The sequence below is a fragment of the Buteo buteo genome, chromosome 19 (genome assembly GCF_964188355.1).
Source record: "Buteo buteo chromosome 19, bButBut1.hap1.1, whole genome shotgun sequence".
In the NCBI taxonomy this organism is placed as follows: domain Eukaryota; kingdom Metazoa; phylum Chordata; class Aves; order Accipitriformes; family Accipitridae; genus Buteo; species Buteo buteo.
In genome coordinates this window covers 8,634,535-8,842,534 of record NC_134189.1, presented here as the reverse complement: position 1 = coordinate 8,842,534, position 208,000 = coordinate 8,634,535, and the positions used below count along the sequence as shown (strand labels likewise).

At 42.9% G+C, this 208,000-nt stretch overlaps 7 protein-coding genes and 1 long non-coding RNA gene across 15 annotated transcripts; 5 read left to right on the top strand and 3 right to left on the bottom strand.

Annotated features, from left to right (window-relative positions):
* The first annotated feature begins 10,616 nt into the window (after positions 1 to 10,616).
* Positions 10,617 to 15,581, top strand: MRPS33 (mitochondrial ribosomal protein S33). The gene is made up of 3 exons (XM_075050990.1): positions 10,617 to 10,700; positions 13,244 to 13,499; positions 15,212 to 15,581. Exons 2-3 carry the CDS (start codon positions 13,285 to 13,287, stop codon positions 15,315 to 15,317), a joined length of 321 nt encoding a protein of 106 aa, XP_074907091.1. The 5' UTR covers positions 10,617 to 10,700; positions 13,244 to 13,284; the 3' UTR covers positions 15,318 to 15,581.
* An 8,565-nt stretch (positions 15,582 to 24,146) lies between these two features.
* LOC142041971 (uncharacterized) lies at positions 24,147 to 28,482 on the bottom strand. The gene is made up of 3 exons (XR_012653592.1): positions 28,252 to 28,482; positions 27,828 to 27,958; positions 24,147 to 24,372 (listed from the first exon to the last, which is right to left on the bottom strand). It is a non-coding gene; the product is annotated as an uncharacterized LOC142041971 (long non-coding RNA).
* A 219-nt stretch (positions 28,483 to 28,701) lies between these two features.
* Positions 28,702 to 116,308, top strand: BRAF (B-Raf proto-oncogene, serine/threonine kinase). Of its 2 annotated transcripts, XM_075052011.1 has the most exons (20): positions 28,702 to 28,993; positions 45,890 to 45,991; positions 56,948 to 57,211; positions 72,071 to 72,174; positions 72,912 to 73,014; positions 74,311 to 74,459; positions 75,599 to 75,718; positions 84,231 to 84,390; positions 85,982 to 86,018; positions 87,428 to 87,547; positions 90,254 to 90,390; positions 91,098 to 91,215; positions 92,381 to 92,465; positions 94,793 to 94,969; positions 96,465 to 96,511; positions 97,072 to 97,190; positions 97,979 to 98,110; positions 100,763 to 100,897; positions 101,763 to 101,916; positions 108,358 to 116,308. In XM_075052011.1, exons 1-20 carry the CDS (start codon positions 28,847 to 28,849, stop codon positions 108,378 to 108,380), a joined length of 2,433 nt encoding a protein of 810 aa, XP_074908112.1. In that variant the 5' UTR covers positions 28,702 to 28,846; the 3' UTR covers positions 108,381 to 116,308. The 2 variants fall into 2 exon arrangements, with proteins under 2 accessions (XP_074908112.1, XP_074908111.1); XM_075052010.1 differs by lacking the exon at positions 87,428 to 87,547 and having other exon boundaries at positions 28,703 to 28,993.
* A 684-nt stretch (positions 116,309 to 116,992) lies between these two features.
* NDUFB2 (NADH:ubiquinone oxidoreductase subunit B2) lies at positions 116,993 to 118,349 on the bottom strand. The gene is made up of 4 exons (XM_075050823.1): positions 118,234 to 118,349; positions 118,001 to 118,145; positions 117,826 to 117,923; positions 116,993 to 117,078 (listed from the first exon to the last, which is right to left on the bottom strand). The coding sequence occupies exons 1-3, from the start codon at positions 118,302 to 118,304 to the stop codon at positions 117,849 to 117,851; spliced, it is 291 nt and encodes a 96-aa protein (XP_074906924.1). The 5' UTR covers positions 118,305 to 118,349; the 3' UTR covers positions 116,993 to 117,078; positions 117,826 to 117,848.
* A 519-nt stretch (positions 118,350 to 118,868) lies between these two features.
* LOC142041749 (von Willebrand factor A domain-containing protein 3B-like) lies at positions 118,869 to 121,176 on the top strand. Its single transcript, XM_075050837.1, has 3 exons — positions 118,869 to 119,065; positions 119,270 to 119,629; positions 120,649 to 121,176. The coding sequence occupies exons 1-3, from the start codon at positions 118,898 to 118,900 to the stop codon at positions 120,676 to 120,678; spliced, it is 558 nt and encodes a 185-aa protein (XP_074906938.1). The 5' UTR covers positions 118,869 to 118,897; the 3' UTR covers positions 120,679 to 121,176.
* A 92-nt stretch (positions 121,177 to 121,268) lies between these two features.
* On the top strand, positions 121,269 to 131,038 carry LOC142041747 (uncharacterized). The gene is made up of 8 exons (XM_075050836.1): positions 121,269 to 121,306; positions 122,452 to 122,680; positions 123,265 to 123,833; positions 124,751 to 124,892; positions 126,115 to 126,359; positions 127,961 to 128,124; positions 128,841 to 129,087; positions 129,413 to 131,038. Exons 2-8 carry the CDS (start codon positions 122,521 to 122,523, stop codon positions 129,635 to 129,637), a joined length of 1,752 nt encoding a protein of 583 aa, XP_074906937.1. The 5' UTR covers positions 121,269 to 121,306; positions 122,452 to 122,520; the 3' UTR covers positions 129,638 to 131,038.
* ADCK2 (aarF domain containing kinase 2) lies at positions 129,818 to 143,532 on the bottom strand. Of its 4 annotated transcripts, XR_012653538.1 has the most exons (10): positions 142,593 to 143,532; positions 141,734 to 141,880; positions 140,076 to 140,204; positions 139,337 to 139,432; positions 137,073 to 137,324; positions 135,515 to 135,643; positions 134,846 to 134,899; positions 133,685 to 133,904; positions 130,963 to 131,031; positions 129,881 to 129,922 (listed from the first exon to the last, which is right to left on the bottom strand). XR_012653538.1 is itself a non-coding variant. In XM_075050834.1 (8 exons), exons 1-8 carry the CDS (start codon positions 143,508 to 143,510, stop codon positions 133,761 to 133,763), a joined length of 1,869 nt encoding a protein of 622 aa, XP_074906935.1. In that variant the 5' UTR covers positions 143,511 to 143,532; the 3' UTR covers positions 133,236 to 133,760. The 4 variants fall into 4 exon arrangements, 1 of the variants encoding a protein (XP_074906935.1); XR_012653540.1 differs by lacking the exon at positions 130,963 to 131,031 and having other exon boundaries at positions 129,818 to 129,922; XR_012653539.1 differs by lacking the exons at positions 129,881 to 129,922; positions 130,963 to 131,031 and adding an exon at positions 131,112 to 131,225.
* Positions 143,533 to 145,350: 1,818 nt separating this feature from the next.
* On the top strand, positions 145,351 to 206,968 carry DENND2A (DENN domain containing 2A). Of its 4 annotated transcripts, none has more exons than XM_075052005.1 (20): positions 145,368 to 145,507; positions 170,416 to 170,514; positions 172,253 to 173,464; positions 174,516 to 174,643; positions 178,008 to 178,129; positions 180,572 to 180,769; positions 182,861 to 182,954; positions 184,246 to 184,296; positions 187,300 to 187,487; positions 188,226 to 188,335; positions 188,547 to 188,616; positions 189,248 to 189,325; positions 189,825 to 189,965; positions 192,133 to 192,281; positions 200,292 to 200,469; positions 201,264 to 201,305; positions 203,151 to 203,268; positions 203,914 to 204,153; positions 205,240 to 205,326; positions 206,252 to 206,968. In XM_075052005.1, exons 2-20 carry the CDS (start codon positions 170,444 to 170,446, stop codon positions 206,281 to 206,283), a joined length of 3,309 nt encoding a protein of 1,102 aa, XP_074908106.1. In that variant the 5' UTR covers positions 145,368 to 145,507; positions 170,416 to 170,443; the 3' UTR covers positions 206,284 to 206,968. The 4 variants fall into 4 exon arrangements, with proteins under 4 accessions (XP_074908104.1, XP_074908103.1, XP_074908106.1 ...); XM_075052004.1 differs by having other exon boundaries at positions 174,516 to 174,670; XM_075052003.1 differs by lacking the exon at positions 170,416 to 170,514 and having other exon boundaries at positions 145,351 to 145,507.
* The last annotated feature ends 1,032 nt before the right edge of the window (positions 206,969 to 208,000 follow it).

Here is a 208,000-nt window from a genome sequence, read left to right as displayed (position 1 = left end):
GCGTATGGGTGACTGAACCTGGATACACAGAAAATGGGGACCACATGGACAGTAGTTGGGAAGAATGTCATTTATCTGAGTCACCAAGCTTCATAACAGCAACTTTCACAAAGGGTGAAATAAAATCCAATTTTCAATTTCAATTCAATTGCCTGAACCATGTGTCCATGATTTTTCCTACCTGAATTCATCTGCTAGGCTCACTACACAGCCTCCAAACTCTTCACCAAACAGCTGCCATCTCAGGACTGCAGAGTCCTTGTTCATCCATCATCTACCATGAATGGAAACAGAATTTGTGTAGAAAGTAGGACCTGATCGTGTATCTTACTTCATGAACACAAGACACAAGTGAATGGCAATTCATGGGCAATTTTTATTGTGGTGTTTTCTTAGTCTTGATTTAGTGACCTGAACTTGTGACAAACAGGAGAAGCATGCATGAGCTGACACAAAATTAATCAGGGGGTCAGCGGCTGAATGGAGTGTAGCATCTAAAGAACAGATTTGTTTGGAGAGGAAGCAAAATGAATTGCTGGGCAGAAAGTGGGAAGACATGTAGGTGAGCAGTCCTATGTCATCTTTTTCAATAAAACTGAGGGAATGGCCAACCCTAAATGGCCTCACACAAAGACAGGTAAAAGACAGTACCCAACTAAAAAGAACCACAGTATGATGCTGTTTTTCCAAAGACAAAACAAAACAAAACAAATGACTGGGAGCTTTCCACTAAAATTGCTTCCTCCTGTGAAAACTTACTCTTTATTATTTAGCTGTCAACTGTCAAAACCACATCACTGTTAACAACCTAAGGCTACACTGTGGACACTGCTTCTCATCAGAACATCTCCAGGAATATTTTTAAGCTCAGGCAAAACAAGGATGAACTTTTTTAAAGCAAATTATAATTAAACTTTCCCCCAAACTGCCCAACGTGAACATCATGCTTGCAAAATGTCAGCCCAAGCAGTTAAAATTTAGCAAAGCTATAAGCTACTGAAAATAAGGCCTGGTAGGCAAACTTAGTCAACTGAAGACATTATCCCTGCACCACCGCCATGCTGAGTGTTCATGCACACTGTGGTAAACTGCAGAATAAGTTGGAACCTATCACTCCACCTTTAAAGGTGTTGCCACGAGTTTTATCTTTTTCAAGGAGGTGTTAGGATCCAAATGTGTACCACACTCACAGGTGAGCACTAAAGAGACTCAGGAAAGCCAGCCTTGTGCCTGTCTCTGTTGAGTCCTGAGTAAACACTCAAGCTCTTGCAATGTCAGAGGAGAACCAAGAAAATATTTAAGAAAAATAAAACACCTAAGTTGCACATGTGTAAGTCACTGTTGATAGAGGGACTTCTTCCAGGCTAGGAGATAACTCGGTCAAAGCATAGAGGCAATCTTTAGCCCTCAGGGCTATTTCAAATTCACTCCCTACAACAGAAAACACATCTCAGACCTTGCTTTCACAAACAGAGATTCAGCTTCACTCTGGTGCACTCTGTGATCCCAGCAGCCACTCTGTTATGCCTCCTGCTTATTGTCTTGCCAACTTGGTAGTCAACATCTTCATATTCTACAGCTTCTTCTCTGAGTTGGACTAGGTTTCACAAGACCTCTCTCCTGCAGACGTGTTTCCCCAAATGCCTTGCTAAGAGGACTACTGTTTCATACAAGCCCCACTGTGCTTCCCCCAGTTTACCTTACGGATACATCAAGCCCAGCCTCCTACCCAAAATCCTGCTGCAGGAAAAAAACATTGTCTGCTGCAGTGATGAAGGTGACATTGCTGTGAATGCAGGAGTTAGTTATATAGCAAGGTTACTTGCTGCCTAAAGCCAGCTACAAAAGGAAGATGGCTCTCCGACATCACCATCATTGGGCTTAGCTGAAAACAGGAGATATTGCTTCTCATTAAAATTCATAGATCTTGCGACTTTTATAGAAATAGCAAGAAGAATCCAGGGTGGCAATGATGAGATATTAGGGCCAAAGAGTACTGACTCAGAGCAAAAACTCAGACTTCTGGCTGCCAATAATAAGCATATTTTGTAAGAAGTTACTTTTATTCTTAAAGCTACTTCTAACACATTGATCTTCAATACACTAAAGCCTGAATAATTCTGATTTTGCTGTAGTGCATCAATATTTAGTTCATATAGGCAGTCTTATATGAAGGTGTATCTGTAGTACTGTTAGTTTTCTTGACGTGGCAAGTCACACTACACAACCTTCCCTAAGCTTCTGACAGATTTCAGAACCCATTGTTCATTCCCAGAGAGATTTCTGGACATGGGTTCTATCAATGAGCAGTGTTTTGTGAACTAATCCACTGAAAGACAGAGCCACAGTCTTTGTAGACCACTAACACCATCTTTGGTAATGAATGTATCACTTCTGTGATTGGCTCCCAGCTGCCAATTCAATTTGTTGCTTCTTTTAGTCACAATAGAAGAACACGGATTAGTTAAAAATCAGAATTCATAGATCACAAGAAATCATCACAGAAGGGACTGGGAAGAAAACCAGTAAGCAAAACCAAAAATAGCACCTGCTTAGAAAAACTATGTTCTCTAAAAACACTCAATTTTGGAACATGACTCAGAAGTAAGACCTCCATCTTCATGTATTTCATTTGGCTGTGAAGTCCTAGCAGAGTAGATTCATTTAAAAATCAAAAAAGAAAAGAATATATATACATATACATTGTGTGTCTCTCTGAAAGCAGCTGACATCTAGGGTGATAAACTCTCTATTTAGACATAAGTATGCTGCTATCTTCAACAGTTTTGCATTTACCTCTCCTCATTTATTATCACCAACGATATTTGCATGAAAATAAAGTATCTGGTTCTTCAGAGTTCATTCATTCATTTCCCCACACAAAACTTTAGCACTGTGATATCGCAATTGGTTGTTGAGGAATTGATTAGATCACAAAGAAAGGATTAGAGCTCCAGGTGGGAAACATGCAGCAGGAAGAGATGAATGCCTAAGCAAAAAGACCTAGTTTCTATGCAATTGCCATTGGTTTGTTAGTTTTAACAAAGAATAAAGGAAAGAGGAGGAAAGAAAATCTATACATTTCAGCAGAATTGCTACCAGTGCTCATTTTCTAAGAGATGGCAGCAGCTCCTTAAGGACTATTCTTCTTCTGTCAACACCGAGTTGAAATCACAACAGTTAGTTTCACATGCCATTGTTATTTTTCATTGGAAATTGCAATCCAATAAACCACTAAAAATACTACTAAATCTGATACACCAAATGAGGTATTTACAGAAACGTACAGCTTGATGTCTCTCTTCTAGAGCACCTTTCAGAAGCTGGGCATCTCAAAGTGCTTTACAGCAACAACGTAGATGATTACAGTGCAGTGAATGGATGCAAACTTGGTAGGTACAACGTGTTTGAGGGAAGCGCCTGTTTGGAGCGTCCTGCCAGGAGAGTGAGTCGCTTTCCTTCCCACATATCTGACTTAGGGCCAGAGTGATCCCTGCAGTCAAGAGGATTTATGGTTGGAGACCCCACGCAGCAGCTGACCATTTGCCTGTGACTTGCATGCTGGCAGCAGCAGCTGCAATTGTGAAGACCTCAAAGCTCAGTTCTGCAGGCACAGCCCCGTGCTGCCATTTTCGGAAATCCTGTTCAGAGCAGAATGGACCTGTTACTAGGGCAGACTGGGGCCACTGCAGCCAGGCTGGACACAGTTGGATTTCGAAGCTCAGTAGCAGTTAGCTGCTTGTCTGCTTAACTGATGGAAGAAGAGCACTCCAAGGCATCTCCAGCACTTCCAGTAAGCTCAGTGTAACAACGGCTTAGCAGGAGGACATCTCTAAGACGACGGCAACAAACTTGGCCCTTCTTTGAATACTGGGTTAGCACTAAGTCAACAGGGCCATTCACAGAGCAGGATTGAGCCTGAATGACTCAGGGCAAGCAACTTCCGACAAAAGGTCTTAACACCTCCAGAGAGTAGTTTGTGCAGACTACCCACCACGGCAGAGCAAATGAGGAGTTTGATATGCTTTTGACAATTATTTGAGGTATTCAGTCATCTGCAACATAGTCATTATGGCTCATATTCTGAATTTGCTCCAGTGAGAACTGCTGTGCCGCGGAAGACATGCATTTATTCACCTTTGCTGTAAAGGCCTCAAGTAAGTACCCACAAAACAAGAAACAATGGAGAGTCCTAAGCCTTAATGACCGCATGCTGATTGCCCAACAGGTATGTTAAAGAGACTGGCCTGCAAGAAGCTAATTCTCTTGATTGTTTCCAGAGAAATGGACTACAGAACAAAATTTCCCACGGACAAAAATGGAAAAAAGGAAATTTGGGACTCATAAGCATAAAATCTGAAGAAGGAATTTTTCACAGGACAAAGGGAACAGATGCCCAGAGAGCACATGTAGGAGGTAGGAGCAGGGGTGATTCAGCCTGGCAAGGTCAGAGAGAATGAGATGAATCAAAAAAACCTTTGCAGCTAAAAAGTCAAGCATAAGCTGCAAGAAGAAAGATCCTGAATACTCCCCAAAACCTGCCCGCCAGACAGAAGAATGCTCCCACAGGCTGAAGAAACTGGGGCTGGGAAGTGCATGCAAGATTGATTATGTTTCTCTAGACAGGCAAATTCTGAGGCAAAGAGCAATGCCAGTTACCAGTGCTGTGCAAGGTCGCTGCATGTATCCTGGGGCTACCCTGACATAGTAAATGGCAGCTTCATGTCACCCACCAGAACTGAAGGAAAGAACTCCAAACTAAAACCAAAAAATTACCTGTTTCCATGGCTCTGCCTCCAAAAGACTACAGAAGGGATAAAGGCTAATCAATGATGTTTAGGTCTACCAAGAGTGCTATTGAGATGACTGGGTGTCCAGCCAGATCTTGGAAAACCTGCTGACTTGCAAATAGAGGCAGTCAGAGAGTGGATGGGTATCTAGAGTGCTCCCAAAGACCTAATGATGTATCCTGTGGTCAGCATTGGTTGAGATACCCTAAGACAAGAAGGGACCTAAACCAGGAAAACATGGAGAGAAATCTCCATTGGATTGCACCATGGAGGTCAACAGGTATATACAATATCAAAGTCTGCCGAAACTCAGGGGACCCAACAGCTCACAAACCCAAGAGGTCTAGATCCAAGACAGCATCTTGACAAGAGTTCAGCATGCAGAAACAGAAACATGAACTCAAAGAGACCCTACCAATCTCCTTGGGTTTTCTGTTTAAGAGATTGGTGTCTTCCTGAAAATTTTATTGCTGGAACATTTTTATTCGCTCTTTGTTTTTACACTTGGTCAAACAGAGTTAGAGATGGACAGCTGTTTTGACCCCATTTGAAAACCTTGATGGATGTCCTTTCAGATGAGTTCTGCAAGGAATAATGGAAGAGAAACTGCAAGAGCTTTTATCAGCAGTGAGTCAGATGTCTCCATTATTTCTTCTCTTTTCAACTGATTCCATCATTTTAATATTTTTCCTTTTTTCCTCCCCCCTGCAATACTTTATTCCAGCCAAGAAAGATGCATCTTTGTTACTATTACCTTTTAAAGTATTATGCTCATGTTGTTGGTAAAGTAAAAATAATACTTTACTTCTGTAGTATGTTTTTCACTAGGGGAAGCTGAAGCATTTTCTAAGAAACAATTATTCTTCACAACCCATTTCTGAAGCAGACATTATTATCCCCAGTTTACAGAGGGATGAAATGGCAGATAGGTTAATTAACTTGCTTAAGGTCATCCAGTGAGTTAGTAATGAAGCTACGAAAAAACAAGATTCAACAATTCTCATTCCCAGTCCCTTGATCTAACCACTAAGAAATATTCCTTCTCTTCAGTCTTAAGTACTTCATTTAAATCACTGATCATTTATTCTGACATACTGTTGAACTACAAATTAGCCAGTCTAAATGACAAGTATGTAGATGTGTGGAGATCTACAGCATCCTCCCCTCGCTTGCCTGTTCAGCTTCATGCACCCCCTGCTATGCTGAACAGCTCGCCTGCCATTAAAAATGGATGTGCTACAGTTCTTCTGGAGAGCTGTCAATACCATTTCAGGCATGAGTCCGAGGGCATCGCAAGAGAGAGGAAGAGCACTTGCTCTCTTTCCCCAGGAGGTAAGAAGGCTTCCTCAACAGCCCAGCTGTCCGGGAAAACAATAAGCTCAAGATGCCAACTGGCTTTGAAAAATAATTTCTATTTTTCTCTTATGCTGCATCTCACTCCCAAGTGTTTCCAGTGTTAGATAGCCGGAGTGGCAGTATTTAATAGCTGCATCTTTGTAGATTTCACTCTGTGGCATTAGTTGGGTGAGTTATTTTAAAGTCAATATATCCTTCAAATGCCCAGCCAAAGTCTGTCAGTCTCTTAATACAACACCTTATCTCCAGAGGGATTTGTACTGCTAGATGTCTCCATGGCTCAGCGTGAATTGCTGCGCAACAAAATACAGTTGAAGTTCACCAATTAATCATGATCACATAAAAAATGAGTAACAAATCTATTCTAAACACATATGTAGCCAATGCAGTTTTACCAAATGCTCAGAGGCTCCTTCTATTTGACTCAGATTAAGATAATTTTGTTCCCTCATGTCAATATAATAAGAAAATGTTAAGAGATCATCTTACAGCATGAGATGATAGTTCTAAGCATAAGACTTAGGAGTGAAGTTGATTACTGTGTCATACAGCAACTACTCAGATACCTCATTTCCAAGATCAAATGAAACAAGTTCAGACTCTTCTTTCCTCTAAGTGTCAATAAAGAAGCACCAATGAGCGAACTAGCACCCTGATCTTTTTTTCTTTCTGGGTATACCTTTGCCTTCTCAGGACAAACTCACAGTGGCTCAAGTGCTGCATTTTGCCAAAAACCTACCTGAAGGCTATTCAACATTCAGTTGTAACTAAAATATATACACAAGAGGAATTAACCAGATAGGGAATTCCAAATCACTATTGACCAAATGAAATAATTCCAGACCCAGTTACTGCCAACTATTTGTAAAAACGTCTTCCTCGTACTTTATCATGAGGTCTCTTCCTCTTTTTTGGCTGCTCTGCACATGCTCTGTGCATGATTCTTCACTCCCTTGATTTCTTTCCTTCACAACAGTCCCCATGCAGAGAATGCCTATGTTGTCTCCCAGTCCCAAGTCAACTCATTCTCCTTTAACTCTTTTCTAAGGTTTCACTTTTTTCACTCACCTGTCTGCCACTGATTTTCTTCTAAATAATTGCTGACAAGTCAAAACACTTTCCTCTATTTACAACAAAAAGCTCAGGAGGATCTAACAACATGTCCATAGAATTCATCTCCTTGCAAGCCCACTCCTGTTGTCAGCCTCCACTGCTTCCTTCCATTCCCTGTTACTACTATCCCTTAGTGCATCAAGTCTAATTTGGACTGTGAAAACCTCAGAGTGGGAACATTCACTTTATGTGTCCAAAAGACTCCACACACACTTACAGTGCTACTTAAAGAGCATTACATTGGTCTAATTAGACAGGTGGATCTGCATAGCAGTGTAGATACCACCAGCTTCAGGAACTGGAGGTCTAGCTCTTGTGCACCCCATCTCCGTAACTACCCCATCTCCGTAACTACCCCATCATGCCGCACTAGGGTGAAGGTGGATGAGCTTCACAAAGATGGAGTGGAACATAAATGTCTTCCACTCCTGTCACCTTCCCATGGTGATAACTAAAATAATCAGCAAAGGAATACCTTCTGTGACTAGAGGCACAATAATAAAGAGCTTGGACAGCAGTCCAGCCATCATCCTGAACATTAAGCGCTAGCAACTAAAACAGGAGTGCAGCCACCAGTATACCGCTGATGGTAATTATTCGCAGGGATACAGGTTACAGCACTGCTAGGCAGCCAAACTGGCCTGTCTAACCTGTTCTCACAACAGGCATCATGTCAGGGAGAGTGATTTGGACAGTGTCCTCCACAGTGAAACACATCACCCAGTGAGCTAAACCCCCCAGGAGAATCTAGGGAGACACAGTCCCTCAGATGAGGTGTGCAAGATGATTTACGGCTACATGGACTGCAAAGCAGACCATGCTCCGCTTCTGCAAATTTGCAGATGTGTTGAGTTGTCACTTTGTTGACTGTTGTGACCTTGATATTCTTTCCTGAGTGTCTGTACGCTGCCTTACTGGCTAATATGCTAGCTAATGGCTGGGTGCTTTGCAAGCAATTCTCCTCATAACCACAGTAATAACAGTGATATAATAATGAAAATATGCTCTTGTGAGTGCACGTTTACTTTATTGCTGACCTCAGATTTAGTAATATTTGCATGCTATTGCACGGCTGATAGGAGAAACAACTGATTTTAGAGGAAAAAAGGCAGAAGAAATTAACTATATGCAGACCTGTTCATATATGTGTGCTTCCATCACACCAAAAAAAGCCATGCTGGAGCCTGCAAAGTGTAGGCAACAACACTGGGTCTCTGAAGAGAAAATCTTTGTATCGTGACTACTTCCTAGTGATCCAGACCTGTGATGTGTAACTACGAATGACAAAGTCAGTTTGCCTACTGCCCTGATAAGGAACAGCCATAATTCTCACATCAGCCTAATCCACGAAATGTCTCTGGCCTGAAACTCAGCAGAGTAACTTTAGACTATCAGACCCCAGGGCAATAATGTTGCAGAAATCCAGAAATGGAACCAGAGCCATGCTATTGGGTCCACTTTTAGGTAAATCAATACTTTGAGGGAAAGAGGAAGATGTGTTTCCATGGTCTATATGCCAAATTTCTGAGTGTGGGTAAAATGCAAGAAGAATTGGATATTTTCATTGATGAGGAGAAATGAGATCAAACTGACATAATTACTAAAGCAGGCAGCATGATTTACCAAACTGGAATATTAAAATATTTTGCCACAACCCTTTTAAACAAATAAAGAAATTTGAAGATGTGAGAAGGTGAAAGTACATATTAAACCACCACCACTATTATTTTAGAGGTGCAGAGACAGTAACTTGTCCCAATTAACCCTACTAAGGAGGGGTGGAATGGAGTGGAGATGGCTACTGAAAATTAGACTGCTTATTCCTCAAAAAAATTCTAGAAAAAATGTGCTCGATTTGGAGCTGTATGAGAAAAAAAAACCAAATAGCCAGCAGCCATGTCTCATTAGATTTTCCAGAACTTATTTTCTATGACAGAAGTTATTCCAGTCTATCTGGAATAAGTATTTTGGAACTCATAATGTTTAAACAATTTAATCATGGGACAAAAAAAAGCGGTGGTTGCTTAGGAGCCAGCAATCACAATTTGATTATAACAAATGAAAAAGGACAGTCCCAGCCAAGGAAATACTCTCCTACACACACAGAGATACTTCAGAAAGACTATCTCCATCAAGATGAGAGAAATGATGACAAAAATATGGTTCAAAAATAGAGGTAGAAATGTAAATGAGAATTCTTATGCTCTTACTCCATAGTCTAAGTCATGATTGCATAATTAACAAAATGGCCAATTTTGGCTGAAGGACAATTTTGGCTCAGCAGGAGGGTGAAGGAATGAAACACTCAGAAGTTAAAAGCATAGTATTGCACAATGTGGAAAGGCAAAAATATAGGAAAAAATGTTCTGGAGTATAAAAAAAATGAAGACTACAGAAAATGCAAGAGTAATGTGACCACAGACAGTAAAATGGGGAGTGTAACAACGCCAAGGTATACGACTAGGTAGAGATGGCAAAATATCACAGAAGTGGCAGAAATGGTAAAAACTTCTATTCCCTCCTCAGAAAGATTAAGAGGCCCTTTATTATCTAGTTAAAAAAAAAAAAGCACTTTTCAGTCCATCAGAGAGTAATGAAGATGGTAAACAACATCTACTGGAACAAACATTTTAAAATCAGGATGTTTAGAGAACTTTCGTATAACAATTTATGAAGAACCGGCTAAAGAAATCCCAGGAATGTTAGTTTTTAATAAATCTTGGAATATGAAAAAAATTATGGAAGATCACGCCAACGTTCAGAAAGGGCAAGAGAGGTGGCCTGGGTGCCTAGGCCGCGGGGCTGATCCGCCCAGGACAAGCATGGAAAAGGTGACAGAAAATTAATCAAGGAAGGACAATGGAATAACAACGTATTTAATGCCCGTCAGTGTATGCTCTTCCAGACAACAGATCCAGCCAGACAAACCTGCTTTCATTCTCTGATGGCGTTACTCATTTGGCTTATAAATGTAATCACATAATTGCCATTTACTCAGATGTTTGCAGGGAGTCTGATTTAGCACCTCCTGGCACTGATTAAAAATTAGCATAAATCGAGCACCGGGAAGGCTCCTGTGAAGTGAGCTTGTGGGGGGCCGAGGGTCTGCCACCAGCGGCGGTGAGGGGGGGCCCGGTGCCCGGTTTCCCGCCGCTCCCCTGGGCCCTCACTCCAAGGCGAGTGGCCACGTAGGCGCGGGCAGGGGACCCGCATCGCCTCCGAGCACCCCGGCAAAAGGCCGTACGGTGCGAGGAAAGAAGAGACGGGTCAGCTCGGCCAGGCGGGAGCGGGCGGCGGGGACCCCCCTCACCGCCCCTCACGGCCCTGCCCCGCCCCGCGCCTCACAGAGCCCGACGTCACCCGCCGCGACGCCTCGGCGGGGAAGCCATTGCGCATGCGCCGCCGCGGACGCCCCGCCGAGCCGCGCCGCTCTGCCCGCGGGTCAGCTCGGGGCGCTGCCGGGGGCCGTGAAGCAGAAAGGGGGGGAAATGGGCTCCGGGCGCTCGTCCCGGGGCGGGTCGGCCGAGCCTGCGCCGCTTCCCGGGCCCTGGGGCGGGATCCCGGGCCCCGCTGGGGCTGCCGGGCGGGTAGCGCGGGCCTCTGGCACCGGGGAGGCGGCTGGGGCCACCCCGAGGTGCGGTCGGAGCCCGCGGGTGGGTTTCCCGGGTCGCCCTGCTGGAGGGGAGCGAGGCCGCCGCGGAGCCGGGGGCGGCAGGGCTTGCTGGAGGGCGGCAATGGGCCGTGGCCGGCTCGGGTGCCCCTCTGGCCGGGCGGCGGCCCGGGGCGGCCTGCTCTCCCCCGTGTGGGCACGGAACAGCCAGCAGGAGTTCTGGGAGCAGAAGGTTCTCCTGGCATGTGCGAAGTGAGACGAGCGAGCGGATCGGGAGGAAAAATCCCAGCCTAGGACGGGAAAGCAGGGCTTTGGGGAGCAGTAAGAAGTGGGGAGCAGGTGAAGGAGCAGCACTGCGTGGTGGTTTTGGTTTAGGGGTGTTAATTACCAGTAGGTGATCCTGAAAGTAGCATTGCTGTGAGTGACAAGAACAAAACTGTTCTTCTGGTAGCATCCACAGAATTGGAGGTCACCCTAAAACAGGCTTTGGATAGCTCCGGCACTGGGGAGTTTGAAGCCTTCACCTTTCTTATGTCTCAAACGTTCTTAGGCTGGCAAGGATTAATGGAGGTCTCCAGCCTTGGCTCAGGCTATTTGGATTCCTTTAGCAATTCTGAAGTGAAAAGCAGGTCCCTCAGACCACTAGTTTGCATTGTTTAGGAGCCAAAGGTATTTTCATTTTAAGGCTGCAGTTGGAAGAGGTTAAGCAAGCTTTGCGTCCGAGTTGAGTCTGGTGATGTTTTCAGAGTGATGATGTGATGAAGAGTTTTGGGGACAATTTGTTGCTTTATCTCTGAATGTAGGAGTTAGGACTGGCTGTTCTGAAATGGATGATTTAGCAAGACTTGGTGATCATTCCCCAGTGTAATAGATGTTCACATTGAAGTGCTGCACTGCAATCACTTAAGAGCTTCTGTCTTCTCACACTAGGCCTGCTGCCTTAACTGGAGGTCTCTGACACTTTGCCTTCCCTTAATTACTTTTTCCATTATTCTCTTTGACTCAGATTACTCATATTATTTTCATGCTTGATTTTTTTTTTCCCCTGCTTCCTTTCTAGTGCTTTGCTAACAGGAGCAAATCAAAGTAGACAGTTGTACATCAGGTCCTCCAGTGGGCAGACATAGTGAGGTTATGAATACTTCAGATTTGTGTTATTAAACAACAGGCTCCCTGTTGTTATACTAAAATGGACTTAGCCCTGTCCTGCTGATTACTCTTGTCCCTGCTCCATGCTCTTTAATTTTTTATGCTCATCTTCTGGAATCAGCTGTGCAATACTTCTTAAAACAAGAATTTTAAACTTTAACATAAGTGTAGTGCACTTGAATGAACCCCACTTAATTTCTCTGGAGACTTATGTCATCACTTATTCAAAAAGGCACAGTACAGGCAACGTACAGCTTCAAATACAGGATTATGGGAATCTTATTCTTGTCTATTACATCCTATTCTGCAAAGAAAGAATACAGTAAAGATTAAAAGAAAAGCAAAAATGGGGAGGGCTAGGAAACCTGAGAGAAAACCCTTCATGATCCTTTAAGAGAGTGTGGATGTTGTCTCTGGTGACCTAGTAACAATGGTTTTGTTCTCGGAGCATTTTTGTTGCGGAGGTGTCTTTAGGTAGGAAGTGGCTGAAAGAGAATGGGAAGCTGCTGATGTGGGATTTTATTGGAAAAAAGAATCTAGCACAGGGAAATGATTTCTTTCTTCTCTTAAAAAGAATCAATATCAGGAGAGACTGAAAAGAGAATGGAGAAAAAGCTGATGGAAATGATCAAGGGAAGGGAGTTGAGATGGGAAGGATCTATATGATTCATATAGAGAAATGATTGGTTTTATTTATTTTTACAGTTAATAGGCCATTTTTGCTAGGTGGACTGTAACAATGTTCATACAGTATTTTAAACAGGGTGAGATATTTTCATGAGGAAAACCTTCCAGGTTGCTTCCTCAATATGTTTAAATGGTGTCTTACCTTGTGCTTGTGTAGAAGTCAGAGGCATTGCAGTTGGCACTGTTTTTGACAGAGTTCACACCATAATTGTTCCTGTGACTGGAGTTTAAAGGTAGCCTTAAGCAAGCTGAGTGGGATCTGCTAATAAACTATGGTAAATTGTCTTTCAGTGGAGGTACTTTTATAGTCCGTATTGCTGTCTGTAGTTTCCTAGTTAGGCTGGTAACTGTACCTTAGTGTAGACATTCTTTATATGCAGGATTATATACTAAGAATTAGACTGATTTCATGCAAGTTGTGTGTGACTTCAAACACGTGATCAGTGTACAATGAGTTGTTTTGTTTGCCTTAATTCTGGGATACCTGGCAATATTCAATGATCTTAGAGTTGTGGTTCTCTTGTGTTTCCTTTTGCAGTAAGATCCATCTGTCTATGTGTGCCTGCTCTTCCTTGGGAGATGTCTAATGTTTCCAGTTATGCCCTTCGAATGGCCCGGCTGAGTGCTCAGATATTTGGAGAAGTTGTCAGGCCAACTGACTCGAAATCAATGAAAGTAGTGAAGTTATTCAGTGAGCAGCCTTTGGCCAAGCAGAAGGAGGTCTACAGCTGGTATCCACCTCACAACACCTACTATGCCCTCATGAAGAAACTCCGTTATTTTGGTCTCTACAGGTAATATCTGTGCTTGTAGGGTGGGAGCAGGACTGAAGGTGGGAAAGGGGTGGGTGTGAGTTCTGTTACAGTTTTTTTTCCTTAAAGGAAAGGGGAACATAGAAAAGAGTTTAGTTAGAATATGGTGCATATGGAAAGATGTACTTGATTGTTGCACTGAAGACAAGGAGAGGAAAACAATTAGAACCTTTTGTGGGAAAGACTTTAGATGTAGTTATGGGCAACCAGTTATATCAGAAATAGTTCTTGTTTTGGCTTTGTGGGGAAGGGTAAGAGAGCTTTCTTGTAGACAAGAGATGGGTCTGTAGTTCTGAATATGGCAAATGAACGTGCTACAAAAAGGTGATGCTACCTTAACTCAAAAAATTGCATGAAGACAGTCTTACCATATATTCTTCAATCACTTAACAGCTAATATCTAAAATTTAGAAGACAAGGAAAGTCTGTGTTAGGCTGGAGGAGCTTTTTATCCTTTAAAATAAATTAAATTAAATTCAAATGTGGTTTAAATAGCCTTGTTAATTCCAGCTTCATCCAAACCAGTTGTCTTAATTTCTAAATTAATTTCCACAGTCTTGAGTAGGAAAAACTGCACTGCTAAAGGAACATCAGCAGAAGTCAAATGCAGTTCGTTGACTTCAGTCAGGTAGCACTAAAGAAAACCCTTAAAAGTGAGGCTGCTGACCCTGTAAAGTCAAACCAGATTAATTTCTATTGCTCTATCACAATGTTGACCATCAAGGATTGCATCCAGCATGCTCTTGGTTTAGGTGAGCATGCAGATATTTTCTAGAATAGCTGTTTGTTGATACAGAAAGCCTCAATGACATGATAATGTTCTTTACTCTACTTCCCCTCCTAATCTCAAGTTCCTTCTCTAGCTGCTTTGTATACAAAGAGCTTGTAGAGGATCAGGTTTGCTGGTCAAATGTATAATGAAGAGTCATAGACTAATAGGGGCTGGTAATAATGCACAAGCTTTTTGTTTCTTTTTTAGTGAAGTTGCATTTAAAAATAGCAATGCAGCATCTTAGGCTACTTAGGATGCAGGTGTGATCTTTGAAAAACACCTTTGCCCTAAAAAATACAGGGACAGAGATTAAATAGAATTTATTAGAACATCATTGAGGATTCATTATCTCTGCCAGTCCCTCTATCCTCCTTCCTGTTTTATTCTTCTGTTAAGATTCTACCAGTAGCTGATGCCTTCTTCATAACTCATTCTTGAAGTCACCTGAGAGCAGTGTCATGTACATGTAATTACTGCTCAGTGTGCCCCTGTTTTAGAAGCTAATGACCTGAACTTAGTATCTAGCACAGAAACACAATGTGCTATTGCTAGACTGCTGAGCTAGATGAGGAGGGGGAAATTCTCATTCTTGTCTTTTTGTGATTTTTCTATTTTACTGCTCATTCACACACAGTGGATCGATAAGTGCAATGGAAATAATATATATATGCACACACCATTTGTTGCTGAAAAGGGCAACCTTGTTAGTTCTGAAAGTACTGGGGGAAATCTTTCATGTTATTCAGTCCAGAATTACTGCTAGCAGTAACATTGAATACATTGCAGTGAGTTTCAATATGGACTTCACTGTTAGAAAAAGTTTTGAGGGTTTTTTCATTACTATCATACAGTTCAAAGAACCTTTCACATCTAGGTATTCCAAGAAATAGAGTAAACTTTTTTTCTTTCCTCCCTCACCTAGGGATGAGCATCAGGACTTTAAGGAGGAGATGAGGCGATTGAAAAAGCTCCGTGGGAAGGAAAAACCAAAGAAGGGGGAAGGAAAGAGAGCTCTCAAGAAGAAATAGTACCACTTGGGCAATATAATGAACTACTCTGGAAATGCTGGAGAACAGCTGTAACCCAGGCTTTCTGTTCCCAGCTGGAGAGGGCTTGGCATGTGAGCTGTGTGTGGGGCACAAGAAACTGAAATAGTGGAATCCATCTTGGGAGTGCACTTGGGTCTTTGTGGTTTTATTCGTTTTGAATTTCTGTAACTTAAATATACTGTATATTGTAGCATATAAGAGCCCTCTCTTACCCAAGTAGTAAAAACAATAGTAAAAAAATAAGTGCTCAGTGTTTTTCTTGCAAACACCTGTAGCTGTTTCAGTCTTCTGGATCTGTTAGATTGTTTGATTTTTCATTGTCTGTTTTACTTTCTTGGATTAATATCAACACTGTTTTGCATGTGGCCACAAAAAATTAAGGTTTCCTGCTTCTACTGCTGCTTGTCATCTTGCCTATTACAATGAGTTTCACTTCAGGTAGCTTTAGTGGTTTTTTTTTGTTTGGGTTTTCTTTTTTTTTTTTTTGAAGTTGCTGTTAGAATCTATTGTTCTGCGTTCTACACTGGACAATATTTCATGATCCATTGCCTGCCCACACACTTTCATTGTACCTTGAATATTTAGATGCTGCAACAGAAGAGGATGAAATATGAAGGCTCAAACTGTTTTCCAGTTTGAGACCCCCACTAATTAAAATACAGTATTGTAAGTTTACTGTAATAAAAGGATTTTGAATTTATTTTGATTGCCTGGAGGACATGTATGAAATACTTCATAAGGTGATGAACAGTTTTACTGGTATTCAGTATATGTTTTTATCACTAGGCTCCTTTGGTGTTGCTAATATTAATGATTGTGTACATCTACCATTCTTGCTGTCAGGGAATAGGAAGTACAGAATGCAGCTGTGCTGCTCTGCCTGGCCAAGTGTGCATCTTGCCTGTGTATGCCCTGAAACAGCATCTTATAATTTCCAGACCATGTAAGCTTAGAGGAACATCCTTGAGGTAGTAAAGGAGAGCTATTAAAAATGTAGAGTGACTAGAGCAAAAAGTATTGCACAGCTATCTTGCGGTATGCTTGATTTTTGTGTACAGAGGCATTCTGAAGTAGGGAGGAGTACTAACCTACTGACACTTCTAAATCAAGCTTGTTCAGATGTAAGTGTATTTGAAGGGATCTGTGATCATTGAAATGAGTGGATCTACATAAATTTGTAACAGCTCAACAGCTGTACTTCACCAAGGTTATTAATTGAAGAGGTGCTGATTGTATTAAAGGTGTTTCTGGTGAGCTGTGTAGTTCTTCATGTTCCTTAGTGAGTGTCACCTGGTTTTCTAAGCTTTAAGGTGATTTTAGGTGATCTGGGGTGTTGTGAGAGAAGCACCTGAGTTCTTACCACTACAGTACAGAGCAGAGATATATATATTTTCCTAACTTCCATAGCATTTTGTTGACTGTGGTAAGATTCTCATTCTAATTTAAAATCTTTTTAGTAACTTAAAACTTTGCTCAACTCTAATGTGCCTATGGCATTTTAGTGTTCCATGTGTTGTCTATGCATTGTGACCTGACTGGTACTGAAGTACACAGAGCCTGTGATGAGCCCTCTGAGAAGTACTTGGTTCTTAGGCTGTGTGCACGCAGCCCAGGGGAAGCAGTCTGGTTCCCTTGAATTCCTCTTGAGGAAGAAGAGCGGCATGGAGCCACACACTAGGCAGGAGAGGGAATTGCCCATAGTAGGAAGGTTGCTGCTGCCTGACACTGTGTTTCTGGCTATGGCTGCGACGGGTGAAGTTGCTCAGTTGCTTGCTTTGGTGGAGAGAAAGACCGGTTCTGAACCTCTTTAGCAGAATTAACTGTGGCAGCTTTGGACAGCTGGTGATTGTACTTAAAACAGCTTTGTAGGCAAGAACTTGATGTCTTCTAAAATTAAACCAAAGATCAATAAAAATGTTTTCCCTGTAATTTAAGATGAAAAATCAACAGCATCTTTTTTTTGTTCCTCTGAAACACTTAAAGCTTTGACAGCATGAACATGCAGGAGAGAGAAAGTGTGCATGCATCAAAAAGTGGATTATGGTCCTGCTCCAGTAAAGTAGGTATGCATGGCCTTAAACTGTGTGTGTGTGGAGACCTGGTTATAAGTATACATGTAATGATATATTAAAGTACAGCGTGACTGGCCATGCTTACGCTTCTGAATCCACATTTAGCCTACTTAAGGACTGAGGATCTACGGAGCCTACTGAGGGCAGTGAATGCTACAGGTATTCTGCATCTTAGTGTGCCACCTTGCTAGACATAGATATGGGCTCAGCAGTGTAATATTAGATAATTAGGCTTGGGGATCGGATCTGTTTTTCCTTGTCTACACCAAGCCACCTAGCTATTTATGGATTTTCAAGAAGTTCCTGTCGTGAACAGGAAAGCGAAAGGCTTGTTTGTCTACTCATCTATAATGATCCCCTTTGCAACCTGCCAGAGCAAACCTGCTCTAGAATCAAAGCATCACCCTGGGGACATACTTTGGGAAGATAAGTTACAGGAGCATACCCAAAAAGGGAGAGAAACTGATGGAAGTGGCTGTGAAGTAAGCAGATGTGAAACAAGTGGACTGAATTGTTGATTTTCATCTCTTCTTCACAGCGTTTGCAAAAGCAAAGTGGATGGAGTAGAAAAATGTTAACTTTTAAAAAGAGCAGTCTAAGTACAAGAAAGGTTCCCCTGCCTCATTTTTCATGAACCTTCTTCTTTAGTACTCATTTGCTAGAACTAGGTCTTCTCAAAAATGGCTGTTTCCCCTCCCCTGAAACTTCATAAAATAACAATGATTCAGCCGTTATTCGAGTATATCCTAGTATTAGGATAAACCATTGCTTGCTTGGAGTGTTAGTGTAACTATTTTGTTCCAGAAAATACAGCCTTCTCCTCTCCATAGGTGGGACAGAAATAGGCACTTTCCTACCAATCTGTGCTCTGTCATTTAGGAATAGACACTGCCTGAAGAAGGCCATGTTTTGTGAATTGCAGGGTCTAGACAAATTGGAAGTCAATCCTGAAACATCATGCCAGGTATTAATGCAGTATGTGTATTCAGGAGGGGAAGGAGAGGTTCAGCCATTTTCTGAGGGGTAAGGATATGCTTTACACAGCCATTGGTATAGTGGCACGTCATTTTATGTACAAATTATCAAGCTCAATTAGATTTTTATTTTTGGCTTTCCCTTTACAATGATTCATTTCACCATTCAAACTCTGGTGTGTTTTGTTACAAAATTCACGCTTTTCCTGAGGGTGTAAGCTGACTGTCCTCAGCAGATGTTTAGTTTGATGTTTTAATTCTTGATCAGAATAAACCTGGTTAGCTGATCTCCAAGGGACTGAGAGTCAAAACCCTAACCTCTTCCCAATCCTGAACAGCTTTATTAAGTGCCACTGCTTCCTTATTTTATATGGCTTTATGTCTGTCTTTAATTATAGTCTGGTATAATATCGTCATAGCTGCTGAGTACTGCCTTGATAATCACAAGTTATTTTGTAAACAGGCTGACCCAAGTGCTGTATATATCCTATAGAGAGCACAGCTATTGCTAGAACCTCTTACTATTGAAAATCCTGCAGACAGGCCAAAGTTCACTTGCATATGACCACACTTTGTAGTGGTGGAAGGAAAAAAAACCACAACGCAGTCTTGCTTTCTGGCAAAGGTACCAGTGTGTTAAAATACATGTGCTCTGCTCAGGAAAGTATTAACTTGAAAAAAAGTTTCTCCTCATGTCGAGAGAGTTTATTCTACTTATTAAAGCAATGCACTCAGTTTATACAGGTCAGCAAAATGCACCTGAGTTACTCTATGGTTTTAGATAAATAGTTTGTCTTACTTGCCTACGTTTCCTCAGGAGTAAAATTAGAATAATGATTACTTAGTGAATAGTGTCATGAGGGTAAGCTGCTTCTAGGATGGGAATTCACCCCAGAAGAACCTTGTATAAAGAGCAGCTTAGTCTTGCTATGGTAGGACTTCTACCTCTGTGTATTTCAGAGCTTTATTTCAGAGAGATGATTGTATGCAACAGTTGATGACATTTTTAACACATAAAATAAGCTGTGGTACGTTACTGCGTTCACTGTTCTGCTTCAGATGTTAAGAGACTTCAAATGCTGAAAAAATCTTGATTTGGTCAGAAAGTAAAAATTTAAAAGAAAAAAATCACAGATATTTCTTAAACTGTAAAAGTTTTTTAAATTTTAAAGTATCTGTGTGCATATTCCTCTACCACTTTGAGTTTGAAGGCCGTTTTAGGATCATTTTAAAAAACAACAATCAACAAAGCCTATATGTTTTGGAAAAGCTTTAGGAATCCAAAAGGCTGCTTTGATGAGGGAATAACAGTGTTTTGTATGTTTTTTCTTTCTTTTAAAGCACAAATGATAATATGCAAAGAAAACAAGTGCTATGGGGATCTCAGATCGATTCCTTTAAACACAGTTCTCCTCTGTAACTGTTTGATTGTGACACTGCTTGTACAATCCCTTGGGAGTAGATTCCGGAAACAAAATCCTTCAAGAGGACTCTCTCTCTTCATCATCTTGAACAATACCCTTATCATAAATCCTGGTAAGAATGAAATGATGTGTGTGGGCCAGGTATTTAGATGGATCTTCCTATGCCTGCACAGCTGGGGTAGCATGAAGAAAGGCATTTTAGTGTCTGCACTTCTTTCTCCTCTTCACTTTTCCTTGTCCTTTTCCTCAAGTGTAATAATGATGTCTTGAGTACAGAGAGGAAGGAACAGACATGAAAACATCTGAAAGAATTTGCTTGTGAAGGCTGAGTCACTGCAGAGCACAGCTATAATGTGTCCAAATGGTGAGAAGCATGACTGTAGACAGGTGTTAGAGGTATATCACCACCACGCTGGCTGAGAAATTACTTAGGGTTGTCTAAAGGGATAAATAGCAAATCAACAGGATAACAAGCATGATATTGAACTATCTTTATACATACTGCATTGAATTGTTCTGGGTGGAATACTGGGGAAAATTCCACAAAGTGAAATATTTAGAAAAATTGAGAAGATTCCCAAGAAGTGGGTTTGGCTTCTGTTGTCTGAGTCAGGCAGAGCTAGGCTGAGCCAAGTGTTATAAAACATAGCACTGGGACCACTTCTCTCCTGGAAGAGGAGGAGGCAGACCGGATGGCCTCATACATTTTCTCATATCATAGCTAGGTCTGTGAAAACAAATTTCACCAGGAGCTAGAAAAGGATTTTTATACCCATTAGGTTTTCTGTCTATGCTTGAAAGTACTTTACTTCATCCCAGGGCTCCTAAAGCTGTTTGTAAATATTTCATGGAGTTCAGAGGGTCTCTCCCACTTCAGTTGTTGCTTCTGCAGATCTGATGTTTGCCTTATGGGCTGTTTCAGTAAATAGGCTTTTAATGGTATTAGGAGCAAAAACCACCTGAGGTCCAGAAAGTCTAAAAACCATTCTAGTGCAACACGCAATGGTGTGTCACTGCAAAGATGTAATTGCAAATGCATCGCATTCCTCAGTTCCCACTACAGTCTTGCCTGGATAAAAATGAATGGGGTCACTTGCCCCCAGACTTTCAAAATGGATGTCCAAAATGTGATTCCAGATTCAAGCAGCTACAGAAGTGGTCTAATTTTAGAAGCTGTGTGAATATTTACTATCTCCAGCTGGTATCAATGGGACTTACCTTTGAATAATAACTAGGTAAATCCTATGCCAGCATACAGGGTTGTAGTCCCCTTTAGCCTTTGGCTGATAGTGGTCTCTTCAGGACAGGACTGATGAAACATCATTTCTCTAGAGACTCTGTTATGCCTATGCATGCGATAGCTTCTTCCCCAGTGATATTCAGTGTTGATCATAATAATATTAGGCTGTCTGGGTACCATGCATTGATTTCTGCAGAGAAGAGAGCTGCAGGTGGCTTAAGAAAAGCCTCATCCCCGAGAGAGTGGAGTAGTACAGCTGAAGTGTGCCATGCTGACATCTGGGTGATGCTGTCTTATTTACAAGCAACAGTCATTATGGACAAGGTGCAACATTTCTGATTTCTATACTTGCATGCAAAGGAGCATGTGTGTGACAGGCAGCATCAAGCTGCTGTTCAGAATATTTCTGGGCAGGCAATGATAGAGATAATCCAGGAGGTGTGAGGATATTGCATTCAGTATTGAGCTGGCTAGTTTACAGAGATGTTTATTATATATTTGGGGGGAGGGGGGGTAATTATTTCTGAGATGTCAGAGTTTATGCTGGCTTTTTATTTAAGTAGAAGAGATATGACTGATATTTCAGCTGATGTTACTGAGTATTATGTTTAGTTTGCAGGCACAGGACCATTTACATGAAGGCCCCAACCTAAAGCGGTATTCAGCTGGCTTGTTCAAACTGGCACATTTGTATCAGAGAGGAATCCGTGAATGAGGCTGTGCAGATGCCACCTAGACAGACGACATTTCTTGCGTGAGTGGATGGGAGGTGACTGATACACAGGCTGCATGTGAGGCAGCATGTGTTATTTCTTGGCTGTCTGTCCTGGGTCTGTTTGGTGCAACTAATGTGCAGATGAGCATTGTTCGCAAGCTCTAAACTTCACAAATGCTTTTTGAATGAACACCATAACCCAGAAAGTATTAATTAGGCTAGGGAATATTAGAATCGTTACTGATAACTATAAAGTAACACTGCAGCCTCTTTATTTTTCTGCTTTTGCACTTAGTCATTCTGCTTATATGCTGTGACGTTTGCCAAAATACTGCTCCATTGCCTGACACCAATACAGCTAACAGTGTGATGTGTCTCTGTATGTTCAAATTCAAGTTGTTTGATAGCATCATCAAGTTTATTAATAAATATTAATGCCCTCTGAGGACAGATAGTAGGGTATTGACTAGGCATGCAAACCACTTAAAAACAAGATAAAACAAAGATCTAAGCTGGAGCCTTGCAGAATTCCTCCAGAGTGTGGGTAACAGAAATTGTGTTCATTTACCAAAACAAATGTGTCTTCTGGAGAAAGAAATTGTATCATACTAAAAAGGAATAATGATGTCCGAGGGCCTTTAGCATAACCACAAGCTTCAAGCAATCCACAGCATCAAAAACGTTGAGGCCATTGACCATTGCACCAGAAATTTTGCCTTTGGCCAAGTGCATACTCGCAGGAACGATGAGAATATAGGAATGTGGTTCAGAGACTGTCCAAATTCCCACATGCTTGGCAGGCAGCTTGCCTTTATAGGAGAGACTAAATGTCTGTGAGGCTTGTGTTGTCTTGGTGGTAGTGAGGATTAAAAGACAAGGATGGATGATGAACTGTGATACTGACTCTGTCAGCAAAAGACACTTATGTTTAAATACGTAAGATGTGTATATGTATATTACAATATAAGCATTCATTTTAAAAGGTTATCCATCCTATTTGACCTATCACTGAAGAACAATAACTCCTAAAACTCCAGCAATGTCGGATATTGCCCTGAAAAACCACAATCGGTCACCGTGTTCTCTCTGTCCCATGTCAAAGCTGCGGTTTCTGTATTTGATTCATATTATTGATTTAGCCTTTTTGGACTCTTAAAGTTTCCTTACTCCAGGCCAATACCAACCCTAATGGACTTTTTCTGCTCAGTGAAGAGGCTAGAAACCAAAAGGTGCAGTTACTATCTAAACTGTTATTAGATCAGAGATGTAGAGAGTTACCAACATGTCTGTAAAGTGCTGGAGAATAAAATTACAGCAGGTACTCAGGCCAGGGGAAGCTCAGCTAGCCTGAATATTATGAAGGAAAATCCTAAGACTGGAACATAATTGAACAGTCATTTTCTGAACAGCAAAATAACTTGTTTGAGGTGGTATCCTTTCCTGCCCTTTCTTGGAAGTCACTCAATTGCGTTAGCAGGTTTTTGTGCCTAAACAGGATGGTTTTGAGTTATGAATTTGATTGTTCTCATTGGAATAATAATGTGAGGAATCTAAAACTATTTAGTCCTTAAAGCTGATCAGCTTATCACTGTCCAACACAAAGGACTCAGAAATCAGATATCTGAACACGCTGAATGCGTTAAAGGAATGATGAGGAACGCTAAGGTAACAGGAGGGTCTTGACTAATCTTCTCAAATGTGCAATTTGGTCCTGGTTTCAGTAAAGTATGTCAGGCAGGAAAATCAGTGCTCCTTACTCCTTTGTTTTCCTATTTTCATCTGCTTCTCATTTCCCAGGAGAGCCACATCTCCTCCTCCAGTGTCTACTTCTACTACGTCCTCTCTCCATCTAGTCTTTTGCCCCATCCCTTCCCCTCCTTTTCCACTGGCTGATACATTTGTTCTCTTAATAGTGGTTTCAGGGCTCACACTCTCTCTTCATGGTCCCATATATGCCACATCTGTCAGTATTTACACTACTGTTCAATAAAACATGTAGTTTTCTCAGCTTCCCATGCTAGTAAGCGAGTGAAGACAGGAAGCCAGCAGAGAGGCAGAGCACTGCGGTACAGCACATACATTGCTGGACCCTGAAGTCGCTACTCAGATGAGGAAGGAAACAGGTTAGCATTTTGTTCTTGCGATGCTGAACAATGTGCAGGGTACAGAAGGGACCTATATGCGAAGTCACTCCCATGTCCCAGTCCCATCACCTTTCCTGCTCCCTGCCTCCTACACATTGCCTCCAAAGGAAAATGATTTGCTTTTTACCTTCTGAAGGTTTGGGCTGTGGTTTAGGGAGAGAAGAGAAACAGCTTTATAAGTAATGACTCTAAAATAAATTACGCTTGAATCAAATAAAAACTATGTAAATATTTCCAGTATCATTACAAGAAAATCCAGAATACATTATTATTTATATATATAAAAAAAAGCTTGTTAGATCAACATTTCTTTTAATGGTAGAATGAAAACTGAATTAAGAACCTGGTGGATTCCCATTTTCTTCTTTTCTTCCTACCGCCTTTTTTCTCCTAGTCTCCACCCATCCTCATCACTTCTGCTCATGTATTTAATTCAAAGCCAAAGAACTATGAAGTCTCCATCAACTGAAAAAAAATATGGATGAGATTGTTCACCTGCCAAGTTCAAATCACTACCTGAGTATTACCTGATTTCTCACTGAAGGTATGAATGTTTCAGGTTCAGCAGTGTCACAGAATGGTAAATCTCCTGAACTAGAAGTTCTCAAGAAGGTACCAAAGGCAAAAATATGTATGATCTGTACAGGAATAGTTTAAAGGAAAAAGAGAAAAAAAAAGCAGCCTTGCTTTCTCTATTGCCTCACATTGAAGCCATCAGACAGTGATCACTAGAAGTATGAGAAGTATGAAAAGATGTATAGTATATCATCAAGTGAGTGGGATAATAAGCCAAAAGGTGCTAAGAGAAGTGAAAAGAAAAATCTGGGTTCTCTCCTCAAAAAATATCTTCAACATTCTTTTCCTGGAGAGCAAAGTAATTTTCTTAAGTATGTATTATTCTGACTAGTAATCAGAAAATGACTGAACTCTGGACAACAGCCTAATTTTTGTTCTGCTTCACATTTTCTGGCCAAGATAACCGGGAACATGACTGTTGTCACTAGTATCTGTGTTCCATCAACATCTGTATTTCCGCTGTTAAGATTGAGGATTAATCTGATATACAGACAGTACCATTGCCTTAGATAGATGAAGTTGTGCACTTTCACTTCATACTACAGCATTTAAAAGTGACATGTGTATTTTAACGTACTTCAGAAGATCTGTAATTATTTTCTCCTGGTGCTGAATTTAATCCAGCATTTTCAAATGTATATGGTCCAAGTGCAAATGCTACAATGCATGGGACAAATACTGTCTGTCCAGTGTGTGAAAAGGCTAAGCAGTTTTTGGAAATTTGGACAAATTTTAAGGGCACTTTAGACATCCAGAGTTTAAGATGTGTTGAATTTTCACACCACTTTAAAAAAATCAGTTTCTATTATCATACCAATATGCAAATTATGTATTTTTTTGATTAAGAAACTGGAAGGCTGGGGGTTTTTTTGAGATAGTCTTCTGTTGAAAGAATATCATAAATGAGACCAATATTAGGTTTCATCTAATATCTCTTTTGGACATTCTCATTTTGGAGCATCTCATTAAAATTAATTCTTTTTGGGGGGGAAAGGATAAAGACGTGTTCAAATGCTCACGAGACAGTTTCTGTCAGGCAGCCATATTATTTTTTCTACTGACTAATTAAAACAGTTCTCTGAAAATTCAGGTGTTGATTAGGTCAGACAAATGTTCTGGTGGTGGGCAATCTAGCTGAAAAGTCTTTGTCTTTTAACAGCTGGACTTGTTTTCTGATCTGAATTAAAATAAAAAAATTCTGAGGAGGATCAAACCCCAGTGCATAACTAAGAGTTTGATGGGAGGTGGCAGGTTTTGTATTTACAGGTATGCATTACCTGCTGCAATACCAGATAAACTGGCTGCGCTGCATTGTAAGAATCAACCAGCCAGTGCCCCAGGTGGCCTCTGGATTTGATAACAGAAACCAGCCTGTCACATCTAGGTTATAAGTTTGATTTTGACCTATATTGATAATGAAAGCTAGTCTCTGTAAAAGATGATGATGATATCTATTATCAGTAGATGGGATTTCATATCACCAAGAAATAGTTACAGCTATTAATGACTTATCTTCCATCATGATGGATTAAGCAGAGAGACCAAAGATGCCACCATGTGAAGGAGTAGGAAATTCCATTTATCACCAGGTGTGGATTCCACCAAGCAAAAGGAAAGTATAGCATAAATAGTAGATTTCTGTCTCCTTCCTACACAACTATCTTTTAAAATAGTATTATGTTCTTTATTTTAGGTGGAACACTGGTTTTTATCTCATGTATTTCAGGTGGTAACTCTGCTGTGTTCCCAGTTTTGGTCATCAGTTGTCAATATTAGAGTTTAGAATTGCAACTCTTCAGGTGGTATATCAAATGTAATAAGGAAGTCTAGCAAATATATTTTATGTGAATGCAAATCTTCTGAGAAAATCAGAAGCTCAGGAATAAAGGCATGCAATATTACTAAAAGCATTGGGAAAGGTATTACAAGTTACAGATTGATAGCAGTCAACTAAATCCACTGCTAGAATTATGCCCCAGACATAAATTGCTTAGGGAATAAAACAAGGGCTATGACTACATTCTGTACATTGAGACTAAATTATCCCTTGGTATAAATCTCATTGAAAAGAATGGACTTACTCTATTAGTTAACCCATATTACTCTGTTGGCTTTTCCACAACAGGCTGTGTGCTGGGAGAGCCATCTCATATTACCTCTGCCGCCTCTTCCTTCAAAGATAAGAGAAATTTGTCCCAGCGTTTAGCCCTCAGCATGTGTGTTATTTTCCAGAGGCTGTGTGCATTTTTCACTGCCATTACACATTCCCATCGCATAGCAGGAATCGCTGATAATTATCCTCTTCATTAATGTGGCTATTAGAGAGACATTTCTAAACTTGGCGAGCTGCTTAGTCTGTTCATTTGATTCTCATATATTTGTGCAGCCCTTTTGTTGACTGCACTGCAGGCCACCAGTCGTAGGAAAACCTAGGCTCCTATCTCAGGAAGGCATAGCCTGTCAGATAATCAATTAAAATCCATTTAAACATTAACTAGATTATTTTGCTTATTTCTGTGTTCAGGAGGTGTTTAATACTGCATAGCTCTCTACAGGGAAGACCCTCAGCTAAATTCATGCCCGAGGTTCCTTCCCTCCGTACCACAGTGTCTGGTATTCCTGACTCTATCGTGTTTTTGCTGTGTCTGTACAGTAAATTGATGTTGCATTTATTTGCCAGTTACTCTGCCAGTATCAAACTGAATTTGAAATGCTTTTACACACCAATGGCCCCAGCATGAAAGGTGAAATATAAACCTCAAATCTATCATCAGGATTATTACATTAAGAGTTGTATGGTTACATATTCACAACTGAAGTGAAACAAAGATAAGGATGTTTGCATTTGCATGGTTCAACTTAGTATTTCAACTGACTACCATAAAATATATCAGGTTGACATAGAACAGCCTTCACCTTCTGTGAAATCTTGCTGCTGTTCTGGCAAGTTAGCTTTTCTTTGCGATGCATTCAGATACTGTTACCAATTTCGCATTTATCATAAGGACCTTTTCAGCAAGGAAGCAACTTAAAACGCCTGATTTACTGAATGCTTTGTGTGTGTGAGTGGCATTTCGATGTTTGTGGCACACAGGGATATGACACAGGTCAATTTTTTACTTTAAACGGGGGCACTCTGCCACTTTTGGGGAAGATGGCCGTGGGCACTGGGGACACAGCAGGAGCAGGCTTTGGGGGGCAGCTGTGGCTGCAGGCTCCAGCTCCCCCTCACTTCCGAGCTGGAGGGAGCGGCATTTCCCAATGCACCCTACCGACCCCCTTGGTTCTTCCGTCATTGACGCCAGAGGACCGAAGCCCACGGCAGTCCCCCTGCATGAGCCCACCTTTTTCTCCCCGGTAAGCCAGGCTGTCGGGGAAGGCGGTGCACGTCCCGTCACGCAGAGAAGGTGCAGACAGGACGGATGCTCGTGTTCAGAAACCAGGATCCGCTCCCAGGCCTCCAGACAGGACAAGGCTGAAGAGAGGGTAAGGGAGAGGTGTTACCGGGGAGAAGGAAGAGGTCCCGGTTCCTGCGGAGCTCCCCGCCAGAACCTTCCCTCGCCTGAAGCGCCCCGCGAAAACGACGCAGGAGCCTGCGGCAGCCCAAGGCCTAACTGCCGTCCATGGAAAAAACCAGGGAGGTTTCGTCAATCCCAGCGATCGATTATCTTAGTTGTTACTAGAGCAGGCGCAACGTTTTCAGAGGAAAATGTGACTTTTGAAAGCATGGCTGCCACTGTCGCACGGCAGGTGTTTGTAAAGATTTACCTCAAAATGGCAACGTTCGTCAAAGGACGCCAGACCGGCCGAGGGTCTGGCGGTCCCTCTCCCCGCCCGGCTCTTCGCCGCGCTCCCGCTCCGGCCCGCCCCGCACGTCAGACCCCGCTCGCTTCTCAATTCACCCCCGCCGGCCCCCGGGCCCGCCCGCTTCGCCCGCTCCCACCGCGCCGGGCCCGGCCGGGGCGGGCGGGGGGGGGGGGCGGTTGCAGCGCGCTGAGGCGCCGCCTTTGCTTCCGCGCCGCCAGGGGGCGCTGCGGCGACGGCGGAGGGGGCGGGGCAGCGGCGAGGGGGCGGGGCCCGAGCCCACGTTCGAGTTCCCAGGGCGACGGGTGGTCGCGCCGTGACGTCAGGGTGTTTCCCGGTGACGTCAGGCGGCCCATGCGCAGTGGCCGCGGCGGCGATTCTGGGTGACGTCACGGCCCGGGCGTGACGTGCCGGTGGCGCGGGCCGCTGGGAGCTGGCCGGGATCCGCGCTCGCCCCCCTTCCCCCCCCCCTCCCACTACGGGTCGCGGCTGGGGGCGTCCCGGCGGCGGGGACGCGGCTCCCCCCTCCCCCTCCCTCGCCCCAGCGCTTCGATCCAAGATGGCGGCGCTGAGCAGCGGCAGCAGCGCGGAGGGGGCCTCGCTCTTCAACGGGGACATGGAGCCCGAGCCGCCGCCGCCGCCCGCGCTCGGCGCCTGCTACGCGGGGGGCAGCGGCGGCAGCGGCGACCCGGCCATCCCGGAGGAGGTGAGGCCACACGGCGGCTGCGGCGGACACCCGCCCCCCCGCCGCCGATCGCGCCCCCGCCCCCTCCGGCCGGCCCGCACCCGGGGGCCGACGCCGGGCCCGGCCCGGCCGGGGCGGTGGCGGCAGCGCGGGGCTCGCCGAGGCGCGGGGCCGGCGGCAGCGGGGATCCCCGGTCCGGGGAGGCCCCGGCCTCCTCCTCCTCCTTCTCCCCCCCCCCCCCCCCGCCATCCGGCGGCGGGAACGCCGCTCGCTCCAGCCGCCGCCGGTGATGCGGTGTCGGGGCGGGGAGGCTCCGCGCCTCGCCGCGGCCTCGCTGCCGCCGCGCATCGCCGCCCCCGCCGGCGCCCGCAGGCAGCGCCCGGGGCCCGGGCCCGCGCTGTCCCGGGGGCGGCCCGTGCCGTGCCGTGAGGAGGCGGCGCACCCGGACCCGCGGGGTTTTTTGGGGGGACGACCTGGGGGCCGGGGCTTGCCCCGTCCCGCCGCGCTCCGGCCGGGGAGGGGTGGCGGCGGCGGTCACGGTCTGGTTTCACTCGAGCCCACCTGCGCGGCCCTGCTGCCAGGCTGGCTGTTACCTGGCGGCTGTGGCCGGCAAGGCTTTGGGGGGGGACGGGGGGGGTTGTAGTCGGTGTCCCCCGACGGCCTTGAAACACTCGGAACAGATTTTAAAACCGGGGTCGGGCACGGTTGGTTGCTTTTGTGGGTGCTGGCTTGGCTCACCGATTCTGCACGAGGAAACGTTAACGGACGGGGCACTCTGCAGGCACTGAGGGTGTCAGGCCTCTGGTGTGTGTGTGCCTCTCTTACATACTTCCTGTGTTTTGGGGCATATTACTTAACTTCCCAATCCCACGGAGAGCGGGCAGTACTACCTGTTTTGCTAGGGTTAAAGTGTAAGTTGCTAATGCTTCTGAACCCTTTTCGGAAGGTGGAATAAAACGTGCCTTAACAGTGCAAGGTATTTTGCAGATTCGAGAACTGTAGGCATAGAAGTCGGAACGAATTGCCAAATGCCATGCATCAAGTCTGTTCTGGAGGTAAATACAGATGCTAGAAGCTCTGCCTTCTTGTTCCGAGCGTTAGCTGCCGAAGATTATTTCGGCTTGGCTTTCCCGAGCGTGCCTGTGTAATCGGTACAGGACCTCTCATCTGTGAGCAGAGTCTCATGGCCCTGTGAGGTGCTGAGCCCGCCAGGTAACGGCTCCTTGCTGCTCTGGGGGGAGAGCCTCCAGCAGGGAGAATGAGCTGGATTCGGTCATCAGCTCACAGAGGGGACCAGTTTGTCTCCCAGCTCACTAGAAAAAGACTTATCTTTTTATCCATTTTGTTTATAATAGCATAGTGGATTATAGTGGAATTAATGAATTGAGGAATTTGACAAGTACTAGATCTCATGCTGGGTAGACGGCCAGAAAGGAGAAATAGGGAAGGAGTCTGCCCCTATCGATGCTAGTGAGAGGTGAGATTGATTCCCGCATCTTAAGGAGCTACTGGCTTACTTGCTGAAGGCAGGCCAAACTCAGCAGTATATATGTATTTTACACATAACCAGCAGGGTGATTAAATGCTTTGAGTAATGCAAGTCCAGTCTTAAATTTCCTGAGTAAGGAAAAACTCTCAACTGGTTGAGAAACCTGAATACCTCAAGAGTGGGGTTTAGCAAATGCTTTCTTTTAGCAGCAAGATGAGGTTAAAAAGCTTCTTGCTGACTTTTATCACCCAGATTGTGCTGCTGCAGCTGTGCATGGAACTGAATTTCTGTTATTTCTGCCATAAAAACCCAAATCTCTGTGGAATTGTTTCAATAACTGGTTTATATTGTGGCCCTAGAAACAGTAATATCAATACAGCTGAGCTGGGTAAATAAACTGCAGTGCAGGAGAGAGGAGGGGGGAAAGCAGTGGCAGGAGGCAAGAATTTTTTCAAAAGACCAATTTTCATACCAAGGGGAATGTTTGTGAAACTGCAATAAGTCACTTGAACTTTAGAAATATTTTAGCCTGCGTCAGTTATTAGATTTGACTCCAAATGCTAAATTCTTCTCCCCATGCCCTGAATATCTTGCATCCCTACATGAGAGATGGAGAGAGAGAGGCAGTCTGGTATCTGGAACACCTGCCAACCAGAGAGGTTGGTATGTTGCAAGTATGGGTTAGGAAGTGTATAGGGGTATTCTTGTATTATTTAACAGCAAACTTCTTATACATTGGAAGTACTGAAACACACAGGTCTAAGGCAGAGCTGGTGCTAGAATTTTTATGTTCTGATGTGGTTTAGTTCTTTAGTTAGCTAGTTCTTTCTCAAGTCATACGTAATTAAATGTTGTTTACTGTGTAAGTATACTCATTACTTCATCTAAACCTGTACCTTTAATAAAGTTCAAGACCAAAAAATTGCTGATACAGTTAAAATGGAAACTATCCTTAATACTGAAACAAGCCAACCTAAAGTGTAATGCAAATGCAAAGTGACATAAGTCAGAAAAATACTGAAGTGCTTCTGACTGACTCATGGCTCTAATGAAAGTACATGTTCTAGTGTTTTGTTTCATTCCTTCAAGACAAGGTAAATCTAAGCTTTAAAAGGAACCTGGCTGTGGAAGCCTGTCAAGGAGCATAACCTCACTTATTTTGAGGGGGTACCTGGAAAGATTTCGTTCCCTATAGTCTTTCGGGAACTGCCATCCCGATATCCAGAAGGAAAACCTTCAGTTCTATACTCAGTGTCTAGTCTTAAAAGAAAGGCGAACAACAAGAATCTCTGACAGACCTTGAAGTAGTCTTACACAAACTTGTAAGTGGGAGGCCTTTGGTAAAGGAGGTATTCTATGTCAAGATTGTAATCGAAAGCTTCTGTGTTGGTTAAAACAACCTCAACATTGCTTATGCATTCAAGGGTTGAAGTTTTTAAAAACAAGTTTAAGCCATATCATTCAACTCATGGCCTGTTTTTAATCAAATAATGGATTTAGTTCTTCAGAAGTTGCCTCAGTACCCTAACTGCTGATGTTAAAAATCTTCTTCCCGTAACGAAGTCATTGCATAAGAGCATAATAATTGCTAAAGCTTTTTTTTCTGTATTACAATTCAAGATTAGTAAGAGTAACTGCACATGAACTCGTATAGTACATTTAGGAAATAGATACTTCTTGGAGGCATAAGGATTTGAAAAGGGTAGGGGCAAGTGACTTTAGCAGAAATTTTCCTCCTCTGCTCGCTGTTCAGTTGCTGGTGTTGGGAAGCCTAGGATGAGTGCTGGCGTCCAGAGGCACGTAGGTTGGCTTCTTCCCCAGGATGAATTCTCAGGACAAGAGATTGTTTGGATGGAGGGCTTTCAGAGTGTTACAGGGTTGTTGATATAGTAAGGAGTTGTGTGACAGCTGGGAGGAAAGGCTCTGTTCTTTTTGCTAGAGATTATTTACACCAATATTAAATAATTCAAATGGGATTTTCTGTACTCGGACCTTTGTGACCTGAACTGCTCTTTGGAAGACAAAAATTACTTTGGAGGCTGTGAAGTGAGTGCCTGAGCTGTTGGACAGTCGATACTTTTCTAGATGGCAACGCTGGAATTTGTCCTGCATGAATATTAGTTGTATATTTAGAAACCTTAATCTTATAAAACAGGTTTAAGAAGAAGAATAAAATGCATAGAATGAAAAGGTGCCTCTAACTTTATAATATGAAGTAAGTGGTGGGTTCTCATAAAGCAACATAGGTACACCGAGGAAAAACTGGCGTAGTTTTTGTTGCAGTAACATTTAGGGAACCTGTCATGCTAGGAATTAGAATAACTTTCCTTTTAAGTTTCTATTTCTCTGAAGATTTTACAATTAAACGTGCTACTTACTTGGAAAGTTGAAACAATATAAGCTTTTTTTTTACTTCATTGCTTTTGTAGTTTTGGGAATACATTTTATGTTGAATCTCAATTATGTTTCATTGCATTTGTGTTCAGTGATTGAGCTAACTTTATAGTCTGTGAATGACATCCTATTTAATTGTGAGGACAAGTTAAACTTTAGCTACAAGATGCTTCATAACCAGCTAATATTCTGCGGGAGTATATCTCAAAAGATAAGTGAAATAATTCTTTTGTTTTGCACAGCAGAGGAAAGGCCTCAGCTGAATACTATGTCTGACTTCGGGTCACAGGTTCTGGAAATATATGGTCTAGTAGGGGAGAGCCTACAGAAGAAAAATAGGGGTGATCTGGAGTCTAGAATATCAGAGCTTTGAGGAAAGACTGAAAAAAATGTGGTTATTTAAAAAAGAAATGGAAGTTGTCAAATCTGATGCAAAGAAGAATTCAAATTACTTGTTCTTGAGGCTTGTGGCAATTACTATCAGAAGTACCGCGTTTAAATGGTAGCAGAGGAGATGGTTGCACATTACTATTAGACCTTTTTCTTCATAGTGAAGCGTGAAAATAGACTCTCTTAACTCATTTATAAAATGTCCGTTAATAGATTCCATCACCTCCACAGGTAAACATATGTCAGGAGTGATGGGGGAAAGTTGATCCAAGTGTAGAAAAGATGATGGCTTTGATAACCTCTTGGGTTTTTTTCCTTAGGCTTTTTATGATTTATTTGTGGCAAGGTAGATCGAATGTTAGAACACAACCTTGAAATACTTGAGTTTAGCAGGGATATTAAAGAGATTTCTGCTTATGATGTTTTTCCCAAAAGGCAGTAGGATTAACAGCTCTGTCCTGTGGTAGCTTCTTTGATTACACAAAACTTGCTTAATGGAGTAGTGGCTCCTTCTGAAAAGTTTTGATGTCTTGGGAGGCTTGTTTCTTGTCTCTGTGGATATCTGCAAACTGCTTGGATACAAAGTGTTTGGTACTGAGTTTCTTGTTCATTTATGTTGTTACTTAAGCCAGTAATGCTATTCCCATTTTTATTTTGTTGTAGTTGTGAAACTCAGAGACCTCTTATTTTTAAAGTGGTTCTAATAATAGCCTTCTTGACACTTGTTTAGCCAGGAAAGGCAATTCTTTTGTTGCATGCAGTTAAAAATACTGTAGACCAAATAAGATTTGGTTTTTTTATGGAGATATCTTTTGATGGTAGCTGTTTATAAAAACAAACTGAAAAAAGCCCAAATTTCCTTAAAGCTCCAATATTCCACTATGTTTTGTTAGTTTGTAACAGATCTATACTTCAGTTTTATTTTTCTATCTATGGAAAACTTGACTGCATTAAATATTTTGGAGGGAATTTCAATTAGAAGGAAATATAATTTTATTTGTACTTCCAAGAGAAACAAAAGAAGGTTTCAAGTGATCATGAAATTGCTAATTTTTTTCCAATCCAGCCTTACACAGAAGCTGGTTCGGCTTTAAGAGGTTTTTTTGGAGATACTTTTTGGCCAAGTGTAAGTTTTATGTCAGTTTTATTTTCAGTTTGAACCACTCACTTTTGAAGGGTGGTGTAATGTACAATATAGTAGAAATGCTCTGTCATAACCGTAGTCGCTAACGGTTGCTGCTGCTCCCTATCCCTGCAGTTACACTGAAGTCAATCAAATGGTGCTCAGCCACCCAGAGCGGGAGGTTTTGCTGTTTCCTGTGCCTGCATCGGGCCGCTCAGCCAGATCTGCTCCCTTGTGCCAAATTAGTACCACGTAGGTCCTTTCCTACGCTGATTCAACTCACTAACGCTGAAGAAAATTGGCATCGCTTTTGCCAGGTTAGTTTTCCACAAGCTTAGCGAACTGAATCTCCTCAACATGGCACCCAATGAGCTCCAAAACTCTTCCGAGGTAGGAGACAAAAAGGAATGTGGTTAGGGGGAGTAGTGGTAGTATGGTGGGGGTTTTCCCCCCTCCTTTTTTTCTTTTTTTTTTTTATAAAGATCATATTTGTCCCATGAAACTGCACTGGCCTTCACTTCATTTTTTATATTTGAATGGGAAGTCTTGTTCAGCTGAGGCTTCCTTAGCTGGGCTTGCCGGGTTTAGATCCTGATGCATTAGATCTTTATGGTCTTGAGCTTCCCATACTAGGTTGTAACAATCTTACTTGGTCTCTCTGGATTGCTTCTGAGCATACCTTTCGCAGAAATGTGATTATATGCCATAGTTTTTCCAGTGTGCCAGGGATGTGGAGGTCCGCTATGAGGTTCTTGTACAGTAAGTATAGTTTTCCAACAGCTTTGACCACATGAGAGTTCTAGGTACAGTATTTAGTTTTTTGAAGTGTGAGATAGTTTTCGTAATTTTCAACTGTTCACACATTGGTGTGTGTGAACGCAGCTACTTTCTCGTAGCTAGCGCAGGACACAAGTCAGTATGCAGTATACGTGTTTCTTTGCTTCAGCTTTTTTATTCCAGTTGCTCTTGAGCTTTTTGGGCATACAATGGAATCCTCTTAGTCTTCCCTTCTGTGCACAGCTTCTTTCCAAAACGATAGGATACATATTTGTGCAACTGATTTCCTCTTCTGTGGCCAGTGCTAAAATTAAACAAGGCTGCCTGATGCAGAATTACATGCCTTTTCTTCTTTTTTTCCTGCTTGAACCCCTTGCTGCAAGTTTTTGGCTTGTTGCGCCACCTTTTTAGCATTTGTGCGTTCTGAAGGAGGGGCAACAGTGCCTTTCTTTATTCTGTTTCTGATGTCATTTTATGAATGTGGACCCTAGCAAAAAAAGGTGAAACAGGCAAAGGTCTAATTTTTAACCATCCAGGCAGGAGTTTTCAGGGAACAGTGCTGCCAGCTGTCATCACACCATGATACTCCCCAACCAACGTGAACATTAAAGGTCAGAAAACAGAACCTGTGCTCTTTTCAAAATGGAGCTGCTTGTGCAGTGTGGGTATAGTGCTTGGTTTCAAATGGATTCTCCACACTATTGATATTGAATTCAGGAGATCATAGGAATATGTTTGGGCACTGAAGGAAGCTTTTCATTTCCTAAGGTTCTGATCAAGTGAAATATTTTTGTGGGTTCTCCCAGTATACCTGCAAAAAATTTGGTATGAAGAGGCAGTTCAATTTCTACATGAAGGGTACCACTTTCTTTAAAATCTTTCTTCTAGGAGGCAAGGAAGTAAGGTTGTTAATGAACAAAATGTACTTACCGTTTGAAAATGTGTTGCGTAACTGAATGGCTAGGAATTTTTTTACTGCAAAAAGGGGGATACCAGCTCTAATATCTTCATCTGTTACTTAGTGAGGCTCCTTGAACAGTATAGTCATTAGTAAAGCTGTTAAATACACTGATAAGTAGTAAATACTTTTCAAATGCAGTTACACTGTGTTCAAGTCAACATTTTCTGACATTTGGAACACAGGCTTGGTAACTTTTTTTTTTTACTTTATTTCAGATAAAGGGATCGTTTTGAGGGTAGGCATTTCTGAAGTCTGAGTAGTGTGTCTAGTTTTTTTAATCTCTGTAGTACTAGTTATTCACTAAAGGTGTTTGAAAAGCACTATAAGATCAACATGAAATAAATAATGAAATAAAATACATCATTATGACTTCAAGAAGTTGGTAGTATCTAGGTGTTTGAAACTGGATGGTTGTATATTGGTGCCTCAATCTTTGAACTGGTTTTGTGAAATTATGCATTAAATCTTAATAGGTCAAACATTCTCTCTAATTAGTTGTAAGTAATGTAGATTTAAATGTGAGTCTTTAGCATCATCTGAGGTAGCTTTCAGAAAGGATTTCTTTAAGGATTCTCGTAATTTTGCTAGAATACAATTTGAAAGTGCTAATAAAGTCTCTTATGACATTTTTAAGCTTATGTATATCGTTGAAAATTGATGTAACTTTTTCCAGTCTCTTGATTTGGTAGTTATAGGTTATAAGTCTTGCAGCAGGTTTTATGTACTAAACAGTTCTCCAATTTGATCAGCTGAAGTTTGACTGAGTCAAATGAAAATAGCTTTTTCAGCGGGATTTGGATTTTTTTCAGTTTTCTAAACTAGAATGTTTTCAACATCCTTCCATGGTAGCTGTTGTATCTTGGTTTGGATTTTTTTTTCTTTAAACTCTCGAACCCTACAATGAGTGGAAGGGAGCCAATTCTACCTTTTAAATGATTTCATTTTTCATGTTGGTACTAGGGTTACTAAGGCAGCATGGTCTGCTGAGTAGAACATGGAATGCCATTTAGGAGAATGTGGTTTCTGTGGCAGTTTCTATTTGTGACTGTTTTCTGTGACTGGGAGCAAATTACTTGTGTTTTACAAATAAAAAAAAAAGTACGTTTGCTGTATTTCAGGTTTTGAGGCCTGTTTGTGATAAAAATGGGATACCTCAGTTACTTTATTGGATCACAGATATTTCTGAACAAACTGAATATATTTATACTTGACTAACAATTCCAGCTGTCTCTTGCATTTTCTAACCGGTTGGTGGAAAACACATGCACAGTGTAGTAATAGTTTAGTGGTGGAATATTGCAAAGTGTATAACAAATTATTTTATGGATTGATAACATGAACTTTTAAATAGGTGCTGATTATCTTTTCTGGATAGTCTAATTAATTGTGTGCTCTGGCAAGGAGAGAGCAGAATAAGTTCTGTAGTTCAGCCGAGACTGAGTTTATTTGTTTTGTCATTTTAATTAACGTGACCCAAGCTGTGTAAGAGCTCTGCTCAACTAGCGTTTGCTTCTTATAGGCAATTATTTTAATTAGCTGGTTGGCTGCTTGCTTTCCATCACAAATATGACTTGTCTTCAGCTTAAGGTGTGTGGAGAAATAGTCTGGTGTGTATGCACGATAGTCTTTTTTCAAATTTCACTGCTATATGGATTAAACACATCAAGAGTCTGTGGTGGTTACCTCTCTAAAGCAAAAGTGCATTCTTAAATAAGTTAGGAAATCTGGATAGGGGTGTTTTTCCCTTTTTTTTAAATTTTTTTTTTTAAAACCTGAGACTGTCTAGGAAGAAGTTGTTAAATTCATAAATATAAATACAGTGAATTGTACAAGAACTTGATCTGTGCATGATCCTCATGACTACTGAATTAGTACCAAAGTGAATAAAAGAGACTAGTAGTAATGCAGCACAAAAGCCTTGAGGAATGTGGAATTAAAGATTTAGTTAGATCAAAGAAAGCTGTGCAACTGGTGGTTAACAATTTAAATGAAGGATACAGACACCTTTTATTTTTCACACTCTGCTGTTCTACTGTGGTAGAAAACATTTGTTAACTTTCCTTTTTATAGTGCTTGGAGACAAATTCTACTTAGCAGCAAGCAGCAAAGATGGCAGGTGATGGAAAAAGTCAGGGAATGAAAGAGAATTGAAACTTAAACTGGAAGGCTGCTGCTTCTTCATGGTAGCCTGAATTCATCTAACTGTGGGCTGTAGAGAAGAAAGGTGACTTTTTGCACCAGCTCAGGTGGTCGCTGGCTCCTTTGCCAAGCTGTTTCAGCACATTGGACTGGCAGAAAACTAACCTTGACAAAGAGAACAATTTTCTGCTTGTTTAGTGTACTGAAATATTTCAGCTGAAGGTTTAAGTTCTGGAGAAAGAGTAAGGAAGGGAACAGGGGTAAACAGCCAAGGACAATATGATAATTGTACCCACCTTCTAGGTTGATGTCAGCTGCAAAGCAACCACTGCCTAAGACTCTTGGTGACTTTGTTCTTATAGAGAAACTGCTTGGTTATGTTACAAGGGTAGACTTTATTAAGCTTTATCCTTTACAGATTATCATTGTATTTAAAAAAATATTTTTAAACACTTGTAAGAAGTAAGGAACATTTGAAGTCTGAACTCCTTTTGTTAAAGAGGAGGCAGCCTAAGAGGCAAAGGTCTGACAGACTGAAAGGGTATTTATTCTGCTTTAAGAGTGGAGCTGAATGATGAGTAATTCAATTTGCATTTAGAATTAAACAAAAGAAAATAAATAGATTACTCTCAGCTGCAGCTGATGGTTTGCAAATAAATGAAAGATGCAAGAATATTAAGTAAAAACTAAGTGTTAGTAATACAAGGATTTTGTGTGGTGGAAGTCCTCTCGTAAAGAAAGCAAGTCTTTATTGAATGTGTTTGTCTTAGAATCACAGACTTAGTCTTCCACTTATTTTTTCAGTAGAGTTTCTGCTGCTAACTCCTCAAAGATGATACTCTGATACTTGAGCCTTAACTTGGTCAGATGTTTCCTAGTTTTTTGGCATAGGGAGAGAGTTGCTGGATGTTTGGTTTTGGTGGGGTTTTTTTGCTTAATGGGAACAGTGTCACAACAGACAGTTGAAAACCTGCATTACTGGTTACAGGAGGTTAAGAATTGGCCTTTCCGTCCTAAAAAAAATATGTTACCTGTTAAATGGAAAATAGTTTTTATCTTAAAGCCTTTTTAATATTTTACTAGCTGCTGTGCTTACAGCAGATGCCTGCTGATCACATTACTGTATTAGCTGACCTAGTTATGATCCTAGTCATTAGACAGGATGGTACAAAAAATGTTGTATCTTTTCTTGAAGATTTTCTTTCTTGAACCTTCTATTATACATCTTCACCAAGGCCATTCTTCATCAGTCTGTAAAGAGATTTTTGTGGAAAAAGAGGTGCTGGCTCCTTTTTCTCTTGGCTACAGTAACTTCTGTAGATGATGTTGTCTGTAACTAATTTACTATTCTGTGATGGTAAATTCTACTGGACTCATTCTGAACTGTCTAGCTAGCCAACAAGGAAAATACACTGTCAAAATTTGTATCTCAGACATTGTAAAGGAGCTGCAATAAAAATGATTCACCAACTTTAATAAAAAGTTGGGAAGATAAACTAGGAAAGGCAGCCTCAGTGCTGACGGTCATGTCACTTGCGTAAACTCTGATGTGAAATCCATTGCAATCTGGTTTTCAATTCAGTAAAGTTTTACAGCTGTTAGTATTTTTCACACGTGTTTATTAAAAAGTTTAATTACACTGTTGAAAACGTGGTAAGCATGAAGAGCCAGCAGAGAGTAGGAAAAATGCAAAAATTAGCACAGTGGGTGTGCGAGTTGAGAGAAGCTTCCACTGAGAGACAGAGAAGAGCTAGAGCCTGAAGTATAGGAAGAAGGAAAGGACTATCCTTCCCACTGTATGTGCATGTTCCAATGGATGACTGCAGAAAATGAAAAGCAAGCTTTGTAAGAGGACTGGCACCATTCAAGGTTGATGGGAGGGGGGAGAGAATCTCAAGAAAAGATACCAAATATGAGGAAGAGGTAACAGTGATTTTCAGCAAAGAAAATGGAAGATGCAAACTCTACATCTTGACATGCGAATGCTGAGGTGGGGTGCTCATATGTCCTCTTGCCTCTCATTCACTCTAACACTTCACTTTCAAGTTAAGACATTAATCCGGCTAAGAACGATCTCATACATGACAGCTTTCTGAAGCGTTTTCTGACAAAGTGTATCCTAGCTCAGTGGACCAAACAACTGAAGTGGTTATGTACGAAAGAAGCCTGAAGGGACTGACTAGAATAGTATTGGATAGGTATTGATGATTTTGTCCCACTTATAAAACAGTTTCCAAGTCAAATGGTGAATTATATATTTATTTATTTTTTCAAATTACCTAGTTGGTTCTATCAAAGTATTCTCCATCATCACCAAGTGTGATAATCCAAATGCAGGAAATACTGTGCCTGGACAAATAATGGCTTTTTTTTCTTTACAGAATAGATTTGAATTCTTGGATGTCTTCTACCAAATGTAAATCATACAGCTTAGAGTTGGGATGAGCTGCAAGATTTAAGTACTGATGCCAGGTGCAAAAAGTATAAAAGATAGTTTGCTTTGTGCTGTCTCAGGCACTGTGTATTTTGACAAGCAGCAAAGGATGCGAAAATAACTTTGTGGCTTATAGCCTTGCATTTGTGGAGCCATCGTCTTCCCTGAATAGAATGGATTTAGGCTTCTACTGTATCTGACTTGCCTCTGGCTTGAAATAGGTCATCATCTTTATTACATTGCAAGGGAGTGCTTATTTGCAAAATTAATGCACGGTTATCCACAATAGGCAGATACAAGTTGATATATTCCAGTATATCTGGAATGTTTCCAGACTTCTGGCTGCCTGTGTCCATGTTAGCCTGCGTCAGCTTCCTTGTGTCAGCAGCACTAAAAGGAGAATCAAATCTAATCTCTTGTGAAGGAGAATAACCTTAACCTAATGCTACCAGATAGGACAGAAAAATTTATTTGAGGCTTTTTTTGGAAAAATGGTAAGGTTATCCAAGCTCTAAAGGATTCATTACTTTTTCATGGAACTACAATGAAACTGTGTGTCTCCGTCCTGGTTTTGCTGGGGTAGAGTTAATTTTCTTCACAGTAGCTGGTATGGGGCTACATTTTGGATTTGTGCTGAAAACAGTGTTGGTCATTCAGGGATGTGTTTGTTCCTGCTGAGCAGTGCTCACCCAGAGCCAAGGGCTGTTCTGCTCCTCACCCCACCCCACCAGCGAGGAGGCTGGGGGGGCACAAGGAGTTGGAGGGGACACAGCCGGGACAGCTGACCCTGACTGACCCGAGGGATATCCCAGACCATAGGACGTCATGCCCAGAAATAAAAGCTGAGGGAAGAAGGAGGAAGGGGGGGACATTCAGAGCGATGGCGTTTGTCTTCCCAAGTCACCGTTAGGTGTGCTGGAGCCCTGCTGTCCTGGAGATGGCTGAACACCTGCCTGCCCATGGGAAGTGGGGAATGGATTCCTTGGTTTGCTTCACTTGTGTGCATGGCTTTTGCTTTGCCTGTTAAACTGTCTTTATCTCAGCCCATGAGTTTTCTCACTTCTACCCTTTTGATTCTCTCCCCCATCCTACCAGAGGGGAGTGAGCGAGCGGCTGTGTGGGGCTTGGTTGCTAGCGGGGGTTAAACCAGGACAGTCTCAAATAGCCATGACCCTTCCTGTGGGAAGGGACTGGACTTGCCTGTGGACAGTACTAGGTGCATTGCAGATTTACTTCAGAATACACTAAGATTTCTAGCAACTGTCTCTTAGGCTGGCATTGATTTTTGTTTTTCTGCAAGATACTTGGCAGTTGTGGTTTTATGGTTTTCTACAGGTGTGGAGTTTCATAAGTGTAATGGAGTGCTCATAAGAGTAACAAAAAGTAGGTCTGTTCTTTCTTAATGACCAGCGGGTTTCCTTTTACTTCTAGAGGAAAGTGTGGATAAAGGGATTACTGTGAGATCTTGAGGAAGGAATGGTATTAATGTGTATGCATTTAACTTGAAAAACTTGGGTTTATTCTGTTGTCTAGGAACAAGCTCTTTGGTCCAGAACTGATTGCTAAAAGGATTCCATATTTCATGTTTTTGCCATCTCTGCTGTTAGGTTGTTCTTTGCTGCTGTCCTGGAATACATGTCCTTACGGGGATGAGACACTTACTAAAATCTTAGGCAATTTTTGTACACTTAGGTTTTATTTGGACAGTTGAAAGAAACCTATATGTCTGTGAGTGCTACTGAACTCAAGAGATTTAATTCTTAAGACCTAGTGTTTCAGGTTTTTTCCACAGAGATGATGGGGATATGTCTTGCTCAAAGCCTGTAAGGCTGGGCTGGTGCACATGATGCAAACTTAGCTGAGATGAGTTATCTGAACAAGCAAGTCTGCAAGGAGAAAAGACAGGCTGAAGTTGCTGGCTCTGCTGGCTTTGTAAATGCAGCAGGTATGGTGTATTTTTTGTGAGACGGAAGCTGTGGGCACTGGTGTGCAGAAGCAGACATTTTCAAGTCGCATGAGGTCACTTGCACAGAGCACCAGTTCCGAATTCCAGTTAGGAAAAGGCTTGAGTTCCTTCAATTGAATTGAAGTAGTCATAGATCCTGCATAGTAGGATGCAATATATTTGCACAGGGGTTGATTCTCAAGGAGCTAGCTAGTTAAGGGTTGCTCTGGACCACAAAAAACTGTATAAGTATATTCACTGATATGGGAAGCCAGAAGGTAAGTTTTCTATAAATTAAAATAAGTAGAAGTTGCCACGTAAAGGGAAACTGTGAAGCTTGGAAATTTGCCATGGCATCTGTGTTCTTGTGCGTACTTGATTAGGGATAGAATATGCTAGTCAATACTAGATTTGTGAAAGTTTTTTCAGCTTGTCAGAAGACTTTTGATGAATATGGCACACAAAATAGGTTTTCCATTTCTGTGAGCAACAAGTAATGATTTGGTGCGATGGTTGACTTTGATAAATTTCCTTCTGCCTTCAGCATACTTTTAACTGTGTGAATAGCCTTTCTAAGATGATAGAAATCCATATTAAGTTTGGCTGTAAGATTCACTTGTGGAAAGGCTCTTGGTGTAGTGCACAGATGTATAGTAGGTAATTCAGGGCACTGTTTTCAGCTCTTATAAGCAATGTTGTCTTCCATTAGACTTTAATTTCAGCTTCTTCAGGTGAAGACATTTTTTACCATAGCCTGGCAGCTGGCAGTAGGTTTGATTATTTTTTTTTAAATTATTTTTTAAATTTTCTTCATTTGTCACTCAGTTTTTGCTCTTGTCATGATATTAACTTAGGAGGAAGATTTCTGCCCTTGTTAGAGGCTGTTTGATTCTCTTGCCAACATCTCCTAAATAACATGCTTCCGTTGTGCATGTTGCTGTTGCTCAGTTATGTTCGTTATTCAGTGTCTTTACTGTAAGAGAAGAGAGAAGCAAGGTTGTGGTTACGGACACAAAATAGAAAATAATGTACGAGCAAGGAAGCTATTCATTACCAATCTTTAAAAAAGTATTGGGAAACTTATCTGACAGGTTCATTCTACTTGGCACTGGTGAGGCCACACCTGGAGTGCTGTGTCCAGTTCCAGGCTTCCCAGTACAAGAGGGACATGGCTGTACTGGAGAGTGAAGTCCAGTGAAGGGGCAGAAAGATCATTAAGGGTTGGTGAAAGGAAGACAGGTTGCTCAGGGAGGCTGTGGAGTCTCCATCCTTGGAGATACTCAAAAGCCATCTGGATGTGGTCCCTCCTGCTTGAGGAGGGGGTTGGACCAGATGACCTCCAGAGGTCCTTTCCAACCTCAACCCTTCTGTGATTCTGGGTTACTTTGTCAGTGAAGCATCTTCCCTCCCCACCTTCCCCATTGCCAGGCATTTAAGTATAGTAAATTGTTGATACTGGTTCTGTACAGTACATGTTGAGGAAAACTTTTGGTAGGTGAAATTACCAGAATGACCAAATAATAGAAGTTGTGTTAAGTACTAATGAAACCTGTTTCTGAAGGTAATCCTGAAATGATTTCTAAGTTTGCCAGAAGTTTTCTGTATACGCACCCGGGTTAACAGCAAGTTACCATTTACACAGTAACTAAACATCCTAAACTCTTATAGTGAACCGATTAATTCTAGTGTTGATTCAAGCTTGTTCTTTTCACCAAGCATACAACTAGTCCTTGCCGTCTTGGGAAAAACTAGCAAAATACAGAAATCCTTCTCTTTGCTGCTGGTTGGCAGTCCAAGCTTCAACATGATGAATTGATTGCAAGTTGAGAAGCAAGCTGACTTCCACATTTGCCTCAAGGGAATTTACATACAGAATATGCGAATAGCACTGTCTTTGTTCGGTGTGTCCCCCTGCTCCCCTCACTCAATTTGGGTCGCTCGTTCCTGAGCAAACTATTTTCATATTTGATGAAATCTTTGTTCTGGTATCTGTTTTAAAACTTGGGCTAGAAGTGAATCGATTATTAGTTTACTCTAGGAAATTGCTGGCAAATAACTGATGTCTAGAATTAGAAGGGCTAAATAAGGTGGTGTGCAAAATGCGAGTTCTGTGTTTTAGAGTTTGTTTCTTTGTGAACTTCTCAAGTTACATGGTAAAACTTGTTTTGATCCAACTTGGATTGGATCCTATTATTGGTGCCTACTTTAGAATATGAAGTTATTTGCATCTTCTTTTTAAAGAGGTAGCTTGTCACAATTTGTAAATGCAGACCTGGTCTTGAGGCTGTATATATTATAATCTGTGAAGTAGAAGAGAGTTAAAACTGGAAAAGGTAAAGGGTATCTTTAAAATACCTTTGTAAGAAGCACTCTTTATACTATCTTCATTTCTTTCATTGTGAGCCTAATAACTCTGACATAATAATTTTTTCTGAGAAATAGTCTGAATAACAATACCTATGAAGATGACAGTCTCCTCTCTTCCTCCCTCTTCCCCCACTATAAATTTCTGACTTTGATTGGACTGAAGTAGCTTCTTAAATCACTGTAGCATTATTGCTTTAAGTGTTTGGGCTTGTGCATCGCTGCCTTTTTAGGTATAAATTAGGGTTTATAATACTGTTCACCTACAATGGTCTTAAAGTACTAAAATTAACTCTTTCAAGATGTTGTGAAGAATGACGAACAACCCGAATTGTTTCATAGTACAGTGCCTAGTCTTCTCTGTGCACTGGAGGTAAATGTCTTTTTCAGGTTGCGTCCAAGGTGTGTAAGAAAACTTGTAGGGTAGACCAAGTATAGAAGTCAGGGTATAGAAGGTGCTCTTTAACATCAAGACATCCTATTCCCATGCAAATGAAACACTAGATCTAGGTTTTGTGAATGTTGTTTACACAGATTAAGGTTTGATAGAACTCCTTCACTAAACTTTGTAATGCTGTAGAAATTGGGCTGCGAAGTCTTGCAAGGAAAATACTTAATATTATTTTGATAAACATGAAAAATAAACCATTCTTAAAAGTTCATTCAATGGTTCCTGAATTTTAAAACTAGATTTAATTTTTCTCTGTTTATATCAGAAGTAAGCTGTGTATTACCGACAGTGGAGGAACAGGATGACTTTGTGCACTCTTTTACTGATAATTAAAATACTTTTATTACGGACTTCTGTTATTTAATACCAAGAAAATGGATTTTTTTTGTTGTTTAAGACAGATTCTCTAGGCTCCTTTTGATTATAAAAAATTGTAATTTTCTGTTTTAGGTGTGGAATATCAAACAAATGATTAAATTAACACAAGAACATATAGAGGCACTGCTAGACAAATTTGGAGGAGAGCATAACCCACCATCGATATATTTAGAGGTAAGTTTATATTGAAATCAATGTGGTTAGATTAATGCTGTGTTGTCTTAATCTTATATGAAGCATCTTACATTAAAACTGAGAATATCTGTAGTAGAAGAGAATATTCACTTTGTGTATTAGAAACTTAACTCTTCCCCTGGAGATAGAAGGGAACTGTGTGGGATTCCTGATACACATCTGTGGGGGAAGATCAGTGGCATGGTCTAATAGTTATGTTGGTGCAATTGAAATGTAAGGCATTCTTTTTAGGTGTGGAGGGGGGGGAAGAGTGTGTGTGTACAATAGAAAAAGGCACACTCTGTTCTTGAAAGCAAATATATACACATACACATGAAAGCATCTTCTAAGACTAACATTGCCTTTAAAGCAGTTGACTTCACTTTTTGTTCTTTGAAAAATAATCATGTAGAATCAAAAAAATTATATTAGTAGAAGGGAACTTCTTAAAGAAATACATAAAATTGTAGGGTGGAGTAAGCTGTGTTTAATTTGTAAACTAACTATAAATTAAATTTCTGTATTCTTTCATCATTCCAGATTCATAAAGTTGCATTGACGTAGGACCATTAAAAGCATAAAGGACTGCATGCATAAGTTACATCTGTTAGGAATTGAATGGCTATCACTTACTCCAAACCCTTGGTTCTCTCAAGTATTGAAATAACTGGAGGTCAACCATATTTCTTTTGTAGTCTTTTTAATTGTAATTGCTGTCTAAAGGCACTGGGTAATTAAAAATAAAGATCTCATTATTTGAGGTACTTCTAGCTTTTATCTTAATATGTCAGAACAGGGCAGTAGCGTGATTATACAAATGTTGACATAAGGTCCTTAACAGTTAAGGTCAAATGAGGCCCTCTATAGTTGCTTTACTTATTGCTAATGTGAAATGGGAGTATTGAATGAGTGCTAATCACTATTTTAACCACTCAATGGTATATAAACACATCTCTGTTTTCATGTGAACTGGTTCATTCATGTCTGGTTTTAATATTGCCACATGTATGTTGGTTTCATTAGATTATGTATCAAATTGCAATAATAATGAGCTTAATCTGTACTAAGTCTGGATTTGAGGTAGTGAAATTGTTAGTTCATTACAGTCATTTGTCACTTGCTCGTATCTAAAATAAACATGAGATCTCTACACTGGAAGCTTTTTGATTATTCTGTAGTTCATTGATAGGGAAGAGGGCATTTGCAGTTGTAAATGTGTACTAGGAAATGATTATGATAGTGTAAAGAGTATGGTAAGTCTGAAATAGTGACTATGAACTGTGAAGCTTGAAGTAGATTTGCAAGTTCAATGGTTCCATGTGCCGCTGAGAGGAAACTGCAACTCTGGCTTATCAACGTGGTAGGGAAGCCCTGCAAGATGGAGCAAGGTGTTACTCTGCTGCAGTGAGTTGTGCTGGATCATGTAGCAGTTCTTGTGACAAGTAGAGCTGCTTTTTCAGTTGAATTATCCCATGAAACAGAGAGTCCTGTGAAGAGAGTCCACTGTCATTGAAATGAAAAGCCTTGTTTTTCCCAGCTCTTTGCCATGTGGTTCCTCTGCTTCCTTTGTTCAGGTACTTGCAGTACTAGTAGTGACTAAGCCACTTCCAATCACTAACCTGGAAAGAAAATACTCTGATTTTGTTGGATGAGTTTGCCATCCTGTTAGTAGATTGAACTTGGTCATGATGAAGTCCAGTGAGCCCCAAAGCTGTGGTTAAAGGTTAGGGAAGGGGAAGAGCTTGCAGCTGTGAGCCAAGAACCTAGACAGTGGGCTGAGACAGGAGAGGAGAGGAACTTTTTATTTGGATGGTCAATGGCTTAGATTAGATCATCCTCGGACAGATTGATTGAAGTGAACAGGATTAAATGCTGCAAACCTGTCATTTGTTTAGAGCGTAGATTTCCTGTGGTAGAACTAAAGTGTGAAAAAGAAGAAATATATTACAGAGTACCTGGTACAGTCAGAAGCAAGATTACTGTCTACCCTTTACTGTTCATTTCAGTCCAGCAGCCGTTGTCTAGTGTGTCCTTTCTGTGCCTTTTCCCAAATTTTGTCTGCTTTTGGCTTGGTCAAGAACAGGGATTGCTTTCTAGAGTCAGAATTTACTTTGCAGCAATTTACCTGAGTCTGATCTGTCACTGCTAGAGCTAACATTTTGACTTTCTGAATTGCTTCACCTGTCAGAAAAAGGACGAGAACAACCCTGGTTGCAATATGGAAGGACAAAGCTATATGTAAAAAGCTCTGAATGTAGTGTGATAAAGTGGGGAAGAACACATTTGCTTCTAGGAAATGTAGAACTAAGAAAACGCAATGGTTTTGATATGAATAAAAAGAACAGGAGAGTATGTAGGATACATGTGGGTAGCTTAAGTGATTAAATAGATCAATTGTCTGTCTGACATCCATTAGAAATGGCAAACTCCATATGTACAGAGCTGCTGTGTGATACCGGGGCTGTTGTTCAAGTTCCATACCTGGGCATCATCACTGACTTATGTGCATGACCTCCTTTTCCCTGCAAGCTTTCACATCCAGGCTATGTCTAGGTCTTGATGCTATGGTCTGTGTACTATCTCCAAAGTGCTTGAACAGGAAGGTAATGTAACTTACAGTCTGTCCATCCTCTTCTGATTTTTACATTTTGGTGGTTTTGCTGAAGTCTCATTTCTGGCTGTAAAGTGCAATATTGCCCTGCTTTTACACAGAATCTGTATGGGTAATTTTGCTAGTCTGCTACTTGGACTGCATCACCCTTCCCTTTGTTTCCTCTCACTGCTCTGATCTCTTTGCATCTTCCATAAAAAGTGAGTGACTTTTAAGGGCTTCTGTAGATTGTGCCTGTTGATCATCCCTTGAGTGCTATCAGCAAGCTCTTGGCAAAAGTTGGAATTAGCCAAAGCTAATTGTTAGATAAGTACCTGCAAATAAACACTTTGCTTTCTCCCATACTGCCTTTCACTGTTGTAAACTTCTAGTTTGTTGTTGTAATGCTTTCTGCAAAACCATGGTTTTTTGTATACCTATGAAAAACTTGACAGCTATCCATCCATCTTCTGGTGTGTAGAGTTTCAGTACAATAAGGTTTGTTCGGTTCTTTTGTACTCCTCTCTGGCTTTATATCCTTCATTTCTTAAGCATCTAACTGCTCACGTTCACAGAACTTACAGCACCCTTTGCACTGGCTCCTGTTCTGTGCTGGAGCTGCCTCTGTAGACCTGTCAAGTAAAGTTGTGGTGGAATCTGGCAACAGAATTGCATTTCAATTAAAAGTGGAAAGGAAGGGGTTGGGGGAGCGGAAGCGCGCAAAGGAAAACTGAAGAACTGAACAAGAAAATTAATTCTGAAGATTGAGCATGCAAAGGATGTAGTAAAATTATTTGTGCATTGAATATAAAACATACACCTCTTTTAAAAATAAAAAGGAATTTATGCCTTAGTTACAGTTGCTCAAGAAAATAGAAGCTAACAAGCTTGCTTTTTTTTTTTCCCCCCTGTGCTCATATAAGAGTAAGAAGACAAAATGGGTTGTTTTTGTGGCAGACTTTTTTTTAATTCTGGGGGGGTTCAATGTGTTTTACATCAAAAGAACTTTAAAACTGACAGCTATTGTCGTAGCCATCATTTCAGGATTCATCAACTGACTGTGAAAGAGGAATGGATTTCTTGAAATATCAAAAGTGATTGACGTGTGCTGTGTTGAATTCAGCATATATTTAATTATTCCTGCAAGATGGGGTACTCGGATTCAGGGGTATCTCACTGCCTTGATCCATCACTCCTCATGGATGGTCTTAAGAGTGACTGTAGAGGAGGGGGAGTAGAGCCTGCGTGCCTGGGTGGGCTCCTTTTTTGCAGCTGCCTAGGGTAGAAAATGTAGCGTGAAGCTGGAGGGCAGCAGGTAGCTTGTCTCTCTCCTCTCAGGGCAGGAAAGTAGGGGCTGAGGAAAGAGACCAAAGCTGCAGAGAGACTTCTGGGTGTGTGTATAAGGGACAGGGGTAGGAAACAAAATGAACAGAAGAAAGAAAAGACCGTTTGTCATAAACCACACAATTTTCTTTTAATTATTATAAATAGTACTAGTTTCAGGAATCTTATCAAGGTTCTCTAATATGATTACAAGAAAAAGTTTTCTGTTTGTTCCATATGAAAGAAATAATACATGTAGCAAGCAACGGCTGTATTAAAATATAAAAAATGGCGTATAACTAACATTCTTTCTTAGGTAATCCTAGTTCTTAACTTTTTCTATCTCCTGTATGTAATCATGTATCTCAGATCTAACAGACTCCTGGAAATCTCTGTCAAATATTTAAAATAACTGCTTGACTCAGTAGATGTAGAAATATCACTAATAGCATTTTTCTTTTCTTCTGGAAAAGAGGCTGCAAGAGCTCCTTGGTAGGTTTTACCACACTTTTTGGAAGCACTCTGTATCACAGCAGCTGAAAACATCAATGATTTTTGTCTTCCCACATAATTTCTTAGTGTGTTATATCTGTCCTTGAAGTGCTGTTTCCCAAAATACACAGTTTGTGATTCACTGTGGAAAAACCCTTTTCTTAAGGTTTGTCTAAGCATTGTAAATATTGGAAATCTTTACTGTGAAGAAGTCTAATATTATGATACTGGGAAAAGCTGGGGTTCAGTTAGCAAAAATGGTTAAAATATGCAGTTGCATATTCTTCTATAATGGCCATCAAAATAATTTTTTTTTTAATTTTTTTTGTCTCTACCAATAAAGTACTGATGAAAAGGATAACCTAAGTTAGGGAAAAGAGAATAAAGATCTATGCATTTCAACTTAGTGTTGGCAACAAAAGGTGTTTACAAACTGAAATGTGTTGTACAGATCCAGACTGGTCAAAAGCAGTCAGCTCAAACTTAGGAGAGATTGTGCTTAAATGACTTAATCAGATTTGTTAGCCTTTGTAGACTCTTAATGACTGTTCAGGGAGGCCTTACCTATTTAAACTTCCAAAATGCATTTTGTGTCCTTGCCTCATAGTTATGTGTACAGAGAACACTTCATCTGCGGGAACTTCAATTGAACTTGAACGGTATTAGCCCATTCGCATGTAAATAGTTCCTCACTCGGTGAGAAGTTGTATCCTGGACCTGTAGGTTATGTCAGTTAACACTACAAGAGTAAGCTGCCTGCTTTTCTTTATTCAAACTCCACACAAAATAAAACAGTATACAAATGCATAGAATGATAGTGGTATCAAAATAAGTTTTAAAACTTAGTCAGCTTTCTAGTGTTGTCCTGAAGGAATCATCCTCCTTCCTGCTCCTACTGTTGGAAGCAATTTAAAATGAGAATCATGGGGGCAGAGGTATGTTTGTCCCCAACTACCGTGATTTTTATTTTTTCTCCCCTAGCTTTCCCTTTTCCTGGGCTATTAAACGTATTTTATTCGGCAGCCTTGCTGTTGCTATTTTTGAGAGTTTCACTGTTGAATTTCAGGAGAGTGTTTCATTCCTTATTCCTGTATATCTGAAGAATCAATGCAGGGGGTCAAATTAAAGAAGATTACCTCTTTGCTGATCTAAAGTATGCTTATTGCAGCAGCAGGCATATACAGTCTGAAATGCATCTCAGTGTCGAATCTCAGGTTGTTTCAGACTGCTTGTGGGATTCCAGGAAAATGCTAATCCTGAGTACAGGTGCTGGGAAACGGGGTGGTTCTCTGGGGAAATTCAGATTAATTTTTACCAGGCTCCTAACAGATGCTGATCAAATATGTTGGACCAAAACTGGAGTGTCTAAAGTTAGACTAAGTACAGATTTAGGAGTCTTACCAAATGAAGAAATCCTGACGTATGTTATGTCTATCTTCAGCTCCCATTTAACTTAGTTGGATTTGCATTTGATCAACAGCCTAAAAGGTCAGACATCTTTTAAATAGAAACACAATCTCAGTTTCAAAGACCAGGAAACTGTAGTTTAGGCTTTAAGAGTCTTGCAGTATGTGGATATTATCTAATATTGATTGAGGAAGGGAGACAGAACGGTAAAACCAGTTGGTCTGCTTGAGTTTAGTCTGGGTTTCTAACCAGATGTGGTAGGGGGCAGGGAGAAGGGGAAAGTGTATTTTGCTACTTGGTTTTGTCCCAGATTAATTTTTTTTAAAATATTTCACTTGTTGCTTTTTGTTTCCTTAGATGTTATTACTAGAATGTATAGCCTGGTTATGGCCCAAGAAAGCAAATTTCAAATATAATATAAATAATATGTAGTAGAGAAATACACATTTTTGAGAAAATCCCTTGTCATCATCTTGACAGCAGAACTCTGTTGGCACTTCTGTGTAACATCATGCAAATTCTGTTGACTTCTGAGGTCAGTGTTTATATTGTCAATGGGTTGCAACATTTAAGAAGTAACTAACTCTGATGCTCCTGAGTGAGCAGCAGTTGTATTATGGCATGTAGGTACATTGTGTATAAACATGCCAACTTCCTGTGCTTTAGATGGACTTGGCAGCTTACCAGCCCCTTATACATTTTACTTAGTTGAAGCCTCAGAGACTTTATTATGTTATGCATACATACTGATGTGCAATATAATTAAAATTAACTTTTTGTTCTATTTTAGATAGCCATAGAATTATGTGTAGATTGACAAGATGTGTCAATTTGAATCTAATAGCCAGCTTTTCAAATATATTTTTTCCTTTAACTTCGTGAAACACTGTAAATTCAAGCTAAATTGGGAGCCCTGTAGCGATACAACAAACAGATAAATTTGTTGAGGACAATATGTGTTATTAAAGACAGTCTGGTTTTCTGCAACTAATGAACAAGCTGGAGGAGTTGAAGAACAGAAGCCTCATGACAAGAAGCAGCACAACAACAAAGACGAATGTGGCACCTTGCACCTGCGACAAGGCGGCTGGTTTGGTGAGCAACGAGCTGAGCTGCGGGTAACCCATCCTCACGGTTCCTGCAGGCTGGGCTGCATTAGCAAGTGCCTAGCCAGCACGAAGAGGGACCCGTCTACTACTCACTACTTGTGTCACTGCGTTCGAGCCGTGTTTAGTGCGGAGAAGAGAAGGCTAAGGAGGAATCTGCAGGGTCTTGCAACCTAAAGAGAGGGCCAGGCTCTTTTCAGACAAGCACAGCAAAAGGGGAAGAGGCAATGTCACAGACAGCATCGAGTGAATTTCACAAGAGAAAATTCTTCATTGTGAGAGTGGTTTTAGAGCCCTGGAACTGGTTGCCCAGGGGCTGTGGAGTCTTCATCCTTCAAGGCTTTCAAAATATGCTTTGGCAAGACCCTGAGCAACCTGATTGAACTTAAAAATTATCTCTGTGCCAAACAAGTATTGGACTAGATGACTTCCAGGGTTATCTTCCAACCTTTTTTTGTTTTGTTTTTTCTCCTGTGATTCTCTATCAAGCTGAAAGTAAGATTTAAGTTTTCTTGTAGAACATTATGCACTTCTTCATGGGAATATGTAAACTGAATGGATTTCATTCTAGATTTCATAAACTTTTCCTTCTGAAATACCTTTAAAATCCTTAATTTAATGAATTGCTTGAATGTTCAGCTTAATCTTCTTCACGCTGTAGATGCTGTACAAACTTAATTTTGAACTTTTGTCTTTGTTTTTGAAAAACAATGTTAGAAATCAACCTTATAGTTGACCCAGAGGGCCTTGACTGATTTAAAGGTTTGAGTAGCTGTTGATGCCTGTCTGCTGATATGGCTCTGCTGCTGCAGGTCACTGTTGTAGACAGACGAACTCTACGGCATAATCTTTCTTTTAGCTAGAAATACTTGCCATACAACAGCTTTGCTGTTGTAATACCCTTTCAATTTAACTCCATGGTGTCCTGGTTTTGGCTGGAATAGAGTTAATTTTCTTCCTAGTAGCTGGTATAGTGTTGTGTTTGGGATTTAGTAAGCGAATAATGTTGCTAACACACTGATGTTGCTAACACACTGATGTTGCTAAGTAGCGTTTATACCAAATCAAGGACTTTTCAGCTTCTCTTACTGTCCAGCCAGCAAGAAGGCTGGAGGAGCACAAGAAATAGGGAGGGGACACAGCCACGAAAGCTGACCCAAACTGGCCAAAGAAATATTCCATACAATAGGACATCATGCCTGGTATATAAACTGGGGGGAAAGCTGGCCAGGGGCTGCTGCTTAGGAACTGACTGGGCACTGGCCAGCAAGTGGTGAGCAATTGCATTGTGTATCACTTGTTTTGTATATTCAAATTATTTTATTATTATTGTTGTTACTATTATTACCATTATTTTCTTCCTTTTCTGTCCTATTATACTGTCTTTATCTCAACCCACAAGTTCTACTGGTTTGTTTTTTTTCTGATTCTCTCCCCCATCCTGCTGGGGGGAGTGAGTGAGTAGCCACTTACTGTGGTACTTAGTAGCTGGCTGGGGTTAAACCACAACACATGGGATAATTCTGTGTTTTGACTTGGTGCTGTTGGCTGTGTAAGGACTATGTGTGCTAGTCATCAGCTGAAACCAATGTCTCACCGAAGTACTTAATCTTTGTGAAAATGAGATTTTTTTGGAGCTATTCTGTTTCTGCTGCATGTACTGTTGCTCCTTCTCTGTAAAAAGAATTTATTTTTTTAAAAGAGAAAAATGTATTTAAAGTCTGCTGATGCATTTCTAGTTCCATTATGTTTTATTATGGGATCTTCTACTATGACATTGAGTAACTGTATAACAGTATAATACTTGAGAGCTTTTGTCTCCATTAAAAATAGAGCTTTTCATGCAGAATTTAATGGTATAGAACCCAAAGCCAGCAGCAGCTCCCAGCTTTCCATGCTCATTGTTTATTCTCTTAAGATAAATCATTTGACTTTGAGTTTGCATTAGTGACAGATTAAGCTGCCAGTGTAAACATTGTAGGATTGAGTATTTTGAAGGATGTGTGTAATTTTGTGAAGGAACTAAGCCCACAAGTATCCGGAAGCAATGTAGTGTTGCATGTGTTCAAATAATATTTTGCAATGTTCATGAGAAAAGGAAGTAAGTATTTAGAAAAGTATTGGTGAAATGGCAACAGTTTATGATTCTTACTTTTTGTTTACTGAAAATAATTCTTGACACACAGGGCTTTTACTGGAATTTACATGAAACGTTGATCCTGGAAGTAGGAGATATACTTTTGTGTTACTGTACAGCCAAAAAATGCCATTATTTGTAATTGGGTAACCTTTCAATTTACTTTTGACAGTAGAATTGGACTAGAGTTGAAATGTTTTGGTTTTAAGTCTCCCAGTTTGGGGTCTATTTGTGAAATGCTAGACATCTTCAGTATTTAAAATAATAGTAAGAAGTAGTAGTTCTCAGTTTCCTGCAACTTATGTCCATTTATTAAAAATGGAACCCATAATATTTAAAATTTGAAATTGTGATGTTCACCACCATTCTTTAAAATGTTTGTTTTTCTTAGTCCTTTTTGTGTCAAATTATCATTCTCTTTGTTAACACTGTAGGGGTGATGACACAGATTTTTAACACGGGTCCATCCTGGAGGATGCTAAACCTTCATAAAAAGCAAGGGGCCAACCACTGTTTATTCACCTAACCCAGACTGGTTTTGTTGAACTTGCATGTACAACTCAGAGAAATAAATTCATAGTAAAATGTAGTATTTGTGGCAGCACTACTGAATGCTGGTTATTTTTTCTCTTAACTTTAATTTTTTTTTTCACATGTAGACCTTGCAGACTTTTTGCTCAGTTCAATTCTCCTATAACTTTAATTAGCAACACGTTATACACAGAAAATTTGAGGAAAGCAAATTAAAAAAAAGTAAAAAATCTTTCCCTAACATGAATATCTCTTGTGGCATTGAAAATGTATGCAGCTTGGCATAGATCTTGGTCTTGCTGGAGAGTGAAGTAGAAAATTCTGTTCCCTACTGCTTAGATGTTAGGTTTGTAAGATCTTTGTTTCTTCTTGTCTGTAACGGTCTAACATGTCCTTAGTTAACACTGACATGCTTATGTAGCATGAAACACACGTTCCTTAACTGATTCAGATTTTTGAAGATACTCTGTACTAATTTATGTGCTGAAGAAATAATTCTGATACTTGGATACAGATCAAAATTTTCTTGTTATAAAGACAAAGTTGATGGAAACAAACTTTAAACAAAAATATATACCGATTATGTATTTATATTATAGAGTTTGGCAATAATGTTTAACTTGGCTACATTTAATAAAAACTTAATGGGCAAATTTAATGTTACTGGATTTTTTTTGTTTAAGAAACTTGATCAGTGTGTAATCAGGTTTTACATAAACTTGGTAGAAAATAGAATTAATCTTATACAGACATTAAAAAATTCTTCCAAAGGGTCACTTTTACATGTTTATGGATGACTTTGTAACAGGGAAAACTTAGTTGTGTTCTAACTGAAATAAAGTTTTTTGTACTGTCTGGTATGAAAGGATAGTGCCAGAGGTGAAGGATGCTAAACAATGAGCTAGGTGAGTTGTCTGATACAGATGCTAAAAAGCAGATTTCAGCTTTCTCTTAATTATTACATTAGATGTATTTAGCTGTCATTCTAAAAGAATGATAAATTTAGCTGTGGCACAGTAATTTGGCAATGCAGCTGACAACATTTATTAAAGATTGCTGTCTTCTTTAAAGTAGCTCTGAATTAGACTGTTTAGTGCAGGTGCTTTGAAACTGTGACTTACCATTTCTTTTATGCACTTAACCATTTAATCTATTAAAAAATTAGTTGTCGGTTCAGAAGTTTTAACGTAATGAGTTGAAAGCCATTTCTTGTTTGTGTCCTACTGAAAAACTTCACCAGACCATTTTGTTCATATTACTGGGAAATTTGAATTAGGTTAGAATGCGTTTTGTTTCATGTTCATTGAATTTAGATTTCGGTTTTTGTCTGAGGCTACTACAGCATTAAAACAGCTCCTGCTTTTTCACAGGCCTATGAAGAGTACACCAGCAAACTAGATGCTCTACAGCAGAGAGAACAGCAGTTACTGGAATCCATGGGGAATGGAACGGATTTCTCTGTCTCCAGTTCGGCTTCAACAGACACAGTTGCATCATCTTCGTCCTCTAGCCTCTCTGTAGCACCTTCATCCCTTTCGGTTTATCAAAACCCTGCTGATATGTCACGGAATAACCCTAAGTCTCCACAGAAGCCTATTGTTAGAGTCTTCCTGCCCAACAAGCAAAGGACTGTGGTGAGTCAGTTTCTTCTCACATACTTGTAACCTCAATATTTCCTGTATCTCTCTCCCTCTGTATGCAAAAGTTAATTTAGGAGCTGAAAAAATACCTGCGAAGGTCGAAGAGGTCGTACGATCGCTGTTTGTGCTCTGCTGCACTCAGTTGTTTTGATATGTTGAATGTTTTCTACAAGATTAACACAAATATGTCCATTATAGCAATAATACAGAATACAAAACTTTGAGGAGTTTTGTAACAATGAAGATACTTCAAGAAATATTTTTCTCGAATTGCCTTTCTCAGATAAATAGTAATCTACCATTTTACGGTGGTTAGGAGGGGGCGGGAAGCTCTGGTTCTTGTATTATACAAAATTATTGATTAGTTTAACAGGGCAAGATTGGGGAAAGTAAGTATTTTCCATGTTGTCAAAGTTACTAGCAGCAGTGAATGCTTTAGAGCAAGCACGCAGCTAAGGAGGGCTGTGCAGAATCACTTAGTTTCTTTTTTTTCTTTTCCTCCCCACTCACTGTGGTGAGTGTTTCATGTTGGGACCCTGATGCTATCAAGCCCTGTGTAGAGAACTGGCTAGGGGAGGGACATAGTTGCTCTTAGGAGGGGCAAGAAGTGTTGCCTGCAAACTGCTCAAAAACAGGTGTTTATCAGTTTTGACAATGTTACAGTAATTCCTGGAGTCATGGAAGAAGAGTTGACACTTTTTGCTGGCTATTTAATTGTCTGTTATAGGTGGAAATTTTTTATCGATTAAGAGCTGCCAACTGAAGAGCCTTGATACGTGCTTTAGAATAATACACTGCAAACTGTGATGCATGAAATTACTGACAAGCCATAGTCTAGGCACTGTTTTGCAGGGGAGCTGTGGTTCCAGAGAAAATGGGAAATGAATGGATAGCACAGCCAGCATCCATGTGAAACCAGTGCTTTTCGTAGCAGTCGGTCAGGTATTGGCTGTCACTGGACTGTGACTGCCTGTGGAAACTGGGTTGCTGGCAAAGAGAAGAAAACCTAAACTGAGTAGTGCTGAGCATTGGGAACATGTCCTCTCCCTTCCCCTGCTGCTTTCCTTCCATCCCTCCCTCCCCCTGACCCACCAAACAAAAGAGATCATAAAACTTATAGTGGGAGCAACAGATTAAAGGGCAGTTGTTTTCACCTGATTTTTTTTTAATATTGCTTAATTATTAAATATACCACTAAAGATTGACAGTAGTATTTGGGTTTTGACCTAGAGAATGGGGATTTAATATAAACTGTGACCACTGTGCAGATGTACAGTGTTAAGCAAGGTGATTTTGTTGTCTGCCTGTGAGGTATGGCTAGGCACGTAGTACCACCCATGCTGAAATTTGGAGAGATTATAGTTTCTTCATGTCTTCTATCCCACCCTCTGTGGCTGTTGTAGCTGCAGCCCCTGTGATGGGGCTGTCCCACAAGTTGTTTTTGTTTCTTTCCTACAATGGGTCAAGCATATTGCTTCCTAGATTGTTCTGTGCATTTTCTTTTCTGTCTCTGCTGTGTGTTCTCTTCTCTAAGCCACGTAGTATATTTCTACTCTTATGCTTTTCTCCTCATCTGCAGTATTGCTGTTCTGCTCCTTTCCCTCTCCTCTTTTTCATCTCCTTCTCAATCCTTTTATCAGAGGTGTGGTAAGGCTTGTCTCAAGTCTAAGCTCTGTTTTACTTTTGAAGGAATCATTTTATATAAAGAATAGTTCAGAATTATGAAATATACTACATCAGACTTGTAGGCAAGGATGAATTTTTTTTTTATGTTCAAATGTGTGTATTTCACCAAGTTTAGGTTATTTCTGAACATGCAATTCTGATTACAAGTTAGGAAAAAGACAACTAAATTTCAGTGTGAACCAGGTGATACAATTTTGGGCCAGTACAGAACTGTCTTGCCTCATCTGAGACTGGTTTTGTGCATGTTGCTGGTCCATTCTAACCAAAGTAAAAGAGGTTGTCTGCAACCAATGCATCTTTAAGTTCTTAAGTAACAGTAACAGATCAGCTTGGTATGCTCAAAAACATGTGTGATACTGTGCTTTTCCAGACTAGTATTCCTTGTCACTTTTATCCCTAAGCTTTGGGGTTTTTGATGAATGTTATGATACTGTAGTATTAGTCATGCTCATTAGGAGCTTGTAGATTTAACCAGAGAGATTAAGTTCAAGAATGCCAGCTTGTCTGTTGCCATGTCTTGACTAAGAGTTAACTTTCTAGCTTGAGGACCTGCTGTCATTTGATGAGGGAATTGTAACACTTAGCAGTGGTACAAAGTGACTGCCAGCAGGTAGTTTTTTCCAGCACTGAATCTAGATGCTCCTTCCTGGCTATGGGAGGCAAATGTGGTTTAAGTTGGGTGTAGTCAGGGAGAGGCTCTTGCTCCTGTCTCCAGCTCTCTACTGGATTCTAAACACCATTTGCCTTACCAGTCTAGCCCTGCAGCTTGTTTCCAGCTTGCTAAATGTGAGACACTACGAGTAGAGCTTCAGGAAAATCTGTAGTCTTGTGCTGTGTTAGTTAAAAAAAAACCCAAAGTGATACAGGCAAAAGAGTAGGAGACAGGCTAGTGGTGGAGGGAAGGGGCACGTCATTTTAGTCTCAAATCTGGTATAAGTGTGTCTGTACATGCACTTACATAAAAAAACATGCTTGCAGATTCAGGGAGGCATGAGCAACACATGGGATTGCTGGCTGCAAGCTCAGGTTGACAGGATTTGTCTTCATACACTGTATAGCAAGGTAGAAGTCAGCTCCAGTTCTGCTAGGAGACACCCATTTTTGGTTTAAATTATTAGTCGAAATAAGCAGTTGGGAATACATACTGAGGTCTGGTCAGCAGATACTGCAAACTAATGGTTCAGCTTTCGCTCAGGGTTAGAGCTGACTTCTTTTTACTTCAGTTTTACACATTGCTTGAATCTAGTTATGTTACTAAGTTGAACTTTTTTTTTTAATAGACCTAGTATATTATCTCTGTTTTAGAGCTGGGAGATGGTGCTTATAGGAACTCCAAGTGTTGGGGTTATTAGCCTTGGAGCTGAAGTTCATTTCTCTGGAACTTGAAACAGTGCTCTTGTTACTGAGCAAGTCAGGAATTTCTTGTATGGTGACTCTTAATGTAGTTACTCTGTTTTCAATATTCATTGATCCTATACATAGTCTGTTGAAAACTAAGGAAATTCCAGAAACAAACCCAGTTCAGAAGGAATTTCAGCTTACAGTGCAGTTTTAACTGCAAGTAGTCAGACGATAGGCTACCTACCCAGCAGTTTTCAGTGAATACTGAGGTTACTTGCTGTAGTACACTTCCTTCATTCTCCCAGTGGATAGAGAAGTCTTGCACATGTCGTAGTCTTCCTTCATAACTTCTGGCTTTAAAACCAGACCTATGGTGTCTCACTTGTGCCCATTAACTGAGCCATTTGCTTACATAGCCATGATGGTGGTTTAGGGTTTTCAAGTATACAGCATAGCTTCAGATGTGGTGGGTTGAAGTAGGAAGGAGATTCCTTGTGCAAATACATGATACCTGCCTTAGGGCCTCCCCCTGCCAAGTCCCCATTCCATGTGGCTGTTAAAGTAAGGATAAAATGTGTCCTACAACCAAGAGCATAGCTGGGAAAGGAGAGCTGCTCTTAAAGTTGCAGTGTTGCTACAAGCTTCCCCCCACCTCAACCTTAACTGCTTTCAGTTAATAGCTACTTCTGAAAGAAATCTTTTTTAACTATCACAATAATATTTTCAGTCTCTACCTCCAACCACAGACCCACTTCAGGAGGCGAGAAATCTTGTCAGATACTAGGGAGTCTGTTTATTTTTATCTGGGAGTGCAATGACAGTTCTTAAGCTGACTTAATTTAAAGTGACTGGAATTAAATTGGTAATGGAGAACCACCCTCCTCATGTATCTTTGATCGTACTCTGAAGTGGTCCCAAATACTACAACAGCCTTCTGGTACTTGTTTAGAACTGTTAAAAATGCAGGAAATGGCAGTGGCGGGGAGCGGAGGGGAGATGCTTACATTTTTGACTAGCAACTGCCTTGTTGCTTGAGCGTTGTCTCTGTTTGTTTTTTGTTTATTAGTAGTATTGTTTGTGTGCAGGATCAGGCAAATACATCTGAGCTGGCTCCAACTAGAAATACAATGTGAGGAAACTGATGGAGTACAAAGAAATAAGACCACGTTGATCAGTGTGATTTTGGTGCATAGGCAGTGTAGCTAATGTTAAGTTTCTTTGTAGGTGCCGTGATAAAGCAAAGCGCTGGATAAAAAGTTTTTCCTAATGTTGGGAAAGGTGTGAAGGCGCTTCCTTGAAAGCGTAGCCAGTGAGTGGCGAAGCCTGCTGCTGCTGATCAGTTAGCAGTTGAAGTCGGCATCTTCATTCAGCCGGCCACACAGCAGGCTTAGAATGTAACTTTTGTTGAAAGCAAACCCGAGTTTATCCACATAATGGAGAGATATAAATGTCTGAAATACGTATACTTCGTCTTTCCTCAGTGGCATCGTTCAACTGGCAAGTTAAATGTCCTTTGGAGAAGCATCCTGCATAGATGTGACCAGGATAAGTCTGTGTAGGGTTTTTTGTTTTGTTTTGTTCTAGGCCGGAGAAGGATGTTGAAATAATAAAAGTTCAAGATGGTAAAAGTCTGCCAGAGATTGTCAGTTATTTTGCAGAACAAATTGATGAGGCTTACCCAAACTGTGGGTGGGGAGAATGTAGGGAAAAATTAAGTTTAAAGCTTGTTTGGGTTAAGGATCTAAATGGCTGTGGGGCAGATAGTAACAGAACTGCTAATTAAAGGAGAGCTTTTGGATGGGAGAGGGATGTAAGAGCTCCAACCTCGAGCTGGCTGCTAGAAGTCTGAGAGATTGTCAGGTGCTGAAACTTGGTTTTGGTGAAAGGGAGATGGTCTTGAATGGGAAGTGGACGGTAGTGTGTCAGCATAAAAGCAGCGGTTACATTTACCGATAAGATTTCTGAGAGAATGCATAGAGTCAGAAGAGAATACAACCTTGTGGGATCCTTAGGTAATTGTGTTGTGGATTAGGATTTTTTTTTCCCAAATTACATGATTATATGATTGAAGGTGCAAGCAGAGAGAGAAAAGAAACAGAAGACACTCATACAAATGAATGGAAGGAGACACACAGATGGTTGTTGGGGAGGGGTAGTAATCCAAGGAGAATGAGGATTAACAACTGATCCAGAGGTATGGGAAGAAGTCATTAAAGATCTCAATAGGGTAACTTCAGTTTAATGTAAGAGGCAGAAGACAGTGAAAAAGTTTAAAATGAACTGAAGAGGAGGAGTTCCAGGCAATGAGCATAAACAGCTTTCTACGCGTGTAAAGATTACAGGAATATGGTATTTGCATATAGGACAAGATTTAAGCATTTTGGGGGATTGCTTCTAGTTGTGTGATTTATTTTTTTATTATTATTATTTATTTTTCTTTGAGAGTTTGGGGGGGGGTATTAATTTTTGAGCACCTGGGTAAAGTATCTTTTGCATGTCTTTGGGACTGCCAATTTTAGACTGGTAGGCTTGGGATAAGGAAAAAATCCCCATTCTCAGTTGCAAGGACTGTTGCAATTTTTGCCTTCCTCTATAAAAGTTGACAACACAGTTAAAATTATTTACGAATTTCACCTATTAGGTTGCTTGGTTACTGTAAACCTTAAAACATTAGTAAGACTTTTTAGACAGGTTTCCTGTGGCACATCAGTTGTGGCTGGTCCCTTGCAGGGAAGTGTTCTGAGACCTTGGGTGGAATAAATATTTTGTGGATGTATCTGGAGTGTATCTCTGTCGCAGTGAAAGAGTACAAGAATGAAGCAGGCATGTGTGATATTTTCCCCGAGTTGTCTTCCCAATTTGTGCTATTTGTCACTCAGGAATTTTATGAGTTTTAGTGTTTTCTATTTGGTAACCCTCCATCCAGTCTCCATTAAACCCACACTATGGATACTAGAAGTTTGTGTCTTGTGGTAAGGAATTCCATGGGCATGATTATTTGTGGTGTGAGTAATCATATTCCATGTTGGTCTTTAAATCTGCTACATGCTAGCTCTCTATACTTTATATTGGAGGAAATAAAGGCTTCTGACAAAAGGCATTTAATACAAGGCCTGGTACAACAACAAATGGCTAAAACTAGTCATAACTTAGGAACAATATTAAGAATTTTCTGATGTTGTAGTGAAGTCTGGTAGGAAAGAAGAGAATGGAGTGGAGGGGCTTCTAACTTAAGTACTTTATGGACAAGATCATATAACTTGCTTATATTTGCAGCCCTGAATGATTTTGATTGCCCAAGAAATCTCTTCCAGCCAAGTACTTACAGTGTGGAAAGAAACAGTCTGAAAGCAAATGAGCAGCCCTGAATGCTGGTATGCTTGAACATGGAAAGTTAGAAAAAACTGGTGTTTAGGTGTAAGAAATGATGGGCAGTTGAAAGGCATCAGGTGGTGACGGTTCTTGCTCTTAATCTGTATGTAACCTCTTGCTGTCTGCCACATACTGCTAGCTTCCAGAGGAGATGTTTGCTTCGTGTCCTCTGACCATCTTGTTGGAGTGGCTGTAAGGGTGGTAAGGAGTCTCTGCTGCCCTGATCAGTGAGTTTATAGGGATCCTTTCTCACAGCTCCAGCATGTGTTCTCTTTCTGTGAGCATGAACAAGGAGTGGATTGGGTAGTTTTGAATTTCATTTCCATCCATGGTGGTCTGAGTAGTGACAGTGGAAGTAGGAGAAAAGAAAAGAAAAGAAAAAAAAAAAAAGAGGAGCAGATGCTGTTCCTGCTTTGGGAAAGCTTAGCAGCCTCCAAGTACTTCAGCTGTCTGCAGATTCTGGATAGGATCAAATCATTGTGTGTTTTCACCCACCATGAAGTCTAAAAGCTTCCTGTGGCAGCTTCTAAACCAAAAGTAATGCTTTAGTAAAAAAAAAGTTTCCTTTTCTTCTGTGTTCAACTATAGAAGATTGTGTGTGGTTTTGGTGGTTCTTTGTTTTGCTTTTTCTAAGTTTAAGAGTAATTAGAGGTGATTTGTGTAAAAATTCAACATAAATTTGGGCCATGAAAGTTATTTTCCACTTTGTTATGTGTTGATATGCTTCATATAAGTGTCATAGATACATGTATTAGAAAGTTCATGAAAGTTCTCAAAATGCAAATGTGAGACTGTACTTTTCAAAGGGAGAATTTGTATTTTTAAGACGTACAGAAACTGAACAGGATTGTGAATGCTGTGCATGGGGACAACTCTTCAGGTTTCTCACTCTTGTCACACCTTGATTAATTAGTACATCTGTCTTAATTAGACAAGCAATCATGTGGTCTTCTTTGCAGTCATGAAAGCTGGAAGAATCAGATATTTTTACCCTACCTAAATTCTTAGCATAAATTAATTCATCATGCATGCACAACTGGGCTCCTTCAGATGTTCTGGTTTTAAATCCATTACTTGATACATTTCTTTTGACTTAAGATTTGCATCTTACTTTCTGGAGTTTATGCTGTGAGTTTGTGCCTGAAGCCTACCAGTAAGCACTGGATTTCTACAGGCATTCAAGCTGTCCTACCAGTTTCACCTGTCAACTATAAGGAAAATTCAGAGAAGGGATGTTCAGGTCGCTGAATAAGCTAGTTTCTTGCTTCTAATTACACATCTGGTTTAACATGATTAGGTTTTTCTAATCAAAAACAATTAAAAATTCTCATGTCATATCAAACATGCAGCAGAAATGGAGTTTATTTGTAGCCTGTGCCCATGTATGCTTAGTGAATGTATCTGAATGTTTTGGAATTTTATGCATCATATGAACAGATTGGTAGAATGAAGTAAGCAGTAGCTTACTTTCAAGTAAGCTTTACCTGATACATTTCTGGGGTTTTTGTTGTTTGTTTGGTTTTTTTTTTTGAATTCTTAGAACATCAGGGAGATCTGTTAGCCTACCTGTCCTGTTGCTGAAAGGGAAAATCAAATTACAGACTAAATTACCAGTTTTCATTGGGAAGAAGTTTAACCGTGGAAGACCTCTGTTAGTCTGTCAATAAGCAAACAAAATTTTATTACATTGCAGGAGCTGTACAATGAAATAGACTTTACAGCTGCCATGAGTAAGTCCTTCATGTCTAGGAAAGCCTGAAGAATGTGTCTTTGGGAGGTGTTTAGCGAAGCAAGGTGAACAGCAGTGCTACAGCAGACTGTACCGGAGTCTTGCTTGAGTGGAGTTAATTTTCTTCACAGCAGCTCATATGGTGCTATGCTTTAGACTGATGACCAAAACAGCGCTGATAACACAGCAGTGTGTTAGCTGTTGCTGAGCAGTGCTTGCACAGGGTCAAGCCTTCCCTGTTCCCACTGCTTCTCCCAGAGAGTAGGCTGAGGAGGGGGCACAGCGGGGACAGCTGACCCCAACTGACCAAAGGGATATTCCATGCCATATAACATCATCCTCTGCAATAAAATCGAGGGGAGTTTTTCCAAAGTTGCTATTGCTCGGGGACTGGCTGGGCATCAGTCTGCTGGTGCTGAGTGATTTTTCTGCATCACTAGGAAAATTTCTTCCCTTCTTTTTCTCCTTCACTTTTTAAATTGTCTTTATCTCGACCCAGGAGTTTTCTTGCTTTTGTCCTTCTAATTCTCTTCCCCCATCCCACTGAGCAGCTGGGTGGTGCTTAGCTACCTGCCAGGATTAACCCACCACACAGGCTAAACTCAATGCTGGATAAATTCAAAGTAGTATGTGTTGAAAAGAGAATAACTTAATCTACTTCAGTTTTATTGACACGCAGTCTTAGATTGCAAAGTCAAATTATTGAAAACTTGCCATTATAAAATCGATGGCTTGTCATCCGGAATGCCTTGTGCAAATGGATCACTGCTTTTTAAGAATATTTAAGTAAGGAGAGCTTAGTGATTTCTTAAGAGGTGGAAAGTCTGTAGAAAGTAATGAATGACAGAGAAGAATATTGTTTGGAGTGTTTCCTTTACCTCATGATGTGCTAGGCAGCCACTCGATGAAATGGAATGCAAGTCAAAAATTTGAAAACTAATTGGAAGAGATGTTTTAATTCCCTGTCTAGTAAGTCATACTTAAATTCATGGCTTCTTGTGTTAAGTAAACTAACCAACCAAAGCTTTAAGGTTTGTAGAGAATGTGTATACTACCTGGAGATGAAAGTGCCCGTTTGTTTTTAGGATCAGTTGCAACAGTTTAGAGAACAATGTGAATTCTAGCCCTTCTGTGGTACAGTTTCTTGCCCCCCTGCCTTTAACGCATTCGGACTGTGATCATCTGAGACAGGATACTATGCAACTGGTCTCTGGGTCTGACCTATTAGAAAGAGGTATTTAAACTGTTTTGTAACTTAAATTTCTAATGCATTTGGGTTTTGGTTTGGAGAGCAGCCAGCTGACTTTTTTGTCACTTGAACAGAAACCTCAAGGTCCTGGGTTTTGATTCCTGTATAGTGGCTACAGATATTTTTCTAGATGAGCATTTCTCTCGCGTCTTAAGTCTAAAGCTGTATTTTCTAAACTTTTTTTTGTTAGTGGATCACTATCAATCTTCACAACTTCTGGCACTGGTATTCACCCTAACTAAAATTTTAAGATGGTGATCCTGCTGTCTACTATCACCTTACAAATGATCAGTGCTCTTCTGAACACAGTTTGGGAGCTGTGCCTCAAAAGCTTGAAAAATGGTAGGGTGGAAGCTGCTGTTGACTAGGCACAGCAGGCTTGATCCAGTGTGGTTTAGGGATGGTATACTCGTAAGCTAATATTTCTGTATTGACATAAATCAGTCCATTGTGTACTACAAATGAGTACCCCTTAATTGCATTGGAGGTGCGAGTGGGTGCTGGTAACTGATGCCTTTGCAAGTTAAATGGGATGCATTTGATGGAATGGTAACAGCTTTGTAAAATGGGTAAATTCTGTTCAGCTTCCCTTGGAAACAAGATTTAATGCAATGGAGTTGTCTCCCATTTGTCTTACTAATGTGGCCCATTAAGAATGTATATTATTAAATGCTGCTTTCTTCTGGAAGTCAGTCAGAGTTTCATGCCCTGAAAACCAGAACAACAGTGCCTGAAAGGCATGTTCTTCATTTTATAGAGGATGTGATGTTCAGTATCATCTTATGTCCTTTTTGCCATGGAGGGGTTTAATTTTATCTTATGTCCTTTTTGCCATGGAGAGGTTTAATTTTATCTGTAAGTGCTGTAACAAGTGGCTGACTGCTTTGGGTAAACATTTGTCCTTCATACCTAAAATAAGAAACTAAATGTGGATCTCATGTTTCAGTTTTTACCATAAAGCCTAACATGTTGGAAGGCAAAACTAGTTATCTGGCAGAAAGATAGCTTAGCTTATTTTCCTCCCAACACATTGAATTCTGTGAGCATGTTGCTGGCATTTTTAGTCATGTAGGTACCAGGGGGGAAAAAAGTGTGATCTTTCAAGCTGTATGTGTTGAGGTAAGTAATTCAGTACTTTGAAGTGATATTTCAAAATCCATACTACTTGGAATATTCTCACTGTTGTACCCAGTACTCTTTCACTGTTTAGAATTTTTTTGAAGCTCTAAGGTATGTTGCACATACCTTACATACATACATAACACTTGGCTAAAGTGAGCTGAAATACAGTGCTAGGCTGAGGAAAAAATGGAACCAGCTGACTAGTTTTGAGAACTATAAGACTAGATATTCAGAGTTGTCCAGCCTCTCCACTTTCAGAGAATATCTTCACATTGATTTTTGAAGGGCTTCTCAGTCTCTTCGTTGCTGTAAAATACTGGAAACTGAACTGGTGTAAGGAAGCATTTTTAACTTACTGAGACTATGCCAGTTTCTACTCTGATGTTAGAAAAGTGGTGTAAGAGTTATTTAGGGATGGAGCCCTGAATTTCTTACTGAATCAGGAATGACCCGATTTACAGAAATAAATGATTTATTATGCATTGCTTAAATGCTTGTGGCTGCAGTACTAAATATATATCAGCAATGTTGTTATGAATACTTACTGTCCATAGAAATAGTTTACATGAGTAAAAGAAATGAGGAAATTAAGTGCTATAGTTCTGTTTAATTTGTCTAGGTAGTAAGACTGAGAATTTTTGGAATCTGGAATAATTTTCATTCATTTCCTTGGAACTTCACATTTGCAAAGTTGAACATGTGTTTTGGTGACTTCCTGAATCACTACTTGCCCGATTGAAGATGCACAAGTATATTACTTTCTCTGGTATGTTATTAAGCTACACACTGGACACATCTTGCAGTCTGTATTGGCAGCTTCTGTACTATCCCTTAGTATTGTATAGCCCATACTCTTTCATGCTCTTTGCTTTTGAAAATTGAATCAACTTTCAAATTGTTATAAAAACATAAACCTTTTCTGATCTACAAATCTTTTAAAAAGAAAACAGTTAGCAATTAGAATTTGGAAGCAGATCTCCTAATTCAGTAGCATGAATTCCTAGGTGGTAACTGTTAAAAAACATATTTAGATTCTCTCTTAGTTACAAAACAAAGGGATCAAAAGATAATGGATGGACGCGGACAAAACGGCTTTGAAATAATGTTAAGCATTCTTTGTTTCAATAAAATGCAAACTTTGTTCAGTTTACTGGATTAGTCATACGAGTGCATGTTTTGGAGTAGATCAGAAATTTTCTCACGGGGAACCGATTTTGTCAAAAAACGCTGATGTGATTCAGTTAAAATGTTCTGTGGGAATCGTGTCAAAACTCTTGATGGAATTGATAAACCCACTGGGGTTTCTGCCTGCCTGCTGTGCTGGAGCTGCCGGCTCCAGGCAGGCAGCCCGGGCGCTCGGTGGGTCGGGGGGCTGCGCCACGCCGGGGCTCCTGCTCCCTGCGTTCCCAGGCTGCGGGGGCCGCACGCCCTCCCTCCGGCTGGGGGTGAGTACAAAGCTGTTCTGAAACTTCTGCTTCAGGGAGCCTGTCTGTTAGCTGGAAAAAAATAATTTGTTTTGTTTTTTTTTTTCTTGAGATGGAGTCTCTCTCCAAATCACTTTCTTGGAGCGGGATTTTTTTCTTTAATTTTGCCACAATTTGGGTGTGAGAAGGGGATGGTGGGGGGAAGAGAGGCTTTAGAGGGAATGCTTTGCAGGGTGAGATTTCTGCTTTACAGCAGGCGCTGGTAGGGACTGAAGGAGGGGGCTGAAGGGCTACATGCACAGATGGTGATAGAGCATACTGTACCAGTCTGGGAAAATGATTAATCAATACTACAGGGATTTATTCTAGTATTTCGTTCTTTTAATTTAGCCTTCTGTTTCTCTGCTCAGGAGTTCTGTGAGAGAATGTTCTAAATGTGATGCTGATTCAGGATCCTGGTGATTTTTGAAAGTAATCAAAACAGTTCCCTAACTGCTTTTTAGCTGGATCTTGTTGCAAATGGCAGTGAAGAGAACAAATGTTCTATCCATGTTTCTAATTGCAAGTTGCATAAATATGGCTAGGATTTTGATGAAGGGGACTTGGGGAAGTAATACTGAGGAATAGCAAATCATAAGTGAGCAAGATGCTTAATGCACGTTTTTCATAGTCCTATTGCACTTGAGTTGCTGTGGGCAACCTTCATTCTGATACTTCCCAAGTTTTGAGAGCATGCCTTTCTGACTTTATTGATCTCTTAAAAGGAAGCCTGTAACTTCATAAATCTTGTTTTCAGCAAAATTAACTGCAGCAGGAGCTCCGGTCCAAGTTCCCCCCTTAGGACCGGGAACTGCTGGGTTTTAGAGACAGTGCTCTGGGTGCTGTTACGCCTCCCTGTTCTGCGGTGGGGCCATCACCACCACCTGGTAGCCCCGGACGCCTGGGACCTTCAAGGCCAGCAAGGGAGGGAGCAATCGGCCTGGCACCCAGGAACCTTGAGGCTGGTATGGAGGGGAAGAAGAAATCCGTTTGGTTTGTCTGCTTGGTTCACAGGACCTTCAGGGCCTGATAATGAGGAGAAAGAGAGCGAATTGTGACCTGCTAGGTCACAGAGAATGGCTGCTTGCCTCCTAAAATGATGGTAGTTGTGCTAACCACATTGCCAGGATCAGGAGCAGGGGGTACCGGTCACAGAACAACCCTTTGAACAGTTGGCTTCAGTGTGAACAATGAGTTTGGTAGCGACTTAAGCAACAGAGGGCTGAGTTTTACAGTGGAAAGTTGTTGACTATATTGATGATAATAGGTGCTCCCAGGCTCCCTCCTAATAGCAGTGACAGGCATTAGTAGCAATTAGGGTTGTTTTATGCTGGAGGAATGACCTACAAGTGATTGAAAGCCAGAATGTTAACTGCTAGGATGGGAAGAAGTTATTTAGATTAATAAAAAGATGCATTAAGAAGTAGTGGAATGCGTAAAACAAAGTCACTTAAGGCAGAATATCAAGATTGTAAAGCAGTATGCCATAGGATGTTTTTTCCGAGGAATTAGTAGAAATTCTTCTTCAAATGTTTGTGTATTGACCAGATGAAATGCACAAATACCCTTTAAGAAGCACTTTCATGTTAATGGAAGATCGTGAAGCAAAATACTCCTTTAATTTGTCTCTTCTAAAAGAGCACGTTTGAGTTCTAGAAACGCAATATATAGCGTAACCTCAAGTGGTGTTCACAAAGCCACTTGAAATAGACTGCTACTTTTCACTGTCATCCTTAAGTAGGGCATAGGGCCCCTAAATACCCATGGAAATCTAAGTGCAAGGAGCAAAAACTAGGCTCTGATCCAAAGCCAGCTGAAGCTGATTAAGAGACTGCTTTTGGTGACCGAGGGCTCTGGCTTAGGCCACTAGCAAGCTAGAATTGAGTCTCAGGTGTTCAGACAGACTTTTTTGGTTAGTTAAGTCTGTGGGTTTTTCTTTTGATTCACATTTGAGGTGCTGTCTGTGATTATAGGAGGTGTCCCAGTATGTATACCACCTAAAGTGTTACGTATTTTCACTATTGAGTTTTAGAAATAGTAAGTGGGTAATACTCAACACCTTAACTACACTTAATCACCAGATTACATATTGTTCTGTTTTTATTTAAATCACAGGTATACCTAATGATATACTTAGTCCTTTAAGATATGCCTACAGCTAGAATAGATTATAGGCAAGGAAAATATCTCTATTTTGCATAGTTTGCAGGTTTTTGTTTGGCTAGTTTTAGTGTGCTTCTCCATTCTTCCCCTCCTGTTAGATACTTAAACTTTTCAAATAGGGAAACGGAAGAGAGGACTATGTTTTTCAAATAGGAAGTGTCTGTAGAGTTGCAAATATAGGTTAAAGTGAGAGGTGATGGTCTGCCTGACTCAGATGATTGTTTTATTTTACTTGTTTGCATGCTTATCTTCTATTTTGGAAATAGAAAATAAAATGTTTACATTTTATCATAATGTTTTTTTGAGTGTAGTCCAAGTTAGTTCTTTCATTTTATTTCCACTTGGCATGTTGCCCCACTGAGTTTTACAGCTTGGCCTGAACTTTTTATACATGTATGTAGTTATTAGTTATCTGTGTGCTGTGTCTCCACTTTCTTCAAGTTGAGAAGAGTTGGAAAGTCACTTTTGGAGTTGGGACAAGATTTCATTCCAAACATTAATAGAAATGAGAGCTTGTTCTCTCTTCTAGCTGAGCTAGATTGCTTATATACTATTCACCAATAAGAATTTCCACAGTACACAAAATTTTTTTTAAAACTCTTATCTAGCATTCTGTAAAGCATCATGAAAAGTGGGTTTTAGCACTTGAAGGTCAAAATGTTTGCATTGGTTTGGGGAGGATAAATTGGAACTTGTTTTAATTAATTTCTTTTATGTTTGACCTTTAGGTTCCAGCAAGATGTGGAGTGACAGTCCGAGACAGCCTAAAGAAGGCTCTGATGATGAGAGGTCTTATTCCAGAATGCTGTGCTGTTTACAGAATACAAGATGGGTATGGTTTGTGTATGATTGTTTTTGCTCTTAGAATCTTTTCTTGGAGTTACCCAGTATGGCCAATTCTATCCAACATTGTGGAAGTTGTTTCCAAAGTTCAGAATGATGTGATACTTTGCACTAAAACAATTTGCGCCTTGAAGACATGTCTAAAAAGAATGGTAAACTCCTAGAAAAAGAATTAATCACTTCAAGAACAGGTATAGTACAGAGTAATATGCTGTATAGACTGTTGGCAAAACACTCATTAATCAAACTCATGCTAATCAAGTATTAAATAGGTTTTGTTAACTTTTTGGGGTTTATTTGACTTGGTTATAGTGCATTCTTAACTGAATATAGGGTTCCTGTGGGGGGAAAAAAATTGAGTTTCCAGCCCTAAAAAGTTTGTAGGTTATCTTACTGCACAAAATTAGCCATCTCTTTGGAACTCTTACGGAACAGGTGCTTTCACAAGCGCTTCATTTGATCAGAAAGGTACCTGCCACCTTGGAACCAAGGAATCAGTCACTGGAGCTGACTGAAAAAGTGCATTTTGTTCACGTAGTTTGTCCAGGGAAGGTGTGCTTCCCTTGGTGTGTGCTGAGCTTAATGTCTTGCCTTTAAAGTTTCCGGCAGTTAGAGACTGGGTAGCAAACCCCCACAGTGCAACTTTCTACCTGATCTCACATCTTCAGCAGGAGACCTGCAAGGGCTTGTGCACTGGTGCTAATGAAAGGCTTATTTACACTTTAGAGAGAAGAAGCCAATTGGCTGGGACACTGACATTTCCTGGCTCACAGGAGAGGAGTTGCATGTGGAAGTCTTGGAGAATGTGCCACTCACGACACACAATTTTGTATGTACTGGTTTTTGTGTGTACTGGTTGAGTAGGGTTAAATCAACTTTGTACTTTCAAATTCATATTAACAACTTTGAATAATATTTTGCATCTGTGGGATGTGGTGGGGGTTGCCAAAGAAGTTTTTAATCACAATAGCTTAAGTGAATTAGATAGACTAGTAATCGAAGTAAGTGATGTTGGAGTACTTGATCACCCTTAAAACTTTCACGTCTGGATGGAATACACCCTCTAAAATCTATAAATGTAGGGGGTTTAAATCAGCACTGCATTGCAGAGCTGTAATAATAATCTACTATTTTTGTATTGCTGTATCTATAAAATGTATTCTGGGCCTCCCTGCTGGCTCTGCAGCAGCAATTAACTAATGAACTAACTATTCCCAGAGCGGTGCTGACATCATCAGTGATGCTAGTGCACAAATATGTTTTGACCTGATAAGGCACCAAGTAAATGGAAGCTGCTAAACATAATTCATCTAAACAGTTCCAGCTACATACCAAATCCTGGAAATAATGTTTGTCACATTGAGAAGAAAGACCTTTTATTTAGATTATAAAAACAAAATTCTATTTGCAAGCTATTTAAACTATTTTACTTAAGCTGGTTTGGCTATGGCTAGTTAGCTGAAAGTCTAGTAGGTTTAACTTTTTTTTTATATCCTTCTGAAATTTTGATTATTACCTGTAGTAATACAACTAGAATGTTTTTATGCCATGTATTGCTGAATTTGAAAATGAAACTAAATCTCTTCCCCCCCCCCCATATGAGGATAATTTATGCTCACCCTTTTGCAATTTTAAATGTTTCTGAGTTTCAGTAGTCAAAATTATAACTATATATGTAACCATATAGAAAAGCCATATATAAAAGCCATGTGAATATTTCCAGTCCTGTGAGTGTTGAATAGAAATGTCACTTGGCTCCTGGAAAAATTAGAAGGTGAGATAATCTTTCAGCAGCTTTTGTTTTTACAGGCTGTATCCAATTAAATTCTGAATGTTTGTCTCTAGCATGATAATAGTGCGCTGTTTTGCTTCAGATTTGTTGCTGTTTTTCTTACTGCTAGTGAAGTGAAGCATTCATTCCGATAAATAGTTGAAAGAAAATTTTAAAGCATGAAGACTATTTCAAAAAGGAGACAATCTTTTATGTTAAATCTGTTTGCTATATAAAAAGGTAGCTCCAGCATCAAAAAAGAGGCTTGTAGGTGTATTTGAGGGAGATAAAAGCAAATAGGCTATCCTTAGGCTTACAGAAGGTCTCTAATTATGATTATTTTTGACAATGTAGGTACGAAAAACATTCTTCACATTAGCATTCTGCGACTTTTGTCGAAAGCTGCTTTTCCAGGGATTCCGGTGCCAGACATGTGGCTACAAATTTCACCAGCGTTGTAGTACAGAAGTGCCACTGATGTGTGTTAATTATGACCAACTTGAGTAAGTAATCACAACTGGTTTTAAAGTTGAGCCTTTTATTAAGCTTACAACTGTCAGTGATTTCTTATGTTAAATCTGTAATTCAGGAAGTCAGAGGAGGTGCCCGAAAAAGATACAGGAGTTGAACTGTTCTTGTGAGACTGCATAATTCATATTCTTTCTGTGCTAACTCAGACAACCAGTTCATATTTTTTTGCTGGACTATGAAGTGCTTTCTTTGAAGCATGAATGGGGTGGCTGAGCACTTGACTGTATCAGACAGACTTCTCATTGTTCGCAGTTGTTATTCTTAATCAAAACTGGTTCTTTATTATGTGATGGCTAGGGCCCTGTTTAAATGTTTAGATGCGGGTTTAGATGCGGGTTTGTTCTCTTCACCCTGAAAAAAATGTTAAGAGACACTAGTTTAATATGGTGAAATTGCAGTTGGTTTTACAGTGATTGAAGATAAATCCATTAGTGAGTTTGATGCCTGGGTAAGAAACATAAGAGAGTGTCCCAAACAGTCACGTGCTCTTGAATTTAATTATTGATCTATTTGTGTAAGTCTTTGAAGTAGCTTAAGGATCTGGTGTAAACTGGCTCTGTGTTCTATTTCATCGGTTTCAGCAGAGGCTATTAAGTCTTTTAAATAGACTTTCATGTAAGGAATCACTTAAAATGCTAGTTTTTCCCCCAAGAATAAATTTAATTTCTGCTTATGTCAATATTTGTAACTGTTTCCTTGGGCATCTCTAGAGTTTGTGCTCAGGGCTTATGGACAATGGTTCTATCCATTTGGCATTTGGTTTTTGGCATTGCATCGGTGCAAACTTTAAAATAAGTTTGTGTACTCAACATATAGGTATGAGTTGTGCATTCTTGAGGAACCAGATGTTTGCAATTTCAATTAAGAGATTAAAAAATTACTTTCTGCAAAAGTATGTTTAAGGCATGATCTTTTGATCCTTTGTTAAGTAATATTTTTAACAGATCTTGTAGATTAATGTTCATGTAGTCTATGTAAAATTTAGAATTTGATCAGTGAGGGGTTGTTTTTGGTTTGTTGGTGGGGGTTTTTTCAATCTTTGACTGTTATATTGTGAAGCTTCTGGGTTTTGCACAAGTTAGGTTGTTTTTGTTTTGTTCTTGTCTCACAGTTTGCTGTTTGTCTCCAAGTTCTTTGAACATCACCCCATATCACAGGAGGAGGCCTCCTTAGGAGACACTGCCCCAGCATCTGGATCGTACCCCTCAGTGCCCCCCTCAGATTCTGTTGGGTATGACCTTATTCCTGCTGTTTAATAACATAACATTTCAGTACTATATGCTTAGAAACACTCAAAATACTGCTTTGCAACTCTCTCTACTTTTTTGTAATCTGGCTTGTTGTGCAAATATATCCACCTATGCTTAACTTCAAAGAAGTGAATGTTTTCATTAACACGAATGATATAAATCAGTAGTAACCTAAGTTAAACATGTGCATAAGTGTCTGTAGAATTGGGGCCTTACCTGTTAAACTGATTTCTTCTGCATTGTAGCTGAGACCTGGTCTAAACTGGAAAGATTTTATACTTAAAATTAATACAAACCAAAACTATATCCTCACAAATTCTTTTAGTGTGTGTTATCAAACTACAGTTTATTTGCCTTGAAGTGACATACCTCTGTTTCAGAATAAGCCACGCCACCATAAGATTGGTGTGAGCAGATGCCAATTCCAGGTTCCTAATACTGCTTTAGTAGCTTTTCCACATACACATTGCTTTAGTGTCCTCCAGACCAGCCGTCTTCCTCCTATTTAGATGTTGGGATATACTCACAGCATCCATTTGCTGCAGATCCAGGTTTTGTAAAATTAGACTTCTAAAAGTTACCACAGCCTCCATCCCCTGCATTTCCAACAAAGATTCTGGACCCTGTCTCTGTGAAGAGATAAGTGATCATATTCAGATTATGTTCCCAGTAGCTAAGAGATCACTGCCACCACCCAGCACTAGTAGATAGTTGAACAAATCTCCAGGAAAGAGTAACTCAAGAATGTGTATCAAAGTCAAGAAGCCTGATGCAGAGTTATTAAGAACACCAAATACAAAAGCCTTCAGAAAAACATTCCTAGGACATGTGTGCTGCATGGAGATGAGCTGAATTTGACAGAGAGGCTCCCTTGGAATAGTGAGCATTGTGCCCAAACTAAAGCAGAAACACATCTGGAAGCTACACAGGCACCTATGGACTCTAACTAGAAGAGAAATTCCCTGGACAGCCAAGACTATTTTACGAAACATCAGATATGATGCCTTCCAGGAAAATAGACTGACAGTCCTGCAGAGGGAACTTCATTTGGTAAGTACAAAGAGAGGTGATGTTCTTATTTGTACTATTTTGTGCAGTTTCAAGTAAATTTTGAAGTGCCTCTTCCAGGTAGTGGATTCTGCCTCTATATCCCGTGGATGTTATGTTAGTACAGCAGATTGTGGACAGGGCTGTTGATGAGGTTCTCTAAGCTAAGCAGGATCTGCCTTTCTTATGGTACAGCTGAAATTATAACCATGCTAGAGCTATTAATCTGTGAAGAAACTTGTTCATAGCAACTGTTAAATGCCTGCAGATTCCAAAGGCACTATATAGCCCCAATCCTAATACTAGTATATGCTAAATTTTCCTACTTTTCAATTGCCTCTGCCTCACATTTGTGCTTTCTTACCAGTTTTCGAAAGATACAACAGGATGGATTAACTTAATTGATAGATGCACTACTTCAGGCAGTCTTAGTTTTGTGAAGTAAAAACTGAAAGGAAAAACTGAGACCAAAACTGGTTAATGCCTTAAGTTTTTTAACTTCACATATATAAAAATATTAACATTTAAATATACTTGCCAGTTGAGGTTAAGGAGCTTTTCCTAAGTGTCGCATCTGTAAATGTTTGTGGTTGCAGGAGCTGTAAAAGGTTTCTAGCTTTCTACTTTTTGCTTTTTTGCCTTGCTGTACACCTCATTATTCAACAGGGAAAAAAAAAAAGCATACATCATGCCTTCAAAATTCTGTTTTGAAAATCGTTTATGATTATCAGCTGGTGTTCATAAGTAGTACGCATGTTACAAAGTCATGCATTTTCCCCAAGCATCTATGTTTGTAGTATTTCTTTTCCAGAAGCAGCTCAGATGCTATTGTATGAGCACATAGCACCGTCCATACCTTTCTCCAGTTACCCTTTGCCTTTCTTTACTAATATGTCTCTGCTTTTTAAAGACATAACTGTGGAAATATTAATTTATCTCAATTTTTTTTAGAGTAAAAAAAAAAAAAAAGCCTTTTCTATGAAAACATATACTTACTCATGGTTTTGTTAAAGGGTACTGCTACCATATGGGACAACAGTTCAGCTGGAATAAAAAAAAAAAAAGGTCTGACATTTGAGGTTATCTTGTATGGGAAGAGATTAAGGGATTGAAATTTGAGAGTTGGGCAATGGGATTGAAAATGTGAGGAACTAGAGCTTTATTAAGAGTTATTAGTTTAATAATTGTTCCTTTCATTTCTCTGTTCTCCTAGCATCTTGCATGGCACAGCCCACAGAGGAAGGGATGTTACTAATCGTTTGGTAAACGTGAGGAAAGAGAAGGCAAACATCCTTCTTCATCTTTAGCCTTGTGAAGGGATTCCAGCAGCAGGCAAAGTGCTCAAAGGAAGGAAGAGTTTGTGTTGCAAGACAAGCTCAAGAGCAAAGGCGTGTATGACATGCTGAGAAGTTCTCAAGAGATCAAATGGAGAAGTTGGAAAGAGAAAGGGACATAAAGGAAAAGACCATTGGACATGATGCAAAAGCTGCTAAACATGCTGGAGAACTTTGTTTCACTTTGCTCATGTGTAACATCCTAAAGTAATCCAGTCCTGTAGCCTTTCATTCTTCCAACTGTAAGCCATAGGCAGTCCCTCCAGATGTTCTTCCCCAAGAGAAGGGAGCAAATACTGTCCCATTTGCACATTTCTGAACCCCTTATAAAAATGTGTCCAGCCTCCACATTAGGTCTCTTGTCCCATTTTAGTTTTTTCAGTTTGCACTATCCTGTTGTGCCAAAGCAGTCATTTTAGCTATAATCTGCACTTAAATGGGAAGAATTTCTAAAGTGTAGGTCTCCCTAATAATAGCCATTTGTAATAAAATTGAAGTACGCAAACTATATATAATACATTGTATTCATTTCATTCATTGCACTATCATAAAGTTTCTTCTGTATCTTTGCTCGTAAAATATGAGCACAGAATTTCTGTGAACCCAGTTCCCTGGATCTTACAGATGTACGAAAAGGAGAGAGATTAGCTATTCAGAATATTCCAAAGTTGTCTTTTTCAACTTCCATCCGTTCTCTCAGATGTTGTGATGTTGGGCAAAACTCAGCAAACTCATGAGGCAGATGTTGTGGGCAGGGTAAGTAACCTGTGGAATGGGTGGTAAGGGGGTGCATGGTCAGAATTTGAGTAGCACAGAGGCAGGTTGGACTCGATAGAAACTGAGAGTTTCTGCTTTGCTTGGGGCAGAACACTGCAAGTAAGCGGGTTGGCAACATCTTGGCTCTTTGAAAAGCAACATTTCCCAACATGCTTGATCTTCTAAATTTGAGGAAGAAAGGGGGACTGTCTGGTGCACCATTCTTGGAAGCTTGCCAGTCCCTGTCTTAGAGCAGGCTCCAGCCTGTGATTAAACACCTCTGCTTTCCTTTCTGTCTTCCAAATGTTCACTGATCATTCTGCCTCAGCTGAAGATGTTTAAGTGTCTAGAAAAGCTTCTGAAAAGCCAAGGAAACAAAGACACAGTCTTATAATATTGTATTTAGTACTACAACACCATTTAGATCCCCGTATGTTTTAAGTGGTCAAAACCTTTGTTTCATTGCATAAAACAATGATGAACTTTTCCCCTAAAAATTCGGGCACCAGACCTTTTCCAGACCACTCAATGTAAATGTTAGCAAACTTCCTACAATATCCAGTTTGATTACCAGAATCTTCAGAAAAATCATCTGCAGTCTGTACAGCAGGTGAAGGAAACCTCTTGGTCCCCAAGACTTTATTTGCAAAAGCATGCTAGTGAACTGCAACCTGGTTTGGAGGAGTAATGACAGCTGTGGGGGTTCTCTTGATAGCCCCTGGTATATGAAGCTATCGGAAATTTTAGGAAAGCATTGTTAAGCTTTGATCTGGGCCCAGAGGCCAGTATAAATGCACACTGTTGTGATAATCCTGGAAGTTGTTTTATACCTAGAAGACAACATGGATGAAAATGAGTTATCATAGTATAGAAAAATGCACTAATCCGTATGAAGTTCTGACTATTACAGATCTGTCCCATGATGCTTTTAGACTGACTTCACAGGATGCTGTAAGAGTGATCTTCTCTAGCTTGTAGTTACAAACTTGTACTGCTATCCTTTTCCTCAAGTCAGCATTTGATTTGGGCTTATTGACAATTTCCAGGCTGCAGAGGTGGGGAAAGAAAAAAATTACTTTGTTTTCTGGCAATGTCTATGGAGTACCACAATAATTAAATTATAATATGTTCGGCCTTCAAAATTTACAGATTACCTGCTTGCTAGTGGAGCAGAAACACCATTGTATCCCAGATACTTAGCAGTCCTTAGAAACTGCTTGAAAATGGAAGTGTGCTGTGTTCTTCATTAACAGCAGTTACAAAAGCCAAAGCAAATCATACTCTGGTGTAAACAAACAAACAAAAAAAGCCTTGGTATGCATTATTAGCTTGCAATAGGTTTGGCTTTGGTATGAGTGTGCAGTCTACCAGGTGGATAGTGTGTACTACACTGAGCCCTGTGGCTAAACTGAGATGCAGTTGTTCAGACTGGGAGGCGGAGAAGAAAAATCTCAGTCTAGTAGAGATGCTGTCATTTTAAAAGGGAAATGGCACAGCCTATAACTGAAGCTAGGTGAATGTGAATTTTCAGTTTAAGTATTTGCCAAACTACAGCAAAATAAAAATCCAAGCAAAAAAATCTTGAAGCCTAACCAACACTCTTAAGAAAAATCTTTCCTGAGTAGACCAGCTCTTAAATGTATGAAATATCACGTTGGTGAGTTAAAGGAAATTGAGTAAAATCTGTATTAAATTTTTCTTTTGTATTTGTAAAGTAAACTAACTTCTGTCATTGCAAGTTCTAAGATCTGGCAGAGGTTTTATAAAATTGTTTATATAAAACTTAGCATGTGTGGGCACTCTTCTGAGTTACCTTCTTCTTTCCCGTGGACCCAATTTTGTAGACACATTGGCACTTGCTGTGATTGGCAAGGGGTAAAAATGTACATCTGTCTGCAGTTACTCTTGTCTCCTGACAAAACCTCTTTTCTATTTTGTCTTGATAAAAAGGGAGGGAACAGTGTGCTTATCCCAAATATGTGGTCCAAGGAAAAAGCATGCTCTGTCGTATTAGCAGAAAAGGTTATAACATATTAAATTGGGATTTGACAACTCTTATCAGCTTGTTGCCTGGGAAGCTGAGAATCGTTTGTTAAAGGAATACCCTCATCTAAGAGGCTGGAAGAAAGTGTGCAAGACGAGGTGGTATAACCTCTCTAATATGTCAGAATATTGACGTTCTTATTTGTAGAAGGTCTCCTCTAGCTAGCAGATAGGCTGTTAACTGCTTACAAAGGCCACAGGAGCAACAGAAACTTGGATTCTGGTATTTCAACTGCTGCTCGTTTAAGCTCTGGCCTGCTGTACATTTATGCCACAGTAAACAGTTCTTTGCAGTAGTCGTGTTCTGGTCCTCTTGTTGGGTTTTGGGTTGTTTGTTTTTTTTTTGACAATATGTTTGTTGGCACAATGTTTGCGTAGCCTACAGAACTAGTTTTATAACTCGACTGGAATAGACAATGTCACCCTTTTCCAAATAATGATGATTGGTCCTTTTAGCTCCAGTGTCCCTTCTACCCTCCTGGAGTAATTAAAATTTAGGAATACTATGAGAACAGGCTTTTGTAGCTAAGAGGATTGCTGCATTCTTTGTGGTGACGTGTTGATGCAGGTCAAGATACAGCTTTTGCCGCACAGGCAGAGGCTGGTGGTAATCTCTTCTGGGCTTGTGATCTCAGTAGGCCACCTTGGCTAGCAAACTGCTTGTGTCTTTCTCTTCACTAGTTACCTTTTTCAAGAAAATTTCCATTTAGCAAAAATAACGTACCTTTTTGTAAGTGTCCTAAGGACACCGACTAATGAAATCCTGATTGTATAGATGGAGCACACGGCTAACTGCTTATGAGATTCCCATCTCTGGATTCTTTCGTGTCTAAAGCTCAGAGGTCCTCCCAATAATAGTTTAGAGACTCCAAAAAAAGAGAGTTCTTTCTCAGCCTGTGATTGTTTTCTAAAGATCTGAACTTCCCCCAGTTAGAATTTAATGAGTAGAAAAAGCTATTCAAATTGTTTTCAAACATGGTATGACATAGCATGCTATCTGTGGTAGCAACATGATGGGCATGATGACCTGTGACCAGAAATACAGAAGTATTTGCAGATTCCCTTACCAGGTGACCATTTATGACTCAAAGGAGGATGTAATTGAAACAACATTTCTGCAGTTTGGTTTTCTCTCCCTTGGCTTACTCATGATCACAGAAAATCTGATTGCTTCTGGTTTTGTGTGGCAGAGCTCAAATGCTGTCTCACTGTCACTCCTAGTGCAATGATCTGATGTTTGTTGTTACACATTTCCCTTAATTTCATTATTACTGAGAGCTCTCAGAAAGCTGGAGAAGGAGTTAGCTATCCCAACAGTACTGGCCTGACTGAGACACTTTTCAGGCTTTTCTTCTGAAATCCTTCTGTGCAGCATCTGACATGCTTGCCTTAACATGGAAATACAGTGCCTTAGAATGTCAACCAAGTCCTGCACTTGTATCTGTGCAGTGTCCCATGTCCTGATGTGGGTTCTAGTTGCATGATTTCCATACAAAAATGTTCAGGAGTTCAAAACTTCCTCATCTACAATAGAAAAGATTTTACCCAAAGGCACTTGTTAGCAATGAATGAAAACTTTAGCTTATGAATATGTACATCAGCTGCATTTAAAAAAATAGTTCTGAAATTCTGAGAATCTTCTGAAATGCTGGGCTGTCCAAGGCCCTCTTTCAGAGATTTGTCTATTGGCAGTTTCAGTTTATTGCTTCCCAGTATCTTCCCAATATTTATATTCTGTCATGTGACAATAGGTAACTTTTTAAAGAAAAGTTGAGCAGTGTTAAACACCCCATCTATTCTTCCCCTGCCCCACTTCCCAAACATAATCTAAGCATTTTATTACAAGACTTTCTAAACTGTTGAATTAATTTGCAAGCCCTGATTTGCCATTCTCAATTGTGAGACTGTTGGCCAGGAAGGAAAAGATGACAGGAACTTAGGATACAGATAGCACTGAGTTCTGGGATCAGTGCCAAACTGTATAAACCCTTCAATGAAAGGTAGAGTAATCGTCTTTAAAGCAGACCAGTTTCTGAAGAAATGTCAAGAGATCCTGTTGAAAATAACAGTTGCCCCTAAAGATCTTTGGAGAGGCCAAGGAGCTTTCACTTACAGGAGGCAGCACTGGGACCTATTGCTGCTATATGTTGCTGTATGGTTTATTTCTGGGGCTTCTCCCAGTGGACGTTGCCTTTGTGGGCATGGTAACTAACCCATGAGTAATTGAACAACTGGAGGACTCTGCTCCTCTCCTAGGAGTTGTATTTTCTGTAAGTTCTAAAAACCTTGTTGGCAGATATCATGTATATTTTAACATAAAGGTTTTTTTCTACAAAGGTGGAAAATGTTTCTCATTGACCTTTTGCCTTATATCCATTAAATTGAATCATTAGACTTAACAGTGACTGACCTTGACTTGAGTAAGAGAGAAATGCCAATTTATTGTATTTTAACAAAATAAATGGATAGCCAAAGAAGTGACATTCTGCCTTCTTGCAAATGAAAAAGCAACTGTTTAGATTTTCTGTCTTTTAAATATATGATTCATGATACCATAAATTAAAGACTATCTACATTTGTGACTGGCAGCATTTGCATTTCTTCAGAAAATTTGTCTGTATAATCTGGACGCTTATATTTCAAGTCAAATCTATTGCATTGCCTAACTGTAGCACTGTAAATAACATTTGAAATGTTGCACTATTTAAAGTTATTTCTTAAAGGTTAAGAGGTAATATGTTTATTTTTAGTATCAACAATTCATATTATATTGGCCATAATATTAATCAATTATGTTGAGTGACCAGCATGTAATTTTTAGTCTTTTTTCATTGAACAATAATCCTATCAATACAATTTGTTTTGTGACATCTTCTGACTGTAATGTTGATGCAAGATGTTAAGCATGTTTAGTTCTTGATGGGTTGTCATTAAAGAGTATATTGCATTAACTCTGAAGTGAGGAAACTGCAGAGTATCTTGCTATCTTCAGTGCATGTTGGGCTACATGAATTTTTCAGATCAGGATTTATTATTACTATTTCGGTATGGTAATGTTAAGGTTTTTGTTTTGTTTTAACTCAGAACACTTCACAGCCATGTAATTAGGTAGTCTGCACAGCAGAGCGTTGTTGCAGTTGATCATAGGGGAGTAGAGAATTGTTCATTATAAATTGTTTTTATGCAGGCCTTTAGATCAGTTTTTTTTAACATATGTATTATTATAGTTGAAAAGGACTTACCACACCCACTATGCAGTATTTGAAGCCATTTGTAGACCTAAATCCTCTTTTTCCTTGACTTTGTTTCTCAGACCACCAATTCTCCCTAGTCCTTCTCCTTCAAAATCCATTCCAATCCCACAGCCCCTCCGACCAGCAGATGAAGACCATCGGAATCAATTTGGGCAACGCGACCGATCCTCTTCAGCTCCCAATGTTCACATCAATACAATCGAGCCAGTCAATATTGATGTAAGTATTAATAATGTTTGGATCAGGAATAGTAGACTTGATGTTTCCCTTATGAATATCAGTGTGTTAAATTTAACACGTGTACACAAGCGCTTTGTTTCTAAGCTAATCCTTGGTGGTCTGTCAGAGTCTTCATAGATCCCACATAAGACATTTTTGCTATTGAGAGCTGTAAGAATGCAAATAACCCATTCTCCAAAAGCAGAAACTGCCTTTTGAAAGTCCTGTGCTTTCATTTTCAAAGAAACAGTCTACCACAAACAACTGCTCTTTTTTTTGTTGTTAGTCCCAAGGCTCGTGCTGCTAGCTGCACCACAGCATTAAGAATATGAGAGCCAGTAACCACTCTTGCAAACCATTTTATGTGTTAAGCATATTTCTTTATATGCAAGACAGGGATTTTTAGTATTTGTAATTCAAGTAATATTCCTGGCATTGAAGAAAATTAAATTATTGCTGTAAGCTGAGTTCAGATTTACTGAATGTTCCTTAGGATTTCAAGATCCCAGTGTATATTGTTCTGAGCATTCTTTTGGAGTGTTCAGAAACTGCTACACTTGTTTTCCACGTTTTTGAAATTTATGGATGCAGAATCGTAAATAATAATAATGGTTAATATCAGGTATAAGGCCAGCTAGGACCTTTCAATATGTTGGTCACAACAACCTCTTTCTAATTTTGCTAACTTATACGGCTTGTATTTTACCCTTAAGTCTACCCTCTAGAAATTAGTCATTTGTCAGGTGAGCAGTCTTGAAGTCTGCCTGGACACTGAGGCACAAAATCTGTTTTGCATGTGAGCTGAGCGAAAGGTGAAATGTTAGTTGAGTATTAAGAGTGTGGCTGCGTAGACATTTGCATATGGTATATGGCAGTGATGCATCTGAGAGGCAGGACCAGTGCGTTTGGCAGCAGTGCAAGTGTATAAAGGAATAATGTGTAATCAAAAAAAGATGAAAATGGACATACAGAGGGAGACTGCTAGAATTTTCTAATTTTCTTCTGTTTAGAAAATCCTTAGTGTAGTTTGGTTTTAGTCTGGATGTGTTGTAAAAGATACTCTTAGTTCACAATGGATTGCAAGTGAAGGAAACCTTTTGCAGTTAGTCTTTTCTGAGAAGAACAGAGTGCGCCTGGCTATGCAAATGAGGTGATTTGTTACAAGAAAAAATGAAGCAGAACTCATTTGACTGATGTACCTCAGTACAGGAAATTGGCGTCCTAGCTTCTGATATAACAGTTCAAATAATTTGTGCCACAAACACTGTAACTAGAATGATTAGTTCAATATTTCTTCATGCATTTTGGCCAACTGCATGTTTAAATCAATATTTTCATGTCAGCATCTATTTTGGGTGGTGTGCATTTCACTTTACTACTGAGAGATGCTGTTTTAAAGCAACTAATTCTGAAAAGTTTAGTAGTTGTTATAAATAGTTCTTTGGAGTCACTGCTATTAGTAAGCCAAGGTAGGAAACAACTTTAATTTCATGGACAACATATGAGGTTATGGATTCTCAATTTGATCAATCTCAATTCAGGAATGTAAATGATAATACCTAAATTAAATACAATTTTTTTTTATTTATAGGACTTGATTAGAGACCAGGGTTTACGAGGAGAGGGAGGTAAGTAGCATTTAAACTATCTACTGTGCTATATTTAATTAAACAACTGCTCTGTCCCTTCCCTTTGTTCTGCTTCCTTCTACAAAACACAGACACAAAGGAAAATATGACTAGAAAAAAAATGAATTTGCATTTGCTTGTCCATGAACTTAATATTTGTCTGACAAAGGTCTGAGTCATTTGCTGGTCATTCTGGGAGTGGGGGAGACGGAAGGAGAAAAAGTTTTGAAGTGGTGTCTAGTTTTTTAGTTTTAAAATTATCTTGTGCCATCACTTTCTTGCTCTAACATGCACACACTCATTCACTCACATGGCTGCACACAGATACTCTACAACTTCCCAACTCTCTCTCAAAGATTTTTATGCCTGTTGTTACCTTTCCACCCATGGGAACAACGGGGGGTTTTGTTGAAAACCATTAACATGGTAGATAGACCTTCCATACGAACTGCTGCATCCTAAAGCAGCGTGAAATACTCCGGTTCTTCTCCCCCTCTACCCCCTGCTGAAGATGCTGCTTTGCTGTACTGCATGCCTGTGCTACTCTTGGAACCAGGTTGTTACACTAAAGTCAGGTCTTTTTATGCTTCCTTCAGTAACACACAGCCCTAATTCACAGTTAAGTCAGCACTAGTGCCAGAAGGTTTATTTTTCTTCCCATGTTATGCATGGGCCTGTGAAGTCACTTCTCCCATCGGCTGTCAAGGTCCTGAGAGGGCTTCTTATGTGCTGTATTTATTCCTATGAATATAATAATAATATAGAAATAATAGAAATAAAGAAATAGTAAGTAGGGCAGGCATATGACAGTTTTTCCACTCCAAATCATTAACACAGTCGTCTCCTACTAATTATAACTTGCTTCAGCCATTAGTAAAGTCTGAATTACCTTAGCACGCTCTGTCCTGATCTCTAAGGTTTTGTACTGTGGGCTATGACTGACTTTGTTTCTCCCATCCAAATCTGGTAGTTGGTAGGATGGTACCTACCTACTGCACTGTGTCTGATGGAGCTGTTTTTCTTATGCCAGCAATAGAATGCTTTTTACAAAGAAAATTCATTTAATCCTGCAAGCCTACTAATTTAAAGTTGCCAGTTTTAGCTATTTTTGTATGTGTTGGTAGGTGTAGCTCTCCACAGTTTTGCCCATTTTGTCCAGCATTTAAATGTTGTGCTATCATGTTGGTTTTAACTTTTGATCATAAACTGTCTGCTTGGCATCTGAAAACAATTGGCTATTCCCAGTCCTGAAACAGTGTTATTAGTAATTGACTTTTTTTTTCCTTCAAAGTACAGAAACAATCTATGAATAGGAGTCAAAGCATCCTAGTTATTTCCCATGACTTCTTTCATTTCTTCTATGTGTCTGTCTTTCTGTCTCTGCCTGCCCGTCTCTTTCTCTCTAACAGCCCCTTTGAACCAGCTGATGCGCTGTCTTCGGAAATACCAATCCCGGACTCCCAGTCCCCTCCTTCATTCTGTCCCCAGTGAAATAGTGTTTGATTTTGAGCCTGGCCCAGTGTTCAGAGGTAGTTGGGCTCTTCTTTCTTGTTTTCACCCAAACAAAATAAGTAAAACCACAGATGCTGTTTGTGCCTCACCCTCACACCGTGTGTATGTAAGTGTGTGAGTTATCAAAACACCTCTGTTTTTTGCTTGGCCTGGCTGGAATGCTTTGAATGTGCTTTTCACACATACTCACTTTCACCTTTACACGCTTGAAAATTACTATAAATAAAGTCTGACTTAAATCTTCAAAAGCAAGGAATTTCATAGTTGAGGTTTTTATGTGGACCTTAACATATTTTTTCCTAAACAAAGGTCATTGGATTGCATTGCAGTGCTTTTAAAGACAAAGTGATGTCCTTAACTTAGAATTTCCTTGACTGTTCAGTTTAAGTCAGTTCAGTGCTTTAACAGTTTTCTATATTTAGTATTCTTTGTTTTGAAAAGTAATCTAGGAAATCAATTTTGAATTATAAACATTTCCATTGATATCTTGTTAGGTCTCAAGTTTTTCAAGTAATGTGTCATGTCAACTTTCAACAAATACTTATATTTTGAGAATGTGTTATTGATGCCACATTGGGGCTCTAGATGGTTTTAGACCATGTAGTTTTTATTTAGTTAGTAAATCTTCAGTGAAACAGTATTTGTTTGTGTCCTGTACCATGTAAAATAAGACTCTTCCATTTTCATGTCATTGACTCTGGGGGTAATTCAGGCCTAAAGCTGTCAATGGATCTGTTGTATTGCACAAAATCCCCAAAAACTCTGTGGGATTTCACACACTGGAGAAATCAACTATTGAGTCATAGCATGAAATGTAAATATTTCTGTCTATACCTATACATGTAGAAATGGGTAGTCCAATGCATGTAGTGTGGTTTTCCAATGCTACCATTTTGGCTGTTTTAAAGACTTTTGTTTCAGAATATATCAAGAGCAGTCCACCTTATGAACTTGTAAAGTTCTTCCAGAAGTCTTTGTAAGAAGACAGGTGTTCCCAACAAGCAAACTGGCTACAGAATGGAATACGTTACGTACAGCTTCAGAGTCCAAGCTAATGACTTAAGTCCAACACTATCTGAAGTATTCTGCTCTAATAACTTGGAAAACAGGCCATCTGGTATTATTATGAACAGATTAACTATAATGTTTTACCATGCGCTGTAAGCATTTTTGGTGAGGGGTGAATATTGGGCTAGTGTTTCTGTATCATGGTATTAAAATTTAAGTAGGAGACTTTAGTTACCTCTAAAGAAAACGCATTCAAGTAGAGCTTTGCTATTCCAGAGAAAGTCTGTAACCCAGTAAACTTTTGGAAAATTGCTCATGTTCTGGGATCATCATACATTTAATTCCATATATGTATGATTTCAGACCAATGATATAATAAATATATGACAATATAGTGACCGTAATAGGAATATGAATAAAAGTTCATCCTGCAGGTTGCTGGCTTCCAGCTGCTTGTAAGTGTAATTAGGATGCCCAGTATGCATCATTATTGTTGCTTTGGCATGTGGCACAAAGTTTATGGATGCTGCGTCCCATTTTTGATGTGTTGGTGTGTCATTATTTTGTGCCTTCCACTTCTAAATGTATGGATTTTAGTTCAGTGAGGACAGACAGTGATGCATATATATATAGAATCTGATAAATTAGCACGTACTGAATGACTGAACTTGAGCAACAGTATTAAAAGTCACAAAGTCAATTTTTTTTAACTCAAGTTGGCATTAGGAGACGCTTTTTTGTTTAGAAGGGGGCTTCTAAAGGAATATGAGGAGGAGTATTGTTGTCTACCACATCCCAGAGCACTGATGTGAGGGAAAGCGTTGGAATGTTGGAGGTCTTGTACAATGACATACATTGTTTAACAGAGCAGTGTGAATTTAATTAACAGTTGACCCTATTTTATGTCCTTTGCATTGGGAGGGTCAGCATAACCTTGTTATGAATAATTATGGTGTATTTTAAAAACCAGTGTCTAGTTGAAGTGCTCTATTTGTAAAGAGCCATTGAGGCTCTGAAACACAGCTCTAATAGTGACATTTTCCTGCATAGATTTGTTTAGATAACATATAGGCTACAGATTTGCGGTTCTTTCTGTATTTAATAGAATATGCTTCAAATAGCTAACTAAAGTACTTGTTCTTTTTTAATCCTTTCTACAGTCTAATATTTACTTTTAAATGAGAGCTCTCTGCTAACAGATAGCTTTAAAACAGCCAAATGGTTTTCAGGTGGCACGTGGAGACTCAACTAGAAAACATTTCAATTTTTTGCATTTAGTCTATTTTGATTCCAAAGTACAGTATTTCAGCTATTTATTGGGTCCCTAAAAGGTTAGTTACAAGAAATATGAGAGGTAGCTACTGCTAACTAAAATGCTCCTACTTTTCTTCTCAAAGAAACTGGTGGAATTAAAAAATATACTCCCCCCCCCCCCCTTTTAAAGAGACATTGTCCTTCTGATAATTCACAAACAAGAGACTGGAGACTATCTGGTGTACAGGGATGTTTGCTATAGACTTGTCTCTTCCTGAAATCTAAGACTTGAGCACTAATCTAATATTAGGACAATATTCCTAGTATATGTTTGTTCCCTCTTAACATTTACATTGATGTTTGGAGATACTGCATCTTAAACACAATTCTTGTACCTAATATCAATACATTCTTGTAAGCTGGCTTCTTATAGATAAAATTATACTGTTTCTGAAATTTAGGTTCAACTGCAGGTTTGTCTGCAACACCTCCCGCCTCTTTGCCTGGGTCACTCACCAATGTGAAAGCGTTACAGAAATCACCAGGACCCCAACGGGAACGGAAATCATCCTCATCCTCAGAAGACAGAAACAGAATGGTAAGGGAAAGATCAGCTATTTTCATTCGTAGCATGGTATATTCATAGTACAGAAATACTGCACAACCATGTTCCTCTCACTTTTGTTTCATCAAAGCCTTCTGAATTATTTTGAAGATGAGTAAGGTAATGATCAAGGACTTTAAGCCAATAAGTAATGGAATGTTGAAATTCTGGGACTGATACATAAATCATTTAAATAATTGACTATACTCACTTTTACTCCATTGCACCCAAATGTCTTGGTGTGCTTCATATTATAAGGCCAGTTTCCTTTCTAATAACAGCTTAACTTTTCCCACCGTGATTCATGAACTTTGAAAGTTCTCTGATGAATCTCAAATGTAACAATACATAAGAAAGTCTGCATTTTTTTTTTTTATTCATAATGTAGCATTATACTTGAGTAAGAACTGAAAAATAAATGAGACTTTCTTTTTGGTAAGAGCTTCTTAATATTTACTGGCTTTAATACTGCCAGAAACCTGTGGCAAATATTTCATGCCAGGAAGTAATTTAGTATGCCTGTGTGTTGAATTTTGTGTATGGCCGGCTTGAAAAGTCAAATGCAATATCTGAAAAAGAAAGTTCTCTTAGGACTTTAATGATATGAAATGCTGATACCAAGTCTTTAACAAAGGAGCTGTTTTCACAGACATTAATGCACTTGCTTTCTTCCTTTTTATTGTTTATGCATATATATAAAGAAAACCCTTGGTCGACGGGATTCAAGTGATGATTGGGAGATACCAGATGGACAGATCACAGTTGGACAAAGGATAGGATCTGGATCATTTGGAACAGTCTACAAAGGGAAGTGGCATGGTATGTGACAGTCGTGGCAAACAGTTATTCTTAAGCAAGTAACGTTGCCTGCTGTGGGCCACCCAGCAGCAAAGCAGCTTTGTGGAAAAGCATCTGTGGATTCTGGTGGGCACCAAATTGAACATGAGCCAGCAATGCGCCCATGCTGCAAAGAAGGCTAATGATATCCTGGGCTGCATTAGGCAAAGCATTGCCAGCAGGTCTAGGGAGGTGGTCATAGAATTATAGAATGGTTTGAGTTGGAAGGGACCTTAAAGATCATCTAGTTCCAATCCCCTGCCATGGGCAGGGACACCTTCCACTAGACCGGGTTGCTCAAGGACCCATCCAGCCTGGCCTGGAACACTTCCAGGGATGGGGCAACCACAACCTTTTGGGACAACCTGTTCCACTGCTGCACCACCCTCACAGTAAAGAACTTCCCTATATCTAATCCAAATCTACCCTCTTTCAGTTTAAAGCCATCACCCCTTGTCCCATCACTAATGCCCTTGTAAAACGTCCCTCTCCAGCATTCTCGTAGGTTCCCTCTAGGTACTGGAAGGCTGCTGTAAGGTGTCCCCAGAGCCTTCTCTTCTCCAGGCTGAACAACCCCAACTCTCTTAGCCTGTCTTCACAGGAGAGGTGCTCCAGCCCTCTGATCATCTTCAGCCCTCTGATCCTCCCCCTCAACACTGGTGAGGCAACGCCTGGAGTGCTGGGTCCAGTTCTGGGCTCCTCAGTATGAGAGAGACATGGACATACCAGGGAGAGTCCACTGAAGGACCATAAAAATGATTTTGAAATTATAAGTACTGTGCTAAATAGGTAATGTTAGAACTTAGACTGTTTAGAAACTCAACTCTTGCATGTTCTTCTGAATTTAGTAGTTATTAGGGTAAAGATGAAACATAGTTACTAGAAGGGCTGAAGTATCCATCTTGATGAATGAGGATTTCAAATGTGTATTTGGAAAGCTTTGACTTGGCTGGGATTTCTCAGAGCAAAATAAAAACAGTGTTTATACATTTTACAGAATATTTACTTATTTTAATATGGTAGTGGTTTATTTCATGAAAGCTAGAAAATAGGATAGCTCAATATTTCTGATGCTCGCTCTATAGAGCATTTTCTCAATAGAGGAATATGTATCAATGGCACTTATTAAAAAATTCCTATTTTAAAGGTGATGTGGCAGTGAAAATGTTGAATGTTACAGCACCTACACCTCAACAGTTACAGGCTTTCAAAAATGAAGTAGGAGTGCTCAGGTAAGAATATTTTTAATGCCATAAAATAATGTGTGTAGATTTATGCTTCATTAATCATTGAATTTTAGATTGCCATTAGAACACATTGGTCTTATTCCTCCATGTTGATACTTTGGGCAGAAAATATAACTTGCCATTTTAAAATATTTCTTTGTATCCACTGCTACTTCCTTCCCTTGTATGTGTTTGTCTGTGCACCTATGTTGTGAATATATGTATGTCCAAATACTCAAGACAGGACTGGTTTTTGCTATTGTACTACCCCCAGGGCACAGTCAAGCCTAAGTGTGAACTGTAGACCTTTCTTTCCTCTTATCCACATTTTGAGATTGAAGGAGAGCATGACTAATTGTTGGTTTTGAGCTACAGCACTGCCCATATCTGTTGTTTAATAGTTTCTGTTCAGTAGCATTGACTTCTCTTTGAGGTTTTTTTAAAATGTATTTCTCGTAAAGTCACTTCTTGATTTCCTTTTCTCATGTCTACTGCTTGTACTTTCTCAGAGGAAGTATTTGCCTTGGGTTCAGCTCTTAAAAGAGGTTCAATCAACATGATAGAGTAGAATATTTATTGGGGAAGATCATTAGCATCCAAGTACAATCTTGAGCAGTCTCGAGCATAATTCTGTTTTAAGAAACAAAATAGAAAGAAGGGGTTTTGCCTCTGGAAAACTGATGTGTTGAGCTGGGCACCTGTGCTGGAAGACCATCCCCAATAAGCTACATAGTAAAAAGGGGATGGTCAGCCTTTTTCCCCAGGAAATGTTAGTTCTGACTCTAAGTCCATAGTTGTGGAAGTAGAGGCTTTCTGGGGTATGCTACTTCGGATATCTCTGCATATTTTTTGCACACCTGCTCAGGTATTTAATGAAATAAAAAAATCTTGTATTTCATACCTATTCCAGATTTCTGCTGGCAGTCCCATAGCTGGAGTCCAACCTTTCTCTGTTGTTGATCATTTCAGCACTTAGAGTAAATAGTCAGTTGCCCTATCCTTTGACCCAAACAAGCCAGATTTACCTGTAGTTGTGCCTTTCCCATTATGCTTCATCATTACTTTCTTAGCTTTGAGGTAGCATTTGCAAGAAACCACTTATTTTTTGTTCACTCAGCAGTCAGTTGACAAATCCTTGAACCTGAAAAAGGCACAGTCACGTAGCGTAGAACTGTCCTAGTCTGCATTGTGGAGAGGACAAAGGGGTTCACACTCTAGGCTCCCACGTTAGTTTTTTCATATAAGAAAACCTAAAGAGCTCTGCCATCTTCAGCAGCAGCATAGATTTCAGAAGCTACCACAGGTTTTAAGCTTGGTCTGTCAGGTTTCATCAACAGTGAGCTGACTGCCTTCAGTACCGAGCTGTGTTGGAAGAAGATTGCCTTTATTTTTCCTCAGCCCTTGGGAATGCTAGGAAATACTCCCAGAATTCTGAGGTGCCACATCTTTGTAATATCTCATTGTTATGTTCGGAGGTGTCTAGTTCTTCGTGTCCATTTGATGACAATAAGAATGTGATTGACTTTCCCTGGAGGGTGAGGACAATCCTTCAGATTTCGCAGTGTATCAGTAGATTCTTTCAGGCCTTGAATCTACTGGGATATCTAATGAGATAATCCTCTCTGCATTGTTCGTTGTGAAGTTTTTCTGTCTGGAGTTGCTCCACCTTTGAAATAGGTTTGATTTAATCTGGCCAAATCTCTGTGGTGAGCTCCGGTCTCTCCCAGTGCTGTTTGGGAACAAGTTCATAGCATAACCTTGCTGAGGTACAGTTTTCATACCTGTTTCCATCCTTTCTTGTATGCTAGCTCCATAGAGAGTACAAAATTCCTGTCAAATAAAGCACTAAGAAAAACTGAAGCCTTGTCAAGGAGGTGTGGTGATGGCTTCTGAACAAAAGATTGTCCTTCCTTGAAAGCCTCTGAGACTGGAATTTCATTTTGGATACCTTCCTTATGGGCAGCAACATCTCATAGCTGGGCTGGGGTTACACAAAAGCAGACCTGCCTGCAAAGCATCGCTGTCCCATGGGGACGTAGTGTTAGCAGCATCTTCTGCGCTGTCCTGTGCTGGGTTGTTTGCAAAAGCAAGAGGAAGTGGTGCTAACCCCAGAATAGCTATTCTGTGTCATTATGATAAGAAAGGCTAACTGCTGGAATAATTCATTAAACTGAATCTAGCAACAGGTTAACATGTTATCTTAGTAAAAGTTGAGATTGACCTAACAACTTCTGTTTGGAAATACCTATTTAGACTGTGATAGATCTGCCTGGGTTTTTCCTGATTTTCTGATCCGCCTGATTTCCTCCTGATTTATTTTTTTTTTTCAACAGGAAAACACGCCATGTGAATATCCTGCTTTTCATGGGTTATTCAACAAAACCCCAGTTGGCTATTGTAACACAATGGTGTGAGGGGTCCAGCTTATATCACCATCTACACATCATTGAGACCAAATTTGAAATGATCAAACTAATTGATATTGCACGACAGACTGCACAAGGCATGGAGTAAGTATTGTGTTGCTTGTTTACAAATGAGCATTGGGGCAATGTTTACTTATCCTCTTCACACTCTGACTGACATCGGCAAATAAGGCCAGCTATCTGCTCACTTTGCCAAGCCCAGGGTCCTGCCTTGATGATCAAAGCATTTGGTGAAGTGTTTATTATTTTGATTAGTAAAATAGACTGTTTTCTTTTTTTCGAACATAGGGAAATACAAATCATCAAGGGAATACAGTCTTAGTAGAATAAAGATAATGACAGTGTAGTTAAACTTTAAATCTTGAGAGCAAAGATTTCTGTTTCAGGCTTTACAATCTTCACAGTGCAGATAGTCTTCTGGTAGGAGGTAAAACATAGTTTAAAAAGAAACACCCTGTGAACAAAAGGACAGAATCCTGTAAGATAATGCAGAAGGCAGACAGCCCTGTTAGCAAAAAGAATTGATTTTTTTTCTGCTTTTCTTATAAGTATTGTAGCTCTCTAAATAATAGATTTCAGCATTTGAAGAAAACATACCTATTTTGTTCTAAGGACTGTAAGTAATCCTTACTCCTATAGAGGGCAATTGTGTGAGTTGGAATTTACAAAGCTAGCCCAATGCTGTGTGTCAAAATCAGAACACTGATGTAAGATCAGAGAAATCGCCCTCCAGCTGGAAAACCACTATGATGATTGCAGTTCATTGTGCCATTTTTCTGCTAAGCATTCTATTACATTTTCAGTCAAGAAGTGGGGAGGTGTTCGCAGCAGCCAGCCTCAGCCTTCTGTTAGCCTGCTCATCTCCCCCGGCTCCCTCTGTAGGTAGTGGAGGTGCAGAAGCTGTTGTATGAGTGTGATTCAAAGCAAAGACGTACATTGGGGCTTTTCCAGCAGGTTTGTGCCAATCTCATTGACTAAACAAAGAGCCGTGGGAGACTAGTTGCCTAATTTAGGCTATATCTATGCTGTGGGGCAAGTACTTTCCTCTGTGTTCCCTGCAATCTATTTATCCAGTCTGCAATCAGGGGATCTTTTTTCCAGTCCCATACTAAAAAGCAGTCAGCATACCTGAGTACATGCTGAGGCTGGGAAGCACATTTAGCTCCCACAATTTAAAATCATCTTACCTAAAGCTGTGACTAGTCCGCAAAGTGTCTTGACAGTCACCATTAAGGCTGGGAGGCAGAACCTTCAAGCACTGAATGGCATGTCAAAAACTACTGAAGTTCTTTTATTTTTATTCTGAATATTGAGTTACAATCAAAAAGCAGAAGTTGGCACATAATTGTTACTTCATTCTTCAGTAGCATCAGGTTTCAGCTGAAAATCTAAGCTTTATTTTTGTTTTTTTCCTCTGACTGTTGCAGGAACTGTCATGGGTAACTGAAGTTTTGCCACCCTGATAAATATGTGCAGTTTGAATATCTACAGAATTTGTGTTTCAGTAATACAATGAATTTTGAGTTGTTGATTAGTGAAATACCATTTAACCCACCTAATCTATGATGTTCCTTTTCAGTTATTTGCATGCCAAGTCAATCATCCACAGAGACCTCAAGAGTAATAGTATCCTTTCTCAGAGATGTGATTGTGGAACGTGACAGCATTCCTGATTATTATTTTTTTTCTGCCAGAAATGAACTTAGTGATGTGAAAAGCTGTTCATGTGTGAATATTTGCTGAGTTAAAATTCCATTGAGAGGGGGTGATATCACTAGTAGAGAAGTAAGGGATACTTGCTATGTCTATTGATGTGATAGCAATAATGTAGCGAGTTTTGTTGTGGTATCACAAAGATTTTTGCATCATTTGGTTTCTACATGTAATGAAAGATTATGCCAGTTCACTCATGGAATATTTTCAGCTTTTCTCATACTTGGCATTTCAAGAAAACCTCTTGGGCCATGGTCTGTTCAGCCCTGGCCCAGTCATTACTTATGTAACCCTTAAGTGCCATAATTCACCATGCTGGCTGCTTAGAACCTGTATTATATGAAAAACTTGTTCATTGATGGTGGATGGTTAAAACTGTTATGTCTAATGTTGCAAATTTGTAGCTGTTTATTGTTCTTGTAGGACAGGACCAGTACCGCTTGTTTGTTTTCCCTTAACATTCCCCCCCTTAGATATTTTTCTTCATGAAGACCTCACAGTAAAAATAGGTGATTTTGGTCTAGCTACAGTGAAATCACGGTGGAGCGGGTCCCATCAGTTTGAACAGTTGTCTGGATCTATTCTATGGATGGTAAGCAAGGGGGAAGTGGTGTGTTTGTTTCAACAAATATAATTGCCTTCGGCCAAAGTTTCCAAGACTATCCCTCCAGCACACTGACACTTACAAGCTGTCTTAAGCTGGAAGGGACAAGCAGTAATATGAAGTACTAAATTAATGCTTTTCAGTTCTTGTTTAAGCATATATTTTCCAGTAGTCAGCAAAAGAACTTTAGTGTCTTCATCCCTTATTCTGAGGTTTAAACTGAAAAGAAAATGGTGACTATGGAAAAAGGGGGTGGTTAATGCAGGGTTGAGGAGAAGATGAGAAAAGCCATGGAAAAAATCCTGCTCAGCCAAGCTAGCTCAGCCACAAGTAAGATGCACTGAAGTTTTAAGGATTCAAGCACGGCTACTCTCAAGAGGTAGTACAACTTGCTTAAGTCTTAATAATAAGTATAGTTACAACCTCCTGTGCAACTCTGCTTTCTCCTTTTCTCCCTAGAAAAAACTGAAGGCTCTGTTAGTTGGCATTATTTTCAGTGTTGTTTTAATTGTAGTTTCAAAATAGCTTCTCGGCCCGGGCAAGGTAATTTTGTTCCGTTGTAGAGGAATAAAGAGATCACCAAGCTAAAATGAACCAATGGATTTTGAGATTCATGTCAACATCCACTCTACGTTAGGACCCGGTAACACCTGAAGGCAAGAGTGGGCCCTTTGCATCTGCTATAGTCTGGACAAGTCTGTGTTTTGTTCCTGGTATGTGAGGGTGCAGCCTGATGAGGTGAAATAAAAACTTAATTCTTTCCTTTTATGGTACAGGCACCAGAAGTTATTAGGATGCAAGATAAAAACCCATATAGCTTTCAGTCGGATGTGTATGCATTTGGGATTGTTCTTTATGAATTGATGACTGGACAGTTACCATACTCAAACATCAACAACAGGGACCAGGTAAGGGGAGAGAAGGGATTGTCTTCAGTCAGCTGTGGGCTGAGACAGAGATTGATGCAGCCTCCTGAAGTCACATCACTTTCTGATGTTTTGTGTGTTTGATTTGTGTTTCTGATTTTACGACATGATGTTTCTACATTTTCTAGATCTGCCTCAGCCACGTAGCACCAATTTACTTACTTCTCTTGAGGTTGTTTTTTTACTTTTTTACTTCAAGTATAGATTTTCAGCTTCTGAGCTGGTTGCCAGGATACTTATTAGGGAGAGAGCAGGTTACTTAATAGTAGTCTAGTTTAGAATAGTTCTGCAAAGGCAAAATGATCCTCCATATGTTCAGTTATTCCTTCCCCCCCCCCCGCCCCTTGCATTGAATAATAGTTCAGCAACAGGATTGACAAAATGGAACAGCAATCATCTTGCTGAATGTTTTATATTCATTTCAATCCTGAGAAATGCATGCACCGTCTAATTGAATTTCAGGATATCAGCATTTCTCAAATCCTGCTTGATGGAGTATATGACTTTCCAGAGTGTGTGAATCCTGTAAGAAGATTACTTAATTGTGAACAAATATTCTTTAAGTCTAACGATACTATACGCCTATAATATATCTCCACAGGATAGGCACGTTTGCGAAGGCATATCTGATTCATTATTTCTCTGTCTAATCTGAAAATAGTATCTATGCATCAAGATCTTTGGTGTAAACTATTCCATGTCTGGGCGGTGATATATTTATGTTGTTTCTGTGTCCGCATCCCTTGTTTTTTCACTGTCAGTACTTGAGAATTGCAACCATAGCAACGTTCATCTGTGAATGCCATTTTATAAGGCTGCTTCCATATTTGACAGAGCACTTCATCCCAATTCATCAAATTTGGAGTGACTCCTTTTTTATTAATTTTTTTTTTAATTGGTTTTGCCTTTTGAAAGAAGGGGAAATGTCCAGATTCCTGGCCAGATGGATATAGCCTTCTACAAGCAGTATTTGGGCATTGTTTTGTTTTTACATTTTGAGATTTGAAAGATGAACCCAGTGATGTGAGTGCTCACAATTGAGTGCTGAAACAAATTTTAAATTGCAGGTGAAGCCAACATATAAAATGTGATCTAATGTCTTGAGTTTTGTCACTCCTAGTCTATTGTCTGAAAAGAGGTAAATGTTGCTCACTCTCTGTTGGTGCATCTACATCAGCTACTATGACACAACTGAGATTCTTAGTGAGCAAAGCATTGTTCTTGTTACACCTCAATGTTTCTCTCACCTTAACAGATTTTTCTAGACAGACTAGGACTGTTCTTGTAGTGATACTCTCTTTTCTCTAGTTAAAATAAAAGTTTAATCCCTGTATTATTTGTAAAGATTGTATCGGAAACATAAATAATAATAATGAATTTTGAATAATTTCAACTTAAGTAGTGTAACTATTTAGAAAAGAGTACCTTCTAGATGATGGTAAGTCTCGCTGCAGCAGAGGTAAGGGATGGGGTAGACAAGTCTTTACTATGAAATGCTGCTCTGGCACATGGGGATTTCTAAAGGAACCATATGGGAGTTTTATACTCCTTGATGCCAACACAGATGCGACTGAATCAGACAGTTAAAAAAGGACCAGGATTGTGTTAGTATAAATAACATGTATAGCTTGCCTGAGATGTGGGTTTTTTCTGTTGGGTTTTTTTTTTCCTTTGTCAAGATATGAACTAGTTACACTTCATTAAATATAAGGTATGATACACCTGGTGGGTCTGAGTATTCAGAAAAGGCAGTGATTATCTGCTGCAGCATGAATGGATCTTTGATTAGCTAGTTTGAAAGGGCTTTTTAGTGTCAGCGCAACTGCAATGCTCAAACAACATTGCATTTGACCTTGGCTTGACATGATGATGTTTGATGGTTTTTTATATATCCAAGAGAACATTAACCATATTTATGCTTTGCTTTCCTGCTTTCTATTAGTTTGTTTTATGCTTAAGTTTTATCCTTAGGTGAAATATAAGCCTTCCATGTTAAAGGAATTACTGTAAAAATACAAAGCCTGTCTGTCTTCTCTTCTACAGAGGAGAGGCAGTTTCTCTTTTTCTTTTATGGGTTTTTTTGGGGGAGCGGGGAAGGTGGTCAGATGTCGAGAATAAGCTTTTGTGGTACAAAAGTATATGAAGGAATTTATTCTTGCACAGTAAGGGTTTTTAATATCTGAAGTCCATGTGTTTCTTAAAACACCTTTCAGTGTGAACTTGCTTTTGACCTATAATATAAAACAGAATTTTTATTTTTGCAGAATATTTATTTTTAGGCATTCTGTTCCTGCCACAGAGTTCCTTATTCTTGTTTTTATAACAGTTTTTGACACCGAAGAACCACTCCCTTAGATGGTTATTGCTGTAAATGGTAACCATTTGCTAGTGTTCAAGTTTCACAGAAATCTCTCTTAGGAGGAGGAGGAAAAATCTAATTTTTTTCTCTGTACTGAATAGGTTAGCAAGCACTACTCTAAGAGACTTGGCAATTTCAATACCAGATAATGTTTCCTGGGAGCAGAAAACTTGCTGCTGGGACTAAAATTGTCTAGCAAAATGTACATCTTTTGTTACTGCTTGTTTTATGGACTCATCTTCTTCCCCTTTCATCTTTTTCCCCATTAAATAAAGATAATTTTTATGGTGGGCCGAGGATACCTATCTCCAGACCTCAGCAAAGTACGGAGCAACTGTCCAAAAGCTATGAAGAGACTAATGGCAGAATGCTTAAAAAAGAAGAGAGATGAGAGACCCCTTTTTCCACAGGTGAGAAATGTTCCTCTTTAGTTCTCAGTAGACTTTACAATTCAAATATTAAAAATAAAGAGCAGTTATGAACTCACAGGCCAGTTCAAAATGTTTTTGATTAGTGCTATAGCATGGAGTACTGGTTCAGGACCGGGTTAGTGCTGTTTAATTAGAAATGTTTATTTTCAATTCAAAAAGCAGGTATTAAAATGACCTGTGTAATTGGAAAAGCATTTATGTGTTGGAGAAAGTTTCAACTGGGAGACAGTGAAATTAATAATCACAATTAGACACACAAATGAGAACTTGATGTATGTTCTCAGAAATCTTTATGGCCCCCTCCTTGCTCTCCCCCAAGCTTTATGAAGGGAAGCTGATAGTTTTTTCACAAAACTTGGTTTATCGTGCCTGCTGAGGAAGGTTCGGATTCTAAAAGCTTGGGGGGGACACCTTATTTTTCGTTTGTTTTGAATGTAAACCAAAGCATTTTAAAAAAATAAGGAGCTCCCCCTGCTGGCTTTTGGTAAACGGTATTAAGCAAACAGCTGGCAAAGCTGTGGTTATTTGTAGCAATGGTAGGTATAGGTACTAGTGCATAAACAAGGAAGCAAATAAAAGGCAACTATATTCATTATGCTTACAGAGGGAAATCAGGATGCCCTTTTAAAGGGGGAAATGAGATGGTTTCTTCCCAAAATGTCATTTTCAGTTTTTTGAGGACATAAACATCGGAGTGCAATGCAGTAATCTATTTTTAAAAGTTTCTGTTTAAATTTGTGTATAAATATTTTTCTGTAGTTAACTGATGTTCTGCCTTTGGTTTTAAGAGAGTGTTACAACTTCGGAACAACAGATTTGATCACTTATTTTCTTCTTGTTTTAGATTCTTGCCTCCATTGAGCTTCTGGCCCGGTCATTGCCAAAAATTCACCGCAGTGCATCTGAGCCCTCATTAAACCGGGCTGGCTTCCAGACAGAGGATTTTAGTCTATATGCTTGTGCTTCTCCAAAAACGCCCATCCAAGCAGGGGGATACGGTGGGTTTCCAGTACACTGAAAAGAAACGTGAAAGCATGTGCCTCTGTGTGTGTGTGCTGGTGTGTTCCTGTGAGCGCAACATGTGTACGTTCTCAGTTCCTACCAGCTATGGTTTTAAGGTTTACTGAGGGAATGAAGACTCACTTCCTAACACTGGGCATTGAATATGCTGAGCACAAAGTCTGTGTTGGTAAGGAATGCCCTGGGAATAGCTGGCACAAGAAGAATTGTAAGGTCACATAAGAGAAACGGGAAAAGTCACTCCAAAACAAGCAAAAATCCTCTTAAGGTCGTTGGGTGTCGTTTTTGCTTGCCTGTGTCATTTTTGCATAGTTTATTGTGATTGGAATTAGTTACTCAGGAGTGTATTTTATTTTAATCTACTCAAGCTATGGTGGGTTTTGGTTTTGGTTTTTTACTTCAGTTGAGGTCATTATATTTGAGCAATAGGCTTTAGATTCCTCAGTTAGTAATGCTACTCATATGTGGGCAACAATTGGAAAAATAAACTTCGTTTCAAGGCTGACCACATTCAAAACTTCTTGTGGTCAGCAGAAGTGAGCAGATACAACACAGAATCCAAAGAAAGAACTTAGTGACACGTGACTCTTATTTTGAAAGTTGAAGTTTAAAATACTGCTGTTTAGAGAACATCTCTTCCTGCAGAGGAGTGGTGGCATGGGTTGTTTTTTTTTGTCTAAATACTCTGACCTGCCATAGTTTAGACCATCTCAAAATGTTCTGTTACAATGCAACATAGAAGAAATTCTGAATCTGTTTCTGCTGAACTGCAAGAATATTGCTGGTAAAGGTGCCTGTATCCTTCAATTAGCATGGATTTTGAAATTAAAAAAACATTTTAGATGTTGAGCGTAACCAAATACTTTAAGAGAAAAAGGCTGCTAGCACCTGTAATAGGAAAAGAGGATTTGAAAAAGCAGTTGTTTTCATGGAAATCAGTATTATACCATGAATTCTGTTACGATTAAAGGTTTTAAGTACTTTAATAATACCACTGAACATGCTTCTGTTTAGTGACAAATTGTTTTTTTCACTTCCATATAAAAGCTGCTAGTTTGACTAGAAGTGAATCAGTTAGACTAGATATCTAAGTGACAAAGCTAGACGCCTTACCAAGATCCTGTCAGCTCACTTTATAGATGGTGGTTTTCTCTGGAGCATTCCCCTGCAGCAGGTGAATCGGAGTAGTGGTTCAGGTGATATCAGTCTTTGATGTCAGATATGAAAACAGTAATGTTACTGACTGTGTCCTTGCATATTTTTAAATTAGTTACGTGGTTTTGTTTGTTTTTAAACTGCTAAGCTATTAATTTTAACAGATTCTTCTGCATCGGAAACAAGCTATTGCTGCTCTTGTTAGGACTTCAAGGTCCAGGACTGTTCTTAATGGCTACTGATCTACATACAGAGAAGTTTGCATGTTGCTAGCAATAGGTTTTTGAAATAGATCGGGAATTCAAAAAAGGTTTTCTTTTCTGCTCTCTGTCAGCTGAGCCTTTTAAAACAGGAGGCAGAGTTAGAGAGCTTGAAGAGATGTAGGCAATTTCTACATTTTCTGGCCAGATTCTAATGGTCTTTTTGGCTTCTGCAGTTGGAACAGTTTGGGAACTAACTTTTCTCGTTTTGTTAGTTAAGAAAATTCAGCTGTTGAAATCTATCTCTATGGAAATAGTTACGGAGGACGAAAGTTGTTATTGTTTCAGAAAATCTGTTTCCCATCTTTCTGGTATCTTCACCTCATTTTGGCAGGCTTATCTTAAAATGAAAACAGGGTTTAAGTGGTTTTTTTCCCATCTTACTAATTTTTTTTTATTCTAGACAGTGAGGAGGAATGCTTCTTAAGCTTTGGGGTATGGTATTCAGTACAGGCTACAATGACCATCTCAGTAAGAGCAAGAGGATGCTGCTGGGTCTCCTGCAGAATCCAGAAATGTGGCATCCCACACAGAAAAGGCTTAACCACGCGGGGAGTCATGGAGAGGGCAGAACCATCATCACTGTCCTGCCCGGGCTTACTCTTTTTCAGGTCTGCCAGATCAGTTCAAACAAGTTATTCCTTGGAGTAGTGTTATCCTGCTTGTTAAGATTATTCTTCTGTACAATAGGAACTACAATTAAGGGGGGAAAAATGCTGCCATCCTTAGACACATTTGGCCCCATATCCTGCTGTATGGTCAGTGCCTTAGACTTCTTCCTGTGTCACCTGTTCTTACACATGGAGCATGGTTTGGGACCTGTGGCCATAGTGTGATCTTAGCTTCTCACTAAACATTTTATGAAGCCTAAAAGGAGGCTAGTTCTTGTGGATCGTTAACTTTATCTGACATAAAGGCATTTAGGGGTTTAACTTCTGTAGTTTGTAACTGCTGCTTCAATGAGATTTGGGAACATACGTAGGATGAAGATGCCTAAATACACCTGTGGATTTGGGTCAGTGTTCTCAAAGATGCAAGTCAGCTGTATTGTTTAGAAACAGATACCTATCGGTCCTGAAAACAGGTCTGTAGGATCCCAGGCTTTTCTGGAGCAGTAGTTTATACTATGTGAAATTCCTTTTTTCTTTACTTCCCTGCCATTTCCGTATAGAAACAAAATCTGTCTTAGTACCTTCTAGAAGGACCAGATCCTCATAAACACTGCTGTATATTTTTCTGAGGATACTAATTATCCACATCAGTGTATGTTCCAAGTTTTTATTTAGCCCATGGATGGAATCCATACTAGAAGATCAGTGCAAGATCCAACAGAGAACTGCCTCTTTGTCATTTTTTTTTTCTGTGTCTGTGAATGTAATCCAGGCAAGGTGTTGGAATTTGGTGTTTCCCTTTGATAAGTCAGTTACTCTCTACTTCAGTAGAGAAGGCTGGCATAGGCCTGGAATGGAACCATTCTTCTTATTATGATTCTTCTGAGAAACGTGGCATCTACACCAGGATAAGGAGTACAGTTAAGATGTTGTGTTATATACCTTAGTAACCTCATGAATCCAGGTAACTTATAAACTTCTGAGAGTAGAGATTGGTAACTGCATCTTAAATCCTTCCAGGAATCAGGGGCAGCAGGTTCACTCAGAACATGCCCTTATAATATATTGTTTAGACACAATGTGAAAGAACTTTATCATCTTTTTAGTATAGATTTTTTGAAAGCGTGCATTTAAAATAGTTTCCACTTGCCTTTGCATGTGACAAACGTGAAAAGACCGTAGCAACTAACTTGAAAGGGCTCTGTAAGAAGTGTAGATTTTCAAATGCTATCCATCCTTTGGAAAGGAATTGCTTTGTTACCAGTCAAAGCAAGTATCTGAAATTCTGCTTGGTAAAAAGCACATCAGATGGCTGGCTCACAATGAATAAAAATGTGTGTTGTTTTTTTCACATCCCAAATCACTAAGTATGTGGTAAGCTGGTCTCATTTGGAGCAGCCACGGCCCAGCTCCTTACTCTGGCGGATGCTCTCCAATTCCACAAGTCCATTCTGCGCAGTTGAGCGGGTTCCCCCCACCGTCAACAGAGCAGCTCTCCAAAATCTGGTTAGAAAACTTTCCTTGCCCATCAGCCTGAGCTTGCATTTGCTAGGTCAGCTCCTTGAGCCACGTTGCCTCAGGGACAGGTAGTGCTGCTGTGGCACAACGGGCAGGTCATTGCTCTACAGCTCAGCTCAGGAAGGAGAGTGTGACTGCAGTAGTCCCAGTTTAGATTAGCGTTGGCCGTTAGTCCAAAGACTCAGCGTGGCAGAATCAGGACGATCCTGTTCCTGCAGGTTAGGGCATATTGGGTCCTGTTCCTAAAGCTGTCTTCATTTCATCCATTCATTGCTCTCAGGCAAGACCTTCCTGTCCCTCTAGAAAACAGTGAATTCACGGTTCAGGTTACATCATTTATCTGTATGCATCTAAGTCTCAGGAAGCGGTTGCCTGTGCTCTTTCTCCCTCTCCTACAGATGGGCTTCTTTCAGAAGATAACAGAGCCAGCTTACAGGTATTTTACATCTTCAGAATAGAAAGGGTGACATAAAGCATTCTAGCTACTCCTCAGAAAGTCCTGTTGACACCTAGCACGATGGAAGATTCCTGTATGTGGATAGGTATAGCCATCTGTGTTCCTCATCTAGGGAAAGCTGTTACTGGTAACTGCATTTTATACATGTTCAGTCAAGGTATTCCCATTATTAGATGAACGTGTTACCTATTTTGGTCTTCTGTTGATTTGAGATCGGATTAGCACCTGAATTTTGAAAGAGGAGATTTAGCATTAGCTTGTCAAAGAAAATTTCTTTGCTAAGGTTTTATTTAAACAGCAGAAAAATCTGAAAATCACCTTTTTATAGCTACCATTCTATCTGAAATGCTTCTTGACTTCTGATCCTGTTTTTCCATTGCCCTTTCCCAATTAATGGTTCATTTTTTATCTTCTGAAATCCCTGTATGACTATTAAAAGCTGAATTATTACCAGAAATGGGCAGAAGGACAAGATGAGTAATGAGGGAGCAATCTCTTGTTTATAAATTGATCTTTAATCAGCAGTTTAGGAAGGCAGACTGAAAAATAAATTAAGTAGACCATGTTTTGAAAGTGTAGCTAAGCGTGAATGTCATTCTTAAAAATTAGCCTCACAGGCAATACTTGATGACTTTTTTGTCCTTCTCTTAAAAAAAGTACAAAAATTGAGGTGTTTCTAGAAGATACTGTGAAGGGAGTTGGGAAATTGGTGAAATGTGTCAGAGAGAAGCAAGAAAAATTATCAAATATTTAGCGTATTTTAGAGCAAGGGTTTTATCTGTTGGTAGAACTAGTAAAATAGGCAGTTGGACCCATTGTGAAGTTTTTAATTCTTTTGTTGTTATAACTTAAACCTACCACCACAGTCTATCAAGACATGTAGAGCTTGAGATCTGTCAGAGTCCCCTGTGCCAGCCACCCTTATTTTAGGCCTTGGGTGTACTCCTTTCTCATTTTGTATGACACACAGAGCCCTCTCCCCTCTCCCTGCTTTCTTCGTGTTCCCTTAGAGCAGCTGGATCGGCTGTTCCTACCAGGCCCTGTAGATGCCTTCTCTTCCCCCTCCTCGTGCTGACTGCTGATCGCTTTTCTTGGTTCCTTCTTTATAGAGCAATACATTCCATGGAATTAATGCTATCAGCCTAAAATTCTGTTTGCAGGGATGTTTCTGGTTTGTTTCCAATATTCAGAATAAGATTCTTAAGAAAAACCAAAGCCAACAGAACGCTTGCTCTTGAAAGGATGGAAGGACACCAAGATAGGGAACAGTTGTTTGGATGTAATGGCATTCAACACGCTTCTGTTGAACAAAACGAAGGGGGTCTTTATGCATGCTTATTGTTCCTTCATTATTGGGAGGACTCTGAGGAGTGCTGTCAAGGAAGGGGCATAAACTAACCCAAAATTCATGTGAAACCCAACACAGGGAAGTTACATGTATGTTTCTTTTTCTCTTGCTCCTAAGTCCTTTTGGTTAAGCATAGTTGGACACCCCTCCCTAAAAATCCTATAGAATACAATTTCTTTGTGGGTGGCAGGGAAATCTTTTGGCTAATGTGTAAGATTAAGAGGATGAGTATCTTAGATTCAGCTTCTATTCAGTGTTCTGGCAAACTTCTTAAGACTTTGGGCAGTGATTTTACTCTGTGCCATAGTTTCATCATCTCTGAAATGGGACTTCCAGTCTATCTCACGGCATGCTGATGCTAAATAAACTATGTAGAATTTCAGGAGATAATTGCATGTGAAAGCACTGGATAGCATTACTGCTTATCCAGTAATTCTGAAGGAAGCATGGGGTTGCTTTATTTGTTGTGCTCCCTAGTAGCGAGGCCTAATTCCTAGTCTGGGAGTGAGTAGACAATCTCACTATTCTTATTTTTCTCACAGTAGGTTGCTCTGTTGGTTTCTAAACCAGATCCTAGCATTCTTCAATACTGGCGTAATATTCAGGCACTTTACTGTATATAGTCTTTAAAGGTTAATATGTGTGTCAAATAGTTCTTTGTTACGAAACCAGTTTTACACCAGAATAGAAATTAGTTTGCAGTCTGACACGTTTATTGCAGTTGTTGCTTTTCAGGAGGATATATGTGCAATAAGGAGTTTAAAGTGAAATTAAACTGACACATGTTATTTTCAAATGCATGATGAATTAGACTTTGCTTGAACTTTCAGACTTCTGTCTTGGGAAGAATGGGTACAGCTTGCTTTCAAGAAATTCTTTTCCGGTAAAATATGCTGGGTCTGTATTCAATGTTCTCCCACTATGTATTCTTTTGTGCTTTAATTTTAACAGTTTGCATTTTTTAACATCTTTTATATTCAACCTAATGTTCGACTAGTCTGGAGAAAATCTCTGACCACCTAGTAACGGAAATCACCTTTTTAAACTAAGCTCTTGTCCTCCCTCTACAGGAGAATTTGCAGCGTTCAAGTAGCCACAGCACCATGGCAGCACCCACTCTGTTATTTAAGTCTTGTGTTCCTACAGTTTCTTAACATCAAAACTCTATTCTGCTCCGCAAAACCTAAAGTAATTTAGAAAAGATATCCATAAGCTTAAAAGTGGAGCAGAATGGAACTGCCAGTCCAACACAATGGGAAAAAGTACCTTTTTGGGAACCAGAATCCTCTGCTGCCAGTGTTTCTCCTTCAACACAAACCACCACATGCATTCGGAGACCCGCAGTGGCTGCCTGTGCCGTTGGCATCATTCCCAGGAGAGAGGAGAGTGCGCTCGTGGTTTGACTGTGGTGCTCGGGCATGAGGGGATGGAACTGCTGCCGCAACTTAGGAGACTTGCTTTGGATGGTCTGCTGGTCGGCTTTCTCCCTCTAACAACGTACCATCAGAGGCTGAAAATCTGATGAGTGCTAATTTAAAAGAATCATCCTCCATTCCGATCTTTTTTTTTCCCAGTGTACTCACTGATTTGTGGACAATGCAGTATCCCCTTTTCACTGTATTACAATGTCAAACACCTAAATCTGTCTATATTATTGGGTTTTATTCCAGTAAAATTAAAAGTGTGGGGTGATGGGAGCTGGAGAAGATGTTACTCAAAAGTCGAAGAGGTTAATCTGAAGGAAAAGGGGATGCTGCTGCACCTTTTTTCAGATTTACTTTATCACTTCTTCAAAAAACAAACAACAACCACCAACCTTAACCTTTTTCCTTTTCCAGTATTTTCTTGGTGTGTGCATTTACAACATCTTTTAGAAGGATTAGGTAGATCCTTCTTTTGTTGGTCCAGCAACAAACTGAAGTTTAAAAAAAAAAAATGTAGCGAGATTGTCCTCTCTGTTTATTTTTTTTTCTTTTGTATCATATGATACAATGTGTTTATCAAAGATGCTACCGCAGCATCTGAAGTCTGTAGAATTCCTGATACAGACTGTGAATGGTGTATGTACCTACTTTAAAAGTTTTATTTTAAATGAGGGTGCAGGTTAATGCCAGGTACCTTACCAATATGTAATGTTTTCATAAATGGGAAAAAAAGTTCTCAGGTTGAATTGAATAGAAATACAAAACCCCCTAGAATTAGACATTCCGAAAATTATGTTTTGGTACTTTCGAGAGCTTTTTTTAAAGGATTTTTATCCTGTTAACTAAATGTCCTCTGATAAGTGTGTGTGTAAATGTGGAGCATCTTGTCCTAATGGCAAGTTGTTAGATCAAAACAAAACGGTACTTGCTGGATCCACGCTGACTACTTCTCCTCTCATTGCTTTCTTCCCTGTCATCTCTTCCCTCCCGTTTGTCTTTCCCTTTTGTACACTTTGCAAACTAGGATGAAGGTGGCGGTATCTCCATTAGAGTGCTTTGTTTTCCTGTCCTCCAATCCTGGTTTTCAAATGGTTGGTAGCTTTTTGACAAGTTACCCAGTCAGGGAAAAAACAACTGGTAAAGTTCTGCACATCGTTTACCTCTAGTAGAATATCTTGTGATGTGATCTGTTTGCGGAGTTCTCTGGTGTGTGGTTTTACATGTAAATTATTTGTACAGAGGCAAGTCAGACCACATTAGAAAGAAATTCAAGCTCAAACAGAAGTTTTCAGAATTTGATTCCTATCTGCCCTGTACCACTCCAGGTGAGGCAGGAGAACCGACCCCCCTCTAGCGGGGAGGTTCTTGCTGGGAGGAGGTGGGGGTTGTTAAACAAAGTCATGACAAATAAATGAAGGAGTTTAATGTGTGTGAATGTGGCGTCTGTGCTAAACATGGGTGCATTGGGTGAGGACACTGTCCTTCCCTCCCTAGGAGAGTTGGACTGTTTCTGTCTACGGAAGGTTGCTCCCAGGCGAAGGGAGAAACGCACATTGGTAGTGGAACGTGCTTTTAAAACCCTGGAGTTCTGCGGTGTTGCTGGTAGTCTGTTATGTTTGTCAGTAAATATTTACTGGGGTTATAGGGACTGGACTAATCTGAAGTGGGAATTATAACTGAAATACTGTGTATTCATATTAATTCCACAAACATTAGCAAGACAGCAATAGTGAATGACTTAATAGTCACTACAAGAATGAAGTGATTCATGTTGGTACATGAATAGAATTGATTTTGTGTACAGGATGCATTTTAAAAAAAAAAATAAGCACAAATTTTTTCTTGTCTGCTGTGGGTCTTCAGATGCTGTAAGATTTTTTTCCTTATTGAGATTGGCAGGAATTTAAATAGTAGCAATAGCCACTTTCCAGTGTGGAGAAGGTGACGAGGGAGTGGTGGTGTGCAGATGGTTGAAATTGGAATGAGTGCTCCCTGGTGATCAACTGAGGCCAGTACCTAAGAGGTGGAAGGAGCCTGGGACCACTGGGGTCAGCAGGCAGGTGAGAGCATTTACAGACTCCCAGAGGGTGAAGTGGTCACTGCTCATTCTCATTCCACCCTGTGTGTTGCTCCAGCCCCTGTGTGGGCTGTAGCCTAATTTGTACATGTTGGGCATACTGGAAATTAATGTTCTCTCAAAAGAAACTGTTATTGGAGCAAGTATGTACAGGTGGTTCAACAGTCATTTGTTTCACAGAGCTTGTTAAAAGCCCTAGTTTCCTTCCACAAGGTCATGCTGGCAGAAGATCGTCTGCTAAAATACAACTGTTAGGAATTTCATTCCATCTTTGCTTAAAATGAACTTACTTTTGTGAAGATTCATTACCCATTAGTCTACAATATGCTTCTTGAGCCCATAAGAAAAGCACAAGGAAAACTGCTATCCTTGTCCATGCAAAGCACTTTATAAGTAACACATGATCTCTGGGGTTTTTTTTATTGGGGTTTTGTTTGTTTGTAGTTTTGTTTTTCTGTTTTGGGGGGGGGGGGTTCCCTGAGGAATGTGCAAGTTGTTTGGCTGCTGTTTAGAGAAGTCCTTTCAGGATGCATTTCTACTGGTTTTCACGTTTGTTTGTTTCCTTCCAGATAGCTGTAGTAATGTGTGTTTGTCTGTAAGAGGTCCCACATAATACTCATGCAAAACTTCGGAAGAAACTTGGTTTGTAAATAATTGGGATTATTATTTTTTTTTAATCTTTTCCTTCAGGAGTTTTTCTGGATGTCTTGCATGCCATCAGAACCAGTCTTAAAGGTGCCCTGTAGATGTTTAGTGAATGGGGAGGTAAGAGTAGACAAGAACCAAGTGCCCTGTATAGCAGTGCAATGAAGAAAGTAAAGTGAAATGACCAATACATTCGTGTCCATTACACCAAATTTCTTAAGCTTCTCTGTGGTGTCCCAACCACAAGCTCATGGCATAGTATGGAAATGCTAGTACATATTTTGTGTACATGTGTTGGGACAAACATCTAGACACTCATACTGCTTTTAGCTCTGCAGTATCTAGTATCTAATAATTATTTGCAAACCTACCAGTATGCAATCCCAGATATTCATGTCTTTTATTAACCACACATACACCTTCCCCTCTGCCTTTCCTTTTCCATACAGTTAGAAGAGGCCTGTTATCTGTTACATCTTCCCTGTCAGTACGTGATTGTTTCCTGCGGTGTATTTGCTGGAACTGGAACATCGTAGTGGAGCTTAAACCAAATGGTATAAGCAGAGGCCTGGTTATTTTGAAAGTAATTTCTGTGTGAATTAAGTCCTACATAGGCCAGATACAATTAGTCCAGTCATTTCTTTTTTGCCAAACTCATGTAGGTCATTAAATTAATCTAATTCTGCTTTTTATGCTTACCTAAAATCATCTTTTCTTGTACTTGAATGCTCTTGCAGCTGGTGATGATGATGCAGAATGTTTGAGGCAGAATTTGGCCTTCATGACATAAAATGAGTGAAATGCTGACTGTTGATAAATACCATGTCTTTCCACAAATGCCCAAATCAGAGGAAAAATTACACTGAAGATGATGCATAAATAGGTTTGCTTCTGTGTTTGCCTGGTGATGTAAATGCATCCAGCATTTTCCAGAACATTTGGGGAAGCCAGATCCCCAGAAACCTGACAAACAAATACGAGTTGAAGTTTTGATAGCTGGAGGGGCTAAATTTAAGGGAGAAGCATGTAGACATTTCACACTTCTGCAGCCTATAGATTTCATTCCCTTCTTGACTGTGAGTGCAGCATGTGTAGCACAAACTATTCATTGTACTGTAGATGTGTCTTCTGTCTGTTGAAAAAAGTATCACCAGTAGCACAATGTGACAGGCAAAGCTTCTAGGTACAGCCAAGTTCAGTTAAAAAGCAGTTGCATGAGTGGACTGTTACAGCATCACTTTGAAGGTGCTGGGTATTCTGGTTTTCTGTTAACGCATTTTACATAGAAGTTTATGAAACAAACTTTCTGTTTACTGCAGCCTTGTTAATATGCATTTGCACTTCGTATTTGTTTTGGCATGCATTTTAAATATCTTTCTTCGTTGCTTCATTGCTTCTTACCTAGTAAATAAAATTATCAGAAGAGCAGAGCAAAGTTGTTAAAACTTTCTCTTTGCATTTAAGTTTCAAGGATGCTAACACAGAAGCTACCAAGTCAGCACCATAACAGCAGTAAATAACTATGAAACTGTGGAAGGAGGAAACTTTAAACACTGCAGAATATAGAATATACAAAGAACAAATTCAGATGAAAACTAGCTTATCTCTCTTCTTTAGAAGAGAGAGCTACCAAGACCCTCTGTTAAATGGTTTACATAGGGATCCCCCAAAACAGTCTTTGCAGTTTGCCAAATGATCATGTGCCTTCACAACCTTAAAAAGTACAACAGAATGTAAACCAGGTGCTTTGTAACTAGAGCAGTGGCTTTGGTTTACTTCTGATGCAGTAGTTTTGTATATAGCTATTACTATAGGTAGGTAGTTTGGGGCTGGTAAATGTCTGTAAAAGAGCAAGGAGGGCAGAGAGCATTCCCCAAAATACCTATGATCATTTCAAAGCTGGGAATTGAAGGATACCTAATCCAGTTACAGTAAACCTGCTGCTTGAAATCTGCTCTATCGAAAGTTAAATGAGGTTCATTTAATTTAAAAATAAATAAGCCCTCCTCCCCCTCCAAAGACACAAAGATCTTATTAAAAGAAACCTCGTAGAAAGCTCCAGAGAGGCCCAAAGTTACACTGTCATAGCATCTCGGAATGAGATGGTGGATGAAAAATGAGAGCTAGATGAGGAGAAATTGATGGCTAGTACTCATGTAATCAAAGTCCACATATATCAGACCATACAATTAATTCCCTGGCCCAGAAAGTGCAATTAATTTTGTTTTCTGGAATATCAACAGGTTTCCTTAGTTCTTCCTTGGGTCTCTTGCAGTTACTCTTCAGTGGTCACATATTGTTATTGCATGTTAACTGTGGGAGACGGTAGGTGTCTTGTCAGCTGAGGGACAACCAGTGTGTTTGAATTTGATCTAGTCAAATTTCAGACCGGTTACATAGACTTCTGGCAGTACCTACATACCAGTGTCATATTTAACCTACTTGTCCATAAAGGACAAAATAATGGGGTTTGGTATTAGTGCTTTTTCAGGTCTTTTCCTTTCCTTCTTTGGGGCAAGACTTTGGGCATAATTGTAAATTACAAAGTTATGTCTAAATGCACAGTTCATATGAAATATCAGACCAATTTTAATTTGGTTTTGTTCCTTTTAGAAAGCAAAGTGCAAAAACTAATGTTCCAGGAACTATCTGGAATCCTACCACCTACCCCAAATTCTGCACTAAAAGTACTAAAAGTGAGAAGATGGTATTTTGTCCTTTTTAAAAAAAAAAAAAAAAAAATCACAAAGAAACTATTTCCCTAAGAGAAGGTTGCTGGTGGGAGGGTTTAGAAACTTCTAAGCTACCTAGGCATTTGCTTCATGGCATCACAGCAGCAATGTGTTCAGCTCATCTGGCCTCCGTAAGAGCCAGCAGTGGCCTGTCTGGTCATTTTTGTCTCATTTGTCGTGTTTGCAGCAGCTGTACTTTAGAATAAGCCTTGTGTGACATGTACTTTTGAGTGAGTAAACCACAAAAAATAACTATGTTTTCTTTTTTGTTTGGGAAGTGGTTGGGTTTTGTTTTGATAAATGTCATTCTGTGTTGCATTTGTGTATTCACCCTAGCTGAAAAGAAAATCTGTGTGTTTGGGAGTTCAGTGGAACATTAGCAGAGGAAATGAAGCCCACCATCTGGGCATGGATGTTGGGTCTAGGGGGCAAAATGGACCAAACTTGGGTGTTGGGTTATTTTGGGATGGTGGGGGGTACAGAGGGCATAATTTAAATTAACTCTGTCTAAAATAAAATGTAAGTGCAATAAATGTGCTTTTTTTTATTCAAAGCTGTGAACCTTTAGGAAAAAAAAAAAAACACAAAAAAAAAATCAACAAAAAAAAAATGCACATCATTCCTTCATGAGCCTTGTGTCCTACCTGCCTCCCCTTCCTCCCCCTGTCTCCACACTTCTCCTCAACTGACAGAAACCTGACAGTGGCCAACTTGCATGTGTTGGCAGCCCAAATTAACATTGCTTTTCTTCTGATCTCATTTGTTGGGATTGGGGAAAGTCCTGCCCCCTGCTACCCTTGAAATCCCTCTGGAATCCACTGCTGACCTGTGCTGCTAGAGCAGGGTCTACTGCTATTTGGGATGTACGAGCCAGCCCACCTGCGCTGTGGTCATCCTGACTGCAGGTGCAGTGTTCCTCCTGGCCCTTCATCCTCCAGTTGTAATTTCCCTCCCCACCTCGTGTCAGGTGTAGTGATGGTCTCCCAGGGCTGGGCAGGTGACATTTTTCTTAAGCAATTGCAAAAGTAATCAGTCATCAGCTGCCTAATTGGATCCCTCTTCCCCTTTGTCAAACCACACATGCAGGCTGGCCACTGTTGCCTTCTGTGACTCTGCCTTGTTTTGAAGGAGCAGGTATACATGTTTGTAATCTGTTGTGCATTACTTGCACTGTCTGTCTTTCTTACTTGAGCGCAGGCTGCTTTTCCTAGATTAGGAAAGGTGCACCGGTCTCTTGCGGGGGTTTCCACGAGAGGCGCAATGCATATGTTTCATTAAGAAGTGATGGAAGGTGTAGCACTCGGTAGTTGGACCCTACGGGGGAGTTAGAGAGGACTGGCTTGTTTAAAGTTTATAGATACACAGATCTATATCCTTTAAACTTGATTATTTTTATATATAGTCAAGACAATGGCATTACCTCATAATACAGAGGCTTGTTTATGAGAGGCAAAGTATCTAGTAAGGAGAGGAAAGGGAGATTTATATACAGATTTGATTTGTTTGTTTGTTCCTTAGTGCAATGAAATGTATGCCCCACCAATTTAAACTCTGTGCTAACACAACATTCCTTTCAGCTGTTTTTTGGTTTGTTTTTTTTTTGACCACCAGAGGTCTGTGAGGGGCTTATGACTGCAAAGTAGAAGGTCCAGTCTGGTTACTTAAAAAAACCAATTGTGTTAGTAGATTTCCATAGCTGCTTTTTAAAATCTACAATGGAGTAATTGTTTTGAAACTTGTATTTATTTTTTAATTCATAACAAAATGTTTGGTTTTGGTTTCCTGTTACATAGGTCATGGCAACTCCCCTTCTTTCCTTCTACAAGTTTCCCCTGTAATTGCCAATACAACTTATTTTTCTTGTTTGTTCCTTCCCCCTTTACTTTTGTTGTCCCTTCATTTGTACTTTGGAATTTTTCTCATGTAAATTTGTACAATGGGAAATATTGTCCAGTTTGGTTAGAGAGCATGGAGACTTAAAACATATTAAAATTTGATAGCTGAATTCAGATTGAAGAAAACTATTTCTGTGTAAAGTTATTTAAAGAACTCTGTATTATATAAAAGGCAAAAAGTTCTATGTACTTGATGTGAATATGAGAATACTGCTATAATAAAGATTGACTGCATGGAAAAGCCTGAAGGAGATTGTTTATCATGTAATTCACAACTCATCACCATGGAGTTCCAGAGGTGCAACTAAGGTGATTAAGGGGAGTGAAAAATTTACTTTGATGTTGTTGTTTTAGAATGTAACTCTAGAAGGAAAAAAGGGCCGGGGGGGGGCAAAAAAACACCATGCAATGTCTGGAGAGTAACCCACCTCCCTTCATCTTCCTTACGCTGGACCACTGTGCTTGGCCCCAAGGCATTTTTACCATTGCAGAAGTTTCACTTCACAAGGATTATTCTGGACTTTGGTAATACCCAAGGGTGATTTCCCCTCACCTTGGGGAAAGCTTGGCACCAGCTGATCTAGGTTCTCTTCAGGGTAACTTCACCTGCTTCTATGGCAACTGTTATTCCAGTTGCTACTTGGTGACAAGATTTCAGTGAAATGTCTTTCAGTTAGCTTCTCTTCAGCTTGTAACACAAGTTTTATTTCTTCCCTACCCTTTTAGTGATTATTTGACAGAGCTTTAATGACTGTGCACTTGTGGAAGTTTTAAATCATGGATAAATCACCTTATTTCTTGGGGACAGCACATTATATATCAAGCAAACATTACAGAAGCTCATGTGGACTCAAGTACCCTGCCTCTGCAGCCATAATGTTCAGCCTCCAGAAATCCTACAGTAGGTACTCAAAAACAAGGTACAATTTAGCTTAGAGTTTGTAATGGTTAACTTTTATTGAAATAAGGATGGAGGAGCCAAAGCTTTGGTTCCAGGGGCCTCTTTCGTTCCAGGGACCTGCAAGTGACAGAAGAGAATCCTGAGAACTTTTTCACCTGTCCTTTTCCCACCACCAAGAGCAAGGGAAGGACCTCCTCGATAGCACCCATGCTGCCTTCAGCAGTAGTTGAAGCTGGTTTAGTTTTAGAGCCATAACGTGACACAGCAGCTTAAGAGAAAGGGTAATTAAGGAATCAGAAATGAGCAAAAGCCTCAAACCTTTAAGGGGAAAACTGCACAGGTGTCTCTCTCTCTAGAAAGAGAGACAGCATGTCCTTAAGGTTAGGTAATGCTGGGTCTACAGAATAGCACAAAAAAAAAAATTTTGAACTGGTAGCAGTTAAGCTGCAACTCCTCAAAAAATAGGTTGTTACAGTGTAGGCTTATATTGCCAAAACTAGGCTACCAGGACTCCAGTATTCAGATATCTGAGAAGAAGAGTGTGTGAAGGCAATAAACGGTGCAAGCAAACACTTGCACTCTGTGCAACGGTGGTTTGGCACATTAACCTTCGGAAGCACACAAATAATTGCTGAAAGTAGGGTACTTCTAGCAGTACCAAGAGAAGGCAGCCAGAAAGCGGGGCCAGGCACGATGCCCTAGCGCCGTATCACAGCCGGGAGCTTTGAAGCAAAGCTTAAAGCATGCTCCAGACTGCGTGAGGACCGGTGACTGCATTTACTGCCCTTTAAAGACAAAGCCCAGCCCGGCTGCAGCCCCCGGGGGCCGCCGGGTCCGTGCGAGGAAGGGCGGCAGCCGGCGTACCGGTGTACCGCGGCCGGCGGCGCCTATTCCGCGTCGTCCGGAGGGATCCCCAGCTCCTCGTCCGTCCAGGCCGAAGGGTCGGGGTAGGGGAAGTGGCCCTGGGAGAGAGGCACGGTCAGAGCCCGGACAAGGCCCCGGCCCCCGCTCCCCCCGCCCCGAGCCGCGGCGGCCTCACCAGCACCGCGTCCGAGCTGTGCCAGAAGTGCCAGAAGATCCAGAACCACATGAAGCCGCTGAGGAGCTCGCTCCGGATCACCTGCGCCCGCGTCAGCTCCGGGAACTGCCGGTACCGCGGACGGATGTGCACCCCGCCGCCCGCGCTGCAACAAACGCACCGCCGCCACCTCACTCCCGGCCCCGCCGGCACCCGGCCCGACCCGCCCCACTCCCCTCGCCCGCCCCACTCACTGCCGCAGCCCGGTCGCGCCGCTCCCGGCCCGCAGCAGCCGCCCCGCCGACCGCCCCAGCGACGCCAGCATGATGGCACCTCCGCCGCCACCGCCGCCCCCCCCCCCCAATGTCACCCCCGCCACCTCCCAACAACAGCCGCGGCGATTGGCCCGCCCTGGCGCCTACCAACTCCGGACGCGTTAGGGGGAAAGGGGCACGGGGAGAAGCGAGGCAAAGCGTCCAGGCGGCGGCGTGGCGTGGCGACACGGAGACACGGTGACACGGTGACACATCCGCTGCCCCCGACCCGCGGGTGGGCCCGCTGTGGCTGCGTGGGCACCCCCGCCTCCCCTCCTCCTCCAGCACTTGGGAGCGGCGGGACGGCTCCAACGCACCGGCGGGGGGTTCCTCGTGAGTCACAAAAGTTGGCGGAGCCCACGGCGGGCTCAAAAGAGGGAGAGAGGGCGACCTCCCAGGCCAAACCGCTCCTTTCCGAGCGGGGAAAGAAGACGACGCCGCTGGCCGCCTTTAAAGAAGGAGCTAAAGAAATAACCCGCCCCGCTTTCCCCCCCTCGCCGCTCCGCCCGGCGGCCCGGCCCACAGCGTCCGGTTGCGTAGCAACGGGGCCCGCGCGCGGTACCGGCCGCGGCCGCCCGAGCAGCCCCGGCTGCGTCTCCCCGCCATGGCGGGCCCGGCCGGGGGGACCCCGGGCCTCACCTTCGTGGTCGGGATGCGGGCGGGCGAGGGCCCCGCGGCGGGGCTGCTGCGGGAGAGCCTGGTGCGGAGCCTCTTCCTGCTGGCCGGCGGCCCCACCGGCGCCCTCTTCAACGTCGTGGCGTTCTCCGGCCAGGCGAGGCGGGGAGCGGGGAGCGGCGGGAGGGTCTCCTCTGAGGGCCGGCTGCCGCAGCTGGGAGGCAGGGGCGAGCTACGGGACGCCTAAGAACAGAAATCCCCAATAGGGAATCTCACGCCCGGCCCGTGTTAGCGAAGACCTGCACGTGTGAGGGGGCTTCTGTCGCTGATTTCTTTCTTTCTCCTTTTTTTCTTTGAATAGGTGTTAAAATGGCGCGACTGCCTAGTCAGGTGTTCGCTCAGCAGCGTCGCTGAAGCAGCAGCCTGGATTCGATCCCTGCGGTTTGAGAATGGCACGAATGCTGCGAGCGGCTTGGCCGCAGCATTCGAGGACCCAGCCTGCCAGTCGGTGTGTCTGTTCACCGACATACTGCCAGAGCAAGAGTCAGAGGAAATCTGCCAACTTCTTATGGAGAACAGGTTGCATCCGGTACACGTCGTCTGCCTTCTGGGAGATTCGGATGATCATCAAAGAAGCAAGCAAAAAATAATGGAGAAAGTAGCCAGACAATCAGGGGGGTCCTTTCAAGCGATCAGGCTCTCCCCTACTGCTTCTGAAACGGTATACCACTAATATAAGATTAACGCATACTAATTATTTCCTACTGAATCTTTACTGGATGACATTTCACAAAGTAGAATGCATTTTCAGCAACAGTTTACAGGGAATAGTGGCAAACTATTCAACCATTGTTTTTACTTAACACGCTATTAATGCAACACAATTTTCTCTTTTTCCATAAAAGCCAAACACTTTAACATAAGGTTCATAGTTTTGACTCCACCTCCCAAGTCCCTTGCATTTTGTCTTTCTCCCTTCTCGTAGTCCCTGGCATATTGTTCCCTGGGTCATTGTTCTCAAAGCAGTTCATGTTTTCCATCCTGCTCGGGCCAGATGGCTCCACTGCTGGGTTTGACCTGCAAAACCAACTTTGTCTTCCTAGACTCAATCCCAACCTTCTTCATTCTTCCTTGACTTCAGTTCCTTTCATTAACTTTACAGCTTTTGCTTGCTTGGGGAGTTTGGATAGCTGCGTAACAAGCTGGGTACAAGAGGAGGCAATGCTCACTGGCTGCCCATGGGCTACTTTTGAGAGCCAAGGGCAGACTGAGTGAGGAAGCCAGCAGGGCTGATATGCCTCCGTTGCTCCTGGGGATGGGAGAGGCAGCTCTGGAACCCCCACCTTGCCTCCATTCTGCTGCCTGTTTCCAAGCTGTGTCTTGTCATGAGAAATTGGTATATTTTCCAGGTTCAAAGCTCTTTACTAAAATCAATTAACTAAAAGGCGTAATTAGTAAGAAAGGAAAACTGTTCTGATTTAAGAATCACACGCTCAGTGGTTCCTTCACAGTAGAATAAAACGATGATAGGATCTGAGATGGGCCAAAATGGTACCTACTATAGTTTTGTGTATACTTGAAATGACACATTGTCCTTTGAAGAACACAACTCATTGTGATTGAAGAAACAGGGGTACACCTGCTACATATCTAGCAGCTGAATAGAAGGCAGGTGAAATACAAGGGGTTTTCTATCATCTAGTTCTTATATTTTATTTTTTTATATTTCTTCTTTCCAAGCTTGATTTCTTAAAATCAAACCATTTGTGATGAGCTTACAGATAAACAGCATAGCACCACAAGATACGATGGAAGAATTAAAACAAAGAGAGAAGGAATATACTGGAAAGTAAATTTCAATTTTATGAAAAATATTCTTGTTTAAGGATTTAAGTGTTCAATAAATCATGCTCACCTTCTGCTTCCATCTCCTCCTTCCCCCCTCCAGGTAAGCTCAATGTCCATCTCGCATGTCCAGTGTTGTCACACAGCTAATAAAGATCCCTGTGGCTCTCTGCTGCCAAGATGTCTGGGAATATAGTAAGTTCAAAATCTATAGACGGGTCGCTGAAAATGCAGAGAAGAAAAAAGCTAGGAAACAAAGACAGTTATTGCAGAGTGGGGTGGGTGCCCCATGTGGATTTGGTTTCTTTTCATTGCAGCAAGTTGCAGAAGTTCCGTTGCCAGGCTATTCAGTACTTATATTTTGGATTTCCACAGCTTTCCTGTTTGTGCATGGAACCCAGATTCCCTTTGTATGCCCTTGATATCCTCGGCAAAAAGGAATTTCATTGATTCATCCCCAGAGGCTTCCACTTTCATGAGGGGGGCTCGTGTGTTGGCAAGGAGAGAAGCTGATGGCTATTACTACCTGGGCCACATTGCCCAAGAGGTGAAGGTAGCTATTTATCGGGAACTATGCTGCAAGAGAATCTGTGTGTCTTTTCCCTGTTCTTCCCATGCCTCAGCAGTCCCATGCCCTTGCTGTGGGGTGGGTATCCTGTGATACAGTGCACTTCGTAACCACTATTGTCTCCTCACATCCTATTTTCATCTGTTTCCTGATGATGACTGGCCCGTTACTGTGAGGAGTCCTACAAGCAAAAGCAGCCTGGAAATCAATCCATTTCAGTAGTTGTAATAAGTTGTTATTCAGAGGCAATCAAACAAAACAGGTCCCTTATCCCTATTGTCTACTTCCACCCAGTCTAGCAGCAAAGTCAATTAGCTAAACAGCACAATAGTAATCCAAAATGTCTGCCTCCAGGGACCACCTCCTCCTTACTAAACTGAGAGCTTTCCCCGTTCTCTTCCATCTATGTTTCTGGGATTCGTGAGTTGATTTTGGATGCCAGACAGAAAATCCCCCCTGCGGGCTTTGTTTAAAAATCCAGTTCATTTCACAGTTTGCAGGTTAGCTAAATAAATAGTGATGCTAGTATAGGTGAGGGTGGCTGTAAGCTCCAGTGTGGGGTGGAACAGATGAGGACAGCTAAAGGCACGAGGGACATTAGCTGGAGTAGGAGCTGACAGCACTATTTGTGTAAGTGCACTTGTAGATCTGCGGAGAAGGCTGACATTTGGGTAATAGATCTGCCCCACACCCATCGCTGAAGGCTTAAATTAAAGCATTTACATTTATGACAGTTATGACAGTTTATGACAGTTTACTGGTTTGTTACCCTTTTGATTACTATGTAATGAACTGCATCATACACCGCAGTTTCTTTTGGCTACTCTTTCTCTGATGGGAGGTTTTCCTGGTGAAGTTCTGCCTTAGCGTGCTAATTGTGTGCTTAATAAAATCTAAATCCAAAATGAAAGGAAGAGAAGGGCGGTTAGCCCTTAAGCCCCAGCTTTTTAATTACTTTTGAAGTCCAATATGGGCACAGTACAGTGAAAAACCTGGTAGAAGAGGAAAGCTACACTCCCAGATCACATTCTGCTTCCTAGGATTTCTGCCACTTCCCTCTTAGCACTTGTGTTTGGCCGTTAATTGGACCCAGATGTCTGTCTTGCAAACCGCATGTTTTACTCTTGTAGGGCTCCAGGGAACGCTTTTTAATTCAGTTTGACAACAGTCGCAGTCTGAAAGGCAAGGTACAGCTTCGCATGCAGGAAATGCCTCTTTATGACATTCTCCACTACGAAGATGCCAGGCAAAAGCCTCTTGCTCCAGGAGACAGGGTCTTGGCACCATGGGAGGCTAGAGCTGAACGTTTTGGCCCAGGCACTGTGCTAAAGGTTATAGAGAACAAGGAGGCACGTTTAGGTACGGGATATTGGCTTTCTTAATAGTGCTAGACTCACCACGGTTGCAGGTCACTATACAGAAAAGAGAACAGTCTCAATCATGGAGAATTCACCACCTGCTGTTTGGGTTCTCTCATAATTTTTTTTTTTTTTTTTGGCACTAAGCAGCCTTTTCTTTTTCAGTGCCAGAATTAATGCAGCTCCCAGAATTAGCTTTTGCTTTGTTCTGTGAGTGGAGTCTTCCTAAAAAAACTGGGGAGGGGGGCGGGGGGCGGTTGGCATCCTCCCAACACAAGGAGAAAAATGTTCCAGGCCCTCATAAGTATTGACCTGATTATCTTAGTCTAGTTTCCAGCTTTTGCAGGATAAAATCCTGGCTTGCTGCGATGAGTGAGAATTTTGCTATCATCTGCTGTCTTTTCATAGGAAGTTCAAAAGAAGGTCAAATTTCAAACCTGTAAAGAAAAAATCATTGAAGTTGTTACAGAATTGTCTGAAACACAAGCTGTTACTTTTATCACCTGCTTTCTAAGAGATAAATCACACAGGATGACATGCTTCTGATACATTCTTTGCCTTTTTTTTTTTTTTAAATATGCACAGCACACAATGGAAGGGGAGTGCTTGTGAATTTCTGGAACGGGCAGACTAAGGAGGTGTCTTTTGACCAAGCTCTGCGGATCCCTCTGCCCTTAAGCGAACGCATCATCCTAGAACTGCAGATGCCTTTAGCAGCCAGGCAGATGGTGGTAGATTCAAGCTTGGATTACCCATACATCGTGACACCGGGTTATAGAGCCTCAGGGCATTACAGACAGGGTCACTCAGACCTGGACTGCTGGCCAAGGGGTCTGTATTCAACTCAGCCATGTGCGAAGTGCAGCTGTAGGTGTAACTCACTTTCCCATTGCTGCCTTGCAGCCTGGGAACCCACACGGCCTACAGGGTGCAAAGTGCAGCAGAAAGATGCCTTCATCCCAGGAACAAGCTTGACTAAAGAAGAGCTCAGCAAGAAAATAGAAGAGCAACTGTCTGAAGTGAGTATTTCATCTTCAGAAAGTGTTTCCAGCGAGGAAGAGAAGAAGGAAAAGAAGAGATTGAAGATGGAAAATGTTCCAAAATATGTTCAGTCTTGTTTGGAAGAGGACAATGAGGTTATAGAATCTAAGAAGGTAAAAAGTGCTTCACCTTCACTCTTCTGTTAACATGTGGTCTGCTATTTGTATAACATCTGCTTTGTTACCTCAAGTTTTCTGCTCTTGGTACCAAAAATTACTAGATGTTTTAGGCCTGGCCCTTATGTATGCCTGCTAAAGAATGGAGAGACTTTGCTCTGCACTGTCTTCCTGATCCTTTGACCAGGGAAAGAGCTAGAAGCTGTCATTGTCACTGGCTGGAGCAGGCTCCTAGAACCTCTTCCATGGATGCAGAACATGAGAAGTGTCACGTAGCCCAGTTCCTCTACATCCTGCCTCTGCATAAAAGAGGTAAAGGCCAGAAAAAGTGTCAGACAGAAGACTTTACACTGGATAAGGATTACAGTAAGGGTTGCTCCATACCAAGGCAGTCCCTGGCATATTTCTATTAAGATATTTCTCTACCCTATTAAAGGAGTCACCTCTCCCAATCAAAGACCAAAAGAGACTTCTGTGATCCTCGGTAGTTGATTTGGTGCTTGTGAACAGGGCACTGGCTGAGGATCAGTAAGGAGGAGGTTAATGTGCACCCGCTACTGCCAAGCTTTTCTCCATTACTCTGCAAGGGTTAGAATCCTGATTTCTGGCACGTGCCAGAAACTCCTTTCAGCCAGAGCTCCTCTGGCCTGATCTCTTTTGTAGCTGTTTGGAACCTTCCAGGCAGAAGTACTGCTAGTTTTAGGTCATTTGAAGATGTAGAGAAACCCACAAAGTGATCAGAAATTACTCTACTTAAGAGCTGTTTCTTTACTAAAGAACTTCCCTCGAGGTTTTTTTTTATTCTTTCTTAAACTTCAGTTGCAACTTAAGACCTTACGCTGTGAGTTCATGAAACTAACCTAGTCTTTTCCTTATCATGTCTGGATTATGATTGCATTTCTTGTTATTTCTAGAGTCCACAGAGGGAGATGGCTCATGTGATGGTTGATACTGCTGTCAACACAGACAGCTGGTTAATGGAGACAGTCCACAAGGAGGAAGCCGACAGTCGACAGCAGGATGCTGAAACTGAGGCTAATTTTAAACATGAACATGGTATTGAAATTGTAGCTCTTTTATCCAAACACAAAACTTGCCACACAATAACAGTGCAGCAGGCCATCATGTCTAAGATCTGTTGCCATAGTTCCTGATGTTTCAAAAGAAAATGCCATAATGCCATGCTGTGAATATAGCCACCATAATGTAGTATCATTATATGTAGGTATTAATGGTAGCTTGAGAAGTTGTTCATCTTCTCAAGGTGAAAGTATTTTCAGATGGAAGTTGGGGGTTTTTGGCTTTTACAGCTACTGCAGTAGCAGCTTGGGGGTTTTCTTAACCTTTTTCATAATGCTCACTATAAATATTATTTATTATAAAAATTCCTCATTTTAAAAATTAATCTGTAACATTAACTATGACTGCCAATAGCAAAAAAATTTCACCAGGACTGTTCTGCAGAACACTCCTTCTCTTATCTGTGCTAAAAATGTTTGCTTTATAATGTCATTGAGTAAACTTTTGTTCCCTTGTCATCCAAAAGGGGCTGGATCATGATTTTAATCAAATTGTTGCTGTTCTTATTTAAGCTAGCGTTGTGACAATTGCAGGCATTAAAGTGAGGATTCTGGAAGCCTAAAGCTTTCTCTGTTGCAGCTTTGCTCTGTGTCACTGCTGGTAGAGGGAGAATGAAAAGTCGAATAGGAGTGCACGTTTCCCCCCAGCTGGTGTTCCAGCATCATTCCATGCAACAAATGCCACTCAGGCCCACACTGTCTTTAGCAGAAAGGTGCAAGCAAACTCTGCTCATGTTCTCAGTTAGTTACCCAAAAAAACTGTGTTAGCACAGTGTTGTGCCCAAGCTAATTTCTCCTGCCTCTCAGCAGGATGTATAGTTCTGGCTTTGCCCTATCAAGAAATTTATCATTTTTGCTCGTTTCAGAGCACTGGCAGAAGCAGCTCATGCCTGTCTGCAAAATACCATGTAAACAATCCCTTAGCCTGAGTAGCTGTAAGTGCAGTCAGTGATCTTGTTTTATCAGGCAAAACTCTTGCTTCATTGAAATGGCAAGTTTGGTTTTTGAAAGCTGGGACCTGTTTTGTGGAGACTAAAAAATGTCCCACTTCCTCAGAGGAAAATGTTGGTACTAAGTTATGCAAGTCTTGCTTGAATATATTTTATATGAGAAGTCCTTTTTAAAAAAAAAAAAAAAATTGCTTTCTTTTTCTAAGCTGCCTGTAACCTCATATGTCCCTGCCCTAATTTATTTGGAAGGTCTTTTTGAGTCCAGAGCGGCAGAAGCTCCAATCCAGTATTCCCAAAGGAGCCCTTCCCTGGGAACCAGTGCTTTGGTTCCCTTCAGGCGCCAAAGCTTCTTTAACCGAGTGAATCAATCGCTAGAGAAAGACAGCCTGATCATCAAATCAGCTCTACGTGTACAGAGACCACACAGTACCTCCAATCTGCAGGCTAGGAGATCCACAAATCTTCTAAATCTTCTAAAAGACAAAAGCATTGCAGTAAGTATTTGGTCCAAACTAGATTTAGCTATTAGGATCAAGCAATTTGTTTATGTCATGTGAGAATATACTCTCCTTTGATCTCTTTCTCAAAGGTTTTTACTGCAACAAAAATTATGGCTATGTAGAATAATAGCCATGCATAAATAGAAATGTAAGGTTTCCACTTGGGAATCAGTGTTGTACAGGAACAGGGCACTTCTGGTATTTTTTACTCAGGACTTTTGATAGAGTTTTTTATTTCAGATCTAATCTTTTCTAAATAAACCTCTCAGCCAGCTCTACTAGATAGCAAAAAATTATTCCTCTTTTACAGATACTGAAAGCAAAACAGAGAAAGTCTGGATAGCCAGCTGAATCCCATAGCAGAGAGTGCATGTCAGGGCTGGGGTGGAACCTGAAGTCTCCTAATCTTTAGGCCAGTCCTTTACCTGCTAGATAACACCATTTGTTCACCTCCCACCTATAGAACACTTTTGATTCTTTCTTTGATCTCACCCTCTGTATGTCATTAAACACAAACCACCCACAAGGTACAGTTTTTGCAAAGAATAGCAATACACTGGAGAACGAAGGTGTTCACTGCCCCTAGGAAGCCATACAGATCAATGTGTTGAAATAAATCAGTCAAAATGCTACATGAGACTGGCAGGGACATTATTTGAAGGTCCTGTAGTGTTTTTCAGCTTGTGGTATTAAAGATGTCCTCAGGAAAGAACTGGAAGGAGACATCCTGTTTGCAGAGAAGCAGCTAATGGCAGGAACATGCTAATTGCAGCTGGGAATAGGAAAAGGGAGAATGCATTTGGGAGAGGAAAATATTTTGTGGAAACTCTGTTCCAGCCCCAAACGGTCCTAGCAATGCGAACTGGAATGCATGTCTAAGTTTTGGTGATGTTTCCTTGCTCCTTCCCTCATACAGGGCACTGTAAGGATTACAAAAGAAATAAATATTACACTATGGCTGTGAAAAGAAGCATTGTAGGTGCTCTTTCATCTCTTTACATAGCACAGTGCATTTGAAAATGCAAATTAGGAACATTGCGCAGCATTGAAATGCAGCTACTACTGAAGAAAACACAAAGACTGGTTGATCATGGGTAGAATTCTCAGACAACAGGAAGTGAAGAGTTAGTACACCTGCACAGAACTCCAGGAAGATTTTGTGTTTGGCCAGCGGGAGGCAGTTATTTCTCCTTCTAACAACAGCTAATAAGGATCTGCAACATGATTTGTGGTCAGAAACTGTGTTTTTCCATCCAATCCAGAAGCTGACACAAAGGTTGGGCAGTTTTAACCATTGGCTCAACACTGGAACAACCAGAACAGCACAGCCTACTGATCTACAAAGAACTCTTAAAACTGGATTTTCAGGCACCCCTTTGTTGGTTAAGCCTAATCTTTTGTACAGGTTTTAGCACCATACTCAGTGGTTGCATGAAGAGGAAGCGACACTGTAATATTCATGAGCCAGTGTGGCTTCCAGAGCTCAGGAGTGACATTAGAAGACTAAGCTGTTCTGGTTTTGTAGGTTTACAGTTTACATTAGAAAAATATACTGATGAGATGATTAAGGGTTTGTTTTGGTTTTTTTCTCTTAGAAATCAATCCTTAATCGTGCATCTCAGGAGGGACGGAAAGAGATGGACTTCAACAGAGCCAAGACTGAGCACAAAATGTGGCAAGAGGAAGAGAGGCAGCTGAAGAGGGAGCAGCAGCAAGAGGCAGATGGCATCCGACGTCAGCTGTGCCGGGACAACCAGAGGTGATACCTAGGAGCTAACTGGTTTTTGTAGTAAATGTCAGAAGGTTGGTAATGTCTGCTCCCTGGTGCTCTCATTCAGTCTCTGAACATCACGCACTGTGCCTCATGCTAGTCTCTGCAGAGTGGTCATGGTGGTTTAGTAATGGGAATAAAATCGATGTTTGAGGTATGGGTGAATGGGTACACATGGATCCATAGTCTTTAGCATTTCCTCCAAGGGCAAATTCCCTTCAATCTCATCCTAAGGCCCAAAGTCCTTTTGCCTCCCAAACCCCTGTTCCCTGCCCCTGGCTCCACATTCCACTTAAGCTTAGCAGGTTCTTGCCCCCATGACCCACCTCCTTCCATCTCTTATGTTGCCCCTGTGGCTCCACCACCAATACACATAGCCACCCAGTTGTCCAGATTAGTCCTACAGCCCTGTCTGCACAATCCATTTCCTTGGTTCCTGGTCTTCAGGGCCAAGAACACATGGCCGCACCAGGTTATGTAGTCGGGTGAGCAGATGACTGCAGTTAGCTGACATCAGGCACCAGCCCATTTGGGGTTTTTGCCACCTCTGTTTAGGACACAGGTTTAATCCTCATAACCTAAGAGTCCTGGAATATTAACTGAGCACAGATTGCCTGAGTATCTGCTTTGTGTCTTATGCACTGTCTTTTTCTTTTATTGCTCTTTCTTTCTGAGAAATTTGAGAAATTTTGTTTTGGAAACAGGCAGCAATTGCGTCAGAGAACATTGCAAGGGCTAGAGAAACAGCTGGAGCACAAAGACAGAGCTTTGCAGCACATGGCACTGCTCCAGGCTGCTGGGGCAGAGAGGAGCAGCAAGGAATCCTTCTTGCCAGAGGAGAAAAGGAAGGCAAGTCAGAGGCTGCAGTCCTTAAAGACACAGCATTTGCAGAGAGAGGAGTTGCAGGCAGAATGCAACGAAAGGAGCTTTGAACAAGAGAAAGAAAGGCTGGTAAGGGCAATTCCAGAAATGTTTTTCCTGTACTACCGTGTTTCCAGCAGTGGCACCACCCAGAATATTTGTCTTTCACCTGTTTTATATCCAATATCATTATATCATTTTGAGATAAATAAATGAAGGGTAACATTTTTTGACACATGTATAAAGATGAAAGTTGGAAAGTAAAATTCTCCATCTCTGTGGTAGAGTCTTTCTGCATGCAAGGAATGAATTTCCATAGATTATACCCATTTCTGACTTCTGCCAGTGATAACTGTGGATGAAATTCAGCATGAAAGCTGAGTGTACAATTGTAAATGTCTTTATTTTTATGTAGGATTTTCTCAGGAGCAGAATGCAGTCACGGCAGGAAGTGTTGGAACGAGAATCATGGGAGCAGGACAAGCAAAAAAACCAGTACCAGGCTGCCAAAGGCAGAGGGTTCCAGAGTAGAGACCGTTCACGCCAGAAGATGGAAAAAGAAGTTCAAAAACTCTGTGACCTCCAGAAGTACCTGAAAGAACAGAATCTTTTGATGCTCCGGGCATCACTGCTAGCGTAAGGAAGCTGCAGAGTGGGTAAGCAGGCCCTTGAGCAGTTCACAGACCTGCTTTGTACCTTGCAGGTGCGAGTCAGTGTGCTGGAGTTTGGGTGCTTGAGTGCAGTTGTGACAAGTGGAATTATGATTCCTGGAGAAGTCTTTAATCTCTTTTTCATTGCAGCCAGAGTGCATTTTCACTGCTTCATCCTTTACATGCCTTTCTTTCTGGAGTTATTATTCTAGTCCACCTCTGTCAAAGTGAAGCGGTGCAAGCACAGGCAGAGGTTATGTCCTGCTAATACAAACCTGCAGGAAAATTAAATACAGGCCTGAAAAGGCTTCTGCTGCTGAATTCTGAGAACTTTCCGTTTCTTCCAGAGCAGCACCAGAAGAGCACATTTCTTTAAGGTCAAGGACCACATAAAATAGGAAGTGTAGTTACGTGATGCTGTCATATGACTTACCTTGCTATGTTAACGATACATGAAATATGGGGAAGGAGAGCGGGACACCAGCTGGATGTTAAAAAAAATGAAACTACTGCAGCAATGAAAATGTACATGCTAAAATACAACGTAAATTATCCACTGCAGTTTCCATTATTAACAACTGACTCTTGCAAGTGTCCCATTGCACGTGAGTTGCAGAGGTCCCTAGGGAAGAAGTCCCCATACATATGACACAGTTGTGCTGCTTCCTGCCAAAACTGCTGTAGGTGGCAGGGCAGGGGTCCAGTGACATGAGAGGTGCTTCAGAAAACCTGATAAGACAGCTTGGAACCCTCCAGCGTGGGCTTCAGGTAAGTGTAGATCTTCTACCGTCAGGGCGTACATACTGCTTGGAAACACATAGGCTGCTCCCCTAAAGGAGGAATGACTTACAGAAGCCCAAAATGCAAAAAAGATTATTTTTTTTTTGGTGACGAGCCACCCTTTCTAGGCATTGCGATGAGAAAAAAGTCTGTTCTCTGAAATACCTGGCTTTGGAGAATCACAAAACCCAATGGTAAGCCTATGTTTTGCCTATGATCTTGCTTTCAGGTTGGCAGTCTCCAAAAGCAGGTAATCTTATGTCAGAAAGATACTCAGGTATCTTTGCAGGTAGGGCGCCTGGTCAGAATAAACAGACTTTTTGTTCACCATGAATAAATGAGGAGAAGGCTACAAAAACAAATGAATTGGTAAATTGACAGTTAACAAATTGTGTAAGAATCTAAGGTAGCCTGTAGCGCTATAGGAGGAGAAGAGTTCCCTATCCAGGCTGTAGAGTAAAACATAGTTACCACCTGGAGTCCACAATGCAACTTGCTCATGACTCTCCTGATTTTCTAGAAGTGCATTACTGACCTTCCTTAGTGAAGCATGTGGTGTCAGCTGCTCCTGTGGACAAGCTACTGGCTTCTCCCCTCCCCTCCCCTGAAAGGAAACAGTAAGGCACATCAAGAGACATTTTTCTGCAACAGGAAAGGAAAGAAGTAGTTTTTTAATGCATTGCACTCTGATTAGTGGAGGTGCCTTCATTCACAAGGGGGAGGAGGAGGTTATGCTTGTCACATCCTGAAGTGCTGTCCCTCTTCCTCTTATCACCAGAGGTGGTAAAAATACAGCAGCTGTGTCACAGAGAAAGCTGTTATCAGCTTCGGGTAGCCAGAAATGTAACTGTTCTTTTCATGTGGGTATTCAGGAAAAGAGAATGGACATGGCACAATTTATTTGCTGCAGCAGCCAGAGCTATATTGAAGGATGTTCTTATTTTACACAAAATTATGCTCAAATATATATAATATTTGCAATACCTTGTTTTAAGCAATACCTAGAATCAAACTAGATATACAAAATTTCGATGTTGTTGCCTGACATTCTGTGTACACTTAGAAACGTTACACATTTTCTGGCATATCCCTCAGCAAAAAGCGTATTATAAAAATTCACCCCTTTTAGAGGAGCACAGCACCAGTGATAAGAGCAGCTTCTAAAAAAAATAATAAAGAAAACTTGTAAAAGGGAGCTCCTTTGAAATTCTGCCAAATGTTTTGAATCGCCAGCAGTTTCTTAGCAATAAGTCTCAGACTGTGTTCCTCCAGAGATAACGAAGAGGCTATGCCTTCAGCTTTCCCCAAAAAGACAAAGTTAAGTCTCTCTTCCAGCTGTTTACAAACTAAACAATTCTAAGGCCTTACTAGCTAAAAGGAGTATTCTTAACTTTAGGCTCTAAAATATGCATGAACCATCCATAGATTTTTGGTTTTTTAAAAAAAAAAAAAAAAAAAGGAAAAGGAAAGAAAGATGAACCTATATATAAGGTGAAGGCTTTGACATTTTGTTTGTTTAAATTAAGGTCTGAAAAAATTATAACTTGCTGCATATATGGAAACTGCATGTGAAACACAGTTTTGCATTTCAGATGTGGAATTCTATCACTTGGTTTAAGCTCTGTTTAGCCTCTGGAAAAGTTGGCTGAAATTTGCTCAGCAAGAACACAGGTGGCTGTGCCCAAGACCTGCCCGACAGACTTGGCCCAGGCTGTATACGCTGTGGAATGCTGTGCCTGGCACCTCTACCCCCCAGCTGGGTGGAAATGGGAGGGGGCATGCACACTACTGAGTGAAAATGGGTGCTGGCACTACACTGAGATTTTCTTTAGTGTCGAGTTTCAGGGTTGCTTGCTTTTCTTCTTTTTTGAGTTCTCTTTTATACAAAATCATGTGCTAGTTAGGACAACAGTGTACCTAGTTATAAGTTTAAGTCTAGTTAGACTTAGAGAAACAAGCCTAAAACTTCAAAGATATTTAACTTAGCTGCTGCTTTCATCCTTAAGCATTTGGAAATGGAATATGTAACAATTAAAGTACATTAAATATATTGAGCAGAATCTAAACTTATTTTTTCAGACTTCATTTATATATCATTAATCATTATTTTATAATCACCATAAAACAGCAGATTGTCTGCTTATGTACTTCCACTTCATTGCTTAGCCATCTGAAAACAGACCACTGCAGCTACCCTGTGCTGAGGCAATTTCATGTACAGTGTATCTGGGGATATATTTAATATTACAGTATTTCCAATAATTCATAGAGTGTGTTTCTCACTATTTAAATACAGCCATAAAATAATTCTAAGACTACTATTAAAATAACTGACTGTAAAACCCATATATGATCTAGATCTTTTGCTGGCTTTATTTAATTTTAAACATTCACAATGTGTTTTCCATCCATTAGGAAAATGCTTGGTCTTCTTGTTTTGCCAACCACTGGAAACAAAACCCAAGCATTTGCATATTAATTAAGGTTTGGAGTTGACTAGGGTAAGACTAAGGGAGCAGGGTGGTAGGAAGGAAGCACACAGAGGAAAAAAAAAAGACAGGTTTTTTTGAACCTTAAAAATGAACGACCAGCATAAATATTCCAAAAAGTTGTTTTTATTATGGAATTAGCTTTTCTGCCTAGACAAATATTTTCTTTTGCTGTTTATAATCCAAACTGCTACAGTATTGTGCTAGAGTATGGAAGTTTGAAAAATGAGATTGACTCGTCTGTTTTTATCATCCAAAATGACTTAGAACAGACCCCTCCATGCAGGATCTCAGAACACTTCTACAATAAATGTAGATGTTAGAAGTACAAAAGACAAAAAAGGTTTATTGGCTTTTTTCAGCCTGAATTAACTGCTTAGGTGGTGTTAGAACACCATTTCTCATACCACTGTGACAGGTAAGTCATAAATTAAATTTAAATATTTAACCTGATATATTTCAAAACAGACTTGATCAATGAACATCTTTTTAAAGACTTTTACACAAGTAAGACTGCTTTTCTCATCAGGCTGCAGCAATCTTGTACACCTAAACTACATGGTATGTCAGTTTAAAAACTACCAGAGCACATTAGCTCATAGAACTGTGTAATGAGTCAGAACTCCCCAACCGCACAAAGTCTTCCTGGTCTCTGGAAGAGACCTTCTAATCATCCCATGCCTGGTCCTTGGCTGAAACGACTGAAGGAAACATTAATGGAGAGTAACCACCACATGGCATTTCCCCGAGATACATGCGACTTCTCACCTTCAGCTTCTTTCTCTGTCAGCTCACAGGTGGCACGGGTAACCCTGCACAGTGGGAGGGCAGCAGCCACAAGAGTCTATTCAAGGACAGAAGCTGCAGTTTTGATGAGCAGTGGTTTAGCTGCCTCTAGGATGTCCAGTTCAGGGTCCAGTGAACGACCAAGACCTTCCAGAACCATGATGGCAAAGATGATGGAAGCAAAATTGCTCTCGAGCTTCACCTAGAACCACAAGCAACTGAATGAACTCAGCAGACCTTTTTTTTTTTATTATTTCTGAGCTCATTCCACAGAGGTACCAGCTCTAGCTAGGCTGAGAGGGAAGAGCATACACATATCTGAAACTATAGTGTGACTCCATCACTTGGAGTTTCAGAACACACTGAAAACTAGCAGCAGGCCCAAAAAGAAGACAACAGTTTCAGGGTAAGTGCCCTAAGGGAACCCAAGAGTTTGTTTTTCAGTTCCAAGAAGGGGAATGGGATTTTTTTTCTTCCATACTGGAATAGCAGGAGCTTAGGAGAGTAGTAGTAAAAAACTCTAAGGAATGTTTAGGGGGACTCTCTGGAGGCCGGGCAGCCCTGTGGCTGACAACCTTCTCATCCCCTCTAGTTCAGGCCACCATAGCTCTGTTGATTTCCAAAGTTGTCTGCAACCATGGAAACTTGTCCCCCAAATACCATCAGTTATAAGAAGGAATCTCTGTTCTGTGAGCAGCTCCTCACTCTTGAGGCCTCGTAACAAACCAGTAAAACAGCCTAGTGCTGTTACATAACCACATATTGGGAAAGAGGTCCAGGGAAGAAAGCATGCAATGATATACACGTGGAACATACATTAGATTTCATTTTCTGCTTCTAAGGGACTACTTTAAAAAAAAAAAGTATGTGTTACAGCAACATTCCTTTTAGTAAATAATATCAAGCATTAAATGCAGTATTAAGACAAAATCCAACAAAATGGAAATTGGTCTTGGTAGGGTGTGTATCAAGGCTCGAGAAACAGTGTGCCTGCAACACTTGGATGCATTCCTGCCATCCCCCTCCTAGCAGTTCATTTCAGAATTCACAGTCCCCCTCCTTGTCAGGCCTTCATGTTCCCATTTGTTATCCCTCCCCAAATGAACTTCCAGCTATTGAAGGCAGACAATCACAGGACCTCACCTTATGGGTCATCAATAGTTTAAAGACATTCGAGAGGAGATTGGCCACCTGAAGCTGGAATACAAAAGAAGTTAACAACTGATCAAAAAAACTGTGGTCAAGAAGACTGAACCATGTGAGTGACAGGCAGGATTCTTCTAAGCGTTGGTCAGTATTTGGTTCTGGTGGTGGGACAAGATTATTGGGCTGACAACAGCCAACATCAAGGTATGATCCCCCCATCCTGCCCAGGATAAGGAGTTCAGCTCCAGAGTTCCGCTTACTTGCCAGCCCCGGAAGGCTGAGAACGTCTGACCTCGCAGCAGTACAAAACATGCACTAATTTGCTCAACACCACCATGCTACACTCTCCAAAGTGCCCAGGCTGGCCTTAGCTAACAGGATGCAAGCTGTAACATCAGGCTCAGCAACCCCTCACAGCGAGCCGCAGATGTTAGATTTTAGAAAAAAAAAAAAAAAACAAAACAAAAAGCCCCAAACACATGGTTTTTAATTAGAAGGAAATAAAGGATTTTATGGACTTTTGCTGCACCTAAGAGACTAAAAGTGCCCAGTACTGGTTGGTGGTGCTGATGGGATCAGAGCTGGCCTTTCCACATGAATCATTCTGAAAGCCAAGTTGCACTGAATTACAGGTAAGTGAGGACGTGACATTGTTTGTGCACTTGCCTTTCCTAGGGCAATGGTGTTCCTCCGGACCTTGGTCACTAGTTCCGCCATCTCAGCTTTGAATCGCTCAATATCCTGGCACTGGTTAGCACGGGCATGATGAAGGATCAGTTCTGCCACTCTCTCCCCCTGTGAAACAAGTTGAAAAGGAGAATCAGAACTTGATAACTTGTGCCTGGAAGGCCTCTGCTGCATAGGTCCCTGGAGGAGGCATACTGCAGGAAGAATTCCCAGGGCCATGCTTTCCCATTCCAGCAATGGAGACACAATGAATCAACAGAAGCACGCGCAAGAAGAGCAGAAGTGGTCCAAAAGTCTTAGCTGGTATCTGGCAAAACCCTGCTTATTTTTCTTGCAGGCCTTGTAGGATAGAACACAACAAAGGTATCTCTCAGACAGTCAGAAGTTTCAGGGGGAAAAATAAACCCCACAGGATTGGCATTTTCTTCTTAGCAGAGAAGATAACGGTGTAAAGAAAGGCTTATATTAACATATGGGCCAAGTCCAACCTTCCATTTGCAAACTGTGGAGGAAAAGAGAGCTGATTCTACACCAGCAGATGTTTGGTGAGAAAGCAGGGGAGCAATATGCAAGCTTCACTTGTGAGAGGCTTTATAGCTCTTCTTGGAAGATATGTCTGACAGCAACGTACAAAGCCAGAGCCCCAAGGTACAGCAATGAGACAGTGTAGAAGTTTTTCACCTATAGATCATAAATTACACCCAGCCTGATCCATGAAGGACTTGACTTGCAATCAGATGCTTGCAGTTTTTGCTTAGCAGCTGAGAAGTCTGGCAGCACAGGATGGGCCTGAATACACAGTTTAGCACTGACTCCTGGCTGTGCTTCAGAAGATTAAACAGACCAAGTTAAAACGTATCCCTCTTGAGATACCCTGGTGAGCCATCCAACCCACAGCTGAGACAGCAACATGCAAGTATGAACACAGATGCTTGTTCTCAGAACGAACAGGAGACATCAGCACTGGATTCTCTAGTCCATCTCAGAGTGTATTTTCAATAAGTGGGAAGGAGGATAAAGTAGTTCCCCTTATACAGAGGAGCCTGGCAGAGGCCAAACCCCCCCACCCCCAACTGTTTTGCTTCCTCTTCTCTACAGACGCCAACACAACAGCAGAATGGAGGGTAGCATTATGGGCTTTCCAGTAGCAAGGCTGCAGAAGGGAACATGTGCGGAAGACCAAGATGTTAATCCATTCCCTCCTCTTTTCTATCAAAGCCTGGCAGATTCTGCAACAGCCTCATATGCAAGTGGCTCCCAAGCAGTCCTAACTTGCATTAGAAGCACTCCTAGCCAGGGATTGACAGCCAATGCTTCCCATTTAACACCTTCCATTTCCTGGGCCACTGAAATCATTCAACTCTGGCAGCCTCCTTGCTGTAGCTGAACATGTTATCCCTGTGTCTGGTATAGCTTCCACACTAGCAAGGCTCCTCTCCCCTCTTAGGGAAGATTGTAAGGGGAATAGAAAAATATCACTTTGACCATCTGACTCTCCAGCTGTGTCCCTTTCCCAGCCCCATGACAAAAGCCTCACCTGGCCCTGGACCACAGCCGTGAAAACCGCCCGGAAGTTCTGCATGTCAGTGCTCTGCAGCTCTGCCACAATCCCCGCGTCCAGCAGCACCAGGCAGAGCTGCCTGAGGGGCGGCTGCACTTCCACCACGAGTGTGTCACACAGGTCCACGATGGCTGTCTGCTCCTTGCAGCTGGTCCCGACATGGGCCAGGCCTTGAACCAGGATGTTCCCAGGGTGCAGGTCAGCATGGACAAAGTTGTCAACAAAGACCTAGAGGACAGGCAAGTCTTAGAGCGGCTCATTCCAACCAAAACTCCCAGGCAAACAGCAGAGGTTTGTTTCTGGTCTGTTCGCTGTCATTACTAATGTGCATCACCCTAGGCAGCAACACAGCAAACAGCTTCTGCTGGAGATTAGCTGTGCTGAAATGGCATGGGTGCTACTCACTCCTGTGTGTTTGCTAGAGGTCAGGTAGGACAGCCAGGAGTTCCAGCAGGGAACAGTAGTGCTCTCTGGCAATGAACCCTAAACTGGGGGCACGCTGGTGAGCCTCGGCAAAGAGTAATGCAGTAAGAATAGGCCATATGCCATTCAGTGGCATGGGTTATAGTGAATGGTTAAGTTTGTCTAGTCCGGGACATCAACGCACATTACAACTGTATTGAAAAGTAAGGAAAACAAGAGAAGAGGAAACAAATATATGTAGCTCTTCCCTGCCTCTGCTAGCAGTTAGCACCAGAAAGGACTAGCAAGAAGACAAGCACAAGACAGTACTTCCCCACTAAACCTCCTGGCCACCTGGGACTGCAGGACTTCATGCCCCAAGGAGGTTATCTTTGTATTTCATGGATTTCTCGTACAAATTTGTCCAGTTGCCACATAAATAGTTAGAGCTGTGTGAAAAAAGGAAATTTTTCTTTAGGTGCTGCCTGAAAAAATTACCTCTGATAATTTTATGTCCTTCTCATTCTTCTGTTTTGAGAAACCATATACAATAGATCCATATTCACTCTCACACACTCATGATCTCTGTCATAAGCTACTCATTTCTCTGCTTTCCAGAGTTAAGAGTCCAAATTATTTCACCACTCCCGTATGGAAGCCATTCCACACCAGTAATCATCCCGGCTGCCTTCCTCTGCACCTCTTCTAGTTCTATTGCAGCCCTTGAAATGGAGGGTCCTGGACAGCGAGGGACTAGAACTGCACAGAGTATCAAGAAACAGGTATTTGTTTTAGTTACAGCCATAATGTTGTTTCTTTGCTCTTTAATTCTTTTTTACTCTTAAAATATGGGGGTCTTGTTTTGCTCCTAACCATTGAATCCAATGCTAGCATAAAACTGTTCTAGTTCCACCACTGCTTTTCTAAGTGGTAAAAGCTATTTCAGCTGTCATACTACTACTAGTCTGTCATACTACACGGAGTCAGAACTGCAGGCCTCGCCATCATCCTAGCATGATGTTGCAGTTATCAACTGAATTTCATCTGATGCTTACTGCCCACGCACTTGACACTATGAGTTCTTTTGCAACTCTTCCCTGCTAGTTCTCATCGCTCCTCACAAGACAATTGTGTCACCCTCTCAACACACCCTTCCAGATCATTTGTGATTATTTCAACCACAGAAGAACTAGACAGCCAGAAGCTGAATCATAAGCTGAATCTGGCCAGGTTTGTTTTCTTTACTCCATATTTAGTTCTTCCTTAAAAAAAAGGCAGTTCCAGAGGAGGAGTCAATAAATGAAGAAACCATCTAGCTGTTTTCCCTGTGAGTTGCATCTATAGTCTCTGCAGAGAGCATGATAATTTGCTAATTACATTGCACTTTAGAGTACTTGGGCAATATGTGAATATTCATTAAATGGATTAGCGGGTTTCCTAAGCAATGCACCGATCAAGTTGCATAGGATGACCCTACTGTGTGCAAGCAGATCACCCTTCTGCAGTAGAAGCAGCTCCGTGTCAAAGTCTACAGTAGTGGTGTATCTAGTCCAGGCTTTACTCAGACCTTGTGTTACACTGCACATGAAGTACAGACCCTCCCTCTGCCAGTTCCAGAACTGCGCAGTGCCCTAGTGGCCCAAATGCTGGGTCACTGCAAGATACCTGGCATCCATGGGTTTGTTCCAAAAGACACAGCTGTATCTTTGAGTCCACGGGAGGAAGGGTAGGAGACATGGAAAGCAAACAGGTTCTCTTTAGCCATATTGTCTTATTACCCCAACTGAATAGCTTCTGCAGGAAAACCACGTTCACTTCAGCCTCAGCCAAGTGCCTACCATCTTTAGGAGCATGTCCATGCCCATCTTTGCAAGTCTCTGCCTCAGCTCTGTGGCAATCTCCGCATGCAGGTAGTGCGAAATAGGCTCACTCTCCTGAAATAAAGACGGAGCTGGAGTCAAACACACCCTGGGTCCCACCTTCAACCACACCTTGGGTGTGAGGGAAGGTGATAAGAATACCCTAGAAAGGACCTGCTCAGTAGAGGCTGTACCTACTGCAATGGAGAACATGAGAGAAGCAAGGGTTTGTTCTTTGGAAAGGCAGTGATACAGCCTGGGGCAAAAATATTCTTGCCAGGATCACATGCACAAAAACTAAGGCTGAGAGTAGCTTTGGTCTGTGACTCAAACATCCACAAGGGAAGTGAGGCAAGCACCAGAAACTATCAGATTGCTGAGCTCCTTGCTTTGACCCACCACAGAGGAGAGCTGAAGCGGTGTTGGTTTGCAAAGCACAGGCAAGCACATGGTGGCTGGACACACTGCTGGTCTGCATGGTTTCAGGCCAAGTGTTCACTTCTATATGGAGTTGTCTGCCACCTGTCTTCTGGGATGCACTGCTTACAAACAAAGAGAGTGGAAGAGACAATGAGGAAGGACACCAATCTCTTTAAGCAAATAAGAGAAAAGCATCCTTCTGCCTCTCATCACTCCTTCTCAAAAAAACACCTCTTTGGCATGTTCTCCTAAGGGCTTTCTCACCCCTCCCACCGCTCCCAGAACCTGCAATTCTTACCTCAAATGTTTCCACTAGAACATCTGTCGTTACCAAAGGCCAAAGGGGAGTGGGAAACTTCACAAAATCAACATATAGGAAATTTTGTCGGAAGCGCTCCAGATTTCTGGCTTCGTAGCGTAAGTCAATCTCAAGGGAGAAAAAGAAAAAGCAGACTGAAAATTACATGCAATTAGAACTACATCTTCAGGATCCTGTATCAGGATATGACTGTACAGTGCAATACCAACAAAACTAGTCAGAAAGCCAGAATGAAAACTAAATAAGAGTGCTGCTTCTTACATGCTTATAGCTTTCTTGATGGAAGAATAGAGTAATAGACTGGTTAACAGACGGCCCACAACCCAGCACCTTCGAAATACAGGTGACTTACTATAGGCATGGTGTCTCAAAAAAGACCAGGACTGCATTATTTTCAAGGGTAAGACAGATCCTGAACCAAAGCTTACCATCCAAATAGCAAGGCAGGCAGACAGGGTAGAAGAGCTGCAGCCCTAGCCTCACTTTACAGATAGGCAGCCACAGCAGGAAGAAATTTAATGTAACACATACAAAATAATCCACTATGCAAAGTCCTGGCCCCAGGTCTTCAGTGATCCAGTGCCTTGACACATGACCATCTCTCCTGCCCACTGCTGCTGCTCAAGGAAGCAGGATAACCTTGCCTCACCTCCCTCATCTGGCAATGGGAAATATGCCATGAATACTTCTTCTTCTTTCAAAGAGAAATGAAAGGAAATTACAGCAAGGTTATCAGATGTTCTCCTAATCCTCATTCTTCAGAGCATACACCAAAAGCTCTGCTGAACTAAACTGGTACTAATGACCTTGAGTCACATCTGAATACACTCAACAGTTTACAACATGGATTTACTGTGCAGATTTTTTGCAACAGTAGAAAAGAATTAAGGCTTTCAAAAGCTTGTAACAGACTTCAGACTCTGCAATCTAGACACAAAAATGAAATTAGCAAATAATAGTTCATTTTAATAGAAACATAAGCCTAATTAAGCCTGTAGTGAAATCTTTGTAAGTTTACTAGTAAGGACATTTCAGGACTGTGTCTTTTTAAGACTAGCAAATCAGGACATTTTCAGATCTATTTGCAAAGCTTAACTTTACCAATACTGATGAATCTGATGACATTACAATATAGAATGCATTATTAATTTATGTAAAAGTATATTACTTATGCCAATACATATACCTCAGTGCTAACAAACATGACCAGTGAGTACAAACTGCACACATATGTGTAGGATTGAAGAGTAAAAACACATGTCTGAGCACTTGTTTGGAGAGATTCTTTTCCTAAGGAGAGGTCTCTCACCAGCGTTTGTCTTTCACAATGCTGCAAAAAGGACTGCGACTACGGCTAGCTAGCTGTGCAGGCTGTTCATTATAAAACATACTCAGTCTAAAAATTATTTTAAAATCTAATATAATTTTTCATCGCTTCGATTTTTTACTGTGTGAGCATATAAGCTTTCCTACAGTAACATTATGTGACTGATTAGAATAAAGAATGTAAGCAAAGAACAAGCAAGCCTTCATCTAACCCTTTAAAAAGTAGCAGTATGAACAGAATTAGAGCCAGCCAGCAGCAAGACAAATGCTAGTTTTGTTCCAGTACGTGGGGACCATGGCACAGCACGCACCTGTTGAACCATAAGCTTCTCAAACTCTTCCACGATCTCTGTCAAACTGAGCCACTTGAATCCAGGGAGAAGTCCAATGATGTAGCTACCCATCTTCATGAGAAAGAGATCCATCTGGACTTGGTGGACCAGTCCAGGGTGCAGGACCTGCACAAGAATGAACAGTGGCAAGATCAACTCCCCCAACACTCCATTTCAATCAGCTTAAGCGATACATTCCAAATAGACAGAACCCAGCCTATTAGACTGGGAGCTAATACGGCTTCCTCAGCTAGTCCTCAGAATTCACATTTTGCCATGGATTAAGTTGTAAAGAAACATTTTATAATTGTCAAATGGAATATATCTGTGCTGGAGACTACAGTCTCACCCAATGCCATTTTCCACTGCTTTCACGCTCCCGCCCTCTCCCTGCCACGTAGTACTGACTAGTATTTGGAGCAGCTCGAATATAAGATTTCTTTAAATAAACTTTGCTGGAAAGAACTTATCTGTTCCAGATTTCTTCATGTGAGCAGAGAAAGGGTTTCATTGTCTGAAAGGTGAAACCAAGCTTAATATTCATTCTTTTAATGTAAACTGGGCCCTTGTAGGCATCTCTGGTATCCACATGCCACGTCAAATGGCGCCATAGGCAGTATGCATACTCAAGCTCTCCAGGCTGGGAAGAGCTGGGGCCACCGCAAGTCTGTATTGCAGCTGGCTGGAAGCAAAGTGCTGAGAAAAGACACTGGAGACAAACATCACTTCTCTCATTCCACCTGGCCCTAGCCAGCTACTCCTCTCCACAGGAATTAAAATCTGATCAGCCTCATCCAGCATGCTCCATTTTCACACATCTACTGGCCAGATGACTTACTTTAATGGCTACAGGCGTGAGATGTCTGGCTGATGAAGGATTTGCATTCGGGAGCGGTTTGGCCATCTGCTCCATAAGGGACATCCCACTCAAAGGACTCCTCCGGGAGCAGTCTGCTGGGCTCAGCTCCTCCCTGCTCCTCTCATCCCGCATCTCCTCGCTCCTCCTCCTCCCCAGCCACCTGAGGAGGCCCCTAAAGCCTGACACTTCCCACGCTTCAAAAGCGGACCTTAACTCCGAGTGTCGCACTAGCTCCTTGGCCTGGGAGCCGGCGATAGCCGTGAGGTCAGCATAGGCTTTATACACCTGGGCGACACAGCCCGAGCCGACCGGCTCCCGGCTCTGGAACTTGAGGATGCCCGTCCAGTCCTCACCGAAGGCCTTCCTCAGGAGCTCATCGGTGTGGCCCCACGGGTGTGGGCTCACCTCGACGTGCAGCTTGGAAAACTCATCGCAGAAGGCCTCGGAGAAGAGGTCCCTCCGGGTGCTGGCCCACTGACCCAGCTTGACACAGGTGGGGCCGGCGGCCTCGGCCGCCCTCCGCAGCAGCCGCAGCCACAGGGCGCCCAGGCCGGGCCACAGGCGGCTCAGCGGGTAGAGCAGCAGCAGGGGGCCGAAACGCAGCAGCAACCCGCAGGCCCTCAAACCCAACCGGACCGCCAAACCCAAGCGCCGCAACAACCTCCGGGGCGGCCGCTCCGGCCCGCGCTCCCCCACCCACACCGGCCCCCGTTGTCCCGGCCTCTCCTTCCAACCGGTCCCAGCGGGCACCGCCAAGGCCACCGCGACCCAGCGGCCGGCACGCAACCCGCCGCGTCCCGCGGCCGCCCAACCGGACAGGGTCCCCCTCGCCCCGGCTGCTCGCCCGAGGAGGGGACGCGGAAGCGGCAACAGCCGCACGGCACCACCCGCCACCATCGCCCGCCCGCCGCCGTTAACGGCTGCTAACGGCCGCCCGGGGCGGGGGGTGGGGGGGGTGGGGAGGGGAGTGGGGACAGCCAATCAGCGCCGGCGGGCGGTGGCGGCCCGCCCCTTAAAGGGCCAGGAGGGAGAGCCTGGAAGGAACGTGAGGTGATTCTTCCCGCCTCACAGATGGCGGCTGAGCTCTCTGAGGGGATGCGTCTCCTCGGGTTCAGGCTATACCAGAGGAGGATGAGGGACCCCTTCCCTCTTGTCGCCGGGCGCCCGCAGGGACGCGGACGCGTCCCTGCGGGCGCCCGGCGACAAGAGGGAAGGGGCCAGTGCTTGGGGGCCTTCACGTCTCCATCCGTTTCGACAGTTGAAGTGGGCTCTTGCCATCTTGGCTTGGAGCCTACCGGTGCGGTGGATCAAGCTACAGGTGACATGAGGGGGCTGGCACACGTGGGGTTACTTCAGGCATTGGAAGGTGGCAGCTGCCTCTCCTTTTTTTTGCGAAGGTGGTGATGACTTTTTTGTTCTTAAGCAAAAGGCGAGGCTTTCTAGTGGTAGCCTGGTGCTGGCAGGTGAAGCGTTGTGATCATTAGTGGTTTCCTTAGTGGGGTATTAATGAGTCAGTGCTTTGAGTAATAGAAGTATCTGGGGGCACATGATAGTGCATCACTGCTAATAAAAGAAATTAAAATTAAAAGCAAAAGCCTGCTGAGGTGATGATGGTGGTTCAGTAGAGCTAATGAGTCGTTTCATCTTCCAGGCTCGCTCTCAACCTTGGGCTTTCTGCTCCGCAGAAGGGCAGCTGATGGCAGTGCTGGGTCTCCTGCTTAGTCCTGAGTCAGCTGGCAATGTGTTAACCTCATTCATAATTACACAGCTACAGCAAATTGCTCATTTCCTTTGCAAAGGACACATGCCTTTTATAAATCGAAACTAATGCACCCGCTGCTGAGGATGCAGCTGATGACAACATCATCTGTCTCTCCCTTTTGGAAGCTTTTGTGTATGTGACCGGAACCCGTCAAAGAGTGTGTTTTAGGGGACAGGCACCACAAAGGTGATGCTGCAACTCGTGTTGCCATCGTGGCTGTCCAGCAAAGCTACTGTCTCGTGCAGGGAGCTGCGGCCTTTCACAGTGGGAGTTTGGTTGGCTCCCAGCTTTAGGTGTGTGTCTGTAACTGTATACTTCTACTCAGAGGAAAAAAAAAAAATCTCTTTTCTGATATTTTAATGTACCCCGGGGACCAAAAGCCTGTAGGAAGAATTAATCCACTTCCCAATCCATATCCCTCCCTCGCTTTAACGGGTAGCTCAGATCTGACCAAACAAATCTCTGTACCAACAGGGAGCTGGATTACGGCCCTGCGCAGGTGAACGGATCAGCTGATGGAAATCCTTCCGCAGGCTTGAGGCTTTCCCGGCCAGCTGCTTTCCCGTGAAGCGTCTGCGAGCTGATCAGATGCCGCGACAGGTTCCTTCAGCAGCGGGAAGCTGTTGGGAGTCACCGGTGCCGGCTTGGTAGCAAGTAGGGACTTTCTGCTTTCCCTCGGATATTTCTGTTTGTAACCGGAAAGGCGTCTTGCGCACCTCATCCCCGTTTTTACTTTCTGGCCCTGCCACCGGCAGCCCCCCTCACCTCCGTGCAGCCCCCCTCACCTCCGTGCAGCCCCCTTCCCCGCCGCGCACCCCCCAGCCCCGGCATTGCCTGCCGTCCCACCGCCCGGGGTGGACGCCGGCTGGCCGGCAGCGCAGGACGCGGTAATTCCCCTGGGGGGGGCGGGGGCGGTTGCCATGGCGGCGGGGCGGGGCGGGGCGGCGCTCCCGCCGGAGGGCGGCCGGGGCCGGGGCCGGTGCCGGCGGGGGGCGGCGGCAGGAGCGGCGCGGCGCTGCATGGCGCGGCGGGCGGGGAGCCCCCAGCCGCGCGTCCGCACGCCGCCAGCCCGGCGCCGGGCGCTGCCGCCATGCCGGGACACGGCCCCCCACCCCCGCCGCCACCGAGGAAGGTAGGGGGGGGAGCGCGGAGGGGGCCCGTAGCGGGGCCGGGGCAGTGGCAGCGGCGCGGCGTTACCGGGGGAGAGCGGGCAGAGGTGCTGGGAGGCAGCCTGCCGCCGCCTGCACACCGCTCGTCTCCCGTGGTGGCGGTCGGGGCGCGGGGGATCGGTGCCGCTCCAAAAAATCTCTTAATTCCTTTTCCCCTTCAGCCACCGAATTGGCTTTTCTTCCCGCCGGTACTGCGTTCGGCTGCAGAGACGGAAACCGGGGGGCGTGAGCCGAACCCCCCCGCACTCTCCCGGCCGCTGAGGGCTCCGCCGCTCTCCCGTCCCCCCGCTCTGCTTTCCCGCCGGGACGGGGAGGGCTCCTGCTCCCTCCGTCCCCGCCGGGTGCGGGTGGGCCGGGTCGGCTGCCGGAGCAGCTCTCGACCGCGGGCGGGTGGGAGAAGGGCCGAGGGGACGTGGGGAGCTGCTGAAAAGCCGACCCAAGCGCTTCGGGAGCGACGGGGCGGAGGAGTGGAGGGAGCCCTGCCACCCAGCATGGGGCCTCTGGGTGAGCTCAGCCCTGCCTGGTCTCCGGCGACAAAAAAGACGAGGAAACGCAAATTCTTTGGGAGAAACCGGGGCCCTACTGGAGCAAGCAGCAGAGTCCTCCTCAGTTTCAGCAAAGCCCTGAATCCCTCTGTGATCGTAGTGCTGCATTTCTCTCTCTCTCTGCTCTGGATAGCCTGCTTTTCTCTTTACTTTGCCTTCAGCAGGAGGAAACATCTGCACTTGGGTACAGCCTGTAGCTTAACAGGGTGGCATTTCTGACTCCTGTTTGGCATCCATGAGAATATTCACCTGTCCTGGGGAAGGAAATGCCAGCTTGCTTTCCCCCTGTGGTACCCAGGGATGATGCGTGCTAATGGGTTAGGTATGGAGTTGGTGAAGGGGTACGGTGGTTGGGAAGGGGAACAGGGAAGAATATACAGCTGTCTGCTGCTGTGGTCCCAGGGTGTCAAATGGAAACTGTAGGGTAAACCATGCAAGGTGTATTTGGGACACTTTCAGAGGATTTGATTTTATGAGTCTCCAAGGAGCCTGGCTGTTGTTGCCCAGTGCTGGAAAAGGGATGGTCTAGCGGGGATTGAAGCTTTCTGACTGCTGGGGGCTGCACTGGAGCCTTGCAGGAGCAGGCAGTAAGTGCTAAGCACAGGGTGCTTAATCATGCTCTTCACAAGACCACAGTTGGTTTCCTGGACAGGTCAGCAAGTTGTATGGGAGCTGTTCCTGACCCTGAGGTGTTCCCGGCCACTTGCCATTTAAGCAGGTTGTTGCTTTTGGAGAGTAGCGTCTCCAGCCTGGAGCTCAGCTAGGAGGATAAGGTCAGGGGCAGAGGGATTTCCGTGGGGCTTTCATTTGCTACTGGGAGGGGAGCTGCTGGTGTTTCTGGTGGATTAAAAAGCTGTTTTCTGTGTTGGCTGCCACCTTACTGACCACTCATTCTTGGTGTGTGGCAGCAAAGTCCAATAAAGTGTACTGGCTCCATTTCTGAACCATCAGAACGGGAGTCGTTACTGCATCCTGCCAGAGGAAAGGAATGCGTTTCCTCGACCCTTGTGTTGTATTCTGAATTGTTGTCATCGCAGTAGTGTTTGTGGGGTTTGTTAGTTGTTGGTTTATGGGCTTTTTTTTGTTTGGTTGTTTGGGTTTTTTTAAATAATCCAAACAGTGTTTCAGCATGTGAGAATGGGTACCTACCGTGTTGGGACAGACTTGGAAACAACTGAAAATGCTAAGTATGGAAATGAGAGGAAAGCCACAAGATTTCCCAGGGTAATACAGCGCCTCTTTGAGAAACGGAAGAGAAAGCACTGAAAACAAAGGGCACTGGAGCGACCCGGTATGTAAAAAGCAGGCTAAAGATTTATGGCTCAGCTGGGACCTCTCTTTGCGTGTGGGTGAGAAGGTTGTATGCTGAAGCCTGGGTTGGCCTTTGGCATGTCCCTGTCCTGACGGTCCTTGCAGAAGTTGCTCCCTGTTCATCAGCTCAGATCCCCAAGCACAATACTTCTTGTAGACCGCAAGTGCATGTGCAGTGTCCCAAAGTGCTGCTTTCGGTAGTGTACCCAGCTCGCTGCCTTGGGAAATCTTTTAGGACATTTTGTCTGCAGAGACAACCACGTGATGGTTTCTGTTCTCTAAAAACAAGAAGGCCATTTAGATCCTTTGTCAAGTGCTTACAATATGCTTGTCTTTCTCCCATGCCTGGTGTATTTATGTGTTAGAAATGTTCATTTTGACAAGGAGATGATAAATAAAGACCACATAAGCTGCAAGGCTGTGGTTTTCAGAGATGATCTTAATCTAGCAGGAGCTTTTCCACTGAATTATTCTTAACATCAGCCATAATAACTAATTCATATGGACAGGAGTTAAAAACTCTGTTTTGCTGGGCGCTCTGGGGGCACAGTGGCAAATGCAGTCCTTGCCCCAAGTTTAAGAAATTTGCCAGTGAGATCTTCGTGCAACAGAGCCCGATGCTTAAACATGGAGAGATGCTGGGCATTTCAGAAGTGCCTGGTAAGTGTTGTGTTCTTTTGGATCCCCCTGAATGCATCATCCAAAGCAGCTGGTTCTCTCTTTTGTAGCACCTGACATTTATTTCCTGACTGGAACTGTGCTGAAGCTGCTCCTTCCTAAGTGGAGGCCAGACCAAGGGGAGAAAAGGCTCTGTAGTGCACCATTAAGCCCATGAGAGTGGAGAAGAACCTCTCAAGCTCTCGTTGAAGCTGGTTAATTGTGATGATCAGCTCTCTTAGACATCCAGAACTGGAGTATAAGCTCTTTAGGGAAGCATTTTTTAGCGGAAGGATTTAAGTACTAGTGATACGTCTGATATGTCTGTTGGCAGGATCCCAAGAGCTGGCTGGAAGAGGCCTCTACTATGAAGGAAATGCTGAAATAGGACTTTTAATGAACTTGCATAGCAGTCCCTTAAGGACTGAGAAGACTCTCCACAGGGAAGAAGGGAGTGGGATGTAGCTAGAAAGAAATTCCTTGTTGCATTCAAGTTCTGACAGTAAATGAGTGAGCCAGTTTCGCCTAGATACAGCTCAAATAATGTTCTCTCTGAGGGGTAGCGAACTGCAAGCACCATTTTACCCAGACAAGGCTGGAGAAGAGACAGTGTTTTCCTGATTGTAGCTCTGAAGTGCAATGGAAAGGACAATAGGATGCTTATCTTGCTTCTGGGATTTTTCTCTGTTTTTTACCTCTAAGCGGCTTTACCAACTGCTGGAAAGGAAAGCAAAGGCTGAAATGTGTGAATATGCATGCCATTTGGTGGTGGTTTCAGCCCAGGTTTTAGTGAAGACCACTTTTGTTCTCGGTGTCTGTGCTCAGCTTTGTGTACACCATATGTTTGAACTGCAGGCTCCTAGCTTCATGAAGGCTGTGCTTTTTGAAGGCTTCCACAGAGGCCTTGGGTGATCTTGAAGTTGGGTACCTAAGACAAAGAAGCTAGAGTCCCTGGAGCTGCTGACTCTCTACAACCTGGGTTTTCAACCAAGGGCCATGTGCTCTGCGAGGGCCAGGTGGAAGCCTGGCACAGAACAGGCTGAGGACCAGTTCAAGGTCTCTGTTGTCAGTATAGCACTAAAAGGCATCATCACTGTCTTACATAAGTAAATACTTAAGGTCTTGTAGGCCAGTCCTATTCAAGATCTGTCCCAACCTTTACGTGGTTTGCCACCTAATTGGGTCAAAGTACTCTGTGTCTGTAGACATGGGACTGATGAGGCGAAAGTCATAATGCCCCAGTCCCATTCCTGATCGGAGCAATGGATACTTCCCTGCTGCTCGTGTGAGTCTTCACCAGTTCATGTCTTTTAATGAGCCAGGAGCTCGGTGCAAACCCACAGCTTAGATCTGTGCACTGAAACATCTTTGGGGCTCTGCCATCATGATGGTCCTGTCCCTTCTGTGGTAAGATGGCTCTGAATCATATAATGTGGTTCCATCCCATTACCGTTGCAGTTGCCAACAGAGGTCGTGCTCTTGGGATAATCCTGGTGTGATGGCCAGGGTAATCCTATGCTGAAACCCCCTGGGTTTGTACTGCTCTGAGGTAAATATGTTGCCTAAACAGTGATCAAATGTGGGGTGCCGCATGTGTGCGACAAAGACCCCCAAAAGGGGGCTCATGAGAAATCTTCCTTGCAACAAGTTTGAAACGCTAGGACTCCTTTCCTTAATGCAGATAACATATATTGAGAGCCTTATTTCTGTCTTTTTTCAAATAGTACTGTCCCACAGTAAAGCTGAGGGGAAGCCAGGCACAGTTGGAAAGATAGAAACTAGAGAGAGTAATGTCCTGGTGGAATGAATGCTGTGAGTGCTGGTATAATCTTCATTCTTTATTTCAGTGCTTCTTCCCCTACCCAGGTTAGGGAAACCAGCTGCAGCTGGCATACTGTTAGTTCAAGGGAGTTAGCAGGGCAGATTCAATAGTGACAATGGTGATTAAAGGTCAGTTTTTACTAATTAAACTTGTTACAAGTTAGTACATCTCTGAGGCCTTCTTGTACATTTGGGCGAGGTCACCCATTGCTGGGACACTGCCAGCCAGGTTTGCTTGGGGTCCTTTTTTTTTTTTAAAAAAAAAAAATTGGTCGTGCAAATGAGAATTTGGCTTGAGTGTTACCTGTTATCTTTATGTGCTGTTACACGTGTCCTTTGCTGAACATGAGATACATCTGTGTTCAGAATCTGACAAGCAACTCGTGGGCTCTTGGGGTAAAGCCTTGGGTTGCTCATTGGGAGCAGGGGGGCCAGGAGAGGAGGTGGTTGCCCTGTGGCCAGGCTGCTGTGTTCAGCCCGGGCAGGAGTTGCTGATCATCAGTTCCCCTGCGCTGCAGCCAAAGCTCTCACTCAGCCCTGTGCTCCTGGGCTGGGAACTGGCAGTGTTTATGCAATGAAAGAGAGCAGAAGATGGCTTTTCCCGAGCACTGCCTCTGCCCATACATGTGCTGGCCCAGAGCCAGGATGGAAACTCTGTCCTCATGAGCAGAGAGGGGGAGATGGGAGGGGCGAGAGACGGAGAGGGGCCCAGAAGCAGAGGGAGTTAAAATAAAAATACCAACCCACACAGAGGAAAACCTCTAACAGATGGGCCTGGCTATCCCCTGGGTTCTTCACGCAGTTGGCTTCACGTGCAGCACTGACGAGGTCTCATCTAGGAGTATGGGTATGGGGCATGGATGATTTTGAGATGCGTGATGGAAGATCAGAGTAAAAGGCAAAAGGAAGGAAGCTAGACGGGTAAGTTGTTGTTTGGCTCTATCTGTGATGCCTGAAGTAGGATTTGTGAGTTGCTACTGGTGCTGTGCCACTAATAAGGCAGATGCTGCTGCATGAGCTGTTGGAGGGGCGTTACTTTGTTTTCAACCGTGGCATCCTTTAACTGTGGCAAGTCTCCTCTCCTCTGTGAAATAGTATTGCTAATGCTGATGGAGGTTTGTTTCACTGGTCTTGTTCCTTCTAGCACACATATAGCAGAGAGCTGTCGATCTGGATTGAGACTAGTATAAAGATAGGTTCTGCAATTAGATGCTGGCAGCTGCATTTTCCTATGCCCAGCTCCTCATTAGGCATCATGGTAAGTAATCAGATTTGCTGAACAGTTCAGCACATGGGGTGCTGACCTTGCTTGGAAGGGTCTTGCCTTGGTTAGATATCTGTGCAGGAGGCTGTGCCTGGCAGAAATCTGGTCTAAAGGAAGCAGTCAGAAAAGTTTGGCTCTGAGCTTGTTTGAAAATCTGGCCCAGACACTTCAAATGTCGAGAGCTGATGATGGTTAGGGGCAGCTCGAGTGGGGAAAGGTGCCACCTCACTTGGAAGAGTACGAAAGAGTTCTGGGTGGGATCCTGCCAGGCACTGAGACTCCTGATCCTGCAGATCCCCGAGAGCAGATGGCTCCTGACCAAGTTCAGGCACGTAAGTTATGTTTCCAGAAACTTACTGGGGACTCTGGCAATCCACCAGAGAGACTGTTCCAGGGGGCAAGGACTTACTGCTCTTTGTAACCAGAATAATTTTAAATGGTTAGATGCTCTGTGTTTTAATTAAATTTCCCTTTGGGAATAAAAGTGGTGAAGTGTTTCTGTGATCCTGCTACACTTAATTATTCTGTACAGTGTCCCCAGTTTGGCAAATCATTTAAGCAGACGTGTAGGTCTACGCATATGCTTAAATCCAGAGCACTTTGGCTCCCGGTGCAGTACCTCATTCCTGCTCAGGGAAGTTTGGACTGGACTTCATGCAATCTAATTGAAGATAGTGGGCTTTAAGCATAGGCTTAAAATTAAACACCTGCTTAGGTGTTTTCCTCATCACAAGTGGTCTCTCACACACCCAGTTGTATTCTGTAGAATCATTTTACATTAGCGATATCCTTGAACATTACTTTCCTCTTAATATCCTGCGAGACTTCTTGCCAAGTGCTTGCTGACAAGCTGTGTTAGTGTGAGCAGTTCAGGTGAGATGCTGTCACAGCCCTGGTATTTTGCTAGCATTGTGAATAGGCATGCATATGTGAATGATTAAATCAACTCATCAGGGTGTCATCTGGAGAGGAACAAATGCTGAGCTTGCTTTGCAGGCGGGGGGGAGGATGAGATCCCCCTCTGTATTTTTTTGCTGAAAGCTTTTTCCCTCTGCAGATGTGCAGCTGCTGTAGTTCTTTGCCAAAAGCAGGCCGTGACTTTCAGAGCTGAGGAACGTGCACACATCTGTTTGCAGAGGAGAGCAGTGAAGGGGCTCTGGTCCCCTGTCCTAGGGGATTATGATCTCGTGATAGATAGTGCTGGCTGTCATGGAGGGAAATGGCAAATTTCACAGGGCACTTGAAGGCCCTGCATAAATATGAGTTTGCTTGCCAGTGTCAGCCAAACTCCACCTTGCTAAATTAAAAAGGAAAGAACTTCCAGAAACTTTTCAGACTATTGGAGCTTTTTCTTTAAAAATGTTAAGACCCCACACCCGCACCTCTGAAGATGGGTATATTATCCACATACAAAAATACACAATGTTTCAGCTGCAGAGTGTGATGTGAATATAGGCTTCACATTTTCTTTTAGGTAAGAGTCGAGTCTTGGGTGATTCAGACCTTAGAGTGGCATAGTAGCAAAGGGAAATAAATGCCTCTTACTAAAATCGAGATGGGTGTCTTCTCCATCGCATGTAGCGCTTCAGAAATCAAAAATGGGGCCAAAACCAGACTCTGAGGCATCCTCCACAGTCTACTGAAGTCCATGGGAGCTTTTCTGTCAATTCAGTGAGCTTGGGATCATGCTGTAATTGAGAATCTGTTTTTCCCTGCCTTGGCATGCTAGGCTGTATGTGTGGTAATCTGTAGTCAAATTCTGCAAGAGAATTTCTTACTGAAAAGAGATGTATAAGGTATTGAGCTTTTTCCAGATGATGTAAGAAACCCTGATCTATCTGGCTGCCATTTTTCAGCTTTGTCAAACTCTGAGAGAGGCCTGAGAGGTTTCCTACTGGGAAACCAATACGTGGTAACTGGTTTTTGCATCAGATTTCTGTCTCTGTCCCCCAAGATTACTATGAGTGACTCAAAGTTGAAGTTTTGCCATGGTGTCACCTCTCACAACAGACCTGTACTTGTGTTGGTGAAGGATAGTGACGGCTATCACTACTTGGTCTGTGCTACAGCTTGCCCCATCAGTATCCTCTTGTTTGCACAGTAGGAAACTTTCCTTGTAGGATGATTTAGTATACACAAATTCAGTGTGAAACCAAGGTTTCCCCCTGTTACATTCCTCCACTAGTCAGAGAAAGACACTTTTGGGTGTGTTTCAAGGAAAAATAGGATCGCCTCTAAAAGGCACAAATTTTTGAACTAACATTCTGACCTGTAATATATTGCTTCATGTCCCACTTGCTTAATGTTTGCTTTTGTGGGGTAAAATTATTTTTCTGATCCAAAGGAATCTGGAAATATTATCAGAAACAGAGGACTTGCCCTGTCAGAGCAGTGAAGGACTTCAACTCTGACCAGCAATCACTGCAAGAATAAAAATTCTAACTTTTCTGTGCTTCAGACCAAACTATTCACATACACCAATCCCAGTCCCTCTGCTCCTTCATGCTCAAGGCAGCCTTCCCTTAGATTTTTATTATTATTACTGTTAGTAGAATAGAATAGACTATTTCAGTTGGAAGGGACCTACAATGATCATCTAGTCCCACTGCCTGACAAATTCAGGGCTGACCAAAAGTTAAAGCATGTTGTTAAGGGCATTGTCCAAATGCCTCTTAAACACTGACAGGCTTGGGGCATCGACCACCTCCAGTGTTTGACCACCCTCTTGGTAAGGAAATGCTTCCTAATGTCAAGTCTGAACCTCCTTTGGTGCAGCTTTGAACCATTCCCACACATCCTGGCACTGGATCTCAGGGAGAAAAGATCAGCACCTCCCTCTCTGCTTCCCCCCCTAGGAAGCTGCAGAGAGCAATGAGGTCACCCCTCAGCCTCCTTTTCACCAAACTAGACAAGCCCAAATGACAATGTGCCTTCCAGCCCTTTCACCAGCTTTGTGGCCCTCCTCTGGGCACATTCATCAGTAGTGTTTTATTTTTACTTCAGGCTCCTGGTAAATATCTGCTTTTTGAAAAATCAAACCTGACCTTGCATTACATTGATTTGTCTTTCTTTCTGTTGTTGAGTAAAAAGAAATTTTCAAAAAAGCCTGGAAACAGGTAGTCACCAACCCATTCTTTTTTGCTGAAGGACTTAAAGAAGTTCAGCCATCTCGCTGTCTCTGTTGCACACGTAACTTTTTTCTTTGTTTTTTAAATTGTGAACATTATTTTGCAACAGACGAGATTTTTGTGTGACTTGCCATTAAATCCTTGAATGCGGAATTAAGCAGAAAATTGTATAATGCAACTTTTCATAAGCAGTTGTTTCACAGAGTCAGCATAACTTGGTGAAACACTGATGAAGCACAGTGAGATGTATGTGGGTGAGATCACCAGAAAAACAAGGTAGTGTCAACTGTCATTGCTGCATTATCTTTAGCTGAGCAATGACCTGGAAGTGAGGTTCAGGGCTTTTTGGTCCTTTGGAGGAAAATTCTGTGGTATTTCGTTTTCAGTTTTGTGGTTGAATAAAAAAATGATGTAAATAACTACTTGGAGAAAGGTGACAGGGTAGCCCCGTCTCTTCCCTTTCCTCCTGTTTTTTCCCTTCCAGAATAAATGTGGTGGGAAGGAGGGGAAGCCTAAACAAGTGTTTCAGCTCCTTGTGAAGGGAAGGTACACACAGAGACACACACACGCTGGGTAATGTTGTTTCACAATAAAGAACCTGACTCTTGTAAGCTTCCTTCAGATGACATCAAACGTTTTCTTGCAAGTTTCTCTCTCTGTTGGGGTTGGTTGGTTTTTTTTTGGCATACTGAATTTAGATCAAACTTGGCAAAGATTATTTCAGTTGATCAGAAACCGTAAGTAATTTACTCATCCAGCAATGCTCAAACCTGTTTGTGTTTTATGCAAATTGAATTGCTGAGACCATGCAGCTGTATTTCAGGTATGTGAGTGCCTCTTGCCCAGATAAGTTAGTTTCTAGACCCTCTGTGATCAGGTAAGAGAAACAGGCACTTTTACAGCACATTTCAGAGTTTGTGAGGTGCTTACCTCGGGGAGAGAGAGTACTTCTAGAGCTAAAATTACCTTGAGAGTATCAAAGAGGCTAAAAGAGTAGCTCACGTGGACATCAAGAGTTAGCTGAGAAGGGTCGGCCCATTGTTCCAGTTTAGTTCCTGCATAAAAAATTATGTTAATCTGAGGTATCTGGGAGCATATTTGCCATATAAACTGCTTGCTCTTATCTCAGTGTACAATATTTTCAAAAGTCAGTCTCGCCAAACATAGGACCCAAGGCAGGACTGATTTCTTATTCATCATCGTTTTTACCTGTCATCAAAAGTCAGATTCCTGTGAAGAAAGTCTGAAGAAAAGTGATTTCTTCGTTTTATATGATAACTGTATTTACAAACACTATACATCTCTAATATTCTTTTTTTTGCTTAGGAAGGCATATAAGCAAAGATAACTTCTTGCTAACCTATTTCTAGAGCCAAAATTTCTCCTCTGTCTTACTTTTTATTAGGAATGCAGTGGACCCACTTGGAGAAGTGGATGACAGATTTTTATTAAGTAAATGCTATCCAGTCTGAATGTTTGAGTTACTACATGTGGAAGAGATGGGAAGAAGAATGCCTACTTGAATGCCAAACATTTTTCTTACCAGCCAAAAAGTAGATCAAGTATAGCATTACATAAGCTCTTCTTGCACCTCTTCTAATAGGAGAAAGGGAATTTCCCCTAAAAGATTGAGTTCAGGTTTAGTTTGCCAGTAATGTCTGTAGACATTCTCTTTTCAATAAAGGAAATCTAGTTGTTATCAAAAGATCCATTGTGTTCAGCCATGGATCATTGAAGCAACGTAGTGCAGCTTCTGCCTTTGCATAGAGAAGGTGGTTCTGGTGAGGAATATCTAACTGGCCTGTTCACAGGCTATCTAATCTAGAGAACATGTGCATTTGTTAAAATCACCATCTTCTGTGGGGAGAAAAGCATTTAGGGACAGCCTCTTTCCTGAGCCAGACCTTTAGAGCTGAGTGTGTAATACAGGTATTTTTGGCGCAAGGGGGGTGGGAACTTCACAGAGGAACCTGCATATCATCAGGGTGTTGTACCAGGTAGGTCACCGGTCTCCTAGTGCTGGTCATCTACTGTGGGAAACCTCATTTCTCACCCTGCAGGAAAACTTTGTATCTTTTTAACATGGCATGAGAACCTCTAAGACTTGTCCCCTCCGGAGAGGTTTTATGGACTTGAGCTGAGGGACACTGCTTGGGTTTCTGTAGGTAGACCTGTGTTGGTGAGGAGCAGAAATGAGGTGACTGTGGAGGGTTTGGTGGGTGAAATGCAAACCACACCATAATCACTAGACTCAAATCAATACCTTCAGTACAGCTAGGATTTTGCCTTGCATTGCACTGGAAACAAGATGTTTATGAGCATTTAAGATGAAAGGGGATGATGTTTATTAAATAGTTCCGGGGACAGAGCCTTCCGCAAAGGGTTTGACTCCAGAAGACTCCTACTTTGATAGTTCTAGGTACTGTAAAATGTGCCCTTGTGAAACGCATTCAGTGCTGGCTGCTTTGTAGTAATGAGTTTTTCCTGTGCACAATAAACAGTACCGGGGCCCAGTCCAGGACAACATTCAAACATCTTGGGTGGAGTATGCCCTTGTGGTTACCCTGGAATACAAAACTTGGATGCATGTTCTCTGGGTTGGAAGCTTCTGTAAGAATAGGTCTGCTTCGGTTGCGAGATAAGGGCTCGATGGAGGAAATTGTACATGGGTGCTCTGCTTCTGCTCTGTTACCAAACAGTTTGATGTATATGAAAGTAAACAATGGAAATTTAAGTCCTCTAGAGTATGTATTGCCGTTAGCACATCCCTTGGAAGAGAGTAGTGAACAATACGTGCTTGTTTGATAACTCTCCAGTGTCTAGGTTTTCTGCCATGAGAAACCCAAAGCAAAGAGAAAACCCAAATCTCCCATATAAATGCTTTCAGTATTTCTCAGTTTTGTTTTGTTTTTTTTGGTTTGTTTTTTTTTTTTTAAATTTAGTTATGAAATAACTTTAAGCTTTTCAAAAAATTGTACCCTGATCTCTCTGAAAGTGGAACGAATTTGGGAAGAAAATATTTTCTTTTTCTAATAGTGAGAATTTACAGCACTTGTTAGTATTTGCCAAGGCAGCCTTGCTGGTAGGTTCATGGCCTCCCTAATAGCTTCCACTGAACTGTTGAAGTTTGTTAGGCACTACGGAATTACTAGGGACAAAAGACCGTGGAAATGTGTTAGGGATAGCACAATTGTGTATCTTGTTTTAGCAGCCATTTTTTACTGCTTGCTTGCTGGTCAGTTGGAGAAAGGTAAAAAATATCTCTTGGGGCGGAAAAGGCGCCTAATAATAATGATTTGAAAGGGATTTTTTTTGCAGTTTTGGGAGGGGTTTGGCTTGTTTTCCACAGAGAAAATGAGAGTGAATTCTCTCTTTTACAGTAATTAATGACAGGTTATCATAGGATAATCCAGGTTGGAAGGGATTGCAGGAGGTCTCTACTCCAGCCTCCTGCTCAAAGAGGTTCAGGTCTGAGCTCAGACCAGGTTGCTCAGGGCTTTGTCTGGTTGGGTCTTGAAAACCACCAGTAATGGAGACAGCAGGGCTGTTCCAGAGCTGTATTAACCTCGTGGTGAAAAAAATTTTTCCTTATATCAAGTCTCTACGTTGTTTCCACTTGTTCCCATTGTCTCTCATCCAGCCAAGAGACAAGCAGCCAAGGAATTTGCTTCAGGTCACACACTGTGCTACACCAATGATTTTGTTTTTATGAGAAGTAAAATGTTTTAAAAGTCATGACAGAATGTGGAAACCTGAGTCTCGTTTCTGAAAGGGACTGGGGCGCATGGGTGGCAGTCCAGATCTGACCTGGACATGCTTAGGTGCAGAGCATCACTGGGTCAGTCTGTCCATCTTCCCAGCCGCCAGGACATGAGGAAGCTCTTTAGACCGTGTCTGGATTAATCAGTTCTTCTGGAAGTGCTATTTTTAGGACTGCGACCCGTTATCTCCCATGTTAGCAAGTTTTGCCGGCTCTGTGGAGCTGGATCTGGCACCTGGTAAGTGCCAGAGTTTGCAAGCTATGTAGGTGCATGAAGATGCAGAAAGATATTCTCTTAATTTTCCCAGCAATACCTAGACTACGTCTCCTGTTGCAATCAGTAAAAAAGGAATGCATGCTTACAATTATTTGAAAATGTTAGCCGCTTTTACAATGTTTGTTTAAAAATAAATCTGACCCTCAGTGGATTTTGAAAATGGGTCTTAAACTTCAAAGTCGTGTAGTCGCTTCTGAAAATTTTACCTTTGTCTGTTTATTTTGTTTATTTATTTCCCCAGGGCTTTTCTGCCACAAAGGTGGCAGAAGAATGTGCCAGCAAGCCATCATGGTGTCTTACCAGCATTTTTGCCTGACGCTACCAGAAGAGGAGATCTTTTTTCCCTCCTGTTACACAGTTTTCTTTTATGGTCAGAAGCTGTACCAAAGCCCATGGGGGAGAATGTACGGATGGTTATATGCAATAGATTTGCTCCTTACGCTCTGCCCTTGTCTGGTGGCTCAGGGAGCCAAAGAGCAAAGGGTCCTTCCTCAAGCTGTTTTGCGCTCAGGTTGCTAAATGCCAGGTTAGTGACGGGGCACGGGCAGACAAGCAACATGGTGATGTGAGTTGATTTTCTGTTTGTATTGCTTTCTTGTCCAGGGGTGCCAGTGTCAGCGCAGGGGGAAACCCTTGTGTTTCCCCAGGCCATTGCCAAGCCTCTTCCGTGGTTCCTGCGCTCAGAATCACCCTAGGAGGGAGAGGCTGTCGAACCACATGTGAGAGTGAAAGGGGTGGAGGAGGAAGAGCGATTTTCCCTAGGATTTGGGGGTTTTGGGGGGGGGAGGTTCCCCACTTTTATTGGCCGGGAGTGCAATGACTGCTTAACCACATGGATGGGGCTCGCTCCCTCCCCCACGCTTCCTCTCCCTGGCAGAGCACAGGCTCTCAGATTTCCTCCCAGCGCGGGCGGATGGCGGCTCTCAGCTACATTCCTCTTAGTACAAAAGAAAAGGAAAAACTGCTCTCCACACGGGCAGATGGCCGACTGTTTCCTGGCAGCTCCGCTCCAATGTCCTTTTTCCTATTGTCCTGACAAACACACGCACACATGCACGCACACACCCACAGAGAGCAGCTTTCCTCCTGGAAAAATAAATAAATGCAAGCCCTCTTTGCAGAGGTTTTTCTTCTTTGGAGCTGTGCAAGTTTCCTCCTCGTGATGGGTAAATCTTTGGCGGCTGACATGCTGCCTGGCCCTGCTCTCTGCTGAGGAAGGTTGAACAAGGGGATGGTGTGCTGCTCTGTGGTTGAAAGATTTCAATAAGGAGTAAGATCTCCGATAAGCAGATTCTGCATTTGTGATGGCCGAGATATGTGGGAGAGTGAGGGTGGGAGGAAAGAGGAGGTTGAGCAAGGCAGGGGGAAGCAGGGTCTCCAGAACCAAACAGCAATCTACAGGTGACTTTTTGCTTGAGCTCAGAAGGTGATGCTTAATAGAGACAGACTGCAGCGGCAGCTCAGGAAGGTCTCCTGGAGCATGCAGCTACCAGGGTTCTACAGATGGTGCCCCAAGGTTGTAGTGATGGACACTTCAGGAAGCTGTGTGCTAAATCCTCATCAGGAGGGGCAAGAGTCAGCATCCTGCAGGGTGAAGGCCACCAAAGAAGAGATTTGCTGAAGCTCCATTTGTCTTCCCCAATGATAACTTATTTTGGAAGAAGTTGAGGTTCTTTGTTTTAATGCTCTCATTTCCTTTCTGAATGTGAGACAATTTGTCTTCCTGCCAGGAAACTCTTTGCAGAGTTGCTCCTCGAAGGGACCTTTTTGGGTCCCGTTTGTGCTAGAATAGCAGAGGTTATCTGACCACATCGAAAATGAATTCCAGTATGGCTCATGAGCTGAACACTATATTTTAGTGGCAGGTTGTTTCCTATGTTGTCAAATGTTTGGGTTTCTTATAAGCATAATAATAACCCTGAATTCTTTCCAATTCTTTTTACACTAGAAGTGTTTTACTGTTGTAGTAGGACTGGTATATTTGTAACACAGCATTTGTATCAGAGGAGAGAAAGTATCTACACCAACTGGCTATACTGGTAGAAATGCATATTTGCCAATGTAGTTTTGTCTTTGTTGGGGACTGAAGCCAGTTCCACTGCATCTGCTAGGAATCCTGTCTTGGTGTGGCTGATAGACGGTTCTGCTGGCAAATGTGTGCTTGTGTAAATCTGGTCCATATTTCTTTTGTTTTATTCCATATTGACTACAGTTGTCTTGTATGTGGGTAGTTTCAAAGCCAAAGAAAACAGGTATGAAACGCCGGCTCCACTGATGTCATCAGCAAGCTCGTGTTCGCTTCAGTAACACAGGATTCACCGCTAATGTCTTCTTCAGCCTTGGCTTAAAGGAACTGAATTTTCATTTATTAGGCTGCAAAGCATAAGTAAATATTATCCCACTTTGAAAGGGACTGAGCAACCCCACTGTGTGCACACATGCGCTAATGAAAGATCTAAAACACAAGGAGATGATCTAGTATTGCCAAGAACCGTCACAGAAGAGCTGTCCTCTACTCCTGCCTTCACTTCCCAGGGCCTTTGTTTCTCCATCTGGAATTACATTTTTTTAAATCTTTTGTTCATGACTTCCTTGTAGAAAGCTTAGCCTGAAACACGTCATTCCACTAAAGATTGTAATTATACTTCATTTTTGCAGCCAGATTGGGAAATACTGAATCTCTTCCTTCCCTTTGAATTTTTTCTTAATATTTGTTAACCTACCTGCAGGAGTGAAGACTTATCATGTCTCTAAGCAGTAATACAAACCATATTTGGCACCAGAAAGAAAAACAGTATTTACCTTCTATACATGCAGGATTTAGCTGTGCTTGTGAGCAGTGAATTAGAAAAAGAGCATTGCTGTTTTGTTTGATATAGTCATGTAACATCCCACCGCTAACCCTGGAAATGCTGTGTTTTCCAGCTGAGGGTGTGGTTGCCTGAAGGAAGCTGGAGGGATGTCGGATACCCTTTGAGTTGTTGAACGTTTTCTCTGTTTGTTATGTGTTTAGAGGGAGGAACAAAGGGAAAATAAGACAATGGGAAATGTGGGACAAGCTTAATAACAGTGGGTGCAACGAGCCCCACCTTTAACAGAAGACAATTCACATTGTGAGACCCTGGTTTTGATTTCTGTCTTCAGGTCAATTTTTTTTGTTTCAGTCTGCAGTTTTCCATGCTGAGCATTGCCTCTGGCTGAATTACTTTTGAAAGCCTTCAGCCAAAATGTTTCAGCTGTTTCAAAGAGTGAAGCTAGGGGATAAAAATGTGCTGGTTCCCCTGTGTTAGAAAGTACATCAGGTTTTTCTTTTGCTAAGACTAATCTTACACTTTGAAACAGAAGTGTTAAATGCTGTTTGGACCAGGAATTTGTCCTTTGCCACTTCTGTGTCATCTCTACCTTAACTTCTCCAAGGCTCTGTGGGAAGAAAATTTCATCTGGCACATGGTCGGCAGAGGTTTTTATTTTTGGTAGCCACAATCTTCAGTAGTTACCTTGTTCCTGAATGTGCCCTCCTTACAGCTCCCTGTGCCAGGCAGGTGATGCTGGTGCTATCCCTGTGGAGCTTGACTACAACCTTCAGCAATGGGTGGTGGAGGGAAGTAATGGACAGGAGGTGAGAGTAGTTTCTCAAGGGTCCAGCTGCTTTACTACAGAACAGGGATGGCCTAAGGATGCAACTGAGACCCAGGGTGACCCACCAATATTGCCCACAGCAGGTCCTGCTGGCTCCCCTCTTCTTGTTGCTGAGGGTTAGCTTCTTTCCAAGCAGAACCTTGTTGCCAGCCCAGTCCTAACACTGGTCCTATAATAAAGCCCCAACCTGGGAGTCATATGAGGATGGATACATGCCATCTGCAGTTCAGAGCCAAAGGCTGGCCACCTAACTGGTGGTACAGAATACGTTTCTGGGGTTTGGTAGGACCTCTTTGTAAATCTCTGCCCAGGAACAGTGGACTAGACTACCTGGAGTTTGTTTCTCCTGTGCCATTGATTTTCCTGCCAGCACCGTAGCAGAAAAGAAGCAGAAACAGCTTAATTTACTAGTATCCAGAAGAGGCAAAGCCTGGACTAGGAAGGAAGAAAGAAAGGAAAAGATCCTCAGTCCTAGTCAAGGTCAATGATTTGGACATAAAGATGCAGTCATTCTGCTTCTAAAGAAATAACTGCTACACTGTGCATGCTGGGTGTGCAATGAGGGAGAGGTGTGGGATACACTTAGGATGTTGACAGTGGAAATGCATGTATGGAGTCCAATGTTTTCAATGTAGACTATCCGCATAGGGCAAGTTGTCTCAGATAAGCACTGTGGATATGCAGAAGCTATATCCAGGATTTCAGGATGTTTGGTAGCTAGGAGAGAGCTGTAGTGGATAAAACCTGGGGAAATATGCAAGCTCCTCAAGTTCTGCCCTCTAAGGGTGGGCAGAAAGGAGGTGCTCAAGCCAATCTGGTGTCAGGTGGCTTTGTTTTGGTGATACCAGGCCTGGGGGCAGGTAAAAAAAACAAACTGGAAACTGTAGGGAAGCAGTTTTTAAGGTAGCAGATTGAGTGGTGGAGGCTTCCTAAGGCTGGAAGTGTGGAGGGGAGGCTGCTTCTGCTAGAGCAGGGAGGTAGGACGGCAGCGGGCAATGAAAACTAAGGCAGGGCTAAGGGCTGGGATGATCTGGGAGAGCCTGTAGTTTGGGCAGGGAGGGGGAAGTAAGTGGAGGAAGAGTCTGCAGCTACAAGCCATCATAGAAAGTCCTTAGGGTGGAAGGAAGGTATTTGGACAAGCTGGGTAGAGAAGGACTGGCTAAGCAATTATTTGAGGGGACAAGTCTGGAAAGAGAGGAATACAGGGAAGCGGTGATGGGGAGGCAGGGAGAGCCTGGCTGGGACAGCTGATAGTGAGTGTGAAATTAGCAGTGGGTGAAGAAACTGGGACTTGAATCACAACCTTGGAGAGCTAAACCTAGGCTATCTGGGCAAGGGGAGACCTGAGAAGCATGAACTGGTATTGAGTAGGTGAGGAAGATGGTATGTAACAAGGATCTGGTGTGAGGACGTGAGAGGACAGAGGTGGGGGCGGATCAGAGAACTTTTTTGCAAGATGGGATCAAACTTAAAAATAACTGTCAGGCTTGACTGGGCGGTCACAGTCATCCGTTTGGTGCGTCTGTGATCTTCAGTGCAACAGAGGGGACCTGCTCTGCAGGTAAATCTGGGTAATGTAGCAAGTGAAATGGGTGTCTGCAGGGGTTCCTTGCTTAATTTGGCAGGTAATGAAGGAGAAATGGCTAGGAACCTCCTCACCTGCCCTTCCCAGAGCTTGCTGCCATGTCGGACAAACCCTGAAAGCGGAGGTTTTGCCAGCTGCAGCCAGCTGTGCCTTCCCTGGCCTGGGTGCCAGACGTGGGGCTGGCCCCGTGGCTGCTTGTGCAGGCAGCGGGGGTTGCGCTTGTAACAGTCTGAAAAATCAAGTCTTGCTTGCCCCTGTACTAAGAGCAAATTGTAGTTTTGCCTGTAGTCTGTGCAACCCAGTTTGCCATTTATATGGTTATACAGGGAGCAGCAAATGTCCTTGAAGGGAAGCAGTGAGGAGAAAGCAAACTATTCAGTGACTCTTTCCCAGCAATATGATTTCATCCCTTCCCTGTGCTTCAGTGCTCATCAGGTGTTCCATGACAGGTGACTGATGTCACTATCTGAGCAGAAAACTTTTTGCTTTTCCCCCCTTTTATTTCTTTGCTGTTTTAGTGAGTTGAACTAACTAGCTTGCTAGCCCTTGCTAGCTCAGAAAGGACTTCACAAGCACTGGAGCTGATACAAAGGAAGCAGGAGCAAGAAGGGAGGAAAGAGTAGGCACACCCTTAGTCGATGGCAACTATTAGATCTGATCAGGCATGTCCTTTACCAAGGACAGGGATGAGACCGCATTGCTGGCAGTCAAGGCAGGAGCAGGGGCCCAGGGAGAGGGAGAAGCAGATCAGTCCCTTTAACCGTAGTAATCCTTTAAATCAGGTTAGTGACATGTAAGTGGGCAGAGTTTGTTCTGTGGACTTAGAGAGGGAGAAGGTCAGTAGAACAAATTCTATCATAAAATTAAAGACATATCATAACACACAACACAGCTTTTCTGCACACAGGCTGAATGCCGACACTGTGAGTTTCTGCATTCCTTGCGTTGCAGCTTTATTCCTCTGACACAGGGTGCATGTATGAAGAGAGAGGTTGTGGTATGTCAATTCCACTTGGGGTTTTTGAAAATAGTTTGCTCTGACACATGGGATTCTCCTGACCCCTGTGTAAGTCCTGTAGTATAAGATATGATAAATCAAAGGGAAAAGTTAGGACGAGTGGGGCAAGGGGGGTAGGAGGCTGTGTGGGATCTGGTTCTAAAAGATATTGTAGGAGCGTATCGCTTCCCAGTCATTGGTCCTTCATGGATATGTTTACATAAGTTTATCCTGCTTTTTTTTCTTTAATAAATGACTTGAGCCTGACTATCTACAATTAGGATCCCATTACGAGTGTGATTAACTGAACGATCCTGCTGTTAGTGTCTTCAGTCTCCATGGCCAGCAGGAGACTCGCGTGGCCAGGACAATCGGTCCCTGCAAAGAGGTGACAGCTCCCCTTGCCCCAAACTAACTGTGCCCAGCACAGGATGGCAGAGTAGCTGAGGTGGGAAGGCACCTCTGGAGATGGCCAAGTCCAGCCCCTTGCTCAGAGTGGGGTCACATAGAGCAGCTTGCTCAAGACATTGTCCAGTTGGGTTTTGAGTATCTCCAAGGAGACAGCCTCCACAACCTCTATAGTGCTTGGTCACCCTCTCAGTAAAAAAGTTTTTTCTTGTGTGTAAGCTGAATTGTCCTTTCACTGGATGCCATGGAGAAGCCCTGCTGTTGCAGAGGTGGCCCATCCTCCCAGACTTTGGGCTACGCTCATCTGCAAGGCTGACTGGGAGAGGAAAGAAGTGGACTTCATGGAAGTCCTCTGAGGAGAAACTGTTGCTGCTGTCAGCTAGGGAAGGCTCATGGCACATGTTGCAGAGCTTTGCGTCAAACACCCTGAGCTCAAGTTTCAGAAAACCCTTGCCTTGCTGCTGGGTTGGCGTTGGGCACCTCGAATCAGTGACTCCCCCACTGCAAACATCTTGTTTCACTGAGGGAGCCTGCTCTTGGGTCCTGTTGCCCTTCTTGGCTCTAGCCGCATCCCCGCTCGGCTGTTGTCCTCCCTGCTCTGCAGGGGCTCACCCCTGAGGTCATGCTGCTGCCAGGGACCTCGGGAAGGCAACATACTCATACCCAGGCCCAGGGACACTGCCTGGTGCTGGGACTGTGCACAGGGGCCCATGCAGTCGCCTCTGTGTGTGTGGTTGTGCACAAGTGCACATCTTCATGCCTGCTTCCTCCCCCAAGGGGAAGTGGGCTCCAAACAGAGCAAGGGCTGGGGGAGGGAGCCTTGAAGGCTTTAACTGTTGGCTTCCCCTTACTCATGATTTTCCTGTTAGTGTTTTGTCTTCTTGGCATCCTTCCTGTTCTTTATATATGTATGTTATATATTGTCTCGTTGTTCCTGTCTGTATGTTGCATCCTTTGTTCTGTAAAGCACTGGAGCAGAGAGGTATTACTTGCAGGCTTTGTCTGGCTGCTCAGGGTTACTCGTGAAAGTAACTGGAGAGACCGTTTCTGTGAGCACCAAGGAGAAGAAACGCTGTGTGTGTTTTTTCTTCTTGAAGGAGAGTTTGACCAGCTGCAGGTTGCTCCTGCTGCTGTGAAGCCTTACTGTTTATATGCACCAGTCGTGTGGCTAGTATCCAGTTACGGACTTGTATCCGATTTTTGTGCGAGGTGCAGAGTAAACAGAGCAAAGAAAATCTTGAGACATGGCCTCCAGCACGCGGCAATGATAATACCCAGCCCCAAACCACAAGACCCTTTGAGGTATGCTTGATTTATTCCCCACAAACAAAACAGCAAAGAAGAGAGGCCTGGGAGGCTTGCTGCCATTGCTGCCTGACCTTATCGGAGGCAAGACTCCATGTGTGCAACCCCTGCGCTGGCTGTGTACGTTTCTTGTGATGTAGACTGCAAGGCATTTGGTGCTCCTCTGGCTTTTGTCATCGTCTGGTGGCCGCACCAAGTACAGCGGGCAAAGCTGGTTTCTTGCTCTCCCTGAAAGAGTTTAGCTTGTATTCCTCTGGAAGACTTCTTTGTCCTTTGGGAGTGGGAGCGTGCCTACTGTCAGCGCCTCTTTTTTATTCACTGGTTGCTTTGGAAACATCGTGTAGTATCTAGTGCCCTGAACCAGATGTGCGTACTCCAAAAGCGTTTTGATCGGAAGTGGGGAAGAGGGCATTGGGGAAGGGGGGACGGGAGGAAAACTTAAATTAGAAGAAAGCCAAACAGCTATTGCTGGAGACAGATGATTACAGCTCATTTCAAGGCTGTTTCCTGCATGCCAATGGTAGATCAGTAAACAAACGCCTCTTTGCGAACACAAAGCAGGCAGGAACTCTGTTTGGAAGAGAGAGGTCGGGGTAGGTCTCACTTTGCTTGGTAGCAGGAAGCCCCTATCACATGTCCCTGGGAATTGTGAGGCCGGGTGTGTGTGGGAGATACAACGAGAGGCTTCTGCTGGGAGACTTAACATCCTTCCCAGGGTCCGGCCAACAGGTTTGAGAGCTGCCTCCCCTCCCTCTTTCCTCCCACCTCCTCCCCTGTCCTTCCTTTCCCAGTTTAATTTTGAAACGATATCAGATGACTGCTTTGTTCCCCCAAACAATGGCAGGGATTACTGAATAAATTGCAGTGGCGAGGCTCTCCAAATGGGGCTTGGCATCTTCTCTCCCCTTTTATAGCCTTGCTGCTCCAGGGTGTACATGCCAGAAGCAATGGCCCTGGGCTCAGGTTGCCGCAGGGCTGTGCCTCCCATTGCCAGTAGAAAGTTCTTGTGTGGTTTTTAGAGAAAGCAACGACTGGTCAAGAAGTACCAGCTTGATGTATGTATGTCCTTCTCGGATTGCCTGCTAACTGAACTCAGCCCTGCTTGTTTCTTCTAGGCAGTTTGTAGGGCCCTGGTGTCCTGGTTTCGACTGGGATAGAATCGCACATGAGGCAGGAAAGCAGAGCATTTTGGATAACACTTCTAAGCCTCTGGCAGGTCTCCCTTCACCATCCCTACATGCAGAGTCTCTCGTGCTCTCTCTCCCCACTTCCCTCCCTCTTTCCCTCCTGTCCACACAGTCGCATCACCTCCCTTGTACCAGATCAGGTGCATGTTGGACCCCTTCCACGAGCTGCTTTGTCTAAAACTCTCAACGAGCTATAGCAGGTCACAGAGGTGCTCCAAAGAGAGCCCGAGCCAGCACACAATCAGGGTAGTGTGTGGTCGATTGTAGCAGAGATGTGGGGAGACAGGAGGAACAGGAGTTCCCCCTGCCCTTTGCAGTGAACTGTCATGTTAACTCTGGGTGCCTTGTGGAGCCAAACCTCGGTAGAGAAGACCTAACTTTTATTTTCCTACTGGAGGCAATTTTCTATCACTGCCATCCCAGTTTTCTCTTCTCAGGCATTGGCAATGCCTGTGGGTCAGGCCTGCAAGTTGTTTCTGGTGACCTTATTAACAGAAGAGATGATCCCATCACCTTTGAAGTTCATTTGGGCTTGGGATTGGCCCCAAGCAAATTATCTGACTGTTGGGCTGATTGGGAGGTACTTTATTATTTTCTGCTATTTTATTCCAGAGGTGACTCTCTTTTTCCCTCATGTCTTCCAATGTGTTTGCAGAAATGTTTACTATTTAGGGCAGGACCAGCTAATGTGCTACAATAATCCCCTAGGTGATGCTGAGGACGCGCTATATACCCTGCTGCTCAAGGGTGAAGGCACAGCACTCTGTGTATCTCCTAGGGATGACTTTACTCCCCTAATTGGCATGTGTTGTCAATGGGTGTGTTGGTAGGTACCTGGTTGTTGTCACGTTGCAGCATCTGATGTGTTGCTGGTTTGGACACTCCTGGCCCACTCTTTAATCTGCCTAGTGTGAGTGCATTGCTTTGGTTACTTCTGCCACACGTGGTGCCTGGGGAGGACAGATGTCCCTCTGGTCTTGGCTCCAAGTCATGCTGATCTGCTGATTGCAGTGGTGCTCCTTTCACAGGAGTCTCTTTTGCAGCACTCGGCACTGCTTCGTGCCTTGCTTCTGCTCACCGAGGGCGATAGGGCCTGTCCCATCCACTATAGATGAAGAAACGAGTGCACCTCTTATTCTGTTTTATCTTCTTTTTGGCCTCTCCCACAGGAGAGGCACATGACCGTGCTGAGCACCAGCACACATTTGCTCATACCCAGATGTTTGTTTTCAAGGCAGTGTTTGCTAGGGGGCTATTGGAAAAGGCTGAGATACGGAGTTTCCTGATGGGGAAATTGTGTGATTTTATCAGGACAGAGGAGCTCATCCCAAGCGAACATTCAGTGTGGCAGCAGGGCCACAGGGGTTGTGGGTATGCTGACTCCCATTGTTGTCACAATTCTTACTGCTAAAGGCAGTGCCGAGGAGCTCCAGCCACTGACCCTGCTGTGCAAAGCACTAAATGAGTGATGAGTGAAGAGACCCCTGCTCTAAGGGTGTTGTAAGCCAAGTGTAGAGCAGCCTCTGTTGCAGCTTTGCAGGAATCTGCTTTGGCTGCCTGGGTGAGTCATTCTTTGGCCAGGGATGGGAGCGATCGTTAGTTTTTCATTATTCTCAATCCATAACAGTTAACGGATGGATGAATAGATTTTGTTCCTTGGGCTGGTAAATTTTCTTGACAGTGTTGCAAGGCTACTCTGTGTCTAGAAGTGAAGTGGGTGTTTGTTCCAGTTACTAACGAGGAAGAGAAGCCAAGGGGGTTTATTGTCTGGGTAAAGAGAGTCCGCTAATGGTTAGCAATGAGCTGCCCTGAGTGTGTACACATTGAGTTGACCCAAAGTTCACTCCTCGCCTCAGGAACGTTGCCAGTGTGGGATAAAGGGAGGGAGAGAAAACTGCGAACAAACAAGACTGATTTTTTTTTTTTTTTTAAATTTTTTCCTCTCTCTACCCAAAATACTTGAACAGTGGAGACGAGAGATCCTTTTGTTCTTTACTGTTTCTGGTGTGGTGGGTTTTATTTTTTTAACTACAAGAACCTACTGAATTTCCCAAGGCACTCTGTCTTCTTGCCAAATGGTAGGCATGGTGGGGCAGCATCTGGCAGACCAGCCAAGTGGACAGATTTGAGAGGCTTCAGATTTTGCAAGTATTGCCTACAAGATGGTGAGCCTGTTGTCATTGAAATGCTGCAGAGCAGGCAGACCACCCTGAGAAGTGAGGAGAGGTGGTGCTGCAGGGTAACAGACCAATTCTTTTATTTTTTATTTAACAAGCAGGAGTATTGTGGGGCAATAAAAAGAGGACGGAGTCTGTTGCATTGACCAGGTAGCAGAAGTACTCAGAAGAAGAGAGGGACAGTCACTCCATGAATGCTAGAAATCATGAGACAAACAGAATGACTCACTTTTGTGACTGATTTATCTTACCCCCAAGAGGAATTGTCCTCTGAAATCAGATCAGTAGCAGCCTAACATGGCCCACCAGAGAGAAGGAAACCAGTGGCTGCAGTGCAATGCCTCTTGAGCCTAAAATGTTTTCTGTCCCAAGCTGGGCATGTTGTGAGAGCATTGCATGCACAAGGGTCCAGTCCAGTCACGTGGCCTTAATACAGGTTGTTCTAAAATTGTTTTTGTTTTAGTCTTCTGTGAGGGAAAAAATCTAAATCCACTGAGATTTTTGCAACAATAAAAGCCTTCATAAAACATGCTCCATATTCAAGTCACGGTACAGCAGTTGATGCGGAGTCAAATAAAATTTTTGCCGTCAAAACCTGTCAACTCCTCCCTGGGCTTCTGAGGGGTAATGCTATCACCTCTCTTCCCATTTCGCAGAGAAGGAAACTGAGGCTGTGCTCAGAGAGCTGTCATGTCTTGCTTCTGTTCTTCTCCTGGATTTCAAGGAGAAACATGCATGTGTGTTTGTGTAGAAGGAAGAGAGAAGGATGCTGAGCACAGAGCAACGCCTCTTCCTTGTGTCTGTCTGCAGGTGACCTGCTGCCCTGCTGTGTGCTGACATGATGACAGCTAGCAAGGTGGCCGATGTGAGCAGCAAGTCTGAAAGCAGTGTCTGCAAGTCTGTTGAGAGGTGAGAGCTTTCCATGTTTCAGTGCCAGGTGCTTTGCTTGTGTTTGTTATCCCCAACAGAAAGAAAACCAAATGAAGGAAACATTCTCTCTGCTCTGCAGTGTCCCTCTCTCCTCACGCCTTAAAACACTCCCCTGCAGGTCTCGGGTGGTTTCATTGCCATGTCAGGACTGCGACGTAGTGCGTTTTAGCATCCGGTCAGACTGATAATGTCCTAGACTCATAGTGCTAGAAGAGGTCTGCCCCAAGGCAAGACCATGCTGATGATATCCCTGTCAATGGTTGCCCCGCCTGGACTTGAAATCTTCAATACTGGAGACTCCACAGACTCCTCAGACAAGCCTTACTCTCCCCACCCATTGCAGGTTTTTCCCAGTGTCCAGCTTTGGTTTTCACTGTGCAGTCAACCACCAATGGAACTGCCATGCCCTGCTCCTTGGGAAAGGCCACAGTGTTCACAGTGCCAGCTCTTAACCAAAGCATGATTTTCTCACTGACACAGCCAGGAGTTAAATATCTGTGAGGCTAGGGAAGGACAACATCTGGCTTTGGTCCCATTTCTTCTCAGAAACCCATCCCAGACTCAGTTGGCACTACAGCTGAGTCTGCAATGGCTGCCAGTGTTGCTTAACTCCAGGACAAAGCTCAAGGCCTGGCAGCACACAGGGTATCCATATGGATGCTCTTACAAGAGTGCTAAGTTCTGGAAGATGCACACTTGATATATTTAAGTTAATGGAGCAATCTCCCGAGTTGAGTCTCAGTGTTGGGATCATCATTAAATGGGACTAATGATATGGGTTTGCATCCCAGTAACTACCTTGTGTTGTCCTGGTGCTGTTTCCCAAGCACAGGCAAACCCCAAAGACATGGGTAAGTGCTTTGGTTCAGAAACATTTTGTGTTGGAATAACTATCTGGTCAGCTGGAACTTTACTATATTGATAAAATATCACAATATTGTCATATCACACAGTTAGAAATCCCTAGACTAAATTTATTAGGGATTTTTGGTGCAGTGTGGACTCAAAGAGTGAAGATTTTTAATCCTTTGCTCTGAGAATGTTGAATCTGGTGTCTGGGTGCTATGTCACATGCTCTAGGGTGAGACAGTGTGCCAGGGTGCATGGGAGCCCAAGCCCACGTGTGGCCTGGGATGATACAGCCATAGAAATATAACAATAAAAGTGCAGTCTTTGTGTATTAATATGCATTTGGGGAATATTTGGATGGACTGAGAGAAATCTCTGAGCAGGCACTAGAGGAATGCAAGCTGGATCATATGTTTTCTCCTCTGTTTAACAGCAGCAATTTTGCTATTGTTTGCAAAGGATCCATTTTGCATTTATTTGCAGTGGACCTGCTTAATGCCCTGACAATGTCAAAAACTGTACTGCACTTCTGAACACAAACACACAGACACAAACGCTGGTGAACCTTTCATTGATATCAGCTTGTCTGATGTACAAAAAATACCTCTCTCACCTGCCACCTACTTCTGCCACAGAGAAAGACTTCATTTCAAGCTGCGTCTTAGTCGTAACAAGAGGAGACTGTTGTATTCTGGCTAGAAGGACCTTTCCCTGAGTGTCCTCCCCCATAAACCTGTCTCTCAAGTGCTTGGTTTGAGCATCCTTTGCTGTTATCAACTTTACGAGTAGAGCTTGTGGAGCTGATGGACTAAACCAAGGGTAAGCAATGATGGTGGATGTTTCTTCTCTTTTTGTCTTTGGTGTGTAGGATCAAGCTTGCAGATAAAAGCAATACAGCAGCTGTGAAGGAATTAGAAAGACCTTTGTGTGGATTTTTGAATGAGAGATGTTCTGAAGGTGCCTCTGTCACCCTGGGTTTAACACCTGAAGCTGAACCAGTTTCTTCTGTGGGGAAGAATCCACTGGGAGCCTTGGAGAACTTGATGTTGGATCCAAGGCTAGACTGCTTTCAGCAGAACATGCTTAGTCCCAAAATGATCATCAGTGACCCATCTGTAGATCTGAACGTTAAAGAAAACAGTAAAATCATCAGGAGACAGATAGGAGGCACTCAGAATATACGGTCACCTGGAAAAATTGCCTTGAGGAATAAGTCCTTCAGCATCAAGGACAAAATTTCGGAATGGGAAGGGAAAAAGGAAACGCAGTCTGCTCCTCGCAGAGAGGAGGAGCAAGGAGTTAGAGAGGAACACAAGGTGCCCTGTGTAACTGAGAAGACGAGTGGGGAAGCACTGGTGACTCGGAAAGTCGAGACCAAGAGACTTATGAACTGGGAACTGGAGTGCAAAGGGGCAGGGAAAGAGGATGAGCGGAAAACAGGAACTCAGAAAGGCACAGGGCAGGCAGCAGAGCGAAAGGGGGAAGCGCAGAAGGATGAGGAAGTGGAGTCCAGTCCTGTAAAATGTAAGGAGGTGAAAGGTGGGAAGTGGGAGGTCCAGAAGGAGAATCTTTCAGTGCTTAGTCAGGTCAAGAAACTAGAGCAGGCTTTGAAAGACGGCTCAGCAGAGCTGCAGCCACAGTTGCCTGGTACTTACTATTCCCCACAGTGCTTGCAGGAGAAGGCAGCACAAGGACAGACAGCTCCCGAGGGCCATGAGAGCATATGTGGGGCTGAAATCAACAAAAGGCTTCTTGGCTTGGACTCTGAAATCAGTGAGCCAATTTTTGGGACTCTAGAAGAGGTGAGAACTTCTCATGCGAAATCCAAGGACTGCATGGTGGAGAACGTGTACACGGAGCCAGGGGTGCCGGAGAAGAAACCCTTCATCAACCCGCTGCCAAAGCCCCGACGGACTTTCAAACACGAGGGGGAAGAGGACTGGGTGCCAGCAGCTAGGAATAAAAGAAACTTACCTCCTCTGCCATCCATTCCTCCCCCTCCCCTCCCCTCCTCTCCTCCCCCGTCAGCTGTCAGCAGGAGGCTCTGGAGCGGGAAGCACAAGAACAACGCCGACCACAGGTATTGAGGCTGTGTTTCACAAAGGTGTTGGTCTTCATTGTGGAGTCTTGCCTTCCCATATCTCTCTGGGAGAGACGGATCTTCCCTGGTCACTCACGTTCCCCAGAGAGCCTTGCTGGCCATAACGAGCACTCAGTCATCTCTTAGGACGTATGAGTGGCCAGCACAACTTCACAGGGTAACTGTGGAGGGATAAGTCATGGCAGATTTTGGCTTTAAGGTCACTGCATTACATGGCTTAACCTTCAAGCCCAAGACTGAGGGGTTTAGGGGTTTGTTTTGTTAGCAGAAAATCTGTTTAATTACAAAATGACTACAGCTGGTCTGGAACGGGGTCTGGAATGATAATCTCTGGACTGTACCACAGCATTTTCACTGTTCATAGTAAACCTATTCCTCTAACTGAATCCGATGTGTATATATTCTTCTGGAGTGCTTTCTTGCCTTTTCTCCCCTCCCTATAATTGTCACACATTTTTGGGGTGGGGAGCATAAAATGTACAGCTGTTTCTAATGCTGCCTGCATAAACTGTCACCTAAAAATTCTTGGCTTAGGCACAAGAAAGAAATTGAAACTTTCCAGGTTTGTTAGTGGAGGACACTTAATTGTTTTTACCCTTTCTACCATCCTGCATGCAAGTATTGCTTTCCTCTACTGCTCAGAGAGCTGATTTTGGGGCTGCCCTATTCTGGCCAAGAGCAGCATCTGTGCTGTGAATGGGACCTCTCATGGCCTAAGGTTCCGTGCCATGGTGCAGGCTGTGCCACTTAACACTTGCACCTTCACCGTGTGCTATTGCCATGACAACCCAGATTATCTACAGCATCCCTGAAATGCCTTTATTTCTGTGGCTGATAAAAATAACCAATTTCAGTGTTACTTTTTCATGCTCTATATGGGATGAGGCTGTGAAACATTCTTTTCTCCCTATTTCATTTTGCCAGCTGTGTGGCATGTTGGAGAAGTGAATTAGCTGTGATTTGGTTATAAATGCTGGTTAACTGTACCACTCTCCTCTTTGCTCCTTCTCCCCTCCTATCAATGGTGCAGGAAGTCGTATGAGTTTGAAGACTTGCTGCAGTCATCGTCTGAGAACGGCCGGGTGGATTGGTACGCGCAGACCAAGCTGGCCCTCACACGCACTTTATCTGAGGAGAACGTCTATGAAGACATCCTGGGTAGGAGCTTTGGACAGGACATACTGGGTAGGAGCTTTGGACGGGGAAGGGATTTGACTGCTAATGCTTGAGTAACTGAGAAGACTTGTGGTCAACAGGCACTCACCAGAGGTGCTGAATAAAGTATGTTTATTATGCAGATGCAAACCAAGACACATTTTACACACATTATTGGCAAGTAACAGGAAAAAGGGATGGAATAATTCAAAACTCATCAGCTTCAAAGATGAACCTGAGGCACATGGGAACTAGCTTTTTTGTTTTTTTGCTGGCATCTCTCCTCTGTCTTCCTTTTGTCCTGTGGACTAATTCTCACAGGTCTGGTCTGTCCATTGTGGTGAGCTTGTCACCACTGAGATGGTGCGAACAGCCTGAAAACATAGCCTTGAAGTCAATTCCGCAGTTTAGAAATAGGATTGTGTATGGCTCCAGGTACCCTTGAAATTAAGAAACTATGTCCCGCAATCTTTGAAATTGAGTTTTATTTCATTATCTAACTTTGAGGGCAGATCAATGCCATTTTAAAGATTATTTCCTGTAACACTCTCAATTTATATAGTGTTTTTAAATATTTTGAGTTAGATGGCCTTTTATGGAACACAGAATAGAAGCATCCCTCTTGAAAAAGCCTTAATAAGTTTTAGTAGCTGTAGGCTGGTAAAGCTCTTGGCTGAGTTTAGCAGGATAGGAAAAGAATAGCTGCATCAGCTCTCACCATGCAGCTGTAACCCTACAAAGGTGATCTGTGTTGTTTGGCATGGGAGGAGATGTGCTTTCTGAGGAGCAGGTCAGGCATTATTATTTTGATATGATTAAAAATGGATCATACTTGATAAGAAAGATCTCTCAAAGGAATTGTGTTCCTTTGGGACTGATGGCAGACAAGATGATGCCAATCTGTCCTTTTTGACATTTTTGAAGCCGTCGGCCTCGTTTGTGGAGCTAAGGGGCTCATGTTTGCTTTTTTCTTCTCTTTAGTTGGGGGGCCAAAGGAACAGGGACTGCCTGAGCAGCTGTTGGTGGGTTTTTTTGTGTTGGGGCGTGGTGGGAGGTCTCAGAAACCACTGAGTAAGGGTCACCTCGTCAGCTGGAATAACATGGATAGCATTACAGAGTGGCTGTATAGGCAAATCCATCCATTCAAACACAAGCACACCCCTGTGTCCCAAGCTTGCAGGGAACTCAAATACCAGGCTGAAATTCCTCTCCCCTCCAGCTTTTAGTTGCAGAGATTAGAAGAAAACAAAGTTATGGGTAATTGTCAGCTAATGGGCCATGTTTGGTTTTTGTTTTCTTGCTGCATGTTTAGGCTTTGCCTGGAGTCAGTGATCTTTAATTGGTTCCTGCAGTCCTGGTGGTGTTACAATGGAAGCTTGGGAAAAGGAGGGGTGGACATGGATAACTGGGGGGAAAAAAAAAAAAAAAAAGCTACAGTTTTGTTTTTCACAAGTCTACAGGCGAGTGTAGTCCACAAAACAAACAACATGTGGAAACCACACCAACAGAGGGGGAACCAAGACTTCAGCCACAGGATACTAGTGCTGACCCGCAGACAATCATGTGTGTCCATCAGGGCATGCAAGCCCACACATACACCGCATATTCACATGTGTGACTTAGGGGAGAGTTCAGCTATTGGTGGGAGAACCATTCCTTTTCCCAGCAAATCACACAGAATCCCTTCATGCACCATCTTTTTACCCCTTAGCCATTGCTTACCTGGAATATTGGAGATTGTAATGGGCAGATGGATGACAAGGTTTATCTGTCAAAAAGAGAGAAATGGTGTTTGTTCTTCTAGACTGAGGCTAATTGAACATGCTGACGAGCAGTTTGAGGATGGGATAGGCAACAGAACCCAAGCTTGTTCTTTTTTCTCCAATCTACGCAGTTATGTGACAGCTGAAGTATATTTTCAGTACTGAAGTGTGCCATTGAAATTAGAAAGTGGAGCCACTTTCAGGGACAGGAGCATGTTTGCTGAGAAAATGTTCATGCAGACTTGCTTTGCTGGTGTCACACATGCTTACTTTCTCTTCCTTGGTGAATTCAGATCCACCACTGTAGTGCTGGGTATCACCAAGCCACAGATAGAAGACAGCGCTGGAAGAGATTTGTGTTTCTGTCCTTGTCTGAAGACTTCAACTGCACTCCTGCCCCAGCAGAGGAGGCAGGTGGGAGCATGCCAGTTAGATCCTACAGCTGTTACTGGTCCCTGCTCCAGAGGCCTGCAGCATCAATGACCTCCAGTCTTTGCTCTCAGCCAAGCATTACGTTACAATAAAGAAAGGCAGTTGCTTTGAGTCCCAGCTGTCCACTGGGATGGCAAGAAATGATGGCAATGAAGAGAGAAATCTCATAACAAATTGCCTGCCCATGCAGATGCTTGGGCTAAGCCTTTGTCATTGGTTTCTTAGATGCTCAGATAGAGGTGTCACAACCTGCTTTTTCAGAGTTGTGTGTTCTTTTTGAACACGCTTGTGCTTGCATTTCCCAGCACTGCTGAGGAGTGGAATCTAAGAATTTCATTATATGTAATTTTGGGTGTTTAAAACTCAGATTAGTTGTGTGCCTCATGTCTAGGATAAATGGAAAGAAATGGACACCTGTGTGGTCATTCAAGCCTTGTGTTTTTGAGCAGATCCTAGGTAAGAATGAGCTGAATGTTACTTTAGAGGTGTCCCTCCCCGCCCCCTCCAGGGAGACAGCATCCTGACTTTGGATGGCCTAGGTTAGGTGAGGTGAATCCTTTCCTCCTTCTAAAGTGGGCCATGTGAGATCGAGGCATCCATGATTGGTAGATGTGTTTGAAAACCTGTGTTCTGCGACAGACATCCATGTTCAGAGAGTGGATTAAATCTTTATGCAGAGTCAGCCCAAGAGCAGTGCGTCGCTTCACCCTCAATTAAATGATGACCAGAGGTCCCCCTAAATGTGGGGTTTAAACAGAGAAGAGGGGACCTTTATGCTAGCCTTTAGCTCACAGTTTCATTTGGAGACAATTCTAAGCAGAAGACTGGAAAGAAGGAAATATAATTATGGACTGATATGCATGAGAACCTCACAGCTCCTCTGAAGACAGGGAAATGAACTTGAGGACTCGCTGCGTCTTTTCCATCTGTAGTATCTGTGATATGTTCTTATGGCTGCATATGTCAGTGTCAGGGTTTGGACGCTGTCCAGCAAGCAGCTGGACTTCTAGGGCTATGGAGACAATTAAGCAATTGCAGGAATGCTTAAGAACAGGTCTTTATGTCTGATGTGGGAGGTGGGAGAAGGCCAGCAGATCCCCAAACAGATTTTTATGGCCAACCTCAAGGATTTTCTGCACTTACAATCTTTTGCTTGTGGCTTTTTGCTGCAGATCCACCATCAAAGGAAAACCCTTATGAAGACATTGAGACCAACAGCCGTTGTTTGGGGAAGAAATGTGTCCTGGCTTTCCCAGCATCTCCCACCTCTTCTGTACCTGGGACTCCCACTAAGGTACTTTGATTTGAGTGGCCACGTCTCTGGCTCCAGAAAGTTTTTGGGTGAAATCCAGGTTCTGTGTGGAAAAAGTGGAATTTTGCCGATTTGACCTTCATCATGTTGAAGTTTTTTCTTTTTTGTCTTTTACCACTGGTCAGAGCACAGTTTGATGAGAGGGTATTTATTGCCCTTTAGCAAAGTAAAAAACAGCATTCCCTTATACAAATGGTTTGTTGGCTTTCACCGTTTTTCACACCAGAGCTACCTTCCCCTGGTAGGGGGGGAAGACCTTTTGTTAATATAGTGCAAGAAAACCCTTCCTGCCCTCAAAGAGGGCATTTAAGTGCTTGGGTAGTCAAGCCCTGCAGTCATCTTGGCTCAGTGTCAGTGGGCAGTACACAGTCTGCCCATGCTGATGCCAAGATGCCTCTACAACCCCCTCCCTTAGGGTGACTCTTTTGCTCTCTCCTTGGTGAGACTGGTTGCTGGTAACTAATGCAATGCCAGTCCCCTGGTTAGGGGGCCGATACTAAAAGGATGTCCCCACCAGCAGCACAGCTCACAGCATGGTGCCATTTTCTTCCTTGGCAGTGAAACCGAAAGAAGAGGTAAAAAACATTGGTCTGCATCTCTTGCTCAGGGCTTACAAAGGCCAGCCTTGCTCTCAGCCTCCCAAGCTGTTTTGGTTGCTTCCTGTTGTCTGTTTAGATAGTCCAAGCCTGGAACAGCAGGGGCAATATGGCAGCAGAAGTCATCTTCGCAGCAACTGCGTTAAGAGTGGATAGCAGAGATCTAAACATTATTTTCCTGACCAAAGGGTTTTCCCATGCTCTCCAAGTTGCAGCTATTATTAGAGCTGTTACCCAATGTTTTCAGAAGTTTGACGTGCAGCATTTCTTGCCTCGTTGCTCTTTTCCAACCAGCTTAATCAGCAACTGAGGTTTCTTTGTATAATTCAACACTTAAAAGTGAAAATTGTTCTGTGGTTCTTAATCCATTCTCCTTGTTGCTAGTTAGGTCTAGAGCAGCAAGGGTCTATATGTGAGTGTGGGGATGAAGCTGATTTCCCTCAGAGAGCTTTGCAATCACCTGTGCACCCTGATTTCCCACCTGTGCTATCAAGAGGGGCCTGCAGTGTTACACAGGAATGCCTTTCACCATAGATATGGTTCCCAGCAGGAGACACTTAGTAAAGAGCTGAATAGGAGTAATTATGTTACACTGCAGTGATTTGACATCTAAAAGCCATGATCTGCATCAGTCAGAAAAGAAAAGCTGCAGCTCTCTTGGCAACTGATGGGTTTGCAACTGCAGTGTGAATCACACTGGAGAACCTGGCCAGGCTAGAGACTGATGGGGATGGGTGTGGACAGACTTTCATGTTGTATCGCTAGTGCAGGATGAGATTCTTCAGTGCAAAGGCTTTTCCCAGCCTCATTTTAACGTGTGACTTCTCTGTGAGTGGTAAGCATTTTTGTGAGTTGAGTGTCTTCTGCCAAACAATCCAGAGACACCTGAGCTAACCTGAATGAATGAATTGGTCTGGCTAACAACTCTGCTGAGTGTGTCTGTTGATGGATGCAGATCATTATGCTGCCTCAGCTATGGTGCTGCTGTGCCTTGTTCAGAATTAGCTTGGAATACCTCTCCCCAACACCGCTTAGTGCCACATAGATACATCCCCTGGGAGCGCAGCAGATACAGTGCACAGAAAAGGTGCGACTTAACCTTGTCATAACTGCTGGGAAATTCTGCAGGAGAAGATAAAAAGAGTTCTTATTGAGCATCTTTCTGGTGAGAAGTGGTTTCCCCTTCTTTATCTGGAACTGAGCTTTCTGCTTCTCTGATGCTGTTTTTGGTCAGGGACTTTTAAGAACTTTACTCTGGTACTTAAATGTCTACTGTTGTGCTCCCACTGAACTTGCCAATGAGCTTAGGAGGAAACTAGTCTCCATAATCGTCTATCATGGCACTTCTCGTACCCTCCTCTGAAATATTTAATTCTGGCTACTGTCAAAGACAGCCATACTGACAGTGCTTTTTGTCTAGTCTCACTGCTTCTCTGTTCTTCCTGGCTAGCTGCTCCTGATCCCGAATGCTTGTGGTTGGCTGGTTGGTTAGTCTTGTCCTGTTTACAGTCCCAGCCTGTGGATTACACAAGTCCTGGGAGATTTTTTTTTTTTCACACTGGAGCAAGGCTTCTTGGCCAACACCTGAGATTGTGTTCTGGTCTGGAATGAATATGGCATGGTTAAATTTCTGGTCAAGATAGTCCTGGTCTAGCCCGGCAGCTGGGTGAGTTCCTTGCGTGTGCAGAAATCCGTGAGTGTTCTCAGGACTATTTTGCCAGCTGAGTGCTCTGGCTGCCCCACTGGATTTACCGCCATGACAGCGTTAGCAGTGAAGCAAAGGCAGATGAGGTCCTGTGTTCATTCATGCCTTTTCCTCCATTTCCAGTTACTTTCCAAGCCCATTTTTTTCCGACAAAACTCAGAGCGGCGGAGTTTCAAACTGCCAGACATACGGAAACTGAGCCGTGATGGGACTGGGTCACCATCCAAAATCAGCCCTCCCTCCACCCCCAGCAGTCCAGATGACACCTTCTTCTCCTTGGGAGACCCTCAGAATGGCAAGAGGAGAAGGAAGATTCCCAAGGTAAATCTAGGGCTTTATCTCTTTTGCTTGGCTTCTTCCATGCAGGAACATGAGTATGAGACAATGTTTTCGTTAGTTTCCAGTGTGGCATCCCTGCAAGATAGCTGTTGTCCTGGCAGTTGACTTGACTTGTGTTTAACCCCCTTACTGCCTGAAGGAGAAGGCTCACAAATATCTCTGCAAGTTTTGAGGAAGTTATTTTTCTGTCTGAGATATGATTGTCAGAAGAGATAAGAAGAAGAAAAAAAAAGCATTTTAATTTTTGGATAAACGTTGAAGTTTGTCAGAGGGGGAAAAAACCCAATATTTTTGCAAAAGACATACCCCATCATATTTCCTTCTTTGCTTGATGCATGGGACAGAAATTGTCTGTGTGTTGTGTTGTTATTCCCTCCTGGCAATCTGTTGTTCTTTCCTAGGTCTAATTCATGCATTGGCTGATTCTAATTCAAGGTAGGGTGTGATTGTAGGTGAACAATGAAAATATTGACATTTGAGTGACAAAAAGGAGTTGTCTGTAGTCATGAGCATTTTCTGGAGTAACGTTTCCTACTTCGTATTTGGATACGGCATGACTCTGTTTCAATTTTATTTTCTTTCAGATCTGTTAGGAAATGTATTCAGTCCAAATGAGGTTTGGCAGCAGTCTATCTATTGAATGTTACAAAAACAGAGTTATAAAAACACAGTTGCTTACCCTAGTCTTTGCAGGACAAGCAGAGGCTACCAGGGACTGTCTGTGGTGATATTTTTTTTTTTTTTTTTTATTGAACCCACAGTTTTCATTTGGGGACAAAGGGATGTGTTTGTGTATCTTCTTTGTTTCCTGTTCATGTTTGCATATCTGATTTTTTAAATGCTCTCTTTATATACCTCAGCTCTTCAGGAATGAGCCAAAGGCTACAAATGTCTAGGGTTTTCTTTCCCAGTATGCCTACACATCTGTGCTCATGCTTGAGCTCTGTCAGTGTGTTCACACATACTTTTATTTCAACTGAAGGGAAGATTATGACTATATATTTACCAGGCAGTGCCACTGAGCAGTCTTGCAGAGCAAGCTCAGAACTGAGATTTACTGTGTTAGTGGCAAAATCAGCCTGAGACTTGAGTTGGGCAGCTGGGTGAAGACTGCACTTCCACATCAGAGCACCCTGCCTCTCACTTAAATATTTGGATTCAGAGTTCCCCAACCAAGTGTGCGGTGGGTCTGTCTTACCTTGAGCTCTCAGGACATGTGTGCAGGGATCCCAGACTTTCTGGAATAAATCTGAATGCTGTGGCCATGTCCTGCTGCTCCTGCCTGGGACCTTGACAAGGAGGCAGCTCTGCTCAAGGAGGCTTGGGGAAGTCTGGCATGGTCCTTCTGCAATTCTGCTCCCCTTCAGGGATGGATAGGGGGACCAGAGGCACTGAATGAGCCACTAAGCCCAGCTATGCCCAACAGTGAAATGTCCTCCTCTCTCCTGGCCAGCTGGGAGGCCAGGGATTAAAGGATTTGCAAAGAAAACCACCAGTGTAAAGTACTTCAGCATCATTGGCTCCCACCCATCTCAATTTCTTCAGCGTTCCTTGTGTGATGTGTTTCCCCCATGCTTGGTATGAAGGCTTTTCCAGCACATCCCGCAGCAGACATTAAAGGCATAAAGACATTGAAGTTTTCTGTCATCCTCCAGCCAGTTTTCTGCTTTCAAACCTGCAGACCAGAATAGGTTCCCAAGGGACCCTCTGGATGATCCCTGGAGTGTGGACCACAGTATGGAGAGGCCCAGGTGGGCACCATCAAGCTCATATGGCCTCACAGTGTGGAAATGCATTAAGGCCTGGCCTTCCGTCAGGGCTTCTTACCTTGGGCTCCTGCCATGCCAGCATGACTGTACTGCTTCTGTACCAGAGTAAGTGTGGCTGTTGGCAGCACAAGTGCAGGTTGCTGTGCAAGGTAAATGCTGGTAATTGTCAGTTCTGGGCCACCAAGTGAAGAGTTTCAGTATGGCCAAGATTGGGAAACAGAGCACTTTGCATGAAATTCTAGCTTGCTTTCTTGCCTGGGGAGGAAAATAACCTTGTTTGTTTGTTTGTGTGTTTGATGAGCAGCTTGTGTTGAAAATCAATGCCATTTATGAGGCACGAAGGGGAAAGAAACGTGTCAAGAGACTATCGCAGTCTACAGAGAGCAATTCAGGGAAAGGTAAAGGAACTTTGAATCATCATACATCTAAGACTTTTTGAGGACTTCTCTTAGAGTTTAGGCTGGCTTAGTGATTTATGTGATGTTTTCTAGTGCTTCTTCCAGTCCAGAGTGAGACTGAGTTGGGGCTTCCACACTTTCTTTTGGGAAGATAAAGGCTATTCCTCTGCCCAAAAGACTTTCATTAAAACAGAACTTTTTTTGTTTTTCTTGCTTCATTTTCATTCCTTGGCTTTCCATGATAACCTTATAGGTCACATCAAAAATGTCCCCCCTTTTTGATGTTTATTTCTGGAACAGGCTGGGAGCTTTGGAGAGGAATGTTCTGTCCAAAGAGACTGATTTGTTGAGATCCAAAATATCTTGCAGGAATGTGTCACTTTAGTGAACTGTCCAATGGAAGATAGTAGATTTTGAAACAGTCCTGGTTCCTTCAGCATCCCAATAAACAAATAGCCTCAGTTGGGAATCAGGGTTTCTAGACTAGACTGTAGGACCATCTCCATCATAGCAGGATTGAGACTTTCAGCCTCCCATTGTCAATTAACAACTTGCCAGAAGTGTTCAGGTACTTCAGAGCAATTACTTTTAAACGTCTCATCTCTGTAAAACTTAAAATTATGTCTTTCTAATACAGTATTTTTTTCCAAAACACCCTAATTTCCAGTGAAAGGTGACCACCAGCTCTATTTGTTTCCTACAATTGCTCGTTACTGTTTATCCTATTTTGTATAGGATATACACCCACAGAGTGGATGGGTGTGTTTATATGAACCTTTAGGGGAAGCATCCCAGACTTCTCTCTGCATGATTTTTTATACACCTCTCTGAAGCATGTAAGGCATCATTGACAGAAACAGGCTATTGGACCATATAGACCTTGAGTACAACTCAGTCTGGCAATTGTGGGTTTTTGTTGTTTGCTTGTTTTTATCCCTTGTCCCACAAACTACTGCCTATTAATCAGTGTTTTGCCTTGGTGTTGTGCTTATACAGAATTGGATAAAATACTGGTCTCACATTTTATTCTTTAGGCAACTCTTTTGGCTGTGCAAAATTGATTTTGTTGTTTGGTTTTTTTTTTTTATTATTCCCTGAACGAATGGGAAGATCCCAAGGTTGGTAAGCTAAATGTCTGTGATGTGCACCCTTGAAAAGAACAAGGCCCTTGGGATCTATACTGTCTTCCCCCTTGAAGTTGCCAGGCCTGGCTTTCTCATGCCAGTGATAAAAAATGCACAGTTATAAATAGGCTTTACTTAATTCATCTTCCCCTTTCTTTTTTTCCTAGTTACAGACGAAAACAGTGAATCAGACAGTGATACTGAAGAGAAGCTGAAAGGTAAGGCAAATGTGTGAAGAGAGCAAATGGTTCCTGATAAACTCTGCTCCAAGATCCTGGGTCTCTGTGTTCTGCCTTTGGAGAAGGAGCTTGTTTCCACTCAGAACACAGTGAAAAACAAAAATCTCAATACTGCAGAAGAAAAATCCGTGGGCAGAGGACTACAGGAGTCCAAAACAAGCATCTGTTCCAATTCCTATCAAAGCTGTTTGCACTGACTTTCCTAGGAGATGGCTTGGACGCTCTGGAAATACAGTGAGGTTTTTCCAAGTACACAGTCACAAATTTGTGACCAGAATGACAGAAGCAGTATTGCACAGGACACTGTGTTCAGAAACCCCACTACACATTTACTAAGGGAGAAAAGCCACCAGCCAGACTGGCTAACTAGGAAAACAGAATCGCAGTGTATGGTTTATTGCTAAACACTTCTGCATTGTCAGGGCAGTGATAAAGCGCTTCATTGCTTGCTTCACTCTGGTAGAGCTATACGGTATACTGGTCTCCATAATACTCTTCTGAAACCTTCTTGTACTGGTAATTAGCCCTGTGACATGCTGGTGGCATTACAGTCTTTTGGGATTTTATATGGCAAATTCAAAGTCCTGGCAGAGTTAGAATGTAAGATGCAAACTCTCTCAGATTCCAAAGTTTCCTGATGCACATGCACACCTGATCTGGGTAGCAGATCAGTTCCCAAGCTGAAAAACAGGCATAAACAGCAGTTCCCACTCTGTGTCAACCACAGTGCATTGTGCTTAGGAGTGTTTGTCCTTACCCTCTTTCAGGTTTTTAGAACAGAAACCTCAGTCTGAGTTCCCTCTTGTGTGGGAAGCTGTGCTTACAGGAACTATTGTATGCTCTTGCTTTCCTCTGCATTGGGAAATCTTCTATCTGTACTGCTGCGTTAGCAAGATCAAGCTGAAAATTGCTGCCACCACCTACTTTTGACAGGTTCTCAGGCTAGCCTGGAGATAGGGAGAGAGGGTTTGCACCCAGATTGTGCAGAAATTACATTCACAACTGTCTTGAAACATGATGTTGTAAAATACAGTCCATGTTCAGATGTAGCTGAGAAAGACAGTGTAGATGTGGCCAGGAAGACTCAAACCTTTGCCTGTTACTGGTTGCCATAGTGAATCATGTGCATTGCTGTGGGTTTCTCTGTAACATCTGTATAACTGCAGCTAGGAGCTGCCTATAGAGGGGACGATCGAGATCATGTGAAGTCACCTCAAATCCAACAGCACCAGATTCTGAACAATATCCAGATTCATACCTGGATCTGAGTGACTCTGCAAGTCTATATAACTGTGAACAGGAGCTCTGGCACTTGCTGTTTTCTCTAGCTACACCTGTATTTTGCTTTATGACTTGTTCAACTGTCAACTTTCCTGTTTTTAAATAGGAAAGTGAGTTGATTTAGCAAGTCTCTTTTATCTAGGACTTTCGATTTTGTATGTTTTACTTAACAGACCAAACACACCAGCCAGTTACCTCTGCTTAGCAAGTCACTGTACCTCATCTGAGACACAGTAAATCATCACACAGCAATCATCAGACTGCATGTCAGAGCCATAAGAGCTGACCCTTGGGAAGGAAAAATGTTCGAAGACAAACTCTGCCATCATGACAGCAGTAAAATCCTGCTATCTTTAGTAGGTTGCACAGAATATAAACAATGTAGAGCTTGAGTGAGCTTTTCGGAATATAAACAATGTAGAGCTTGAGCGAGCTTTTCAGAAGTGCTCAGCATTGCTGTGATACTGCTCCTTTTGAAGTCCCTGGTAAAACAGAAACCACTTCTGAAAACTTTTGAAGAATTACAGCCTTAGAGCAAATAGCATAAGAGGTGATGAGAGAAAGGAGTCTGAGCCATCTTTCCAGGGGTTGCTACACTCTCTGATTTAAGAGGTACCTCAAGATTACTTTAAATTGTATTGTCTGGAATAGTCCATGAGTGGCACAACTTTAGCAGACAAAAGGTCAAGTGTCTGTCCTAAAGTATATACCATCTCTCAGGAAGCTCTGTCTCCCAAGCAGATACCTTAGGTATTTGGATTTTCTGCAGTATCCCTGTGGTTGTTGTTTCTGTCAAAACGTTGCATTGCCACCCGCATTCACAGAAAGCACAGTTGTGAGAATGTGCTGTACTCTCTGCTTGTAGTTAATTCTTTCTTTCTTTTGTAGTAGGGGCAAGGGAGACATCATGGAGATTTAATTTGGGATGCGACTGTAAAACAAAGCAGGGGGGTGGTCTTAGCGAATCTCATCTGGTCTCTTCTCAGCAGGCAGCTTTTCATTACTTTCCATGCTGGAATGTTTATTGTCCCACAGCTCATGTGTGTTGCAGTTACAGCTTGCTTGGCAGTTTTTCTTGTTTTCCCATTGTGTTGGGTGAACTTGTAGAAACATGGTCCTGAGAGATTAGTTTTAGGCACAGGAAGGACTGGCATGAGCCAGCCTTTTTCATTCGCACCTCTTTTTGCATTTTTTTATTGTTGGCCTACATCCCAGCCTGCGTTACTGAAGCTGGGAGTCCCCAGCGTTACTCAACCAGTGGAGCCCTAGCCCGACCCAAATGCTAGTCTTGTAAAACCGTGGGGATTGCTCCCCATAGCGTCCTCTGAACAAAGGTGATCAATCACCTAACTGCTGGCTTTGAAAGACGCATAAATGAATGCTAGGATGAATGCCCAGACATTATCTGTCACACCATGTCCCACATGGATATCAGTTTGGGTTGTCTTCAGCTGTAAAAGCTATCCCTGAAATCCTTCGGCTGCCAAAGCTCTTCAGGGTGATGGCACTCACAAGGTTATGTCCCATCGCTGTCGATATTTATAGTGCAGCTACCAAATGGTTCCCACCTCTTACTCAGCCACTGACAAAGTAAATGCAGTGAAGTGGTTTTGAGTTTATCCATAAGTCTGTGCAAAGCACTGTTGGTGCTGTGTGCAAAGAGCTAGACAAAGTCACAATCTCCAATCTTTTTCTTCGTAGCTCACAGCCAGCGCCTGGTGCATGTGAAATCTCGCCTGAAGCAAACCCCGCGGTACCAAACCTTGGAACGGGACTTGATCGAATATCAAGAGAGGCAGCTGTTTGAGTACTTCGTCGTGGTGTCACTGCACAAGAAGCAGGCTGGGGCTGCCTATGTCCCTGAGGTTACCCAGCAGTTCCCGTTGAAGGTGCGGTGCCTGTCGGGAAGGTCTGGCTGACATGTTTCAGATTGTGTGGTGCACTTGCACAGCTGGAGAAGCCACAGCTTCTCTGTTGATAGCATGTAATATCAGTAACCCCTCTGCTGTGTCAGTGTTCAGTGAGACTGAAGATAGAGGGGCTGCAGTCACCACCCCACCACCACCACCTCCCCACCCCCCAAGAATTGTCATGGTATTCCTCACTGTTGAAAGAGCAGCTGATTTAGATCTTTTGCTGCCCTTTGCTGTGACTTTTAAGTAGCTATTCCCTTTCTCCCCCTTTTCTCTTTAAAGAAAACTGATGCTTGGGAGAAGACACGTATTCTTAAAGGGAAGGCACAGCTTTCACCAACAGTCTAGCTCAAAATGGGGAACAAGCAATGGGAGAAATACAGAGCCAGTGTGACAGCGTGTTTGTAAATGGGATGTAACCAGAGCTCCCCTCAGACTTCAGTTCTCTTGCCGCTTGCTGGAAGATGTGTCCTAGGTTAGAGACACAATATAGCAGGGACAGGTGCTGCAGGTGCAGGGCTTGGTGGAATTGGGGGCACAGAGTTACTTTAAAATATCTAAAGATTAGGTGAGCCAGAATCACAGAAATTTTAATATCTTCCAGGCAGAAGCTTAGCCTCTGTCATCATCTCTTCATTTGTCACAGAAAAAATATTTGAAGTCATTCCATCCCCACATGACTAATTGGAAACATTCTTCTCTCTGTTCTGCTAGCTTGAGCGCTCATTCAAATTCATGCGTGAGGCAGAAGATCAGTTGAAAGCTATTCCCCAGTTTTGCTTCCCTGATGCAAAGGACTGGGCCCCCATCCATCAGTTTGCCAGGTGAGTACTGTACTTCGTATCCTGATTCATGAGAAACAGATTTATATATCAAGCTAATTAAATATGAGAGCTGTTATGGTAGAAAATTGGGCAGAGCCCTGACAGGGGTGTATTGGAAATGCAAAAATATTGTGGATTTATTGGGTTTGTATGTCAGAGACTTTTAATGTGGATGATGGGTATCTTGTCCTTCTGGTTTCTCTTTCTGCAGTGAGACTTTCTCATTTGTCCTAACGGGGGAAGATGGAAGCAGGCGATTTGGATACTGTAGGAGACTGCTGGTAATAATCCCTGTTTTTTTAAATTTCCTAGAGATGCAGCCTTCTGTGGGGTTGGTGCTACTGGCACCCATTCTGGAAAGTGGAAAGCTGCTGCCCTACTCTTTCAGTGTGGAAAGAAAGAGCACCAGCAGAGCAGCTTTGCTCTCTTCTGCTCTGCTCAGTGCCAAAGTCCCTCTATGAGTACCATCCTCCACTCCAGGCATAGCTCTTTTACTGTTTCCTTACACCAGCACTTAACATTATGAGCATGGACTGTTGTTTCACCACTAAGCTGAAGATAGGATTTGTCTCCCTTAGGTTTAGATAACTACTAAGCAGTTGTCTAAACCTGTGCTGGTTCTGTAGGCTCAGAGTTGTCTCTGTAGAGCAGTCTGCCCTGCCTTAATCATTTGACTTAGGGAGGTTGGGATCATACAGTGGATGTGCCTATTTCTCCCCACTGTTTCTAGTGTACCAGTGTTTGAGCCAGACTTAAGGTATTGTCATCAGCAGCATGCTGTCAAATATCTACCAGTTTCTGAGCCAGCCAGTGAGCTGCAGAACTAAGACCTCTCACTCTATCTTTGCAGTAGTTATAACTCTGACATTTTCTTGGTGTTTTTTGTCTGTGTATTTGCATTTGTCTTGAAAGCCCAGTGGGAAAGGGAAGCGTCTCCCGGAAGTTTACTGCATTGTGAGTCGCCTTGGATGCTTCAATCTCTTCTCTAAGGTGAGGGGCGAAGAGAGGGAATTTGTGCTGTAGGCCAAGAGGGACCTGAAGGTAAAGTCAACACAGAAGAATGGTGATCGGGGAAGCTGATGACTGAAGAAAGGGCCTGAAATAGTGTTGGCAAGGCAACCACATGCTAATTCCAGAACCTAGCAAAAACACAGTTGAAAGGAAAACTGAATTGTCAGCTGTTGCCTTCTTGCTTCAGCAGAACTACCAGAACACAAGCACTGAGAGATTAAAAGGTGCAGTCTTGACTGCAAGAGTGGTGGGGCATTTGCAAATTGTAAGCTTTCCAGTGACCTCACTGGAGCTGGGTTTCTCTTGCTGAAGGAAATTAGGGGTCTTCAGTTGCACCTTTTACCTTCTTCCTTATGATTCAATGCTCCATATCAATGCTGGGTTAAGGAAAGAACGTAGATACTGGTGCACTTCATTCCTGGTGTTACTTCCCTCCTCCTGATTTACATGTTTTTGTATCTTCATGCCTTTATTTCAGATCTTGGATGAGGTTGAGAAGAGACGGGGCATTTCCCCAGCCCTGGTGCAGCCTCTCATGAGAAGTGTCATGGAGGCACCTTTCCCAGCTTTGGGCCGGACGATTACAGTCAAGAACTTCTTGCCAGGCTCAGGAACAGAGGTAAAGACACCACCCTAGAGACAGGGAGACCTAGGCCAGCAAACTGGCAACTGGAAGTTGAGACTGTGTTATAGCACTGAGGATCTTCAAGGACAGATTGTCTGGCAGCTGTGGGGCAGGGGAAGCTACGGAGTAAAGTAAGGGACCCAGAGGGGATGGCATGGAGGCTTTTCCAGTGACCATCAAAAAGGAAATCATATTGTAAAGATGAAGGTGAGGACACATTAGCTGTGCTGATATGGCAGAATGAAATGAGGCATTGGCCTTGAGGCCAAGTGGCACAGACTGGTGGACCTTATGGCATAGCACATGATCTTGGATCTGCTCGAGGCCCCTCACACTTAACTTCCTGAAGACAGGATTCATAGCGTATGTTCCAGCATCCTTAATACAGAACCGCTGTTCATGGAGGACAGGGCATGGCCTTCTGGTCAAAAAATACCTGAAACCACACAAGGGCAATGTTGCAGCCTTTCAGAGTGGCATTTTCACAGCATGGAGGTGAGGGTATGTGTTGCATCTCCCACAGCGTGGTGTGAGAACAGTGGGAGGGTTTTAAGAGTGCAGAGCTTTTGCAGATAGCATTGAGGGAGGGTGGAGGGAGCCAAACTGAACGTAGTCTTGTTGGGCATGGTATGCCTTGAACGTGGGAGAGAAGAAAGCGAGTTGATAGAGGTTGTTTCTGAGGGCTTTCATCATAGCAGTACATGATGACATTCTCAACCAAACTGAAACCAGTCCAAACTAAATGCAATTTTGCAGAGCACATGCATAGCTGGTTAAAAATCTGCACTCAAGGAGTAGAGTCCCAATGGTGTGCTGTCAGGCTGTGAGAAAGTTTTGGCTGTTTTGTTTCTAGGATCCTTAACGTTCATTAATTATCTGGTTGATGGCATAAACCCCACATTTACACAATGGGTAGATGACAGCATTGGGATGGGTTGCAGGCACTTTGGAGAGTAAGGGATTAAAATTCAAAATGACCCTGCTAAATTGCAGGTTCAGTCTGAAATTCAATATGGACAAGAGCAAAATGCTGGGAAGAAAAATGAGTAGTCTAATACAACATGGAAATAACTGAGTGAGCAACAGTAGTTCAGAAAAGGATCTGGTGGTATAGTAGGCCATAAAGTGAGCAGAAGTAACAGTATGGTATTATTTAGGCAAACTTCTGCATTGTGAAAGACAGTGAAAGGATGAATAATAAATAAATGCAATTTTTTCTGCTTCCCAGCATTGATGGAAATTTATTTAGAATATTTTCCAAAAAAGGCAAACACTAGGAGAAAGCCCCAGAAGAGTAGTTCCACTTATTAAGTGGTTTAGAAAATACAGGCAAAGCTTGAGAAAATTGTTTGCTTAATATAGAAAACAAAGGACAAGGGAGGACACGTGACAATAACCTTCCAATATATGAGAAGTTTCCTGCAGAGGGGAAGATGACCACTTGCTCTGAGTGTATACTGCGAGTAAGACAAGTAGTTAAGTAATTTGCCACTGAGATGTTTCAGCTGCAGGCTTGGTGTTGCTTAGGGTAGTTCAGAACTATAGTAATTTTCTTGTGGGATTTATGAACTATCTTGTGTTGGAAGCTTTCAAGAACAATTTGGATAAGCATCTAAGATAAGGAGTATGAAGTGCTAAGGTGCTGTGACAGGAATTATTTAAGTAGATATGAACAAAAGAAAATGCTTACAGGACGCTCTTTTCTGTAACTGACATAAAAAAATTGTAGTCAGTAAGTTAGGCATCCAGATTCTTGCAGTAAAAAAAAAATAAATAAATCATAACTGTAAAAATAAGAGTGCAAATCTGAAAGGCTCCATGCCAGTCTGCTGCTTGAATGCCAGAAAGGCTGGAAATCACTCATAGCTGGACACAAACTAGTTTTCCTCCTTATGAAGAGCTCCCTGTCCTCAGTCCAGTGGGGAGAACTTGTGGTTGGTCTCATGCTGTGCCCATTGGAGTGGACTCTGGATTGTCTTCATCTGGAAGCAGGATTTGTGGCAAGTCTTTGGAAAGACTGTGTTTGAGGGCTTAATGCTGTGCGTTGTTCACCAGCACAGTCAGTAAGGCTTGTGAACTGTGAAAATACCTGCTGGGTCCTTGCTTGCCACAGTATGGGTAGACAGCAAGAGCTCACCCGTGGTCTTTTTCTCTCCAACAGGTCATCGAGCTGCGGCGGCCTCTTGACTCCAGGCTTGAGCATGTTGATTTTGAGTCCTTGTTCACATCCCTCAGTGTGCGGCACCTGAGCAGAGTCTTTGCCTCCCTGCTTCTGGAAAGGAGGGTGATCTTTATCGCAGACAAGCTCAGGTACCCTCTTGCATTTCTTTAAAAAAAAATGCTGCCAAGGAAGGGAGGCTGAAAAGACTGCAGTGACTGATCTCTCTGCTTTGTTCTTTTTTTCTTCTCTGGTCTTTTCCAACTCCCTGTCTGATGTGAGTAGGGCTGTACTTCCCAGGAGTGGGGAACTCAGGCCATGCAGCATAATTTCGCTTTGCAGCTTGCAAAAAGCATACTGCTTCTCATCCCCAAGGAGAACCAAATTCCCTTTCCTCCAGACAGTTTCAGAGCATATCCCTGGCGCTAAAGAAGCAAAACGCCTCCTTTTGCTCCATGATGCTGCAGTGTTCCCCACTGAGCTGTGCTGGAGTTTCCAGAGATCAAGCCTTGGGCAGAGATCACTGTCCCTTCTGGGTTGTTCCCTGATGTCACAAGATCTTAAATCTTCAGCTTGTATTTTAATATTGGTTTCTAAGGACCTTTTCTTGTGAGGGATGAAAGTAAAGTATGCAGTGAGAGGGAATGAGACAGAGGACTTCTCCCTTCTATTTTGAATCTGCTCAATTTGCTTTTTTTAAAAATATTTTTGTTTGCTCTCCTAAATTATGAAAATGGGCCCAGGTTTCTTTAAGATCTTGTGCAGCTGGTCTCTGGCAGCTCTCCAGCCCCTGAAGCACTTGAGGACTCAGGGAGGAGAGTTCGCCAAGGCTGGAGAAAGAAAAGCTGCCTGGATGAGTAATGACACTTAGGAGCACGCTCAGGTTTCAGGAGTGTACAATGCCCCTAAGCTGTCTGTTTTCACAACTTCCAGGCAGCAGGCTGCAGCTCTGGGACTGGACTGAGCACTGGGGCAAAGAATGGGGAGGCCCCTTCTACAGGAAAGTGAAGGGAAAAATTCATCCTGCAGGGATCCGGGGCTCTCTGCGGGCAGACCTCAGGCAGCCTCATCACAGGAATAGGAAAGCTGGAGAGAGGGGAGCTGTAGCATCCAGGCAGCACTGGCTGCTTGCAGTTTTTGGCAGCTGCCTTGGGTCAGAGGGGGGAAGATTTGACTCTTTATAGTCACTGATACATAGATACTTAGTATTCTGGATACTTAAGCCATGCATTTCATGCAGAGCATTCAGACTTGCATTGAAAATGGGAGAATTCATCCAAACTCTAGATTTCTATGTAGCATATATGATTTATGTGATAATTTATGATGACAGGCTTTGTTTTCAAACGTTTTTCTTCTCCTCTGTAGGACACATTTTACATTCTGAGAAAATCTGTTAAGGACACAGATGACATTGTAATCTCTACATGAGGGCTGGGTGGTAAGAGTAAATGGTAGGGAACTTTTTTTTTTAAAGGCATCACTTCAGAATGAACCTTTATTTACCAGATCTTTTCCTATCACATCTTTATATGACAGCACACCACCATGTATTCTGAGCATGGTGTGTGTTAAAGAGTACCTCTAATTCAAAGCACTTTGATGGGTTTTGGTGTTTTGTTCCCCGTCCCCCCACCCCTGTATCTTTTGTCAGTATATCCAGGGTCCTTAGGAATGAGTCCAGCTGCCCAGGCCTGTAAAAAAGAATGGGAGAGCGCTATAGAATTATAGTTTCTAGAATCTCTAAATATACCATAAACAGCTTGCTTCTGTGAAAAAAAGAATTGTCATGTTTTAAAGACCCAGGGTCTGTTAGGCTACAGGGCTCAGATTCAAATATTTACCGTAGATTTGCCAGCTCTCTACAAGACTTCTAATGTTTGATGTTTCTGAGAAGACCTTGCTCTGAGCAATTTCAGGAGAGTCTTTTTCTTTTCCTGTAACAAAATATGAAGTTTCTCTGGCTCATTTTTGTGGAGAAAAAACTCAAAAATTACCCTAAAGGACTGTAAAAGCTTGAAAAACACAAACCAAAGAAAATAACCCTCAAAATTAAGTAAGCTATTGTATTTTAATCCAGTCCAGTGATTTGAGTGCACTGGATTGGTAAGCCTTTCATAAGGTCACAGTCTCTTCTACTTGTTGGTGGAAAGTCCATGTTTTAAAAACTGATGGTACTGTAGATTCAGGATTTTCTGTCCAAATGATACTTTTCCTGGGACAGGAACACATTGAACTCAATGAATATTAAGTAGTATTTACTTTAGGGCTGGAAATGCCAATTTCAGAGGAAAGAAAAGAAATGCTTTTTGGCAATAGCTTAAGAGAAGAAAAAAACTGATAAAAGCAGCTGTTGGAAACTGCTCAGAGGTTAGGAATGCTAGAAGTAATCCAGCTGAGATGGATTAAGGGGAAGAGTGCAGGTGACATGGTGAAAGATGCATAATGAATTACATTTATCATTCATCTTTGCAGTTCTTCGTGTGGGCACTATCAACAATCTGTACATGTGTGTGAAGGTGTGTCTGGGTGTGAGTGACAGAGAAAATGATGTATGCAATTTATTTACATCTTTTAATTGCTATAAGATCAGTCTGTGGGAAAAGAAAGCTGAAAGGTCTCTTGCCAAATACTGTGTGAACTGTGAAATGTTTTCAAGCTGAGCCAAAAAATGCATTTAACAAGTGTACAGCAAGTGAAATACTTTGTCTTTTCCATCTTTAGAATGAACTGTGAGTGTTTTTTAAAGACCTGTCAATCCAAAGCTTGGCAGCGGAAAAGGAAAGAATTTGGTTTATTAGTTTTTGGGTGGGTTGTTGTGGGTTTTTTTTTTTCCTCTATCACTATGGAAACTGGAGTATACATTGCCTTGCAACCCAGGAAAATAACTTTGTTAAAACTATGTTGGTCTCTGTAGTCTTCCCTAGTTTTTGTTCACTCCTGTACGGTAAACTTTAGTCCTGGGGCAGCGGAGGCTATGGCGTGGGTTAGGCTCTGCAACCTTAGAGCTGCTTTTGTTTCCAAGTGATGCTGTCTGGCATGCAGTTCAAGGCACTGTTGACCAACCTTTTAGAATGCATCTTCCAAATAGAAGTGGCCTGATTTCACAAGGTACTTAGAGCTGGGCAGTTTTTACTGGCCTGCGGGGGAGATGTGTTAGATTCAGAGCGCTTTTTAAAACAGGAAAACTTACACAGGCTTAAAATCAAGGCTCCCTTTTTCCAGATCTCCTCAAAAGCCTGTTGTAGATCTGACCAACTCGAGCAATTGCCTCTGTCCCTGCCAGAAACCACAGCTGTGTCAACAACACAAAGTGGTCATTGTTATCAAAGGCAGATCTGAAAGAATTAGAGTAGACACTTTAAATGTGGTCATCCCCAGTAAAAGGTAATTAATAATCAAAAAGAAGTCTTTTCCATGTGCTACAAAAACAAATCTGGGACTGTGAATCCCAGCCTCCCAGGTTTCTCCTTTTTGTATTGTGGTTAGGAAGAAGAAGAAACCCAAGGATGAAGTTTGGATGTCGAATAATAGCATTGTTTCTTCAGAGCATCTTAACGCTCGCTTCTTCACCTGCACTAACCTGCCACGTCGGTGGGAGGCAGTGACGGTCCCCACAGCTGGTGGAACTTGGCATCCCCCTGGCTGGATTTGCTGCAATGCTGTGCAAAGTCACGGGGCAATGTTTGGAAGCTCCTGCCCCTGCTAAATGTTGTAAACCAGATCTGCAATCCATCATAAGTAAATCCAGATGTGACACAGTGTCAGAAACCCAAAGGTGTTTGTAAAATGAATCCTACTGTAGCAGAACTTATAAAAAAGAAAAGAAAAACCCATGTAATCAAACCATCTTAAATTGCCAAATGCTAGTGTATTTTCAGCAGTTTGGTTAGTGCAGGGAGCAAAGGGCTTCCTGGCATTAAACTCCAAAAGGCTGATTGAATCATAGTGTTTTTCAGAAATCATGAAGTATCCTAAACCCAAAGAGGGATTCAGCGTGGGGGGCTTTTTAGCATAGGTGCTTGCCTCTGGAGCCAAAAGCTGGAGACCCTGTAGTCAGTCTAAAGTTTGGGAGGAAAGCAACCAAACTGAGCAGCCAGTATCCTTCCTTAGAAGCAGTTGCAAGTTGTCAAGGTGTCTTTTTAGAGCAAGTCAAGCTAGTCTTGGAGCAAGTTTTCCCAGGAGAGGAAGAAGAGTTGCTGTGTAGTTGCAGCTGTCGTGTTTAGTTTCTGTATTGGCCACCTCTGTTCAAGGTAGCTACCAAGAAACAGCAGCTTCATAGGGTGCTGTGTGGTAGGTTTTTGCATAGGATGCTGTGTGGTGGGAAGGCCTGTTGTTCAAGCAAACAAATGTCACAAATTGCTGCAATATCACTGCTCTGACCAAGGGAGTGCTCAGCCAGAGATACTTGTGTGTTGGTCTACATCCAAAAGAGCCCTTTAGGGAGGGATCTGACATGGTTCTTTGTGTACATCAATACTTTTTAACCTCTGTGTTAGCAATATTTCAGTCTTTCCTGTAAGCTCCTGTGCAAGTGACATCAGACACTCAGCTCAGCCACGTTCCCTAGAGGAGGCTGAATGAACCCATGAAAATGTGCTTGGTATCTTGAAAGTGTTCTTTAAAGATCTGCATTATTTTAAGGATTACTGTTGAAACCAAAGGCCTTAAAAAGTGGTGTCTGTGTCCCATTTGAACAACTGGCATTGAACTTCTGTGGCCTAAGGGTAGTGCATGGCACTCCCCAGAGCACACTGCAGTCACACTGGGTAGATCTCTTCGTTCTTGGTGGCATCTGGAGTGCACCAAGCAAATGCAGCACCCTGGGTCAGTATTATTCCAATGGCAGCAGTCATCATCATGGTTATGGTGCATGTGTCCCAGGATATCAGGGTTTCAGTGGGGACATTGGCTGTAGCTACCCAAAGGCATTGGCTGCCTGTTTGGTATAAGAGCCCTCAAAGGGCTGACTGACACTGAAAGAGTGCACTGAACTGTTCCAGTTGCGTTGTGCACATCAACTGTAGTTGTTTCTGAGCACATCTCCTAGAAAGAGGCATCTAGCTTGAGCAGTGCCCAGAACTTCAGTGGCCATATTCACCTTCTACACAGATGTACCTGCGGTATTATGACTGAGGTGTAGTTTGGGCAGTCTCCCCCATTGCTGCTGGCTGAAGAGCACAGAATCACACAGATGGCATAAAAGGAATTTATCATACTGGATTGTTTCGCAAGGCTCAGTAGCCATGGTGTGAATCAGCAGTTCCTTAGTGCTCGCTGCAGTGCTGTATGCAAGAGAAGGAGGGAGCTTAGGCTTGAGTCATTCCAAAGCACTGAGGTTCTGCTGGGCTCCTGGCAAGCTGCAGCTCCCTGAGACTATCTGCAGAGCAAGTCTGACTGAATCGCATGTGGAAGAGAGACCTCAGTGTTACCTCCTCTGGGTCCATCTCTGAACTGCTGTGCCTTCAAAGGAGGCTCACAGATCTCACTCCTTTCAGTATTGTTCCCTCAAAATGTCTTCCACAGTGAGAAATGTTTCAGAGCAGAGATCACTAGGATTCATCCTGGAGGCAATGAGGCATTCACAGATGGAAGGGTGGAAGGGGAAGCTGTCTTTACTTCCCAGTGTGTGGGACATACGATTTCAGACTTACACAGCTCTGTCTGTGACTTCCACTAACTGGACCTCAGCCATCTTTCCTCCCACTCAATCTCTCACGTACCATGTGTACTCGCTGGGACTTGAGAGCAGGGTTGAGGGAAGAACAAGCCACCATAAATATAGTAGGAGACAGCATGCCGTAATATCTCACCATGCCATAAATAACCACGTACTTCAGCTGCTCACTGTTCCTCTGTGGAGCTACCTGGAATCACAGAGATCTTTTCCATTGGTTTTCAAGTGCTATCTATGAAGTCAGTTCCCACCTTTAGGCAGGCAATTTGGATGCGCCTTCGAGATCGAGGATTTGTGACAAAGGTGAAACTTCTAACACTTCCACATTCAACCTCTCCTCAAAGAAGGGGAAGTCCATTGGTGGTGGTCTAAGAGTAATGCCACAGTGCTGCGCACAAGTAATAAAAGGAGGAGTTCTTTCAGCTTTCACTATGCTGCTGCTGTTATTACTGGGGCTATTATCAGTCAGAAATTGAGGAGTGGAAAATATGCTCTGCAGTAATAGAGGGGAAGAGAAGCCTCTGCTTTTGCATCTGCTGACATGGCCTGAAATGTATGGGTATGCAAGTAGTGCAGCCTCAAAGGAAACAGTTTTTAAAGGATCTCATTAACTTAGAGTGCACTTTTAAGATGCCACATTCACTTCTGTTGTAGTTCCTTTCAAGATCAGCTTGTATGAAAGGTACAAGAAAAATAATCTACTTTGATACTGTTCCCACTTTTTTTCTGGGTGGTTTTTTTTTGAAATATTCCTGTTTCTTACTAGTTCTGTGTTTTCTCATTTTCATTTTGTTTCTCTTGGATTCATTATCTACCTTGCATGTGTGGTAAAGACAGCAAGATGTGGGCTTACTGATTAAGGCAGGCACAGCTTGAGAACAGCGACAGAGGGGCAGCCAGCAGGAATGAATATGGAGAAGGGAGGGGGATATGCTAAGACCTTCCTAAACAAGTATGTGGAATGGAGGGGGTTTTCCCATTTAACGGCTTAAAGCTACCAGTCTGTGTCACAGCCTTTGAAGGGTCCTCCTCTGTTTTCATAGAGTATCTGCTTAAGAAGAGACAAGCCTCTGGGAGCGCAGGGAGAGGAAACTGTCCCCATCTTGTGAAGAGACTTTCTCAGCACACACATCCCAGGCGTCCCTCCCAAGCACCTATTCCATACCTATTGCAGTCCTAGATAAAACTCTCATGTTAAGCAGATTCCAGCCTCTCCCCTAGGATTTACTTATCTCCAATAGCGTCATGTGTTTAATGATGTTTACTGCGTGATTACTTCATACGGTCACACTGATGTCCCAGCAACCACAATTGTGTTCTGCTAAACTGAACTTATCTGATGAAAGTCAGCCAGCTGTAGCCCAGTCATGCCACTCTGCTCAGTGTGTGTTAGCATTAACAGCACGGGGATTCAAATCCACCAGACTTAGCTGGAGTGAGGGGGGGAGGGAAAGCAGGCTTCACTTTTCAGAGCGAGCTCTAGTCCACTCCCATCAAACCCCTTCCCTCTCAAGTCAGCAATAAACTGCCAGATCCGGGTTGCTGAGTGTAAATTCCCCTGGAGTTTAACAGGAGCCAGCTGGGCGTCCTTCCTCGGGGATGTGACTCCTCCCAGCCACACCAGCCTTCCTCCCCTCCTCCAGCCTTACAAGACCTGGATGCTAGTAAAATAAAATTATGTTATATACAGGGTTTATAGTGGTGAGCCTTCCCCCTCCCTTGACACATACAAATGCTTCCAGACCCAGAATGGATGAGTAACTGGTACCCTGCGGCGAGCTCTGCCGTGTCTGACTGCAGACCCTGCCTGCCTCCTGCCAGAGAGCTGATGGCATTTCTGGACAGACCCTCTTGGAAGTTGTTAGCAAAGGCGCTTACAGCTGAGCTGCTGGTGGCATTTGAAGGGAGAAGATGGAAGGCTTCAGTCTCGTGGGCCATGGGCAGCTTCCTACAGAGGCCAGCCAAGTGCTCCCCTCCTGGGATTTTACTCTCCCATGGTTCTGAGTAGCCTTGGCAGGCTCCACAGGCTGCGGGCTGCCTGGATAGCCTTGGCTGGAGATTGCTGCCTTCCTCTTTCCCCCATGCTCTGGCATGGCTGCTAGGAGCTATCAACATGATTGGGACCAACAGAAAAGCTTGGCATTGCCCTGTGATTACTCCAACTAAGGGTTGCCCAAAGGCAAAGCATATATGCTGCACAGGTAGCAAGCCAAGGGGCAGAGGAGCAGAGCACTGGAGTAGCAGATGCTGGATTCAGGAAGACCTATGTCTTGTCATGTGTGTGGGCCAGGATCATCTTTCATAACCTGGGCTTCTACCTCAGGTCATTGCCTCTGAAGCTGAAAAATGGGGTCAGAAATCTGGGAAAGCCCCTGGTAATTACAGAGATCAATCAGAGAACGTTTGAAAGAGCCCTGTTTTCTAGGAAGCACCGCTTACCTCCTGACTGACCAGCCATTACCCTTGGTTGCGTTTCATCTTCCAGCACTCTTTCCAAGTGTTGCCATGCCACGGTGGCCCTACTGTACCCCTTCACCTGGCAGCACACCTACATCCCCGTGCTGCCGCCTTCCATGATTGACATCGTGTGCTCACCCACCCCCTTCCTCATCGGCCTGCTCTCCAGCTCCTTGCCTCGCCTGAAGGAGCTCCCAGTAGAGGAGGTAAGCTGTGCACCCACACCGCAGCCTTACTCTCAGTCGCTTCCAGTGGGCCGAGTTGTCTGCTGTCCCAGAAAGGCTGCTCTCGAGAGTCCGCCTTGGCCGCTGGCAGCATGAAGGAGCCGAGCTCTCGTCCTCTGGCTCCTGCGAGCGTGGGGTGAGGGAGGAGGTGGACATCCCCCGGGGAGGCAGAGGTCTGCGCTCTGCCTTGTCCGCAGCTTGGGAAGGCAGGGGGCTGGGATCTCCCACCGCGGGGGCTGCTGCGGGTGGGAGATGATTTTATTAAAGTTTCTGTTGGTTTCCGCATAGTGCTGTCTAGGGGCTAAGCACAAAGTCTGCCAGGCTTGAAGTATGATTGCTACAAATTGGCCAGGGTAGCTGCTCCTCTAATTAATGGAAGGAATTAAGAACTGGATTCATGATACACAAGGGTGAACGCAGCAAGGCTGAACGTGGTTGGGGGGGGCATTTCCCTCCCTGCCCACCCAGGTGACAGCGGTGCAGCGCACAGGGAGAAAAGACAGAGTTCTGACCCCGACGTGGCAGTGAGGAGTGGTGGGCTGGGCTTGGAGCACAGCCTCCTGCTGTCCAAGCTGTTCTGCGGTTTGCGGCGACGTCGTTAGAAAGCCGCAACAAGGGCTCTGCTCTTGGCTCACGCTGGGTGCCTCCTCCAGCTGCGGTGGTGGGTAGGAGGAGCAGGGGCAGGGTGCGTTTCCTTCAGAGCAGTTACAGATTAAGATACACTCTGATCATGGAAATAATGACTTCCCCTTTTTTTCTTGCTCTTTTGTTCTTAGGTCCTAGTCGTTGACCTTGTAAATAACCGGTTTCTGAGACAGGTGAGCAGAGCTATTTTGTATCCTTCACCTTCTTTTCTCTTTTTCCACCACACCTTGCCTCCATCTGTGTTTGCTGACCTGCCTGGTTGGCTGGATCACTTACTCCCCACACAAACTGAGGCAGGGTTTGTGGTTGGCAGCATTATAAGGGTTGCTGTGTACATACATAATATCAGCGTCCCAAACAACAGCTGCCGAGGACCAAATCATTGTGCATTATCTCTCCCTCTGTTTTTGTTTTTTTTTTTAAAGAGGGGAAACGGTGGCACTTGAGCACTGAGGGTCCTTAAGTGGCACCCTGGCTGAGGGTAGAGCTGGAAAGCCTCGGCTCAGCACTGTCTGCTGGGGAGCAGCGCGGGCTCTTCCAGCCTGTGTCTGTCAGTCTACTTCTTGGAGCGAGTCCAGAGGAAGGCCATAAAGATGATCAGAGGGCTGGAGCACCTTTCCTATGAAGACAGGCTGAGAGAGTCGGGGTTGTTCAGCCTGGAGAAGAGAAGGCTCCAGGGACACCTTAGAGCAGCCTTCCAGTACCTAAGGGGGGCCTATAAGGAAGCTGCAGAGGGACTTTTTACAAGGGCTTGTAGTGATAGGGCAAGGGGTAATGGCTTTAAACTGAAAGAGAGTAGATTTAGACTAGATGTAAGGAAGAAATTCTTCACTGTGAGGGTGGCATGGAAGTGGAACAGGTTGCCCAGAGAAGCTGTGGATGCCCTATCCCTGGAAGTGTTCAAGGCCAGGCTGGATGGGGCTTTGAGCAACCTCGTCTAGTGGAAGGTTGGAACTAGATGATCTTTAAGGTCACTTCCAACCCAAACGATTCTATGCTTCTATGATCTCCTATCACATATCCAGCCCTCGGTGCGGAAGGGAGCCTTGATGATTTCTTCAAATCTTTCCTGCCCGAGGAGCTTATCGTTCCTTATTCCAGTCCTTGCACTGGATGGGTCATAAGTAGGAAGCTGGTACACAGGAGCCTGTGTGTTGCTCTGCAGACAAGATTGCCTGCTGATTTTTACTTCCCTTTGTTGTGGACAGGAGGAGCAGGATATTGAAAGGGAAAGGACAGATTAGCGAACATACTCCTGGCCCAGGAAGCTAGTTTTGCCCCAGAGCTCTTTGGCAGATCGCTGAGGAGCACTGGCTGCATCGGCCTCTGCCCTGCTTGAAGTCCCATGGGTAGAAAGGGACAAGTGCACCTCCTGCTGCAGGCAGTAGCGTGTGGCTGAAGGCCACTCCTTCAGTGCAGTTCTCACTTGCCAGCTGCCTTAGCTGCAGGGATATGCTTTACCTTGGACCTTTCTTTTGGAAGTTTAAGCTAAATCACACTGTCTCAGCCAGGGCTGTTAGGAGCTTGCACACAGTCACCGGCAGTTCCTTGGCTTCGTTGCTCTACGGGAACTCGTTACGCCTCCGTAACACGATCGGTGCCTGAGCAGAGCTGAGCAGGGGGTTGTGCTCACCTGGCTGCACGCCAGCATTGTTCAGATTCGTCCTCGTCCCCTTTGTGGTGGTGCGAGTGCTCGCAGGTGGTCAGTGGGGCAACGGGTGAGCCCTGCCCAGTAGCCTCTTGGGTCAGACACCTAAAATTTTTCCAGAAGAGGGGAACATTTGGGAAAAGACACCCCCTTTCTCCTTCCTCTTGTGCTTCTTGATAGTCCTGCACTGGGAGGTGCTGGGAACGTGCCAAGCGTATTACGCCTTCTCCCTCTCCCTCTTCCTCTCCTCACAGTTCATTTTTAGTGCTCCCCCTGCCGTGCTGGGGACAGGATAGGAGCTGGTGAGGAGAAGGGCAGGGGCCAGCTGTGTCCTGGCCCCAGGCCCTGAGGAGGTGGCTCTGTCTTACAGATGGAAGATGAGGACTCCATCCTGCCCCGCAAGCTGCAGGCCGCCCTAGAACACATTTTGGAGCAGAGGAACGAGCTGGCGAGCGACAAGGAGGAGGGGCCTGTCAATGGCAAGCAGGGTAAAGCATGGTGCCTTTCAGCTTAAAACCACATCTTTTCCTGCCCCTTTTTCTCCTGTCACTTCTTAGGGGAGAACTAGGCTTGTATTGAATTTAACACCACAGAAATTGGAGGTAGGTCAGGATATTGGCTGAAGCTGTATTAAACATTCCATTGCACCAGGGACAATTCTCTGTGTGTGAAGAGAAACAGTACTTACCCCTTCCCAGCTCTGTCCATCCTTCCCTTACAGCTCCAGGGAACACCTGGACTCCTTTTTGGAGGGGAAGATTGTGTTCCCACAGGCCTCTCTCTGCTGCTGACTGTGTGGGTGATGCAGGCTCCTCCGGGGGACAGTCCTCCCACAGAGCTGCAGTCTCGGAGGTGGCCATGTGGCTCACAGGCGATTGGGCTGAGACAGCTCTTTGGGAGACAGCATGGGCATCTCCTGCTTGCAGGGGAGCCAAGACAAAGCTTGGTGGCTTTCAAAGTAGTAGCAGCCCAGTCCTTTTCCATCACAAGCACTTCCTAGGATGCTGTCTCTCTTGAGCAGCTTTTTCTGCTCAGGCTGGATCTGAAAAAAGCCAGGGAGTTTGTACCCAGGACGTTTCCTAGCATGTCCTTACAGCACTGTCCTTACCACTGCCTCTTTGTTTTCTCCTTAGAGACCAGCCCTTTGAACGAGGTGGTGTCCGAGGCCTTTGTCCGTTTCTTTGTGGAGATCGTGGGCCACTACTCCCTCTTCCTGACCCCAACCGAGCGAGAGGAGCGGACCCTGCAGCGTGAGGCTTTCCGCAAGTCCGTCTCCTCCAAGAGTCTCCGACGCTTCCTGGAGGTCTTCATGGAGACACAGATGTTCGGGGGCTTCATTCAGGAGCGGGAGCTGCGGAAGCAGGGGGTCAGAGGTGAGGGGCTCTGCCTGGGCTCTACTGTTGTGGAAACTGCAGTTGCTCCTGTGAGAGCTGGGAGATGCTCAACAGCTACCAGCTCCATCCCCAGCACCATGGCTGGAGGCTGCAGTGTCTGTGCAGGGACACCGGGAGGGAGGTGGTAGGGAAGCACTAGCACAGGCTGGTGGTTTGTTCTGACGCCCCTGCATGGCCTTCAAGAAGTCACTTGGGGATTTCTGGCCTCTGTTTCCTTATCATGCCAAAGGGGAGCATCGCCTCACAGGAGCGTGGTGAGACAGTTTGCACAGTGCATGGGCACCGGCTGCTGGAGAACAGGGGCTTTTTGTGCGTGATATGGTAGTTTCTTGTTGAGGTTGGGGTTACAGGCACTCTTCACCGCTGCAGTAAGGGACATAAGTAGTATCCTCCATGTGTGTGCCTCTTCTGTTCCATGTTGAATTCCCATCAGGACCATCACAGAAGGGGTACACAGCTGGAATGATGTTTATTCTTGCAGTCCCTCATGTCCTCTTCCTGTGTCTAGAGGAAGAATTGGCTGGATTGGTTATGGCTGTTTTGGTTAGTAGAAAATATGGATGCCCATGTCCTTCCCAAAGCTGCTTCTGTTGTTTCACTCCTGTTATCCCACAGTCCCAAGGGCTCTACTGGCAGCTGAAGTTTCTTATCCCTGCTGCTGCTCGGTCCTGGCTTAGTATTTTCCTCCCCAGCACTAATGAGCAGTGGACACTTGAATAGGTGGCTGAGTAAAAGAGGTTTTGCAGTGTGGTAAATCCCGCGTGACGATTCCCCAGATGATCTCACTCTCTGGACTTAGCCGTATTCGCAGCAGTATGAACAGAGGTTTTGTCTCTCCCTGTGCGAGGTACAAAAGCTCAGTCAGCCTTGCTGTGGGGAGGGAGGAGGAGGACCAAAGCTCCAGTCCCACATCCGGGCTCAGCGGGTGGAGGAGGTGGGGCGAGTTGTTCCCTCTCATGTGCAATAGTTTATTGGTAAGCTGGGACAGTATGCTTTCAGATGGGTGTTCTTACTTTTATTTATAGGGAAGCAAAATAGAAGTTGTTGACTTCTTTCTTTCTGCAGGTCTGTTTGAGGTACGGGCTCAGGAGTACCTGGAAACACTTCCCAGTGGGGAGCAGAGTGGAGTCAATAGGTTCCTGAAAGGCCTAGGTAAGGAAGCAGCAAAATTCTTGGCTTCTCAGGAGGCTTAGGCTTCTCGTTGTCTTCAGGTCTGGCAGCAGAGAAGCTGCCGAAGGGTGGCAGGGCTTTGCTAGTGACTGTGTGTGGCTTCCTGCAGAGCAGTGCCCTGAGCCTTGAGTGATGGGTGCCTGGCCGTATATCCCTGCTCTGGCACGCTGTTGGCTCTGCCCTCTGATCTGCCACTTGTCTGGAGGCAGGTGGAGAGCCAGAGATGGCCATGAGCTATGTCTGTGTCTTCCAAAGGAGACGGGCAGGTCTGAGGAGGCAATGGAGCAACCAGTGACTTGGGGGTGGTGGATGCAGGTCCTGACAGGGAGAGTGATGAGAGTCTCCATTGCCTTCAGGTTTGCCCTTAGGGATCAGTGGTGGGAATTGCCCAGGAGTATCCTAAGGTTGAATCCATTTTCCACTGTAAGGGGAGCTAGACGAGAGCTCCAGACTGAGAAGTCCTCGATAAGTCACTGGACACCATGGCTAAGAGAGTTTGATCTTCTGTTCGGGTCACATCCCTGGCCCTCTTGTCTTCTCGGCCATTTAAGAGCAGCAGTGTCTGTAGGGGTGGTGTGCCCTGCCTCTTACCCACACACGCTCTGGCAGGCGAGCTTAGTAATACATTCACCTGCCAGGACCGCTGGGCAAATGGGCTCTGGAGGATGTGCCTGGGCGCTTGCAGAGTCCCAGCCGGCAGTGCTGCTCCCGGGGGGTGGGCAGAGCTATGGCCTGCTCTGCAGGCACCTGCTGCCAGCTTTGCAGGGCAGTTGGCCATGAATAAGGCCCCAGGGCTGGCTGCAGGGGCGATTCTTTGCATAGGCTTGCTCCGCCAGGGGTGGTGAGAAATGGCACTTGTTTTCCCTGTCACTGTGGGGAGTCCACTTTCCTTTCTCCGTCTCTCCAGGTAGCAAAATGAAATTCCTCCACAAAAAGTAAGAGCGAAGCACATCCTCGTTCCACAGAAGAGAATGGCTTTACCATTTAGCAGCAATAAATCGGACTATTATCAACCGTTCCCATTCAGCCTGATCCCAGAAGCCAACACCCTTGGGCAAGCTGACCACGGCCAGGACGTGCTCACACAGACGTGTGGTGCCGCAGGAAGATTTGATGGCTGCGGGGCTGCCGGGACAGGTTTCTGGATATCTACAGTACCATGCACTGGACCAAGCACTCTCTGAACTCTGCACTAGCACGTTGCAGGCATCCCAGCAGATTGGATCTTTTAGCTAGTCAATTCTTTGTTTTGTTGTATTTTTCTATTTATATTGGGGTTAGAACAATTATTAACCAATGACTCTTGCCCTGCCTCCTCTCTGCCTGGTGCTGCAGGAGGCCAAAGCGGGACTCCCACAGGACTGAGCAGGCAAAGCTCAGGCATGGAGGAGGGGAGGAAGAGAGATGTATGGAAATAGGTCTCTGCAAAGCGAGGACGCTGAGGGCTGCAGGGATGAAGTGGACTGACCAGGAGGAGCTTCCAAGCAAACGAGAAGGGTGAGGGGGAACCACTAAACCTACTGAGGACTTGATGGGCCAGCCAGCTCCCCGGGTGGCTGTGCCAGGGGGTCCTGGCACGAGGAGAGGCCTTTCCTTATGCAGTGTAATTAAAAGCGAGTGGTGTAAAAGACGTGCGGATCCTTGGTGTTTTGGGGAGGGGGATGAACTGTGTCTGCCCACCGGCCCACCTGGCACGGAGCGTGAGCTGGAGGGGACATCTAGCAGCTGAGCCGTCGGCTTGGCCAAGCCCTTGGCTTCCCTGTGAGCCTTATAGCCCGGGCGGCCTCGTTCCCTTACCTGACCGTTTGCAGGGGGAGCCCAAAGTGGAGCTCACCTGCTTCCCGAAGGTCAGACGGGCTCTCCTTTCCCATCTCAGGTGTTGCTGCCAGGGAGCACAGTAGGAAGCAGACAAGGGGAGAATGCCTGCTACTGCCTTCTGTGCTCCCCGTTGAGGAAGAGGTAGGACCTCCTGCTCGCCTCTGTCTGTCTGTTTTGGTGGGGAGGAGAGGTGGGGAGGTGTCAAGGGAGACGTGTGGAGGTTGAGCGGAGGGGGTGAGGGCTCTTTTCCAGCTGGTGCAAAAGCTGTTTGCCTTGCACTGCTTGTGAGGGCAGAGTCAAGAGCAGCTGGAGCAACCTTGGGTCTCCCCTGCTGTTCAGAGAGGAAGCCAGAGGGTAGCACTGCTATGGCCTGAAGGGAAAACTCTTCCCCAGCTATTGGGGGGTTGCAGGGTGAGAGCTGTGTGCGGGTACCTTTGCTGTGGGCAGCCGCGTTACATTGGGCTACACAGGGCTGCCAGAGGTTTTGAAAGTGGTCGGGGTGCCCCTGTGGTCAGTGGGCTTTCCCAGGTGAGAGGGGTTCCGAGGAGCTCACCTCCACTTGGTAACGGAGTGGGAGCTGTGGGTCCAGTGCGGCTCTGTGTATCTTTTGAAACCTGCGTTTCCAAAGTTTCCAACAGTGGCAGCCTCTTCCTGTGCTGTGTTTAAGGACAGGGGGAATGGGTTGTGATGGGTGGTGGCAGGAGTGAGCAGCTGGCTGGGTGGAGAGGTGGAAGGGTGAGCGCTTGGAGAGACGGTGCTTCGCTGGATACCAGTGCACTGGGGCTTGTTATGTCTGTGACACGGCCGCTATCTGGGGACCAGATAAGGTGGGCAGATG

Bases quoted from the DNA above. Each gene is read 5' to 3' on its own strand.
- MRPS33 (XM_075050990.1), top strand. From the start codon at position 13,285: ATGTCTAATGTTTCCAGTTATGCCCTTCGAATGGCCCGGCTGAGTGCT. The intron at 13,500-15,211 runs GTAATATCTGTG...TCCCTCACCTAG, and splicing joins CGTTATTTTGGTCTCTACAG to GGATGAGCATCAGGACTTTA.
- BRAF (XM_075052011.1), top strand. From the start codon at position 28,847: ATGGCGGCGCTGAGCAGCGGCAGCAGCGCGGAGGGGGCCTCGCTCTTC. The intron at 86,019-87,427 runs GTAAGTAGCATT...TCTCTCTAACAG, and splicing joins GGGTTTACGAGGAGAGGGAG to CCCCTTTGAACCAGCTGATG. The intron at 98,111-100,762 runs GTAAGGGGAGAG...CATTAAATAAAG, and splicing joins ACATCAACAACAGGGACCAG to ATAATTTTTATGGTGGGCCG.
- NDUFB2 (XM_075050823.1), bottom strand. From the start codon at position 118,304: ATGCTGGCGTCGCTGGGGCGGTCGGCGGGGCGGCTGCTGCGGGCCGGG. The intron at 118,146-118,233 runs GTGAGTGGGGCG...CGTTTGTTGCAG, and splicing joins GGCGCGACCGGGCTGCGGCA to CGCGGGCGGCGGGGTGCACA. The intron at 117,924-118,000 runs GTGAGGCCGCCG...CCTCTCTCCCAG, and splicing joins ACAGCTCGGACGCGGTGCTG to GGCCACTTCCCCTACCCCGA.
- LOC142041749 (XM_075050837.1), top strand. From the start codon at position 118,898: ATGGCGGGCCCGGCCGGGGGGACCCCGGGCCTCACCTTCGTGGTCGGG. The intron at 119,066-119,269 runs GCGAGGCGGGGA...TTCTTTGAATAG, and splicing joins TCGTGGCGTTCTCCGGCCAG to GTGTTAAAATGGCGCGACTG. The intron at 119,630-120,648 runs GTATACCACTAA...CTTCTTTCCAAG, and splicing joins CCCCTACTGCTTCTGAAACG to CTTGATTTCTTAAAATCAAA.
- LOC142041747 (XM_075050836.1), top strand. From the start codon at position 122,521: ATGCAGGAAATGCCTCTTTATGACATTCTCCACTACGAAGATGCCAGG. The intron at 126,360-127,960 runs GTAAGTATTTGG...TTTTTCTCTTAG, and splicing joins TAAAAGACAAAAGCATTGCA to AAATCAATCCTTAATCGTGC. The intron at 128,125-128,840 runs GTGATACCTAGG...TTTTGGAAACAG, and splicing joins CTGTGCCGGGACAACCAGAG to GCAGCAATTGCGTCAGAGAA.
- ADCK2 (XM_075050834.1), bottom strand. From the start codon at position 143,510: ATGGTGGCGGGTGGTGCCGTGCGGCTGTTGCCGCTTCCGCGTCCCCTC. The intron at 140,205-141,733 runs GTGCGTGCTGTG...TTCTCCCTTGAG, and splicing joins AGAAGCTTATGGTTCAACAG to ATTGACTTACGCTACGAAGC. The intron at 137,325-139,336 runs GTAGGCACTTGG...CCTGTCCTCTAG, and splicing joins TGGACATGCTCCTAAAGATG to GTCTTTGTTGACAACTTTGT.
- DENND2A (XM_075052002.1), top strand. From the start codon at position 145,395: ATGGCGCGGCGGGCGGGGAGCCCCCAGCCGCGCGTCCGCACGCCGCCA. The intron at 173,465-174,515 runs GTATTGAGGCTG...TCAATGGTGCAG, and splicing joins AAGAACAACGCCGACCACAG to GAAGTCGTATGAGTTTGAAG. The intron at 192,282-200,291 runs GTACCCTCTTGC...TTCATCTTCCAG, and splicing joins TTTATCGCAGACAAGCTCAG to CACTCTTTCCAAGTGTTGCC.